This window comes from Oncorhynchus gorbuscha, linkage group LG01 (genome assembly GCF_021184085.1).
Source record: "Oncorhynchus gorbuscha isolate QuinsamMale2020 ecotype Even-year linkage group LG01, OgorEven_v1.0, whole genome shotgun sequence".
NCBI classification, from domain to species: domain Eukaryota; kingdom Metazoa; phylum Chordata; class Actinopteri; order Salmoniformes; family Salmonidae; genus Oncorhynchus; species Oncorhynchus gorbuscha.
This window is the reverse complement of record NC_060173.1, coordinates 91,151,758-91,436,533: the sequence shown is the minus strand read 5'-3', so window position 1 is coordinate 91,436,533 and position 284,776 is coordinate 91,151,758. Positions and strand designations below refer to the sequence as shown.

General features: G+C 44.2%; 13 protein-coding genes and 2 long non-coding RNA genes across 20 annotated transcripts in view; 10 read left to right on the top strand and 5 right to left on the bottom strand.

Annotated features, from left to right (window-relative positions):
- The window catches only part of LOC124045860 (vang-like protein 1), a 66,170-nt gene extending 63,754 nt beyond the window's left edge, over positions 1-2,416 (top strand). The window contains exons 7-9 of the mRNA XM_046365602.1: positions 488-644; positions 1,388-1,622; positions 1,757-2,416. Coding sequence (XP_046221558.1) covers positions 488-644; positions 1,388-1,622; positions 1,757-2,017 — 653 coding nt within the window. The 3' untranslated portion in view covers positions 2,018-2,416. The remainder of the gene's footprint in view (positions 1-487; positions 645-1,387; positions 1,623-1,756) is intronic.
- Positions 2,417-6,432: 4,016 nt separating this feature from the next.
- On the bottom strand, positions 6,433-12,609 carry LOC124024266 (calsequestrin-2-like). Its single transcript, XM_046338286.1, has 11 exons — positions 11,993-12,609; positions 10,047-10,131; positions 9,770-9,870; positions 9,581-9,692; positions 8,868-8,941; positions 8,649-8,779; positions 8,282-8,327; positions 8,099-8,153; positions 7,776-7,876; positions 7,609-7,683; positions 6,433-7,478 (listed from the first exon to the last, which is right to left on the bottom strand). The coding sequence occupies exons 1-11, from the start codon at positions 12,227-12,229 to the stop codon at positions 7,251-7,253; spliced, it is 1,245 nt and encodes a 414-aa protein (XP_046194242.1). The 5' UTR covers positions 12,230-12,609; the 3' UTR covers positions 6,433-7,250.
- A 7,739-nt stretch (positions 12,610-20,348) lies between these two features.
- LOC124045850 (potassium voltage-gated channel subfamily E member 2-like) lies at positions 20,349-32,103 on the bottom strand. Of its 2 annotated transcripts, none has more exons than XM_046365579.1 (3): positions 31,991-32,103; positions 21,581-21,658; positions 20,349-21,071 (listed from the first exon to the last, which is right to left on the bottom strand). In XM_046365579.1, exon 3 carries the CDS (start codon positions 21,063-21,065, stop codon positions 20,736-20,738), a length of 330 nt encoding a protein of 109 aa, XP_046221535.1. In that variant the 5' UTR covers positions 21,066-21,071; positions 21,581-21,658; positions 31,991-32,103; the 3' UTR covers positions 20,349-20,735. The 2 variants fall into 2 exon arrangements, with proteins under 2 accessions (XP_046221535.1, XP_046221544.1); XM_046365588.1 differs by lacking the exon at positions 31,991-32,103 and adding an exon at positions 26,255-26,667.
- Positions 32,104-32,392: 289 nt separating this feature from the next.
- LOC124045847 (sodium/myo-inositol cotransporter-like) lies at positions 32,393-38,742 on the bottom strand. Its single transcript, XM_046365565.1, has 2 exons — positions 38,487-38,742; positions 32,393-36,138 (listed from the first exon to the last, which is right to left on the bottom strand). The coding sequence occupies exon 2, from the start codon at positions 36,081-36,083 to the stop codon at positions 33,933-33,935; it is 2,151 nt and encodes a 716-aa protein (XP_046221521.1). The 5' UTR covers positions 36,084-36,138; positions 38,487-38,742; the 3' UTR covers positions 32,393-33,932.
- A 3,479-nt stretch (positions 38,743-42,221) lies between these two features.
- Positions 42,222-48,942, top strand: LOC124045837 (ATP synthase subunit O, mitochondrial-like). Of its 2 annotated transcripts, XM_046365552.1 has the most exons (8): positions 42,301-42,342; positions 42,793-42,837; position 42,964; positions 43,034-43,143; positions 43,310-43,439; positions 44,096-44,208; positions 45,939-46,025; positions 48,712-48,942. In XM_046365552.1, exons 1-8 carry the CDS (start codon positions 42,316-42,318, stop codon positions 48,820-48,822), a joined length of 624 nt encoding a protein of 207 aa, XP_046221508.1. In that variant the 5' UTR covers positions 42,301-42,315; the 3' UTR covers positions 48,823-48,942. The 2 variants fall into 2 exon arrangements, with proteins under 2 accessions (XP_046221500.1, XP_046221508.1); XM_046365544.1 differs by lacking the exon at position 42,964 and having other exon boundaries at positions 42,222-42,342.
- Positions 48,943-53,358: 4,416 nt separating this feature from the next.
- LOC124045832 (carbonyl reductase [NADPH] 1-like) lies at positions 53,359-55,364 on the top strand. The gene is made up of 2 exons (XM_046365532.1): positions 53,359-54,726; positions 55,112-55,364. The coding sequence occupies exons 1-2, from the start codon at positions 54,441-54,443 to the stop codon at positions 55,144-55,146; spliced, it is 321 nt and encodes a 106-aa protein (XP_046221488.1). The 5' UTR covers positions 53,359-54,440; the 3' UTR covers positions 55,147-55,364.
- Positions 55,365-56,010: 646 nt separating this feature from the next.
- Positions 56,011-102,926, top strand: LOC124045829 (protein dopey-2-like). Its single transcript, XM_046365518.1, is given in 38 exon segments — positions 56,011-56,251; positions 61,483-61,574; positions 61,806-61,980; positions 63,225-63,406; positions 63,591-63,761; positions 63,902-64,091; positions 64,442-64,540; positions 64,747-64,870; positions 66,338-66,447; positions 66,664-66,775; positions 73,947-74,067; positions 78,869-78,988; positions 79,114-79,225; positions 79,351-79,578; positions 80,221-80,564; positions 81,306-81,721; positions 83,492-83,763; positions 84,067-84,219; positions 87,153-87,253; positions 87,465-87,655; positions 87,778-89,453; positions 89,585-89,776; positions 90,006-90,131; positions 91,115-91,249; positions 91,365-91,420; positions 91,547-91,651; positions 93,985-94,051; positions 94,281-94,437; positions 95,288-95,370; positions 95,450-95,709; positions 95,836-95,897; positions 96,030-96,158; positions 100,090-100,181; positions 100,183-100,227; positions 100,363-100,418; positions 100,576-100,716; positions 100,828-100,960; positions 102,376-102,926. Coding segments are annotated over 36 exon segments (6,951 nt in total). The 5' UTR covers positions 56,011-56,251; positions 61,483-61,574; positions 61,806-61,842; the 3' UTR covers positions 102,628-102,926.
- Positions 102,927-105,352: 2,426 nt separating this feature from the next.
- On the top strand, positions 105,353-146,396 carry LOC124045815 (MORC family CW-type zinc finger protein 3-like). 3 transcript variants are annotated; one of them, XM_046365484.1, is made up of 18 exons: positions 105,353-105,434; positions 129,110-129,182; positions 130,781-130,913; positions 131,319-131,557; positions 131,756-131,903; positions 132,180-132,339; positions 136,696-136,824; positions 137,189-137,308; positions 138,353-138,450; positions 138,633-138,740; positions 138,825-138,953; positions 141,807-141,881; positions 142,611-142,653; positions 143,580-143,682; positions 144,062-144,242; positions 144,500-145,322; positions 145,548-145,744; positions 145,908-146,396. In XM_046365484.1, exons 1-18 carry the CDS (start codon positions 105,402-105,404, stop codon positions 146,053-146,055), a joined length of 2,940 nt encoding a protein of 979 aa, XP_046221440.1. In that variant the 5' UTR covers positions 105,353-105,401; the 3' UTR covers positions 146,056-146,396. The 3 variants fall into 3 exon arrangements, with proteins under 3 accessions (XP_046221440.1, XP_046221458.1, XP_046221449.1); XM_046365493.1 differs by having other exon boundaries at positions 105,406-105,429; XM_046365502.1 differs by lacking the exons at positions 136,696-136,824; positions 137,189-137,308.
- A 6,909-nt stretch (positions 146,397-153,305) lies between these two features.
- Positions 153,306-161,898, top strand: LOC124045810 (chromatin assembly factor 1 subunit B-like). The gene is made up of 14 exons (XM_046365472.1): positions 153,306-153,427; positions 153,849-153,981; positions 154,283-154,415; positions 155,657-155,777; positions 155,897-156,000; positions 156,138-156,234; positions 156,382-156,466; positions 156,602-156,695; positions 156,897-156,966; positions 157,098-157,189; positions 157,289-157,448; positions 157,687-158,253; positions 160,151-160,218; positions 160,472-161,898. Exons 2-14 carry the CDS (start codon positions 153,856-153,858, stop codon positions 160,591-160,593), a joined length of 1,839 nt encoding a protein of 612 aa, XP_046221428.1. The 5' UTR covers positions 153,306-153,427; positions 153,849-153,855; the 3' UTR covers positions 160,594-161,898.
- A 7,010-nt stretch (positions 161,899-168,908) lies between these two features.
- On the top strand, positions 168,909-182,571 carry LOC124045805 (serine/arginine repetitive matrix protein 1-like). The gene is made up of 7 exons (XM_046365457.1): positions 168,909-170,590; positions 171,359-171,432; positions 171,674-171,908; positions 172,926-175,048; positions 178,041-178,250; positions 179,683-179,798; positions 180,172-182,571. The coding sequence occupies exons 1-6, from the start codon at positions 170,251-170,253 to the stop codon at positions 179,782-179,784; spliced, it is 3,084 nt and encodes a 1,027-aa protein (XP_046221413.1). The 5' UTR covers positions 168,909-170,250; the 3' UTR covers positions 179,785-179,798; positions 180,172-182,571.
- Positions 182,572-183,984: 1,413 nt separating this feature from the next.
- Positions 183,985-184,950, top strand: LOC124024198. The gene is made up of 2 exons (XR_006836968.1): positions 183,985-184,420; positions 184,535-184,950. It is a non-coding gene; the product is annotated as an uncharacterized LOC124024198 (long non-coding RNA).
- Positions 184,951-218,290: 33,340 nt separating this feature from the next.
- Positions 218,291-234,576, top strand: LOC124045803. The gene is made up of 5 exons (XR_006840908.1): positions 218,291-218,650; positions 220,149-220,329; positions 224,222-224,294; positions 232,308-232,740; positions 232,935-234,576. It is a non-coding gene; the product is annotated as an uncharacterized LOC124045803 (long non-coding RNA).
- A 4,783-nt stretch (positions 234,577-239,359) lies between these two features.
- LOC124048617 (B-cell CLL/lymphoma 9 protein-like) lies at positions 239,360-253,520 on the top strand. The gene is given in 10 exon segments (XM_046369622.1): positions 239,360-239,376; positions 239,460-239,533; positions 239,536-239,805; positions 240,287-240,394; positions 240,504-240,690; positions 246,411-246,510; positions 246,931-249,100; positions 251,275-251,544; positions 251,714-252,438; positions 252,441-253,520. Coding segments are annotated over 10 exon segments (4,239 nt in total). The 3' UTR covers positions 252,759-253,520.
- Positions 253,521-254,835: 1,315 nt separating this feature from the next.
- On the bottom strand, positions 254,836-260,914 carry LOC124023978 (lysophosphatidic acid phosphatase type 6-like). 2 transcript variants are annotated; one of them, XM_046338135.1, is made up of 11 exons: positions 260,720-260,914; positions 260,004-260,243; positions 259,521-259,649; positions 258,725-258,855; positions 258,221-258,300; positions 258,058-258,145; positions 257,825-257,957; positions 257,583-257,683; positions 257,279-257,371; positions 256,938-257,103; positions 254,836-255,943 (listed from the first exon to the last, which is right to left on the bottom strand). In XM_046338135.1, exons 2-11 carry the CDS (start codon positions 260,226-260,228, stop codon positions 255,809-255,811), a joined length of 1,281 nt encoding a protein of 426 aa, XP_046194091.1. In that variant the 5' UTR covers positions 260,229-260,243; positions 260,720-260,914; the 3' UTR covers positions 254,836-255,808. The 2 variants fall into 2 exon arrangements, with proteins under 2 accessions (XP_046194091.1, XP_046194099.1); XM_046338143.1 differs by having other exon boundaries at positions 260,004-260,238; positions 260,720-260,907.
- Positions 260,915-267,341: 6,427 nt separating this feature from the next.
- Positions 267,342-284,776, bottom strand: part of LOC124023878 (gap junction alpha-5 protein-like) — a 23,918-nt gene continuing 6,483 nt past the window's right edge. The window contains exon 3 of the mRNA XM_046338077.1: positions 267,342-268,805. Within this exon, the coding sequence (XP_046194033.1) occupies positions 267,615-268,775 (1,161 nt within the window). The 5' untranslated portion in view covers positions 268,776-268,805 and the 3' untranslated portion in view covers positions 267,342-267,614. The remainder of the gene's footprint in view (positions 268,806-284,776) is intronic.

Sequence of the window (284,776 nt, the reverse complement as noted above, 5' to 3'; positions counted from 1 at the left end):
GTTACTGTACTGAACCCTCATCCACACATATCCCTCATAAATATGGACCAGATTCCACTCCTCCATATTCATATCCCACAGGAACCCTAATTTATGCTTTTACTACTTCTGGGTTAGTTATTGGTATTCATCATAGAGAGAGAGAAATTAATTCTATGATCAACTGGTATTATTGTGTTTGGAGATCGTTCTTGTTTTTTTAATTATATGAATATTTACTACCTGGTAGCCAGATGTGTTAGTTTCTGCTTTAGCCAACTCTGTTGTCATTTGGCAGTTGTCTAAACCATAATTGGGTCTGACTACCAGGCTAAATATTTAATCACTCTCACAGTGAAAGGATCTGAATTGTGAAACTGCCTAATGAGATATTTAGATGTTACACAGAATCCGCACTAAGATCTGTGTTTTCCCCAGGTTACTGGCAATATACTGACTGGGCCACACAGTGATCTTCCCATCATGCCTCTGTGCTTCCTGTTTGTAGGCCCAGTGAACCCAGCGGGGCCAGCAGGGGGATCGCAGGTGGGGGGTCAGCCACGGGCCATGATCTCTGCAGCAGCCAGGCGCAGAGACGCCACTCACAACGAACTATACTACGAAGAGGCCGACCATGACCGACGGGTCCGCAAACGCAGAGCCAGGTGAAAGAGAAAGAGAGGGGAGGAGAGGAGAGCAGAGGGGGAGGGGAGGAGAGGAGAGGAGAGGGGGAGAGAGGAGAGGAGAGCAGAGGGGAGGGGAGCAGAGGGGGGAGGGGAGGAGAGGGGGAGGGGAGGAGAGGGGGAGAGAGGAGAGGGGGAGGAGAGGAGAGGAGAGGGGAGAGGGGGAGAGGGAGGGGGAGGAGAGGAGAGGAGGGGAGAGGGAGGAGGGGAGAGGGGGAGGAGAGGGGGAGAGGAGAGGGGGAGAGGGAGGGAGGAGAGGAGAGGGGGAGAGGAGAGGGGGAGAGGGAGGGAGGGGAGGAGAGGGGGAGAGGAGAGGGGGAGAGGGAGGCGAGGAGAGGGGGAGGGGGGAGGAAGAGGAGAGGGGGAGGGGGAGGAAGAGGAGAGGGGGGGAAGGAAGAGGAGAGGGGGAGGGGGAGGAGGGGGAGGAAGGGGAGGAAGAGGAGAGGGGGAGGAAGAGGAGAGGGGGAGGGGGAAGAGGAGAGGGGAGGGGGGAATGAGTGACTTAAAAACAAAAAGGTGGTGTGAAAGGAAAATAAGAAAGATGGATGAAAGATACATAAGTATGCTGCTTAATGTAAGGATTAAAATATAGATGAGGGTTTCGATAGATGGACATAAGAATTGAGGGCTAAATGTTGGCCTGTGTGTTTTTATAACTTGTAGGATGCAAGAACAGATGAGTGTACAGCATACTGAATGTTTTCTGTACATTGTTGTAACGTTAGGCTGGTGGTGGCTGTGGAGGAGGCCTTCATGCATGTGAGGCGGATGCAGCAGGAGGAGCAGAAAGCATCCCCTGGGGATGTGATGGACGTACGGGAAGCGGCCCTGGCCATCTTCCCCTCCATGGCCCGCACCCTGCAGAAATACCTCCGAACCACCAGAAGGCAGCACTGCCACAGCATGGACAGCATCCAGAGACACTTGGCCTTCTGCCTCACACACAACATGAGCCCCAAGGTAGGCAAGCTTCAACTTCTTGGTTCCAGATCATCCCCTGGCCAGTATCACTACTAGACATCTCTTGGCCTTGGCCCAACATAACAATCTCTATAGCAATATGATTGTGTGTGTCTGCTTCTGTGTCTCTTCAGGCATTCCTGGAGGCCTACCTGTCCCCTGGTCCTACACTACAGTATGGTCGAGAGCGCTGGATGGCCGGTCAGTGGACTCTGGTCAGCGAGGCTGCGGTCACTGGCGGTCTAAAGGAGGACACAGTCTTCTCACTGAGGTGTCTAGACTTCAGCCTAGCGGTAACAGTCAAGTCCATCCCCTACATTCGAATGACCGAGGAGTACGTCGATCCAAAGTCACACAAGTTTACCCTGAGTCTCCAATCTGAAACATCAGTCTAACAGACGCATGTAGAAGAACTGTGGGAATTCTAGACTTGTCTTTTTGTGTTCAGTTTCTTAAACCCTCTTTTACTTTCATGCTATTTTGCTTTTCTCTTCTATTTATATTACCAGTGTTTATAAAGATTATTTTGGCTACTTTGAGATTTGTTATTGCACGTAATTGATATGAACAGATGCATATTGGATATTGTAACAAGATGAAGTGTTAGCTGGTCATATAATAGTTAATAAATGGTAGGGATCCCCAGCCCTATGGCTCTTTTGGAGTGAAGATGACCGATGGAGAGCTTTAGGGAACATGCTCTGATTTCTATTGTCCTGAGGCACACTGGAACATTGAATTCTGTCAGCGGGTTTTCAATACACTGTGTGTGTGTGTGTGTGTGTGTGTGTGTGTGTGTGGGGGGGGGGGGGGGGGTATTTTCATATGGTCTGCCCTGCTAATATGAATGAAATACTACCTAATAATCACAAACAGTTCAGGTTTATCAAACTAAGAATTGCTTTTCTTTACAGTTAATGGATTGTACATGTGTGTTTTTATATACGGTTGAAGTCGGAGGTTTACATACACTTAGGTTGGAGTCATTAAAACTCGTTTTTCAACCACTCCACAAATTTCTTCTTAACAAACTATAGTTTTGGCAAGTCAGTTAGGACATCTACTTTGTGCATGACACAAGTAATTTTTCCAACAATTGTTTACAGACAGATTATTTCACTTAGAATTCCCTGTATCACAATTCCAGTGGGTCAGAAGTTTACATACACTAAGTTGACTGTGCCTTTAAACAGCTTGGACAATTCCAGAAGATGTCATTGCTTTAGAAGTTTCTGATAGGCTAATTGTCATCATTTGAGTCAATTGGAGGTGTACCTGCGGATGTATTTCAAGGCCTACCTTCAAACTCTGTGCCTCTTTGCTTGACATCATGGGAATATCGAAAGAAATCAGCCAAGAACTCCACAAAAATTATAGACCTCCACAAGTCTGGTTCATCCTTGGGAGCAATTTCCAAACGCCTGAAAGTACCACGTTCATCTGTACAAACAATAGTATGCAAGTATAAACACCATGGGACCACTCAGCTGTCATACTGCTCAGGAAGGAGATGCGTTCTGTCTTCTAGAGATGAACGTACTTTGGTGCGAAAAGTGCAAATCAATCCCAGAACAACAGCAAAGGACCTTGTGAAGATGCTGGAGGAAACAGGTACAAAAGTAGCTCTATCCATAGTAAAACGAGTCCTATAATGACATAACCTGAGAGGCCGCTCAGCAAGGAAGAAGCCACTGCTCCAAAACCGCCATAAAAAAGCCAGACTACGGTTTGCAACTGCACATGGGGCCAAATATCGTACTCTTTGGATAAATGTCCTCTGGTCTGATGAAATAAAAATACAACTGTTTGGCCATAATGACCATCGTTCGGTTTGGAGGGAAAGGGATGGAGGCTTGCAAGCCGAAGAACACCATCCCAACCGTGAAGCACAGGGGTGGCAGCATCATGTTGTGGGGGTGCTTTGCTACAGGAGGGACTGGTGCACTTCACAATGGCATCATGGGGCAGGGAAAGTATATGGATCTATTGAAGCAACATCTCAAGACATCAGTCAGGAAGTTAAAGCTTGGTCGCAAATGGGTCTTCCAAATGGACAATGACCCCAAGCATAGTTCCAAAGTTGTGGCAAAATGGCTTAAGGACAACAAAGTCAAGGTATTGGAGTGGCCATCACGAAGCCCTGACCTCAATCCTATAGAGAATTTGTGGGCAGAACTGGAAAAAATGTGTGCAAGCAAGGAGGCCTACACACCTGACTCAGTTACACCAGCTCTGTCAGGAGGAATGGAAGCTTGTGGAACACTTCCTGAAACGTTTGACCCAGGATAAACAATTTAAAGGCAATGCTACCAAATACTAATTGAGTGTATGTAAACTTCTGACCCACTGGGAATGTGATGAAAGAAATCAAAGCTTAAATAAATTATTCTCTCTACTAATATTCTGACATAAACTGGTGATCCTAACTGACCTAAAACATGTAATTTTACTAGGATTAAATGTCAGGAATTGTGAAAAACTGAGTTTAAATGTATTTGGCTAAGGTGTATGTAAACTTCCGACTTCAACTGTATGTAATGTCTTGTGTTTTTATTTAAAAGTTATATTTGATTTGATTGATTCTTTTCTACCTGGCTGTACAGTTTGGCTGTATAGTTATGGAATTATATGGATGAAAAAGGTTCTGTTATTGTACTCCCCAGGATTCCTAGACATATCTGTAAGAGGTTGTCCGACTCTGTTGGGCTCAAACCCAAAGCAGACTATTGCGGAATACTACAGTTGAGCAAACAAAGAAGCTAGTAAGACCGGAAGAAATGTATTCATGCATTATGTGTGTCTTATCTCCAGATGAAAGAAAGCTATTATTACATTTCTACAGAACCTAACCTTGTAAACTAAGAGAATCCGATTGAGGCTCAAGTTTTTTGTCTTCAGATATGAGAGAAGACAACAGATTAAAAAGGATGTCACAATATTCTCTCTTTTCGTCCCTATTTTATGAGTGTTTGAGAGGTGTGGAGAATACACACAAAGAGAAGTGGTTCTCGTAATGCATTTTGTCCCAGACATGACTGACTGATCTGATACCGTAGCTTCTCCTCTACTGTCTCCAGGTCTGCATACACACATCTTAATGTACTGAAAGTGATTCAAATAGGCCAAAATGATACATTTCTCATGTCTTTTTTTACATTGTTTGATATGGTATGTTCCTCAGTATTGATGTTCAGAGTGCAGACAACAGTCTCGTTATAGTGAGGGAAGTCTACAGTCACAAAAGAGGCTGTATAACTGACACAGATATGGGATTTTTATGCTTATCTCTGTGAACTCAATATACAGTATTTGTTTGTTTTAATATTGTATTGTTTTAGCCAAATCTTCCCTATTACATGTGCATATTATTCAAGACTATATTAGAATGAAATTGTTATTGTAATTGTACAATCATTGTTGTCACCAAAAGGTTACATGTTTTTGAGGATTTTATACTGATTCAAATATGGCTGTGAATATTTGCCTGTTCGAATTCACCCTTTTATTAGTTTTTATCTTGAGGTGACCACAGGTTCTAAGTGTTGGATAGGTCAAAGCAAGGTTGCCAACCAATTGCTTTCCCTAATCTAACCAATTCCTATATGTGACTACTTCAAGGAAGGGAGAAAGGATGTATTTTTCAACTATTTGACCAGGGCATTTGTCTCCTTGTATGTCTCCTTCATTACAAAGGTGCCTCTGTTTTAAAACACATATGATGTATGCTCAATGTGTTTGTTATTGTATGCAAGTATGTTCGTCCAATAATGTATGGTGTGTGTGCGAGTGTACAATTGTCATCCTAAATGTTGTTCTGATCAATTCGGTCTCAAGTTTTCACTGGTGTGTTTTTTTTAAAGATTTACATATATGGAATTACAATAACTGTATAAAGATTCGAAATTTGTAAAATAAATATTTGTATGAACATTTTCAACATTCTCATTACTTTATTGTTGGTGTGTGTGGTGCTTTGCATTTGTCTGTGCACTAGAAAGTATGTAAGTGAGACTATTGGGTGAGAGAGTGTCTATCTGCACTGTCCAGTTGAAGACGAGAGAGAGAGAGAGTTCATATCTGAAGCCCCCTTCACACTACTGCACCCTGGGCTTACAGAACACAGGGATCTCTCTCCTGCCACTTCACATATTCTCTCTTCTAATTGCCCACTGAGGGAGAGCGAGAACGAGGGATGAGTCAAGGAGGGAAAGAGACAGACAAGGAGAGAGTGAAACATGGAGTGAGAATACATGAGACAAAATGATCAGAAATACAGTGTAGACATTGTTAATGTTGTAAATGACTATTGTATAGCACAACAGTTTTCAGCTGTTCTAACATAATTGCAAAAGGGTTTTTAAGGATCAATTAGCCTTTTAAAAGGATAAATTAGCGAACTATGGATAAGTTAACACAACGTGTCATTGGAACACAGGAGTGATGGTTGCTGATAATGGGCTTCTGTACACCAATGTAGATATTCCATTAAAAATCTGCCTTTTCCAGCTACAATAGTCATTTACAACATCAACAATGTCCACTGTATTTCTGATCAATCTGATGTTATTTTAATGGACAAAAATATAGCTTTTCTTTAAATAAAAAAACAAGTGAATTTCAAAGTGACACCAAACTTTTGAACTGTAGTGTATATATTTAAATAAAAGAGTTGTGGACATTGCAAGGTGTGAATTTATTTATTTAACATTTAACTGATTTAGCACTCTTATCCAGAGCGTCTTACATTTTCACACAGCCCCCCCCCACAACCCTGTTATTCCAAACACTACAACCCCCCCCCACAGCCCCACAACCCCCCACAAACATGTTATTCCAAACACCATGCTCTGCCAACGGAGCCAGACGGGACACAATAGTAATAACAAAGATATAGCCACTGTGGCATGGAGAGAAGGGACTGTGTGCACTGAAATCCAAACCTAAAATGCAATTATCTTCACACAAAGCATGCATTAGAGGGCATGGTTTGGAGACAGCAAAATACACAAAGATAGCACACTTTGAGGTTTAGGATAGTGTACAGCAGCAGTTCACAGATGTTTTTTGATTTAACTAGGCAAGTTAGTTAAGAACAAATTCTTATTTACAATGATGGCCTCGGAACAGTGGGTTAACTGCCTTGTTCAGGGGCAGAATGACAGATTTATACCTTGCCAGCTCGGGGATTCGATCAAGCAACCTTTCAGTTACTGCCCCAACAAGGCTTTAACCGCTAGGCTACCTGCCGCCCCATTGATCAAACAACATTTGGATTTATGTCTTTGTCTTGGTCGCCAACCATTTTCATAAATTAGTAGAATTAAGGGAAGGATGGAAAGTACTGTTTGGGTTCCGCTCAAGTATCTCTGTTTGTCAGCACATTGTTAATTCTCTTATTCAGATTGATTTCAGTTTATCAACAGATATTTTTCCAGATTCATGAAAAACAAATGCTGTTAATGGGTTTTCTTATAATGCAGAGCGTTGACTTAGGCCAGACACATTGTACAAAATCTTCTATAAAAGCGTTTAGGTCTATTTCTCTCACCCTAAACTTTGATGATAGTACAGTAAAGAGACTATACAACAATGTTATTCATTCTAGATGACAAATTCACAGTTTTTGAATTATTCATCATCGTCGTCGTCTTCTTCATCATCAGAGTCATCTGAATCATCAGAGTCATCATCAGAGTCATCATCAGAGTCGTCATCAGAGTCGTCATCGTCGTCGTCGTCGTCGTCGTCATCATCCTCTGTGTTGACCTTGCCCGACAGGACGTTCTCTATCCAGTCCGCCAGCTTCTGAGCTGTGAGCAGATCTTGTTCTTCCATCTCCAGCCAGATGCTGTCAGCCTGTCCAGAGGAAGAGAGAGAGGTCAGGGGCCAAAGGTCATGGACCATCGTGAGTTAGATCTAAGTTTCACAATTTCTGACTGGTTTCCACCAATTCCTTATGCTGTATTGGAGCTGTTCGGGGACTCACGTCAGTAACGTTGACCACGCCGATCTGAGGTTTGAACAGGTCCACCTCGAAGGTCTTCTCCCAGTAGGGGATAAGCTGAGGAGAGTGAGAGAGAACACACTGTGAGATCTGAAACTGTAGGGACTTGAGTTCACGTTATCCTGTCCGTCCGTCTGTCTGTGTCTCACCAGTGGGAAGTCATCAGGGTCGATCCAGATTATGCTGAGACCAGGGTGGTGGGTATTGTCTCTAGCCACCTCCTTCAGCAGCTCCAGAAACTCATAACCATCTGAACACCACCAAACAACACATTAAGAAGGTTAGTCTGTGTTTTATCATGCCAGGAGAAGTTTGTTTGATTTCCTGAAAGCTATGAACCATTTCAGTGATTCTCAGTTTCAGATAAGACTGATAGGAACCTATGTTGCAAAGCTGATGTTGGCCCTGATCAAAGCTGATGTGGGTCCTGATCAAAGCTGATGTTACTGTAATATGGATGTATTTTTTTTACCAGGGTCCTCCTCCTCTGCGAAGGCCACTATATGGCTCCCCTCCACAACGTCCTCCTGAAAATGAGACATCATGAGACGCTGTCCGAGGTTTGATAGAAATGAACACACTTACTGTTGTACTTGCCTTTCTTGCATTAACCCTTGAACTTGCATAAGGTAAATGAAATGACAAAAAAACTCACCCATGTCTCAAACATGTCCTCAGCACGCAGCTTTCGCAGTGTTGGCCTGAAAACATGACACAACGCTATCAGTCACAGACCACTGATCAGATCATCAGAATGACGTGATCCTGTTCTGACAGCCGCAGTAGGGCTGCAGGTAGCCTAGCGAATAGACTTTTGGACCAGTAACCAAAATGTCACTAGTTAGAATCCTGAGCCGACAAGGTGAAAATATGTTGATGTGCCCTTGAGCAAGGCACGTAACCCTAATTGCTCCAGGGTTGCCGCTGACCTGGCCATGACCTGACTCTCAGGGAGAAATGGGATATGCAGAAAACACAGGACAAATATAAGCACCCACCCCCAAAAAACTATTACACCATACCTTCTGTGTTCAGTGACGAAAGCCACGATCTCCTCCTCAGAGTTGGGTCTGTCAGGGAGGGTGACAGGCTCCTCCATGAAGGGCTCGTAGAAATCTACCTCGTTCATTTTCAGGGTCAGCTCCTTGGCCACCTTAAACGCCACAGACACCAGAATCAGCACCCAACTTCTTCAGCACCCCTTCTCACAGACCAAGGACATAAGATGTCTGTATACTCACAGCTTTCTCAAAGGTGGCAAAGAATTTGATGTAGGGTTGGAACTGCTCTGCAGCCTCCTTGAACGCACTGTAGTCTGGAGGAAAGGAGCGGTTTATGAAGAAGAGAAAGGAGTGGATGGAAGGAGGGAGGGAGGAGAGCAGAGGGCATTTGACTTCTTTTGAAGATGGTGTACTACTGTATAACCACTACTCTATAACTACACCATTTCTTATCCGTTGAACAGAGGTAGACCTTCAGTATTTAGAATAATTCCCCTTCTGCTGCTATCATTTAGCATAGCTGTCTGTGAGCGTCTACTAGCTTGTGTGTGCTAGCTAGACTAGGATTGGTCTTTAGGGAGATGCCATTGACACATACGTATACTGATATAACTGAGCCCCGTTGACCCCTAGTTTTAGGCTACCACAGTCGGTCAGGTGTGAGACAGCCGCCTTGCTCGCGATTCGGTGTCTTACGATAAATGGAAAAATATTTGGCCCTCACAGCTGTGTGTGGAGGGAGGGTAAAATTGGACATGTAAATCCATGGGGATGGGGAGTTTAAAATTCCCCGGTTATTATCAAGGCCAGGGGATCAGCCAATAGCCATCCATCCCTGGCCATCACACTAGCAAGACAGGGAGCACATTTAAACAACCTTAACACATACACACAGAGACACACACAGACAGATTGTCAGAAAGTCAGAAAGACAGACACACACACACACTCACGTTCTGAGTCCTCGTTCTTAAAATATCCAATGAGGCGGATGTCTTCCTCCATCCTGTCGAAGGCCCTCAGCTCCAGAGCATTTCCTATCACCTCCACAGGCTCCTCCAAAAGCTAGAGAAAATAACATAACAGTAAGCTGATCCTAGATCTGTGAGTAGTATCAATGAGGGCACCCCCAGTCCACTCACGTCTAGAAGGAACTCCACCAGGGTGTCGGCAGAGAGCATGCCGTCAAACTCAATCACACGGTCTGCCTTGAACACATACACACTGCCCTCTTCCACCAGGCCTGGGGTCAGAGGTCAGGGGTCAGAGGGTCAAGTACAGACCATTATTTACAACCATTCACTGAATGCTTCACAAAAAACCTTTTGGTGCTTCATGTAGTATGCTTCATAGTCATGTAGTATAATAATAATGACGAGCAACTATAGTTCGCACTGAAGTGTTGATGTGTTTCCTTACCCAGCTTCTTGGCAACCTTGGTGTCTTCGTGAGAGTCTACCATTCCAAACCCAATCTCCTTTTCCTCCATAACCTGAGCAGCCAGCTGGAGATGAAGACAAAAGTCAGTTAGTGACATTCTTTCAATGTCATCAATCATAACACTTAAATTGGAACAGTGTCCAATAGAGCCCTTGTTGTTCTACACTCAGGAACTATGATCCATTTTGAAGCATGTTTGGCAGGGGGACAGACAAACAAACAGGGCTGAGATGAGGCTTAGTTGGAGTGATGTTATCGAGTAGATAATGGTCCAGAGAACAGAACAGCCCCAAGGCAACACACACACACACACACACACACACACACACACACACACACACACACACACACACACACACACACACACACACACACACACACACACACACACACACACACACACACACACACACACACACACACACACACACACACACACACAAGTCATATGATGACTAGAAGTGCCATGCTCCATATCCATGCCAGAATCATGCAGCCATTGTGGTCTCAATAGGTGAGGGTCTGCCAGCCAAGGCCTTGAGCTCTGACAGATACCAAGGCAAATTGAGGCTAAGAATACCCGACTGACCGAAATATCAGGAGGGGAACAGTGATTAGTCTGTCTTCATCCAGATAATACGTTGACAGGTGATCATTCAGGGCTTTGAACATCATGTTTGAAAAGCACTTTATGAATACAGTTATCGGTGTTAACATTTAGAAGCATGGACTCTCCTCTCCATTGGTTGTAGACAAGAAGAAAGTCTTTGTCATACTTTTGACAACTCAGCAAAGCGGTACATTGTTCAACCTTTAGCAAACCCAAACAAAGAACACATAGGCCTAGACAGAATACAACACAACATACATTACCACATGCAACATGGAACAAGTAGCCATTATCAAAGCATGAGATACTGTATGTTGATGAAACACTGACAGAGTGATGAAGAAAGGCCAGAAGTGGACTCTTCAAACAAACCTCACTCTGTTGGCTCCTTATAAAATAGTGGAACATGGATGCAATCCTATACAGATAACCTGTAGCGAAGCAATAGAGCGAGTAATTATGTTCATTATGATGACCCAGGGCCCTAACCCTAGTCCAGTCCACCTGTGGTGAGTTAAATATCTGGGGCTATTAGGAGTGAGAGACTGTGCTCAGGTTATCTGCTGCACATCATACTCTAACTCAACACAAGCCATGAGGAGCACAGGACAGCTAGAGAGGGGAGATTAGGCCATAGTAGTCCACTGTCACAGCTCTGCTGAAGTGTGATAGTAACTGACACTTTACTTGAAGTAGCTTCAAATGAAGTACTCTTTACCTTATAAATGTATTCATAGCACATTATAATATAGATGCCGTCATAGAACATTAGAGAACACGCACGCACGCACGCACGCACGCACGCACGCACGCACGCACGCACGCACGCACGCACGCACGCACGCACGCACACACACACACACACACACACACACACACACACACACACACACACACACCTCAAAGTCATAAGAATCACTGATTGACTTGTGACGGGGTAGCTCAATCAGTTGATCATGTTTAATTGAATGACAGCCATTTTATGACAACGTTTTATTACAGTCTCTCATTCTAGCTCTCACTCTTAACCACTTCTGTAAATTGTGGGTGCCGTGCCCATTGGGACACTCTAATGTCTAGGTACTGTAATGATTTATGGAGTGGGTCTAGCTGACCCAGTGACCCCAGATTGTTAAATCACCTCAGTCCAGCCCAGGTGCTCCCCCTCCCTAGTGACTCTTCTCTTTCTTCTCTACCCACCATCTCTTTCTTCTCCTCCTTATCTCTCTCTCTGCCTTGTCCTCCATCTTTTCTTCACCATCTCGTTCCTAGACTCACCATCTCCCTTTTTCTCGCTTCCCCTCCTCAGGCTTACCTCCAGCACCATCTCAGCCATCAGGTGTTGTTTCTGCAGCTCCTTCCCATCAGGGATGGGTTTGTGGTACAGCAGACACATCATGGTGTACTTCTTCATGGCCTTCTGGTAGTTCTTGTTATTGATGTCGATGACTCTGTCTTTCCCGTCATAGCGAGGGAACTCCAGTCCCTTCTCGGTCTGAACGAGCGGCGACAGAGACAGGCACGGGAGCAGGAGCAGCCACAGGGCAAGCATGGTCTAGGGACGTGTTATGAACGACCACACACCCCGAGAATCACAGAGTAACCTTTAATCACTAGATACGGCCTCCACAAGAGTACTTAGGCTGAGGAAGTTCAATAAACTCCCCAAAATTGAAAAATACTTCTTTTAAAAAAAACAATAGATAGTGAGGTGTAGAATAACACGTTGCCCTTAAATTATAGTATAAATCTCCTTGAGTCTCCTTCCAAGCAGTCCTCTGTAGTCCAATGCCCAAGGCTTGTTTAGGAACCAGCGATCCTCTCTCTCCCTGTTTCACTCCCTTGCTCCCTCTCTCCAACCGAGACAAAGGGAAAGAACAGACCTCACAGACCTGGAGCGCTGGGGGGCTAGATACCGTACATAGCAGCGACCCTCTCCCCCTGGCCACCACACACAGGCCCATTTTTAGGAGACCAGTTGTTTAGGTGCTAAAAATAAATAGGTGAGTGGGAGAGATAGAGAGAGAAAGAGCAGGAGAGGAGAGAGGAGATAGTGGGTTTTAACAGGCCTCTGCTCTCTGCTCACACTCTCACACCATGGCGTTTCTACTTGGCATGTTGGGAGGAATGAGAGAGAGCTGTGCTGAGGAGATTTTGGGATGATCGCAATCTGGGGTCTGCATATCTACAGTTCTAACAGTCACTACAGATTGGGTTTGTAACCATGAGCATAAAAAGAGACTCCTGAACAGTGCTCAGCACCGTCAAACGGGTGTTCCCAACAGGTTAGCATTAAGCCAACAGTGTCCCACTCCACAACGTCTAGTGTATGTTGATAGATGCATGCAGTGACAGGCTAATGGACAGCGCCTGAATGCAACTAGAATATAATTGCGATAGCTTTATAGTGGCTACTTTAACACTAGCTGTCCAATTGCTGTGGTAGCTGGTGCAGTTGTCTGTTAGAGCATACTGTTGGAATCAGACTAGGGTAGGGGGAGTTGTTGGCTGGGGGTTACAGTTACAGTCAAAAGGAATAATCAGACAAGGAGACTCTGACGTTGTGTGTGTGCGTGCGTGCATTCATGTGCCTGTCGACAGCCTATGGAGGGAAGGTAAATGTACTCTCCTTTGAGAGGGTAGGCTTAACTGGGATATTAGGCAGGATTGGGTAGGTTGCTTTCTAAATGTAATCCATTACAGTTTCTAGTTACCTGTCCAAAATTGTAATTAATTACTTACTCCATAAGAAGCATCGTTAGTGGTTTCTGACTTGTGGTTAGACTTCAATGCTGAATTTAATGCCATTGAGAAAACAGAAAGGTGTGATATAATGTATTTTTTTCCCAAACATCCTTTCTGAATTTAAAAGTAATCCATAAGTAATCATCTAGTTTTTCAAAAGTGTCCCCCAAATGCATTGACACAAACTTTTTCCCTGACCCTTGACTCCAGGGATGTGCTGACAATCACTGAAACAGCTGTGTATACATGTGTGCATATATCACAGGGCGTTGGTGGCACCTTAATTAGGGAGGACGGGCTCGTGGTAATGGCTGGAGTGGAATAGGTGAAATGGTATTAAATACATCAAACACATGGTTTCATGCATTTGATACCAGTCCATTTGCTCCATTCCAGCCATTATCATGAGCTGTCCTCCCTTCAGCAGCCTCCTGTGGTATGCATGTGTGAGCATGTAGTTTACCCGTTGCCAATGACTATATGCAAAGCGAAACAAAGGCTTTATCTCAGCAAAATATAAAACGTGTGACCCAGGCACCATTTTCTTTGAGTACACTGCCTGTGTGACTATGTGTATCTCTGGGTAGTCTAACTGATGAGGACAGTAACATGAGTCTTTTTTGTCAAGGTTTGTTTTCAGCCTTGCAGAGACAGTAACCCGATCTCTCTGCTTTCTCATTGTCACTGGGGCTAAAATGGAACAGCCTGGGCTTACAGTACATTGTGTGGCTCAGAGTCTCTGATGAAGAAGTAACCTGCTAGCAGGCCGTGCTTGGTGTTGTCACAACTTCAATGTACTGTAAATGGATAGTGATTACTATTGCTAAGTTTTATACTGGCAAAAAAAGGAAGGTTGTGTGTTTGTTGAGTTCACTTGCAGGAAATATCAGAGTCAACTCCATACTTTTACCATCCCTGCTGTAGGGAGAGGAGAATTGCAGCTTGTCTTCATACTTGTGCAACCTGGACTCGGGGGTAGATATAACATAGTTAAAGTCAATCTATGAGACTCAAATTAGTATGAAATGTTACGTTTGGTATGGTATGTGATTTGTGGATGTCCAGCATCCATTTCGTATGATATGGTAAGTCGCTCTGGATAAGAGCGTCTGCTAAATGACTTAAATGTAAATGTAATTACAATTTGCATGGTAGTACAGTTGAAGTCGGACGTTTACATATACTTAGGATGGAGTCCTTAAAACTTGTTTTTTCAACCACTCCACAAATTTCTTCTAAACAAACTATAGTTTTGGCAAGTCGGTTAGGACATCTACTTTGTGCATGACACAAGTAATTTTTCCAACAATTGTTTACAGACAGATTATTTCACTTAGAATTCGCTGTATCACAATTCCAGTGGGTCAGAAGTTTACATGCACTAAGTTAACTGGGCCTTTAAATAGCTTGGATAATTCCAGAAAATGATGTCATGGCTTTAGAAGCTTCTGATAGGCTAATTTACATAATTTGAGTCAATTGGAGGTATACCTGTGGATGTATTTCAAGGTCTACCTTCAAACTCAATGCCTCTTTGCTTGGGAAAATCCGACTTCCGACTTCAACTGAAAATCAAAAGAAATCAGCCAAGACCGCAGAAAAAAAATTGTAGACCTCCACAAGTCCGTTCATCCTTCTGAGCAAATTCCAAATGCCTGATGGTACCACGTTCATCTGTACAACCAATATAACGCAAGTCTAAACACTATGGGACCATGCAGCCGTCATACCACTCAGGAAGGAGACGCATTCTGTCTCCTAGAGATGAACGTACTTTTGTGAGAAAAGTGCAAATCAATCCCTGAACAACAGCAAAGGACCCTGTGAAGATGCTGGAGGAAACAGGTACAAAAGTATCTATATCCACAGTAAAACAAGTCCTATATCGACATAACCTGAGAGGCCACTCAGCAAGGAAGAAGCCACTGCTACAAAACCGCCATAAAAAAGCCAGACTACAGTTTGCAACTGCGCATTGGGACAAAGATTGCATTTTTTGTAGAAATGTCCTCTGGTCTGATGAAACAAAAATAAAACTTATGTTTGGAGGAAAAAGCGGGAGGCTTGCAAGCCGAAGAACACCATCCCAACCGGGAGGTAAGGGGGTGGCAGCATCATGTTGTGGGGGTGCTTTGCTGCAGGAGGGACTGGTGCACTTCACAAAATAGATGGCTTCATGATGAAGGAAAATTGTGTGGATATATTGAAGCAACATCTCAAGACATCAGTCAGGAAGTTAAAAATTGGTAACAAATGGGTCTTTGAGAAATAAATAATTCTCTCTACTATTATTCTGACTTTTCACAATCTTAAAATAAAGTGGTGATCATAACTGACCTAAGACAGGACATTTTTACTAAGACTACATTTCAGGAATTGTGAAAAACTGAGTTTAGATGTATTTTGCTAAGGTGTATGTAAACTTCCGACTTCAACTGTATTACGAATTGCAATTCAAATCAAATCACATTTATTGGTCACAGACATGTGTTTAGCAGATGTTATTGCGCGTGTAGTGAAATGTTTGTGTTTCTAGCTCCAACAGTGCAGTAATATCTAACAAGTAATATCTAACAATTTCACAACAATACACACAAATCTAAGTCAAGGAATGGAATTAAGAATATTTGGACGAGCAATCTCAGAGCGGCATAGACTAAGATACAGTAGAATAGAATACAGTGTTTACATATGAAATTGGTAAAGCAAAATATTTAAACATTATTAAAGTGACTAGTGTTCAATTATTAAAGCGGCCAGTGATTTCAAGTCTATGTATATAGGGCAGCAGCCTCGAATGTGCTAGTGATGGCTGAACAGGTAGTGGCTCGGGTGGTTGGATGAACAGGTGATGGCTGAACAGGTAGTGGCTCGGGTGGTTGGATGAACAGGTGATGGCTGAACAGGTAGTGGCTCGGGTGGTTGGATGAACAGGTGATGGATGAACAGGTAGTGGCTCGGGTGGTTGGATGAACAGGTGATGGATGAACAGGTAGTGGCTCGGGTGGTTGGATGAACAGGTGATGGATGAACAGGTAGTGGCTCGGGTGGTTGGATGAACAGGTGATGGATGAACAGGTAGTGGCTCGGGTGGTTGGATGAACAGGTGATGGATGAACAGGTAGTGGCTCGGGTGGTTGGATGAACAGGTGATGGATGAACAGGTAGTGGCTCGTGTGGTTGGATGAACAGGTGATGGATGAACAGGTAGTGGCTCGGGTGGTTGGATGAACAGGTGATGGATGAACAGGTAGTGGCTCGGGTGGTTGTTGTCCTTGATGATCTTTTTGGCCTTCATGTGACATATGGTGCTGTAGGTGTACTGGAGGGCAGGTAGTCCCAGTGTTTAGGATCAGCGAAGTGGAGGTGTTTTTTCCTACCTTCACCACCTGGGGGCGGCATGTCAGGAAGTCCAAGACCCAGTTGCACAGGGCGGGGTTCAGACCCAGGGCCTCAAGCTTAATGATAACCTTGAAGAGTACTATGGTGTTGAATGCTGAGCTATAGTCAATGAACAACATTCTTACATAGGTATTCCTCTTGTCCAGATGGAAAGGAAAGGGATATGGCAGTGTGCAGTGCGAGGGTGATGGCATCGTCTGTGTATCTGTTGGGGCGGTAAGCAAATTGAAGTGGGTCTAGGGTGTCAGGTAAGGTGGAGGTGATATGATCCTTGACCAGTCTCTCAAAGCACTTCATGATGACAGAAGTGAGTGCTACGGGGCGATAGTCATTTAGTTCAGTTACCTTTGCTTTCTTGGGTACAGGAACAATGGTGGCCATCTTGAAGCATTCTTGGACAGCAGACTGGGATAGGGAGAGATTGAATACGGCCGTAAACACTCCAGCCAGTTGGTCTGCGCATGCTCTGAGGACGTGTCTAGGGATGCCGTCTGGGCCGGCAGTCTTGTGAGGGTTAACACGCTGAAATGTCTTACTCATGTCGGCCACAGAGATGGAGGCTGAGTGGGGCTGCATTGTGTTATCCTCAAAGCAGGCGAAGAAGGTGTTTTTTGTAAATATTTTTTTATTTCACCTTTATTTAAAAAAAAATATTATTTCACCTTTATTTAACTAGGCAAGTCAGTAAATTATAAACAAATAATGGTCTTCCAGAAGGCAAAAGGCCTCCTGCGGGGACGGGTCTGGGATTAAAAATAAAAATATAGGACAAAACAAACATCACGACAAGAGAGACACCACAACACTGTCAGGGACGTGGCTGGTTTTCCCTTTGTAGTCTGTAATTGTCTGTACACCCTGCCACATACGTATTGTGTCTGAACCGTTGATTGCGACTCCCCTTTGTCTCTATACTAACGTTTTGCCTGCTTGATTGCCTTATGGAGGGAATAACTACACGGTTTGTATTCGGCCATATTCCCAGTCACCTTGCCATGGTTAAATGTGGTGGTTCGTGCTTTCAGTTTTGCGTGAATGCTGCCATCTATCCACGGTTTCCGGTTAGGGTAGGTTTTAATAGTCAGAGTGGGTACAACATCTCCAATACACTTCCTGATAAACTCAGTCACCGTATCAGTGTATTAGTCGATGTTATTCTCAGAGACTTCCCAGAACATGTCCCAGTCTGCGTGATCAAAACAATCTTGAAGCGTGGATTCCAATTGGTCAGTCCAGCATTGAATAGCACTTAGCACGGGTACTTCCTGTTTGAGTTTCTGCTTATAGGAAGGGAGGAGCAAAATGGAGTCGTGATCAGATTTTCCGAAGGGAGGGCCTTGTAGGCATCCCGGAAGTTGGAGTAGCAGTGGTCAAGTGTTTTAACAGCGCAAATACTACAGTCAATGTGTTGATAGAACTTTGGTAGGTTTTTCGTCAAATGTTCTTTGTTAAAATCCCCAGCTACAATAAATGTGGCCTTATTTTGCCTAAAGTCCAGTGAAGTTCTTTGAGGGCAATCACGGTATCGGCTTGAGGGGGAATATACTTGGCTGTGACTAAACCGAAGAGAATTCTCCTGGTAATTTCGATTGTCATTTGATTGTGAGGTATTCTAGTTCGAGTGAACGAAAAGGACTTAAGTTCCTGTATGTTATCACAATCACACTATGAGTAGTTAATCATGAAACATACACCCCTGCCCTTCTTCTTCCCGGACAGATATTTATTCCTGTCTGCGCGATGAACTAATACCCCAACTGGCTGCATGGACTCAGAGGGTATATCTAGAGAGAGCTTTGTTTCCGTGAAACAGAGTATGTTACAATCCCTGATGTCTCTCTAGAAGGAAATCCTCACCCTGAGCTCATCAACTTTATTATCCAGAGACTGAACATTAGCAAGTAACATACTCGGAAGCAGTGGGTTGTGTGCGTGCCTCCTGAGTCGGAGTAGGGGTCCACTCCGAATATCTCTTCTCCACCGGCTGTGTTATGGATCAGCCTCTGGAATCATTTAAATTACCTGGGGGATACGAACAAAGGGTCCAATGCTGGTGAGTTACCGTCGCTCTGATATCCAAAAGTTCTTCCCGGCTGTATGTAATAACACAAAAACAATCTGGGCTAATAATGTTGCCTATCTATCGGCACCATTTTCATGTTTCGTACAATATGTTAGGAATTTGCAATACATATGATATGTTAAGAATTCCAATTTGTTGTGGCTAACGTTAGCTAGGTGACTAACGTTAGCTAGGTGACTAACGTTAGCTAGGTGACTAACGTTAGCTATGCTAGTGGTTAGGGTTATGGTAAGGGTTAAGGTTAAGGTTAGGGTTATGGTACGGGTTAGCTAACATGCTTTGATTTGATTAGGATCTCTTTTGGTCGTCATTTGGACTAATCTTCCAAGAGTTCATGCTTAGTTGCTAAGTAGCTACAGTGCCTTCAGAATGTATTCACACCCTTATGCCTATACGGGTTGCTTTAACTATGCTGTGACATGCTAAATTGCTAATACCTGCATCAGTATTCTGTAAGTAAATCTCTCTCTCAAAACACACACATCTATGAGGGCAGTCAGAGCAGGCAGTGTTGTAGGGTAGCAGCTGCACCTCTATTTTATACTGCTCTTATTATTCCTCTTTCTCTCTACTCCTGTCTGTCACCCCTTTCCCGTCTCTCTCCAGTCTACCTCAGTCCCTCTCTCTTTGCTCTCAGTTTTGTCTTTGTAAATATATTTTTGTTCAGTGTGTGTGTGTGTTGCTCTCTACTGGGCACTCGTGGTTTGACAGCCCTGTTACTTTTCACCTACTTCATTAGCGCAGACATAATCTTAGTCAGAGGCCAGATAACCACATCAGTATTGATAGAGTCACTTTTTTAATACAATCCATGATTAACATATTAGTTATACATTGACTACAACACATTTGTTACTAATGGATACCACAAGATTATTTAACTTTCGGACCATAGAGCTCACCAGTTTTTAGTCCTAAAACCCGGACATTTGTTCAGACATTCCTATGGTGGAAATTAAGGGGAAAGAATTGAGTTTTGGTATAAATGCTGAAATAATAGGTCTGAGGTTAACAGATTTAGGAGATTTTATATGTTTTGTTCTATGAGATCATATTGTTTTACCTAAATGCTTCAAAATTCACAAAAAAATGTTAGCTATTGAAGATTATCTCAGAGAACAAAACATATAAAATCTCCTAAACCTTATTTTTGGCATTTATCTAAAAACCCTACAAAAACGAAATGTATTTTCCCATAGGCTTTGTCCAATACAGTATTCATATTCCTCTCTATGTGCCTGTGTGTTTGTCAGTGGTCAAAGTGCTTAAGTAAATATACTATAAAGTACAACTTAAGTAGATTTTTGGGGTATCTGTACTTTACTATTTATATTTTTGACTACTTTTACTTCACTACATTCCTAAAGAAAATAATGTACTTTTTATACTCCATACATTTTCCTTTTGAATGCTTAGCAGAACAGAAAAATTGTCAAATTCACACACTTAATCTCTGATCTGGCAGACTCACTAAACACACGTGCTTCATTTATCAATTATATCTGAGTGTTGGAGTGTGCCCCTGGCTATCTGTAAAATAAAAAAATTACAAATGGTGCAGTCTTGTTTGTTAGAATAAGAATTTGAAATTATTTATACTTTTACTTTTGATACTTAAGTACATTTTACAAATTACATTTAGTTTTGATACTTAAGTATATTTAAAACCAAATACTTTTAGACTTTTACTCAAGTAGAATTTTACTGGGTAACTTTCACTTTTACTTGAGTCATTCTCTAGTAAGATATCCTTACTTTTACTCAAGTATGACAATTCGGTACTTTTCCACCACTGGTGTTTGTATATGGCGCGTGAATATACATTGGGTTAGTTGGCCGTGGGGTTGTTGATGACGAAGCTCTGCTGTTGGAGCTGGGCGGTCCAGTCTTCCTCAATGTATTTATGGTAGGGGTCGTTAGAATGCTCACGCCGCTTCGACTTCACCGTGCTCACCAGGATCGCCACGACGATGAAGGCAAACATTCCGATCATCACTATCAGATACCATATGACGTTCCTGAAGTTCTCCTCTGCCAGAGTGTTGTCCAGAGCCTTTTCTGCCTTCGAGGTGTTCCGGCTCCAGCTGTCAAGATAATGGCCCAGGGCACGGGTCAGAGAGTCCTCCAGGTGGAGGGTCATGTTTGACCAATTAGGCATGATCACCTGGTGGGCGGGGTAAAGAGAGTGAATTAGATCAGTGACAGGGGTGAAGACATTGACATTGTACTGTCTTCCTGTGATCTGTGCACTGAATCTGCATATAAGGATACACTACCAAGCACATACACAGACAATACCGTATATACAGAATCAGACAGTGAACCTTCATATTGCATTTACAGAATCAGACAGTGAACCTTCATACTGTACATACAGAATCAGACAGTGAACCTTCATACTGTAAATACAGACTCAGACAGTGAACCTTCATACTGTAAATACAGACTCAGACAGTGAACCTTCATACTGTACATACAGAATCAGACAGCGAACCTTCATACTGTACATACAGAATCAGACAGCGAACCTTCATACTGTACATACAGAATCAGACAGTGAAACTTCATACTGTACATACAGAATCAGACAGTGAACCTTCATACTGTACATACAGAATCAGACAGTGAACCTTCATACCACCCAGTTGTGACTTAAACAAGAAAATATCTGACCTGTTCAGGGTTTCCTGTATCGTTCCAGGGAGGTTGAGAAGATGTTACAATCACAGGCGTTGAGAAAGAGGCAGGGTCCTGGAGGGGGAAGTAGGACGAGAAAGAGACAAATACCACACAATCGACCAACTAACCAGCCAACCTCAGCCTAGGACAGACAGACAGGTACAAAAAGAAACACTGCTCATATTTGATCTACAGTGTTTGCTTGTGTGTGTGTGTGTGTGTGTGTGTGTGTGTGTGTGTGTGTGTGTGTGTGTGTGTGTGTGTGTGTGTGTGTGTGTGTGTGTGTGTGTGTGTGTGTGTGTGTGTGTGTGTGTGTGTGTGTGTGTGTGTGTGTGCAAGTGTTTCTGATGACCTTGAGAAAAGCATCAAGCTCAGCTGATATGGAAAGGGGAGTAGAGTGTTGAGGGTCACTCTCACCCTGCCACACAAACACACACTGTAGCCTATATTGGATTCCTAAACAGTGGAACTACTATCAATTGTGAAATAAGTTGTAATACTTGAAGTCATGTACTCAAAAAGGATCTCAAACATGCTAGCATTCAAGACAATAGTGTTAAGTGTAATAGTCTTTGTTTAGGTAAAGTTTAGTAGTGGAGCTGTTCTATAGCCTGCTGCACAGTCTGCCTTTTGCAATTCACCTAGTACTGACAATGTTCCTGCTTGTGAAATTCCATAGCAGTACCCACATTTGCCACTAGACGGCAGACAACTTCTCCTGGTGTACTGTCACCACGTGTACCTCAGGGATTAAATTGGGAATTCGGAGGGTTTAGGGTTGAGCCAGGGTTAAACATACATTAAGGTTGAACATAAGAGTTCATATTATGGCTAGGGTTGATTTGGGGCGTGAACATGAAGCTAGGGTTAGTGTTAATGTTCGGGTTGAATTGGGGTGTGGACATGAAGCTAGGGTTAGGGTTGAATTGGGGCGTGGACATGAAGCTAGGGTTAGGGTTGAATTGGGGCGTGGACATGAAGCTAGGGTTAGGGTTGAATTGGGGTGTGGACATGAAGCTAGGGTTAGTGTTAGGGTTGAATTGGGGTGTGGACATGAAGCTAGGGTTAGTGTTAGGGTTGAATTGGGGTGTGGACATGAAGCTAGGGTTAGTGTTAGGGTTGAATTGGGATGTGGACATGAAGCTAGGGTTAGTGTTAGGGTTGAATTGGGATGGTGGACCTAGGGAAGTTGAATTGGGGGTGGACATGAAGTAGGGTTAGGGTTGAATTGGGGTGTGGACATGAAGCTAGGGTTAGTGTTAGGGTTGAATTGGGGTATGGACATGAAGCTAGGGTTAGTGTTAGGGTTGAATTGGGGTGTGGACATGAAGCTAGGGTTAGTGTTAGGGTTGAATTGGGGTGTGGACATGAAGCTAGGGTTAGGGTTAGGGTTGAATTGGGGTGTGGACATGAATCTAGGGTTAGTGTTAGGGTTGAATTGGGGTATGGACATGAAGCTAGGGTTAGTGTTAGGGTTGAATTGGGGTGTGGACATGAAGCTAGGGTTAGGGTTGAATTGGGGTGTGGACATGAAGCTAGGGTTAGGGTTAGGGTTGAATTGGGGTGTGGACATGAAGCTAGGGTTAGTGTTAGGGTTGAATTGGGGTGTGGACATTAGGGTTAGGGTTAGGACTTTTATCCTACTTTCTATCCTACTCCTCTTTTGAGGTGCTGGAGCTTTGCTTCACCTATCTCTCTCTTTGACCCAAGGTGCAAAAGCCCAGAACCGGCTGTACCTCACCAGTTCCTCACAGATTTGTGTTAGGCCTTAAGCTGTTCACCTGAGGATGGTTATACTGTATTACTGTACATAACCAGACAGGACTCGGTGTTGTCCAGGGAAAAGAGTTGAAGAATGTTGCTGAGCCTGTTCACACCCCTGCCATTCTTCTTGGGTGGAGGACATGGAACATGACAGGTACAGCACTAATACATCTGAGGTACTCTTTGATGTGGCTGAGAGCCAACAAACGCACACACACACTGTGAGTCTCTCTGGTATGAGTTTGAGGCCTTTTATGTGAACAATGACACAGGTTTACCATCAGCTTAGTCTATGCAATCAGGGGAGGGACCAGAGAGCACCACTGTATAGTAGCTCCACTACATGGAAGGGCTAGCCCTCTCACCCTGCACCACCACCACTATCTTTTATGTGCAAATTAAATATATATCTACAGATATGCTAATGTTCAGTACAATACATGCATTCACAGTGTGCTCTATTCTCTCATCTCAAAGTGTCAGGTATCTATCGGTGTGTCCAACAATCTGTTGGTGGGAATTGAGAGGTATAACAACACTGGAAGGTCATTTGATGCGTCTTACCCTAAGATGACTGGAGGGACAATTAAAAAAGTAACACAAACAGGCAGGGTCAGAGGTTGACCGGAATAACAGAGAAGAGCTGGAGGAAGGACTATGTTATGAGAGCAGCAACCCAGGAACCAATGTGTCATGGACCTCCTATTAGAGATGCATGTCACATAATCAGATAAATGGATGCACCAACTCCACATGCCCACAAACATGCAGTTAACCATATGGTTGCCATAGTGATTATGCGTAGTAGACCTTTTTAAATGCGCTTGGTTTGTGTATGGGTCTGTGTGTATGGGTCTGTGCCCGTGTGTATGGGTCTGTGCCAGCATGCATGTGAAAGGGCTCTATTCCATCTACTGGATGTCATAAGGTGAATGCACCAATTTGTAAGTCGCTCTGGATAAGAGCGTCTGCTAAATGACTTAAATGTAAATGTATCGCTGAAGAGTTACAGATTGCGCGACAGAAACGTACATTTCCGATTTTGACAACTGAGCTGACATATGCAGCATTTACCGTGAATGCAGTCTCCTCTAAACGCAGGAACATTGCCTTTAAATTGCAATCACACTTTAACGCTGAACTTCAGAAATACGGATTGTATAGAGCCCTAAGTATGGTGTTTGTGAGTATATGAAGTCATTCCTGGATTATGCTATTATTGTGCTCGCATAAACAGTAAACACCTTTGAGGGTTGAGTGTCTGAGTCAAAGGTACCAATTATACAATCCCACATGGAATTATGCATGTCCTGTATCTGTGTACATATGTCTGTGTGTGTCTGTGTACGTGTTGAGACCTAACCTCCATTTATCAAACCCAATTTTTCCTGTGTCTCTGTCCCTTGTCCCTATTTCACAATGGCATTGCCTCACCACACACACACCACCACCCCAACCAATGTTGTGGACACAGGAGGAACTATGTACATTGTCAAAACATCATTGGCTGTGGAATGTTAAATCAAACTATACATGAAGAGGAAAATGACTAGCTAAGTGAGCTGAGCTTATGATAAACCTCAATGACTGTCCACTGATTCCTATGTCCCTAATAAACTGCTCATTCCAACACTGATTCCTATGTCCCTAATAAACTGCTCATTCCAACACTGATTCCTATGTCCCTAATAAACTGCTCATTCCAACACTGATTCCTATGTCCCTAATAGACTGCTCATTCCAACACTGATTCCTATGTCCCTAATAACCTGCTCATTCCAACACTGATTCCTATGTCCCTAATAAACTGCTCATTCCAACACTGATTCCTATGTCCCTAATAAACTGCTCATTCCAACACTGATTCCTATGTCCCTAATAACCTGCTCATTCCAACACTGATTCCTATGTCCCTAATAAACTGCTCATTCCAACACTGATTCCTATGTCCCTAATAAACTGCTCATTCCAACACTGATTCCTATGTCCCTAATAAACTGCTCATTCCAACACGGATTCCTATGTCCCTAATAACCTGCTCATTCCAACACTGATTCCTATGTCCCTAATAAACTGCTCATTCCAACACTGATTCCTATGTCCCTAATAACCTGCTCATTCCAACACTGATTCCTATGTCCCTAATAAACTGCTCATTCCAACACTGATTCCTATGTCCCTAATAAACTGCTCATTCCAACACTGATTCCTATGTCCCTAATAAACTGCTCATTCCAACACTGATTCCAAAGAGAGAGAATTTTTTCCTTTTGCCATTGAGGTCTTTTTTCTGTGGATTAATTTGAGGATCTGCTGAATCCCAGACACACCGCCCATACTTTGGTCAGGAGTGTGTGGTATGAGTGGAATGCGTTGGTTGTGTGTTTGCGGTACATTCCACAGCGTTAGTTAATGCTCGGACCACATTCCCACCGTGGTTGATTCCGGACTGTCACCCCCATGAGTGGGAATACCTGGGAATTGTTTATGTTCTAATAACCATTGATCAATGACTCACTCACTGGTGTAGGACATTCTCAATCACATAAGGAAGTTTACTGTACAGGGTACTGCATATCAAATTCATATTTTTTTATTTTATCATTCAAGTCACTGACTAACCAGGGAACACTGTTGATGTCATGTTCCCAGTGAATTTCCTTCTCAGTTTGGTGGGGAGTGGGCTCAGATGGCTCTGCAGTTGAACCTCTGCTGAGCGACAGGCAGCAGGTAGAGCACCAACATCCATCCAGCTTTGTCGGTCTCTAACACATCATGGAAAGTGACTACTGCGTGAAAAAGTTAACCTTCACGCAAGAGATTTAGACAAGTTCAGAGGAGCTCTCTCTTATCCATGTCTGGCCCTGCTGTGACGCGATTGGTGTATTGTTGTCAGAACCATACCTTGAGGCGATTCTTCTCAACCCTGTCATGAGCGTCTTCATGGAGGCAGAACAGAATTCCGGAGCTAGACTGATAAGTGGTGTAATTGACTTTAACATACTATAATGATTTCTTAAAACATTGTGTATTTAAATTTAATATACTTGTAATATTGGCTACCTACATTTTTACCAACAAGAATAACATGAAAAAGAACGAACACTAATGTAATAAACAACAATAAACAAAGAGTGGCCTGATTGCCAGTACTTTTCCACAGAGGATGACGATATCATTGGTTTCTGCTGGGGAGGGGCAAATGACTGATCCCAACCAATGAGAGAAACAGTTACATCCTGTGGATTTCACTCACTTTGAGAATGTGAGACTGAGACACCATTGACACAGCAGCAGCAGAGGGTGAAATTACCACCCTGCAGGCAGCATGTACACACTCAGATGAAACAGGGAGCTTAGTCAACCAAGAACAGGCATTCATTAGGCTAGCTGAGAATATTAACAGCAGTGTTGAAGCATGGCCAGCTAAATATAGATACTTGTAGGAATATCAGACAACCATATATTTATGTGAATCGTCCAATAGGTGAGGTTCTGGCTTGGTTTGGTCAACACCATGATGACAATGAGCTTCTGTTACGTTGTCACCTGTCCCCTTTCAGAATCCCTGGAGCATTACTTGTATTAGCGAGGCAGTGTTCATGTGTATCATCCCCGTCGCAATTTCCTGTGTGGCTTCCATAGAAATGAAATAGGCTTGAAACGCATATGAGTGTGGTACAAAGGTGTTGATCATATGCATGGTGGTTTCTATGTGTTTGATGCAATTCAATCAACTCCATTCCAGACATTATTATAAGCTGTCCTCTGGTTCATTCATTGAGCCATGGAACATCACTCATAGCGTAGGACTCACTCATCAGGCCGTCCATTGACTGTGTATTCTATAATCATGGTTACAAAGTATGAAGCAATTTGTTTGACTTAAAAGCAGTGTTTTACTGCAAACGTCAGGAATGTCACTCTACTGTGGAAAAGTACAGAGGGAGAGGGAGAAGAAACAGTGGAGCATGATAAAGATATGGAGGAGGCAGGGCGAAAGCTGGCACTGTCCCTGTATATAAACTCAGTAACCAGGACCCTGTCTTTCAAAGATAATTCGTAAAAATCCAATGAACCATATACAATTAATGAACATGCACCTGTGGAACGGTCGTTAAGACAGTAACAGTTTACAGACGGTTGGAAATTAAGGTCACAGTTATTAAAACGTAGGACACTAACGGGGCCTTTCTACTGACTCTGAAATACACCAAAAGAAAGATAGCCAGGGTCCCTGCTCAACTGCGTGAACGTGCCTTAGGCATGCTGCAAGGAGGCATGAGGACTGCTATTTATTGCCCTGAGCACATCTGCAATGTCCGTACTGTGAGATGCCTACGACAGCACTACAGGGAGACAGGACGGACAGCGTGGTGGCAGACCACGTTTAACAACATCTGCACTGGATCGGTACATCTGAACATCACACATTTACATTACATTTACATTTAAGTCATTTAGCAGACGCTCTTATCCAGAGCGACTTACACCTGCAGGACAGGTACAGGATGGAAACAACAACTGCCCGAGTTACACCAGGAATGCACAATCCCTCCATCAGTGCTCAGACTGTTCGCAATAGGCTGAGATAGGCTTGTAGGCCTGTAGGTGATGTCTGGTCCTCACCAGACATCACTGGCAACAACGTCACCTATGGGATCGATTTGGAGGTGGAGGGTCCGTCATGGTCTGGGGCGGTGTCACAGCATCATCGGACTGAACTTGTTGTCATTGCAGGCAATCTCAACGCTGTGCGTTACAGGCAAGACATCCTCCTCCCTCATGTGGTACCCTTCCTCCAGGCTCATCCTGACATGACCCTCAGGCATGACAATGCTCCAGCCATACTGCTGGTTCTGTGCGTGGTTTCCTGCAAGACAGGAATGTCAGTGTTCAGCCAGCGAAGAGCCCGGATCTCAATCCCATTGAGCACATCTGGGACCTGTTGGATCGGAGGGTGAGGGCTAGGACCATTCCCTCCAGAAGTGTCCGGGAACTTGCAGGTGCCTTGGTGGAAGAGTGGGGTAACATCTTACAGAAATAACTGGCAAATCTGGTGCAGTCCATGAGGAGGAGATGCACTGCAGTACTTAATGCACCTGGTGGCCTCCCAGATACTGACTTTACTTCTGATTTTAACCTCCCTTTGTTCAGGGAAACATTATTTAATTTCTGTTAGTCACATGTCTGTGTAACTTGTTCAGTTCATGTCTCAGTTGTTGAATCTTATGTTCATACAAATATTTACACACGTTAAGTTTGCTGAAAATAAACCCAGTTGTAGGTGAGAGGACGTTTCTTTTCCCCCCCGAGTTTAGCTTCTGGTCTTATTTCTTGTGTTTTTTGGTTTGTTCTACTATTTTGATATTGAATACTGCACTGTTGGTTAGGGCTTGCAAGTTAACCATTTCACTGTACTTGTGAAAAATACAACTTGAAATTGGAGAGCTGATCTGAGACATTCCTGAGAAAATTATCATCTGTAAAGAAGCCTTGAATCATCCAATCCCCTCCAGTCTTGGAACAAATCATTTAACATTTACATTTAAGTCATTTAGCAGACGCTCTTATCCAGAGCGACTTACAAATTGGTGCATTCACCTTATGACATCCAGTGGAACAACCACTTTACAATAGTGCATCTAAATATTTTAAGGGGGGGAGGGGGGGTGAGAAGGATTACTTTATCCTATCCTAGGTATTCCTTAAAGAGGTGGGGTTTCAGGTGTCTCCGGAAGGTGGTGATTGACTCCGCTGTCCTGGCGTCGTGAGGGAGTTTGTTCCACCATTGGGGAGCCAGAGCAGCGAAATGAATAATAGGGTTACATAACCCGTCAGTCAGGTGCCACAGAGGTACTAAGCCCAAGGGATTCATGGGAAACACTTAAAAGACACACCCTATCCACTCAGCCCTCAAATTAAGTGGACACATTTGATGACGTATCATGACCTTTGACGAGTATACACTTGCAGGGCAAGGGAGGAATGACTGATTGTTTTTAAATGGACCACCCTTGGCCAGAAATTCATCAATCGTTCATCCTGCGATGATTGTGTTTTCAGCCACCAGTAGCTTGTGGGTGCTTTATACGCTACAGGTCAATTATGAGCGCATGTCCACTTATATATTTAATATATGCCTAATGTATGATAGCTAGCAAATTAATTAGATAACTAACGTTTGCCTGTCGAGCTGGAACTTCTGAAGGGGAATGTTTATTTTGTACAATTTCCAAAAGACAACCAAAAACAACACATTTACGATAAGTGTTTGTGCCATCATGTGCATTAGTAGCACAAATGAACTTATTTGCTTTCGTTTTTATTTACATGTATGTTGGCTTATCCATTGATGTTAAGTTTTCGCTGACTTTTCTTTGCGGATGTACAATCGTCGCGAATTGAATTTTGGGGAGTTTCATGCCCCAGAGTGAACATAATTGTACACGCAAAGCCGACTAAAAATGAGGGCTGAGGGGCTTACGAGGCAAACATCCCTTGCTCGGCTTATCATTTGGACCACCCGCCAAGATAGCGACGGGGATTCCCCCAAGGGCAAGTGGACGAGGGTGTGTCTAAGTATTTGGACCGAAGACAGTGATTTATGAACTTGTCATATGACAACCATGCTATTTTTTATACCCTTTACATTTAAAAGAAATACATTTACTTATTTTCCACAGGAACTTTATTTGTAGACGTCTAAAAATAAAACGCATAAAAATAAAATTTCCCGGAAAAAGAAAACGTTTTAAGCTCTTTTGTCTCAATCCAGTTTTTTGAAAGTTAATCGAAAGATTAGATGCATAGAAATAGAACGGACAAATAATTGCCAGATTCGTAACTCCCGTTCTATCAATTATATTTCTATCCATTATATATATATATATATATACACACACACACACACACTGCTCAAAAAAATTAAGGGAACACTTAAACAACACAATGTAACTCCAAGTCAATCACACTTCTGTGAAATCAAACTGTCCACTTAGGAAGCAACACTGATTGACAATACATTTCACATGCTGTTGTGCAAATGGAATAGACAACAGGTGGAAATTATAGGCAATTAGCAAGACACCCCCAATAAAGGAGTGGTTCTGCAGGTGATAACCACAGACCACGTCTCAGTTCCTATGCTTCCTGGCTGATGTTTTGGTCACTTTTGAATGCAGGCGGTGCTTTCACTCTAGTGGTAGCATGAGACGGAGTCTTACAACCCACACAAGTAGCTCAGGTAGTGCAGCTCATCCAGGATGGCACATCAATGCGAGCTGTGGCAAGAAGGTTTGCTGTGTCTGTCAGCGTAGTGTCCAGAGCTTGGCGGCGCTACCAGGAGACAGGTCAGTACATCAGGAGATGTGGAGGAGGCCGTAGGAGGGCAACAACCCAGCAGCAGGACCGCTACCTCCGCCTTTGTGCAAGGAGGAGCAGGAGGAGCACTGCCAGAGCCCTGCAAAATGACCTCCAGCAGGCCACAAATGTGCATGTGTCTGCTCAAACGGTCAGAAACAGACTCCATGAGGGTGGTATGAGGGCCCGAGGTCCACAGGTGGGGGTTGTGCTTACAGCCAGCCCAACACCGTGCAGGACATTTGGCATTTGCCAGAGAACACCAAGATTGCCAAATTCGCCACTGGCGCCCTGTGCTCTTCACAGATGAAAGCAGGTTCACACTGAGCATGTGACAGACATGACAGTCTGGAGACGCTGTGGAGAACGTTCTGCTGCCTGCAAAATCCTCCAGCATGACCGGTTTGGCGGTGGGTCAGTCATGGTGTGGGGTGGCATTTCTTTGGGGGGCCGCACAGCCCTCCATGTGCTCGCCAGAGGTAGCCTGACTGCCATTAGGTACCGAGATGAGATCCTCAGACCCCTTGTGAGGCCATATGCTGGTGCGGTTTGCCCTAGGTTCCTCCTAATGCAAGACAATGTGGCTGGAGTGTGTCTGCAGTTCCTGCAAGAGGAAGGCATTGATACTATGGACTGGCCCGCCCGTTCCCCAGACCTGAATCCAATTGAGCACATCTGGGACATCATGTCTCACTCCATCAACCAACGCCACGTTGCACCACAGACTGTCCAGGAGTTGGACAGTCATCAGGAGCATGCCCAGGCGTTGTAGGGAGGTCATACAGGTACGTGGAGGCCACACACACTACTGAGCCTCATTTTGACTTGTTTTAAGGACATTACATCAAAGTTGGATCAGCCTGTAGTGTGGTTTTCCACTCTAATTTTGAGTGTAACTCCATGGGTTGAACAATTTGATTTCCATTGACAATATTTGTGTGATTTTGTTGTCAGCACATTCAACTGTGTAAAGAAAAAATATTTCATAAGAATATTTCATTCATTCAGATCTAGGATGTGTTATTCTAGTGTTTCCTTTATTCTTTTGAGCAGTGTATATATATATATATATATATATATATGATAACTGGCTGTGCATGTGCGCAATCGTGCATAAATGTATTTTGTCCCCCCCCACCAAACGCGATCACGACATACAGGTTAAAATATCAAACTCCGAACAAATTATATTAATTTGAGGACAGGTCGAAAAGCATTAAACATTTATGGCAATTTAGATAGCTACCTTGCACCTGCTAGCTAATTTGTCCCATTTACCTGAAATGCACATGGTCCTCTACTCCACCAATTAATCCATACATAAAACGTCAACCGAATCTAGTCATCTCTCATCCTTCCAGGCCTTTTCTTCTCTTGACTTTATATTGCGATTGGAAACTTTCATAAATTAGGTGCATTACCGCCACCGACCTTGTTCGTCTTCAGTCACCCACGTGGGTATAACCAATAAGGAGATGGCATGTGGGTACCTGCTTCTATGAACCAATGAAGAGATGGCAGGACTTGCAGCGTGATCTGCTTCAGAAAAAGAACATACTCTCGTAGACGCACGCGAGCAGTGTGGGTGCAATAATTGAATAATAGATTTCAAAATATATTTTGCGACGTGAGTGGTGTAGTCAGCCTGTAATCCCCCTTTTATCAGACTCGGAACAGGGATAGTTAGCGAAGCTTTAATTTTCAGCAAAACAACTACAGGTCTGAAATAGCAAGTCTAGTTTGCAAATGAGTCTCCATTAGGTTGCCACTATTTCACTACAAAACATTATCCAATTAATAGCAAGGCTTAATAATAACCATAGCATTCACTGCTCAAATTGGCATTGTTTTGCCTTCTTGAAAAAAAAAACATTTTCTTCAGCATTGAACACTAAGACACATCTGGTAAGAGGTTTCACTCAAATGCATGTTGCGTTTAGTTTTATTTTACCTTTATTTAACTAGGCAAGTCCGTTAAGAACACATTCTTATTTATTTTCAATGACGGCCTAGGAACAGTGGGTTAACTGCCTTGTTCAGGGTTAGAACGACAGATTTTTTACCTTGTCAGTTTATATTTTTGTTCAATATAAATAAAGGTCAAACAAAAGACCCACAAAAAACAGGGCTTGGTTTTAGTGTTGTCACCAAGTTACCAAAATAGCTTACTGAACAAATGACATTAACTGTGGAAGATACAACATTCAGACAAACAGTAAGAAATAGCAAATATTAACCTAATCATAAACACATGACAAACTACCAGCATTGATACTGTATGTTCAATTATTGGAATGCTACGATAAGTGTATAATAAAAAGTAGAGTTTCAGTTTGACAAACTGTCATACATACTTTCATCTTTATACTTAAGAACATCATTTTTTACACATTCTACAGCAACTCACCTGGGTATTCTTAACAATTGGAAACGTCAGAAAATAAAAAGTAATAGGACAAACATTAACTAAATCATTTGGTAAAAATTCTAAGCATTTGCAATCACCATATCAACAATGTATAATAATAGGAAAGGAAAACACTTATGATAGTTTATTCTCCATCTGTGGTAGAGGGTGATGGCTTTAGTGTAACTTTGAGGTAATCTCTGCATAACAAAAAGGCCTTAAAATGGTTTCTTAAACTTTCTCTATAGAAAAGCAGGTGGAATAACACAGCAGCACACTATTAAGCTGTAATAAACATGGAATTCACCCAGCTTAACCACGTGTGCTGATATGGATATAGTAACATAGCAGTACATGGAAAGTCTGAACACACTATTCGTAAACCACATACAGTACATGTTCAGAGTACATAGACATTCAGATATATGGGTGTGCTATAGCTAACATCAAAGTCAATGGTCCCAACAACACTTTTAGCACAGAAACAACTGTTCAAGGAAATATAAAAAGTGAATATAAATAATGCTAATGTCACCAAACACATACCACAGTTCTATAAATCACAATAGATATGTCAGTCACATTAACAATAAGCACTTTACAAAAATGAGAAGTACAGGATTGAGTTTGTGGTTCGGGGTTTTGTGAGACTAGACAGAAGATTCAATCGTTTCAAAAGAATGATTTCAAAAAGCTCAGTGAATCCTTGTTAGGAAGCTGCACTGTAAATATTACAAACTTCAGATTCATAAAATATTAGAAAATTGTAACTTCCCTTGAAACAATCCCCAACAACCCCTCCTTTGGCCCAGTCTATAGAGAGAAGTAGACAAATAGGAATATTCCCAATGAGCAGACGAGAAACAGGCCACAGTTGAGCAGCAGTTTGGTTCTGGGTGGCTCGTACAGCATCTCCATAACGGCTCTCTCGTCCTCCGCTGTCCTTTTGGGATGGGCATCATAAGCCGCTTCCTTAAACCCACAGAACCACTCCAACAGCTGCATGCACCTCCCATCCTCCTCATCCCCACAACCTTCCTCTGCATGCACTAGCCCTGGGTGCCCGTTATCAAACTGGGTGGTGGGCGTTGCTAGTGTCATTTCCGGGGTTGTCTCGCCACTGGGAGTCGCGGGGTCAAAGTCAGAAGGCGGAGCTAGCAGCTTGACGTCCTCCCCATCTAGACACCTGGCATTGCAGATGTCTGGGGGCAGATCCTTATAGAGGCCTCCATTCAACTGCAAAGGGCTCTTATCCGTCAGCTTGTACATCTCCTCACGGTCTTTGAGGAGAAGCTTTCCCATGTTACGCAGGCCCCATAATGTGGTTGTGCGGATCTGCTCCTTATCTGGAGGAGGGTTGCAGAGACTGACGACCACAGCCACCAATCCAGACACCCAGAACAGCCCAGCAGCCACATACATGTAGTGGACATGTGTGATGAAGAAAGGCCTGTCGTCTGGCTGGTCACATGGAGGCTCTCGGTAAATAAACGCCAAGGTCAGCCGGGTGGTACCCAGCGCAAACCCGGTCATACCGCCCCAGAATGCACCCCTTTCGTTGCAGCGCTTCCAGAACACACCCAGCAGGAAGAGAGCGGCAATGGGCGGGGTTAGGTATCCGGCTACTTCCTGTATGTACAGGTACATCTGGCCACCCTGCATCTCGATGATGACAGGGACCCAGGCGATGCTGATAACCACCATGAACACCACGAACAGCCGGCCCACCAACAACAGCTCTTTATGGGACGCACCACGCCTAGCACTCTGGTAGATGTCCAGGGTGAAGATTGTGCTAGCACTGTTAAAGATAGAGTCCAGATCACTCATGAGAGCCGCAATCATCACAGCCATCATCAGCCCTCGCAAGCCCACAGGCATCACTGCCATGACCAGCCGCGGGTATGCAATATTGGAGCACCCCGCCTTAGAGCCACACACAGCCAGGCAGTGCTCTGGCCCAATGCAGGCAATCTCATCTGCAAACAAGATCCGGGATATCATCCCGGGGATAACGATAATAAACATAGGCAGAACCTTCAGGAAGCCAGCCATCAGCGTGGAGCCCTTGGCGTGGGCAAGGTTCTTGGCAGCCAGCACCCTCTGGACAATAACCTGGTCAGCACACCAGTACCAGATGGAAGCTGGAGTTTGACCTAAGAGGAAGCCAGGCCAGGGGATGTCCTCGTCCAACGGGCCCCGGAGGATCCTCAGGGAGTCTGGCTTGGGCTCGATGCGGCAGGATGGTGAGTGGGTGAAGTTCCCACTGGCCAGGATAGCTGTTACATTTGGGACAGCTAGCATGTACTTAGTCCGAACCCCTTCAAGACCACCGACCTTGATCAGGCTGATGATGGTCAGGCTGAGAGCTCCACCAATCATCAGCACGGCCTGGAGGGTGTCTGTGTACATGACCGCAACCAGGCCACCGGTGACCGTAAGCAGTGCGGTCATACTAATGAGCAGAATGATTGACAGGTAGAGATTCCAGCCCAGTGACTCCTGGATGAAAAGCGCCCCAGCGTACAAGTCCACAGAGATCTTGGTGAAGATGTAGAGCAGCACAGAAAGCGAAGCAAAGTACACCTTTAGCCTATTGCCCCCATAGCGTTTGGACAGGTACTCCGGCATGGTGTACACACCAGAGTGGATATACACAGGTATGAAGACCCAGCCCAGCAGCTGCAGCAGGAGAAGAGCGTTAAACTCCCATGCTCCCACAGCAAAGCCGCTGGCTGCTCCCGACCCAGCCAGGCCTATGAAGTGTTCACTGCCGATGTTGCTGACAAATAGGGACGCTCCGATCACCACCCATGTCATGGAGCGTCCCGCAAGGAAGTATCCGCTCACCGTGCTGCGGTTGGCCTTCCACATGGCGAAGAACCCAATGCTCAGGACCAGGATGAAGTACAGCACCACCACAGCAATGTCTGCTGCCTCCATGACAGCCGTACCCATCTTCATTGTGAGTGCTAAACGGAACCACTGGTTCAAAACGGCTGAAAAACTCCCTTGAACCCTGCAAAAGTCAAAGCCAAGTTTTAGCGTAACAGAAGAGCAATAAAAATTCTCTATCCTTTGGTTTGCTGTCTGGATGGATGCTGTAGTATCCACCGTCAGGTCAAATTCACTAGGGGTGTCTGCATTTGGGGGTGTAATCCACCTGCACTGAGAACACTAGTTTTAAGGGAGGATGCAGCAGGCCTCTGGTCTAGTATAGCCTAGAGTTTACATTCCTGCAAGACAGCAAAGACAAAGACAAACACCTGATTAGAGCCTGTGTCAGATGGGAACCAAGAAAGGTGACACGCATTCTAAAATTGATTAAATTGTCCCCCACTCTCAGTTCACACACAATATCCCATAATGACAAAGCAAAAACAGGTCGACATTTTGACGTTGCAAATGTATTAAAAATAAACTTGAGTCACATTTACATAAGTATTAAGATACTTTGCTCAGTACTTTGTTGTATCATCTTTGACAGTGATTACAGCCTCAAGTCTTGGGTATGACACTATAAGCTTGGCACACCTGTATTTGGGGAGTTTCTCTCATTCTTCTCTGGAGATCCTCTCAAGCTCCATTAGGTTGGATGGAGAGCGTCGATGCACAGCTATTTACACATTGATTTGGACCTTCTATAGAAGGTGTGTGTGCACCTTTGCAAATAATGTCCAATCAATTGAATTTACCACAGGTGTACTCTAATCTAGTTGTAGAAACATCTCAAGGATGATCAATGGAAACAGGATGCACCTGAGCTCAATTTTGAGTCTCATAGCAAAGGGTCTGAATACTTAAGTAAATGTTATATTTCAGTTGTTAATTTGTAATACATTTGCAAAAATAAAAAATTAAAAATCAGTTTTACTGTCATCATGGGGTATTGTGTGTCGATTGACGAGGAAAAATAATTTAATTACATTTTAGAATAAGGCTGTAACGTAACAAAATGTGGGAAAAGTCAAGGGGTCTGAATACTTTCCAAAGGGGACACACGCAACATTTCTGAGAAACAGGTCATCAAAACAGAGCTTGATCAGATGACTTTATTCACACTCAAAATGGGGCATGGTAACAGATTTAAATACCGTATTTACAGTAACTTTCTCTAGCCCTCACCCCAATCTCTTAAATAGTTGCTAAACCTAAAAGAGAAAGAGCCATGTCCATCTCAGTGCTTCAAACCAAAAAGTCTAGCAGCTCAGTCCATGTGAAGAGATCAAAAATGCCTACATAGCCAAGTGGTAAAATAAGGAGTGTAATTATATATATAAAATCATGTTTTATTAATTCATTCATGTATTATACAATAATTTTTAATCATGACAGACGCATTATGATTACATCGTCAGCCCCCAACCAAGTAATTATCCCAGAGGCAAGCGTTGCTAATTATTTCATAGACAATACGATATTGTATATTCATATTTCTGGTCACCTTCAGCATCATCGTCTACAGCTAATGCAGACCGATTAACCAATTGTTGGTTTTGTTGCTGCAATATTGTTTGTTGCAATTAAACAGCTAATTGACCAACGTCGATTAAATTACTTGAAATACATTTGGTTTTTTTGAGAGCCGAACGTGCCGTTCCTCTAGAAATAAATCACATAATAAACGAGAAATGTAGTTTTCATTGAGCAAATATTCTACCAAGTTCAGCGCGGAAACGTGGTAATTAACTACAATGACCATAATCAATTGCGCTAGTTTGTCCCAGCTCAGAGAGGTTTCCCTCTTGTCAATATCTTTCCAAAATAAACAATGCATTTCTATGACCTTATTTTCTAAACTTGTCTTCCCGCCTTTGGTACGGCTCCCATTGTTATGGCATAGACATGAGCATCTTATTATATTATATATACAGATCTAGGCTAAATAGACCGCATGAGAGAGGAATATGCACAACGACGAGGGACAAAGACAGCTCGTGAAAGTTGGCCTTATCTACTTTGAAATAATGGTATCGACATGATACTGGTAAGAAAGATGAGGATCAGTACAATGTAGTCAAAGTATTATCACGAAAAGTGGCACGCTACACAACAGCTGCGGAATATTCTAGAAAAGAGTACGCGCATCTTCCGCAATGCCAAAGAGATTATATCTAATTGAGGTAGCCTATATGTAGCTTGAGTAAAACAAGTGGTTGAATTCGTCAAATAGAATAGTATAGGACTCTGACCTAGTAGCCTACATTCAATTAATTTACATCCGATGCACAATAGTAAATTAAGCGCTCGACCTGCTTTTTACATTTTCTCCATCACCATCTTTTGTCCCTTCTGCTTTTCTAGCGTCAGTTACATTATCTCGGATACAATTTAAAACGGGCGGCCATCACAAAAATACACACTCACCATTGCAATTACAATACTCCGCTATATTGTAGCTAATGTAGGCTACATCAAACCACAAGTTCAGGGTGCGACTGTCTGGGCCTGCTTTTCTGGCGACAATATGCATGCGTCTCTTCATGCGTCAGTTCTTCCGATGTAGAGATAGTTCGTGTCCTCCGCTTCAGAGCAATTAAGTTTAACACATAAGGTAGCTGCACTTTATAAGCATCGACTCTGCTTCTTCCCCATTGCCACGCCCTTCATGTGTGATACCAGAGAGGAAGCGGAAGAGAGAGGCCCAATTCAGCGGATTATTTTTTTTCGTTGCTTCGGCCACCAAGCAAGGTTTTGTATGTAGCTCAATGAGTGTCGAATTTGGTCAACAACAAAAAATAAATGGCTTATTTGCTACGTGATGTTTATTTGATTGAATAGAAGTTTCGTAATGCTTAAGTTGTTGCTGATGTACTGCTATGGACACGTGACATCCCGGCTACTTTGAGAAAAACACATTTGAGTTGCCTCGAGATGTATATGCATATTCATAACATGCGGCTAGTAGTATAGCATCTCTTCCCATTGAATACAGACGGTTGACGTCAACAACCCTCGTCGAATATTTTTTTAAATGACAATGAGATTTATCCACCAATCCAAAGAACGTATTGGCGAGCGCTAGACAGCCCGCCATGCCGCTTTGTGGACACCGACTCCCATTGTTAGGGCGAGGAGACATATAGTATCTTGTTAGTTTATCCATAATCTTTGGTAATACACATGTGACGTTTCAAATGCAACACGCCCATTGGTTATTGTTCTAATTCTAGTAGCCTGGAATTGAAATACCGTATTGTTTTGAGGCACAAATTCATTTTTCGGGTAACAAAAGACTCAGAATGCATGCTACTGTAAGTGAAAAAAAAATGTAAAACAAGGGATTGGCTTTCCTCATGACATTCAACCTGTTCGGCTACTTGGGTCGAAATAGCCTTAAACCCCACTTTGCCTAATTAACCGACTAGTTTACATATCCTGGTTGATAATGAGCTTTAACAGTGGAATGGTAATAACTGAACAATCTAGAAATGGGCACTTTTGGATATATTAACTTGTAAAACCCTTATAATCTTCCTTCAAAGTGTTCAACTTTCCAGAAATGTATATCGGCATATAGCCTAATCTGACCTCCAAACAGGCTACATACAGCTCATGCATCTATCTAGAATGTAATGTCATAGCATATGGAGGAGATAAACGGGATGCATTTGATAAGTTATTAAAGTTATTTGCAGTCTCAATAACACAGTACAGTGACAGCTGGTGTGACAGCCCATTCAGTGCGTCCATAGTTTACGTCAATTTACAGTGTGAGGGTATTCGATCTTTGGGCACAGGTGTAGGAACCACACAGGTAACCTTACGCATTTTGATTAGTGACTAGCGCCTGCCATTCTCTCTGATAAATAAATAGGCTCTGTCTGATGTAGGATGTGACAAATGTAAGACTGTTAAAATTATACCTTAGTCAAGATATGTTGGCCTGTATGCAATGATAACCCCTTCAGTTCAGCGCACATATAAGTGGCATGTTTTATCATGGTGAAAGGTGCATAAGATGTCTGGAGAAGCCACTTTGGCTGTGTCACTGCGCATATGTGAGAATGAAATGCATAAACAATGTGGATCAATCTACACTCGGACCCTAAACTACATACTGACACAGCCTGACAGTATCTTCATACAGGTGATGTTGGGACAACTAGGCCTGTGTCAATACATACTTGAGGTGATATCAGCAAGAATGTACTTATAAGCTTTATATAAAATGGAGCTCCTATTTTAATTACATAGGCCTAATTTTTAACACTTTCTGAGAACCTGATAAGTAGCCAACTATATGGCCTTGATGAGGAAATAGTATAGTCCCACACATTTACATTTGAGTCATTTAGCAAACGCTTTTTGTCCAGACCGACTTCATACATTTTTGTACTGGTCCCAGGTAGAGATCAAACCCACAACCCTGGCATTCCAAACGCCATGGCTACCAACTGAGCCACATAGCTTAAACCAATGAAATTGGTTGCTTGTCTGCCAACGTGTATCTGACAAGGACAGTGAATTTCCACTTACTATTTTTTTAGGTCTAGGAAGTAAATTCTTCTTATTCTCTGTATTTTTTTTATGGCAGTTGGCAACCAACTTTAAGGTGCCTTTACCGCCACCAACTGGACTGGAGTGTGGACCAGAGACAGGGAAGGTCTAAATCCTACCCAATATTCTCATCCCCCTAAGGAAACGAAATACATAATTAAATAGTACACCCCCTGAAGATTTCCCCAGCAGTTCACTTAATCTTGGCTCTTCAACTCCATCACTCCTTAAATCGAATAACAATCACTTCATTTCCCTCCCATATTGCTGGTACTGAAATAGGACGTATTCCACTGTCTCCATCTCCTCCTGACAATGATCACACCTCCCAGTCTGCAGTTGTCCTACCAATTTCAAAGGTGGGACACACTATTGAGCCTTGTGTGTCCCAGTCTCTGATTACACACTCCTCCCTTCTCTCTCGACCTGAGGACCTCCCTGCCCCCACCTTTTCCTGTATCTTATACAGGTGTCTTCCCTTTCTCTCCCTTTTCCACAACTCTTGCCATTTCTTTTTAACTACTGTTTTTATCAACCCCTTGGCTTCTTCTTTACTGATTGACAATTCCATCTTAACATTAGGATGTTTAAGAGCCTGCTTGGCTCCTCATTCCCCTCTATTCCCACATGAGCTGGTGCCCAGAGGAACATCACAAATACCACCATCTGTCTCACACGCACTGCAAAACCTCATACAACACATCCTGTCTGCTCTGAGACACAAATTACTTTTATTTTATCAGTGCTGCACAGGAGTCAGAGTAGATCACTACAATGTTTGGTCTCACCTCCTCCACCCACTCTATAACCAAGAGTATGTCCAGCAACTCCATTGTGTAAACAGATAAATGATCCTTTGTTCTTTTTGTCACTGCCACCTTAGACTCTGGAACACTAAAAGCTGCATCTGTCCTCCCAGTTTTAGGGTCTATAGATCCATCTGTGAATATATTCAAGAAAGCATAGTATTGTGTTTTTAAATGTTCACTTACAACAGAATCTACTCCTTCCTTAACAACTCTTACCCTCTCAAGCAACCTAGATCTATCCCTAGCTGAGGGAGCAACCAAGCAGTGGAGGCTGCTGAGGGCATGACGGTTCACAATAATTGCTGGAATGTAACAAATAGAATGGCATCAAACACTTGGAAACCATGTGTTTGATGTATTTGATACCATTGCACTTATTCCGCTCCAGCCATTACCACAAGCCAATTAAGGTGCCACCAACCTCCTGTGCAACCAAGGTGGGATAGCAGGAAGACACACAGAGGGGCTAAACTCCTTCCCAATCAACCCCATCTCTCTCGCCATGCCATTGCTTATCCACCCAAAACTTGTACTCAAATTTCGTTCATGTTCCCATTACTGTAGGAGTACCTTTTTTTGTAGGATATGCAACCTTATGTCCTTGTCGATTTACCCATAAGTCATGGTTAGTTGCTGTCTATCTTAACTTTCACGGCATCTCTCCCAACTGTACCTGCATTGCTGCCATCGAGGAGGTCCTGAGTGCTCCACAGCACATTCGTAGCGCTTGTCTGAGCTGCTTATCCATATGCTACACTTTCAGGAAGTACATTTCCACTACATCGACATACAAACTACATTTCCCATAATGCTTCTCGCTTCAGAATATACGTGTTTCTTTTGCGACCAGCTTTCATGCGCAGAAGTTGACCTACAGTCTGAAGAAAATGGCAGCATTAGGACTGGGGCTGCAGGTATGACTTTCGGATGAACGTGAATGTTATGCGATTCATGGCTGGGTTTTGAATTTGAGAATGTATGTATATTATTAATTGGCACAAAATGGATCAGTGTGCATTGTTTTGATGTCGCGCAGAAATAGTTTTCAACGCACAACACGCGAGGCCTTCTGTGAACTTGACAAGCCCGCTCCGCTACTGTTAACTAGCTAATGTTAATTACAGCCCGCTAGCTTGTTGAATATAGCTAGCTACCTAGTTATGTTTATTTGTCATTTTGCTACGGAGCAATAACATGACTATTTACTGTTGTCTATAAGACAGGCGCATGACATTGTAGAACATGTGGTCAAGATATTTGCTAGTTCAAAACGATTTTGATAGCTTGCTAACTAGCAGCTACTGCACTGCAGACGTCACTGTTATATATTAATCATTTCCTTTATCATCTCTATCCTTTTTCAGGTGCGTCAATTCAGCACGTCGGTTCTCCGACAAGCTTTGATCAGGGTAAGAATTATGAAGTTCAACTTCAAATTACCCTTGTCATCTGATCAGTGCAATATTCTGTTCTATGGCTGATCATGTCCTTTGCTAATATGATTCTCACGCACGCTACAGCTTGTGCAATGTCAGTGTTCATTTGCTCTGTGGTTCAAGTACGTGGTTGGTTATTCCTTATGTTTGTGTCCGTTTTCTATTTTAGCCCCCATCGACGTGTATGGGGTCGGAGGTCGCTATGCCACAGCCCTGTTCTCTGCTGCCAGCAAGCAGAAGAAACTGGAACAAGTAGAGAAGGAGATGAGGACGTTGTCGGTGAGTTATCCACTGCACCTCTCTCTCCTGTCTTAGTACTCTCTGTCCACTTTTGTGTAATGTGTATATACACTCTCTATTAACTAGGGAAACATTCAGTAGTTTGTTAGGCACTGATGCGGCCACTATAATTTTTGACCAGCTCTCTTTTCATTCTCTCTACCAGGCTCTGATCAAGGACCCCAAGCTGTCCAGTATTGTGATGAACCCTCATGTCAAGCGCAGCCTCAAGCTGAAGTTCTTTGGTGATGCCATGACGAAGGCAAATCTCTCCCCAATAACAGTTAACCTCATCAGTGAGTTGCCCAGCCTAACTAAGTCATACTCCACAGTGCACTCTTGTTCTGGAAACTGCTGTTGTCTGTTTGGGGAGGATGACATTGTTTTTCTGCTGTCAAGAGCCTCATCTACCAAACTGCTTAATTTCCTTGTCTTCTGACTCTCTTGACCATCTGAAATGGAAAAAGCGATATGGATGTCACTCCATACCTTTTAAAACAATTTCCACTAGTTACCACAGACGCAGTCAAAATTGTATAAATTAGTGAAAACAAAAATGTGCTTTTGGTCTACATTTAAGGTTAGAGTTAGTCATGAGGTTAGCAATGTGGTTAAATTTAGGTTTAAAATCAAATTTTAAGAGATTACAATCTCATGACTAATGATTTTTGCTGTGGTAACTAGTGACAACCTACCCTTTTGGTTGGCTAGTTGTAACCGGAATATAACGTAAATGTCAGCTAAGAGTACTGTTTACTGCTCACTAATAATCTTAATTAACTAGTGATACAAAGGAGAGATTTAGGAGAAATAGTTGAGTATTTTTGCTTTTGTTATGAGAACATTCTCACCCTTACTAATGTTACTGAATGCAAATGCAGTTTGTGCAAATATTATTTGTGGCTGCTGGCTAAGCCACTGAGGTTTCATTGTTCCCCTCTCTCCTCCTCAGCTGTGTTGGCAGATAATGGCCGTTTGACCCTGACCGCAGATGTAGTTGGCGCCTTTGCAAAAATGATGAGTGCTCACCGTGGCGAGGTCATCTGCACTGTCACCACCGCACATGTACGGTGACCCACCACCATACACACTGGTTGTACGGTTGAAGTCAGAAGTTTACATACACCTTAGCCAACTACATTTAAACTCAGTTTTTCACAATTCCTGACATTTAATCCAAGTAAAAAGTCCCTGTTTTAGGTCAGTTAGGATCACCACTTTTTTTTAAGAATGTGAATTGTCAGAATAATAGTAGGGATTTTTTAAAGCTTTTATTTATTTCATCACATTCCCAGTTGGTCAGAAGTTTACATGCACTCAATTAGTATTTGGTAGCATTGCCTTTAAATTGTTTAACTTGAGTCAAATGTTTCTGGTAGCCTTCCACAAGCTTCCCACAATAAGTTGGGTGAATTTTGGCCCATTCTTCGTGACATAGCTGGTGGAACTGAGTCAGGTTGTAGGCCTCCTTGCTCGCTCACACTTTTTCAGTTCTGACCATAAATATTCTATAGGATTGAGGTCAGGGCTTTGTGATGGCCACTCTAATACCTTGACTTTGTTGTCCTTAAGCCATTTTTTCACATCTTTGGAAGTATGCTTGGGGTCATTGTCCATTTCAAAGACCCATTTGCGACCAAGCTTAAACTTTCTGACTGATGTCTTGAGATGTTGCTTCAATATCCACATAATTGTACTTTCTCATGATGCCATCTATTTTGCTTAGTGCACCAGTCCCTCCTGCAGCAAAGCACCCCCACAGCATGATGCTGCCACCCCTGTGCTTCACAGTTGGGATGGTGTTCTTTGACTTGCAAGCCTCCCCCTTTTTCCTCCAAACATAAGTATGGTCATTATGGCCAAACAGTTCTATTTTTGTTTCATCAGACCAGAGGACATTTCTCAAAAAGTACAATATTTTTCCACATGTGCAGTTGCAAACCGTAGTCTGGCTTTCTTATGGCGGTTTTGGAGCAGTGCCTTCTTCCTTGCTGAGCGGCCTCTCAGGTTATGTCGATATAGGACTCATTTTACTGTGGCTATAGATACTTTTGTGCCTGTTTCCTCCAGCATCTTCACAAGGTCCTTTGCTGTTGTTCTGGGATTGATTTGCACTTTTTGCAACAAAGTATGTTCATCATTAGGAGACCGAACATGTCTCCTTCCTGAGCGATATGATGGCTGCGTGGTCCCATAGTGTTTATACTTGCGTACTATTGTTTGTACAGATGAACGTGGTGCCTTTAGGCATTTGGAAACTGCTACCAAGGATGAACCAGTCTTGTGGAGGTCTACCATTTTTTTCTGAGGTCTTGGCTGATTTCTTTTGATTTTTCAATGATGTCAAGGAAAGAGGTACTGAGTTTGAAGGTAGGCCCTGAAATACATCCACAGCTACACCTCCAATTGACTCAAATGATGTCAATTAGCCTATCAGAAGCTTCTAAAGCCATGACATAATTTTCTGGAATTTTCCAAGCTGTTTAAAGGCACAGTCAACTTAGTGTTTTTAAACTTTTGACCCACTGGAATTGTGATACAGTGAATTATAAGTGAAATAATCTTTGTAAACGATTGTTGGAAAAATGACTTGTCATGCACAATATAGATGTCCTAACTGACTTGCCAAAACTATAGTTTGTTGACAATAAATTTGTAGACTGGTTGAAAAACAAGTTTTAATGACTCCAACCTAAGTGTATGTAAACTTCCGACTTCAACTCTATATAGTTGTCAACCCGAGTTCTATATTAGTTTTTATAGTGTTTGATTTGATCTTTGTGTGTATGACACAGCCCCTGGATGAGGCTAACCTGGCAGAGCTGAAGGTGGCTCTGAATGGCTTCCTGGCAAAGGGAGAGACACTCATATTAGAGACCAAGGTGAGACCATACTCAATTTGTGTCCTCGGTGGCACAATAAGGATGTATCTGCTGTCAACACCTGGTATGGCAGTAAACTGTTAAAAAAAAATATATATATATATACTGGTATTCATTCACAGACAGTTTTTTTTTCTCCCAACAGAGATGTGTTGTGGCTAAAAGGCTGTGCGTGATGACGTAGTGCACATGAATAACTTTTGCGGTTACATTCTCATGTAGTGAATAGAAAATTCAAGTTAAATGGGTTTCCATCGCATTTTAAACTACTGATGGTTTTGTCATACACACATTTTTAGTTATATAGCGAAGGTGCCCACTTTGGTCTTGGCATATGCTCTCCAGCCACAACCAAGCAAGGCTAAGGCTGTACGATGGCTCGGTTATTTCAGCAGTAGGGGAGTGTGAACTACAAGCCAATCATGATGCGGAAACCTATGTGCTAAAGTTCCAAATGGTGAAAACCTTGCAAAAGCCTCTTCTTTCAGCAGAAACATGTGAAAAGCTTAAGTTAATACAGCTCAACCAGTGTCAGCACTAAAGGAAAAACTAAATGTCCCATCACACTTGAACACCTGAGGCAATACTGAAACAGTTTGAGGACATCTTTGAAGGGTTGGGGGCTCTGAGGTGAGCTCCACCTAGTGGTGGATGTGTCTGTCAGACCAGTTCAACAGCTTCCCCGCCAAATCCCCATTCCACTGAAGGAAACAATACTAAAGGCTGTTGATTCAATGGAGGAACAGGGTGTCAATACGAAGGTCACCAAACCTACTAAGTGGATAAGCAACATGATTGTGGTGGAAAAGCCAGGCAAAATAACTCTGCCTTGATCCAAGTGCCCTGAACAAAGCCTTATGTAGGGTACATTAGCAAATACATACTATTGAAGAGGTACTGCCCAGCCTGGGAAAAACACATCTTTGGGAATGGATGCAAAAAAATGAGTACTGGCAGGTATGTTGTTTGGATGAAGAGAAAAGTTACCTCACCACATTTTGGACCCCCAATGGTAGATACCGATGGACACGGTTACCTTTTTGGAGTGAAACCAGTTGCAGACGAATATCAGCAAAGGCAACAGGATGCACTTCAGGAATAAGTGTTATGGCTGATGACATCCTGGTATACTGCTGTGGTGCTACATTGGAAGAAGCCTTGCAGGACTATGACCACAACCTGACTCGCCTCTTACAAAGAGCAAGGGAGATGGATCTAACAGAGGTTATGCCCAAATTGAGGAGTGCCTAGCCATTGTGTTCGACTGTGACCGTTTTGATCAAAACCTTTTTATGGTAGGTGCGGTTATAGCCTACATGAGAATTTTGATGAATCAACAATTAATCTTTTTTTCCCCTCTATTTTTTTAGGTGAAGCCTTTCACTGTTGGTGAACACCTGTTTACGAATCATTTAACAAATAACATTTGATTTCATATTATGGGCGAGCAAGATTATTTTATTTTTAAACTGCAGCCAAGCGTTGATCATGTCACCAGAATAAGACCCTCAATATTTATTGGGAAGGAGCATCAAGCTCATCACTTTGCACTTTCACCACCCTGTGAAGTCAATTTATTTTAGCTGTAGCCTAATAAACTGCATCCTTTCCTGAGTCAGTCGGAGGACCACACAACACCATAGTGTGACTCCAAGTTTATTTTGATATGATTATATCAACATTTGTGCATGAAAGCATTTCTACCATTTCTTGCATTTTACAGACACAAAAAGATCCCACCTTGTCTAGTGTGTTTTGTTGACATTTGGAAAGTTAACCAACATTTGCTATTTCCTTCAGGCCTGTCATGACATTTTCTTATTGTGCCTTCAGAAAGTATTCACAGCCCTTGACATTTTGTTTTTGCAAAGTGGGATTCAAATGGATGTCATTTTTGGTCAACGATACACAAAAATACTTGTCAGTATTACTTGTCAGAAATTCTTCAGTTGTACAAACCCACAGTTTCATCAGCTGTCTGGGTGGCTGGTCGGATGATCCCGCAGGTGAAGAAGCTGGATGTGGAGGTCCTGGGCTGGCATGGCTGTGATAGGGTTCTAAACAGATTTGTGCACAACATCTGAGAGGGAAGCTTTTTGTGCATCTGAAAAAATGTGATCTTTAAATTTATCTCATGATACATGGGACCAACTCTTTGCATGTTGCGTTTTATTTTTGTTCAGTGTAATAAGAAATTAGTGCAGAAAATTTAAGAAATTCATAAATGCTGGAAGTGAATGCAGAAATGTAATAAATAACTATACAAATGGGAACCTTTGGTCGAGTAGCAGAGTTGGAGGCTACCAAAGAGGATTTTTGATTCCTGTACTATGTTCTACAAATGGGACTACTTTGCTGTCAGATTTGTCCTGTTATTTTTGGTTGAACAGTATGAAGCAATCAGGATGGAGAAAGCTCATTTATAAAAACAACTTTGAATTCATGTTTTGCCATTCTAGGGTCATGCACTACCCATAAAGCATAGCCTAGAACTCTTATTGTTAAGAAACATCAAATACCTTCAAATGAGAAATACTGTGATATATTATGTCTATTGCCCTGCCCTACCTAACACCTGGTATATGCAAAGGCTTAGGACTGTCGGGCTAGCACTAATCTGGACCATGCTGATATGCCTATGGTTTGAATGGTGCTTTAACTTGTATTACTTTTCTCTTTCCTCCAGTCTGATGCCTCCATCCTGGGTGGTATGATTGTCAGCATAGGAGATAAGTATGTGGACATGTCCACCAAGACAAAGATCCACAAACTGACCAAGATCATCAGAGATAGTTAAGTCCATTGCCCCGTCCAGAGTCATGGGAATGTTTCTCTGCTTCCTGCCACCTATACAGCGCTATGTCCGCTAAAATCCTGTCTAGTTGTGTTCGTAATAAAATATTCTGTAACATACAAAGTGTATTTGTAATGCCTTTTTTATTTTAATTTTTAATTTCACCTTTTATTTAACCAGGTAGGCCAGTTGAGAAGAAGTTCTCATTTACAACTGAGACCTGGCCAAGATCGAGCAAAGCAGTGTGACACATACAACACAGTTACACATGGGATAAACAAACGACCAGTCAATAACACAATAGAAAAATCTGTATACAGTGTGTGCAAATGAGGTAAGGCAATAAATAGGCCATAGTGGCAAAGTAATTACAATTTAGCATTTAACACGAGTGATAATTTGCAGATGGAGATGTGCAAGTAGAAATACTGGTGTGCAAAAGAGCAGAAAAAAAACATGGGGATGAGGTACAGTGGGGCAAAAAAGTATTTAGTCAGCCATCAATTGTGCAAGTTCTCCCACTTAAAAAGATGAGGCCTGTAAATTTCATCATAGGTACACTTCAACTATGACAGACAAAATGAGAAGAAAAAAAATCCAGAAAATCACGAATTTCTAATGTATTTATTTGCAAATTATGGTGGAAAATAAGTATTTGGTCAATAACAAAAGTTTATCTCAATATTTTGTTATATACCCTTTGTTGGCAATGACAGAGGGCAAATGTTTTCTGTAAGTCTTCACAAGGTTTTCACACACTTGCTGGTCTTTTGGTCCATTCCTCCATGCAGATCTCTAGAGCAGTGATGTTTTGGGGCTGTTGCTGGGCAACACAGACTTTCAACTCCCTCCAAAGATTTTCTATGGGGTTGAGATCTGGAGAATGGCTAGTCCACTCCAGAACCTTGAAATGCTTCTTACGAAGCCACTCCTTCGTTGCCCGGGCGGTGTGTTTGGGATCATTGTCATGATGAAAAACCCAGCCACGTTTCATCTTCAATGCCCTTGCTGATGGAAGGAGGTTTTCACTCAAAATCTCACGATACATGGCCCCATTCATTCTTTCCTTTACACCGATCAGTCGTCCTGGTCCCTTTGCAGAAAAACAGCCCCAAAGCATGTTTCCACCCCCATGCTTCACAGTAGGTATTGTGTTCTTTGGATGCAACTCAGCATTCTTTGTCCTCTAAACACGACGATTTGAGTTTTTACCAAAAAGTTATATTTTGGTTTCATCTGACCATATGACATTCTCCCAATCTTCTTCTGGATCATCAAAATGCTCTCTAGCAAACTTCAGATGGGCCTGGACATGTACTGGCTTAAGCAGGGGGACACGTCTGGCACTGCAGGATTTGAGTCCCTGGCGGCGTAGTGTGTTACTGATGGTAAGCTTTGTTACTTTGGTCCCAGCTCTCTGCGGGTCATTCACTAGGTCCCCCCGTGTGGTTCTGGGATTTTCGCTCACTGTTCTTGTGATCATTTTGACCCCATGGGGTGAGATCTTGCGTGGAGCCCCAGATCGAGGGAGATTATCAGTGGTCTTGTATGTCTTCCATTTCCTAATAATTGCTCCCACAGTTGATTTCTTCAAACCAAGCTGCTTACCTATTGCAGATTCAGTCTTCCCAGCCTGGTGCAGGTCTACAATTTTGTTTCTGGTGTCCTTTGACAGCTCTTTGGTCTTGGCCATAGTGGAGTTTGGAGTGTGACTGTTTGAGGTTGTGGACAGGTGTCTTAGATACTGATAACAAGTTCAAACAGGTGCCATTACTACAGGTCACGAGTGTTAGACAGAGGTGCCTCTTAAAGAAGAAGTTACAGGTCTGTGAGAGCCAGAAATCTTTCTTGTTTGTAGGTGACCAAATACTTATTTTCCACCATAATTTGCAAATAAATTCATTAAAAATCCTACAATGTGATTTTCTGGATATTTTTTCTCATTTTGTCTGTCATAGTTTTACATTACATTTTACATTTAAGTCATTTAGCAGACGCTCTTATCCAGAGCGACATAGTTGAAGTGTACCTATGATGAAAATTATAGGCCTCTCATCTTTTTAAGTGGGAGAACTTGCACAATTGGTGGCTGACTAAATACTTTTTTGCCCCACTGTAGGTAGTTGGATGGGCTATTTACAGATGGGCTGTGGACAGCTGCAGCGATCGGTAAGCTGCTCTGGCAGCCGATGCTTGAAGTTAGTGAGGGAGATATGTCTTCAACTTCAGTGATTTTTGCAATTTGTTCCAGTCATTGGCAGCAGAGAACTGGAAGGAAAGGCGGCCAAAGGAGGTGTTGGCTTTGGGGATGACCAGTGAAATATACCTGCTTGGAGCACATGCTAAAGGTGGATGTAGCTATGGTGACCAGTGAGCTGAGAAAAGACGGCACTTTACCTAGCAAAGACTTATATTTTTGTGTCCATGCAGACTGGTTGTTGCTGGTGGAAGGAATATAAAAATGCCTGTTTATCAGCTTGGATCATTTATGATGCAGTTTATGTACCACATTAGTGCCATAATCTCAATTATAAACTGGGTGGTTCGAGCCCTGAATTCTGATTTGGCTGAAAGCCATGGTATATCCGACTGTATAACATGGGTATGACCAAATATTTATTTTTACTGCTTACGCTGGTAATCCGTTTATAATAGCAATAAGGCTCCTCAGGGTGGGTCCGTGTACCAAAGCCACACCGCGTTGCGTCTTACATAAGAACAGCCCTTAGTCGTCGTATATTGCCCATATACCGCAACACCCACAGGTCCTATTGCTTAATTATAAACTGGGTAGTTTGATGCTGGTATGATGCAAATGTATTTGTTTACGTTTTTTAATTATGATAGTAACCAGTTTATAATAGCAAGGCACCCTGGGGGGCTTTGTGGTAAATTGCCAATATACAGTACCACAGCTAAGGGTGGTATCCAGGCACTCCGTGTTGCGAGAACAGCCCTTAGCTTTGGTATAACCCCACGGCCTTATTGCTTAAATATATTTTCTCTTTTGACTTAAAAATATATTAATATCAGAATGTAGCAATTAGTGTTTCCTCTCATTCATGGGAATATGCTCTGCCACTTCTTGGTATATCTGTCCATACTATGCTCTTAATAGAGGAATTAAATTCCTATTATGTTTAATACCCAATTAAATTAATACACTCAGCCCATTTCTAAGGATTTGTAAGAAACTTATTTGCTTAAAATGGGTGGAGACCAGTCTCAAAATCAAGCACTAGCGTTTATTCTCCAGAGTACTGAACATGATACAATTTACAACAGGTTGTAAACTGAAAATGACGTCATTAGGTTTTGAACTGTCCCGTCTCTCCTCCACTCCGGTACATTGGCAGTATAGTTCTCAAGCCTTCCTACATCGTCTCCCACCAATTTAGATCATTTATTACCAAGCCAAGGTCTTCGTGTGTAGATAAGCATTCTAGCCAGTCTGACGATAAGTTAATTCGTTTCTACCAAGGAACAGACAGTCATTGTTCTAATTCTTGATTATAATTACACACGTTATATTCAGTACTAGGATTAAAATAAAATTCATACATCTATACAGTAACATAATAGTATTCTGATTAGTCAGTCCTGATTGAAATGTATACATAATTAGTCATTATTGATTAAAAAATATCCTTTAACAGATCTGCATAGCCGGGGGTGTGCTCCATACTACTTTAACAATTTTACATTCACACTCGTGATGCAGTGATTTCGGGAAAGTATTCAGACGCCTTTATCCACATTTTGTTACGTTACAGCCTTATTCTAAAAAAATAATTAAATAGTTTTTTCCCTCTCAATCTACACACCCCATAATAACAAAGCAAAAATGTTTGTTTTTTTAGAAATTCTTACAAATGTATTCAAAATAAACATATCACATTTACATAAGTGTTCTGACCCTTTACGCAGTACTTTGAAGCACCTTTGGCAGTGATTACAGCCTCGAGTCTTGAGTATGATGCTACAAGCTTGGCACACCTGTTTGGGGAGTTTCTTCCATTTGTCTCTGCATTTGTCTCCTCAAGTTCTGTCAAGTTGTTCGATCAGGTTCAAGTCCGGGTCACTCAAGGACATTCAGAGACTTGTCCCGAAGCCACTTCTGCGTTGTTTTGGCTGTGGCTTAGGGTCATTGTCCTGTTGGAAGGTGAACCTTCGTCCCAGTCTGAGATCTGGAGCAGGTTTTCATCAAGGGTCTCTTTGTACTTTGCTCTGTTCATCTTTCCCTCAATCCTGACTAGTCTCCCAGTCCTTGCCGCTGAAAAACATCCCAACTGCATGATGGTGCCACCATGCTTCACCGTAGGGATGGTTCCAGGTTTCCTCCAGACGAGACGCTTGGCATTCAGGCCTAAGAGTTCAATCTTGGTTTCTCCAAGCAGGCTGTCATGTGCTTCCGTCTGGCCACTCTACCATAAAGGCCCGATTGGTGGAGTGCAGTAGAGATGGTTGTCCTTCTGTTTTCGCTTTGTCATTATAGGGTATTGTGTGTGGGTTGGGTTGGGGCAATTTAATACATTTTTAGAATAAGGCTATAATGTAACAGAATGCCAAAAAAGTCAAGGCATCTGAATACTTTCTGGATGCACTGTACATCTGAATGATACATATTCTTTATTCACTGGTGACCACAAGGTCATGTGACTGTAGACTTTAGGGGTCACCATACTCCTACAATATAGCCTACTGCTTAAATTCCTCTGGTAATTCCGTTTTAATGTATGTTTAGATTTTGTGGATGTGTTAGATGATTCATTTTGTACTGCATAGCAGCATACCCCAACAAGTCCTCTCGAGTTTCAGGGCGTGCCGGCTAATGTTATAGGCCATCACTAAAACAACTGATTAAAGTACCATGAACCTTGATTATAGTTTCAACGTTTATTCACAATGTGCACAGGATGGAGTCCGTGTGGATACTCTGAGAGGGAGATTTTTTTTCAGAGTTAGTAGTTGTTAGCCATTAACAGTTTTATGGCGAGGGGATAAGCACTGTTTAGGAGTCTGTCTGAGCCTTGATGCACCAGTACGGCCTGCCGGATGGTAGCATGTAGAACAGTCCATGTATTGGGTGGCTGGAGTTGAATAAGGTATGCTAATGCTGGGTCAGAGCAACAGCTGACAAACTAGCTCTCTGGATTTGTGATCACTGGAGCGGCAGGTAGTCTAGTGGTTAGAGTGTTGAGCAAGTAACCAACAGCTTCTGCCCCTAAAACAAGGCAGTTAACCCACTGTTCATAGGCTGTCATTGTAAATAATAATCTGTTCTCAACTGACTCGCCTAGTTAAATGAAATAAAAAATCACTGCTATAAAGTGTTTCATACCTTTTAATTGATATTGAGGACATAAACGTTTAACTCGGGAAATGTGTTTCCCGGTAGCTCAGAATCTATGGCCTTCAAATTAAAATCTGGACCTAGAAGCCAGTTCCACAGTTTTTTTCCCCTTTCTAATCAGGGAAGGGTTTAGAACTGGGACACCAAGGTGTGTGCAATTAATTATTGGGTATAACAGTAGTCTGAACCTCATAGGGAAAGATCTGAATACCCCTGCTCTGTAGCTTTCAGAATCTATTGCTTTTGATTTCTTTCTCTTTTTGAGGTGATGTCTGGCCCACAGGTGTCTCTGGTCACTGGTTCCACGTGGGGCCTGGGGTTAGCCATAGTGCAGGCACTGTGCCAGGGCTTTAAATGGGATGTGTATCTGAGCGCCTGGGACGTCCAGAGGGGGGCCGTGGTTGTGGAGGATCTGCAGAGGGAGGGACTCAAGCCCAGACTCCTCCAACTGGACATTACAGACCTGGCTGACATCCTGGCGGCATGGCAGCATTTCATGAAGGAGTACGGGGGTCTGGATGTGCTAATCAACAACACACGCATCGCCCCAAGACGTAACTGCACATTATGAATGCCTTAACATTCACTCACACAGTCTGACACACTGGCTGCTTTCATACAGGCAGCCCAATTCAGATTTTTTTTTCCCCACTTCAGATTTTTGTCAGAGCTAATTTGATTGGTCAACATACAATTAGTAAAAAAATAACAGAGTTGGGTTGCCTGTCTAAATGCAGCCATTGTGCAATAGTTATTGTGTGTCAGCTGGCCTGAGAATCAGTAACATTTAAAGTAAACTAATAGCTCCCTCTATGTCCAGAAGGTGACCCTGCATCCTTCGGCAGCCAAGTAGAACACATTCTCTAAACCAAATTCTTCGCCACCAGTAACATGTGCAATGCGCTTCTTCCTCTCCATGTGTGTTCTCTGGATCTCCAGGCCCTGCAGAAATGACATCGCAGAGGAGGAGCTAGTGGCTCTGATTAAGTGCTTTGTTGCCGAGGCCAAAGCTGGAGACCACGTCAGCAAGAGCTGGCCAAATTCTGGCTATGGGTTGTCCAAAATAGGCCTGATGGCTCTTAGAGACACCCCAGAGAGGATCCAGCTAAACCCCTGCTGCCCGGGCTGACATTACCTATACCAACGGGACTAGGACGCCCACGGAGGGGTTGGACACACCTGTACACCTTATTACAGGTGCAGTGAAATATGTTGTTTTACTGGGACAGCCATAGTAGTACTGTGCAAATTATATATTTTTCACCTTGTTGACTCAAGTATTCAAACCAGTGACCTTACTTACAGGGCCAACGCTCTAACCACTAGGCTCCTTGCCACCCTACATTAAACAACCATGTTAATGTGTCTCATTTGTTTACAGGGCCAGAGGATAGGTTGTGCACTGAATAGCTAGTATTATCTTTGATTAAACAAGTCACTTCATTGTCTCAAAAAGGACTATTCAATGTAATACACGATTATTAAATAACAAAGAAACAGATACAGTATGTTTGCAGTTATTTTTGTTAATGCTCTTTACCCCAGCTTTGACCAAATATCTGACAGTGAAGTGAGAGGTTTGTAAACGTCGCATATCCTGGAATGTACCAACACCGGGGGTGCCAGTGAAAAAAGATACATCATTTTTTATTTGAACGCTGAACTCAAGAAACAGGTTTACCTAACTCGGCTGAATCGTTTATTCATTAATTGTGAATACTATTAACTGACATTGTGAGGGGCTTTTAGCTTGTGAAGATAAATACTGCACCTAAACTGTCAAGGAGTTCCACACTCCACCCCTCCGAAGATCAGGAAGTGCGCTCTCCGTGCTCCAATCGCTCTCTGTGAATCAGCTGAGTTTGGGCTTTCCACCCTGTTGCGTTTAGCATGATCTGCACGAGAGAAATTGGAAACGCACCCCCCCACCTAACGGTTGGTTGACGGTTTCTCAAAGCTTCAGTTACAGAACGGACGCTACACCCAGAACCGTTAACATTCGCCGGTTTCCCGGGATTTAGTGACATTTGTTGGACGCACGCGAATGGTCTTCTCAAACCCGAGCTTGTTTTGCAGTTGGTGAGTCATTGATGCACCCATATGATGCACCTTGTGTTTTTTTGTTTACCGCAACATTAGGTGCCGGTTTGGTGAGAATACAAATTGACGGGATGTAGCTAATAATATAGGCCTATAAATCACTGGATGTAGCACATTGAAATCACAATATTTCAATTTTAATTGGCTTGTGTTTTCTCCCCAGTTCACGTTTTCCTGTTGTGAATCAATATTATCTAAATATAGTGCTACCCTAATTCCTTTGACTCGATGGACAACGGGGACATGATGCAGTGCCGCGTTCACGCTATTTTAATTATTTCTCTGCAACATCAACGACCATTCAATCTCAGTTATTGTAACATTGTTGCACTGAGTCTGGAGCTTTATTAACAACATTGGAAAGATGAAGAAGCAGCAGAATTTTGGGTGGGCCTGGGAGCCAGACTCAGACAATCAGAATGAGTTTTTCCCCACAAAAGGGCTTTACTACAGGTAGAAATACTCGTCAGTATCATCAGCTGTCCGGGTAGCTGGTCTCAGACCATCCTGCAGGTGAAGAAGCCGGATGTGGAGGTCCTGGGCTGACATTACACGTGGTCTGTGGATGTGGAGGTCCTGGGCTGGCATTGTTACACGTGGTCTGCTATTGTGAGGCCTGTTGGATGCACTGCACATTTCTCTAAAACGACGTTGGAGGCAGTTTATGGTAGAGAAATGAACATTCACTTATCTGGCAACAGCTCTCATGGACATTCCTGCAGTCAGCATGCCAATTGCACACTCCCTTTAAACTTAAGACCTGTGGAATTGTGTTGTATGACATTTTAGAGTAGCCTTTATTGTAACCAGTATAAGGTGCACCAGTGTAATGATCATGCTGTTTAATCAGCTTCTTGATATGCCCCAACGGTCAGGTGGATTATCTTGGCAAAGGAGAAATGCTCACTAACAGGAATGTAAAGAAATTTGTGTAAAAAATATGCTTTTTGTGTGTATGGAAAGATATTTTATTCAGCTCATGAAACATGGGATCAACACTTTACACGTTGCATTTATATTTTTGTTCAGTGCACATTGCCAACAACATCTAATTGGATGAAATCGTTTCTCATTCTCTTTCTCACACACAGACAGATGGAAATCCCTGATTTGCTCTTTGACGAGGCCATCTTACATAATGCAGTCAGGTCTATAGAGTCACATTCAGAGCCATAGCGCTGCCATGACTCAGTCTTTAACAGCAGTGTCTGTCCCATCCTAGAACTTCTAGCCTGTCCTATTCATTTTATAGGCCTAGTCTCACAAGGCATAGTCATATGCTATATGGTAGTCAGTTTCATGGTGTCACAATCAGGTGACTGATATCTCTTTGCATTGCCTATTGGGTTTGTGTCCCTAAATCAGCTGGTAGTGAGTCCACCCTCTAAACACACAGTCTCCTTTCCCCTTCAGGAGCAAACGTTGCAGGCCTACCACAAGCACTCCCAGCTCGCTATCAGCATGTTCATGAGATGGAGAATGAGTGTCTGATAGGCCGCTCCAGGTATTATTGTGTGTTGAAATGCAACTTTGGGCCACACAGCAATGCATTTCAGTATTAACGCGATGTAGGCCTAAATATCTACACTTCCTTGTTTGAATTCAAACATTAGTTTATGACTAGATAAATATTCCAGGAAGCTAATAAAATCAGTTTTGTGAAAGATATTTCTATCCCTCTGTTTGCAGAGGGTTTTAGTAGGTCACTTGACAGGCTTGAGGTTGTGCTATGCAGGCAGCCTGTATTTCTGCACCTGACGTTCACACTGCATACAAATCAGGTAGCCTGGCAGGTAGGAGTGTTGGGCCAGTGGATCAAATCCCAGAGCTGACAAGGTAAAAATCTGTAGTTATGCCCCTGAACAAGGCAGTTAATCCACTGTTCCCCAGGTGCCAATGTTGATTAAGGCAGCTCCAGCACCTCTCATTCAGAGGGGTTAGGTTAAATGCGGAAGATACATTTCAATTGAATGCATTAAATTGTACAACTGACTAGCTATTCCCTTTTCTTCTTCACTTCTCTTTTCAGGAGAGAACATACCACATTAGCAGAAGGTGGGAGAGTGAGACAGAAAGGGGGGAAAAAATAACCTGACTGAAGATGTTTGGATGTGTCAGCAGCTGTAATGAGGCTGGCCTTTTCACTCAGTTTGGGGATAGTACTGACCCAGCCTCTTAAAGGAGATGTTCTGATCCAGAATCTGTATTAAAGTGGAGCTCAACCAATCAACCAGTTGACTAATTGGGGTCTGCCCTAGTCCAATGGCCACAGCTGTGATAGAGAATATTCAATTCACATCTTATCTGTTCTGATATCTGACCAGAGCTAGACAGACTATAGTCAGTCAGTTCACGTACATGCTAAAGTCATACTGTGTGTGTGTGTGTGTGTCTGTGTGTGTACAAAAGTAGTAAGTCAGTTAATCTGTGTAATGCGTTGAGTTTGGGAGTGATTTAGTGAGTGTGTGTTATTCAAGGTCGGTCAGGAGATGAGGACATGATGTGTTAAGTTTCTGTCAACGCCACTTCTGCTTACTCATAAGCCAGGATTCCCCTCTCAGTGATATAATACTCCTCCTTATAGCTCTCTCTCTCTCTCTCTCTTACTCCAATTCAAATTCAATCTCATTTTATTTGTCACATGCTTTGTAAACAACAGGTGTAGACTAACAGTGAAATGCTTACTTACGGGCCCTTCCCAACAATGCAGAGAGAAAGAAATAGAGGAATAAAAATAGAAAAGTAAAAACCCGTAATAATCGATAGACAATGAGTAATGATGATCTTGGCTATATACTAGGGGTACCAGTACCGAGTCGATGTGCAGGGGTATGAAGTAATAGATATGTACATATAACTAGGAATGACGTGACAGATAGTGAAAAGTAGCAGCAGTGTATGTGATGAGTCAAAGGAAGTTAGTGCAAAAAGGGTCAATGCGGATAGTCCTGGTAGCTAGTTGGTCAAAGTGGCAATATCTAACTTTTTGGGTGACCCGACCAAATTGATAAAGAAATGTGAGTTATAATTCCATTTGAAAGCAAGTCTAAGACGCGGTAGATCTGTTCTATTTACACTGTTACTGTGCTTCCCCTTCTTAAGTTTTGTTTTTGTGTCTTTTAATTTCGATTTTATACACCAGATGAAACAACAATATTTTTGGATATGGAAAATATATTTCGCAGTGGTTCAAATGGTACAATAATTCTCTACACTATACTAGCTTATTTTGTCACATAAACTGAAATTAGGCGAACTATTAGTTTTAGTAACCACGAAATGGCAGTGCGATTTCTGCATAGTGCAACTTTAACTATTTAACTAACTATTTAGCAGTTTTATAGCTTGTGGGTAGAAGCTGTTCAGGGTCCTGTTTGTTCCAAACTTGGTGCATCGTTACCGCTTGCCTTGCGGTAGCAGAGAGAACAGTATGACTTGGGTGGCTGGAGTCTTTGACCATTTTCAAAGGCCTTCCTCTGACACCGCCTGGTATAGTGGTCCTGGATGGCAGGGAGTTCAGCCCCAGTGATGGACTAGACCAGTCAAGATTCTCTCAATGGTGAAGTTGTAGAACATTTTGAGGTTCTTAAGGTGTTGTTGGGGGGGAAGAGGCATTGTCATGCCCTTTTCATGACTGTGTTGGTGTGTTTGGACCACGATACATCCTTAGTGATGTGGACACAGAGGAACTTGATGCTCCACTACAGCCCCATCCATGTGAATGGGGGCGTGCTCAGCCCTTCGGTTCACGTAGTCCACCATCAGCTCCTTTGTCGTGCTGACGTTGAGGGACAGGTTGTTGTCCTGGCACCACACTGCCAGGTCTCTGACCTCCTCCCTATATGCTGTTTCATCATCGTCAGGCCTACCACCGTCGTGCCATCGGCAAACTTTCCCGTCTGTCTCTTTGTCAACCTTTCTGTCTACAAATCCCTAAGCTTGTCTGAGATAAGGTTTAGAGAGAAACAGAGACAGAAATAGGCCTAGATTTAAAGGAGATAGTCCTAGTCTATTATCAAGTCAATCCATGTGTGTGTCAGTGTGTCTGCTCATTTTGTTTCCAGGAAACACATTGCAGATCAATGTTGTGGAGGAGTCAGACAGATAAAGAATGCTAAGGCTGGAAAACAAACAAAAGCAGCCCCTAGCTAGCTCCTGTCCATTAGAACCCAGACTAGACATGTTGACCTGAGATGGCCCTAATTTAATCAACCGACTGAGTGTGCCTGTGATCTCACTATACACACAGACACAGAGAGCTAGGTTATTACACATATAGAGGGGAGGGATATGGGTTCTGAGCTTGGGGTGTGTGCAGGTATACCCCAGACCGAGTGATTAGGGTAGAGCATGTATTGGTAGACCACTTTGTCGTTGACATTTACTCTGACTTGGTTACTGGCTGCCATGTTATTGTTGCTCAGCAGCACCATGTTCTCTCCTGTTTCCATGGCTCAAGGCATTGAGTTTTTATAGTGCTTCCTCACTGTTATTCTGTTAATGGAGGAATTATTTCCAGAGGTAAGCTGACCTGCTACTGTACTGACATAGCGTGACCAGAATGAGACTCCCCCCATGTGGCAGTGAAACAACCAGGGAACTCATGATAATGTGTTTTTATAAGCATAATATTGTCAGGCACGTGTTGGGCAGGCTTGCCCATGTTAAAGCCTCTCTCTCTCGCCCAAAGTAAGTCCAGATGTCTCTGTTGCTCTAATCCTGTCCTGTCTCTGTTAGTCCCTCTCTCTCTGCTCTATTACATGGGCATAGTACACACACACACACAAACAACTATGCCACTACAGAAGAGCCATCTGATCATAATACAGTTAAACCAAATATTTTTGCTAGCTGAATAAATGGTTTTATTGACTTTAAGCCTAAGCATATCGAGGATGAGGTTTCCATTTGAGATCTTTCAAAGGACTCGTTATCCCACTGGTTGTCATAGCAAGCATGTGTGGGCATTATTTGCTCCAGTATTCACAAATCATCTCAAGAGTAAGAGTGCTCCCATCTTATTCATCATGATTTAAAAGGCTAAACTACTCCTAGATCAGCACTTCTATCTTGAGACACTTTGTGAATATGGGCCCTGATGTTTATTCCTCTGGGAGCACGTGTAAATGGGGTAAACAGGAATTATTCGCCGTGTGTCCTAAATACCAGTTGTCTATTGTACACACTCCTCCCTCTCCCATCTTTCTCAGAATTCAAGACAAGCCAGGCAGACCAGCACAGAGCAGACCCATTCATGATTGAGCACATTGTGATTCCTGCATGTGTGTGTGCACGTGTGACTGTGAGCATATCAAACCACGTTTGCAAGAGAAACCCCTCTGCAACATGCTACAAACAGAGATCTGGGTTCAGGGTTGTGTTTATTAGGTTACACCGTATCAAAACATTTCAAGTACATGTAGCCTATTGGACATGATTTTGGTGTAGGGATTCATGTCTGACAACAATTCTCTGTTCTGTCTCCCCCTCTCTCCCTATCCTCCTCTGCTCCCCTTCCTCCCCCTTTCCCCAGACACAGGCTGAGTATGCTGGGGTGTGAGTGAGGCATCATGGATCCCGAGGAGCAGGAGCTGCAGAATGACTACCGTTACCGTAGCTACGCGGCGGTCATCGAGAAAGCCCTGCGGAACTTTGAGTCGTCCAGCGAGTGGGCTGACCTCATCTCCTCTCTGGGCAAACTCAACAAGGTATGGATGGCAAGGCTGGTACAATATATTGAGTCTGGAGGTCAGACATCCAGACACTCTATAATATTGAGTTGCACCCATGGTGTGACAGATGAAATTATTCAGTTGTATTTCCATCCTGGTTTGCATTTCCTCAGTGTGTTTGTGTCCTGGCAGAGTAGAAGAGCACTGCTTATTTTTTTGCATTGACGAGTTAGACAGGCCATTGGTCTCTTGATCAGTGTATCGCCATTAGTGTTTTATTAGTTATTTTGTGTATGTTGGTTTGCATTGAGAGCATTTGCATGTGGAAGTGTCAGTTTTTAAACGTTCTGTAAACAAAGCAGGAAATTGTTTTTGCTACTTTCAGCAATTTTAAATTCAACAGCATGCATATTATATGTGTGTAAGACTTCATGGGTGTGTGTCTGTGTGTGAGTGACTCTCTGGCTCTGAGTCCAGTCACTACCTGCAGTCACTTATTTGGCCTTGCTGGCATTGCCATGGTTGCATCTGGTTCTATCTGGATCTGGCTCCAGGATCAGTGGACTGGGAGATGGAAAACATTCCAAATCTATCAATTGAGTTTCTAAAAATGATCCTACATCAGTGTTGATTCACTTATCCCCCAATCATTCAATGGAGAGGATGATAGACTATCCCTTTCACTGAATAATGTCAAACTCTTATTGACCTAAAATATAGTGTGTATAGATTGCTTTTGCAGGCACTCCGTTTCAAGTTTCTCATAAATTGTCATCCTCTCATTCAATGGAGAGGATGATAGACTATCCCTTTCACTGAATAATGCCTTTCACTGAATAATGTCAAACTCTTATTGACTTAAAATATAGTGTGTATAGATTGCTTTTGCAGGCACTCCGTTTCAAGTTTCTCATAAATTGTTCTACTTCAGTATCCCAGAATACATGGCCTGACTCTCTGTCCCCTGCTCCACCCAAGTGGGACTTTGGACACTAGTAGGTCCCTGCTTGTGACACATTTAGGAAGAAGGATGTTTGCTAAGGAGTGTTAAAGTAGAATGGCAGTGTCTTGATCTATGTGTGTCTAGGTGCTGTGTGTGAATGAATGAGGATTCCTTCAGGCCACTTTAGCATTAATTTGTCAAGTAAACAAAGCCAATTACAAAGTAGCATGGTAACTATACAATAATTACCAATGAATTACATATTTCTTTGATATTCATTAAAACACATACCACTAACACGCACCACTGGCATATCTCTCACTGTCCGTCCCCCTAGGCCCTGCAAAGTAACCTGCGCTACTCTCTGCTGCCCCAGAGGCTGATCATTGGGAAGCGTCTGGCCCAGTGTCTGCACCCGGCCCTGCCCAGTGGAGTGCACCTCAAGGCCTTAGAGACCTATGAGATCATCTTCAAGATCATCGGCACCAAATGGCTGGCCAAGGACCTCTTCATCTACAGGTGTGGGTCTTGTGCGAACCAGTCTAACCCATTTTGTGTGTGTGCATATGCATGCCTGTCTATTGTCCTGATTTGTTTGAAGGCCTATTGAACAATGTTAGTGTGTTTTTGGGGGATTTGTGTGTTGTTCACCTGTACTGTATGAGTTAGTGTGTTGTATTGATCTCTGTCATGTGTGTTTTAGCTCAGGACTGTTCCCGTTGCTAGGCCATGCTGCGATGGCGGTGAAGCCAGCCCTGTTGACCTTGTATGAGCGCTACTACCTCCCTCTACAGAGGGCCTTACTGCCCAGCCTACAGGCCTTCATCACTGGACTACTGCCTGGCCTGGAGGAGGGGGCTGATGTCTATGACAGGTACACACACACACACACATGTACTTGTGTATCTAAACGGAGCAAAAAAATAGCTCTCCCATAAATATTTGCATAATATAACATATCCTCTTCCTTTTCCCACTATCTTAAACTTTGATCTCTCTCCCTTCTCTGTCCAGGACGGATGCGTTGCTATTGAGGCTGTCTCTGTTAGTGGGCCAGCAAGTGTTCTATGGGGCTCTGTGGGGCAGTGTGTTGGTCAGCCCTCTGGTCCGGCTACCCGCCTCTCTCTTCATTGTCACACACTTCGACCGCTTCACCCCACCGCGCCAGCAGAGATGCATGCTGGGCTATGACAACCGCTTGGTGGTGAGTTGATGTGTGTTTCCACATGTTAATATGAATATGAGTGTCGGGATGTGTCTGCCATGTTGGATATGTTGTAGAACCGGTCTCTCCCTCTAGTGGTTAGTGCGTTGGGCCAGTAACCGAAAGGTTGCTGGATCGAATCCCCAGGCTGACAAGGTAAAAATCTGTCGTTCTGCCCCTGAGCAAGGCAGTTAACCCACTGTTCCCCGGGCGCCGAAGACGTGGATGGTAGCGCCCCGCACCTCTCAGATTCAGAGGGGTTGGGTTAAATGCGGAAGACACATTTCAGTTGAAGGCATTCAGTTGTACAACTGACTAGGTATCTCCCTTTCCTTTCCTCTCTCTTCCAGATGAAGGCGTTGTGTCTGTCTCTGCAGGACTCTAATGTTCTGGTGCAGAGGAACATGTTGGAGATCCTGCTATACTTCTTCTCCTTGGCCACCTGCCTGGTGAGTAACTTTTCCTCCTCACCTCCTTCACCACCTCACCTTTTTCAGCTTATCCACTCTGTCCTGCTCCTCCACTTCCCCACGCTCCTCCTCCAACTCTTCCTTCTCTGCCTCTCTTATCTTCATCCACTACTGTTTCCTTCTCCCTCTTCATTAACTCCTTCTTCCTCCTCCCTGTGCCCCCTCTGTACCTGTTGTTCTCTCAGGATCCAACAGAAGGCAGTATTCCCATGACCAGGGAGGACACGATCACAGTGGTGTCTGCTGCTTCCCTCACGCTGCTCCGCAGAGACATGTCCCTCAACAGACGCCTCTACGCCTGGCTGCTAGGTAGCTACTGTGGATAGACATTCACCACACACACACCCACATGCAATGAAGTTATGGCTTTGAGTCCTATTCTAGCAATAGGCCTGAATATAGTTCACTGTGTAGCTAATAATAGCTTGAGTTGCTTTAGTAGCTAATGTCGTTAAAGTCTCGGTAATACATTTATCCATATAGCTTCAATTCTTTACCCCTTGCCTTTCAGAGACAAATGTATGACTTATTATACAGTGTCTTCAAAAAGTATTCATACCCCTTGACTTATTCAATATTTTGTTGTTACAGTCTGTATTAAATATATTTATTTTTTTCTACACACAAAACATGTTTTTAGAAATGTATTGAAAATGAAATACAGAGATATCTCATTTACTTAAGTATTTACTTACTTACATGACTGTAAGTCGCTTTGGATAAAAGCGTCTGCTAAATGGCATATATTATTATTATATTATTATTATTATTATTCACACCCCTGAGTTAATACTTTGTTAATACTTTGTAGAAGCACCTTTAGCAGCGATTACAGCTGTCTTTCTGAGCAAGTCACTTAAGAGCTTTCCACACCTGGATTGGGCGACGTTTGCCCATTATTCTATTCAAAATTCTTCAAGCTCTGTCAAATTGGTTGTTGATCATTGCTATATAAAACATTTCAGATCTTGCCATAGATTTTCAAGTAGATTTAAGTCAAAACTGTAACTTGGCCACTCCAGAACATTCACTGTCTTCTTGGTAAGCAACTAGTGGAGATTTGGCCTTGTGTTTTAGGTTATTATCCTTCTGGAAGGTGGATTCATCTCCCAGTCTCTGGTGGAAAGCAGACTGAACCAGGTTTTCTGCTAGGATTTTGCCTGTGCTTAGCTCCATTGAATGTATTTTTTTATCCTGAAAAACTCCCCAGTCCATGAAGGTTGCAAGCATACCCATAACATGATACAGCCACCACTTTGCATGAAAATATAGAGAATTGTACTCGGTAATGTGTTGTATTGGATTTGCCCCAAACATAATACTTTGTATTGAGGACAATTTGTTTTTATTGCTTTGCCACATTTTTTGCAGTTTTGCTTTAGTGCCTTGTTACAAACAGGATACATGTTTTGGAATTAGTTTAGTATTGTGGAGTAACTACAATGTTGTTGATCCATCCTCACCCTTGGCATCATGGTGAAATCCCTGAGCGGTTTCCTTCCTCTCTGGTAACTGAATTAGGAAGGTCACCTGTATCTTTGTAGTGACTGGGTGTATTGATACACCATCCAGTGTTATTAGTAGTTAATTAGTAAACATTTTGAAAAGCATAATTCCACTTTATGGGGTGTTGGTCAGTGTAATTCTTTTTTTTTTTTTTTTAAGGAATTTTCTATTTAGGCTGTAACAACAATTTTGAAAAAGTCAAGGGGTGTGAATACTTTCTGAAGCCTCTGTAAATTACTATCTGTCTGTGTGTGTGTTGCTGTTTGCCAGGCACAGACATTAAGGGGGGTATGATTGCTGCAGACCCTGACCTCTCCATCTCCATGGAGGAACACACAGCCTTCTACTTCAACACCCACTCCAGAGAACTCCTAGTGCAGGTCAGACACACTAACACTACTGTTGAGCAGTTATATAAATCATACTGTTACAGAGGATTAAACCTCACAAAGGATTTCTCGAAAAACACCTGCCCTTTAAATGCAAGTCACTCATTCAAATACGAAAACATTGAATCTAAGGTCACATTGTTTTTGTCAATAACCAGTGGTGTAACCTTGTGTATGTATGTGTGTACTCTGTCTCTCTGTACTTAGGCTTTGATCAACATCCTGAATCAGAAAGATGTGGAGGCAGACCCGGAGAGCGTGATTGGTTATCTCCGACCCTTCCGCATCATCATCAGCCTAATGGATAAGCCAGAGATAGGTAGTCACACACACACACCTCCCCTCCTTCAGGCCTAAACACACACACACACACCTCTTCTTTACATTTGACTTTTTAGTAATTTAGCAGACCCTCTTATCAAGAGCGACTTAAGTTTAGTGCATTCATCTTCAGATAGCTAGGTGAGACAACCACATATCACAGTCATAATTTGGAGGGCCAAGAGACCAGAGGTGGCAGAACTGAGTGCTCGGGTTGAGGTGTAGGGTTTGAGCATAGCCTAAAGGTATTTTGTGGCAGTGCCTCTTGCTGCTTCATAGGCAAGTACGATGGTCTTGTAGTGGATGTGATCTTCGACTGGAAGCCAGTGGATTGTGCGGAAGAGCGGGGTGACACGGGAGAACTTTGGAAGGTTGAACACCAGGTGGGCAGCAGCGTTCTGGATAATTTGCAGGGGTTTGATGGCAGTAGTGAAGAGCCCAGCCAACAGCGAGTTACAGTAGTCCAAACGGGAGATGACAAGTGCCTGGATAAGGACTTGCGGCGCTTCCTATGTGTGATAGGCTCATACACTATGGATGTTGTACAGCATGAACCTGCAGGATGCGAGTCACTGCTTTGATGTTGTCCAGGGTCACGCCAAGGTTCTTTGCACTCTGGTAGGGGGACATCATGGAGTTATCAAAGGGGGAGTGTATCTGCCAGGCACGCAGAGATGTGTCACCACTTGGTGCAGACACAGATCCTCTTCACGTCACCTGGTAGAAGCAGCCTGCCAGGTAGGATGCAATCCAAGAGTGTACAGAGCCTGAGAGGCCTAACCCTGAGAGGGTGGAGAGGAGGTCTAATGGTTCATGGTGTCAAAGGCAGTGGATAGTTCTAGGAGGATGAGAGAGGAGAGAGAGTCAGCTTTGGCAGTGCAGAGAGCCTATGTTACACAGAGGAGCAGTCTCGGTTGAGTTACCCATCTTGAAGCCTGACTGTTTAAGAGGGGATGGGATTGAGTGGGCAAGTTGTCTGGTGGCCGGACCTCACTAGTCTCAGGATTTCACCCTGAAAAGAGAGGGGATAAAGAGGTCAAGGCGTAGGGTAATTCTGTGTGAGTGGGACCAGTGGACTCAATATGCTGAGTGAATGTGGAGCGGATGTCGTCAACCTTCTTTTTAAAGTGGTTGACAAAGTCCTCCACGTAGGGGAAGGGGGTGGAGGATTAGGGAGGGAGGAGAAGGTTGAAAATAGTTTCCTAGGATTAGAGGCAGAAGCTTGACATTTAGAGTGATTGAAATTGGAGTTAGCAGTGGATACAGAGGAAGCAAAGGTAGAGAGGAGGGAGTGAAAGGCTGATAGGAAGTTTAGTCTCTTTCCTCCCAAGCCGACCGGGAGGAAAGGGTACAGTGCAAGTTAGAGGTTGACAGATACCGATTATTGGAGGGCCAATTAATCGGCCGATTTTAAAATATGTATGTGTGTAATAATGACAATTACAACACTACTGAATGAACAATTAACACTTTTATTTTAACTTAATAAAATACATAAATAAAATCTATTTAGTCTCAAATAAATAATGAAACATGTTCAATTTGGTTGGAGGAGAAAGTAAAAGTGCAATATGTGCCATGTAAAAAAGCGAAAGTTTAAGTTCCTTGCTCAGAACATGAGAACATATGAACGCTTCCTTTTAACATGGTTCGTTTTAACATGAGTCTTCAATATTCCCAGTTAAGAGGTTTTAGGTTGTCGTTATTATAGGAATTATGACGTGTCGACTACTTCTCTCTATACCATTTGTATTTCATATACCTTTGACCATTGGATGTTCTAATAGGCACTTTAGTATTGCCAGCCTAATCTTGGGAGTTGATAGGCTTGAAGTCATAAACAGCGCTGTGCTTCAAGCATTGCTAAGAGCTGCTGGCAAACGCAGTAAAGTGCTGTTTGAATGAATTCTTAGGAGCCTGCTGCTGCTTACCACCGCTCAGTCAGACTGCTCTATCAAATCATATACTTAATTATAATATAATAAACACACAGAAATACGAGCCTTTGGTCATTAATATGGTATTTTTTCAGTGAAATACGGAACCGTTCCGTATTTTGTCAAACGTGTGGCAACCCTAAGTCTAAATATTGCTGTTACATTGCACAACCTTCAACGTTATGTCATAATTATATCAAATTCTGGCAAATTAATTGGTCTTTGTTAGGAAGAAACGGTCTTCACACAGTTCGCAACGAGCCAGGCGGCCCAAACTGCTGCATATACCCTGACTCGGCTTGCACTGAACGCAAGAGAAGTGACAATTTCTCTAGTTAATACTGTCTGCTAACATGCATTTCGTTTAACTAAATATGCAGGTTTAAAAAATATATACTTCAGTGTATTGATGTTTATGGTTAGGTACATTTGTGCAACAATTGTGCTTTTTTCGCGAATGTGCTTTTGTTAAATCACCACCCGTTTGGCGAAATTGAAGTAGGCTGTGATTCGATGATAAAATAACAGGCACCGCATTGATTATATGCACGCAGAACAAGCTAGTTAACCTAGTAATATCATCAACTATGTGTAGTTAACTAGTGATTATGTTCAGATTGATTGTTCTTTATAAGATAAGTTAATGCTAGCAAGCAACTTACCATGGCTCCTTGCAGCCACAGGTCCTTTTGATGCTGCACTCGCGTAACAGGTGGTCAGCCTTCCATGCAGTCTCCTCGTGGATTGCAATGTTATTGGCCATAATCGGTGTCCAAAAAGGCTGATTACCGATTGTTTTGAAAACTTGAAATCTGCCCTAATTTATCGGCCATGCACTAGAGGTCGACTGATTTATCAGCAAGTAAGAGGATGCGGAAAGGGAGGAAAGTTGGGTTGAAGAGGTAGAATCAGGAGACAGGAGGGAGAAGGATTTAGCAGAAGGGAAAGATGAGAGAATGCAAAGATTTCAATGGTGCATGATCATCTGGGTGGCTATGGTTGGAGGAAAGGGAGACAGAAAAGGAAACTAAGTAGGGATCAGAGACCTGGAGGGGGATTGCAGTGAGATTAGTAGGCAAACAGCCTCCAGTAAAGATAAGGTCAAGCATATTGTCTGCCTTGTGAGTGGGAGGGGACTGGGAAAGTGTGAGGTCAAAAGAGGCGAGGAGGGGAAAGAGAGAGTTGGAAATAAATTAGGTTGAAGTAGCCAAGTACGAAGAGCGGTGAGCCATCGTCAGGAAATTAGCTTAATCAAGGTGTCAAGCTCATTGGGGAACTATTTAAGGACACCTGGTGGGCAATAGGTAACATCATTGTAAAGCTTGAGTGAACAAGTGACAGTGACCGCAAGGAATTGAAATGATAGAAAGTCTCCACTTAGGAGAAATTAGTAGTCCTGTGTGATGACCAGATGCTCTCGAACTATGAAGAGAGAGGAGCTGGAGTAGCAGTGTTCTCTGGGGGGATCCATGTCTCAGTCAGGGCCAAAAAGTAAAAGGACTGAAGGGCAGCATAGGCTCTGGTAGTTCCAAACGCTGCCACAGACCAGGGTTGTGCGTGCAGGGCACACCAAATTAGATGGGTTGTAGCCAAGGGGTGGGGAGCATCTGTAAAGCCTCCAGGAAGAGGAGCGAACAGGTATAGAAAACACACACATATTGTAGTTGTAAAGCTACAAAAGAGCTAAATGAGATCTGAAAATAACTAGGTAAGATACTTAAGTGAGATAGTGGTGTGGATGGATCCTTCCTCTCTTTCCTTCCTCGAACAACTCAGCAGAACCGTTTTTGTTTCGGTGACCATATTTGTTTTGCGACTGCCGCTTAGAAATCAGGGGAGTCTGAAGTACTAATACTAATTGCTTGCAAAGGTGAAGAGCACACATCCCGGTACCAATCTCTGACTGCCTAGGAGAGGAGAAACCACTCCCTCCAATACAGCCACTGATTATGAAAACAACAAGAGTCACAAATTGCCTTGCCTCTTGATCCTGGTTTATGTGTCAATAATCATCTTCAAGTTATGAGCAGTCAGCAGTTCACACACCAAGTAAGCTACTGGGAAGACAGGCAGCACTTAAAGTAAATGGCCCTAGCTAGCAAAAAGACGGTACTAGACAACAACAGATAAAGAAAAATATTATACTCATCACTCCTCATCACATATTATACTCATCACATATCAGGAGTCCTCTAGCTATAGAATGAAGCAAAGCCTTAGGCCCAAACACACTCACCTCCCCTCCCACAGGCCCAAACACACACACCTCACCTCCCTTTAGCCTTCCGAATGCTTCGGTTCGGCTGGTGCCTAGTCGAATGAGTGTGCTTGCATACTCCCTTAAAAGACTGCTTGAAAAACGAGAAAAAAGTTGCAATAGTATTTACTAAAAATAAATAACTCAAGAAATGTCATTAAAGTTTTTGCTGAGGAGATCTTACATGAAAAATATTTGTCTTTCGTTGAATGACAACATTGAAGAATTCCTACTGACGAAGGCAAGTAGACTTCGGCTTGCCTAAAAAAAAATTGCGTGCACGAACAGCCGAAAAAACACTTTCCGAAGACCAAAATGAATACAAAACGCCACAAATTGTCATCATAATATACAGTGCATTCCGAATGTATTCAGATCCCTTGACGTTAAAGCCTTGTTCAAAAAGGCATTATATAGTTTTTCCCCCCCTCATCAATCCTCACACAATACCCCATAATGACAAAGCAAAAACAGGTTTTTATACATTTTTGCAAATGTATAAAAAAATATAAATATCACATTTACATAAGTATTCAGACCCTTTACTCAGTACTTTGAAGAACCTTTGGCATTACACCAGCGAGTCTTCTTGGTTATGACGCTATAAGCTTGGCACACCTGTATTTGGGGAGTTTCTCTCATTCTTCTCTGCAGATCCTCAAGCTCTGTCAGATTGGATGGGGAGCATCGCTGCACAGCTACTCTTAGGTCTCTCCAGAGATGTTCAATCGGGTTCAAGTCCGGACTCTGTCTTGGCTGTGTGTTTAGGGGCGTTGTTCTGTTGGAAGGTGAACCTTCGCCACCAGTCTGAGGTCTTGAGCTGGTTTTCATCAAGGATCTCTGTACTTTGCTCCGTTCATCTTCCCCTCAATCCGGACTAGTCTCCCAGTCCCTGCTGCTGAAAAACTTCCCCACAGCATGATGCTGCCACAACACATCACCGTAGAGATTGTGCCAGGCTTCCTCCAGACGTGACGCTTGGCATTCAGGCCCAGAAGTTCAATCTTGTTTCTCATGGTATGAGAGTCTTTAGGTGCCTTTTGGCAAACTCCAAGAGGGCTGTTATGTGCCTTTTACTGAGGAGTGGCTTTCATCTGGCCACTCTACCATAAAGGCCTGATTGGTGCAGTGCTGCAGAAATGGTTGTCCTTCTGGAAAGTTCTCCCATCTCCACAGAGGAACTGTGGAAGTCTGTCAAAGTGACCATCGGTTTCTTGGTCACCTCCCTGACCAAGGCCGAGTAGGGCCCCGATTGCTCAGTTTGGCCCGGCGGCCATCTCTTTAAAGAGTCTTTGTGGGTCTAAACCTCTTTCATTTAAGAATGATGGAGGCCACAGTGTTCTTGGGGACCTTCAATCCTGCATAATTGTTTTGTTACCCTTCCCCAGATCAGTGCCTCGACACAATCCTTTCTCAGAGCTCTACCGACAATTCCTTCGACCTCATGCCTTGGTTTTTGCTCTGACATGCACTGTCAACTGTGGAACTTTATGTAGACAGGTGTGTGCCTTTCCAAATCATGTCCAATCAATTGAATTTACCACAGATGGACTCTAATCAAGTTGTAGAAACATCTCAAGGATGATCAATGGAAACAGAATCCACCTGAGCTCAATTTCGAGTCTCATAGCAAAAGGTCTGAATACTTATGTAAATAAGGTATCTGTTTTTAATACATTTGCAAAATTGTCTAAACTTGTTTTTGCTTTGTCAATATGGGGTTTTGTGTGTAGATTAAGGGAAAAACAAATATTTAATCTGTTTTAGAATAAGGTTGTAACGTAAGAATATGTGGAAAAAGGGAAGGGGTCTGAATACTTTCTGAATGCACTGTATGCACAAACCGTTTCGGATGGGAAGCATGCAGACACCTTCAGGCCTAAACACGCACACCTCCCCTTCTTCAGGCCTTGTCTCTCTCCCCCCACCCCTTCCCTTCTATCTCTCTTCATCTGTCTCAATCCCTCTGCTCGTAGATAGTGTAGTGGTGATGAAGAGGATGATGATGATGGTGGTCCCTCTCAGGCCCTCTGGTAGTGTGTAGTGATGATGATAGTAGTCTCTCTAAGGACCTCTGGTAGTGTGTAGTGAAGATGATGATGATAGTCTCTCTAAGGACCTCTGGTAGTGTGAAGTGATGATGATGATTATGGTAGTCTCTCTAAGGACCTCTGGTAGTGTGTAGTGATGATAATGATGGTAGTCTCTCTAAGGACCTCTTGGTGGTGGACAGTGTGTAGTGATGATGGTGGTCTCTAACAGGTCCTCTGGTGGTGTACAGTGTGTAGTGATAATGGTGGTCTCTAACAGGTCCTCTGGTGGTGGGCAGTGTGTAGTGATGATGGTGGTCTCTAACAGGTCCTCTGGTGGTGGGCAGTGTGTAGTGATGATGGTGGTCTCTAACAGGTCCTCTGGTGGTGGGCAGTGTGTAGTGATGATGGTGGTCTCTAACAGGTCCTCTGGTGGTGGACAGTGTGTAGTGATGATTGTGGTCTCTAACAGGTCCTCTGGTGGTGGGCAGTGTGTAGTGATGATGGTGGTCTCTAACAGGTCCTCTGGTGGTGGGCAGTGTGTAGTGATGATTGTGGTCTCTAACAGGTCCTCTGGTGGTGGGCAGTGTGTAGTGATGATGGTGGTCTCTAACAGGTCCTCTGGTGGTGTGTAGTGATGATTGTGGTCTCTAACAGGTCCTCTGGTGGTGGGCAGTGTGTAGTGATGATGGTGGTCTCTAACAGGTCCTCTGGTGGTGGACAGTGTGTAGTGATGATGGTGGTCTCTAACAGGTCCTCTGGTGGTGGGCAGTGTGTAGTGATGATGGTGGTCTCTAACAGGTCCTCTGGTGGTGGACAGTGTGTATTGATGATGGTGGTCTCTAACAGGTCCTCTGGTGGTGGACAGTGTGTAGTGATGATGGTGGTCTCTAACAGGTCCTCTGGTGGTGGGCAGTGTGTAGTGATGATTGTGGTCTCTAACAGGTCTTCTGGTGGTGGGCAGTGTGTTATTGGAGGCAGTGAGAGCGTTCTACAGCTACTGCAGAGAGATGCTGGGAGAGGAGTCTATCACCAGCACTGGCCTGACGGGCAAACAACTAACCAGGTGAGAAGACCGGTGCGGAAGAGATACTGTGCCTTCAGAAAGTATTCACACACCTTGACTTTTACCACATTTTGTTGTTACAAAGTGAGATTCAAATGGATTTGTCACTTTTTTGTAAACGATCTACACAATACTCTGTCAAAGTGGAAGAAAAATTATAACATTGGTAAAACATTTATGAAAATTAAAACTATGTCTTGATTAGAGAAGTATTCAACCCCCACCTTTGGCAGCAATTACATCTGAGTTTTTATGGGTAACTATCTAAGAGCTTTCCACACCTGAAATGTGCAACATTTGCCATTATTATTTTCAGAATTCTTTAAGCTCTGTCAAATTTGTTCTTGATCATGGCTAGACAACCATTTTCCGGCCTTACCATAGATTTTCAAGCTAATTTAAGTGTATATTTGTGTTTTAGGTTATTGTCTTGCTGAAAGGTGAATTCATATCCAAATGTCTGGTGGATTGCAGACTGAACTAGGTTTTCCTCTAGGATTTTGCTTGTCCATTCCATTTATTTTTTACCCTGAAAAACTCCCCTTGCTTCTACATCTGTATTGCTTCCTGTTTGGGGTTTTAGGCTGGGCTTCTGTATAAGCACTCTGACATCTGCTGATGTAAAAAGGGCTTTACAAATACATTTGATTAATTAACGATTACAAGCATACCTATAACATGATGCTGCCACCACTATGCTTGGAAATATGGAAAGTGGTACTCAGTAATATGTTTGGGGCAAATCCTATACAACACAACACTTTGTATTCAGGTCAAAAAAAGAATTGCTTTGCCACATTCTTTGCTGTATTTAGTGCCTTGTTGCAAACAGGATGCATGTTTTGGTATATGTTTTATTCTTTACAGGCTTCCTTTTCACACTGTCAATTAGGTTAGTATTGTGGAGTAGCTACAATGTAGTTGATCCATCTTCAGTTTTCTCCTATCACAGACATTAAACTATGTAACTGTTGAAAGTCACCATTGGCCTCATGGTGAAATCTGAGTGTTTTCCTTCCTCTCCGGCAACTGAATTAGTAAGGACGTCTGCATCTTTGTAGTGACTGGGTGTATTGATACACCATCCAAAGTAAACTTATTTAGGCTTGTCATAAGGGGTTTGAAAACTTGTCTCAAGACATTTCAGCTTTTCATATAACCAGTGCCCCTGTACGTTGACTCTGTACCGGTACCACCTGTATATAGCCTCGCTACTGTTATTTTCACTGTCATTTTACTTATCTATTGTTTACCTAATACCTATTTTTTTACTTACAAATTGCACTGTTGGCTAGGGCTTAAGCATTTCACCTGCTGTATTCGGCGTACGTGACAAACTTTTATTTGAATTACACTGAACAAAAATATAAACGCAATATGTAAAGTGTTGGTCCCATGTTTCATGAGCTGAAATTAAAAATAGCAGAACTTTTCCTGATGAACTGATGGACTAGGAGTATGTAATAAAGCCCTTTTGTGAGGAAAAACTCATTCTGATTGGCCGGGCCTGGCTCCCCAGTGGGTGGGCCTATGACCTCCAAGGCCCACCCATTAATGCACTCCTGCCCAGACAACTGAAATCCATAGTTTAGGGCCTAATGAATTTATTTCAATTGACTGACTTTATTTTTTAAATATTTTTTTTATTTCACCTTTATTTAACCAGGTAGGCTAGTTAACAAGTTCTCATTTGCAACTGCGACCTGGCAAAGATAAAGCATAGCAGTGTGAACAGACAACAACACAGAGTTACACGTGGAGTAAACAATTTAACAAGTAAATAACACAGTAGAAAAAAGGGGAGTCTATAAACAATGTGTGCAAAAGGCATGAGGAGGTAGGCGAATAATTACAATATTGCAGATTAACACTGGAGTGATAAATGATCAGATGGTCAGGTACAGGTAGAGATATTGGTGTGCAAAAGAGCAGAAAAGTAAATAAATAAAAACTGTGGGGATGAGGTAGGTGAAAATGGGTGGGCTATTTACCAATAGATTTATGTACAGCTGCAGCGATCGGTTAGCTGCTCAGGTAGCTGATGTTTGAAGTTGGTGAGGGAGATAAGTCTCCAACTTCAGCGATTTTTGCAATTCGTTCCAGTCACAGGCAGCAGAATACTGGAACGAAAGGCGGCCGAATGAGGTGTTGGCTTTAGGGATGATCAGTGAGACACACCTGCTGGAGCGCGTGCTACGGATGGGTGTTGCCATCGTGACCAGTGAACTGAGATAAGGCGGAGCTTTACCTAGCATGGCCTTGTAGATGACCTGGAGCCAGTGGGTCTGGCGACGAATATGTAGCGAGGGCCAGCCGACTAGAGCATACAAGTCGCAGTGGTGGGTAGTATAAGGTGCCTTAATGACAAAACGGATGGCACTGTGATAAACTGCATCCAGTTTGATGAGTAGAGTGTTGGAAGCAATTTTGTAGATGACATCGCCGAAGTCGAGGATCGGTAGGATAGTCAGTTTTACTAGGGTAAGCTTGGCAGCGTGAGTGAAGGAGGCTTTGTTACGGAATAGAAAGCCGACTCTTGATTTGATTTTCGATTGGAGATGTTTGATATGGGTCTGGAAGGAGAGTTTGCAGTCTAGCCAGACGCCTAGGTACTTAAAGGTGTCCACATCTTCAAGGTCGGAACCATCCAGTGTGGTGATGCTAGTCGGGCATGCGGGTGCAGGCAGCGATCGGTTGAAAAGCATGCATTTGGTTTTACTAGCGTTTAAGAGCAGTTGGAGGCCACGGAAGGAGTGTTGTATGGCATTGAAGCTCGTTTGGAGGTTAGATAGCACAGTGTCCAATGACGGGCCGAAAGTATATAGAATGGTGTCGTCTGCGTAGAGGTGGATCAGGGAATCGCCCGCAGCAAGAGCAACATCATTGATATATACAGAGAAAAGAGTCGGCCCGAGAATTGAACCCTGTGGCACCCCCATAGACTGCCAGAGGACCGGACAGCATGCCCTCCGATTTGACACACTGAACTCTGTCTACAAAGTAATTGGTGAACCAGGCAAGGCAGTCATCCGAAAAACAGAGGCTACTGAGTCTGCAGATAAGAATATGGTGATTGACAGAGTCGAAAGCCTTGGCAAGGTCGATGAAGACGGCTGCACAGTACTGTCTTTTATCGATGGCGGTTATGATGTCGTTTAGTACCTTGAGTGTGGCTGAGGTGCACCCGTGACCGGCTCGGAAACCAGATTGCATAGCGGAGAAGGTACGGTGGGATTCGAGATGGTCAGTGACCTGTTTGTTGACTTGGCTTTCGAAGACCTTAGATAGGCAGGGCAGAATGGATATAGGTCTGTAACAGTATGGGTCCAGGGTGTCTCCCCCTTTGAAGAGGGGGATGACTGCGGCAGCTTTGCAATCCTTGGGGATCTCAGACGATATGAGAGGTTGAACAGGCTGGTAATAGGGGTTGCGACAATGGCGGCGGATAGTTTCAGAAAATGAGGGTCCAGATTGTCAAGCCCAGCTGATTTATACGGGTCCAGGTTTTGCAGCTCTTTCAGAACATCTGCTATCTGGATTTGGGTAAAGGAGAACCTGGAGAGGCTTGGGCGAGGAGCTGCGGGGGGGCAGAAGCTGTTGGCCGAGGTCGGAGTAACCAGGCGGAAGGCATGGCCAGCCGTTGAGAAATGCTTGTTGAAGTTTTCGATAATCATGGATTTGTCGGTGGTGACCGTGTTCCCTAGCCTCAGTGCAGTGGGCAGCTGGGAGGAGGTGCTCTTGTTCTCCATGGACTTCACAGTGTCCCAGAACTTTTTGGAGTTGGAGCTACAGGATGCAAACTTCTACCTGAAGAAGCTGGCCTTAGCTTTCCTGACTGACTGCGTGTATTGGTTCCTGACTTCCCTGAACAGTTTCATATCGCGGGGACTGTTCGATGCTATTGCAGTCCGCCACAGGATGTTTTTGTGCTGGTCGAGGGCAGTCAGGTCTGGAGTGAACCAAGGGCTGTATCTGTTCTTAGTTCTGCATTTTTTGAACGGAGCATGCTTATCTAAAATGGTGAGGAAGTTACTCTTAAAGAATGACCAGGCATCCTTAACTGACGGGATGAGGTCAATGTCCTTCCAGGATACCCGGGCCAGGTCGATTAGAATGGCCTGCTCACAGAAGTGTTTTAGGGAGCGTTTGACAGTGATGAGGGGTGGTCGTTTGACTGCGGCACCATAGCGGATACAGGCAATGAGACAGTGGTCGCTGAGATCCTGGTTGAAGACAGCGGAGTTGTATTTGGAGGGCCAGTTGGTCAGGATGACGTCTATGAGGGTGCCCTTGCTTACAGAGTTAGTTAGGGTTGTACCTGGTGGTTTCCTTGATGATTTGTGTGAGATTGAGGGCATCTAGCTTAGATTGTAGGACTGCCGGGGTGTTAAGCATATCCCAGTTTAGGTCACCTAACAGAACAAACTCTGAAGCTAGATGGGGGGCAATCAATATGAACTGTAACTGAGTAAACTATTAGACATTGTTCCGTTTACATTTTTGAACAGTATAATTTGTAAAAAAAAATCCAAAAAACCACTTTGACATTATGGGGTATTGTGTAGGCCAGTGACACAATCTCAATGTAATCCATTTTAAATTCAGGCTGTAACGCAACAACAGTTGGAAAAAGTAAAGGGTTGTGAATACTTTCTGAAGGCTCTGTAAGTGGAGAATAAACTGATATATAAATGAATGTTATTTATTGGGAATGGTTGTCCTTATATCCTAAGATTTTTCTAAAAAGAGAGTGACATGATAGTGACTTCAAGGATGTATTTGTATTGTGTTGTCTGTGCAGTAAAATAAAAGAAAACAAGAATGCGTCAGAGATCATAAAGACAGTGAACATGCTGGTGAGCTCCATGAACAGTGATTTCCTGTGGGATTACATGACCTGCCACTTCTGCACTTGCCTCAGGTAACACCTCTACTAACCCTTATTGTACCTCCTCTGGAATAGTCATAGTAGCTTTAATGTTATAAAGCATATTTCTCAAACATTGTTTAACTGCTCTCTCTCTCTTCCTGCCTCTGTCTCCATAGTGACCTAGCTGACCTGCCGCTACCCACTCTGCAGTATCAGAGTGCCTCTCCTGCTCCCTCTGTCACAGAGATCTCCACCCTCATCATATTTCTAATGGATGTTATCCCTCTGGTACTCTCTCTCTCTCTCTCTCTCTCTCTCTCTCTCTCTCTCTCTCTCTCTCTCTCTCTCTCATTGGTCAGTTTCTCTGTGTCTCTCTCTTTGATTGGTCCGTTTCTCTGTGTCTGGTCCAATAGGAGCTCCATGCTGACATCCAGTCTCAGTTCCTGCCCCAGATGTTGTGTCGCATGCTGCACACGCTCTGCACCCACATGAATACCCTGGACTTATTGGAGCTCACGCAAGGCCTGGACGCCTGCTTCAAGGTGCTCAGTAAGATCCAGATGCCTGTGGCTTATATGGACATGGAGGAGTCACAGACACAGGAAGTGGAGGCACAGGAGGAGAGCTTTGAATATGTTCAGGTCAGACGTGTGCGTGTGTGTGCGTGTGCGTGTGCGTGTGTGTGTGTGTGTGTGTGTGTGTGTGTGTGTGTGTGTGTGTGTGTGTGTGTGTGTGTGTGTGTGTGTGTGTGTGTGTGTGTGTGTGTGTGTGTGTGTTCAGATAAGCTATGACGTATTGAGAGTAGAAGAAAAATGGGAGTTAAGGATGCAGCATTACAGAGATACTTCAGAAAAGACATGCCTTTAGGCCAGGATGCTGTGCCCTTAGGTCAGGATACTGTCTGGGAGGCGATCTGTCTGACCGAGGGATAACATTTCTGGTAGGGTACTGTACTACTCTTGTCTTGATCTTCGATCCTGACTGTACACAGGCCGCCCAATCATATGCTTCACTGTCCATTCAGATGTAATAGTTTTTTTTGCCAAGGTCTGGAGTCCAGCTGTAACATTGACCTGTCTATCTGTCACATAGACACAGCTTCCACTGATCTCTATCTTTGTTCAGTCACTGACTGGACCGTGATGGGATTTCTCCATGAAAATGTATGAATATTTGAGAAGTTTAAGGACAAGGAGATGGTTCTTTAACAGTCTTTTTAGGTCATACTACACTCTCCCTCAATGGTGATAATCTGGTTGGATCATACATTTTCTACCCTACAGTACAATGACAAGGAAAGTGATGAGGAGGATAACGATGAAGATGCTGGTAAGGTCAACGGTAACCATGACAACACAGAACCAGAGGAAGAACCTAAACTGAATGGGGTTATGGTGCACGAGATTGGTCCAGGAGAGAGAGAAAGCCCCTTCCTGCCCCTTCGGTCTGAAGACAGCGGATTGGGCATCAGCGCCTCGCCGTCAGAGCTGCACCTCCTACCAGGGGCGGGCCTGGGCCCTGGGGAGGCAGGGATTGTGAAAGAGGGCGAGGGTGTGTGGAGGAAGGGGGGCAGTGTGGAGACCATAACCCAGTATCTGCAGGATATCCTGGCCTTCATCATCAGCAGGTAGAGAACAGTACCACATCAGGGATACATAATAATCAACTCTAACATACTTTATCTGTCTCTTTCTCTCGCTATACTGGATTCGCTAAATGTACAGTAGCCCTTATCCAGTTAGCTAAACACTAACTGCATCAAACACAAAAGTGCATGTTTTCAGTTACAGTAGTATAGAGCACAGAATGTCTTCCACAATAACTGCACTAAATGTATGAAATAAGGAATAAGAGTAAGTCGCTCTGGATAAGAGCGTCTGCTAAATGACTTAAATGTAAATGTAAGAGTACTCAATCTAGAGCCAAATATAAAATAAAGTTACGAGAAGAATGCAATTGTTTGCTTAATATTACTCAGCTAGGTAACCCTAGGGAGAAATAGCATTGAAGCTAATGCAAAGTAACTAACTCAATTATTAATATTTTACAGAAACATGAAAACTGTGATAAACATTTACCTTGTGTTAATAAACAAATGTACTTACAGACATTGTCATACAAAGCTTATAAAGGATGTTGAATGATTGTAGCTACTCACACTTGCACATCTTACACATTGCTTCACTTCTGAAACTGCTTCCTGTCACATGAAAAAAACAGTTAAATTCTAGACTGCTGAACTTAAACTGCCACTAGGGGGTGCTAAACAAGTAACAGGTCCAGAACACTCCCTCTATCTCTCTGTCTACCTTGCTCTCTCTCCAACTCTCTTTCTCTCTCTGCCCTCCCACCTTCTCTCCCCTCCCAGGTACTTGCTGGTTCAGGTGGAGGATGTCAGGGGGCAGGAGGAGGCTGCACAACCCGACCCCGCTGCCCTCTCCCGTGGTCGGAAGTCCTCGTTCCGGGAGGGCCCTCAGATCACCACCACCCAGATCAAAGACAAGCTAGCCGAGCTCTTCACCCCCAACAAACACAAACCACGTGCCACCTCAGACCCCCCTGTCCCAGACCCCCCTACAGAGAGGAAGAAGGGGCGAAGGTGTGCGGGAGGAGGGGTGGACTGGGGGGCAGGGTACATGCCCCGGAGCAGAGCGGAGATTTCGGAGGAGTGTCGACAGACATTCACGGCAGCGTGCCACCTTCTGTTGGAGTCTACCACCTTCCCCCTGTACCTGAGTGAGGGGGAGAGCCATGGGCTCTATAATGACATGTTCAACCATACAGGTGAGGTCACTGTATGAACTTTTAGCCAATAATAGTTGTTTAGCCATACCCGAATACGGCTTTACTAATAGGGTTGATTTGACTACTGTATGATGCACCCTGATATACTTTCCTAATCGTTGAACATATTGAATGTGAAGTCACCAACTTGTTTTTATCTTACAGTTGAAATGGGAAGTTTACATACACCTGAGTCAAATACATTTAAAAACAGTTTTTCACAATTCCTGACATTTAATCCTAGTAAAAATTCCCTGTCCTAGGTCAGTTAGGATCACCACTTTATTTTAAGAATTTTAAATGTCAGAATAATAAAAGAGAATGATTTATTTCAGCTTTTATTTCTCTCATCCCATTCCCAGTGGGTCAGAAGTTTACATACACAATTAGTATTTGGTAACATTGCCTTTAAATTGTTTAACTTGGGTCAAATGTTTCAGGTAGCCCTCCATAACCTTCCCACAATAAGTTGGGTGAATTTTGGCCCATTCCTGACAGAGCTGGTGGAACTGAGTCAGGTTGTAGGCCTCCTTGCTCGCTCACACTTTTTCAGTTCTGCCCACACATTTCCTATAGGATTGAGGTCAGGGCTTTGTGATGACCACTCTAATACCTTGACTTTGTTGTCCTTAAGCCATTTTGCCACGACTTTGGAAGTATGCTTGGGGTCATTGTCCATTTGGAAGACCCATTTTCGACCAAGCTTTAACTTCCTGACTGATGTCTTGAGATGTTGCTTCAATATATCCACGTAATTTTACTTTCTCACGATGCCATCTATTTTGTGAAGTGCACCAGTCCCTCTTGCAGCAAAGCACCCCTACAACATGATGCTGCCACCCCCGTGCTTCACGGTTGGAATGGTGATCTTTGGCTTGCAAGCCTCCCCCTTTTTCCTCCGAACATAACAATGGTCATTATGCCCAAACAGTTCTATTTTTGTTTCATCAGACCAGAGGACATTTCTCCAAAGAGTACGATCTTTGTCCCCATGTGCAGTTGCAAACCGTAGTCTGGCTTTTTTATGGTGGTTTTAGAGCAGTGGCTTCTTCCTTGCTGAGTGGCCTTTCAGGTTATGTTGATATACAACGTGTTTTACTGTGGATATAGATACTTTTGTACCGGTTTCCTCCAACATCTTCACAAGGTCCTTTGCTGTTCTGGGATTGATTTGCACTTTTCGCACCAAAGTATGTTAATCTCTAGGAGACAGAATGCGTCTCCTTCCTGAGCGGTATGACGGCTACGTGGTCCCATGGTGTTTATACTTGCACACTATTGTTTGTACAGATGAACTTAGTACCATCAGGCATTTGGAAATTGCTCCCAAGGATGAACCGGACTTATGGAGGTCTACAACTTTTCTTCTGGGGTCTTTGCTGATTTCTTTTGATTTTCCCTTGATGTCAAGCAAAGAGGCACTTGAAATACATCCACAAGTTCACCTCCAATTGACTCAAATGATGTCAATTGGCCTATCAGAAGCTTTTAAAGCCATGACATCATTTTCTGGAATTTTCCAAGCTGTTTAAAGGCACAGTCAACTTTGTGTATGTAAACTTCTGACCCACTGGAATTGTGATACAGTGAATTATATGAAATAATCTGTCTGTTTTCAATTGTTGGAAAAATTACTTGTCATGCACAAAGTAGATGTCCTAACCGACTTGCCAAAACTATAGTTTGTTAAGTGGTTGAAAAACTAGTTTTAATGACTCCAACCTAAGTGTATGTAAACCTCCGACTTAAACGGAATGTGTTTCTCTTCAGGCAGTGACGTAGACAGCCTGCCTGTGTGGCTGAGGTCCTTGATGACTCTGTGTTGCCTGTCGAGGGACTACCACGTGCAGCACACGGCCATGTCGTCTCTGCTGGAGCTCATCAACCACTCACGGTCCCTGGCCCTGGTCATTCAGGACAAGACCAGGCGCTACCAGGCCAGCGATGCTAACCCTCTCAGTGGGCGGCTGCAGATGGTCACTATGCCCGCCATCTACCCAGGTCTGCTAAGCACCATCGAGCAGGGCACAGACTTCTACCAGGTCAGGAAACAATTGTCTGTCATGGCAGGTGGCTTGTATTACTGCCACGTGAAGAGGGATCATATAAGGGGACCTTGCTGGTCCGACGTGTTACTGTATAATATGATGAAATATGTCAATTTCCTTACTGAAGATGTCATCTGCAAAACTCACTTGTACAACAGCATCATCACCTTTTATGTCCGCTGCCTATTACCTCACCAGATCAAGAATGTTCGTCATATGATGCTGCTTCCTTCAGTTGATCCAAAAGAAAACAAATCATCCTCACCTCTAACCTTAGAACTCTGTGACCCCATGCAGCGGGTGGCCCAGGTGTTGTGGGGTCAGCTGGACGTGGAGCGTCGAGAGCAGCACACCTCCTGTGTAGAGCTCTTCTATCGGCTCCACTGCCTGGCCCCCTCCGCATCCATCTGTGAGGACATCATCTGCCAGGCTTTATTGCACAGAGACAAGGTACAGAACACACACATATATACACACACTAACAAATCAAATCAAATTTATTTATATAGCCCTTCGTACATCAGCTGATATCTCAAAGTGCTGTACAGAAACCCAGCCTAAAACCCCAAACAGCAAACAATGCAGGTGTAAAAACACGGTGGCTAGGAAAAACTCCCTAGAAAGGCCAAAACCTAGGAAGAAACCTAGAGGAACCGGGCTATGTGGGGTGGCCAGTCCTCTTCTGGCTGTGCCGGGTAGAGATTATAACAGAACATGACCAAGATGTTCAAATGTTCATAAATGACCAGCATGGTCGAATAATAATAAGGCAGAACAGTTGAAACTGGAGCATCAGCATGGCCAGGTGGACTGGGGACAGGAAGGAGTCATCATGTCAGGTAGTCCTGGGGCATGGTCCTAGGGCTCAGGTCCTCCGAGAGAGAGAAAGAAAGAGAGAATTAGAGAGAGCATATGTGGGGTGGCCAGTCCTCTTCTGGCTGTGCCAGGTGGAGATTATAACAGAACGTGGCCAAGATGTTCAAATGTTCATAAATGACCAACATGGTTGAATAATAGTAAGGCAGAACAGTTGAAACTGGAGCAGCAGCATGGCCAGGTGGACTGGGGACAGGAAGGAGTCATCATGTCAGGTAGTCCTGGGGCATGGTCCTAGGGCTCAGGTCCTCCGAGTTAGAGAAAGAAACAAGACTAACAAGATTCTACTGTACTATCAAGACAAACTGTGCACTACACACCTACAGCAAAGATCCATCCTATACCACTATAGCAGGGGTCGGCAAAAGGCAGCCCACGGGCCAAAACCCGCCCACAAGTTAATTGTTTAGGCCCCCCAAAGTTTTTTGTTAAACAAATAATATATATGTTTTGGTAAGATACTGTAAAATCTCCTGGAATTAATCTAAAAATGTGTTTAATTTAGGAAATCTTTTCCCAATAGAGTTTTCCCGGTGTTTTACAAATGTTCCATCCCGGGGATAAATCAGTTTTCTCCCAGGTAATCTGGTATTTCCTACCAAAACCGGAAGTGCCATTCTAAAGCATATAAATATGTCTGGATTTCATTCAAGCTTTGATCAGCATGAAAATTCAAACCTGATCCTACCTGAGCCTGATGAGTCATACACTAAAGACATTTTATGTACCCTACATTAGACATTTTATGTACCCTACATTAGACATTTTATGTACCCTACATTAGACATTTTATGAGCCCAAAGAAGCCCAAATTATTGTGCCGTCATCCAATACATAGCCCATGGTGACCCTGCTTATAGTCTAGCTTTTTCCGGGACTCCGAGCTAAGGAGTGTTTTTTAAGGAGAGGCCAGCAGAGCGCAGATGCGTATTGAGCAAGAGGCTATAAGTTATAACTGTATGCATAACCTTTCATTCATGAGCTAAAAATAAGGCTTAATAAGAGGTAGGCTAGGACATCTATATATTTATCTTTCTATCGTGAACAGGAATATCTATTTTATATTTTGATTGGAATTGAAGGAGAGAGAAAACGACAGAGTGCTCAAGTGCGCACTGATTTAAAGCAATTATATTAGAGTGTTAGGCTGTTTTAAAACTCTGCAGAGCAAATATCCCAAAATGATCTTTAGGCTACAATTAAAAAGTAAGGTGACCCCTTGGTGATGTGTAAATGAGTCCTTATATTATATACTGTAGCATAGGCTTTGCTGTAGCAAATTTAGGCTTGTCACAAGAAAATAAGTTACTATGAGAAGATGATACATGTTTTGTGAACTGCGCTCCATAGCTTAATGAGATGCACTCTGTCCCCACCCTGAGCGTTGATGATAGATAAATTAATGAAAATAATAATCTGCATTAACTTTATTTAAGTCGGTTAAGAACAAATTCTTATTTACATTGACAGCCTACCAAAAGGCCTCCTGTGGGGAAGGGTATTACAACATGGCAACACAACATGGCAACAACATGGTAGCAACACAACACGGTAGCAACATGGTAGCAACACGGTAGCAACACAACATGACAACAACATGGTAGCAACACAACATGGCCACAACATGGTAGCAACACAACATGGCCACAACATGGTAGCAACACAACATGGCCACAACATGGTAGCAACACAATATGGCCACAACATGGTAGCAACACAACATGGCAACAACATGGTAGCAACACAACACGGTAGCAACATGGTAGCAACACGGTAGCAACACAACATGGTAGCAACACAACATGGCCACAACATGGTAGCAACACAACATGGCCACAACATGGTAGCAACACAACATGGCCACAACATGGTAGCAACACAACATGGCAACAACATGGTAGCAACACAACATCGCAACAACATGGTAGCAACACAACATGGCAGCAACAAGCATCCCCCTCCCCCCAAAAAGAGAGACGTGATCAATGTAATCAAGGTGTGAAATACAATCTCATTTTGGGAACTAGGGTTGAATAGATTTTCAAATACAATCTCATTTTGGGAACTAGGGTTGAATAGATTTTCAAATAAAATCTCATTTTGGGAACTAGGGTTGAATAGATTTTCAAATAAAATCTCATTTTGGGAACTAGGGTTGAATAGATTTTCAAATAAAATCTCATTTTGGGAACTAGGGTTGAATAGATTTTCAAATACAATCTCATTTTGGGCTCTGTTGTGGTCAATTTGTAGTGTATCATTTATAATTTTGTTCCGGCCCCCCAACCATCCACTCCGACAGAAATCTAGTTGCCTACCCCTGCCCTACAGCATCCCTAACACATTTAAACAAGGGCATGTAACTAAGAAACCCAGTTTTACACATATCCACTTTACATTGACTAGGAACAAATACATGAAGCCATGCTCATATGATATGACTAAGAGCAAGTTATCCTGTTAACTAACATGTAAATGACGTGTGTGTGTGTGTGTGTGTCCCTCAGGCTGTACGGTTGGAGGCCCTACACAGGTTCTCAGTGCTGTGGCACCTGACCAGGGACATCCAGTCAAACCGGACCATGTCTCTGAACCGCTCATTTGACCGGTGAGTACAGAGCTGAAGTGAGGTCAGTGGTTTACTACTACATCACTCTTTACTACCATGGTGAACCTGTTCTCCGTTTCCTCAGATTGCGGAGATGGGATGTGTATCTATCTCCTTATCTCTCTCCTCTCTCTCTCTCTCTCTCTGGTCACCATTTAAGATTGCGTGTGTCTCTCAGCTCTCTATGACTGACTGTGTATCTCTGTCCCAGGTCTCTGTGTGTGGTGGTGGACTGTCTGAACAGCCCAGATGGTTCTGTGAGTGCTGCAGCCCAGTGCTGGCTGGTCAGGGCTCTCTCCCTGCAGGACGTGGTCCGCATCCTGGAGCCTGTTCTGCTGCTGCTGCTCCACCCCTCCACCCAGCGCTGCACCATCCAGAGTGTCAAACAGAACCTCACCACAGGTATGTGTGTGTTTTGATGGGTGGAGTGGAGATTGTTGGAGTGTTTAGGGATGTTGCTCTCCTAGTGTGTTTGTTTGTGTGTGCGTGTTTTGATATGCTCAGAAATATCTTTCTCTCTGTAGATATACTGAAAGATTTAAAGAGCAGAATTCGAAGCACTACCAACGGTTACACGAACGCCATAACAACCAGCACCCAAACAGATGAAGGTACACTGGGTCACATGATCCTGGTGGACCGGGAGGCCCTGTGGGGGGAGCTAGAGCATGACCCGGAGACAACCAAACCACCGGCCGACTCCACGGGGGTGTCTCGCAGCGATAGCGAAGCTACAGAGGAAGAAGACGAACCGGAGGAAGTGGAGGAGGAGGAGAGTGTACACACCGAGTCGAGCGGCGCCCAGGTCTCCACTGAGAACTCTAGCTCTGGCTCTGCCCCTTACTGTAGTAGTGTAGAAGAAGGAAGCATGGTCAATGGCTTGAGGAGGATGGAATCGGAACACACGCAGGCGTCTGATTCGCTGTCGAGCGAGGAGGAGGAGGACTTGGAGCTTGAAGCCATGGCTCGGTCACGTCTCCTCAAACAGGAACGCGAGAAGCGGGAAGCCATCGACTCTATGTTCCGCCATGTTCTGCTGTACTCTGTGGCCGGCGGCTGGCCCCGTCTGCTCCACGGCCTGGCATTGCTGGACAGCCTGTTGAGGAGCAGTGCCCAGCAGCCTCTAGTGAATGCCCTCTCCTCCACCTCCCTGGACACCAGCACAGCTGCACACCTCAATCTGGTCTCCAACCTGCTCCAGCGCCACCAGCAGGCCCAGGACGGAAGAGGCTTCTACGGACGCCTACTCTCGCCCTCCAGTCCCCTCTCCCTGCTCATCGAGCTGATGGTGTCCCTGTGCCTGAAGTTCCTGCGCTCCCACTACCCATCCTACCTCACTCTGGACCCCAGGGAGCTGCAGGGGAACAGGGAGGTCCAGGTGAAGAGCGTGGGGGTGCTGACCCGCCTGGTGACCCAGCTGGGGATCGTTGCGCGGGGCCAGGGAGACACCTCCACGCAAGGGGAGGCTGGCGTCAGCCCAGAGCCCATCTGTAAGCTGCTGGCCAGGTGTAAGGTGCAGCAGTACGCCCTCCTCACCCTCTCAGCCTCCATGTACATTAGCCAGAGAGGAACGGAGAAGGGCTCTGCCATAGGGGGTGTAGATCTGTTAGATGAACAGGTAGGTCTGTCTGAGGAGAGCCTGGTGAATCTGGGAGGGGCAGGGGGACAAGAGCAGTACCCCTTACAGATGGAGCTGCTCAAGCTCCTACAGGCCCTCATCGTCCTGGAGTACCACGTGTGGCCAGGGGAGTCTGGTTCGACCCTGCACTCCGATGAGCCCCGTGACTCCCCTGCCCCCTCAGCACTAGCACGGGAATGGCAGACAGCGGTTCTGTTCCAACAGTCCATCAAGGCAGCTCAGTACGTCCAAACCCAGCCCATCACAGCCCAGGGGATGTTTGTGTCTGCTGCAGCCCGGGCTTTGCAGCCGCAGTACGGCTATGCCATGCACCCCCACTGGGTGGCGCTGCTTTGCTCGTCTCTGCCCTACCTGGGGCGCTCGCTGGGCATCATCGTGGCTCCTCTCATCACTCAGATGTGCAGGAACCTGGACGAGCTGGTCAAACAGTACAATCACGACGGGGGGAAGGCTACACAGAGTCTGATTGGCAGGAAGGAGAACATCGCTCCTGATTATCCTCTCACCCTACTGGAGGGACTGACCACACTCACTCACCACTGTCTACTGGACAACAAGAAGGTGAGGCACACTCACACATATCCATGCAGTCTGCTGATTTGGCTACATGTAGGTGGATCACTGTGCCACACACTTAGACACACACAGTTGAATGCAGAAAACTTTAAAATGTTTCTCTCCCGCCCTCTCAGTCCCTGGTGGCTTGTGACCCTGCAGACGTCCGGAACGCCCGCAACGCTGTGATTGAGGAGCTGCCGCACATGCTCAGTAGCATGGCTCTGCTGTGGGGTGTGGTCAAGAGGGAGGAATCCCAGAGTAGGAGCTCAGAATATTCCCAGACCGCCAGACACACCTCTACTTCTGTCTACTTCAGGAGCTCCAAGGTATGTGTGTGTGTGCATTCTTATGGATGCTATGATGTGTTTTGCATGTGCATTTGTGTGTCACACTCTGATGGTACTACTCTGTGTGTGTGTGTGTGTGTGTGTGTGTGTGTGTGTGTGTGTGTGTGTGTGTGTGTGTGTGTGTGTGTGTGTGTGTGTGTGTGTGTGTGTGTGTGTGTGTGTGTGTGTGTGTGTGTGTGTGTGTGTGTGTGTGTGTGTGTGTGTATAGACCTTGAGACAGCGTGTGTTGGAGTTCCTGACTCCTCTGACGGGGCAGTACGGGGTACAGCTAATGGCCTCAGTGGGAGCTGTGTGGAGCAGCCGGAGGAACAGGAGGGGACACACCAAAAACAAAGTGAGTGCTTTAAAACATCATTATTTATTTAGCAATAAGCGGGTGGGACATGTAGGCTACACACATACACTACATGGCTAAAAGTATGTAGACACCTGCTCATCAAACATCGCATTCCAAAATCATGGGTATTAATATAGAGTTGGTCACCGCTTTGCCGCTATAACAGCCTTCACTCTTCTGAGAAGGCTTTCTACTAGATGTTGGAACATTGCTGCGGAGACTTGCTTCAATTCAGCCACAAGAGCATTGGTGAGGTCGGTCACTGATGTTGGGCGATTAGGCCTGGCTCGCAGTCTGCGTTCCAATTCATCCCAAAGATGTTCGATGGGGTTGAGGTCAGGGCTCTGTGCAGGCCAGTCAAGTTCTTCCACACCGATCTCGACAAACCATTTCTGTATCGACTTTGCTTTGTGCACAGAGGCATTGTCATGCTGAAACAGGAAAGGGCCTTCCCCAAAATGTTGCCACAAAGTTGGAACAGTTCTTGTGCTGACGTTACTTCCAGTGGCAGTTTGGAACTTGGTAGTGAGTATTGCAACTGATGACAGACAATTTTTACCCGCTTCAGTACTCGGCGGTCCCGTTCTGTGAGCTTGAGTGGACTTCTCAGCAGAGCCGTTGTTGCTCAAAGGCATTTCCACTTCACAATAACAATACTTACAGTTGACCAGGTAGAGCAGAAATTGAACGAACTGACTTGTTGGAAAGGTTGCATCCTTTGACGGCGTTACATTGAAATTCACTGAGCTTTTCAGTAAGGCCATTCTACTGTCAATGTTTCTATTTGGAGATTGCATGGCTGTGTGCTTGATTTTAAATTTCAGAATCCACTAATTTGAAGGGGTGTCCACATATTTCTGTATATATAGTGTACCTTCCATCACACACCCCTGTTTACATGACAACAAGAAGGTGACACACAGTCATTCCTCTCTTTCTCCCTCTCACTCTCTCTTTCTTCCCCCCCTATCTCAATCTAGATCTTACCTGTGGCCAGTGAGTCTCGTCTGACCATCGTGGATCTGGTGAAGTCCCTGGGCACTCTCAGTACAGAACATATCCTGCAAATGGTCAAAGAGGTGGTGAAAAAACCCCACCAGATCAAACGAGACCAGGTACACACACATACACCTAAACATTTGACTGTTTAACCCAGAGATCAATGACACGGTGGTAATGTGAAGGTCATAGTTGATGCAAGTCCCTTTGTTTCCTTCCTCTGTGTGGCAGAAGTCCACCCTCGTAGACATCCCCATGCTACAGTTCAGCTATGCCTACATTCAGAGGTAACAAACTACAACAACAACACAGAGATTCACAGTGTCATGTAGTTAGTAATACACTTTAGTTCTTGCCTATATGTGATGGCATTTAAAAGTGTTTCACCTTCCTCCTCTCCCTGTGTGTGGTAGTATTCCGGCACAGGCGCTCCAGGAGAACATGGCGCCCCTCCTCACTCTTCTCAGAGAGTCTGTGCAGCTCAACCTGGCCCCGCCCGGACACTTCCTGCTGCTGGGGTGAGTCAGCAACTTCCTGTCTGTCTGACACATGTACTGTTATTTGTTGTCCAATGTCCATAAACCATTATCAGCAGTGGTGGGAAAAGTACCCAACTGTCATACTTGATTAAAAGTAAAGATACCTTAAAGTGAAAGTCACTCAGTAAAATATTACTTGAGTAAAAGTATTTGGTTAAATAAATTCAGCAAAAAAAGAAATGTCCCTTTTTCAGGACCCTGTCTTTCAAAGATAATTCATACAAATCCAAGTAACTTCACAGATCTTCATTATAAAGGATTTAAACACTGTTTCCCATGCTTTTCAATGAACCATAAACAAATAATGAACATGCACCTATGGAAGGTCGTTAAGACACTAACAGCTTACAGACGGTAGGCAATTAAGGTTACAGTTATGAAAACTTAGGACACTAAAGAGGCCTTTCTACTGACTCTGTAAAAACACCAAAAGAAAGATGCCCTGGGTCCCTGCTCATCTGCGTGAACATGCCTTAGGCATGCTGCAAGGAGGCATGAGGACTGCAGATGTGGCCAGGGCAATAAATTCCAATGTCCATATTTGTGAGATGCCTAAGACAGGGCGGACAGGTCCTTGTCCTCACAGTGGCAGACCACGTGTAACAACAACTGCACAGGATCGGTACATCCAAACATCACACCTGCTGGACAGGTACAGGATTGCAACAACAACTGCCCGAGTTTTAACGAGAACGCACCATCTCTCCATCAGTGCTCAGACTGTCCTCAATAGGCTGAGAGGGCTGGACTGAGGGCTTGTAGGCCTGTTGTAAGTAGGGTTCATCACCGGCAACAACGTCGCCTATGGGCACAAACCCACCACCGCTGGACCGGACAGGACTGGCAAAAAGTGCTCTTCACTGACGAGTTGCGGTTTTGTCTCACATGGGGTGATAGTCGGATTCTCGTTTATCGTCGAAGGAATGAGTGTTACACCGAGGCCTGTACTCTGGAGCGGGATCGATTTGGAGGTGGAGGGTCCATCATGGTCTGGGGCGGTGTATCACAGCATCATCGGACTGAGCTTGTTGTCATTGCAGGCAATCTCAACGCTGTGCATTACAGGGAAGACATCGTCCTCCCTCATGTGGTACCCTTCCTGCAGGCTCATCCTGACATGACCCTCCAGCATGACAATGCCAGCAGCCATACTGCTTGTTCTGTGTGTGATTTCCTCCAGTGTTCTGCCATGGCCAGCGAAGAGCCCAGATCTCAATCCCACTGAGCACATCTGGGACCTGTTGGATCGGAGGGTGAGGGCTAGGGCCATTCCCCCCCAGAAATGTCCGGGAACTTGCAGGTGCCTTGGTGGACGAGTGGGGTATAATCTCACAGCATGAACTGGCAAATCTGGTGCAGTCCATGAGAAGGAGGTGCACTGCAGCTGGTGGCCACACCAGATACTGACTGTTACTTTTGATTTTGACCCCCCCCCCCCCCCCCCCCTTCAGGGACACATTATTCCATTTCTGTTAGTCACATGTCTGTGGAACTTGTTCAGTTTATGTCGCAGATGTTGAATCTTGTTATGTTTATACAAATATTTACACATGTTAATTTTGCTAAAAATAAACGCAGTTGACAGTGAGAGGACGTTTCTTTTTTTGCTGAGTTTATACTTAAGTATCAAATGGAATAGTAATTGCTAAAATATACTTCATATACTAATATACCTAAGTTAAAGTATAAATCATTTCAAATTTCTTATATTAAGCAAACCAGATGGCACAATTTTTTAAAATATATTTTTGACAGATAGCCAGGGGCACATTCAAACACTCAGACATCATTTACAAACTAAGTATGTGTGTTTAGTGAGTCTGCCAGATCAGAGGCAGTAGGGATGACCAGCGATATTATTTTCATACATGCGTGAATTTTACAATTTTCCTGTCCTGCCAAGCATACAAAATGTAACAAATACTTTTGAGTGTCAGGGAAAATGTATGGAGTAAAAAGTACATTATTTTCTTTAGGAATGTAGTAAAGTAAATAGTATAGTACAGATACCCATACAAACTACTTAAGTAGTAGTGCTTCTGTAATTATTTTAACAGAAGCACTTTACACCACTGGTTATCAGTCATTCATCTCTGGTCATACTGATTTATTACTATAGATATTGTTCCTAGCATAACACTCCCTGTTGGAAACAATGTTTCTCCTATATGTTTTTACCAAACATAAGTAGAACGTCACACATCTCTCAGATGTGCTTTGGTTTGATACTGTATCATAATCAATAAGATATTATAGCACTCTGGTCTACCAATCTATAATTGTACTGTTATTTTAATTCTCTCCTACCACAGGATCCTCAATGACTTTGTAAACCGGCTCCCCAACCTAGACAATAAGAAGTACACTAGGGATATGCAGGTAAGACATGGGTCACAGTATCACCATCCTGGCTTCAGCCTAATTTTCACATTTCTCTTCCACATCATCCGCTAGGTCTGTCCTCACGGATTCAGAAACCCCACTTTGCACACCTGTGCGAAAGGGAGCGGACATTTGATTGAAGTGAAAGGTGTAAATTAGGCTTCAGTGTGAGATTGTACAGTGTGAGATGCATGATGATGGTGGTAATGATGGTGATGCCATGTAGGAGGTGACCCAGAAGATCCTAGAGGCTGTGGGCGGGGTGGCGGGGTCGTCTCTGGAGCAGACCAGCTGGCTCAGCCGTAACCTGGAGGTCAAGAACCAGCCTCAGGTGTGTCCTGAGACAGAGGAGCCATCTGACGAGCTGGACCTGGACCTCTATGGTAACCATGAATACCACACACCCACTCACCTGTAGACATCCCTGGTTTCTGTCAAGTACAGACTCAAGTCTAGTTTACACCTTGGGGTCTGATAGGTCCGCTCTAAAGAAATTATGCAATATCAAATGTCCACTCCTGTCTCTATATGTCCACACTTTTCCAAGAAGGTGCGGACTGGAGCGGACATTCAATTGACCTTCGATTGAAGCAGAAGGTTAGGCTTCAAACTGGCTCAGAGATGCTCACATCCTAAACCCTCAGGGCATAACACTCCTCTGTAACCGTGGCAACCAACCCCTGACCCGCTTATGCACATTCCACATTAGCTGAGAAAGGGCCCACCTCAACCAACCGTTCCTTTCCTCTTTTCTCTCCTCATTTTTTTTATTTTTTAATTGAACCTTTTAACCTTTATTCTGTCCTCATCTCTCTTCAGGTCTACATTAGAGTGGACTGAGAGAGTCCACAGACCCATACTGTAACCATGGAAATATAGCACTTCCCCTCTTAGTCCCCCAGTGTAGTGATCGAGGGAGGAAGAAGGACACTTCTTCCAAAAGTGCATTGGGAGAAGTACTTCTCTCCTCTGCTGTTACCATGGCAACCAGACTAGTTCCTCCAGTGATGTAAGAGCACTGCAGCTTCACTGGCATCGGTACTTCATGTGTAGAGTCAGGATGTGGTCTAAAGTATGAGATAGAGTTCTTTCCTGATACCCTGAGGAGGTTAAGCCTTGGGTCTGTCCTCAGGGCACGCACTAAAGAAGAAAGTCATAAATATTTATGAGTGACAACACTTCTGTCCCCATCTCCTTCTTTCCCTTTCTCCTCAATTGTCTTCTCTTCTCCAGACTCTGAGGCTCAGGCCAGCACCATGGTCTCTTCCTCAGCCCCTTCTGTGTACAGTGTGCAAGCCCTAGTGCTATTGGCAGAGGTAAGTATGTTTGTGTGCAACTATGGTTTTCACGCCTATGTATGTGTTTCTGTATATGACAGACCCTCCTCCTCTGCAGGTTCTAGCCCCTCTCCTGGACATGGTGTATCGCAGTGATGAGAAGGAGAAAGCCGTCCCTCTCATCTCTCGCCTCATGTACTACGTCTTCCCCTACCTGAAGAACCACAGTGCCTACAACATGCCCAGTTTTGGTGCAGGTGCCCAGCTTCTGAGCAATCTGAGTGGGTATGCCTACACCAAGAGGGCCTGGAGGAAAGAGGCCTTTGAACTCTACATGGACCCCCTCTTCTTCACCATGGACATCTCCTGCACCCCCCAGTAAGATTGGATTTGTGTGTGCGTGTGTACATTACATGTACATTACATGTAAATATTGACATTATTATCATCAGATAAAATGTCAAAAGAAATGGACTGTTTGACCTCCTGACCTGTTCTCTATAGCTGGAGGTCTATCATCGACCACCTGCTGACCCATGAGAAGACCATGTTCAAAGACCTCATGAGTAAGTAGAGCCACCTAACCCTGTGTGTGTGTGTGTGTGTGTGTGTGTGTGTGTGTGTGTGTGTGTGTGTGTGTGTGTGTGTGTGTGTGTGTGTGTACGCACGTGCGTGTTAACTCTGTGTGTGTATTGCAGGCATGCAGAGCAGTTCTCTGAAGCTGTTTCCCAGTGTAGAGCAGAAGCCCATGTTACTGAAGCGTCAGGCCTTTGCTATGTTCAGTGGAGAGTTAGACCAGTACCACCTCTACCTGCCCCTCATCCAAGGTGGGTGTGCTTTTTGTGTATTTAGGCATTTCTGTGTGTGTGTGTGTGTGTGTGTGTGTGTGTGTGTGTGTGTGTGTGTGTGTGTGTGTGTGTGTGTGTGTGTGTGTGTGTGTGTGTGTGTGTGTGTGTGTGTGTGTGTGTGTGTGTGTGTGTGTGTGTGTGAGAGAAATGTTATAAGGTCAATATGATTAGGGATGGGCATTTGAAATTATTTCAGTATTTTAATATCTTTATTTTTTCTTTTTTTTTCCAAATACATGTACAATTTTGTTAACTTGGCAAAAATAAATCAATTAAGACTTGCTCGTGCAACTCGATAGAGCCGGTTTGCTGTGCTCTGCTTGTTTCAGCAGAAGGGTAGGGCGAGAAAGGAGCAGGGGCCAGTGTGTGTGGCAGCAGAGATCTGTATATAATGACGAGATGCTCATGCTCGTTGTCCCAAAGGTGGGCGACCAAGCTTAGGTCCAAAATAAGCCCATAGAAACGCATTGGGCTTATTTTGGACAGATTTCAGCGGGTGTTCCAAACTGACTTGCACTAGTTTGACAAACTTGTTGCTGCCATAGATTACCGATCATACCAGCTGGTAGTGCCTGTCTTGACTACATCAAATAGTTGTAAAGAAGCTAGCTACATTAGCCAGCTACACTATATATACACTCAAAAGTATGTGGACACCGCTTCAAATTAATGGATTCGGCTATTTCAGCCACACCCGTTGCTGACAAGTGTATAAAATCAACACACAGCCATGCAATCTCCATAGACAAACGTTGGCAGTAGAATGTTCTTACTGAAGAGCTCAGTGACTTTCAACGTGGCACCGTCATAGAATGCAATCTTTCCAAGAAATCAGTTTATCAAATTTCTGCCCTGCTAGAGCTGCCCCGGTCAACAATAAGTGCTGTTATTGTGAAGTGGAAACATCTTGGAGCAACATCGGCTCAGCCGCGAAGTGGTAGGCCACACAAGCTCACAAAACGGGACCGCTGAAGCGCGTCACACGTAAAAATGGTCTGTCCTCGGTTTTAACATTCACTACAGAGTTCCAAACTGCCTCTGAAAGCAACATTAGCACAAGAACTGTTCATCGGGAGCTTCATTAAATGGGTTTCCATGTCCGAGCAGCCGCACACAAGCCTAAGATCACCATGCGCAATGCCGAGCATCGGCTGGGGTGGTGTAAAGCTTGCCGCCATTGGATTCTGGAGCAGTGGAAACGTGTTCTCTGGAGTGATGAATCACGCTACACCATCTGGCAGTCCGATGGACAAATCTGTGTTTGGAGGATGCCAGGAGAACGCGACCTGCCCCAATGCATAGTGCCAACTGTAAAGTTTGGTGGAGGAGGAATAATGGTCTGGGGCTGTTTTTCATGGTTCGGGCTAGGCTCCTTAGTTCCAGTGAAGGGAAAGCTTAACGCTACAGCATACAATGACATTCTAGACGATTTTGTGCTTCCAACTTTGTGGCAACAGTTTGGGGAAGGGCCTTTCCTGTTTCAGCTTGACAATGCCCTCATGCACAAAGCGCGGTCCATACAGAATTGGTTTGTCAAGATCGGTGAGGAAGAACTTGACTGGCCTGCACAGAGCCCTGACCTCCACCCCATCGAACACCTTTGGGATGAATTGGAACTCCGACTGCAAGCCTGGCCTAATCGTCCAACATCAGTGCCAGTCCTCACTAATACTCTTGTTAATTTAGTGTATATAAGCTTCTGACCCACGGGAATTGTGATGCAGTGAATTATAAGTGAAATAATCTGTCTGTAAATAATTGTTGGAAGAATTACTTGTGTCATGCACATAGATGTCCTAACTGATTTGCCACTTGTTAACAAGTGGTTAACAAGTGGTTGAAAAATGAATTTTAATGACTCCAACATAAGTGTATGTAAACTTCCGACTTCAACTGTATGTGAGAATGCTATTCATTGACTACATTTCAAAATTCAACACCATAGTGCCCTCAAAGCTCATCACTATGGTAAGGACCATGGGACTAAGCACCTCCCTCTGAAACTGGATCCTGGGCTTCCTGACTGGCCGCCCCCAGGTGGTAAGGGTAGGTAACAACACATAACCACTCTGATACTCAACACGGGGGCCCCTCAGGGTGCGTGCTCAGCCCCCTCCTGTACTCAGCCCCCTCCTCACTCTTGACTGCACGGTCAGGCACGGTCAGGCCTGATCACCAACAACGATGAGACTATGGGAAGGAGGTCAGAGACCTGACCGTGTGGTGCAAGGACAACAACCTCTCCCTCAACGTGATCAAGACAAAGGAGATGATTGTGGACTACAGGAAAAGGAGGACTGGGCACATTCTCATCGACGGGCTGTAGTGGAGCAGGTTGAGAACTTCAAGTTCCTTGGCGTCCACATCACCAACAAACTAACATGGACCAAGCACACCAAGACAGTCACCCTCAGGAGACTGAAAAGATGTGCATGGGTCCTCAGATCCTCAAAAGGTTTTACAGCTGCACCATCGTGAGCATCCTGACGGGTTGTATCACTTCCTGGTATGGCAATTGCTCGGCATCCAAACGCAAGGCACTACAGAGGGTAGTGCATATGGCCCAGTACATCACCGGGGCCAAGCTTTCTGCCATCCAGAACCTCTACACCAGGTGGTGTCGGAGGAAGGCCCTAAAATTTCAGAGACTCCAGCCACGCTAGTCATAGACTGTTCTCTCTGCTAAGCAAATGCCTACCCAGACTATTTGCATTGCCCCCCCCCGGAACGCTGCTGCTACTCTCTGTTATTACCCACATGTACATAATTACCTCGACACAGGTGCACCCGTACATTGACATTATCTCTGTACCGGTACCCCCTTTATATAGCCCCACTCTTGGTATTTACTGCTGCTCTTAAATGAAGGTTTTTTTCTTAACTGCATTGTTGGTTAAGGGCTTGTAAGTAAGCATTTCACTGTAAGGTCTACACCTGTTGTATTTGGCTCATGTGACAAATAAAATTGGATTTGATTTAGTAAACCCGATACCATCATGCAGTATCGTTAGTGTACAGTCAGTAAGCAGTTTAGCACTGACACCGGCGGGCCACTGGGAAATTCATTTGTCAAACCAAAAGCTTACCTTGACCTCAAAGATTTGCAGTGTTGTGTTGCACAGCTAGCTAGCTAACATAGCATCGCTCTTTTTGAGCAGGGTGTTTTGAGTAGGCTAAACTAGCTAGCTGCATTTGCTAGCTAAATAAGTGAAACAACTGATTTAAAAAAAAAAAAAAAAATGAAATCTCTCGGTCTCTCTGGCTTCTCCTTCATTTTGGAACACTGTTAAACTATTTTCTTTCTCTCTCTGAGTCAACTGCTCTGCAGTTCTAGCTCTGTACCTAATGCTTTCAGTACTAGATTCATTCTCTGATCCTTTGATTGGGTGGACAACATGTCAGTTCATGCTACAAGAGCTTTGATAGATTGGAGAACGTTCTCTGGAAGTTGTCATAATTACTGTGCAAGTCTATGGAAGGGGGGTGAGAACCATGAGCCTCTTGGGTTTTGTATTGAAGTCAATGTACCCAGAGGAGGACGGAAGCTAGCTGTCTTCCGGTTACACCATGGTGCTACCCTACAGAGTGATGTTTAGACTACTTTAGACCTTCATTGCAAAAATTTGTATTTTAATCAATTATTTGGTGGTGTGAATAGTTATCAAAAAGGATAACTTTTTAAACGTTCAATTTATTTTTATGTTTTATGGATCTCCCCTTCCTCCTCTGGGTAGCTTCCACTGATTTTTATTTAAATTTCAGACAAGGCCTTTAAAAAAAAAGCCTATTTAAAAAATGAATACTCTCTTACTCAAGTAATCGAATACCTATGTTTATTCAGATATGAATATTCAAATAACCGTACCCATCCCTAAATGTAATGATGATCTCTCCTCCCATCCTCACTCAGAGCGGCTGACAGAGGCTCTGCGTATGGGTCAGACGCCCTCCGTCTCTGCTCAGATGTTTCTGACATTCCGTGTTCTTGTGCTGCGGATCTCCCCCCCAGCACCTCACCTCCCTCTGGCCAATCATGGTCACAGAACTGGTGAGGAACAACCCCACACTGATGACATCACGTCCGGTCACTGTTGATTTCCTGACATGTACACCTACATGCATTGTGGCAAGTGTTTGTCCAGTCCTGTCTTCTAATGGTGTGTCTCTTCTCTCTGTTTGTCAGATCCGAATATTTGTTCGGCTGGAAAAAGCCTTGTTGGAAGAAAAAGAGGTGTCAAAGTGAGTCAGTCTACCCATCCATTATTTTATCTACATATATAACGTCAATGTATCAGGCAGTGTATCATGTGAATATCTTGACTATGTTTCATTCAGACTCATTGTGTTGTCTCTTGCTTTTTCTCTGTTCTCCTTCTACTCTGTCTTTCTCTGTCAGGTTGACTAAAGTTGTACGTGGGGCCATGGGGAATGGGCCATTGGCTTTCCCCCAGCCAGAGTTGGACATGTACCTGTCTGCCTGCAAGTTCCTGGACACCGCCCTGGCCTTCCCCACAGAGAAGATGCCCCTCTTTCAGATGTAAGAGCCTCACCGGCTTAGTATCTGCTTAGCATGTATGTAGGGTGTGCTTAGAATGATTACAATTGCATTCCATTCTCTCTGCTCTTGTGTGTGTGCGTGTGTGTCTAGGTATCGCTGGGCCTTTGTTCCAGAAGTGGATATGAGCTGTTACAGTGGCCCGGAGAATAGTCTTCTGGAGGGAGAGCAGGAGTGCAAACCCCATATTGTCAAAGTACTAGAGGCACTACACCAACGCTACGGAGTAAGGGAACACCCTATCTTGCACTATGCACACTCACATTCTTGTACGACTAACCTTGTGGGGACACACAATTCAGTACAATTCAAAATCATATTTTCCCTAACCAGTGCTCTTACCTTAACCTGAAAACATAACCCTAACCCTAGTTCCTAACCCTAAAACGAACCCTAGCTCCTAACCCTAAACCTAATTCTATCCTTAACCCCCTAGAAATAGCATTTGACCTTGTGTGGACCAACAAAATGTCCCCAGTTGGTGAAATGTTTGTTAATTTACTATTCTTGTGGGGACTTCTGATCCCCACAAATATAGTTAAACATGTCCACACACACACAGACACTCTCACACAAAACTCACACACACATGCATATCGACAACGCAAACACACATACACACACACACATACACGCATACCAACACAAACGCACATACGCACACACACACTTTTACACTCATCATATGCTGCTGCTACTCTATTCTTTATTTGACTCTTATCTATCCTGATGCCTAGTAACTTTACCCTGCCTTCATGTACATACAGTATCTACCACAAAAACACTCTATATACAAAAGTATGTGGACACGCCTTCAAATTTGTGGATTTGGCTATTTCAGCCACACCGGTTGCTGACAGGTGTATAAAGTCAAGCACACAGCCATACAATCTCCATAGACAAACATTAGCAGTAGAATGGCCTTACTGAAGAGCTCAGTGACTTTCAACGTGGCACTGTCATAGGATGCCACCTTTCCAACAAGTCAGTTTGTCAAATTTCTGCCCTGCTAGAGCTGCCCGAGTCAACTCCTAATTGCTGTTAATGTGAAGTGGAAATATCTAGGAGCAACAACAGCTCAGCCGCAAAGTGTTAGGCCACACAAGCTCACAGAATGGGACTGCCGGGTGCTATGTTTTTTCCCCTCAGTTGCAGCACTCACTACCGACTTCCAAACTGTGTCTGGAAGCAACGAGCCGGTGTCAACATACTTTTGGTCACCTCTCACCTCTGCACTTTGATCTGGTTCTGGTACTCACTGGATATACCTCCATTCTTCTGTATATTATTCATGTGTTACTATTTTATTATTTATTATTATTTCTTAACTATCAAATCAAATGTATTTATATAGCCCTTCGTACATCAGCTGATATCTCAAAGTGCTGTACAGAAACCCAGCCTAAAACCCCAAACAGCAAGCAATGCTGGTGTAGAAGCATTGTTGAAGGGTTTGTAAGCAAGCATTTCATGGATAAGTCTACACCCATTGTATTCGGCGCATGTGACAATTTAAAATTGGATTTGAGCACACACAGTTATCGAGCAAAATATCACGTCCTTATATACACTGTGATAACGAGCTGACTCAATCATGCGGTCCCATCGTCCCTTTCTGATGAGCACATCTTTTCATTCCAGATGCTGAATGGGCTGAGCGAGGAGTCCTCTACGGAGCGTCTGGAGTTCCCCCTCCTCACCCGTCGCTTTCTCACCTCCATCACCCAGCTTGCTCCCTTCCTCCATACACTCTGCTGTTCTTTCCAGGGCACTTCACCCAGCAGCCCTCCAGATTACCCTGTGACAGAATACCCTGCAGCCAGCGCTGACCAAGTCCTGAAGAGACTGGAGCACATCACTGAGGAAGAGTTCCTAGACTCCATGGAGAGTTAGAACTCCACCAAGGATCTAGATCTTAGAACGTAGAGGAAATTAGAACTAGAACAATAGAAATGGAATGTGTAGAATGGGCACAACCACTGAAAGCGATGTTGTATTGTAGGCATATGCCAGCTAAATGGTAATCTTTTGGGATGTTATTTTGAATTGTTTACCTTACCTGGTTGAGATTTAACGTCTATATAGGATATTCTACATTTGAGATACTCTAAAATAATCTAGAATTAACTGACACAAACTGGAATGGCAGTTGGGGCGGCAGGTAGCCTAGTGGTCAGAGCGTTGGACTTGTAACCGAAAGGTTGCAAGATCGAATCACCGAGCTGACGAGGTAAAAATCTGTCACTCTGTAAGTCGCTCTGGATAAGAGCGTCTGCTAAATGACTTAAATGTAAATGTAAATGCCACTAAACAAGGCAGTTAACCCACTGTGCCTAGGCCGTCATTGAAAATAAGAATGTGTTCTTAACTGACTTGCCTAGTTAAATAAAGGTGAAATACATTTTGAAAATTAAGCTCTCTCTGAGTAAAAGTCTGAATGTGCTGACTTAAAATAAGAGTAGTACTGATACTAGCTAGCTTTTCGAGGTGACACTGGTCATAAAAGAAGCACCACTGTAACCAAAGAGTGGGACAGCAGTACTGACTACTAACTGCTCTACAAAGCTCTCCATAAACCTGCTCCCTACTATTAGCATATGTTGTAATATATTCCAATGAGACAGGAGTAGATGAGTATACCTGCTGGTCAGTGACTATGGGACCTCTAAGGCTTTTAATAGAGGATGGTTGATTTTTTTATGTTTAAAAAGCTCTGCTTGTCATCAATCATGTCACAGTTTTATTTGTGGGTAAATTATTTTAATGTGATTTGTGTGCACAGTAATACCTCTAGATATCTAATAAGTTAAATAACGTGTGGTATCTGTTCATGGGGAGTCTCTATTTTTAGGTGTTTTGTGGAATGTTTGGACATATGGTGCTTTCAAAGCAACTCAGAATCTCTGAAATTTGACTTGGAAACTAGTTGTAGAATGATGAGGCCCAAGTTTCTAGAATCAACCAATAGGAAGCTCTATGCAAACAAATGTAAATTGACTCAGAGGTTCAATTTACCACTTGTCATTAATACACCATTACCACTCAACACAATTTTATTCTTCAAATGTGAATGCTTAACTAAACTATGTAAATGTTTGACCTCCTGAAAATGATTACTTGTTAATATCCAAATTAATATATCATGGTCTGCAAATAAAAACATTAAAAAATGTCCACCAGACTATTTACATTGACACCCTACCCCCCTTTGATTTTACACTGCTGCTACTCACTGTTTATTATCGATGTATAGTCACTTTACCCCTACGTACAAACTACCTCAACTAACCTGTATCCCCTAACCCGGATGACTCTGGGCTAATTGTGCGCCGACCTATGGGATTCCCGATCACGGCCGGTTGTGATACAGCCCAGGATCGAACCCAGGTCTGTAGTGATGCCTCTAGCACTATGATGCAATGCCTTAGACTGATGCGCCACTCAGGATCCCAATAGCATAATGTATGCAGGTTTTATAACTTTATCAAAGCCAATGATTCCTTTGGCCGGCTTTCCTTCCAGTTCTCTGCTGCCAATGACTGGAACGAACTGCAAAAATCACTGAAGCTGGAGACTCATATCTCCCTAAATAGCTTTAAGCACCAGCAACAGAGCAGCTCACAGATCACTGGACCTGTACATAGCCCATCCAACTACTCCATCCACATACTGTATTTATTTATCTTGCTCCTTTGCACCCCAGTATATCTACTTGCACATTCATCTTCTACACATCTAACGTTCCAGTGTTTAATTGCTATATTGTAATTACTTCGCCACCATGGCCTATTTATTACTTTACTTCCCTCATCCTACCTCATTTGCACACTGTATATAGACATTTTCTACTGTATTATTGACTGTTTATTCCATGTGTAACTGTGTTGTTGTATGTGTCGAACTGCTTTACTTTATCTTGGCCAGGTCGCAGCTGCAATTGAGAACTTGTTCTCAACTAGCCTACCTGGTTAAATAAAGGTGGGAAAAAATAAAATAATCTAGGAAGGCAGGTGTTTGTGTTCCGGGTCAATACCAGCATCTCTCTTTTAAATTAATATCAATTGGTTCATGAATAAACAGATAAATTAAGTTATTCTTCAACACTCCAAGGAGTGTTCAGTTACACCCACCAAATGGAACAAACGTACCTCAAAGTCTGTTCCAGAACGTAGAATGTATGCACACATGACTGTAAGTCGCTTTGGATAAAAGCGTCTGCTAAATGGCATATATTATATATTATTATTATTATTCCAGAACATTTTGGGGAAACGTGTAGTTCAGTACAAACTGTTCCGCAATGTAGCAATTGTTCCATCGAACTAACACTATATGTTGTTTACAATCATATCTGTACTTTTAGTTTATGGTTGAGCTTGTGTGAATCGGCATTTTTCAACGCGTTCAAAGAAAGTGAATACATTTAACTGGTAATTATCACCTTCCCACTTGGCTATGAATGCAGCATTATTATTCAAAACACCCGCTCGGCCCAACTGGATGGTGCCCTCGCTCAAGACTTGTTCATGTATACATTTAACTTGTAATTACCACCTCCCCACTTCGTTATGAACGCAGCATTATTATTCAACACACCCACTTGGCCCAGCTGGGTGGTTCCCTCGCGCTAGACTTGTGCATGTTTTCCCTTCTGCATTTCGGAGAAGATGGCGTCGCAGAGAGGAGTCCCTATAAGTAAGGTAGGCGTTAACATGATATTTTACTTTTACAGTATCTAGCCACAACCTGTTGACATTGTGCTATGTAGAAGTAAATTATGTGCAGTTGCTTCTAATTATAGTGATTAAACTAATCATCGAAATCATAGCACGTTTTTGGTCTCGATCAGTAGTTTGTACCTGATAAAGTAGAATCCTGTTGAAAAAGTATGTAAAGTACCGTTTATATTCCTAAAACATATATACAATTATACTGTTGCTTTTTTATACTGTTGCTTTTTTATTTATGGCCCACTGTCCAAGCGCCGTTTTTAAATATCCAAATTAATAATCAATATGTTGAAATAAATTGTGATATTTTGAAGACGAATACGTAAAAGTTACTGCCTACACACACACGTATCACACTTGTGTTTAGATTATTTGTATTTGGCAAATTCGTAGCCTACCTTCTAACCTGCACACGCAGCAATATTTACGGAGCGGTCACTCAAGACTGGAATTGGTCGCTTGTTCTACTGTAATAAATCATGCGCGCAAATATACCAGTCATGTCGATATTGTTTAAGTCAATAGAACTGGGACAATAACCGCTGGGACATGTACGGTTTGCACACATCTAACAGACAAACTCAAATAACTTTGGTATAGGCTTCTAGTTCTGTCTGTCAAGATATGACAACCTGTCGTAGCCATGTATCAACTTATATTTCTGTGAGAGCGTTATTTCGATAGATGGCAAGGAAACAACACGTTTTTTACTGGATAATTTAAACAAATCACCACCTCATAATGGTTTCTAGATAGTGATAGGTTTTGGCATTCATTTCAATGATAAACCCTTAAGTCCATGACTTAAAAGTCCTCGGATCACATTAAGGGAGGATCGCCCGATTTTGTTTTTCTAGCCACGGTGGTCTGAAAATGACAGCTCCATTTCCAATGCCGCATTCAAAACAACTGGGAACTCTGAACTGGAACATTTACGACTTCCGAATTCAGTGCATTCAAGATCACTGGGAAGTCGGGAAAAAACGAGCTCCGACTGGGAAAAATCGTAAAAACCGAAAACTCGGAATTCCAAGTCGGGAACACGGGCCTCTTTCTGGAACTCCTTCTTTCCGACCTGAAGATCACTGACATCATGATTGACCTCGTTTTTTTCCCGAGTTCCCAGTTGTCTTGAAAGCATATTCTGTCCCAGTTTGAACTGGTTCGAATGACAAAAATAGTGGTACTAAACCAAAGATATTGATATATTTTAAGCAATCGATTTTGTGAGATCTTGATGACTATAAACAGTAATACTAACAACATCGCCTCCTGTATATAACCTCATTATTGTTATTTTGTGTTAAAACAATTTTTTTATTAAACTTTATTTGATAAATATTTTCTTAACTCTTCTTGAACTGCACTGTTGGTTACGGGCTTGTAAGTAAGCATTTCACAGTAAATGTAACACATCCGTTACATAAAGTCTACACCTGTTGTATTAAAGTTGGATTAGATCACCAATCTGAGGTAAAGGTGATGTGTATTTCCTTTCATTTGTGTGTGGTGAAAACGTTCATCTGTGTAATGTAGTAACACGTTCTGACTACTATAGGGAAATGAGCGTAATATAGAATAATCTAATATATAATAATAATATACTTAATAATGTTATTGGTCACATACACATGTTTAGCAAATGTTATTGCATGTGTAGCGAAATGCGTGTGTTTCTAGCTCCAACACTCACTTCTCCAAATCAAAGCGCCAGATTTGTTCCCACTAATAGACAGTCCAGAGGCAAAGTCAAAATTGATGAATACAAAATGTTCCTTTTTGGTCTTAATTCAAGGTAAAGGTTAGTATTGCAGTTGATGTTAGGGTTAGGTTTATAATCGTATTTGAAGAGATAAATTGTAGAAATAGGCGGTATTTACAGATTTTCTGCTTGCCCAGATAGTGACAAACCTCCAGATTGGCGAAGCATCCAGCTACAGATTATGCATGCTGACGCTGCTTGGTCTGCGAACTTCAAAGTGCATGCAGGTGCTTCTCAGACGGTATTTTTGCATCTCAAATGGTATGTGCACACCTGTAGATATTTGTTGGTTGAGTGTTTTGCTTTAGTCGGTAGCTTTGTTCCAGGGCGTCAGTGTGCTACCAGTCGGCGTACAAGCTCTGGTCCAGGGCGTTATGCTAACCACTGTTGATTGTGCAGCTAGCTAGTGCACACTTCTTTGTTAGCTAGTGTAGCCGGTGCTATACTGCACCGCTGTAACTCTGCGTTGTGTGTGGTTGATTGAGACTATAAACGTGGACATTGGAGATCAGGTAGTTTTAATCAAGCAGAACTGACTCTCTGCATCCTGAATCTGCATCAAAAGGAAATAAAACATTTGTAGAGCACATATGTTCTGAGAATCGTTGCCTCTTTCTCTCTCAGTGCATCAAAAATTATTTTCGAATACAAAAATGAATACACTCTCTCCTTATTATACATAACATATTTTACATAGATAAAACCACATACCTGTATCCAAAAGGAAATAAAACATTTGTAGAGCACATGTGTTCTGAGAATCGTCGCCTCTTTCTACAACAGATGCACAATAGGAGGGACTGGGATCATTCGAGGAGCTAGCCATCGTTCACACATACAATAGTCTGCTAATACCTTAGCTAGCTATTAACCACATGTTGAATTCAGAATATTGATATCATCCTAAAAAAGTACAATTACAAGTGCATCTTAACAATACCATCCACTTATGAGTAACCTCTAAATATACATCATTATTCATGAACAAAACACTGTGTGTGTATGACTTTGTACTTAAAATAATCCAACTTTTCTGAAGACAGAAAAAGCGTGTTATGCAGGTGAATGAGGACCCAAAAGCGACTTGGCGAAAACAGAGTCTTTAATCCAGTAAAGTAAATATACAATCATAAAGCACAATTCCACTCGTAATGACGAGAACAGACTGGAGACTCGATCATGAACTGCAGGTTGCCTCGGGAAGGCACTTGAACGTAGCAGACTCAGACACCTGCTCACCACGCAGCATCTGAGGGAAACACGACACGACAGGGCGATACACAGACACAGCACGGTGAACAATAGACAAGGATCCGACAGGGCAGAAACGGAAAACAAGGGGAGAAATAGGGACTCTAATCAGGGAAAAAGATAGGGAACAGGTGTGGGAAGACTAAATGATTGATTAGGGGAATAGGAACAGCTGGGAGCAGGAACGGAACGATAGAGAGAAGAGAGAGAGGAAGGGAGAGAGAAAAAGGGGAACGAACCTAAAAAGACCAGCAGGGGGAAAACGAACAGAGGGAAAAGCAAAATGACAAGACAATATAAGACAAAACATGACAGTACCCCCCACTCACCGAGCGCCTCCTGGCGCACTCGAGGAGGAATCCTGGCGGCAACGGAGGAAATCATCAATAAGTGAACGGTCCAGCACGTCCCGAGACGGAACCCAACTCCTCTCCTCAGGACCGTAACCCTCCCAATCCACTAAGTATTGGTGACCCCGTCCCCGAGAACGCATGTCCATGATCCTACGTACCTTGTAAATAGGTGCGCTCTCGACAAGGATGGGAGGGGGGGAGGGAAGACGAACGGGGGTGCGAAGAAAGGGCTTGACACAGGAGACATGGAAGACAGGATGGACGCAACGAAGATGTCGCGGAAGAAGCAGTCGCACAGCGACAGGATTGACGACCTGGGAGACACGGAACGGACCAATGAACCGCGGAGTCAACTTACGAGAAGCTGTCGTAAGGGGAAGGTTGCGAGTGGAAAGCCACACTCTCTGGCCGCAACAATACCTTGGACTCTTAATCCTACGTTTATTGGCGGCTCTCACAGTCTGTGCCCTGTAACGGCAAAGTGCAGACCTCACCCTCCTCCAGGTGCGCTCACAACGTTGGACAAACGCTTGAGCGGAGGGAACGCTGGACTCGGCAAGCTGGGATGAGAACAGAGGAGGCTGGTAACCCAGACTACTCTGAAACGGAGATAACCCGGTAGCAGACGAAGGAAGCGAGTTGTGAGCGTATTCTGCCCAGGGGAGCTGTTCTGCCCAAGACGCAGGGTTTCTGAAAGAAAGGCTGCGTAGTATGCGACCAATCGTCTGATTGGCCCTCTCTGCTTGACCGTTAGACTGGGGATGAAACCCGGAAGAGAGACTGACGGACGCACCAATCAAACGACAGAACTCCCTCCAAAACTGTGACGTGAATTGCGGGCCTCTGTCTGAAACGGCGTCTAACGGGAGGCCATGAATTCTGAACACATTCTCGATGATGATTTGTGCCGTCTCCTTAGCGGAAGGAAGTTTAGCGAGGGGAATGAAATGTGCCGCCTTAGAGAACCTATCGACAACCGTAAGAATCACAGTCTTCCCCGCAGACAAAGGCAGACCGGTAATGAAGTCTATGGCGATGTGAGACCATGGACCGTGCTTTTACACCTGCATTGTTTGCTGTTTGGGGTTTTAGGCTGGGTTTCTGTACAGCACTTTGAGATATCAGCTGATGTACGAAGGGCTATATAAATAAATTTGATTTGATTTGATTTGATGGTCGAGAAGGAATTGGGAGCGGTCTGAGACGACCGGCAGGAGGAGAGTTACCTGACTTAGTCTGCGCGCAGTCCGAACAAGCAGCCACGAAACGGCGCGTGTCACGCTCCTGAGTCGGCCACCAAAAGCGCTGGCGAATAGACGCAAGAGTGCCTCGAACACCGGGATGACCAGCTAACTTGGCAGAGTGAGCCCACTGAAGAACAGCCAAACGAGTGGAAACAGGAACGAAAAGAAGGTTACTAGGACAAGCGCGCGGCGACGCAGTGTGCGTGAGTGCTTGCTTAACCTGTCTTTCAATTCCCCAGACTGTCAACCCGACAACACGCCCATACGGAAGAATCCCCTCGGGATCAGTAGAAGCCACAGAAGAACTAAAAAGACGGGATAAGGCATCAGGCTTGGTGTTCTTGCTACCCGGACGGTAAGAAATCACAAACTCGAAACGAGCGAAAAACAACGCCCAATGAGCTTGACGAGCATTAAGTCGTTTGGCAGAACGGATGTACTCAAGGTTCTTATGGTCTGTCCAAACGACAAAAGGAACGGTCGCCCCCTCCAACCACTGTCGCCATTCGCCTAGGGCTAAGCGGATGGCGAGCAGTTCGCGGTTACCCACATCATAGTTGCGTTCAGATGGCGACAGGCGATGAGAAAAATAAGCGCAAGGATGAACCTTATCGTCAGACTGGAAGCGCTGGGATAGAATGGCTCCCACGCCTACCTCTGAAGCGTCAACCTCGACAATGAATTGTCTAGTGACGTCAGGAGTAACGAGGATAGGAGCGGAGGTAAAACGTTCTTTTAGAAGATCAAAAGCTCCCTGGGCGGAACCGGACCACTTGAAACACGTCTTGACAGAAGTAAGAGCTGTGAGAGGGGCAGCAACTTGACCGAAATTACAAATGAAACGCCGATAGAAATTAGCGAAACCTAGAAAGCGCTGCAACTCGACACGTGACCTTGGAACGGGCCAATCACTGACAGCTTGGACTTTAGCGGAATCCATCTGAATGCCTTCAGCGGAAATAACGGAACCGAGAAAAGTAACGGAGGAGACATGAAAAGAGCACTTCTCAGCCTTTACGTAGAGACAATTCTCTAAAAGGCGCTGTAGAACACGTCGAACGTGCTGAACATGAATCTCGAGTGACGGTGAAAAAATCAGGATATCGTCAAGATAGACAAAAACAAAGATGTTCAGCATGTCTCTCAGAACATCATTAACTAATGCCTGAAAAACAGCTGGCGCATTGGCGAGACCAAACGGCAGAACCCGGTACTCAAAATGCCCTAACGGAGTGTTAAACGCCGTTTTCCACTCGTCCCCCTCTCTGATGCGCACGAGATGGTAAGCGTTACGAAGGTCCAACTTAGTAAAGCACCTGGCTCCCTGCAGAATCTCGAAGGCTGATGACATAAGGGGAAGCGGATAACGATTCTTAACCGTTATGTCATTCAGCCCTCGATAATCCACGCAGGGGCGCAGAGTACCGTCCTTCTTCTTAACAAAAAAACCCCGCCCCGGCCGGAGAGGAAGAAGGCACTATGGTACCGGCGTCAAGAGACACAGACAAATAATCCTCGAGAGCCTTACGTTCGGGAGCCGACAGAGAGTATAGTCTACCCCGAGGAGGAGTGGTCCCCGGAAGGAGATCAATACTACAATCATACGACCGGTGAGGAGGAAGGGAGTTGGCTCGGGACCGACTGAAGACCGTGCGCAGATCATGATATTCCTCCGGCACTCCTGTCAAATCGCCAGGTTCCTCCTGAGAAGTGGGGACAGAAGAAACGGGAGGGATGGCAGACATTAAACACTTCACATGACAAGAAACGTTCCAGGATAGGATAGAATTACTAGACCAATTAATAGAAGGATTATGACATACTAGCCAGGGATGACCCAAAACAATAGGTGTAAAAGGTGAACGAAAAATCAAAAAAGAAATAGTCTCACTGTGGTTACCAGATACTGTGAGGGTTAAAGGTAGTGTCTCAAATCTGATACTGGGAAGATGACTACCATCTAAGGCGAACATGGGCGTAGGCTTGTCTAACTCTCTGAAAGGAATGTCATGTTTCCGAGCCCATGCTTCGTCCATGAAACAACCCTCAGCCCCAGAGTCTATCAAGACACTGCATGTAGCACCCGAACCGGTCCAGCGTAGATGGACCGACAAAGTAGTACAGGATCTAGATGGAGAGACCTGAGTAGTAGCGCTCACCAGTAGCCCTCCGCTTACTGATGAGCTCTGGCTTTTACTGGACATGAATTAACAAAATGTCCAGCAAGTCCGCAATAGAGGCACAGGCGGTTGATGATCCTCCGTTCCCTCTCCTTAGTCGAGATGCGAATACCTCCCAGCTGCATGGGCTCAGTCTCTGAGCCAGAGGAGGGAGATGGTTGCGATGCGGAGCAGGGAAACACCGTTGACGCGAGCTCTCTACCACGAGCCTGGTGACGAAGATCTACCCGTCGTTCTATGCGGATGGCGAGAGCAATCAAAGAGTCCACACTTGAAGGAACCTCCCGGGAGAGAATCTCATCTTTAACCACTGCGTGGAGTCCCTCCAGAAAACGAGCGAGCAGCGCCGGCTCGTTCCACTCACTAGAGGCAGCAAGAGTGCGAAACTCAATAGAGTAATCCGTTATGGATCGATCACCTTGGCATAGGGAAGCCAGGGCCCTAGAAGCCTCCCTACCAAAAACTGAACGGTCAAAAACCCGAATCATCTCCTCTTTAAAGTTCTGGTAATTGTTAGAGCAATCAGCCCTTGCCTCCCAGATAGCTGTGCCCCACTCTCGAGCCCGGCCAGTAAGGAGTGAAATGGCGTAAGCAACCCGAGCTCTCTCTCTAGAGTATGTGTTGGGTTGGATAGAGAACACAATATCACACTGGGTGAGAAAGGAGCGGCACTCCGTGGGCTGCCCGGAGTAGCAAGGTGGGTTATTAACCCTAGGTTCCGGAGGCTCGGCAGGCCAGGAAGTAACAGGTGGCACGAGACGAAGACTGTGGAACTGTCCAGAGAGGTCGGAAACCTGAGCGGCCAGGTTCTCCACGGCATGGCGAGCAGCAGACAATTCCTGCTCGTGTCTGCCGAGCATGGCTCCTTGGATCTCTACGGCAGTGTTACGAGCGTCTGTAGTCGCTGGGTCCATTCTTTGGTCGGATCCTTCTGTTATGCAGGTGAATGAGGACCCAAAAGCGACTTGGCGAAAACAGAGTCTTTAATCCAGTAAAGTAAATATACAATCATAAAGCACAATTCCACTCGTAATGACGAGAACAGACTGGAGACTCGATCATGAACTGCAGGTTGCCTCGGGAAGGCACTTGAACGTAGCAGACTCAGACACCTGCTCACCACGCAGCATCTGAGGGAAACACGACACGACAGGGCGATACACAGACACAGCACGGTGAACAATAGACAAGGATCCGACAGGGCAGAAACGGAAAACAAGGGGAGAAATAGGGACTCTAATCAGGGAAAAAGATAGGGAACAGGTGTGGGAAGACTAAATGATTGATTAGGGGAATAGGAACAGCTGGGAGCAGGAACGGAACGATAGAGAGAAGAGAGAGAGGAAGGGAGAGAGAAAAAGGGAACGAACCTAAAAAGACCAGCAGGGGGAAAACGAACAGAGGGAAAAGCAAAATGACAAGACAATATAAGACAAAACATGACAAAGCGTGCCTACCTCTCTGTGCATCAAAAATGATTTGAGCAAGAGCATGCCGGGCAAAACGTAAGTACACACTCCCCTTCTCCCAGGATGCAGGCCAACATATTGGTGAAATTCACATAGTACTTTAACAACTGTTACATTCACCCCTCCTGAATTTCACCAACCTTGTAAAACAACCAAATAACCTACCAAGCTCAAGGCTTAATTCTGAATTCAGCTCAAAGCTACCCATAGGGTTCAGGGCAAGTGAAAGTTGGTCAGGCCTTCAACTGCCCCTAGATGCAAAGTGCCTCTTACACTATATCTACATTATTAGCCATAAAAAAATAATCCTGTACTAAATCATCTCTCTATACTATGTTAAACTTACACCTTCTGGTGGATTGACTCTATTAGTCTCTTTACTGGTTTAACTACCCTCTCCGCCCTTGTGCGACCTGCCACTGGGCTAGGGGCCATGGTAACTAACGGTGGCTCTGGCCTTAGATCATTGATCAGAGGTGGGTTTGAAGGAATCAGCTTCAGAATCTCCGATGTGCTTCCCTGGTCATTTTCCTCAAGCAAACAAGGTTCTTCTGGCTCTGACTTTCCATCCGATGTCCAGAGCTCGGAGTAATCGCTTGAATCCTCCGCCAGCCAGGATGCACTTTCCTCCCCAGAGTCCTCCATGTATTCCTTGTCCAGTCCATCGCCGGAGTGGGTGACCTCTCCTGCATCTACATTGATTGAAGGCCCTGCAGCATCACTGTCATTGAAGTGCACTGAATCATCCATTTCAAATGGCAGGAAATTCACCTGCAGCAGTAGATTCCGGTTAACCACTTTCTCTCTGCCGTAACGGTCTTGGATTATGTACGTGTGAGTTTGTGGATTGACTGAAGTCACTGAAAATCTCGGGGTTCCACTTGTCAGCCAACTTGCCGCGGCCCCTTTCATCCTTGTTGGCGATGATGGACAAACCGATGCCATTTAACCCGCTTGTCATACTCCCGACCTTGTCGTCTCTGTTGCTTGTCAGTGTGCCTTTGGGCAACACTCATAGCTTCCTTCAGCCCAGCGATCAGAGTCTCGACATACATGTTGCAATCCACAACACTGGAGTCGTCCAAAACATTGCGGAACATAACATCCACTGGTAGCCGAGGGACTCTACCAAACATGAGAAAGAATGGAGCATAGCCCGTAATCTCGTGAACAGTGGCATTGTAGGCAAATGTTAATGACTGGATATGTTCAGGCCAATGTTCTTTGGTTTTCAAGGGCAAACTCCTGAGCATGCTACCTAAAGTCCTGTTGAAGCGTTCAGTTTCTCCATTCCCCATTGGGTGATATGCTGTGGTTCTTGACTTTTGGACACCGGAGAGCTTAAGCAGTTCTGCTATTAGCTCACTCTCAAAATTTGCGCCTTGATCCGTATGGATCCTTGATGCAAAGCCATAGACACAGAAGACATGGGGTTCTGTAGCTCAGTTGGTAGAGCATGGCGCTTGTAACGCCAGGGTAGTGGGTTCGCTCCCCGGGACCACCCATACGTAGAATGTATGCACACATGACTGTAAGTCGCTTTGGATAAAAGCGTCTGCTAAATGGCATATATTTTATTATATTATTATTATTATTATCATATATTACATGATCCCACAGTTTATAAGCTATTTGCTTGGCTGTCTGGTTTCTGCATGGCCATGCATGGGCAAGTTTAGTGAAGTGGTCAGTCACCACCAGAACATCAACTGAGTTCTTCCTACTGTCTTCCGCTGTCCAAAAATCCAAACACACCAACTCCATGGGAGAGCAAGTTTTGATGCTCTCTAACGGGGCTCTAGCCGCTGGCTCTGGAGTCTTTGCTAGAACGCATCTCTGGCAGCAGCGCACATACTCCTTGATGTCTCTCTCCATTGCAGGCCAGAAAATCTCTGTCTGGCCAGAGTTAGAGTTCTAGCTTGGCCTTGATGTCCTGCAAGGTCGTGAATGCCAGTTATCGCTTTGAGTCTCAACACTTCTGGCAAGACATACTGGAACTTTCTCCGGTTTGTGTGACTCTCCTTAATGACACGATACAGAACTCCCTCTCAGGATCAAGCGATCCCACTGTTTCTGGTGGGCCGTTTCTTATTGAAGACAAATGGGATGACCTTGGAAGTCACAGAGTCTTTCAGCTGGAGATCTCGAAGTTCCTCGTGCGAGAGTTCAGGCAAAGTGTCAATACCAGGAGAAAGCAGCCGTTGGGTGTTGGAACCAAGCTGGATTGCTTGCATCTCCGTTGAACATTCCCAGTCGATATGGAGCAGACATATGGCCTTCACTTCAGCAGTGGTCAAAGAGGTTATCTCCTGGGGATAAGAAGCCCAACGGAAAGCATCTTGGACATCATCATTCAGCGTCCCAACAGCCTCAGACAGAAGTGCTAGGTAGGACTCCCTCATCAGTCTCTGCGCGACAGTCAATGCAAAGGGGTCGCGGCTCAGTGCATCTGCTACTGTATTCTTGCTGCCTGGGATACGCTTCAAATCAAAGTTGTACGGTGCCAGCTTGGCAAGCCATCTTTGCTCGCAAGCGTCCAGCTTGGGTTTTGTCATGATGTACGTTAACGGGTTACTATCTGTCCAGACAGTGAACTCGTGCCCCTTAAGCCAGTGACTAAATTTCTTACACACACTCCATTTCAGTGCAAGAAATTAAAGTCTGTGTGCCGGATACCTTCTCTGCGACTTACTCAGGGGTTTGCTCGCAAATGCTATGGGCCTTGCCTTATCTTCACCTTCAGGTACTTGGCAAAGCACAGCCCCGAGACCATCCAAGGAAGTGTCAGTGAAGAGAATGAACGGCCTCTCGAAATCAGGGTGAGCTAGCACGACACAATTCAAAAGAGCATCCTTCAGCTTCTGGAATGCAATGACACACTCCTCAGTCCAATCCGATAGCGTCAGTTTCCGGAAAATCCCACTGTTGCCCTTCTTCCCATCTCTTCCTCTTCTCTTTTGACCCCCAGTGAGTGCAAACAAAGGTCTGGCTATAGCAGAACAGTCAGGAATGAAGTGCTGGTAATATAATACCATACCCAAGAAGGATTTCAGCCTCCGAGCAGAGGGAGTGCATCCATCTGCCTCCATCAGCTGAGCTTGGCTCATCTTGGCAATGGCCTCCACCTTCTCAGGATCCACTGACACACCGTCCTCTTTAATGATATGTCTGAGGAATTTCACTGTTCTTCGTAGAAAGTGGCATTTTTGGGTGCTAGCTTGAGATGGTTGGCTCTTAGACGGCTAAACACAACTTCAAGTCGTTGTAGAGCCTGTTCCTCGGTGGGTGCAAAGACCAACAAGTCATCTAGGTAACAAAGGAGATTTGGAAAGTTTAGGTCCCCAAATATACTCAACATCATTCTCATGAAAGAGGCCGGGCTGTTACACAGACCTTGTGGCATGCGATTGTACTCATAAAGTCCCATCGGTGTGGTAAAGGCTGTGTACTTCTTGTCCTCTTCGTGAACTGGAATGTTATAAAATCCTGAGGTCAAGTCCATGGTGCTGAAAAATGCACTGCCACCAAGGGCTGCGAGGCAATCTGCTTGATGAAGAAGGGGATGCGCGTCCTTCACCGTTCGTGCATTCATCCACCTGAAGTCAGTTCATAACCTCAGACTCCCATCTTTCTTCCATACCACGACTAAAGGGGAGGCATACTCACTAACTGACGTGCGTATAAGACCTACTTCTTCCATATCTGTCAATACCTTCCTCAGCTTCAGGTAATGAGCAGGCGGAACTCTTCTGTATGGTAGCCGGAAGGGTCTGTCATCAACCAGGTGGATACTGTGAACATAACCCCTGGCTTCTCCGCAGTCCAGATTATGTTTTGAGAAGATGTCTTTATATTTTGTGATGGTATTCACAAACTTTTCCTTTCACTGGTCAGCTACCTGGCATCCATCAATGTCAATGTCTACTAATCCTAGATCAGACAGTCTTTGTTTCAGATTGTGGCAGCCATTGTCATCCTGCTTCTGTTCCATTGGGGTTTTTCTCACTTCATGAAGGCCCTGAAAGATTGTTGCATCCTCAACAGCCAAGCATGTAGACACATCTGCCAACTTCATGTTACGTCTTAGGGTGAGATGTTTGTCAGAACAGTTTACTACCTTTAAAGGGACCCAGCCATCTCCCCACATGGGTGTAATAACTCTACCCACGAGTGTGTTTCTGAGCATGACCTTTGACCTGGTAGGTTCGACTATTACAGTGCTGCCTGGAGACAATGCCACATTTTTAGGAAGTTTACCCCAAACTAAGTGTTCAGTCTTGGGCGAAAGAGTCACAGCTTGAGTGAGCTTCACTGTCCCAATCTTGCCATCGACATGCTGTCCCTTCCATCTTGTGACACTTGTCATCATCTGCAGAAACTGCTCACCCTCTGGTGAGTGGGTCTGACCATACATGTTGTTCACAAGCTTGTTGTTCACGTCAGTGCCTTTCATCTCATGCAATAGATGCTTAATGACATTCGATCCCAGAATGAGATCATCACGCTGTCCAGGAACAAAATGAGTTGGCACTAACATCAATCCCATAGATTTGCATCTCCAAATCATAGAAACACTTTGTTGAGGTCTTCTTCCCCCCACACCCCACTAATACTAACTCTGTGGGAGGCTGATAATGCTGAGGAAGGGCACCTGCTTCCAAAAGACTACTCCGCATGTTCACTCAATGTACAGGCCATAGACCCAGTGTCAAGCATGCCCTTAAGCTGCACTTTCCCATGTACAGACACAGAGGTGTAAAACAAATCTGAAAAAGCCTCAACTTCTTGTGAACCTAACATAACAATTTTCTCTCCTTCTTTCACATCAGAGCACAAAATCTCATATGTTTTCTCGAGATCATGAAATTCTTTCTTGGGGGTAGACAGTTGAACACCCACATTTCCCCCCTTCACCTGTGGGCGTGTCAGTTTAACGGTTGCTGCTGTGGTGGTGAGTTTCTCTGCTGTTGTGGTGGGCGTCTCTCAACACCGGGATTGGCATAGCGTTCCCCCGGTTTAGGACAATTTGACTTCCAATGATCTGGGGAAAAGCACCGGAGGCACAGGTTCTCATGTCTACAGTGCATCACAGTGGAGTGATCTGTTGACCCACAAACCCTGCATTCCCTACACATGAAGGGCTGGGTGGGGAAGGATGGTGCCTTGGCCTGTGTCTGTAAAACCATAACGGGTGGTATGCTCTTCTCTAAGGTACGTTCAAGCAGGTGAATGAGTCTCTCGATACTTGCACTCTGCCCATCTTGTTTGGCGCTTGATGTGAGAGAAGTGTCACTGCATGCACCAGCATTTTCCCGCCTTCACATGGAGTTATCTGGGGATGTACTGTTACTTGCTTTGAGGATACAGTGGTAGATTGACACATGGTGGCCTTCCTGCGGCGTTCATGTTCATAGATTCTCTCCTGTATTTCACTCGCAGTCCATTTCTCAGCAGACTTGTATTGGAATACTGCTGCCAGTTTGGGGTCAGGGCAGTATGTTACAAACATCCTAACGACATCAGAGTTGGAGCCATCAATCTTCTTACCTTGTCTCTTAAGGCCCTCGTCAGCTACATCTACGCCCTTGTTCAATCGAACCCAGTACTCCATAACAGCCTCTCCGGGTACAGGTTTAGTATTGTAAAAATCAGCCAAGGGCATGCATGAATAGGCCAATTCGCTGAAATTCTGTTTCAGAATGTCAAATACAATCTCTGGCTTCTCTGTAGGATCAACTGTTGTCTCATTGCGTAAATTTATCTTTACCATGTCTCTTGCTTTGCCAGATAATCGACTAATCATCTCATCTGATTGTTCCCCAACAGGACATCCCTTCCTCCTCAAGTATATTCTCATCAACTCCTCCCATTCATGAATGGAGCATTTGTCAGTACCATCTCCTCTATATGTAGGAGGTTCCTTTATGTCTTATTGCATGGTGAACTTAATTTGACTGAGATCTACATATCCTACTGACTCTGAATGATGATCACTTATCTTTTCTGTACTTACTAGTGGCTCATAAGTACTGGACCTGCCACTCTGTAGTTCTTCCCTAATGGAGCTCCCTATTTCCCGGGCTAGCTGAGTGACCAGCTCAGCTAGACCATCTACAGGGGCATTTGGATTAACACCAAATGAAGGGCTTTCATCCAATTTTTTTGTGGAGCAAAACATGGGGGAACCTCCTGCACCTACACACTTTACAGGGGTTTGATCAGAGTATGAGAAAAACCTCCCCCTCCCAGCAGTGAATTTGTGTTCATCAACATTATAAGATGCCATGCCACTAAAGTTAAGTTAAAATGTCTGTTGATTAACACACTTCTATGGTGGTTAATGATAAACAGCGCTCTCAATACATCAGAAAAAAATAAAACAGGAAAAAAGACTGTAGTTCCGATTTTTGCCACAAGGCAGCAAAGTGTACCTCAATGATATAATTAGTCTCTAGAGCAGCAGCGCTGAGTTGATTGAGCTGACGTCTATCAACGATGAATCCGGGTCACGTTACCAATGTAGCCGGTGCTATACTGCACCGCTGTAACTCTGCGTTGTGTGTGGTTGATTGAGACTATAAACGTGGACTTTGGAGATCAGGTAGTTTTAATCAAGCAGAACTGACTCTGCATCTTGCATCTGCATCCAAAAGGAAATAAAACATTTGTAGAGCCACATATGTTCTGAGAATCGTCGCCTCTTTCTCTCTGTCCATCAAAAATTATTTTTGAATACAAAAATGAATACACTCTCTCCTTATTATACATAACATATTTTACATAGATAAAACCACATACCTGTATCCAAAAGGAAATAAAACATTTGTAGAGCACATGTGTTCTGAGAATCGTCGCCTCTTTCTACAACAGATGCACAATAGGAGGGACTGGGATCATTCGAGGAGCTAGCCATCGTTCACACATACAATAGCCTGCTAATACCTTAGCTAGCTATTAACCACATGTTGAATTCAGAATATTGATATCATCCTAAAAAAGTACAATTACAAGTGCATCTTAACAATACCATCCACTTATGAGTAACCTCTAAATATACATCATTATTCATGAACAAAACACTGTGTGTGTATGACTTTGTACTTAAAAGAATCCAACTTTTCTGAAGACAGAAAAAGCGTGCCTACCTCTCTGTGCATCAAAAATGATTTGAGCACGAGCACGCCGGGCAAAACGTAAGTACACACTCCCCTTCTCCCAGGATGCAGGCATGCATAACCAATCAACACAACATAATATATGAACCTGGTGAAATTCACATAGTACTTTAACAACTGTTACACTAGTACTCACTTTTTAGCTAGCTAGTACACACTTTTTAGCTAGCTAATACACACTTTTTAGCTAGCTAATGCACACTTTTTAGCTAGCTAATACACACTTTTTAGCTCGCTAATACACACTTTTTAGCTCGCTAATACACACTTTTTAGCTCGCTAATACACACTTTTTAGCTCGCTAATACACACTTTTTAGCTCGCTAATACACACTTTTTAGCTCGCTAATACACACTTTTTTAGCTAGCTAATACACACTTTTTTAGCTAGCTAATACACACTTTTTTAGCTAGCTAATACACACTTTTTTAGCTAGCTAATACACACTTCTTAGCTAGCTAATACACACTAGATAGGTAGTAGGCCTACACCACTAGCTAGCTAGTACACACTAGCTAGTACCTAGCTTCTAATTCTACAAGTAATTTCACCACTACTGCGGGTTGGTGGTGGTAAAACACCATCCTTTCTGGCATCATTAGACCAATCTGAGCTGGTATGTCTCACAGTCTTGTGTCCTGAGAAAGTATCTGCTGGAGCCAGACCCTATTGCCAGATTGCTTGAAACCAATGACTGAATGGACAAAGCCACCGATCACTTGACACCATTAATTTCTATGTGAGGACTCATCACCACCTTGAAATGTATCACAATTGTTTTTCATTACGCACCCATTAAAACTTTACACACAATGACTGTTCTGTTGTACTAGCAAATGAGTGACAATACACTTTGTTCTGTTTACTCTATAACTAGACCAGATGCAGTTGACAAATGCATGTTGGCCAATGAACAGGTTAAATGTAGTGAAATACAGGGGAGTCTATTAATCTGGCCGGGTAGGCGTAGTTTGCACCGGGTGAAAAGTGATTCTATTCCTTTTGGAACCAGGCTGCCATGCAGGGCTGAGCACCCCTGACTTGTCCCACAAGCTGACCTCTGGCCGACTACAAAATCAGCTCAAAACAAAAATGATGTAGGTTAAGCACATGGAGTAATGAGTAGGATTCAGGATTTTTCACATACAAAAGTGATTGCTTTTAATAACTATCTAGTTTGTAAATTGAAATATATTTTATGGAAAAGATATGTTTCTGAACAATGGATCAACCACCCAACTTTGGAGTAGTTAGGTATATTTCCCTGCTTGAAGGGAGCTAGCTAGTAGTTCCTGGAGACTTCCAGCAATTGTGCTTAGCTAAAACTACACACAGACATAAAAATGGTATCATTGGGTGACTTTGGGTAAGTTGGAAAAATGGCTTAAGTATCCCGGAACTGTGACCATTTTCTTACAATGGTAAACGGACAGTGTAAGACATCTTCAATTATCCACCATCTTTGAATGCATTTGAAGCCAAGGGAGTCGGCAATGATGGCGTCTCATAGAGACATAGGTCACGTTCCTCTGCCCAGGAGTTGCTGACACATGCCAGATTCAAACAATGTCTGGATAGGTATTTTATATGTCAGCTAACCACATCATATGCTTTAGCAATCTGGTGCCCAACGGCACAGTCTATGATGTGACACACAACCATTGGTTGATGCAGGCAATGTCTGAGTGTACTGGTGTGAAATTCCTAGCTAGTTAGCGGTGCACGCTAGTAGTATTTCAATCAGTGACTTCACACCCTGAGACCTTGAAGTGGTTGTTTCCCTTACTCTGCAAGGGCCACAGCTTTTGTGGAGCGATAGGTAATGATGTTTTGTCGGAGGCACTCGTGTTCAGAGAGTCCGTGGTACAAACCCAGGTTGGGGCAAAGGACAGAAGCAAGACTGTTACATTGGTGTTGTTGACCCTGATTACTGGTTGTTGCAGAGAACTAGGAGGTTAAAAGGGGGGTGGGTGTAACCGGTGTGAAATGGCTAGCTAGTTAGCAGTGCATGATAGTAGCATTTCAATCAGTGACTTCACTGGCTCAGACCTTGAAGTAGTTGTTTCCGTTCCTCTGTAAAGCTTTTGTGGAGTAATATTGATTTAAGGACATTAGTGTAATAGAAGCAACTATTGGTACGATGATTGTATTTGATTTATAGATTTTTACAGATTGGCCACGAATATTGCCAGTGTATCTTTCGCACTTCCAAAACCGTATCGCAAGCGTAAAGCGTTTGGGAAGCGTCTGGTTATTTGCGTCTGATGGCATGTAGGAACGTGGAATGATGTAATGCAATGCAGTTGGAGTCATGATAGGCACGTCCCCATCAGAGAGCGTGACAGAGCTGCATATGAGCTCTCACATTTTTAAACAAGTTTTTTTTTACAAAAGGATAGATTTGAAGTTAGATAAACTTGGATTTTTCAGCAGGTACATGTGCAGGATGCTACCCTCCACAGCATGGCCTTCGCTCCAGATCAAAACTGAATGCCGAGTTAAGGCACCCAGGCTTGCAAGGACAGACCAGATACAAATCCAATTAGCACTAAGGTGTGAAGTAAATGGTGTCAAGGCCTTTAAAATCGTCCTCTGAAGCCCTCTCCTACTGTTCAAAGACCATTCACTGGCATATTCTACAAGAAACCTGCCTCCAGAAATTAAAGCTTGGGTTAGGGTTAGCTTGTATTGTGCATGGGACTCAGACTATTGTTAACACTGACATTTGGCCTCCCATCCTTTTCTAGCCACCTCTCGCTGGCTTTGGATTCATGTTACCTGATGAAATTGCTATACAATATGATCTTGTTGCCATCTGATATACGTTCTTACATACACCTCTAGGAAGAGGGAATGCAACACTCTGCTACAACGCAACTCCCCGTGGAGTGAAAGAGGTATGGACTGTAGGTGCGAGGAAGGATGACAAAGGCAGAGATTAGTACCGTTTACAGGGAATTTATTCCATCACACGGTAAATTTGGGGAAAAAGGGGCTGAACGGAACCAAAGCAAAGAAAGTAAAATGTCAAAGGCCCCTCTCCTACCTTAACTGCCTACCCACTACTTACCTAACTTTGCACCACCTGGCACGCTAACCAAAATACAGGGGATGGTCTGCCCAGGTCTTACCTAGTGTGTATAGACAGTAAATACTACAGGTTATGCATCCCCGCAGGCCTCTTGCCTATGCACTCCCTAGGTGCCTTCCACCCTTGGAACAAATGAAACAGAAAACAAACAATTACTATAATCAAAAAATCCTTGTCATAGATATACCTAAGCAGGGCCGACTAAAATACTGCCAACAAATTATACCTCTGCAACAACCAACACATGATATAACAATAAGCTCTGAGAAACAATCAACACAGGATATACTAATCAGTGCTCTCTCAGCAACAACCCACACAGGATTTACTAATCAGCTCTAGTCTCTCAGCAACAACCAACATAGGACATACCAATCAGCTCTAGTCTCTCAGCAGCAACCAACACAGGACATATTAATAATCTCTCTCTAACAAAGGAACACTGGCTTTTTCCAGCTGGAGAAGGAGTCTGTAATTGGATACAGCTGTATCCTCTGACGAGAGGGCGGGGTTAGCTCCAATTAGCAATGGGGCCAACCAATCAGCTGCTTGGGGGAATTTCAGGAAGCCATCCTGAAACACACACATACAAACAAAACCACAACACAAGAACTGGGGAACGTAACATACATCAGCAATGCAGAGCTCTCCCTGTCCTATGCCGTGCCTTGATTGTATTACTGTTGGAAATGTGCATGTACACCCTGGCCCACCTAACCATGGCCCACCTCATGTTGCTAGCCCTAATTCTGACTTGTGCTCTGATAGGTCGCTCTGGATAAGAGTGTCTGCTAAATGACTTAAATGTAAATGTAAATATCTGATTCACTGATTTCTGCTCTCATAAAGCCTGGGTTTTCTGCACGTTAACACTAGAAGCTTATTACCTAAAATGGATCAAATGAAAGTGTGGGTTTACAGCTCCAATCCAGATGTTGGTCATTACTGAGACGTGGTTAAGGAAGACTGTTTTGAACACTGATGTTAACCTTTCTGGTTATTACCTTTTTCGGCAAGACGGATCTTCCAAAGGTGGGGGAGTGGCAATCTTTACCAAGGATCACCTTCAGTGCTCGGTTGTCTCCACCAAGTCTGTCCCAAGACAATTTGATTTGCTGATTTTTAAGCATTAAACGTTCAAATAGCACTTTGTTGGCTATTGCTGGGTGGTATTGTCCTCCATCAGCACCGGCCTGTACCCTACCTGCCCTAAGCTCTCTCCTGACCCCTCACACAAAGTCTGAATTTGTTCTGCTTGGTTACCTTAACTGGGACATGCTTAAACCACAATGGGACTCCCTTTCTCATATTATTACCAATCCCACAAGGTATGACTCCAAACACTCAGAAAAGGCTACTCTCCTCAATGTAATCCTTTCAAATAATCCTGATAGGTATCAGTCTGGTGTTTTCTGTAATGACCTTAACAATCACTAACAATCGCTGCTCAGTGAAATGACCTGTCCTGATTTGTCATAGACGCTTACTAAAAAACTTTTATGAGCAAGCCTTCCTTCATGAACTGGCATCTGTAAAATGGTATAGAATCAGCTTGATCCCCTCTGTCGAAGACAATGGACCTTCCTTTTTGATATTTTCAGTGGTAATTGTTAACAAACATGCCCGCTAAAGAAAATGAGAATTAAAAACAGGTTCAGACCCTGGTTCGGCCGTGATCTTGCAGAGTTACTTAAGAATTGCATTTGGTGAGAGGCTCAGCACACGCATACTCAGGCTGACTGGCTATCGTTCAGGCAAATATGAAATAAGTGCACTCAGGCTATCCGGAAGGCCAAAGTTAGTTACTTTGAGGAGCAGTCTCTCTGTTGGTCTAACCCCTAGTTCTGGAAAACGGTTAAAGACCTGGAGAATAAACCCTCCTCACAGCTGCCCATGTCCCTTAATGTTGATGATGTGGTTGTTACTGACAAGAAGCACATGGCTGAGCTCCTTAATCACCACTTCATTAAGTCAGGATTCCTATTTGTCTCAGCCATGCCTCCTTGCCCGTCCAACGTTTCCCGTCCCACCCCTTCTAATGCGACTATCCCCGATGCTTCTCCCTCTTTTTCTCCTGCCCCCCTACAAAGTTTCTCCCTGCAGGCAGTCACTGAGTCCGAGGTGCTAAAGAAGCTCCTTAAACTTGACCCCCAAAAAACATCTGGGTCAGATGGTTTAGACCCTTTCTTCTTTAAGGTTGCTGCCCCTATCGTCGCCAAGCCTATCTCCAACCTTTTTAACCTGTCTCTCCTTTCTGGGGAGGTTCCCATTGCTTGGAAGCCAACCACGGTTCATCCTTTATTTAAAGGGGGAGATCAAGCTGATCCTAAATGTTATAGGCCTATTTCTATTTTGCCCTGTTTATCAAAAGTGTTGGAAAAACTTGTCAATAATCAACTAACTGGCTTTTTTGATGTTTATCGTATTCTCTCTGGTATGCAACTTGCTTTCCGCTCCGGTTATGGATCTGTCACTGCAACCTTAAAGGTCCTCTTGATGTCACCATTGCCCTTGATTCTAAGCAATATTGTGTTGCTATTTTTATTGACTTGGCCAAAGCTTTTGATACGGTAGACCATTCCATTCTTGTGGGCCGGCTAAGGAGTATTGTTGTCTCTGAGGGGTCTTTGGACTGGTTTGCTCACTACCTCTCTCAAAGAGTGCAGTGTATAAAGTCAGAAAATCTGCTGTCTCAGCCACTGCCTGTCGCCAAGGGAGTACCACAAGGCTCGATCGTAGGCCCCACACTCTTCTCAGTTTACATCAACAACATAGCTCAGGCAGTAGGAAGCTCTCTCATCCATTTATATGCAGATAATACAGTCTTATACTCAGCTGGCCTCTCCCCGGATTTTGTATTAAATACTTTCTTAGAGTGCAACACGTTTTCTCTACCCTTAACCTCTCTGGGATATGTGGGACGCTAGCCTCCCACCTGGCCAAAAGCCAGGGAAAATGCAGAGTGCCAAATTCAAATAAATTACTATAAAAATCTAACTTTCATTAAATCACACATGCAAGATAGCAAATTAAAGCTACACTTGTTGTGAATCCAGCCAACATGGCAGATTTCAAAAAGTATTTTAGGCGAAAGCAAACAATGCTATTATCTGAGGATAGCACCTCTGTAAACAAAGAGAGAAAAGCATATTTGAACCCTTCAGGAGTGACACAAAACGCAAAAATAAAAATATAATTCATGCCTTACCTTTGACGAGCTTCTTTTGTTGTCACTCCAATATGTCCCATAAACATCACAAATGGTCCTTTTGTTCGATTAATTACGTCGATATATATCCAGAATGTCCATTTATTTGGCACGTTTGATCCAGAAAAACACCAGTTCCAACTTGCGCAACGTGACTACAAAATATCTCAAAAGTTACTGTACATGTAAACTTTGCCAAAACATTTCAAACTACTTTTGTTATACAACTTTAGGTATTTTTTTACGTAAATAATCGATAAAATTGAAGATGGGATGATCTGTGTTCAATACAGGAGGAAAACACACTGTAGCATGCTTTCTGGTCACGCGCCTCTATCTAACAGTACACTTCAAGTGACCCTCGTTCAAGATGGCCGTACTTTTCATTACACAAGGAAAAACTTCAACCAATTTCTAAAGACTGTTGACATCCAGTGGAAGCGATAGGGACTGCAAGAAGGTCCCTTAGAAATATGGATTCCCAATGAAAAACCATTGAAAAGAGAGTGACCTCAAAAAAAAAAGTCTGAATGGTTTGTCCTCGGGGTTTCACCTGCTAAATAAGTTATGTTATACTCACAGACATGATTCAAACAGGTTTAGAAACTTCAGAGTGTTTTCTATCAAAATCTAACAATATGCATATCTTATCTTCTGGGGATGAGTAGCAGGTAGTTGAATTGGACATGCATTTCATCCGGACATGAAAATACTGCCCCCTGTCACCAAGAAGTTAACCTTGTTCTGAACACCTCGAAAACAAAGGTCATGTGGTTTGGTAAGAAGAATGCCTGTCTCCCCACAGGTGTGATTACTAGCTCTGAGGGTTTAGAGCTTGAGGTAGTCACCTCATACAAGTACTTGGGAGTATAGCTAGACGGTGCCCTGTCCTTCTCTCAGCACATATTAAAGCTGCAGGCTAAAGTTAAATATAGTCTTGGTCTCCTCTATCGTAATCGCTCCTCTTTCACCCAGCTGCCAAACTAACCCTGATTCAGATGACCATGCTAGATTTCGGAGACATCATTTATAGATCGGCAGGTAAGGGTGCTCTCAGCGGCTAGATGTTCTTCACCATTCGGCCATCAGATTTTCCACCATTGCTCCTTATAGGACACACCACTGCACTATATACTCCTCTGTAAACTGATCATCTCTGTAGACCCGTTGCAAGACCCACTGGTTGATGCTAAGTTATAAAACCCACTTAGGCCTCATTCCCCTTATCTGAGATATCTACTGCAGCCCTCATCCTCCACATAGAACACCTGTTCTGCTAGTCACATTCTGTTAAAGGTTCCCAAAGCACACACATCCCTGGGTCGCTCCTCTTTTCAGTTCGCTGCAGCTAGCGACTGGAACGAGCTGCAATAAACACTCAAACTGGACAGTTTTATCTCCGTCTCTCATGGACACTTACTGACAGTTGTGGCTGTTTTGTGTGATGTATTGTTGTCTCTACCTTCTTGCCCTTTGTGCTGTTGTCTGTGCCCAATAATGTTTGTACCATGTTTTGTGCTGCTACCATGTTGTGTTCTACCATGTTGTTCTGTTGTGTTGCTACCATGCTGTGTTATCATGTGTTGCCTTGCTATGTTGTTGCCTTAGGTCTCTCTTTATGTAGTGTTTTCTCTATTGTTGTGATGTGTGTTTTTTCCTATATTTATTTATATTGTATACATTTTTTTTATCCCAGGCTCCCGTCCCCGTCATAAGAATAAATTGTAAATAAGAATTTGTTGTTAACTGACTTGCCTAGTTTTATAAAGGTTAAATAAAAATACAATAAAACTAAGGGCAAGAGTAGGCCTAACTTAACTCAGGAGGTGGTAATACGCAAAAATAAAATCCCATTTCATGTTGTCAGCATTTGTATAGTGTAACTCTAATCCTCTGCCCCTTCCTTTACAGCTATGTCCAATGTTCCTCCACACAAACTCCACCAGCCACACCTGGCCCTTCAGCGCCATCGCTGAACTAATAGGTGAGTCATCGTCATATTGTCCAATCACAAAACCAGTGTTTTCCTACCTTTTTTAACCCTGATATGCATTGATGGGATAAAACATCCTGAGGCACACCTAAAATGTCCCTATTCATTTATTTAGTGGTAATGCCCTCCCTGCAAACAATAATGAGTCGTTAGGAAATGGTCACCTAAAATCGTCAGGATGTTGTGTCAGGGTCCCTTGGAGGTTTTGTTTATTTCTAGCTTGGTCCCGAGGATGTCCCCAAGGACTTTTTAGGATGTTCTTGGGACGTTGTGTCATGGTCCCCTGGTGGATTTGTCTAGTTCCCGGTTGGTCCTGAGTATGTCACCGAGGACGTTCTTGGGATGTTGTGTCATTGTCCCCTGAAGGTCCACCGAATGTTATTTAGACGTTGTCATGGACCCCTGGAGGTTTTTGACTAGTTTCCGGTTTGTCCCAGGGATGTCACCTGATCGTCGCAAAAATGAAATCAATGAGCGAATACTCAGATTAATTGATAACTAAAATAGCAGTGCAGATGGCACTCTTTTGCTAAATGCAGAGATTAATAAATGTGTCCATCAATCTCTCTTTCTCTTATCTCCATCTTTCTCTGTATCTCACACTCTTGGATTTCCTTCCATATCCTCACTATTCTTAACCCATCACACTATTTCTCTGTCTTTTTACCTCTACCTGGAGCAATAAATGCTTTGGATATATTCATATATTTCATGACAGGCCTTTGGATTCAAGCCTACTACTCCAGACAGAATAATGGAGAGAGAGTGGGCTCGGCAATAAAATATAGTAGTACAAAAATTGCAGTAGGGAGGAAATGTGAAAAGGAGATGGCTGGATTAATAGAGGGATTGATTTGAAAATAGTTGGGGAGAGTGGGAGACCAGACCACATGTTTGTGTTAGCCTGATGTTACAGTGGTGTCTTGAGGATATAGCATCAGTATAAGAGGCTGGGGTTGCATCCTCCGTGACAGCTGTCCCAGACAGGCTGTTCTAAAGGAGAAAACACATTGCACCGAATGAGTTTCTTTCAGCTTTTTGTGATTTTGGGACCAACCCCCAGTAGGCTTTAACATTTCTAGATAACGAATTGATTTACAGTTAATATGCAAATGAAGGCTGTCACATTGTTCAGCGGTATGTACTCTTGGTCTGCAAACGCTACCGGTGTGTCCAAGCCTTAATGGTTCACATTGCACAATCAACAAAGGGGGACATGCTCTATCTATCACACTTTACATGACACCATTTTGAATGTTGAATTTCTGGGGGGGTCTAAACCCCTCGTGGTGTGGTAGTTTTCCACAGCAGTAGCAACACAGCTGGTAGGTGGATGGTTTGGCTTGGACTGCTAGGCGGGTTTGGTGTGGATGTGCCGGCTTGGCCATAGTCTTGTTCTCATTGAAAAGCAATAACAAGGTGTCATGGGTAGTCTAGTATAGGGTTTTATCATCTACACTATGAAAGGGACTGGTTATTTGCATAGCAACATACTGTAATAACAATACTCTTTATGTGCCAAAGTAATTTTCAGTGTATTCTGTGTATGCACCTATGCTTACATCCTCTATCTCTATATCTTTCACCAGACAATGCCTATGATCCTGATGTTAACGCCAAGCAGTTCTGGATTGATAAGACCCAGATCAAAAAGCAAGACTGCCTCATCTTCATGGACAATGGAAGTGGATTGGACTATGAAAAGATGCACAAGATGCTCAGGTATGGACAGTTTTTCAACGACTACCACTACTATAGCAGGGTAAATCAGGTTAGATCTAGACAAAAGTCCTGCAGAGACCTTCCTTGGGACCATCACAAGACATCCTGACAACTGGTATATTGATGAATGTTCTGAGAAGGTCCTAAAAACGCTCTGACACAGTCCTCCATAATGTCAGGGGAACTTACAGGGAACTAGGCAAAAGTCCCCTAGAGAATGTTCCTTTAGGACCATTATTTTATGTTTTAAAGACTGGAAAAACAGACGTTCATAGCACGTCCTTAAAACATCCTAAGGGATGTCCCTGGAACAAACCAGGGAAAAGTCTTATGCTGTACTATAAGAATGCACGTTTAGGATTTATGGACACAAAAATAGCATGTTTCTCTCTTTTTCTCTTTCAGCTTCGGTTACAGTGATAAGAGAGTCATTAATGGCAAGCACCCGATTGGTCTCTATGGTAACGGCTTCAAGTCCGGGTCCATGCGTCTGGGGAAAGATGCCATTGTGTTCTCGAAGTCGCAAGACGGAGACACCATGCAAGTAGGCATGCTCTCCCAGAGCTACCTGGCACAGATCAAAGCAGACGAGATCATTGTGCCCATCATCTCCTTCCAATGTGTCCCACACAGCCAGTATAAGTATATCCTTTTATAGAGAGACTATACACATACACATAGTGCCCAAACTGTCATCACCTCCAAACAGGTTGGATTTAGATCCCTCTATAGATGTGTATATACAGTGTTATTTTATAGTGCCAACCTTAAATACTGTTAGCTATTTGTCTATCTACCTTTTGTGTTGTCCCTGTGTGTGTTGTCCTTGACTTCCGGTGCACTCAATGTGAATGAGAAGCACAAGGCTAGTCTGCAGGACATCCTGCACTACTCTATCTTTAATACGGAGAACGAGCTGCTCGAAGAGCTCAAAGCCATCAGCTCCACAGGCTCCTCTGGAACACGCATTATCGTCTGGAACCTGCGCAGGTCAGACACACACACGCATTCTCTTCCTTTTCCTTCTCCCACATCTATTGGGTTTTGCTATGTGGGATTTTACTTTCAAATATCACTTCTCCCTCTGCCTCTATGAATGCCCTTGGTCGAATTTTCAGTTTCACTTCTGTTTTCTCCATAATCAAAACCTAAAATTCCACCATTAGGGGTCGGCAGAGGGGCGTTTTTTTAAGTGTGGAGCAAGTGTGGAGCAAGGTCAGCTGTTGAGTAAGAGTCTATACAGTAAGTGTTTGTTATTGTCCACAGGACGATAACACGACCGACAGAATTTGATTTCACGACATTCAGCGACGACATCAAAATCCCATTAGATGCCCCATTGGATGGGTTGGAGAGCACCAGTGAGCAATACAGAGCAATACAGTCAGAGCTGCTCACAAAACCAGAGAGTTACTACTCGCTACGTGTAAGTGATGACTGAGTATACTGATTATAATGTTATTGATTTACCATACAGCATTTTGCATTTTGTCAACCTTAGAACTTCTAAGATTGACTCAAATACAGTGCCTAGTGAGTCTACACACCCCTTATACAGTCTTCACATTTTGCTGCCTTAAAATTCAATCTGACTGATCTTCACAACCCACTCCAAATTTTCTCAGTGTAAAGAAAATTATATAAAATTTCCCAGATTAACCCTATATGCATAACCATGCTAGCACTTGAAAGGGAAAAGTTAAGAGATTATGGGAAAACTATTAGACCAAAGTTGAGGACACAACATTTCACCTGACACAATACTGAATCCAAACATTGCGCTTTAAACCTAAACTTAGAAGGTACACTCTCATCAAAGAGAACGACACCCCTGAACCATATGTTTGCCTGAACCTGACAAAAATCCTAAGGTCAGTTTGTGCCGATCCGTCACCCTCCCTCTGGCTATAGAGATGGGTAGATTTAACAGAGTGCCTGAACCTGACAAACATCCTAAGGTCAGTTTGTGCCGATCCGTCACCCTCCCTCTGGCTATAGAGATGGGTAGATTTAACAGAGTGCCTGAACCTGACAAACATCCTAAGGTCAGTTTGTGTCATCCTCCCTCCGATCCGTCACCCTCCCTCTGGCTATAGAGATGGGTAGATTTAACAGAGTGCCTGAACCTGACAAACATCCTAAGGTCAGTTTGTGCCGATCCGTCACCCTCCCTCTGGCTATAGAGATGGGTAGATTTAACAGAGTGCCTGAACCTGACAAACATCCTAAGGTCAGTTTGTGCCGATCCGTCACCCTCCCTCTGGCTATAGAGATGGGTAGATTTAACAGAGTGCCTGAACCTGACAAACATCCTAAGGTCAGTTTGTGCCGATCCGTCACCCTCCCTCTGGCTATAGAGATGGGTAGATTTAACAGAGTGCCTGAACCTGACAAACATCCTAAGGTCAGTTTGTGCCGATCCGTCACCCTCCCTCTGGCTATAGAGATGGGTAGATTTAACAGAGTGCCTGAACCTGACAAACATCCTAAGGTCAGTTTGTGCCGATCCGTCACCCTCCCTCTGGCTATAGAGATGGGTAGATTTAACAGAGTGCCTGAACCTGACAAACATCCTAAGGTCAGTTTGTGCCGATCCGTCACCCTCCCTCTGGCTATAGAGATGGGTAGATTTAACAGAGTGCCTGAAGAGGAAAGACTTTGCCTGCTGTGAAATCTTGGGAAAATTCGAAAACAAAGTCAATTTAGTGTTTTATTGCCCTCTGTATAACGATCTGAGACATGTTTTTAGTTGTTGATAACCCTGAAGGATTCTGGTTACGATACGAGCAGAGGCTTGCATTTTGTTTCAGACAGGGCGTGCTTGAGATTGCTCACTTTGTTAACAATGCCTGGAGGAGAATGAGAAATGTACTGTTTGTGAAGTGTGGCTAGATGATAGCTGTACTTGCTATGATCATTGTATGCATATCATTTGTAAAATGACATTTTGTTCTGTAGTGTCTTGGAAGTCCATTTGGGCTGGGCACCGGGAGGTGTATGACACTTAAATATATCAATCCACTTACATTTACTACATGTACATTTACTGTACTTTTCGCCGCATTTGTTGAAAACCAAATCAGAAAATACTCTTGATATATTTAGTAACATGATAAGAAAATTCCTGGAAAATCTGGGGTAAGTGCAAAAGACAAAAAAAATGATGAGGGTTTGAGTGAAAGGACAAAAACAATGAATAAACTGATATATATATATATATATATATATATATATATATATATCTACATATATATATACATATACATACAGTTGAAGTCGGAAGTTTACATACACCTTAGCCAACTACATTTAAACTCAGTTTTTCACAATTCCTGACATTTAATCCTAGTAAAAATCCCCTGTTTTAGGTGTTAGGATCACCACTTTATTTTAAGAATGTAAAATGTCAGAATAATAGTAGAGATAATAATTTATTTCAGATTTGATTTCTTTCATCCCATTCCCAGTGGATCAGAAGTTTATATACACTCAGTAAGTATTTTGTAACATTGCCTGTAAATTGTTTAACTTGGGTCAAACGTTTCAGTAGCCTTCCACAAGCATTCCACAATAAGTTGGGGGAATTTTGGCCCCTTCCTCCTGACAGCTGGTGTAACTGAGTCAGGTTTGTTGGCCTCCTTGCTCGCACGCGCTTTTTCAGTTCTGCCCACAAATTTTCTATGGGATTTAGGTCAGGGCTTTGTGATGGCCACTCCAATACCTTGACTTTGTTGTCTTTAAGCCATATTGCCACTATTGTTTGAACAGATGAACATGGTACTTTTAGGTGTTTTGGAAATTGCTCCCAAGGATGAACCAGACTTGTGGAGGTCTACAATTATTTTCTGAGGTCTTATCTGATTTCTTTTGATTTTCCCATGATTTTCCCATGACAAGCAAAGAGGCACTGAGTTTGAAGGTAGGCCTTGAAATACATCCACAGGTACACCTCCAATTGACTCAAATGATGTCAATTAGCCTATCAGAAGCTTCTAAAGCCATGACATAATTTTAAAGGCACAGTCAACTTAGTGTATGTAAACTTCTGACCCTCTGGAATTGTGATACAGTGAATTATAAGTCAAATAACCTGTCTGTAAACAATTGTTGGAAAAATTGCTTGTGTCATGCACAAAGTAAATGTCTTAACCAAACTTGCCAAAACTATAGTTTGTTAATGGTTGAAAAACGAGTTTTAATGACTCCAACCTAAATGTTTGTAAACGTCTGACTTCAACTGTATGTACTTATACAGTGCATTCGGAAGGTATTCAGACCTTGACTTTTTCCACATTTTGTTACGTTACAGCCTTATTCTAAAATGGATTAAATAAATGTTTATCAATCCCTTATCAATCTACAAACAATATCCCATAATTACAAAGCGAAAACAAGTTAAAAACAGGAATACCTTATTTACATATGTATTCAGACCCTTTGCTATGAGACTTGAAATTGAGCTCAGGTGCATCCTGTTTCCATTGAGATGTTTCTACAACTTGATTGGAGTCCACCTGTGGTACTTAAATTGATTGGACATGATTTGGAAAGGCACACTCCTGTTTATATAAGGTCCCACAATTGACAGTGCATGTCAGAGCAAAAACCAAGCCATGAGGTCAAAGGAATTGTGTCGAGGCACAGATCTGGGGAAGGGTACCAAAAAATGTTGCCAACATTGAAGGTCCCAAAGAACACAGTGGTCTCCATCATTCTCAAATGTATGAAGTTTGGAACCACCAAGACTTTTTAGAGCTGGCCACCCGGCCAAACTGAGCAATCAGGGAGGAGAGGCCTTGGTCAGAGAGGTGACCTATGTAAATGTGATATTTCAGCTTTTTATTTTTTTTATACATTTTCTAAAATGTCAACCTGTTTTTGCTTTGTCATTATGGTGTATTGTGTGTAGATTGATCAGGAAAAAAATATATTTAATCAATTTTATAATAAGGCTGTAACGTAACAAAATGTGGAAAAAGTCAAGGGGTCTGAATACTTTCGAATGCGCTGTATATGTTGCCCAAAGAGTTGTGCAAGATTGGTAGAATCTTATCTAAAATTGTTCACAGCTTGTAATGGCTGCTAAAGGTGCTTCCACCAAGTATTAACTCTGGGGTGTGAAGACATATGCAATCAATTATTAATTTGGAAAATTGTAATGTCCGAGGTGTAGTGGGTGAGAAGTCAGGCGCAGGAAGCAGAGTTCAGGGTAGTGCTAATACCTTTTAATGCACAACAACGGTGAACATACGCCAAGCCCACAAAACACGGGGCGCCCACCAAAACAAATGCCTCAAACATGGGGGACTTGAACAGTCCAGCAAAAACCCAAGCAAATGGGAAAGCCATGACTGTACACACGTACATCAAACAATCCCGCACAACCAGGCAAGCCTGCTGGTAAAATAAAGCCCGACCAATCAACCTAAAACAAACACAGGTGAAACCAATAAACACAAAAGGGGAAAAGGGATCAGTGGCAGCTAGTAGGCCGGTGACGACGACCGCCGAGCGCCACCCAAACAGGAAGGGGAGCTACCCTCGGTAGGAGTCGTGACAAAAATGTTCTATCATTTTTCTTTCACTTTGAAAATGTAGTGTAGGTTGTGTTGATCGGTAGCAAGAAATATCTAATTTAATCCCATTTTATTTCATTCTAAGGCAGCAAAATGTGAAGACTATGTAAGATGTGTGAACCTCGTCCTTTGACTAGTTTTATAATTTTGTATGTGTGAAATATTTCAGATTTTGATTGTTGATCAAAGTGTTGTTGTGTGCTCAGGCATACTGCAGTATTCTGTACCTGAAGCCCCGGATGCAGATCATAATTCGAGGTCAGAAAGTGAAGACTGAGCTCATCTCCAAGAGCCTGGCTTGCATTGCTAAGGACCATTACAAGCCCAACTTTGTGGTATCCTTCCTCACCCCGGAGCCTCTCTGGATGGATTTAGTCTGTGTGCGTGTGCATGTTGTCATATCCTCGAGACGACACAACTTTGTTTGCATTTGGAGGGAAATTAGAAATAGGAAAATATGGATAGTATGCTCTATATACAAGACAAACCATCAGTCACTGCTAAAGACACAATACATTATAAGCTTGCAATAATCAGTTACCTATCATTAGCTAAATATAAGTTAAATGTATTCCATACTTGGATGTTCATGTTCAACATAGTGATACAATATGGTATTTTTCATAAGGGGGAAAAGGGTATATATATATATGCCACTGCTTTCCTTTCTGTTTGAGTTGTCCTTAACTCCTATACCAGAACAGACGCATCCCCGTGACCTTTGGGTACAACACCAAGTGCAAGGACCAATACGGCATCATGATGTACCACAAAAACCGCCTTATCAAAGCCTATGAGCGAGTGGGCGTTCAACTCAAGGTATAATAGTGTATGTGCATGTGCATAAGAAAAATGACTGCCATCCATTGTGGTACTCAGATGCTTCTATTGTGGGATTTGTATTCAGATTTCAGATCCCCTTGACTTTTTCCCCCAGAAATATGTTACAGCCTTTTCTAAAATGGATTAAATTGTTTAAAAAAAATATCTACACACTCTACCCCATAATGACAAAGAAAACACAGGTTTTTATGTTTTCCAAAGAAATAATGAAATATCACATTTACATAAGTATTCAGACCCTTTACTTAGTACTTTGTTGAAGCAGCGATCACATTCTTGAGTCTTCTTGGGTATGACGCTACAAGCTTGGCACAACTGTATTTGGGGAGTGTCTCCCATTCTTCTCTGCAGATCCTCTCAAGCTTTGTTAGGATGGATGGGGAGCATCACTGCACAGCTATTTTCAGGTCTCTCCAGAGATTATATCGGGTTCAAGTCCGGGCTCTGGCTGTGCCACTCAAGGACATTTAGAGATTGTCCCGAAGCCACTCCTGCGTTGTCTTGGCTTTGTGCTTAGAGTCGTTGTCCTGTTGGAAGGTGCCCCAGTCTGACGTCCTGAGTGCTCCGCAGCAAGTTTTCATCAAGGATCTCTCTGTACTTTCCTCCGTTCATCTTTTCCTCGATCCTCAACGGACAATTCCTTCAGCCTCATGGCTTGGTTTTGTGCCTTACCAAATCATGTCCAATCAATTGAATTTACCACAGGTGGACTCCAATCAAGTTATAGCAACATCTCAAGGACGATCAATGGAAACATGATGCACCTGAGCTCAATTTCGAGTCTCATAGCGAAGGATCTGAATACTTATGTAAATAAGATATATTTTATTTGTAATAAATGTGCAAAAAAATTATACAACCCTGTTTCGATGTAGATTGTTAAGGGAAACAATTTAATCAATTTTAGAATAAGGCTGTAACGTAACAAAATGCGGAAAAAGCGAAGCGGTCTGAATACTTTCCGAATGCACTGTATATCCTGTCACTGACCCCATAACCACCTCTACCCCCCTCCCTCAGGCCAACAACCAAGGTCTCGGGGTTATTGGGGTCATCGAGTGTAACTTTCTGGAGCCCACCCACAACAAGCAGGATTTTGACAATACTGACAAATACAGGTAATGAGGAAAGTGCTCCATTCAAGAACATGTCCTGAGGAACTGTTTTCCACTCAATAAAACAAAACTATTTATCGTCAATCTGCCCACACTCACGTTAATGATGGTGTACTTTCAATAATCTAGTTGAATAAATCAGCACTAGGTGAACTGTCTGTTTATTTCTTATTTTCTATGTGCAGGAAAACCATCAACAACTTGGGGGTAAAGCTGGAGGACTACTGGAAAGAGGTACGTTTTAAGAGAAACAAAGAAGATCCTAGCAGCACCACACCAGTGGAAGACACCATGTAAGTAAAACACTCCTCTGTTTTCTTTTCTCCTCTCTCCATCCCTCCTCTAACTGGTTCTTCTGTGTATCTCTACATCCATAGGAAACGTCCAGACCAGAACTGGGTGCAGTGTGACACCTGCCTGAGCTGGAGGAAGCTGCCAGATGGAATTGATTGCAAACGGCTCCCAAAGGAGTGGTTCTGCCACATGAACCCTGACCCCCAGTTCAGGTGAGTCCCACCGAGATCAAACAATAATACTTATAGCAGGTGTTCTAAAATACACTGAGTATGCCAAACATTAGGAACACCACAGGCTTGTAATTTACCATTTCACGGTAAGGTCTACACCTATTTTATTTGGCACGTGACAAATACAATTTGATTTGATTTAAGAGTTGCACCCGCCCATTTTGCCCTCAGAACATCTTCAATTCGTCATGGTAAGGACTACGTGTCGAAAGCATTCCACAGGGATGCTAACCCATGTTGACTCCAATGCTTCCCACATTTTTTTAACATGAAAATCCTTGGTTTCTCTCAGTGGACAGGGCCTTTTCGTGGCACATTTGTAAGTCTCTGATTGTCCAAAAGGGGTTTCTCTGTTGTTCTCCTCTGTAGTCGTCTGGTATCCGGTGACTTGTCGTGTAGTCCTGAACAGAACTACATATTTATTCTCCTTCCATTCGCTCTGGAAGATGCTTCTTTGAAGATAGGCTAGCCAGCCGTGTCGATGGTTCCCAGTGGGGTGATGAGAGTAGTGTACTACAGTGGTTTGAGCAGAGTAGTAGAATGGTTCCACTTCAATTTCGTTTCTAGATACTTTACTTAGGACAACTAATCAGCCGTACCAGTGATTGTCCGGGAGGGGACTTTATTGTCTCTACCTCGTGTTGAGATTCAGAGTTCAAACCACTTTAAACGTAAAGCTGCAGTCTCTTTGGTCTGGTATGTTCATTCTTAACCCATCATTTTATACAGTTTGTTCAAGATGAGCAGTTCCATCAACTTGACACGCTCTCTGACCTCACTCAAGGAGGTGGTGACTACTTACTGTGGACAGTTATAGAAACAATTTCCTCCTATAGTTTCTCAAATCACATCCCTTTCCTAACAAAAACACTTTCATCATTTTCATATAGCATGCACAACACAGAGGATGGAAACTTCATAGCCACAGTGTTGATTTAAAAAATGCTTTACAGCGAAAGCTCCACAAATGATTATGTTAGGTCACGACTAAGTCACAGAATAAACCTAGCCATTTTTCCAGCCAAAGAGAGGAGTCACAAAAGGCACAAAGAGATAAAATTAATCACTAACCTTTGATGATCTTCATCAGATGACACTCATAGGACTTCATGTTACACAATACATGTATGTTTTGTTCAATAAAGTGCATATTTATATCTAAAATCTAAAAATCTCATTTTACATTGGCATGTGATGTTCAGTTCCAAAACATGCAGTGATTTTGCAGAGAGCCACATCAATTTACAGAAATACTCATGATATATGTGGATTAAAATACAAGTGTTATGTATGGAACTTTAGATAAACTTCTCCTTAATGCAACTGCTGTGTCAGATTTCAAAAACACTTTATGGAAAAAGCATACCATGCAATAATCTGAATACGGAGCTCAGAGCCCAAACCAGCCAAAATAAATATCTGCCATGTTGTGCAGTCAACATTAGTAAGAAATAGCATTATAAATATTCACTTACCTTTGATGATCTTCATCAGAATGCACGCCCAGGAATCCCAGTTCCACAGTAAATGTTTGATTTGTTCGATAAAGTTCATAATTTATGTCCATATACCTCCTTTTGTTAGGGCGTTTGGTAAACAAATCGAAAAGCGCATGCAACTTCCAGCGGAAAGGTCGGACGAAAATTCCAAAAACTTATATTACAGGTCGTAGAAACATATCAAACGATGTATAGAATCAATCTTTAGGATGTTTTTATCATAAATGTTCAATAATGTTCCAACCGGAGAATTCCATTATCTGTAGAAAAGCAATGGAACGAGAGCTAACTCTCTCATGACCGCGCATGGTCAGCTCGTGGGACTCAGGCAGACCTCTGACTCATTCCCCTGTCATTCAGCCCCCCTTCATAGTAGAAGCATCAAACAACGTTCTAAAGATGGTTGACATCTAGTGGAAACCTGCAACATAACCAATATCCCACTGTATCTTCAATAGGGGCTGAGTTGAAAAACGACAAACCTCAGATTTCCCACTTCCTGTTATACTCACAGACATCATTCAAACAGTTTTAGAAACTTCAGAGTGTTTTCTATCCAATATGCATATATGAGCATATATTAGCATCTGGGACAGAGTAGGAGGAAGTTTACTCTGGGCACGCTTTTCATCCAAAAGTGAAAATGCTGCCCCCTATCCCAATGAAGTTAAGTTGCCTCAGATCATTCCCAACGTTCTATGTTAGAAATATTGTTCCAGTAGTTACTTTTGAACGAGTTAAGAGTTTTGAAACAAAGCACATTCCTTGGGTGATTTGGATAGGGAAGGTCTGAGTGTTCTGTCCTTGATTTACAACAGGGTGTGAGGTGTTAACCCCCACCAGTCTCCCCCTCTGCGGGTGAGAGGTAGTCTGGTTGAAGTTATTAATTGCAAAGCTGATCTGACCTATTTGGATTCTCACAGGACAGTCATGACAAAACTGTTGAGTGTAAAAAACCTAGCAGCGTTACAGTTCTTAGTTGCCTGGCAACTACTACCATGCCCTGTTCAAAGGCACCTAAATCGTATGTCTTGACCATTCACCCGCTGACTGGCACACATACATAATCCATGTCTCAAGGCTTAAAAATCCTTCTTTAACCTGTCTTCTCCCCTTCATCTACACTGATGAAGTGGATTTAACAAGTAACAACAGTAAGGGGTCATAGCTTTCACCCGGTCAGCCTATGTCAAGGAAAGAGCAAGTGTTCTTAATGTTTTGTATGCTCAGTATATATTGTCTGTGCATGCCTACTTGCCAACCGGTGTGCATGCATTTGTGTGTGTTGACGTTGCCACTACAGTATATAGACATTCAGTATCCGCTATTCCAGGAGCTGCACGATAGAGGAAGAACCTGAAGACTTCGATGATGACCAACCTTCATACCAGAAAACCTACAAGCAACAGTGAGAACCCAACCATATACTGTGTCAATGATGCTGCATCTAAATATATTTGTAATGCATAACTGAACATGTAGGCTATTTGCAGATAATGAACCTTGAGGCTGAAACATGCATCGTTATTTTGTCTATGCATGGAGTGAAAAAACAACGTGAGGCCCTGCACAAAATGTGTTAAGATTGACAATAAAGTGCTTTGTATGATTTATTGATGGAGGCAAAATAATCGTGACATGTTTACCATGCTGGCTCGCGGCACAACTTGCTTGAGTTTTCATGATGCTGAGAGTTTTCCCACCACAATACTTGCATTTGGTAGAAGCTGGGCCGTTTACGTTTTACTCGACACAGGTAAAACATTTTTTTGTGTAACATGTTAGACAAAAAAAATGGCTTACTATCAAACGCAAAATAGCTAGCTGGCATAGTCAACTGCATGCTTGCAGTCACATGTCAAATGGCATTTGCATATTTATAAGGACAAATGAGCTGGTGTTCAGACTAGAGAAGTGTAAAACCCAAAGAAAACTGTTGGCTTGACAGATTCGTAAGCAAGTGAGATTGTGCCTTCATTTAGCAGCACAGTAGGCAAGGCATTAACATTGTATATAGGCTATTTCATAAAATGTATAGGAGGTGAGATGAATGCAATTACTGATTTTCATGTTCAATCAAATCTGGATGGTGCCAGTGTTTTTTAATATGTCAGTCAATCTGTGTTCTGTTTCACAGTGAAAGGAACACCAAAATGAAGCAGGATAAGAAGCGACAACAGGTTAGCTGTCTGTGTGTGTCTGTCCTCGGTTGCAACACTCACTACCGAGTTCCAAGCTGACTCTGGAAGCAACGTCAGCACAATAACTGTTCTACGGGAGCTTCATGAAATTGGTTTCCATGGCCGATCAGCGGCATACCAGCCTAAGGTCACCATGCACAATGCCAAGTGTCGGCTGGAGTGGTGTAAAGCTCACCGCCATTGGACTCTGGAGCAGAGGAAACACTTTCTCTGGAGTGACAAATCACGCTTCACCATCTGGTAGTCCGACGGACGAATCTGGGTTCGGGCAGATGCCAGGAGAATGCAACCTTCCTAAATGCATAGTGCCAACTGTAAAATTTGTTGGAGGAGGAATAATGGTCTGGGGCTGTTTTTTATGGTTCGGGCTAGGCCCCTTACTTCGAGTGAAGGAAAATCTTAACGCTACTGCATACAATGACATTCTAGTAGATTCTGTGCTTCTAACTTTGTGGCAACAGTTTGGGGAAGGTCCTTTCCTGTTTCAACATGACAATGCCCTGTTCACAAAGAGAGGTCCAGAGCTCTGACCTCAACCCCATCAAACACCTTTGGGATAAATTGGAAAGCTGACTGCGAACCAGGCCTAATCGCCCAACATCACTAATGCTCTTGTGGCTAGAATGGAAGCAAGTCCCAGCAGGAATGTTCCAACATCTAGTGGAAAGCCTTCCTAGAAGAGCGGAGGCTGTTATAGCAGCAAAGGGGGGGACCAACTCCATATGAATGCCCATGAATATGGAATGAGATGTTCGACAAGCAGGTGTCCACATGCTTTTAGTCATGTAGTGTATGTCACACCCTGGTTCATGATAATGTTATGCCCACAAATGTTTTGTTCTCCCTAATATGTTGTGTACCCTACCCAAACTACCCTGGTGTGTGTGTGTTTGTGTGTGTGTCAGAATGAAGATGAGCAGAAGAAGGCAGAGCAGATGCAGATTAAGGCTCTGGCTCAGAAGAACAAGACTCTGAAGCACCAGAGGATCTCTTGCCTCGCCAAAACATGTAAGTCTACTGTACGAGCTGTGTGTGCATGTGTTATGTTGATGGGGATGTTTTTAATAATGTCGGTATTGATATGTGCGTCTCTTCATTTCAAATTTATCTATAAAGCCCTTCTTACATCAGCTGATGTCTCAAAGTGCTGTACAGAAACCCAGCCTAAAACCCCAAACAGCAAGCAATGCAGGTGTAGAAGCACCGTGGCTAGGAAAAACTCCCTAGGAAGAAACCTAGAGAGGAACCAGGCTATGAGGGGTGGCCAGTCCTCTTCTGGCTGTGCCGGGTGGCGATTATAACAGAACATGGCCAAGATGTAGGGACCAGCCTTCCTCCAAAAACATTTCCCTAATCTCTACCGTGTGCTTTCTGTCAACCCCTCCAGCCCCTTCAACCCCTCCTCCGGCCCCGTCAACCCCTCCAGCCCCTTCAACCTCTCCAACCCCTCCAGCCCCTTCAACCCCTCCGGCCCCGTCAACTCCTCCGGCCCCGTCAACCCCTCCGGCCCCGTCAACCCCTCCAGCTCCTTCAACCTCTACGGCCGCGTCAACCCCTTCAAACCCAAGGTAGGCCCACTGTCTGAGTGGTAGGGTCTCTCCTCCCTTGAATTCTCTCTCTCTCTCTCTCTCTCTCTCTCTCTCTCTCTCTCTCTCTCTCTCTCTCTCTCTCTCTCGCTCTCGCTCTCGCTCTCGCTCTCGCTCTCTCTCTCTCATAGTGTTTGTAGTTCATATCATTGCCACAGGGGACAGAGATTTTCTGTCAATAATCATCATTATTCATTCAATAGTGCATCAAGTGATAAGCCCCCATACCCTCTCTACAGAATGAAGAGAACCCTGGCCATGACCCCTGAAAGTGAGACAAAAAAACCCAGGTTGAATGGTTTCCACAACAACACCCCCATGGAGACTGTATCACCGGCTGCTGAAACAACCATGTCATCCACGTCAGTCATCATCCCTGTTGACGATGACGACGATAACATCACGGATGACGATGACATTATGATCTTGGAGATCAACAGCACCCCTATTCAGAAGAAGGCAACCTTTGACCTTGCCATGGTAAAATCAGAGAGCAGGGCCATGGAGACACCTTCTGGCACTGGCAATGTTAAAACTAGCTGCACAGGAACAAGCTCTGTGGAGACGGGAACTGCGGCGACCAGCTACTTCCCTCCACCACCTTCTTCAGAGCAGGTGAGCATCACCACCCAGACAGAGATCAGGAGCAAAGTGAAGGATGAAGATGAGGAGCACAAGGAGAAAAGGGAGAAGGAGGAAAAAGTTAGGGACAGAACCGAACCAGGCCCTTCCACACCAAACCCACCCTCTACTGGCCCATTCACACCAGGCCCATCCTCTTCTGGTCCATCCGCCCCAGACCCATCAGACCATCCTATGATCGACTTCCGTAACCTGTCAGAGGCCCAGGAGCAGCAGGACCAGCTGCTGGAGCTCATGCAGGCTGCAGCCCACGAGAGGGACCAGTTCAAGGAGCAAGTCAACAAGTTGACCTCCCAGCTCCATAACCTGGAGGGCAGCATGCAGGAGCTCTCCCAGGCCACTGTGAAGAGAGAGCACTGCCACCAGGCCTGTCAGACTGGAGAAGGAGGGGAAGAAGGAGAGCAGTCGGAGAGGATTAAGGTCAGTCACCAGCTGGCCATCTTGTAGCCTCACATATATTTGTATGCTGTTAATATTTAATGAGTAAGATTTGCCCAGCAGCTGTCGGTACAGTTAGTATTTGTTAAATGGACAATGCAGTGTGCGAAAGAACATGCCAGGGTGTCTATCTGATATCTCCTTCCTCTCCCCATAATCCTTTGTCATCCATCTCCTCTGTGACCCTGCCTGCTCCCCAATTTACAGGTTGAGATTATAGAGGAGGAGAGGGGCAACCTCTGGTCTCTTTGTGAGACACTGCAGCAGGACGTGGTGGAGCTGAGGAGGGAGAAACAAGAGTGGGGGAGAGAGAAACAGGAGAGAGAGAAACAGGAGAGAGAGAAACAGCTGAGAGAGAAACAGGAGAGCGAGGGAGCTCAGACATCAGCTGACCAGGCAGAGAGGTGAGACGGGGGGGCCAATAGTGCTGCTAATGGCTCGACCTCGGATACGCCCCAGACGTGAGGACAAGATTGTTTCCTTCAGTATTAATTTCTGACAGTGTACATGTTGACAATCTGTTTTTCTGTCTGTCTGTCTCTGTCTCTCTCTTTCTCTCTCTCGCAGACTGAGGGAGCTTCGGAGGAGCGTTGGTCGTCTCCTGGTCACGTTTGTCCCAGCACTGGACCTCGAACAAGTAAACTATGACTGTTCAGTCATTGACGAAATCCTCGACCAGGTTCTTACTGACGTGGAGTCTATGGGGCCTGTGTAGGTGCCTGTGGGCGGGATATGGATGGACGGGTTGTCAACCATCTTACTCTGTAAGGTGAGGCAAACTTGGGGATAGTCACAGATAATTCCTGCCTACCTTTTTACACTTTTTAAAATGGTTTTATAGGTATTTTTTTACAAACAAAAAAAGGAAATGAACACATAATACCCCATAATGACAAAGTAACAACAGTTTTGTAGAGATTTTTGCAAATCTATTAAAAATAAAAAACAGATACCTTATTTATATAAGTATTCAGACCCTTTGCTATGAGACTCGAAATTAAGCTCAGGTGCATCCTGTTAATGTTGATCATCCTTGAGATTGATCATCCTTGATTAGACTCCACCTGTAGTATTTTAAATTGATTGGACATGATTTGGAAAGGCACACAACTTTGAAGGTCCCCAAGAACACAGTGGCCACCATCATTCTTAAATGGATGAAGTTTAGAACCACCAAAACTCTTCCTAGAGCTGCCTCCCCGTTCAAATTGAGCAATCGGGGGAGAAGGGCCTTGGTTAGTGACAACCAAGAACCTGATGGTCACTCTGGCAGAGCTCCAGAGTTCCTCGGTGGAGATGGGAAATCCTTCCAGAAGGACAACCCCAAAGCATGATAACTTCTTCTTTAAGAGGTTCCTCTATCCTCCACTCGTTGCCTGTATTAATGGCACCTGTTTGAACTTGTTATCAGTATAAAAGACATCTGTCCACAACCTCAAACAGTCACACTCCAAACTCCACTATGGCCAAGACCAAAGAGCTGTCAAAGGACACCAGAAACAAAATTGTAGACCTGCACCAGGCTGGGAAGACTGAATCTGCAATAGGTAAGCAGCTTGGTTTGAAGAAATCAACTGTGGGAGCAATTATTAGGAAATGGAAGACATACAAGACCACTGATAATCTCCCTCGATCTGGGGATCCACGCAAGATCTCACCCCGTGGGGTCAAAATGATCACCAGAACAGTGAGCAAAAATCCCAGATCCACACGGGGGGACCTAGTGAATGACCTGCAGAGAGCTGGGACCAAAGTAACAAAGCCTACCATCAGTAACACACTACGCCGCCAGGGACTCAAATCCTGCAGTGCCAGATGTGTTCCCCTGCTTAAGCCAGTATATGTCCAGGCCGTCTGAAGTTTGCTAGAGAGCATTTGGATGATCCAGAAGAAGATTGGGAGAATGTCATATGGTCAGATGAAACCAAAATATAACTTTTTGGTAAAAACTCAACTGGTCGTGTTTGGAGGACAAAGAATGCTGAGTTGCATCCAAAGAACACCATACCTACTGTGAAGCATGGGGGTGGAAACATCATGCTTTGGGGCTGTTTTTCTGCAAAGGGACCAGGACGACTGATCCGTGTAAAGGAAAGAATGAATGGGGCCATGTATCGTGAGATTTTGAGTGAAAACCTTCCATCAGCAAGGGCATTGAAGATGAAACGTGGCTGGGTCTTTCAGCATGACAATGATCCCAAACACACTGCCTGGGTAACGAAGGAGTGGCTTCCGTAAGAATCATTTCATGGTCCTGGAGTGACCTAGCCAGTCTCCAGATCTCAACCCCATATAAAATCTTTGGAGGGAGTTGAAAGTCTGTGTTGCCCAGCAACAGCCCCAAAACATCACTGCTCTAGAGGAGATCTGCATGGAGGAATGGGCCAAAATACCAGCAACAGTGTGTGATAACCTTGTGAAGACTTACAGAAAATGTTTGACCTCTGTCATTGCCAACAAAGGGTATATAACAAGTATTGAGAAACTTTTGTTATTGACCAAATACTTATTTTCTACCATAATTTGCAAATAAATTCATTAGAAATCCTACAATGTGATTTTCTGGATTTTCTTTTCTCATTTTGTCTGTCATAGTTGAAGTGTACCTATGATGAAAATTAGAGGCCTCTCTCATCTTTTTAAGTGGGAGAATAAGAATCTCTTCAGTGGCATATAGTCCAGACTCCAAAATTACAATTTTAGGTAATGCCGAATTCAATAGTTCAAATGCCACCAAATCAGTTAGTTCGTATGTTTTTTCAAAAGCCTACACAGAGGTCAACTATTTTGTGCCCTTTTCCAAAATCGTGAACTTTTGCATCGATTGGCGCTTCTGTCCTCAAGACATAACCTGGGCCTAAAGGCAAGAAGGCTGATCTATCCAGGAAATGAAAACATGCGAAACCTGGAAGGCGCTGGAGATCATGGGGGGAAGAAACAGTGTCTGAATCGGCCACATCTTGATGATGGGGATTTAGAGACAGATCGAGGTGTTGGTTTACCACAGATAATTCCCAATGCCTTTTTTTCTTGAAGAAAGGAATTACTTATAAAACATGTACATGAAGGATTGTTCAATAATAACGTGTAAAATGTATGCATTTAGGTACTAAAGATTTTAAAATGTAATTTACATATCCTGATATTTCATTTAATCTCTGTCTCTCGCTCTCTCTCTCTCTGTGTGTGTGTGTGTGTGTGTGTGTGTGTGTGTGTGTGTGTGTGTGTGTGTGTGTGTGTGTGTGTGTGTGTGTGTGTGTGTGTGTGTGTGTGTGTGTGTGTGTGTGTGTGTGTGTGTGTGTGTGTGTGTGTGTGTGTGTGTGTGTGTTGACAAGGATCTGTCGCGTCAGGGGTGGGGCTAATGACATATGCCACCACCCAACAGGTGGTTGTGTGTGGGATGTCTGTTGGTTACAAGCAAAGAACAATGCTGATAACAATTTTTCATAAAGGAATAATAATTATACATGTAAACATTTAAAGGATATAAATAGCATTTATGTATTAACATTTTATAATAATATGAAGTTTAAAAAAAATAACTAAAGTGTATTTATCTTCAATGAATGAAATCTCTGGCTCTCTCTCTGTCCCCCGATATGTTCCTCTCTACACAAGAGAAGTGGTTCAGGGAAGATGTGTGTGTGCAAGCACATGCTTTACCATAAACGGATGCACGATCAGGTTACGTAAGCACTCACTCATAGGAGAACGGAAGGACATGAGGTACATATATGGGCATAAGCATGTGACACATAAAATAGGTAATCAATCACTTTTTGACCCGTGCCGTCTACTGTATTCTCACTACTGAGTTTAACACCTCGTTCTCACACAAACTTACTACTCCAATGTGCATGGAGGTTCTGGAATCGTGTTAGTTTTTTCCCGGGATGATGATTTTCTCTTTGATTACAGGGGACCACAGTAAACTTTCCTGGAATGACGTCAGGAACAGGAATTCTCAGATTAGTGTAGGGATGTAAGCTCTGCAATTAACAGCTATGTTTACAATGCAACTGTTTTAAATGTATTATTTATTTGGGAATTTTTTATATTTATTCAAATTAAAATCATATCACTGTTCTGTGTTGTGTTTTTATTTCTCTCAATTAATAGAAATAACTCCTTGCTTCATATATCACTGGCAACAAAATATACACATATTAATGCTGTAATGCATTACCAACAGCTTCTTAAAGTATATGAGAAGAAAATATGCATGTTGTCATTTATTGAGATGACTCGTGTACTGGAGGCAGCTCTGCATCGTGCTCACTAGAAGGAACAACCACAAAGTCATAAAATCTGATTTTCAACCTATCCTTAATGCCTAACCTTAAATTAAGACCAAAAAGCGAAATGTTGTTTACATTAATTTTTGCGATATACTGTGGACAATTTTGACTGTACAGCCAATCTTTTGGAAACTGCTCAGTTCTGACTCATGACAATAAATGTCAACCTGGAGAAAATAAAATAGACAGAAAACCCAATAACATTTACTGACTAAGGAATCCTCAATATGTCACTTTCACAATTCCATACACAATTAGTAATCATTTCTTTGTTTGGGAAGGCATCAAAAACAAAACGGAAGCAGAAATGTCATTCAGTGTATTAGAAGTGCACATAGTATCAAAGCAAGTGCATATTTGATGATTGGCAGGGCAATAGAAAATACCTACTCTTTGCCTGATGCACTTTGGGGGGTGGAATCAAACCACAACCACATGCTCATCCCTGACTCATGCAATACATAGTGCCATCAGAAAGTATTCACACCTTTTGACTTTTCCACATTTGTTTTGTGTTAGACTGAATTTAAAATGGATTACATTTAGATTTTTTGACTGGCCTACACACAATACCCAATAATGTCAAAGTGCAATTGTGTTTTTTGTCATTTTTAAAAAATTAATAAAAAATGAAAAGCTGAAATGTCTTGAGTCAATAAGTATTCAACCACTTTTTTATGGCAAGCATACTTTCAGGAGTTAAAATGTACTTAAGTCACATAAGTTGCATGGACTCTGCAATAATAGTGTATAATATTATTTTAAAATGACTGCACCCCACAAAAATCTATGCACCCCACATATACAAGTATCTGTAAGGTCGCTCAGTTGAGCAGTGAATTTAAAAAAGATTCAACCACAAACACCAGAGGTGTTCCAATGTTTCGCAATGTACCTATTGGTAAAACAAAACAACAGACATTGAATATCCCTTTGAGCATGGTGAAGTTATTAATTATCCTTTGGATGTTGTATAAATACACCCAGTCACTACAAAGATACAGGTTTTCACAAAAAATATATGGAAATGTCTGCTCTATCCAAAATTACAACCAACTAATTGCAGCATTACTGCAAAAAATGGAAGAGGAAAGTGGATATAAGGGCACAGGGTGAGACCCAGATGCAGATATGGGAGGCAGATGGTTTGAGTCTCTGATATTTGTTAGTATCCAAGGGGCAGGCACGAGAATGGTCGTGGACAGGCAAAAGTTCATAACAAGGTCAGAGTCCAGGAGGTACAGTGGCAGGCAGGCAGGCGGGTTCAGAGTCAAGGCAGGCAAGGTTCAAAACTGGAATGACTAACAAAAAATAGAGAAAATGAAAAAGCAGGAACACAGAGTAACACTCTGGTTGACTTGAACAAACAAGACGAACTGGCACAGAGACAGAAAACACAGGTATAAATACCCAGGGGATAATGGGGAAGATGGGTGACACCTGGAGGGGTGGAGACAAGCACAAGGACAGATGAAACAGATCAGGGTGTGACAGTGGAAGGGGGAAAAATAGGGAACTTGTCTGTCAGCTATTCATTAAAGGCCACAATTGGTTAAGAAAAATGGACAAATAAAAAAGTATACAAGTTTAATTTAATTTATTTTGCCATATAGATTGCAAAATAGTTGGGAAGAGATTTTCGAAGTACCGATTCCATGGCACATGGTTTATGAACTGATATGCAAAACGAATTCAAAACTTTACATTTTTCATTATTATTATTATATTTATAGAATTATTATACAAAATTCTTGCAACCAATAGATTGTTATATATATGGGGGGATACAACCTTCCCAGAGACAGAATCATTAGATCATTTGTTTTGGTACTGTCCATATGGAGCTTGTTTTTGGTCACAGGTCCAGGAATGGCTGAAGAATTGCAACATTTACTTGAATCCCTATTTGGTAAAATAACAAGTCAATATTATGGAAAGAACAGCTCAAATAAGCAAAGCGAAACGGCAGTCCATCATTACTTTAAGACATGAAGGTCAGTCAATACAGAAAATGGAAGACCTAAAGTTACCTCTGCTGCAGAGGATAACTTCATTAGAGTTACCAGCCTCAGAAATTGCAGCCAAATAAATGAGTTTAAGTAACAGACACATCTCAACATCAACTATTCAGAGGAGACTGTTGCTACAAAGAAACAGCTACTAAAGGACACCAATAAGAATAAGAGAATAAGAATAATCTTATTTAATAATCTTATTTAATGAAAAAGAAAAAAAAACTGAACAACAAGCAAACAAAACAGTCTGTCTGATGCAGACACACAAAGACTGAAAATAACCACCCACAAAACACAATCGAAAACAGGCTACCTAAATATGGTTCTCAATCAGGGACAGCGATTGACAGCTGCCTCTGATTGAGAACCATACCAGGCCAAACACAGAAATAGAAAATCCTAGAAAAACTAACATAGGCAACCCACCCAACTCACGCCCTGACCATACTAAAACAAAAGACAAAACAAAGGAACTAAGGTCAGAACGTGACACTAACTCAGTTGCCAGAGGAAGAAAATCACTCATGGATTTCACCATGAAGCCAATGATATCAATATCAAATTACAGCCTGATGTGCTGGCATCGCTGAATATTGTGACCAATGTGCACAGACACATGCCACAGTCCTAGCTGTCAGTGGTGTAAAGTACATAAGTAAAAATACATTAAAGTACTACTTAAGTCGATTTTTTTATCTGTACTTTTTAAATGTACTTTTACTTTATTACATTCCTGACGAAAATAATGTACTTTTTACTCAATACATTTTCCCTGAGACCCAAAAGTACTCATTACATTTTGAACGCTTAGCAGGACAGGAAAATGATCTAATTCACGCACTTATAGAGAAAATCCCTGGTCACCTGATCTGGCAGACACACTAAACAGTGTGCTCCTGCGCTATCCACAAATCAAATAAAAACAAGAAAGTCGTACCATCTGGTTTGCTTAATATAAGGAATTTAAAAGTATTTATACTTTCACTTTTGATACTTTGGTATATTTTAGCAATTACATTTACTTTTGATACTTAATTATATTTAAAACCAAATACTTTAAGTAGGATTTTACTGGGTGACTTTCACTTTTACTTGAGTCATTTTCTATTAAATAGTGCTTCCCCACCTCCTAATTCCCAATTTACCCCAAGTCTCAAACTAAATTACATCATGTAATGTGTAATTATTCGCCTACCTCCTCATGCCTTTTGCACACACTGTATATAGACTCTTTTTTATTTTTCTACTATGTTATTGACTTGTTTATTGTTTACTCCATGTGTAACTCTGTGTTGTTGTCTGTTCACACTGCTATGCTTTATCTTGGCCAGGTCGCAGTTGTAAATGAGAACTTGTTTTAAACTAGCCTACCTGGTTAAATAAAGGTGAAATAAATACAAATAAAATAAATAAAAATGCGCTTCATGCACTTACAACGCCTTTGAATGTCAGCATAAATGTTGTTATTCTACTATAATGTCAGCTGAGATCTATTTTGGAATGTCAATTTGTTTACCCCTTGAAATTACCCCGACTCAAAAGAGAGTTTGTGTACTCTCTGCCGCCATTTGGATTACTCTGGTATTACAGCACCCGGGAACGATCTCTGATGTTGCAGGTTCTCATACCCACCCCCGTTCCCTCTCATCCTATCACTGTTGACTTCTCTACCGGAAGTTATGGACGAACTCTACGCGGGAAACCCATGTTGTTTTGTCTGTGCAGTCTGCTTGTCAACTGGATTCAGCAGATAAGTGAAACAGCGGAAAAACAGGTAGATAAAGATAAATGTTTATTTATGCATATGTTATGGATGCATATCTAAGTAATTCAATATTTAATATAACATTAACACTGTTCATTAGGTCGTCGCAAGTGGTTTACTTCATCACACAGTTAGCTATCTGAACTAGCTAACGTAAGCTAGCTAGCGGTTGAGCTAATTTAGCTCTGGCTAAGCTAACGAACATGTTGGCTTTACTAAGCAAAATTACTAGTAGGTACTGAACTACAATTCATATATGAGAGTAGAGCACTTGAAAGTTGCTAATGTCCCAACTTTCTTCACTGCCTTCTCATTTACAAGTCACTGTTGGTGTCAACAACACAACAATTGTTGTTTGTTCAGTTGCTAGTTATAGCTAGTATCTCTAGCTGACATTCTCCTTAATCTTTCTTCCTTTCCCTGTATTTAGTAGCAGGATGAAGGTGATAACATGTGAGATTGCGTGGCACAACAAAGAGCCTGTCTACAGTCTGGACTTCCAGCACAACTCAGAGGGCCGCATACACAGGCTGGCCACAGCAGGAGTGGACACCACTGTCAGGGTGAGTACTAGCTAGCTGTTTAAAACAACCACATTGTTCATGTCAAAGTTTAGTGGTCGTGTACACAGATTTTCAAATGTTATGACAGGTGCAGCGAAATGTCTCTCTTACTTTCTCACACACACACACGTACATAGTTACACACAAACTGAACACTTGTATGCATTAGCAGAGTGCCTTTTTCTCTCACTCACACTGCTTGGTAAGGGAACAATGTAGTTATGCTTTCAGAGACAATGACCTAACGTGTGTAGTGGCTCTGTGTGATGCTGTAACGTGTGGTGTCACTTGCTGTGGTCAGCTGTGGCGTGTGGAGATGGGGCCGGATGGGAAGGCAGTGGTGGACTTCCTGTCAAACCTGGCGCGGCACACCAAGGCCGTCAACGTGGTGCGCTTCTGCCCCAACAGCGAGCTGCTCGCCTCTGGAGGAGATGGTGGGTCACTATGTCGCAAACTTATATAGCAAATAAAATGGAAAAAGGGTGATCAGCTTCTCCAATGCCGAAGGTGCATAAAGATGTCGGAATTAAAAAATGACATCATGGTTTTACCACTATCGATGGCGTTTTAAAACTATGGTGTGACATGGTTCAATTTTCAAAACTTGAAGCTAAAAATGGGATCATGTTTACTGTGATTATGATATAAAAACATAACAGAGAGCAATGTACAATACGGAAAACTTGGCCTCCAAGTCATTTTTGGTAAGTGCATGGAGGCCGCCATCTTTTTGCACCTCTGGTATTGTAATCAGTGGATGCCAACACAACAATAATATACTATTTATTTATTTTTGTGTTTTACCAATCTCGTTGAGATGAACTATCTCTTTTGCAAGAGAGACCTGGCCTAAATACCAGCACACAAAGTTGCAGACACATTTACAACACGAAACACTACAGTTTAAAAAACATGAATGTACACATTGAACAGTAAGATGATTTGAGAGTGTGGTGAACTAGGGGTTAACATTGACACCCCCCACTACTTAATTTTCCATCATAGTGTTTAACCTAGCTTTAAACTCATTTAAAGGGACGAGCTCCTGTAATTTCAGGACTGTTTGAAACTTGTTCCAAATAAAAGGGGCAGAGAACTCTGGATAAGAGCGTCTGCTAAATGACTTAAATGTAAATGTAAATGTAAACTGGAAAGCTTTTTTCCTCTAGCTCTGTACTGGCTTTAGGCACAATCAACAAAACACAGTCGTGAGTCAGGCAATAGTTTTTCCTGTGACTGCTCGATAATGTAGTTAGACTAGTAAAAATGGGAACTGTCTCAGTATGGCTTTATAAATAAAAATGTACAAAGGATGTAATCCCCTGAAGAGTTAAGGCCAGCCCACTCGCACATAGAGGGCACAGTGATGTGACAGGTTTGGAGTTGGCAACAAACTTCAGCACCCCATTGTACAGTGTTCATCATACATAATGACCTCACAGGGGTGTACATGTACAAGATATCACCATAACAAGTATAAGTATAAAAGTAGTGCAAACAAGCCTCTTATCGCTTCAAATAAAAACATGACTTATTACAGACAAAAGAATCCAACTTGTGCCTGAGCTTTTTCACAAGACCTTCGATGTGGAATCTTTCAAAAAACCCAAGTACTTGTAAATTGCTATGATAAGAGATACTCACATTACATGTGAGTGTAATGACTGTGTAACAGATGCAGCCATCCTGCTGTGGAAGCTAAACGACAGTAAGGAGCCGGAACAGGCCCAATCGTTCCAGGAGGAGGAGGACAGTCAGCTCAACAAGGAGAGCTGGAGCGTGGTCAAGACCCTGAGGTGAGACCCTCTAATAATAGATGCCCTTATCTACAATGCATGGTCCCCTCCCTGTAATATTTTGATATATCTTACTTCATATCCACATCTGTGATTGTTTAAAAAAAAAAAATTGGTAGGGGACACATAGAGGATGTGTATGATATCAGCTGGACCCGGGATGGGAACTTCATGGTCTCTGGTTCTGTGGACAACACTGCCATTATGTGGGATGTCACAAAGGGTAAGATGTGTGTACACAAAGTGTGTCTACATGTGTCTGTTGAGTTGTACCTCTGTGTTGTCTATTAAGTTTACTCTCTGTGAATGCATGCTGTTAATTAGTTATAACACAGGGAGTAACTGTGTTGTATTTCTCAGGTCAGAAGCTGTGCATCTTTAACGACCATAAGAGCTATGTGCAGGGAGTGACCTGGGACCCGCTGGGCCAGTATGTGGCCACACTCAGCTGTGACCGGTAAGAACACAACACACACAGCCACTGGTTCTGCGTGAGAAGCCATTTTGTCTCTCCCTTAATCAGTGATTAGTGGAACTAACATATAAACAATGAACCAGCATCTCCCTCTCTCTCTCTCTCTCTCTCTCTCTCTCTCTCTCTCAGGGTGATGCGTGTGTACAGTACTCAGAGCAGGAGGAAGGCTTACAGTGTCAGTAAGATGAGCTCTGGATCAGCTGTTGAGGGAGAGGTCAGTATGAGCTGAGTGGACAATCTCCCATACACACACATTTGCAATCATACACACACATTTACACTCACACGAAACAATCATACACACACTGAACACTCAATGATGTAATGGTGTTTATTTGTTTCTGTACAGGTGAAACCGTACCGAATGTTCCATGACGACAGCATGAAGTCTTTCTTCAGGCGACTCACTTTCACACCGGACGGATCCTTTCTGCTTGCCCCAGGTACACACACGAAAACAATTACTCTGCATTCGTCTGGTGACTTGAAACAGGAAGAAATTGTGTCCTGTGCTGCTGTCATATCCTATGATGTGGAGGTCATAGGTGACATCCTGTTTAGCCCATCTCTTTTCTCTCCGTCTCCCTCTCTCTCTGTCCTTCCTCTCTCTCTGTCCTTCCTCTGCGTTCTCTCTCTATATGTAGCGGGGTGTGTGGAGGCAGGGGAGAACGTCACCAACACTACATACGTCTTCTCCAGGAAGAGCCTCAAGAGGTCATTGCTGCCAACCAATAACCCTTTGGTGACAATGAAGATTTAGTGAAATGAACTGAGACTGTCACAGCCTGCAGTTTGTTCTGTATCAGAGTATGGGTATAACCTGTATCTGCCTTTCTGTATCTTAGGCCCATTGCTCACCTGCCCTGTCCTGCTAAAGCCACCCTGGCTGTACGCTGTTGCCCTGTCTACTTCGAGCTGAGGACCAAGAAGGGAGATGGTAAGGACACACACAATAGCAAAAAATTATAACTAACTCCCTCTCCTCTCTATGCCTTCCACTCTCCTCACCACTCCACTCTCCCTTCCTTCCCTACAGATGGCAGTGCCCAGCCCCTGACCAACATGTTTGGCTTGCCATACAGACTGGTGTTTGCCGTGGCATCAGAGGACTCCATCTTCATCTATGACACTCAGCAAACCCTACCCTTCGGCTACGTGTCCAACATCCACTACCACACACTCAGCGACCTCACCTGGTACACACACGCTCTTCAGATGTCTTGTATTGCTCTGTTTTTGATTAGCTTGAGGTAGAAGATGCCCTTGATCTACGATCTGATGACCCTATCCCCCAATCCCAAACTGCACTGAAAATATCTGACCCTGTATCAGTGTTTGGGGGTAACTTCTAACTACTCCTTGTGATAATAAGTTGTTGTAGTATTATTTCAGTCTGTTCCATCCAGTCTATTTAGTGATGGTGTACTGTTGTAGGTCTCGGGACGGTTCTTTCCTGGCGGTGTCTTCTACAGACGGCTACTGCTCCTTCCTTTCCTTCTCTCCTGGTGAGCTGGGCACCCCCCTGAAGGAGCCCCCAGTCCTGGAGGTCGTCACCCCTGGCAATGGCCCAGAAAAGAAGGGCAAGAAAGCTGCCATGGCTCGCACGGTGTCCCCCGTCCCTAAAACCACAGAGCGCACCGCCACTGTCCACGCCATTCCTAAAGAGACCCCCAGCACCTCCCATGCCACCCCCCTGGTCCCTGGGGGTGAGGAGAATAACAACCCTGGCAAGGCCAAGCCACAGCCCCGTAGGATCACCCTCAACACCCTGGAGGGATGGGGCAAGCCCAGCACCCCCAGAGCTAATTCCCCCAAGATCCCTACCACAGCCAGCATCAGCGCCCCCTCCACCCCCCAGCAGCCTCACCTCATCGCCTCTACCCCCAACACCCGCCTCACCCCCTCTACAGCCCAGCCCTGCCTCACCCCAAAGGCCCAAAGAAACACTCTTGGCCAAAGCACCCCTAAAGCTAGCACCACCCCTAAAGAACCTGTCCCCAGGTAAGAGCACAGACACAAGATGTCATGAATTTTTTATCTACAGACCATTGTGTCTGGATTTTTGTATGCCTGTGCTTGTCTAATCAATTTAATGCTTGCCTGTGAGTCAGAGTTTGTGCATGGGTGCGTATATTAGTGAGAATGTGTTTCTGCATGTGTGAGTAGCGTTTGCATGCTAATGCACCTTGATCCCGTCGAATCACTCATCATGTTGGTCACCACTACAATCAAAGGTTAGATGAAACCATTCTCCCTGTAATGGCTACCCCTGGTCCATAAGCTCATTACTATCCTGTTCTCAACCATGATGCTATTGCCTAGATGCTACAACAAGTTAGCCTGAATGTAAAGGCAGCACCTGGGCATTGAGGCTACACTCTCCAATACAAAACTATAGTATGTAAATGTAGTTAAAATCCCTGAACTCCCATTCAAATGGCTGATGGTGAGTGGAGCCAGACTGACTGCCTGGTACCTACACACAGCTACTAATCAAATCAAATCAAATGTATTTATATAGCCCTTCGTACATCAGCTGATATCTCAAAGTGCTGTACAGAAACCCAGCCTAAAACCCCAAACAGCAAACAATGCAGGTGTAAAAACACGGTGGCTAGGAAAAACTCCCTAGAAAGGCCAAAACCTAGGAAGAAACCTAGAGAGGAACTGGGCTATGTGGGGTGGCCAGTCCTCTTCTGGCTGTGCTGGGTAGAGATTATAACAGAACATGACCAAGATGTTCAAATGTTCATAAATGACCAGCATGGTCGAATAATAATAAGGCAGAACAGTTGAAACTGGAGCATCAGCATGGCCAGGTGGACTGGGGACAGCAAGGAGTCATCATGTCAGGTAGTCCTGGGACATGGTCCTAGGGCCCAGGCCAGTTGAAACTGGAGCAGCAGCATGGCCAGGTGGACTGGGGACAGCAAGGAGTCATCATGTCAGGTAGTCCTGGGGCATGGTCCTAGGGCTCAGGTCCTCCGAGAGAGAGAAAGAAAGAGAGAAGGAGAGAATTAGAGAACGCACACTTAGATTCACACAGGACACCGAATAGGACAGGAGAAGTACTCCAGATATAACAAACTGACCCTAGCCCCCCTGACACATAAACTACTGCAGCATACATACTGGAGGCTGAGACAGGAGGGGTCAGGAGACACTATGTCACTGCCACATGGTCACTGGATGGAAGGGAACAGTTAGACAGGGATAGGCTGATGGCAGCATGCCTTGTCTAGGGAAGGACATTGAACCATTTCCCCCCCTACTGTTTCCATTTATTGGAAATGTGCAGTATGTAAGAATATCTATGCAGGTTCTCAATCAACATTGTGGATGATAAGTAATTTGTTGACATTGAGTGTGAGACAAAATAATGACAGTGCTTGCGGCGTGTATTGGTCGTTAGCTACTGTCTGTCAGAACAAAACCCTGTCTGGTGTTCAGGGTTCTTTGGACCCCACCCACTGTTAATTAAGTACAGATTATCCTGAGAAGCTGCCAGCAGACAAGATGGGGTGTGTGTGTGTGTGTGTGTGTGTGTGTGTGTGTGTGTGTGTGTGTGTGTGTGTGTGTGTGTGTGTGTGTGTGTGTGTGTGTGTGTGTGTGTGTGTGTGTGTGTGTGTGTGTGTGTGTGTGTGTGTGTGTGTGTGTGCGGTCATTATCAGTCTGTGAGGAGATTGAATGAGGAGAGAAAGAGCATAGGTGGGAAGAAGTGCAGTTAGATTGTTATTATTTGCAGGTTTAGTTTTTCTCTATGAATCCTAAATTAGGTGCAAGTTTTTCTTATGTAGGCCTACATAAAAGCCATATTTTGGAACTTATTCCTAAGCCACCAAGAGCTGGGTAGATTCCCTCTCTAAGTCACTGTTCTCTCGCTACCTTCTGTTTTTAGACGGATATCTCTGACTCCCGTCGTCTCTAGATCTCCAGCTGCCTCCTCCACGGAGAAAGCCAAACGTGGTCAGCATATCATGCAACAACCAACACAAGGATTTGCCAAGCACTTTACAACAAGGCCAGGGATTGGCTATGGACAGTGTTATAGTTACCTGTCTCTGTAATGGGGTCTGCCTCTGAGCGCCCAACCAATGAAACAAAATTAACATCTGAGTATACTAAATTATGTAAAATCCTATTCCTAAGAAAGTTTTATTCAGTCCAGTGTTCTGCCTATGATTGATGCATGTATTTTGGTTCATCTTTGCCCCCCCAGAACAACCCTCTCCCCCCACCGAACCTGTGTGCCAGCCCCCAGAATCCAAGCGGACCAAGACCAGCATCCTGGCAGGCAAGACAGGGGTGGCTCCAGCCTCAAGGGCCACACCCAACCCCTAAGGACCCCTCATTGCTAAGAACCCTCTGCAGGACAGAGTGGTGTCAACATGCAACTCGCATATTTATCATCCTACACACACACACACACTCTCACAAGTGTCTAGCCGATAGAACTCCTTAGAGACTGGTGTTGTGACCTAATTTACACACACACAGAGCAAAGACTGGAGTTTCCTCCTAATGCAATTTTCTGTATATTTTTGTAATTTCACATCCTGAATTGTTCTGTAGCTCATTTTATTGGATAACCAGGTAGTTATTTAAGTGATAATGCCCGAGAAGCAGAGTTAGCCGTGCCAATATATCCTCTAAACACAGTCTTCGAGGGCATTATCAATTTTTTACAGCAGGTTACTGACATATTCAAATAAGGTTATTTTCATGAATTTATTCATGCTATGTCATCCTTCCTCAAGATATAGTCCCGACACAAATCTAGGGTTGCTACCCAAGCCGGCTGGTCGTTCGTTCAGTCTTTTTGTTCTGTATCTATGCCATACTGGCTGGCAACGTCCTTATCCCTTGCTTGCTAACTACCAACTACGGCTACCTTACAGTCACGTCACACAGTGCAGACAGAATAACAACAGTAGCTGCATTTGTTTAAGCTGCTTTCTAGTGACATTTATTTGGAAACATCCATAACAATGAGCTTATGAGACAATGTGCTCTCATCAGGTCACTGTTGTTCAGAGGAGCTAGCTAAAAACACAGCTACAATAACTTCAAAAGGAAGCTGGAAAGACTGCAAACTAGCTTTTGTTTCATTTGACCTTTTTTCAATTGACATTTCTTTGTTTGTATTCATAAAAATTATGCCAGTTGATTCATGATTTCGACTGGCTGAGAAACGCTTGCCTGTCTTTCTCGTCCCGATCCCCAAAAGTTCATTACTATGGGACAGCTGGAGGTTGAATTTGAATATTGAAGCAAATGTCAGAGAGACAGACAGCAAGGTTCATACAAATCTCCATTGTTGAAAATTAAATGTTAGTCGAAAAGAAATGTGAGAATGTCTAGATGCTTTTTAAAGTTTAGAACTTCCCTGCCTGGGCTGATGAGACAGTGGATTGCACATTCAGATGGAACAGAGTAAATGGGAATTTTAACATCATAGATTTAGCCAGTGGTAACTTGTGGAATAGACACGGGCTGGAATGCGCTTTTAACCGATCAGCTTTCAGGATTAGACCCACCCGTTGTATAATTTAAATTAAAAACTGGTTCCAGCCCTGAATGCTGATTGGATGACAGCCATGGTATATCAGACCGTATACCACGGGTATGCCAAAACATTTATTTTTACTGCTCTAATTAGGCTGGTAACCAGTTTATAATAGCAATAAGGCATTTCTGGGGTTTGTGGTATATGGCCAATGTACCACGGCGATGCGTAGTGCCTAAGAACAGCCCTCAGCTGTAGTATATTGGCCATATGCCACACCCCCTCATGCCTTAATTCTTAAATAAAAAGGTACCTGGCTAAAAATAAAGGATAAGAAACAGAAAGTTACATATGAGATAAAACCACCCCAGTCCAAATTATGCTTAGCTCATGTATGAAATTGTACAATGGTCATGGACTTGTCTGAATGGTTGTCTGTAGTGGTGTTACATTGGGGTTGTTTCTCCTTTTTATATGAATGTTTGTGTATTGTACTTTTGGGATTTTGGTAACACTTCAATGCAGTAATGCTTGTCTAAAGAAATACATGTATTTGTTACGTCTCTCTAAACATTCCCATGAATGTTCCCAGGACCCAAGTGGTAAATCTAAAAACACTATGAAAAATCTGGGAAACCAGGTCTGGTATTCATAGCTGACTTTGAAAAGGCCTTTGATAAAGTATGACCGGAATTTATAAATGCCGGGACTATTTTATTTTGGATAATCTCTTATGCAATGGGTTAAAGTTATGTATAGTAACTCCAGGTGTAAAATAGTAAATAATGGCCATCGAAATGTTAGCTATTAAAATCAGATCCAACCATTAATGTCAAGGGGTGAGAAATCTGGGGATTAAAAACAAAGGTGTTATTATATGCTGATGATTCATGTTGTCTTTTAAATCTGTAATGTGGATCCCTGCACAGTCTCAAAGGATCTAGATAATTTTCCTAATCTCTCTGGATTACAACCAAATTATGATAAATGCACCATATTATGTATTGGATTGCTAAAATAATACAACCTTTACATTACTGTGTAGTTTACCAATAACATGGTCTGATGGAGAAGTGGACATACGCTATATTCATATCCTGAAAAAATGAAATTATCTTACTACAATACATTTTAAAAAGTGAGTCAAAATAGATAATCTTACCATGAAAAAGACAATACAAAATTAGACAGGCCTATTTATATAGTGAATATGAATTTGGAGGGCAGAAATGATTAAATATTAAAGGATTGGACCTCTAGTGAGAGGCTTCAGTCAACAAAAAAAATGAAAATTTAAATTCAAACTGGCTCTCTAGCTGATTAGTAAGAATGGCTCACCCCGTGTTCAATAATGGCATTTTTTCTTTTATTCAGATTACAACCTCTCGCTTTTGGTTATTTGAAAGTAAAATCATCTCCAAAATATCGCATTTAAAAAAAACATGCCACAGAAAGCTGGTTGCAATTTCTGTCTAATCCACCAGAAAAGAGAACAAATATTGTAACAAATAGTATGGTTAAACTCAAATATACTAATTGATAAAAATAAATGGAAAAACAACATTTAAAAACAGTATAATCTTTGTAAATTATATAAATAGGACTGGTGGAGTTATCACACATGCGGTTAACAAAAATATATGGAAATGTGTGCTCTGTCCAAGATTACAACCAAATGATGGCAGCTTTACTACAAAAATGGAGGCAAGTGGAAGGAGGAGAAGGAACTTGTCTGTTGGCCCTGCATTAAAGACCAAAATTGGTTAAAGGAAATTGTGATGAATACAAAAAGTATACCACTTCAATTAAATGACCCAAAAAATGACAGTTGAGTCATACAGGTTGAAAAATAGTTGGGAAGAGGTTTTCGATGTAATGATTCCATGGCACGTGGTTTATGAACTGATAAAGACTCTGGATTCAAAACTTTGTTTTTCAGTTTAAATTGTAACCAACAGAATGTTTATATATACAGTACCAGTCAAAAGTTGACACACCTACTCATTAAAAGGTTTTTATTTATTTTTACTATTTTCTACATTGTAAAGAAGTAGTGAATACATCAAAACTATGAAATAACACATATTCTTGCCTAAATATGGACTTGGTCTTTTACCAAATAGGGCTATATTCTGTGTACCACTCCAACTTGTCACTACACAACTGATTGGCTCAAATGCATTAAGAAGGAATGAAATTCCACAAATGAACTTTTAACAAGGCACACCTGCGAATTGAAATGTATTCCAGGTTGGAAGCTGGTTGAGAGAATGCCAAGCATGTGCAAAGCTGTCAAGGCAAAAGGTGGCTACTTTGAACACATTTTGGTTACTAAATTATTCCATGTGTGTTATTTAATAGTTTTGATGTCTTTTATGATTCTACAATGTAGAAAATAGTAAAAATGAAGAAAAACCCTTAAATGAGCAGGTGTGTCCAAACTTTTGACTGGTACTGTATATGGAGGATACCACCATCGCAGTTCTGCAGATTTTGCTGCGAAGAGACAGAAACATTAGATTGCATGTTTTGGTACTGACCATATGCAGCTTGTTTATGGTCGCAGGTTCAGGAATGGCTGATAAATTGCTACATTTATCCAGAGTGAACTCGGCAAATAGCACTACTGGGTGATTTGAAAAGTTATAGTCAATCGATTAATAATATTCTTAGCAGAAATATTTATTATTAATTTAGCATCTGAGCTAAATAGGTTATATTATATATTTGTATGTTTCCAATTCCTGATGAATTACTGTTGTGTGTGTGTTTGCTACTAATCTCCTGTTAAGTGTGTTACCCCCTCTACATGCCAATGGAGAAAACAGTTAAAGGCATACATGCTCCGAGGCCTACTGGAAGTGACCGGAATGGCAGCACACGTTCTTTTGACCATACCAAACCATGGTTACCATACTGTTTGTTTCTTTAGTTTTAATGATCAGAATCCGTTTTGTTAGAATTTTCTTTACATTTTTATATCCAGAAGAATGACAAATAAATGAATCAAACATTGGATTTGTATGCGTCAAGACTAACATTTTGCCACTCTCCATTGTTGTTGAAGGATTAGAATGGAAATTGTATTAGGACAATTAGAACAATTTAGCCACTACAGAAACAAGGAGAATAGAAAGGTTCAGAACTGTTGTGAAACATCACAGCACAGTGGGAAACAATATGGCAATTATAAATTTAAACTGAATGGTCTTTGGAGATCGATGGAAGGGGTTGAGGGTAGCTGTTGGGTGGAAACAAAAACAAACAAAAAAGATATCTAATGTAAAATAAAAGTAAAGTATACAAAAGTATGTGGACACCTACTCGTCAAACATCTCATTCCAAACTCATGGGCAATAATACGTAGTTGGTCCCCCCCCTTTGCTGCAATAACCGCCTTCATTCGCCTGGGTAGGCTTTGCACTAGATGTTGTAACATTGCTGCAGGGACTTGCTTCCATTCAGCCACAAGACATTAGTGAGGTTGGGTATTGATTTTGGGCATTTAGGCCTGGCTTGCAGGCGGCGTTCCAATTCATCCCAAATGTGTTTGATGGAGTTGAGGTCAGGCCTCTGTGCAGGCCAGTCAAGTTCTTCCACACCGATCTCGACAAACCATTTCTATATGGACCTCGCTTTGTGCACGGGGTCATTGTCATGCTGAAACAGGAAAGGGCCTTCCCCGTGCACAGAATTGTATAGAATGTCATTGTATGCTGTAGTGTTAAGATTTCATTTCACTGGAACTAAGGGGCCTAGCCCGAACCATTATTCCTCCTCCACCAAACTTTGCAGTTGGCACTATGTGTTGGGGCAGGTAGCGTTCTCCTGGCATCCGCCAAGCCCAGATTCGTCCGTTGTGAATCGTGATTCATCACTCCAGAGAACGTATTTCCACTGCTCCAGAGTCCAATGGCGGCGAGCTTTACACCACTCCAGCCGATGCTTGGCATTGCGGATGCTGATCTTAGGCTTGTTGTGTGGCTGCTCGGCCATGGAAACTCATTTCATGAAACTCTCAGCAAACGGCTATTGTGCTGACGTTGCTTCCAGAGGTAGTGTGAATTGCAACCGAGGACAGGCAAAAGAATGTACGTACTACGTGCTTCAGCACTTGGCGGTCCCGTCCTGTGAGCTTGTGTGGCCTACCACTTCACGACTGAGCCGTTGCTCCTAGACATTTCCATTTCACAATAACAGCACTTACAGTTGACCGGGACAGCTTTAGCAGGGCAGACATTTGATGAGCTGACTTGTTGGAAAGGTGGCTTCCTAAGACGGTGCCACGTTGAAAGTCAATGAGCCCTTCAGTAAGGCCATGCTACTGACAATGTTTGTCTATGAAGATTGTATGGCAGTATGCTCGATTTTATACTCCTGTCAGCAACAGGTGTGGCTGAAATAGCCAAATCCACAAATTTGAAGGGGTGTCCACATTCTTTTGTATATATAGTGTATGTTGAACTACAAATAAGAAGAGTTGGATTGGCCACACCCTACGAAAACTGGCCACCAGCCACTTGACTTCCATGAAATGGAACCCCCCAGTGGGAAAGAAAGAGGGGTTAACCCAAAAACACTTGGAGGAGAGACTTCCAGGCAGAGATTACGGCAAGAATGGTGGATAAATTAAGACAGTTCACTCAGGCCATTTACCATTGAAAGAAATGATCAGTTCCTGTCTACTTAAAGGGGTGTCTCTCCTATAGACACCAATGTGATAGCAGCTGGGTCTGGTCTAATTAGTTCATTGACTTCCATTGAAACAGAAGAAAATGAGGGAGTGGGATGTCTCGCTTCCTCTTCCATCTCTCATGACCGAGAGTGGCCTCAACTAGTGCAACCTGAAAAAACGTTCCCCCCGGCCCAAACCAAGGGGGATGATGGACATTCGTCAATGGCCTATGCTCCTTATAGAAGCCAAGTAAATATGTCAAGTAAGACAATTTATGAACATCTTTAAAAATGGTAGTTGCATCAGGTTTTCAACTAAATGTATCCATCTAACAAAGTACTGGGGATACCTGACACCTGGCAGACATTTATGTTAAACAATTGGACTTGTGAAAACAAGTATCCCATTGGCCTATCCAGAACAGTGTATGAAGGAAGGAAAATGAGAGGAAGCCCGATATACCTTTGAAACCCACCCATTGTCTGACACTGAGGTGAGATTATAATGCCTGAGAGAGGAGGAGGGGTCGATGTGTCCTTGTGAAAGTCACACTGCTTGTTTACGTGTTAATAGTAATAGTTTAACTATTCACAAACCCTCACGGACAATTGTATGAGAAGCAGAAATCTTCTGTAGACATTGGTTTCATTTCACACATAGGAAGTTCACAGAATCAATTAAACAACCTCGTCTTTCAATTTGCTTGTTTTTCTGTAACTGGGTGGTTACTTGGTCTTGGACGTTTCTTGGGAGAGGTTGCCCTTTGCCACATACCCAGGATCATCTAAAACCCACTTTTGTTTTCAGGCAGAAAGCTCTGACCCCTGTTGTAGCCTGATCTTCTACTGCCACTCAAATCTTCACCACACCCTCCTCCACTGAGAAAGCCAACATGGTCAGTATATCCTGCAACAACCATATGTGTGAGGGAACAATTTACGAATCTGATAAGCAATAATACGGCAGCAAGGTAGTAAGGCGCCTCCTCTTGCCCAATTGCAGATCCATAACGCCTTAAAGGTGAGCATTTAGAGCCTTAAATCAAAACAAATTGTACTTGTTGTGTGCGCCGAATACAACAGGTGTAGTAGACCTTACAGTGAAATGCTTACTTACAAGCCCTTAACCAATAATGCAGTTAAGAAAATACAAAAAAGTAAGAGATAAGAATAACAAATAATTAAAGAGCAGCAGTAAATAACAATAGCGGGGCAAAATACAGGGGGTACCGATGTCGAGGTAATTGAGGTAATTATTTACATGTAGGTAGAGTTATTTAAGTGGTAATGCATAGATAATAAGTATCAGCAGCTTGGGGGGGGGGGGGGTGCAATGCAAATAGCCTGGGTAGCCATTTGATTAGCTGTACAGGAGTCTAATGGCTTTGGGGTAGAAGCTGTTAAGAAGCCTCTTGGAGCTAGACCTGGCGCTCTGGTACCGCTTGCCGTGCGGTAGCAGGTAGAACAGTCTATGACTAGGGTGGCTGGAGTCTTTGACACCACCTGGTATAGAGGTCCTGGATGACAGGAAGCTTGGCCCCGGGGATGAACTGGGCCGTACCCACTACCCTCTGTCGTGTACTCCTCAATACCATCGGAAGAACCCCGGGAACATATTTCAATCTGTGCGAGCAAAACAGTCCTGTAGTTTAGCATCTGCTTCATCTGACCACTGGAACTAGTCTTTCCAACCACAGGTGAACGTACACAAGAGTAATTTAGGGCAGAATCTGTCATTAAAGTAGTGGTGTATATTTTGCCTCAATCACTTTTTTTGCTTGCTGCATGTCATGCATTGGAAGAAGAAGAGGATGATGATAATAATGATGATGATTAGGTTAAGGACAACAGAGTATGTTATATAGTCAGGTGCATAGCACTTGGTGTGTGTATTTGCTTATGTATGGTCCACTCTGGTCTTACGTCACACAGTCAGTATGGAAAATGCCTTATCATGGCTATGTACAACTGGAAGCTTATTAATGTGACGGTAAAGCCCATAATCCGTATAATAAAGGTTCTAAATTCGGTGATACAAAATTAAATGAAATACTGCTACTCCTGCCTTCAAGTTTTGGGGTACATACATTATCTAAACTACTGCATATAATGCATTCACATTAATAAACTTTGTGGGTGAAGTGCATTTATAAAACATGTTATTTATAGCCCATAGCAGATGAATACCTGAACATTTTGGTATCTGATCACATTTATTGGTCTGAATGCATGAGGAGAATTATCTAAGCATATGTGAATCCCCTAGAGAGGTATTGGGTGATATATGAGAAGTAGCGGAATTGATACTTGTAAAAATCACACCAAGCGAGGCAAAACTGCCGTCAACAACCTATCTTGATGCATGAAAAAACACCATCTGACTGGCAGTTCCAATGGCCAATCGCATTGTCTATGGTTGGGGCTCTTTAAAGGGTCTACTAATAGGCATTGAGGGAGAGATGCTGCGAGTGTTAGAACGAGTTAGGTTGTCATGTAGTAACCAACAGAAGGTTACGAGTTAAAAAATATATATGATTATTTGATCGTCTGACTGGTTTTGCGTAAAGAGAAGAGATATGGAATGAGTCGGATACCACAGATGCGAGTCTTGTGTTGTTTTTGGAGACATTATTTAGACATTTTTTATATTCGTGGTGATCGACGAGATACCTCGCTTCACGCGGTCGTTGAACTCGCGATGCTGGACAGATCGCTGCATCATCATGTTGCTTCCGAGTTAGCGAAAGAAATCACAAGTTACACCAGGGGGGCAGTGAGTCGTCGTCATTTAGCTACAGAGGCCACCCGACAATTGCAAGCAGAAAAAGAGGGATGCATTGGCTACATTTGTTGATTTGTCTTGTTGGCACTTCAGTGATACATTGTCGCGCCCGGTGATGTGAATTAGGAAGATCAGTAAGTGTTTACATTGTAGCCTATCAGTTGTGTTTATGCCTGGGATTGGCGCGATGTTCCTCCTAATTTGTTGGGTGGGTGCGATCGTAATTAGCCAATATTTTGATTATGGGCACAGTGGCTGAATTTGGGATAAATAAAAACTAAAAATCATTATTTTTCAAACACAATTTTCCAGTGAAACAAGCTAATCTATCCAGACCTAGCCTACATCGTAATCATCTGGAATATAGGAGGTTCATGTGTACTGTTATTGACTCCATCATCATCAAATGACCTCTTGGACTTGTCAAGGGAGTGCACATGTTTAGTGTCTGTTTGATTACACAATTTGTGTAGGATAGGCTATCGACTCAGACACCGGACTCTGCTCGGATTATGATCATGACCCTGGAATGTATGTATAATCGCCAAAGAGATGTTGACTCCATTGAACTATGCTGGTGACATTTCTCCTAAACTAACAAATAGCTTACATAGTCTTGTGCTGCTGACTCGTATTGGATAGGCTACGTATTGATTTTAGTGGGTAATTGTGCCACTGTCTCAGTACTTGGTCTGTTTTAACCACACAATGGAATACAACATAAATAGCCTATCTAAATAGGTTGCAAATGGGTTCATTTCAAAGTTCCGTTGCATCCTATGTGTTCCTGACGCGTGAGTAATCATTGGTCACAATCCACGCCTGTAACTGCATCCACGTGGAGTTCATGTAGGTCTACTTGAAAACTTTGGGTCGAGGAAACTTCCAGCCGTGACGCACAGACGGCTCCCTCTGCTGTAGTCCTGCTGCAAAAAAGTGACAGCTTTTGATTTTTGCTGTCATACAGCAGAGAGGAAGAGGTATTGACTCAATAAGGGAAAAGTAGGCTACAGCAGATTAAAAACATCTGTCTAAAATGGCCGGCGACTGCAACTATAAGATGCATTATGTGAATGATGACACATTTTCTCCATCCAAACCTCTACTGGACCAAGCGCGGGTGCCCACGGGGGAGCCCGACGCCCCCAGTGTTCTGCAGGGGCGTGGGTCCATTTATTGCTCGCCAAACTTTGACATGATTGATGGTCTGCTGTACCGTAAGAAGTTGGAGAGAGGTTTCATCCACTACCGGGAGGTGCTAGACGAGGACCGACGACTCGGGGCGATCGCCACTTTCCACCGGCGGCGGCCAGGCATGTGCCACCACTCCCTGGAGGATACGTACAGATCAGTGGCCGAGAACTACTGGTGGGAGGGTGAGTCTGGTCCGATGGGATGGTTGGTTATTATCGATCCCCCATCCAGTTAAGTCTACTCGATTGAGCTCTCTGTGGGTTAGGACTGATGGTGGTGCTGAGATTTACTGTCACTTTCTTTCATCTTTCTCCTTTCCACTCACTCTCTCATCCAGACAACCTTTCTATCCCACTCACTCAACGACTTTCTCTTTCTAGCTGTTCCTCTCTGTCTGCCTGTCTAACCACCTTTTCTCTCCCTGTCCTGTAGGTTTCAGTGAGTCTATCCTGCTGTCTCTGCTGTACTTCTCCTACTCCTCTACCCTTTTTACACAGGACAATGATTAACACCACTTAGGATGTTCCTGAAAGTGGCTTTTCAGCCAAAATAATTACATCTCATCACATTGTAGACTGTTATTGTAATGTTCTCGCGAGGCTTAGTATAGGCCAGTGTTTCCAAACTTCTCTATCCTCTTATCCTCTGGTGAGATGATGTATTCATCTATTCTGTAAAGAGGGAAGTCCCTCTTTACAACCAGAGAGACCTAAAAGAGAAGGTGAACTGCAGGCGTTCGACAGAGGTGTTATTATATTGCAACATAAGTCAGATTGATGCTGTATAATGTCGAACTACATTGAATAAATACTGATCTTGTTTTGCGGTTAAAAAAAACAATGACCCTTTTGGTGGTCAAAAACATTGCCTGTGTCAAATGGTTTGTTTCGTTAATATAAAATCCGTTATGATGATCATTGCAATAATGTACATGATTGACCCTTCCTCAGGGATGTACTTCCAGATCCGAGACTTTGTCCGGGGATGTCCAGCGTGCCTGGAGCAGAGGAACAAGAGACCCAAGGTAGGAGATGGCACCATAGAGCATCCTGATGTGAAGGCACTGATACTGAATGATGTTTTCACCATGTCGTTCTCTCCCCCATCTCTCCGCCACTCACGTTTGCTCTCATTCACACTTCCTTCTCTCACATTCTCTTTCCTTCAATCCCTTTCTCACCCTCGTTCTCACGTTATTGGTGACTCAGTTCTACTGTCGGTCGTGTTCTACTGTCGGTCGTGTTAATTCGCTTTCTCTCCTACAGAAGCGTGTGGGTGAGAGGCGTCTCTCTCAGACGATGATGTCACACAGCCGTGACATGCTGAGTAAACTGAGGAGCCAGCGGGAGGCGGGGCTGTTCTGTGACATCACTCTGAGGACTGACGGGTGCTCTTACTCCGCCCACAAGGCGGTGCTGGCAGCGGTGAGCGAGTACTTTCAGGAAGTATTCACTGAGATGGACTCCGCCCCTAGCTCCAGGTCTGACATCGACCTCACAGGTACAAGATTGACACACACTTCTGAATGGGGTTATTTCTTTATCCATCTGTCTCTGTTTTCCTCCATCTACTCTGCTCTCTCCTTTTGTGGATGCCCATGTTTTGGCGTGGACATGACCGCTGCTGCTCTGAAAAGGAACTTAACAGCACTTTCTACCTCCCTATCTTTTCCACTTTTTCACTTCCTCATGTTTGGTCTCTCCTCCTACTGTTTCCCCCCTCTGGTCTTCTCAACATATGTCATTTACAGAAGTTAAATCAGTAAGGCTGGTCGGAATGTTCGTTTAACTTCACCCAGTCAGCATAAGTCACTTTGTTTCCTATTCTACAGGCATAGTGGGAATGACGACAAAACGTATCATCATCAGCAAAGCATCTTGTTTCTTCTCCTCTTCTCCCATGTGCAGAATGCTATTTACCTTGTGGCCTATTAGCACAACACAATAATGCTCATTCCTCATGCTTGCTGTTAAACCTATGGGCTCACTCTGACAATTAATACCTTCCTCTCTCTCAACCAATGGGTGTAAATCTTGGGATGTATTTATGTCAACTTACCGATGTTCTCTCACTTGCTGTTTTTCAGCAACAGTTTGACAACCATCCACCTCCCCATCAGCTATAATAACCTTATGGCCTTGGCATTGGAACTCCTTTCCCTCTGCAGGGGGGAGGGGGTTTCGATGCCAGCAGTCCCACATAGGGCGACCTGCTATCATATGATCTTGCTCCAAGGATTTTCCCTCGCAGACAAGGCCATTCCCCAAACTATTTAATAAAATGTCATATTGCACTCCTATGTTGTCCATTCAGTTAAGCCTGTTACTCGATTGAACTGTCTGTGGGTTAGGACTGATGGTGGTGCCAAGATTTACTGTCACTTTCTTTCATCTTTCTCCTTTCCACTCACTCTCTCATCCAGACAACCTTTCTATCCCACTCACTCAATGACTTTCTCTTTCTAGCTGTTCCTCTCTGTCTGCCTGTCTAACCACCTTTTCTCTCCCTGTCCTGTAGGTTTCAGTGAGTCTATCCTGATGTCTCTGCTGGACTTCTCCTACTCCTCTATTCTGTGTGTGTCTGAGGAGGACCTTCCAGAGGTCAGCACTATGGCCCGTCACCTGGGCATGTGGCCTGCCGTGGAGGCCTGTTCTGCCCTCCAGACTGAGCAGGGATACCACGCCGCCCAATACCCCACCATGGAGCATCCTGCCCTGGGCTTCTCATCGCAGATCCCTGGATCTCCCCTGGAGCTCCACCACCACCAGAGGAACAGGAGGAAGAATAGGGGGTTGGCTGGAGAGGGCAGGGAGAGGGTGGCTGGGGGTAGAAGGGTAAGTGGTGTGGATGATGGCTTCAGACAAATTCTGGATCAGACCAATGAGTCGAGGGAGGAGAGCCCGACCAGGCGGTCACCCCGTCGCCCCCCCGGACCCAGCCCCCTCCCCCTAGGGCAGAACGGTCTCCCCCTCAGCCCCACCCGCAGGATGAAGCTCATGGACTTCAAATCTCCGTCTTGTAAAATATCTTCTCCTCCAAAAAACGTATCCTCCAACCCCCGCTCCCGAAACACCCAATCTTCCTCCTCCTCGTCCCACACGCGTCTTCTCCGCTCTACTCCCGGGGCCGCCCAGGAAGTTCAGAGACTGCTTCCCAGGACAGAGAGCCCTCCTCGGGGCCGAAAACCTCACCCTGTCCCCCATCCTGCCTCCAACTCCAGCTCCACACAGAGGGCTGGCTCTGAGGCCCCCATAGTGAGGGTGAAGCAGGAGGAAGAGGGGGACGAGGATGAGGAAGATCATTTCCGAGCGCTGGAGAAGTACCGCCTGATGAGCGTGCTCGGGTTACAGAGGACGTCCCTCCTTCCCAGACCAGAGGATCTGATTGGCTGGAGGCAGAAAAAACGCCTCCGGAAGTTGAAGGTCAATAACTATTCGTTGACCAAGAGGAGGAAACCTCGCCTCCAGGCATCAGGGGGGCTTACGTTCGGGGGGCCGCCCCTGTCACTCCCCCTATGTACCCCTGCCAAAGCCCACTTCCTGAGCAGGATCATAAAGACGGAGCCTGAGTATCCAATCAGCATGGAGAGACTGAAGAAACCCAGGCAGCCCCGGCGGTTTCCGCCCAGTGACAGGAGCATGCGCAGTAAAGTAGTGTTACCAGACCTGCTGCAGCCCGTGTCCAGGCTGGTCTACGGAGGGAGGGATCTCAGGAGCTCTGTAAGGGGTGTTGAGGCCAGCCACCCCCCTCCACCCCTCCCACCCTGTTCTGGGAACACAAGAGTTCCAAATCCCAAGAGGAACATCTCTACTGTCAGGATCAAACCCGAACCTGCAGACTATGCCATCTCAGCACCATCCATCCCCTCAGATGGCCAACGCCCAAACCCACACCTCTCCCCTCCCAGGGCCCACCTCAGGCACAAGGTCACCACAGAAACTGTCAGAGCGCTCCGCTACAACAGTGGGCGTCCGATGGCCAAAGATAAGCTGAAGCGGAGTGGCATGAAAGAGGCTGGGAGAGCCCAGCGTAAGCCCAGAGAGGAGAGCATGAGGACCGGGAGCAGCCAAGGAGTGAGAAGGATCATGGAGAGAGGGCCTGGAGGTCTGAGCAGTAGGGAGACGAGCAGCATCCTCAGCCCTGATCCTGTTCCTCCTCCCATCCACAGCCATCCTCTGTACAGGGTCATCAAGGAGGAACCAGCAGACCCTCTACCTGTGGCGGGGTCCTTCCCCGAGGCACCCTCCCTGTCCTCCTCCCCAGAGCTGGGCAAAAGGCAGATCAAGCCCCCTGTCAAGCTCCTAGACCCAGGCTTCCTCTTCAGCTTCTGCCGGCCGGCAGGAGGGCCCATGTTGGGGGTGAAGAGGGAGGAGGAGAGTGTGGATATCTGCCTAACACGGTCGGTCTCAAGGGTAGAGAGACTTGGTTCCGGGGGGGCCCCAGCCAGGGTCCTGAGGGCCAGAGGAGGCCCCCCCACTCTCCACAGGGTGAAGAAGGAGAGGGAAGAAAGGAGTGTAAGCCAAAGTCCAATCCAGAGGCAGGGGCCACCAAGGGCTGTCAACTCTCACCAACACAAACCCCCCCACCTGGATAGAGCCACAGGGTCAAAGGGTGCTTGCGTTGCACGGGACATACCAAAGGTAAACACTGTGGGGGGGGGTAGTGTAGTTTTTCTTGCGCGTTCTCCTATGATTTGGGCGAGTCTTATTATTTTAAAAAGTGGGCTGCTGCTCATGTACTACTGACATGAAAACACAAGATGGATGAAAGAAATGGCATAGGTGTACCGAAGGACTTTCACGTACAGATTAAGGAAAGGAAGCCAGGATGAAACTATTGAGATGCCTTGCTTTCCTCCACAGTGGAGAGTAGAGTAGAGGGGAGGTCTGGGGTGGGTGAAGTTAACTGTTATCTCTCCATAACACCATTCATCAGACTGAGGATTCCAGTTGGGGTTAAACAGGCTGACCCAATGTCAACCCTGTCTGAGGGGTAGGGTGTTCTACTCATCAGCCATACTTTTTCTTTGGGAACTAACTCTAGCAAAATGTTGACACTTTAATACTCTCTTAGATTACATTAGAAAAGTCTGATCTGAGATAAGATTACATTCTTCTTTTGGAGATTGTAAATTGAGTTTGATTGCTCTCTGCTGACATGCGTAGATCATTAAGCTAAAATATGTAATGACCATGTAACTGGTGCCATGACCATGTAACTGGTGCCATGACCATGTAACTGGGGTCATGACCTGGTGCCATGACCATGTAACTGGTGTCATGACCTGGTGCCATGACCATGTAACTGGGGTCATGACCTGGTGCCATGACCATGTAACTGGTGTCTTGACCATGTAACTGGTGTCTTGACCTGGTGCCATGACCATGTAACTGGTGTCTTGACCATGTAACTGGTGCCATGACCATGTAACTGGTGTCTTGACCATGTAACTGGTGTCTTGACCATGTAACTGGTGTCTTGACCATGTAACTGGTGTCATGGCCTGGTGCCATGACCATGTAACTGGTGTCATGGCCTGGTGCCATGACCATGTGTCATGGCCTGGTTGACCATGTAACTTGTTTAACCTTTATTCTTATTTTCAATGACGGCCTGGGAACAGTGGGTTAACTGCCTGTTCAGGGGCAGAACGACAGATTTGTACCTTGTCAGCTCGGGGGTTTGAACTCACAACCTTCCAGTTACTAGTCCAACACTCTAACCACTAGGCTACGCTGTAACTGGTGTCACGACCTGGTGTCTTGACCATGTAACTGGTGTCACGACCTGGTGTCTTGACCATGTAACTGGTGTCTTGACCTGGTGTCTTGACCATGTAACTGGTGTCATGACCTGGTGTCTTGACCATGTAACTGGTGTCATGACCTGGTGTCTTGACCATGTAACTGGTGTCTTGACCTGGTGTCTTGACCATGGAACTGGTGTCATGACCTGGTGTCTTGACCATGTAACTGGTGTCTTGACCATGTAACTGGTGTCTTGACCATGTACCTGGTGTCTTGACCATGACCTGGTGTCTTGACCATGTAACTGGTGTCATGACCTGGTGCCATGACCATGTAACTGGTGTCTTGACCATGTAACTGGTGTCATGACCTGGTGTCTTGACCATGTAACTGGTGTCTTGACCATGTAACTGGTGTCATGACCTGGTGTCTTGACCATGGAACTGGTGTCTTGACCTGGTGTCTTGACCATGGAACTGGTGTCTTGACCTGGTGTCTTGACCATGGAACTGGTGTCTTGACCTGGTGTCTTGACCATGGAACTGGTGTCTTGACCATGGAACTGGTGTCTTGACCTGGTGTCTTGACCATGGAACTGGTGTCTTGACCTGGTGTCTTGACCATGGAACTGGTGTCTTGACCTGGTGTCTTGACCATGGAACTGGTGTCTTGACCTGGTGTCTTGACCATGGAACTGGTGTCTTGACCTGGTGTCTTGACCATGGAACTGGTGTCTTGACCTGGTGTCTTGACCATGGAACTGGTGTCTTGACCTGGTGTCTTGACCATGGAACTGGTGTCTTGACCTGGTGTCTTGGCCATGGAACTGGGGTCATGACCATGGAACTGGGGTCATGACCATGGAACTGGAATGAACTGGGGCCATGACCATGGAACTGGGGCCATGACCATGGAACTGGGGCCATGACCTGGTGTCTTGACCATGGAACTGGTGTCTTGACCTGGTGTCTTGACCATGGAACTGGTGTCTTGACCTGGTGTCTTGGCCATGGAACTGGGGTCATGACCATGGAACTGGGGTCATGACCATGGAACTGGGGCCATGACCATGGAACTGGGGCCATGACCATGGAACTGGGGCCATGACCTGGTGTCTTGACCATGGAACTGGTGTCTTGACCTGGTGTCTTGACCTGGTGTCTTGGCCATGGAACTGGGGTCATGACCATGGAACTGGGGTCATGACCATGGAACTGGTGTCATGACCTGGTGTCTTGACCATGTAACTGGTGTCATGACCATGGAACTGGGGTCATGACCATGGAACTGGGGTCATGACCATGGAACTGGGGTCATGACCATGGAACTGGGGTCATGACCATGGAACTGGGGCCATGACCATGGAACTGGGGCCATGACCTGGTGTCTTGACCATGGAACTGGGGTCATTATCCATGGAACTGGGGTCATTATCCATGGAACTGGGGTCATGACCATGGAACTGGGGTCATGACCTGGTGTCTTGACCATGGAACTGGGGTCATGACCATGGAACTGGGGTCATGACCTGGTGTCTTGACCATGGAACTGGGGTCATTATCCATGGAACTGGGGTCATGACCTGGGGTCTTGACCATGGAACTGGGGTCATTATCCATGGAACTGGGGTCATTGACCATGGAACTGGGGTCATTACCATGGAACTGGGGTCATTGACCATGGAACTGGGGTCATTGACCATGGAACTGGGGTCATTGACCATGGAACTGGGGTCATTATCCATGGAACTGGGGTCATGACCATGGAACTGGGTACTTGTCCAGAAAAAAAGACAGCATTGGAACATCTTAAGAAATACGTGTTCCTGAATGTCATCTAACAAAATGGAATCGATTTGATTCTGTTTCTCCCTCTTTGTCTGCAGAAGCCAGCTAAGCCCCTGCCTAGCCGAGGCCCTGCCCTGTTGGACTCGATCCGCCGGGCGAGGCTAAAGCAGCTGCGGGGTCCTCGCAGTCAGGCCCCCAAGGACAAGTCATCCCACGTCTGCCTGCAGTGCCGGGCATCCTGTAAGGACTGTAACGCCCTCATCATGCATCGCATCAGGCACATCGTGGGCAAGCACTGGCCCTGCCCTGTACGTACTGAAACTTTTACAGCCTTTGAACACTGTTACAGTCTCCCTCTCTGTGTGTTGTAGCTGTGTGTATGCATGTTTGTTCAGTGTTTTACTGATGTGTGTGTGTGTGTGTGTGTATATATATACAGTTGAAGTCGTAAGTTTACATACACCTTAGCCAAATACATTTAAACTCAGTTTTTCACAATTCCTGACATTTAATCCTCGTAAAAAAATCACTGTCTTAGGTCAGTTAGGATCACCACTTTATTATAAGAATATGAAATGTCAGAATAATAGTAGAGGTGATTTATTTCATCACATTCCCAGTTGGTCAGAAGTTTACAAACTCGATTAGTATTTGGTAGCATTGCCTTTAAATTGTTGAACTTGGGTCAAATGTTTCAGTTAGCCTTCCACAAGCTTCCCACAATAAGTTTGGTGAATTTTGGCCCATTCCTCCTGACAGAGCTGGTGTACCTGAGTCAGGTTTGTAGGCCTCCTAGGATTAAGGTCAGGGCTTTTTGATGGTCACACCAATACCTTGACTTTGTTGTCCATTTTGCCCCAACTTTGGAAGTATGCTTGGGGTCATTGTCCAGTTGGAAGACCCATTTGCGACCAAGCTTTAACTTCCTGACTGATGTTTTGAGATGTCGGTTTCGATATATCCACATAATTTTGCATCCTCATGGTGCCATCTGTTTTGTGAAGTGCACCAGTCCCTTCTGCAGCAAAGCACTCCCACAACATGATGCTGCCACCCCCGTGCTTCACGGTTGGATGGTGTTCTTCGGCTTGCAAGCTTCCCCCTTTTCCTCCACACATAATAATGGTCATTATGGCCAAATAATTATATTTTTGTTTTATCAGGACCACGCAGCCGTCATACGGCTGCGTGGTCCCATGGTGTTTATACCTGCATACTATTGTTTGTACAGATGAACGTGGTAGCTTCAGGCATTTGGAAATTGCTCCCAAGGATGAACCAGACTTGTGGAGGTCTACAATTTTTTTCTGAGGTCTTGGCTGATTTCTTTTGATTTTCCCATGATGTCAAGCAAAGAGGCACTGAGTTTGAAGGTAGGCCTTGAAATACATCCACAGGTACACCTCCAATTGACTCAAATGATGTCAATTAGCCTATCAGAATCTTCTAAAGCCATGACATATTTTTCTGGAATTTTCCAAGCTGTTTAAAGGCACAGTCAACTTGGTGTATGTAAACTTCTGACCCACTGGAATTGTGATACAGTGAAATAATCTGTCTGTAAACAATTGTTGGAAAAATGACTTGTCATGCACAAAGTAGATGTCCTAATTGACTTGCCAAAACTATAGTTTGCTAAAAAAGATATTTGGAGTGGTTGAAAAACGAGTTTTAATGACTGTATGTAAAATTCTGACTTCAACTGTGTGTGTGTATATATATTGTGGCTCTGTGTTGTAGCTGTGCAATAAGACATTCTTCAGGATGAGGAATGTGAAGAACCACATTCGGACCCACGACCAGAGGCTGTATAAGTGTCGCAGCTGTTTGGCTGCATCCTGAGACTGGGGAAGGAGGTGAGTGTCCCCTGTCCCTCTGTCCCACTTAAGGGCAAGATGCAATAACCAATGTCGGATGTGTGCAGTAGATCACCTGCTGGTGTCGACTAGCTGTGGCGCTTCAACATGTAAAATAGTGAAATTAACAGAAATATACTGCTGATGTTCTGTAGTTGGAGGTGACAGGACAGCCACCTGCTGCTTTAAAACTGTTTGACAGCACGGTCTGTTTTGTCCTTTAAGCAAGTGTATATGTCAGCACTGTTCCTGCCAGTGAAGATGGCTGTATTTGGTAAATCATTCTACAGTTTGCCTTTATCACAGATTTCCTGTCCGTCGTGCGTTGTCAGACTAGCTTTTCAGTCCCCTAAATGTCCTCTTTGTGTTTTAGGGTTGAAGCTGTCTACATTGACTGACGGGATGAGGAGAGGCACATTGTTAAACTGCAAGCTTGTAAATACAAAGCATCAGTCCACATCCAAACACAAGTCTACCAGGAGAAATGTAGTTACTATTATGATGATGATTATGATTATTGTGGCAATTCTTGATTGGTAATGTTATTTAAAAAATAACTTAATTTCTTGTTTGCATTTTAGGTAGCTACAGGGGTTTAAACTTGAAAATTCACTCAGGGGGTGGGGAACTGTGAGGTCACTGTATTTAAATGGTCGACGACGTCACAGTATGTAAATTAGAATGGAAATTATGGAGAATTATTATGATAATGATTACTACTATTGCTATCAATATTTTTGTATGTATAGACTGAATCTGAGTGCACCTATACCATAGCTTTGTTGTAAACCTAAAATAAGTTGATGTAAAACGGAGGGGTAGCCGGAGAGCAGTCCCAGGTGGAAATACTTGAAGGTTCACAGGGTCGATTTGGAGATGGAATTGGAGAGTGTTTCTTAAAGTCGGAAGACGAGGAGGGTTGTTGGGTTTCTACTCTCTTTGGTGTTCAGAGATGGTATGAGTTGGCTAGTATCGCCTCATGTATCGGTTCTCTAGTCTAACCTTTGTCCAGGGTTAGGGTTTGGGAAAGGGGGTTAGGAGGGGGGAATAGGCCCAATCACAAAATGACCCCTAAACACCATGCCCTATGCACTTGTGGAGATCGTAGCACATTTGATTGATTGAAGCAATATGGAGAAACTTCCCCATAGTAGATCAAATGGAAAGGTAGATGTATTATCATATTGCTTACACATGTCATATCCTCTCAGATCTCCATAAGTGCATTGAGTCTAGGGGTCCATTTGAGATTGGGCCCATGAGTTCGCTAGTTTGGGGTAAGGGGGTTCTATGACATCCCTGCATGTTTGACTGCAGGTCTGTTTCCTCCCCTTGTCTTTTCCAATCTTACTATATGTCTATGAAAGGGAAAACTGTCATGTCTAAATGTGAATTTGTAAAATTACTTTCTCAATACTGAAGTTTGTTTCTGGATTATATACAGTTATTTTGGCTCGGTAGTCCAGAACGTTTTATTTGAAAGGATGCAATGACTATAGGGTTAAAGTGCATACGGCCGGCTTTCATTTGAGGGTATTTTCATCCATATCAGGTGAACAGTTTATAAATTACAGCACTTTTTGTACATAGTCTCCCCCATTTTAGGGCACCAAAAATATTGGGACAAATTCACTTGTGTATTGAAAAGTTTAGTATTTGGTCCCGTATTCCTAGCATGCAATGATTACACCAAGTTTGTGACTCTACAAACTTAACATTTGTGCGTCAAACGTTCACTAATTATTATTCACGATTCATTCAGGACTATTCGTAATCATGGTAGAAACACATTTTAATTTACAAAAGAAGTGACTCCAAAATGATACAATACATTATTTACCATTCATTTCTATTGGGAACAACATAATCTGAAACAAAGAAAACAGCAAATGCATCCAACAAGTCTGTAGAGCAGGGCTGCCCAACCCACGATGTTCAGCCCAACCCACGATGTTCAGCCCAACCCACGATGTTCAGCCCAACCCACGATGTTCAGCCCAACCCAAGATGTTCAGCCCAACCCAAGATGTTCAGCCCAACCCAAGATGTTCAGCCCAACCCACGATGTTCAGCCCAACCCACGATGTTCAGCCCAACCCACGATGTTCAGCCCAACCCACGATGTTCAGCCCAACCCAAGATGTTCAGCCCAACCCAAGATGTTCAGACCAACCCTAATTTAGCATATCTGATTCAGCTGGTTAAGGTGTTGTTGAACAGCTAATTAGTAGAATTGAGTGTGTTAAATTAGGGTTGGACTGAAAACCCACAGGATATCCAGGAAGAGGGTTGTGCAGCCTTGCTGTGGAGTCATAAACTTGGTGTAATCATTACGTGCTAGGAATATGGGACCAATTACTAAACTTTTGGTGCCCTAAAATGGGAGGACTATTTACAAAAGTTCTGTAATTTCTAAACAGGTCACCTGATATGGATGGATATACCCTCAAATTAAAGCGTCCAGTCTGCACTTTAACCTGTCATTGTTTCAAATCCAAACTTCTGGAGTATAGATCCAAAATAAGAAAAATACTGCAATATCCCAATAATGGAGGGCACTGTATATGTTTCTCCTTTTTGAATTAAACTAGGATGTTTGGCCTTTAAATAGTTTTTTTTCTTCTCATATTTAAGAACCTCTCTCGTACTGAATGCAACGCGTGCACATACTATGGAGACATTGAAGATGTTCCGAATTTGATTGGAAGTTGGATGATTCACTCTCCTTTTGGTTCTGTAAAAAGAATGATATGGAATAAATGTTTGCCTTTTACATTTTTGCCTTTCCTGTTTGAAATTAGAATTGTTGTTCACATTTGTTGTCTACTGTACAGTTTCAGCAGAATACAGACAGAGCAGCTATATACACTGTGTGTACAAAACATTAAGGACACCGTCTCTTTCCATGACATAAATTGACCAGGTGAAAACTGATCCCTTATTGATGTCACTAGATGGAGAGGAGACGGGTTAAAGAAGGATTTTAAGGCCTTGAGACATGGATTGTGTATCTGTGCCCTTGGGTGTGAATGGGGAAAAACAAAATGTTTAAGTGCCTTTGAACTGCACAGCTGCTGGGTTTTTCAACACTCAACAATTTCTCGTGTGTCAACATTGGCCAGCAGCCTTGTGAGGGGGAGGTGGTGGGGGTTTGTAACTAAATATTAGGAAGGTGTTCTTAATGTTTTGTACACAGTGTATAACACTTCTCATTCTTGAGAAATGCTTGTTTGATTAATGCATCAGCTTGGACATGTATTGAAAACCTTAGGGATTCACCCAGTTACATAAAATGATAAGTATTCTACATATTTCAGGCACATCTTCATGGTCCTACTAACCACAGTCTGTGCTCATCCAGAGGTTTAGGAGGAACGATAGAAGGCAGGAATCGACCAGCGATGGTCACTAATCCATTTACTGTGCCCAAACAGCACATAAAAAGCATCTGCTTCTCATTCAAACAAAATGATATGATGTCACCGGTGTATTCAGAATCAGATATGTACCCATGACTGGCGTAATCCCAAGGACATTACCATGCAGTACCTGATACTACCACAAGATGGCAACCAATACTAGGTATTGAGAATTGGCTGTGGGTGCTTCTGCAAAATAATGAAAGCTTCTTCCATCTTTACTCTTTGAAATGGCCCCCTGTAGATCTGAACTTTGGTGTATGTGTCAATAATATGGTCATACCTAATAAACAACAGACTTGCACCAACCCAGTTCTTTCAGATCTGAAAAGGCCCCTTGGCAATGGTCCATCAGGAAGTGTTTAAGGCAAGGGGATTATTTCAGACTGGGTATCAGACAGTATCAGTAATATAGTCAGCCTTCACTCAGTGGATGTGTAGTGTATAGGTTTTATGTAAATATTGCATGTTTATGAAAAAAATTCACCATGTTGCAACCGTACCAGAGAAGGGACAGCATAGCGTGCAAAACTGTTTATAAAACTAGTCGTTCATTTACTCCTGATAACAGCACGACATTATACCATATCATACTTTACCATTGTCTATCACTTCTGGGTAAAAATTAAGTACCTTACTGTGATTGTTTTCAATTAAAGTGGTAGAATTTTGATAGGACTGTCTGGGAGTGGTCTGAGTGGATAGGAGAAAACGTGCTGTTATTGGCAGAGATTTGGAACTCTCTTTCACCAGGCAGGCCAAAACTCCATCCCACCAAAACCGGCTAACATTTCAGGCAGTCTTTTCAAGGAGCTCTTACACTAAAAGGGCTTTATCATCATCACAATTTTCAGAGTATTATTCCAACCTCATAGTATAGAAATGTATATAACACACAGGGAAATCCTGTTTTTGACTGCACTGGGCCTTTAAATCTAGTATAAAAATGGTGTTTGAGACAAGAACTCAACTCTTCATTGCATAGACAGCATATAGTTACTGATGGTAAGAGACTGATTGTGGTTTCTTTCTAGTTTGGTGATTAATATCTGATGTGTGTGAGGAATACTGGGTCTGGAGGGCTGTTCAAACTACATAACTATTACCTCTCTCTCCATCTGAACAGAACCTACAGAATCTACTGGGATTTATTCTTTAACAGTTAGGTCCTCTACTCATCTACACTCTGAATTACTCACGGAGGTGATTATGGCACTATTTCTGTTACTTGTTCTTTGTCTGATTTCTACTATCTGATTTCTACTGTACATATCTTTACGGTATCGTAAAAAAAAGTGTTTTTACTCTTTCTCTTAGGGGACTATCACCATGGTGATGTTGACCATCCTTCTGTCCTCAGTGCTGCATTTGCTCTGGGCGAGGCATGTAGTAGAGACTCCACCTCACACGTACTCCTCATACATTCATTCATTTTAGTTGTTGTACACTGTGAGACTTCAGTAAAACACCTTAGAATGCACAGTAAAATACCTTGAATGTGTTTTACTTAATGAATGCTGTAGATTGCACTGCATTATGGGTAAAATGCAGAAATTACTGTTATTAACTTTACTTGGAAGCCTCCAATAAAAATTACTCTAACATGCTATGTTTCTTTACAGTAATAGTTTATGATTACTGTAGATTAAAATGTTCTGTTTCAAACGCCAATCTCATGCTGTCGGGTGAGATGCAGACTATTTCAGTTTTTTAATAAATATATTTTTTAATCACCCAAATAGTCATTGTTGTCATTAGTAATTGTTGTAATGATTAGGCTTCGCTGTACCCCAGCCTCAGGGTGCCATAGTAAATTAACTGAATGCAGATTTGTGACGGTTTACATTTGCAATTGCTTGTTTGCACAGAGAAAACTGCTTGTTTCTAGGCCAAACAGTTCAAAAGTCTAAGCGGTCTAAGGCACTGCATCTCAGTGCAAGAGGCGTCACTACAGTCCCTGGTTCGAATCCAGGCTGTATCACATCCGGCTGTGACTGGGAGTCCAATCACAAAGGCACACAATTGGCCCAGCGTCGTCCTGGTTTGGCCAGGGTAGGCCGTCGTTGTAAATAAGAATTAGTTCTTAACTGACTTGCCTAGTTTTAAAAAATGAATTATAATATTACCTGTGTTAGTTTTATTGTATTATACTGTAAAAACAACAGCAACGTACCATATTATTTACAATAAATTGCCATAAATCACAATGCACTCCGGGTGATTTTTAAGCGTAACTGGTAAATGATACCATACATTCCAATGGTTGGTTTAACAGTACCTTACTTTAAAGAAGTACTGTATTTCAAATGGTAATGTAATTTCACCCCACACAATATAGTGCCCTACTGTATTTTGAGTGCAAAAAAGTTTTGACCACTAGTGGGTGCATGGTATTGTTGTTTCTGTCTCGTAAACATATTTTGAGGTGTGCCTTGTGTAAGAGGTTACATTTGTTGCACCCGTGAGTGAGATTGCTGTACCAGTTTAACTGATATGTGTTACTGTAGTAGTTCCCCAACAATTAAATGTGTATATGGGACAGATTGGCGTGGCAGCAAGCCTCAAACCTTTAATGGTTTAGTATTTGCCATGTCCTTGACTGTTTTGCCCTGTAGTCACTGCAAGTTTTGAAGCTTTTAAGGCCTCTAGAAGTGCAAGTGGTGAACTACCTGTCATATCAAACCCAGTGTGTTAAGGCATATGATTGTGCAGTCAGTCAGACACCCTGCTGTTTATTATCTATACCAGGGTTTCCCAAACTTGGTTTTGGTATTTTCTCTAGCACTACACAGCTGATTCAAATACTCCAAGCTTGGTGATGAGTTGGTTATTTGAATAAGCTGTGTAGTGCTAGAGCAAAAACTAAAACGTGCACCCAGGAGGGCCCCAGGACCTAGTTTGGGAAACCCTGATCTAGATCAACAACATTGGGAGACATATTGCGACAGCTGATGTGCAGTTTTATGTGGATGACACTGTTCTCCATTCAATTGGCAGCAGTTTGACTCAAACAGATTTTAACATCTTTCAACAGAATCTGTATGATTTGAAGCTTGTTCTGAATTCATCTAAAACAAAATGCATGGTATTGCACTATAGAGCCAGTTAAAGTGTAGAAATATCTGTGAGTTTGGGTGGATGAGAAGTTGAGCATCACCACCCATGTAGAGAAACGTATCAGGATATTCAAGCTGCTTATTGGGGTTTATTACCGGCACAAAGCTTGCTTTTCCTTTGCCGCCAGAAAGGAGTTGATTCATTGTGCTTTTCTGTCTGTATTGGACTGTGGTGATACTGTTTTATCAGGGATGCAAACTAGTCACCTTTCGGCGAAAGAGTGGAAAGGCAGTTTGCCAGTTACAGCAGCACGTCCCCTGGACGATAGGTAGGTGAGAAGCCTGACCACGAAGACGGGGGTGAGAAGGTGATGAAGCGTACTTCATGAGCTGTAACTGAAAAATGACTGTCATTTGGAAAGTTTGAGGTGAGGGAGAAAGTGTGGTGGAACAAGTATTGTTTGCATGGTTAAGTGTCTTGTTAGCTGGATGGAATTCTCCGTTAGCTTGCCAGAGAAATGTTGAGCAGCATTAACCAACTTAACTGATCAAATAATTGAGTTTATGGCGTGACAATTAGATGGCTAATAAAGTCAGAAACTAACGTTACAACATCAGATGAGCAAACCTTAACGTTAGTAACCTAACCAATTCGCTATTGTATTAACTGGTATACTACTCGTTGCCGTTCAAGTTATAACGCGTTAGTTGCTTACAGGACCCTGGAAATATGTGTGAAATGTTAACTAGCTTACAAACTAACCACTGTGAACTAATGTTTCCCTCTACAGTATGTGGTTCATTTTCAGAATGAGGGAATAACGTGTACAATGTAGTAATGTGCAGTGTAGCCCAAAGATATTGCTTTTGTTGACAGTAACACTTGTGAGTGTGGATTATTACATTTTCTTTACTCGGTGAATGTTATTTTTGCACATCTGTAGCCTTGCGCGCTTGATCGATGTCGACTATAGTGGCCACTATAATAGAGCAAAAATAGAATGCCTGTTTTCGTTCTATTTCTACTTAAGATGTTTTTCTCTCAAGTGCAATATTTAGATGTGTGTGGTCACAAGCATTATATTATAAAGACTGTCATGGCTAACAGCAATACTAGTGGATTGTTTTTTTCTCAAGACTTGAGTGTCATTTGCAGTAAAGTCAAGGCAACAAATAACATTGGATTGCTTTCTTTACATTTTTTAGCTGTGATTTAGGTTCACATTAACCACTTTTTATTTTACACACAGACTGATCATGTAGATCATATTCCTTATTGTTTTATTAGTTAACCTGCATTTCCCCTAAGAAGGGATTTTTTTTGTGTGTTTCAGTGCTAAAAAAAGTGTCACCTTTTTTGGGCCCTCACCAGTTTGCATCCCTGGTTTATGTGCAAGCCTCAAGCTTTACACTGAAGGATCCTGATTCTGTATCTTGCAGCCTTTGGTTTTGTCACCAATCAGATACATCTATTACTCACCATCTCAAACAGTGCTGTCTATTACTCACCATCTCTATGGTGCTGTCTATTACTTACCATCTCTACGGTGCTGTGTATTACTCACCATCTCTACGGTGCTGTCTATTACTCACCATCTCTACGGTGCTGTCTATTACTCACCATCTCTACGGTGCTGTCTATTACTCACCATCTCTACGGTGCTGTCTACTCACCATCTCTACGGTGCTGTCTATTACTCACCATCTCTACGGTGCTGTCTACTACTCACCATCTCTACGGTGCTGTCTACTACTCACCATCTCTACAGTGCTGTCTACTACTCACCATCTCTACAGTGCTGTCTACTACTCACCATCTCTACGGTGCTGTCTACTACTCACCATCTCTACAGTGCTGTCTACTACTCACCATCTCTACAGTGCTGTCTACTACTCACCATCTCTACAGTGCTGTCTACTACTCACCATCTCTACAGTGCTGTCTACTACTCACCATCTCTACAGTGCTGTCTACTACTCACCATCTCTACAGTGCTGTCTACTACTCACCATCTCTACAGTGCTGTCTACTACTCACCATCTCTACGGTGCTATCTACTACTCACCATCTCTACAGTGCTGTCTACTACTCACCATCTCTACGGTGCTGTCTACTACTCACCATCTCTACAGTGCTGTCTACTACTCACCATCTCTACAGTGCTGTCTACTACTCACCATCTCTACAGTGCTGTCTACTACTCACCATCTCTACGGTGCTGTCTACTACTCACCATCTCTACAGTGCTGTCTACTACTCACCATCTCTACAGTGCTTTCTACTACTCACCATCTCTACAGTGCTATCTATTCATGTTGTCTTACATTGTTTATTTTTTTTATTTTTTTATCTCAGCCCCGTCCCCACAGAATACCCTTTGCCTCTTGCCAGGCCTTCATTGTAAAAAATGATTTCTTACCTGACTTGCCTGGTTAAATAATAAAATTAAAAATATAATACATATTTGATATATATACAGTGGGGTCTGAAATTATTGACAATAATTGAGCAATAATGACTGCATAAAATAAACAATTTTGTTTATTTGCCCTCTCCGAGCTGGGCATCTCCGGCGCGGCCCACTATTGCGTCCTACCTGACATCTCTACCAGGTGGCGTGGCGAGAATCTGTCTCCTCACCACGCGCTCTCACCACTGGTGTCCCCCAGGGCTCTGTTCTTGGCCCTCTCCTATTCTCGCTATACACCAAGTCACTTGGCTCTGTCATAACCTCACATGGTCTCTTATCATTGTGACTGACACACAATTAATCTTCTCCTTTCCCCCTTCTGATGACCAGGTGGCGTCGCATCTCTGCATGTCTGGCAGACATATCAGTGTGGATGACGGATCACCACCTCTGAACCTCGGCAAGACGGAGCTGCTCTTCCTCCCGGGGAAGACTGCCCGTTCTGATCTCGCCATCACGGTCGACAACTCCATTGTGTCCTCCTCCCAGAGCGCCAAGAACCTTGGCGTGATCCTGGACAACACCCTGTCGTTCTCAACTAACATCAATCCGTTCCTGTAGGTTCATGCTCTACAACATCCGCAGAGTACGACCCTGCCTCACACAGGAAGCGGCGCAGGTCCTAATCCAGGCACTTGTCATCTCCCGTCTGGATTACTGCAACTCGCTGTTGGCTGGGCTCCCTGCCTGTGCCATTAAACCCCTTCAACTCATCCAGAACGCCGCAGGCCGTCTTGTTCAAAAAATGTTCTCTCCATTTCCAGTTTATCCGCTACAAGACCATGGTGCTTGCCTGCTGTTAACCTCCATAATACACCCAAACAAGGGCATTAAAAATATAAGCTCCCGCTCAGCCCAGTCAAAACTGTTTGCCCTGGCCCCCCAATGGTGGAACAAACTCCCTAGTCAATCACCACCTTCCGGAGACACCTGAAACCCCACCTCTTTAAGGAATACCTAGGATAGGTTAAGTAATCCCTCTCACCCCATAAGTTTTAGATGCACTATTGTTAAGTGACTGTCCCACTGGATGTCATAAGGTGAATGCACCAATTTGTAAGTCGCTCTGGATAAGAGCGTCTGCTAAATGACTTAAATGTAAATGTAATTCAAGTACTTAGTTATATTGTATGCTAAAAAAAATGGGGGGAAATATATGCTTTTAGACTAATACAATTGCTTAGAGAAAAATACTTTGTTTTCAAGTAATATTTTATTTCACAAAAATGTAGGGTCAAAATTGACACCCCTTAAGATTCTTAAAAATAAAGTAGTGAAAAGTTTAGTATTTGTTCCCATATTCCTAACACACATCTACAACTACTACAAAATATATTTCTCTGGGTAATTGAATTTGTATAAAGAATATAATCTTCCATTTCTTTAGAGCATACAATATAGCTCAGTATTGGAATAATTTATTTTATACAGTCATAGCTCATCTTTATCAAGGGTGTCAATCATTTTGGACCCCAATGTGTGTGTGTGTGTGTGTGTGTGTGTGTGTGTGTGTGTGTGTGTGTGTGTGTGTGTGTGTGTGTGTGTGTGTGTGTGTGTGTGTGTGTGTGTGTGTGTGTGTGTGTGTGTGTGTGTGTGTGTGTGTGTGTGTGTGTGTGTGTGTGTGTGTGTGTGTGTAATAAATGTCCTCTCACTGTCAACTGTGTTTATTTTCAGCAAACTTAACATGTAAATATTTGTATGAACATAACTAGATTCAACAACTGAGACATAAACTGAATAAGTTCCACAGACATGTGACTAACAGAAATGGAATAGTGTGTCCCTGAACAAAGGGTGGTCAAAATCAAAAGTAACAGTCAGTATCTGGTGTGGCCACCAGCTGCATTTATGTACTGCAGTGCATCTCCTCCTCATGGACTGCACCAGATTTGTCAGTTCTTGCTGTGAGTTCCTGGACATTTCTGTGGGGAATGGTCCTAGCCCTCACCCTCCGAGCCAACAGGTCCCAGACGTGCTCAATGGAATTGAGATCCGGGCTCTTCGCTGGCCATGGCAGAACACTAACATTCCTGTCTTGCAGGAAATCACGCACAGAACGAGCATTATGGCTGGTGGCATTGTCATGCTGGAGGGTCATGTCAGGATGAGCCTGCAGGAAGGGTACCTCATGAGGGAGGAGGATGTCTTCCCTGTAATGCACAGAGTTGAGATTGCCTGCAATGACAACAAGCTCAGTCCGATGATGCTGTGACACACCGCACCAGACCATGACAGACCATCCACCCCTCAAAATCGATACCGCTCCAGAGTACAGGCCTCTGTGTAACGCTCATTCCTTCAACGATAAACGAACATTCGACACGGTTGTGTCGTCTGCAAACTTAATGATGGTGTTGGAGTCGTGCCTGGCCATGCAGTCGTGGGTGAACAGGGAGTAAAGGAGGGGACTGAGCATGCACCCCTGGGGAGCTCCTGTGTTGAGGATCAGCGTGGAAGATGTGTTGCTACCTACCCTCACCACCTGGGGGTCAGCCCATCAGGAAGTCCGGGATCCAGTTGCAGAGGGAGGTGTTTAGTCCCAGGATCCTTAGCTTAGTGATGAGCTTTGAGGGTACTATGGTGTTGAACGCTGCGCTGAGCTGTAGTCAATGAATAGCATTCTCACACTAGTGTTCCTTTTGTCCAGGTGGGAAAGGGCAGTGTGGAGTGCAATAGAGATTGCATCATCTGTGGATCTGTTTGGGCAGTATGCAAATTGGAGTGGGTCTAGGGTTTCTGGGATAATGGTGTTGATGTGAGCCATTACCAACCTTTCAAAGCACTTCATGGCTACGGACGTGAGTGCTACAGGTCTGTAATCATTTAGGCAGGTTGCCTTTGTGTTCTTGGGCACAGGGCCTATTATGATCTGCTTGAAACATGTTGGTATTACAGACTCAATCAGGGACATGTTGAAAATGTCAGTGAAGACACCTGCCAGTTGGTCAGCGCATGCCCGGAGCACACGTCCTGGTAATCCGTCAGGCCCTGCAGCCTTGTGTATGTTGACCTGTTTAAAGGTCTTACTCACGTCGACTATGGAGAGCGTGATCAGGCCGGGACATGCTATCATGCATGCCTCAGTGTTGCTTGCCTCGAAGCAAGCATAGAAGTGATTTAGCTCGCCTGGTAGGCTCGTGTCACTGGGCAGCTCGCGGCTGTGCTTCCCTTTGTAGTCTGTAATAGTTTGCAAGCCCTGCCACATTAGACGAGCATCGGAGCCAGTGTAGTATGATTAAATCTTAGCCCTGTATTGACGTTTTGCCTGTTTGATGGTTCGTCGTAGGGCATAGCAGGATTTTTTGTAAGCTTCCTGGGTTAGAGTCCTGCATCTTAAAAGCGGCAGATCTACCCTTTAGCTCAGTGCGAATGTTGCCTGTAATCCATGGCTTCTGTTTGGGGTATGTACATACAGTCACTGTGGGGACAATGTCCTCGATGCACTTATTGATAAAGCCAGTGACTGATGTGGTGTACTCCACAATGCCATCGGAAGAATCCTGGAACATGTTGCAGTCTGTGCTAGCAAAACAGTCCTGTAGTTTAGCATCTGCTTTCTGACCACTTTTTTTATAGACCGAGTCACTGGTGCTTCCTGCTTAAATTTTTGCTTGTAATTAGGAATCAGGAGGATAGTTTTGGTCGAATTTACCACATGGAGGGCGAGGGTGTGCTTTGTACGCTTCTCTGTGTGTGGAGTACTGGTGATCTAGAATTTTTTTCCCTCTGGTTGCACATTTAACATGTTGATGGAAATTTGGTAGAACTAGTTTTCCTGCATTAAAGTCTCTGGCCACTAGGAGCGCAGCCTCTGGGTGAGTGGTTTCCTGTTTGCTTATTTCCTTATACAGCTGACTGAGTGTGGTTAGTGCCAGCATCTGTCTGTGGTGGTAAATAAACAGCCACGAAAAGTATAGCTGAAAACTCTCTAGGCAAGTAGCGTGGCCTGCAATTTATCACAATATACTCTACTTCCTTAGATTTCGTGCACCAGCTGCTGTCTACAAATATGCACAGACCGCGCCCCCCCCCCCCCTGCCGTCTTACCGGAGTGTGCTGTTCTATCCTGCCAGTGCAGCCTAGCCAGTCTCCAGATCTCAACCCCATAGAAAATCTTTGGAGGGAGTTGAAAGTCCGTGTTGCCCAGCAACAGCCCCAAAACATCACTGCTCTAGAGGAGATCTGCATGGAGGAATGGGCCAAAATACCAGAAACAGTGTGTGAAAACCTTGTGAAGACTTACAGAAAACATTTGACCTCTGTCATTGCCAACAAAGGGCATAAGTATTGAGATAAACTTTTGTTATTGACCAAATACTTATTTTCCACCATAATTTGCAAATTAATTAATTAAAAATCCTATAATGTGATTTTCTGGATTTTTCTTCTTCTCATTTTGTCTGTCATAGTTGAAGCGTACCTATGATGAAAATTACAGGCCTCTCTCATCTTTTTTAAGTGGGAGAACTTACACAATTGGTGGCTGACTAAATACTTTTTTGCCCCACTGTGTGTGTGTGTATATATATATATATATATATATATATATATATATATATATATATATATATATATATATATATATATATATAATATCGTCTTTATATCTCAATCATTGTAATGTGGTTAACCTTAAAAATATAAATGAAAATTATTAAAAGATAAAATTCAACCAGAGAGCGCTCTTCGATCATGGGATAAGGCCGCACTTGACCGTTTCACTGGAATTATTGCCACGGTGAATGGCTGAGCTCGTTACACTATGAAACCACACATTATTGCAGAGACTTTGATATTCCCGGCGGCAATTGATATGGTGAAAACAATGTGTGGGGAGGCCACCAGCAGAAGAACAGAAACTCACATCAATACCTTTGTCAGATCACACTGTGAAACTAAGAATTGATGCTATAGCTAGCAATAAAGAGGAAACTGACTGAACAACTCAAACTCCCCAGCTTATGCTCTCCAACAGTACGTTATCTGTGAGAGCTGAGATGCCACGCATTGACATTTGTTGGCTACATGTCGGGGGATGCAATTCATGAGGACATATTGTCTCACGATTTCCGAGCATGACACGGCACAGGGGATGTTCAGTGTGCTGCGTGGCTACTGTTTAGTGACGAAAAACACATTCCATGGGATCGGATGGTGGGCTTTTGCACAGATGGGGCTCTATCTATAACGGGACGGGGGGCAAGCTTCTGCACTCCAGTTATGAATGTGTCTCCCTCTGCCATATGGATGCATTGTATGATACACCAAGAGCAACTGGCAGCAAAAGAGCTGAGCACAGAACTCTGAGATATACTGTAGCAGGTAACTTTGATTGTAAACTACATCAAACCACATCCATTGGGTGCAAGTGTAGCGTTCTCCATAATGCTGAACAACACTGGGTTCAGCCTATAGGGTTTTCTAGGATCATGGTACCAGGCAGGCCATCTGTAGTGGAGTAGTACTTTATTGATCCCAACTTAGGAAATTGTTTTATCACCATCTCCTAATAGGTTACTTCCTGAATGCTGTGCCACACCCTGTCAAAATACAACTGCGCAGTCCCAGTCATCACGGGATGTGTACAGTCTCCTCAACTGTTAACATTATCACTATCAACAGCTGGATTGGCATACGCAGTATGTCAATCATCATGATCGATGGGGATCTGCTGCTGATGATGATGATTGCCATAGGAGTATGACAATCCAGCTGTTGATAATGATCATGTTAACAGTTATAGAGATAATAATGTTCATGATAATGATTGTTGTGTAGATACCATATATACAAACACACCATGTGAATTGGACTGAAACCTGAGGATGTATAGTTGGGGTTCACTACTACAGTAAGTTCTCAAAAAATCCATTCATTTTTTAACAATGAATATTCTGTTAATACATACCATCGCTCTTTAGGTAACCTTACAGTTTCCAGCGGCTGCATGTGCCAGTTTATGACAGTTAGGAGAGTAGAGAACGCCCAGGAACAGCTGACTATTTAATACATGTCTAGTGGGGCCCCCACATTCTCAGAGAGAGTGGGAGATAGAGAGAGAGAAAGTGGGAGAGAGAGAGGTCAGAAGGGGTAAGGAGTATGTGGGTGGGAGGTTAAAGAAGGTGGAGGGGGAGAGGCAAGAGAGGGAGGGAAAGGGACAGAGGGTCTGTCTTGTTTGTTGCTTGTCAGCAATTGCTTGAGACAAGCTTCCCCTCCATGTGTGAATGCTACTTGGCAGGAATGCGTAGACTGTACCAAGTGAAAGCTAGGAGGGGGTTCAACAGGGAAAACAGACTCCAACTGAGTGGCCAGTGTGTGGGGCTGAACTGATTCCTCTACTCTTTGATGCTGCCCTGGTGTGTGTGTGTGTGTGTGTGTGTGTGTGTGTGTGTGTGTGTGTGTGTGTGTGTGTGTGTGTGTGTGTGTGTGTGTGTGTGTGTGTGTGTGTGTGTGTGTGTGTGTGTGTGTGTGTGTGTGTGAGAGAGAGGTTGCCGGAGCGGAGTGTTCTGTATGGATATGTGCTCTCTTTCACAAACAGCAACAGAGGGAATGAGACACCCCTTTCTCCCCCTCTCTCCACACAGGAGAAATGGAAAAACAAAGGGAAAAAATATGATGAAACCCAAAGTGTACATGTAGACTGTGTGTGCATGTTTGCGTGTGTACGATACAGAGACATCTCTTCAAAAGAGTCCAGACACACACTGCCAGGTGTGCATCTTGCTTTGTGTGTTTGCAATATGTGTGTTTGTGTAAACACCAGCATGTCTCTCCCCTGCTCCCCAGTAGGGGTTGTAATAGTCTTGAGAATGTGTGTGGTTGTGCTGTGGCTGTGGCAGTATAGCCTGTTGCCTTCCCCCCTATCCACTCCTCTCCCATCTGCATCAATAAGAAACCCAGACAGAGACATATTCCCACTTTCTCTCTCTATCCTTTTCACGGCGAGTAGGATCTTTCCTTTTCAGAGGGAGCACCCATGGCAGGATTTATCTGACATCAGAAAGTGAAAGACAAATTCCTAACAATCTAAATGGGTTCTTTATTAATGAAGGAAAAAATTAGTTTGATTCAATTAAATTAACCACTTTAAAAGCCCACATTGAATGGAGTCTTCCATAATCCACTCCCCTCCGCTCTTCTTTCCTCCCCTCTCGCTGTCTTTCTATAAGGAACATTTTGTGTTCAGTCACGCACACACACACACACAAAATAGAGGCTCCTGTTGGCAGTCACAGAGGTTTCATTTCCAGACTGAATCTTGTTTTGTGTGGAAAAGCAGTAAAGTTCCAGAATGTCCAGTCAGCAGTCTGTTTCTACTTGACAAGAATCAGAAACCCCTGGTCCCTTTTCATTTATTGCACTTGTGGTTTCAAAAGACTCTTAAAAAAAGGATGTGTAATTATAAGTTAATAACTGAATAATGTGTGGATGTGGAAACATGTTTGGGTTAAGGTGTGTATACGACTGGGGTGCTGGATGGTAGAGAGGAGAGAGGAAACAGTAATCACACACACATCGACATCTACAGCTGTAAGTTGGTTTGGAAGCTGTATTCAGGAGACTCAGTTCTGAGAGAGGTGTAAGAGAACATAGGTGAATGGATGAAAGGAGAGGACTGATAGAGGAAGGGTGATGGAGTAAGAGGAAAGGGGGAGGGAGGGAGGAATGCACAGAAGGGGAAAGGAGCAATAGAGGGAGTGGGGAAGGAGGGAAAGATGGAAAGGAAGGAATGGAGAGAGGGAGGGAAGAGCAGGAGGTAGGGATGAATGGAGGGAGGAGGGGTGATCTCAGGGGTTTGAAGCACATTAGTATTCATGAAGAAGAGGAGGCCTCAGACAGCACAGAAACAGAGGAGCCAGACGGAGAGCAGGACAATACCACACACACACACACTTTATTCTGCATGTACAGACATGTATGTGTGTTCAGCATGCATGGATGCATAAAATATGTACAGTGCCTTCAGAAAGTTCACAGCCCTGGACTTTTTCCACATTTATTGTGTTAGACGGAATTTAAAATGGATAAAATGTAGATTTTGTGCCATAGATCTACATGCAATAACCCATAATATAAAGGTGGAATTTTGTTAGAAATTTTTACAAATTATTTTTAAAAAATGTAAAGTTCTGTGTGCAATAATAGTGGTCAACATGCTTTTTGAATGACTACCCCATTTCTGTAACCCACACATACAATTAAACACACATACAAGGTCCCTCATTCATGTAGTGAATTTCAAGCACAGATTTAACCACAAAGACCAGGGAGGTTTTCCAACGGCTTGCAAAGAAGGGCACCTATTGGTAGATAGGAAAAAAGCAGACATTGAATGATGGTGGCTGCATCATGTTATGGATATACTCGTCATTGGCAAAGACTAAGGAGTTTTTGGGGGTATTTTCTACACCATAGAGTAATAGTGAAGACATCAATACTATGAAATAACACATGGATTCATGTAGTAACCAAAAAAAGTGTTAAACAATCAAAATATATTTTATATTTGAGATTCTTGAAAGTAGCCAACTTTCAGCTTTGCAGACTCTTGGCATTCTCTCAACCAGCTTCACCTGGAATGCTTTCCCAACAGTCTTGAAGAAGTACCTACAAATGCTGACCAATTGTTGGCTGCTTTTCCTTTTCTCTGCGGTCCAACTCAACCCAAACCATCTCAACTGGGTTGAGGTCGGGTGATTGTGGCGGTCCGGTCATCTGATGCAGCACTCCATCACTCTCATTTTTGGTCAAATAGCCCTTACACAGCCTGGAGGTGTGTTGGGTCATTGTCCTGTTGAAAAACGAATGATAGTCCCACTAAGCCCAAACCAAATGGAATGGCATATCGCTGCAGAAGGCTGTGGTAGCCATGCTGGTCAAGTGTGCCTGGAATTCTAAGAAAATCACACACAGTGTCACCAGCAAAGCACCCCACACCATCACACCTCCTCAATGCTTCACTGTGGGAACTACACATACGGAGATCATCCGTTCACCTACTCTGCATCTCACAAAGACGTGGCTGTTGGAACCAAAAAGCTCAAATTTGGACTCATCTGACCAAAGGACAGATTTCCACCGGTCTAATGTCCATTGCTCGTTTTTCTTGGCCCAAATAAGTCTCTTCTTATTAGTGTCCTTTAGTAGTGGTTTCTTTGCCGAAATTTGACCAAGAAGGCCTGCTTCGCGCAGTCTCCTCTGAACACTTGATGTTGAGATGTGTCTGTTACTTGAACTCTGAAGAATTTATTTGGGCTGCAATTTCTTTTCTTTTTTTGTTGTTGTTTTTTTGTTGTTTAATTTTTACCCCGTTTTCTCCCCAATTTCGTGGTATCCAATTGTTTCGTAGCTACTATATTTTCTCATCGCTACAACTCCCTTACGGCCTCGGGAGAGACGAAGGTTGAAAGTCACGCGTCCTCCGATACACAACCCAACCAAGCCGCACTGCTTCTTAACACAGCGCGCATCCAACCCGGAAGCCAGCCGCATCAATGTGTCAGAGGAAACACCATGCACCTGGCAACCTTGGTTAGTGCGCACTGCGCCTGGCCCGCCACAGGAGTCACTGGTGCGTGATGAGACAAGGATATCCCTACCGGCCAAGCCCTCCCAAACCCGGACGACGCTAGGCCAATTGTGCGTCGCCCCACGGACCTCCCGGTCGCGGCCGGTTACGACAGAGCCTGGGTGTGAACCCAGAGTCTCTGGTGGCATGGCTGACGCTGCACTACAGCAGCCTTAACCACTGCAATTTCTGAGGCTGGTAACTCTAATGAACTTCTTCTAACTCTGGGTCTTCCATTCCTGTGGCCGTTCTCATGAGAGCCAGTTTCATCATAACACTTGATGGTTATTGCGACTGTACTTAAAGAAACTTTCCAGATTGACTGACCTTCTTGTCTTAAAGTAATGATGGACTGTCATTTCGCTTTGCTTTTTTGAGCTGTTCTTGCCATAATATGGACTTGGTCTTTTACCAAATAGGGCTATCTTCTTTATAACACCCATACTTTGTCACAACACAACTGATTGGCTCAAACACATTAAGGAAATAAATTCCCCAAATTAACTTTTAACAAGGCACACCTGTTAATTGAAATGCATTCCAGGTGACTAGCTCATGAAGCTGGTTGAGATAATGCAAGAGTGTGAAGATCTGTCAAGGCAAAGGGTGGCTACTTGAAGAATCTAAAATATATTTGAATTTGTATAACACTTTTTTGTTTACTACATGATTCCATGTGTTATTTCATAGTGTTGATGTCTTCACTTATTCTACAATGTAGAAAATAGTACAAATAAATAAAAACCCTGGAATGAGTAGGTGTCCAAACCTTTGACTGGTACTGTAAATTGGCTTGAAAATCTATGGCAAGACTTGAAAATGGCTGTCTAGCAACGATCAACAACCAATTTGACAAGAGCTTGAAGAGTAAAAAAAAATTATGGACAAATATTGTACAATCCAGGTGTGCAACGCTCTTAGAGACTTACCTAAAAAGACTGTCAAAGGTGATTCTGACATGTATGTATTGACCCAGGGGATTAAATACTGAAATACACAAGATATGTGTTTTAGTTTTCATAAATGTTTTACAAATGTTCTAATTTTTCTTCTACTTTGTGTCATGATGTGTCTAAAGGTGAAGTCAGGTGCAGGAGAGCAGAGTATGATAAATAAAGCACACTTTATTATAGTTCCAAACCGGGAGCACAACAAAACAAACGCGCTCAAAAAACGGAACAATAAAGTAAAGCGCTAAACGAACATCACTTGACATGAAAACAATGACACAAAACATGATGGGAAACAGAGGGTTAAATACAAGTAGATTGATTGGGGAAATGAAAACCAGGTGTGTATGAAAAGAAGACAAGACAAATGGATTTCTGAAAAATGGAGCGGCGATGGCTAGAAAGCCTGTGACGTCGATCACCGAACACCGCCCGAACAAGGAGAGGAGCCGACTTCGGCGGAAGTCATGATAGTACCTCCCCCTTGACGCGCGGCTCCAGCGGCGACGGTGAAACTCCCGCAGTAGTTCAGGATCCAAAATATCTGCAACCGGAACCCAGCACCTCTCCTCTGGTCCGTACCCCTCCCAGTCCATGAAGTACTGAAGGCCCCCCCTCCCGACGCCTCGAATCCAGGGAGGAACGAACGACGTACGCCTGGGCCCCCTCGATGTACAAATGGGGCGATCCGACACTATATCCTCAAGTACCCCGTATTGCCGGAAGACATGTGTAAACAGGGCCTCCGCAGTCTGTAGGGCCGTAGGGAAACCAGGCAGAGGGAGGAGATGACAGGATTTAGAAAAACAACCCACAACGACCAGGATTGTGGTATTTCCCTGTGAGAAAGGAAGATCTGTTGAGAAATCCACTGACAGATGTGACCAACGTCATTGTGGAAGGGGTAAGTGATGTAACTTACCTCTGGACAGAGAGAGGGATCCAGATGGACCAGCACTGGAAGTAATGGGTGCAGCAACCTGGCAAAATCCCAGATAACTCTCCGGTAGTAATTGGCAAACCCTAAATATCGCTGCACCTCCTTTACCGTGGTGGGAGTCGGCCAATTACGCACTTCTGAAATGCGGTCTCTCTAAATCTCCACCCTTGATGTGGAAATGCGATACACTAGGAAGGAGACGGCCTGCTGAAAGAACAGGCATTTCTCAGCCTTGACATACAGGTCATGCTCCAACAGTCGTCCAAGTACCCTGCTCACCAAGGACACATGCTCGGCGCGTGTAGCAGAGTAAATCAGAATGTCATCGATATACACCACTACACCCTGCCCGTGCAGGTCCCTGAAAATCTTGTCTACAAAGGATTGGAAAACTGATGGAGCATTCTTCAACCCGTACGGCATGACAAGGTACTCATAATGCCCTGTGGTGGTACTGAACGCTGTCTTCCACTCGTCTCCCTCCCGGATACGCACCAGGTTATACGCACTCCTGAGATCCAGTGAAGCGCGCCCCATGTATGGACTCAATCGCCGTAGCGATAAGAGGTAGCGGGTAACTGTACCCCACTGTGATTTGATTGAGACCTCGATAGTCAATGCACGGGCGTAAACCTCTATCCTGCTTCTTCACAAAAAAGAAACTCAAGGAGGCAGGTGAAGTAGAGGGCCAAATGTTCTCATGACGCAGGGATTCAGAGACATATGTATCCATAGCCACCATCTCTGCTTGCGACAGGGGATACACGTGACTCCTGGGAAGCACAGCGTCTGCCAGGAGATTTATCGCACAATCCCCCCGTCGATGAGGTGGTAACTGAGAGGCGAGAGCGAAATCGGCATACTGGACTTTCCACCATAGTAGCACCAACAGAAACCCCCACACACACCCCTGAGCACTCTCGCGACCACCCCGTGAGAGCCCTCTGTTGCCAGGAAATAGTGGGGTTATGCAGAGCCAACCAGGGAAGGCCTAGTACCACAGGAATTGCAGGTGAGTAAAATGAGAAAGAGACTGATTCTCTCCTCATGATTCCCCTGCATAACCATGGCCAAGGAGATGGTGGCCTCCCTGATTAGTCCGGACCCTAATGGTCGACTATCTAGAGTGTGTACCAGGGAGGGTTTAACTATAGGAAAAATGGAGATCCCTAACCTAATGGCTAATGCTCTGTCGATAAAATTCCCAGCTGCGCCTGAATCGACGAGCGCCTTATGCTGGGAATGTGGGGAAAACTCAGGTAAACAAACAGGCACAAACAGTTGCTCAACAGAGGAGTGTGGTGCAAACTCACCTGGGGTGATGACAGAGTGCCCTGCGTGTTGCCTCGACTCCCAGAGGAACCAACACAGCACCGACCGGCAGTGTGTCCTCTACGGCCACAGATGGTGCACGTGATGGCTCCTCCTCCAGTCTCCCTTTGAGCAGCTCCCCCCTAACTCCATGGGTACCGGAGTAGGGGTGCTGGAAGATGGCTCCTCCTCCAGTCTCCCTTTGAGCAGCTCCCCCCTAACTCCATGGGTACCGGAGTAGGGGTGCTGGAAGATGGCTCCTCCTCCAGTCTCCCTTTGAGCAGCTCCCCCCTAACTCCATGGGTACCGGAGTAGGGGTGCTGGAAGATGGCACCGACAGAGCCCCCTCTGGACGTCCTCGGGTGACCAGCAGGTTATCCAACTGGATGGACAAATCCACCAGTTGGTCAAAGGTAATGGTGACATCCCTGCAGGCCAGCTCACGTCGGACATCCTCTCGTAGGCTGCATCTATAGTGGTCGATGAGGGCTCTTTCGTTCCAGCCTGCTCCGGCGGCCAAGGTTCAAGGGCGAAGTCCTGAGTGCTCCTCCTCCCCTGCCTCAAATGGAATAGCCTCTCCCCCACCTTTCTGCCCTCAGGTGGATGGTCGAAGACGGTCCTGAAGCGACTGGGGAAATCCTCGAAGTGGTCTGGAGCCGTGTCTCCTTCTCTCCAAATGGCGTTTGCCCACTCCAGCACTCTTCCTGTGAGGCAATATAAATACGGTATCAAAGCAAGTACTGTGTAATGACACACAGTACAATACTGTAAAATTGACTATTATACTGTGAAAAAGTAAATGTTACCATAATCGGAATGAATGAATGGAAGGAAGGGGTTTGTATTTCACAGTATTTTAATGTAATTTCAAGGGATTGGTGCAAGCAAGATTAGTTTTCCTTTACAGTCTACCTCTATGCACAGAGTTGTGCAAGCTGTCCGTCTGCACCAAACCTATTTAAAGCAGCAGACACACACTAATGATGCACATGTGGGCAGTAGCTCACAACAGTCCTGCTTTTCCCCAACCAATTGGGACATCCAGGACCAGGGCTGCATGAGGGACATCATGCCCAGGAAGGAGCGCTATTGCTGGGCTAAGCTCGGGGAAGGAGATATAATCTAAAATGAATTGGGTGACTTACAACACACCACAAATTATGACAGCAGGAATGGAAGAAGGAAGGGGGGAGGAAAAGGAGAGGCAGAAGCCAAAAAGACAACACTTCCATGGTAGTCTATTCTTAGTCTCACTCCTCAGATTTGGGGGAGTGTGTGTGACTGTGTGACTGTGTGACTGTGTGTGTGGGCGGTGTGCAGCTGATTTGCTTTGACCCCCTCTCTCACACACACACACACACACACACACACACACACACACACACACACACACACACACACACACACACACACACACACACACACACACACACACACACACACACACACACACACACACACACACACACACATAGAGAGGGAGATCACTTATGGTGTCCTCTAAACACTCTGAGGTGCTGCATAGAGATGGAGGAGGCATGGTTGCCATGGCGGCAGCGCTGCATCCTTTTGTTAAAGATGTCACTCAGGGGGAATCAGGGCTAATGAGGAGGGAGTGTGTGTGTTTGTGTGTTGTACGCTCAGTAGTCTATTCAGTTGGGTGTGCATTGAGAATGTGTGTGTGTTTGTGTCCTAGGGTCAAGGATAGCAGTACTAGAAATGAGAGAAGGAGAGGGAGAGCTTAGGCAGGGATAAACATGTAAAGGAATGTCTGTAGAAGCTGAAAACAAATCAGTTGTGAGTTTGTGTATTTGCACATTTATGTGTGTTTGTGCATGTTTGTGTGTGTTGGTGCGTATTTACTTTAGACAGAGGAGTGTATGAGAGTGTGTAGGTGGTGTGTGTGTGTTTTCTTCATTGAGACTGAGAAAGGTAGAGTGTACAGGGCTGTGTAGGCAGTCTGTTCTCTATGCTCTTCATCTCACTGTAAATTAGAGAAGAATCAGAAAAAATAGCAGGACTCGTTTAATCACTCTCCCTTCCTCTTATTCTACCCCTCTTTCTTCTCAACAGAAACAGCTTTGAGGTTGACACCTGTGCACCAGGGCTGTGTGAGCTCACACCCCCAAAAACACACACACACACACACATACCCCCAAACACACACAAACAAGCAAACATACATACAATCTCGCACACACATATGCATACAAACACACAAGCACAAATATATTGGACTGGCATCAAAGAGTGCGAGAGGCCCTCATTTCCTTCTCTCCTCTTTTTCCCTTTACTTGTTTGTATTCTCTCTCTCTGTCCCCCTCTCTCTACTGACAGGGATAAATCATTTCATCTAGAAGGTTTTCAAATTCCACAACTCTGAGAAGCATGGCGTTCATCTTTCATTATCTACTCTCTCAGTCTTCCCTTCTCTCTCGCAGACCCTCCCTCCCCCTCTCCAACCTTGTCCTGGCTCTAGTCTAATGATTCATATTTCACATCCAATACCTTTTCATTTAGTCTGTCTCTACTGCTTCAGCCACCACAGCTGATGATCTCAATTGGCTGATAGAATAGTGGCTTAGGCAGACAGGTACACGCACATCTGTCTGTGTGTATACAAACACACACACACACTCACACATACACTCAGTTAAGAGGGGATAGAGGGAAGGGGAGGAGAGCAAGGTAGAGAGAGAGGAGGAGAGGAGATTTAGTTGAGGTGAGAGATGACACGCATACACACACACACGCCTCTCTCTCTCTCTCTGTCGCTCCCTTTGATCTCCAGCTCTGCCCCACACTGCATATTAAGATGCCTGGGCCCTGTTTGGTATTCCAGAGTGGGCAGCAGCAATGCCAGTCTCCATATCCTCTCCCTGCATCCCTCTGAAAGAGAGCAGAAACCCTCTGTCTGTCTCAAGATGCTTATCCAACTAAATGGGTCTGAACAGATGGAAGGAGAGAAGGAGGAGGAGGGTGAAGGAGGAGCAGGGAGAGACAGAGGGAGGGATAGGAGGGAAAGGGGGAGGCAGAGGCATTAGGCCCAGGCAGCACAGACAGAGTGAGTGTGTGAGTGAGTGAGCAGGGAAAAAGAAGCAGAGAGATAGAGCTGATGTTAGCAGAGAGAGTATAATTAAACGTTATTATCACAATGGGCCAGTAATACAGGCTGTCTGCCTCACTGAAGGAGGGAGGGATGAGAGAGAGAGAGAGGAATGGAGAGATTAAAGTGGAGGGAGAGTGAGAAAGAGGCAAACAGAATTAGAGAGAGAGAGTGAGGGAGTTTGGTGGTGGGTGATTGCTCAATGTTTGGGATTAGTATATGACTCGAAAGCTCTCTCTCGTTCACTCTCTTTCTCTAAGCCCTAGGGATGGCACATCTTTAGTTAAACTGCTCTATTAAATGGCGCCTGCTGAGAAAATCAAATTATAACTTCCTTTAATCAGCGAGTATCAGTGGCCCACACAGGAGTAGCCAGCTCTGACAGGAGAAAGAGAGGGGGAGAGAGAGAAAAATAGAGAGAATATAGGATAGAGGGGAGGGACGGGAAGGAGAGAGAAATGGGGGAAAGGGAGGGAGGGAGGGAGGGAAGAATAGAGAATAGGGGAAAGAGTGAGGGGAAATAAGAGAGAGAGGGAGGAAAGGAAGGAGAGCGACTGGAGACCTGAGGGAGGACGATATGAACCTGTCTCCCTTCTGCTTTGGTTCCCATGGCAACAAGATAGTGGGTGGGGGGGTTGTGGAATGTGTGCATCCATCGCTTCCTCTCTAAACATTCATAGAGAGAATAGAGAGAGAGAGAAGTTCAGGGGAGATCAATACATACTCTGGGTGTTTTAAATTACATTCAATTAGATGATATTCAGTTGCGGCTCAGCTAACTATGTCTACCAGCACAGTCACTCACTGTAACACTGTAACTACCAAGTTCTCTCTATCTTTATCGGTTGTCTACCAGCAGTTTCCCAGTGTTCGAGCTCTCTTATGGTATAAATATTATAGCCTTGTTCAATCATAAATCCAGCTCGTTAATACCTGTTCTAAACCAGCGTTTCCCAACTCTGGTCCTCAAGTGCTCCCAACAGTACATATTTTTGATGTGGCCCCGGACAGGCACACCTGATTCTACTTGTCAACTAATCATCAAGCCCTTGACGAGTTGCATCAGGTGTTTTTGTCCGGGGCTACAACTGTGTGCTGTTGGGGGTACTGGAGGACCGGAGTTGGGAAACACTCCCTCCCTGATTAGTCATTAACAGGCCAGTTAGTGTACTGCTGAAACACAGGTGGGCGGAGGCTCAAATCTCTGGTGGCTGCCTCTGCTACAGATGTGTCGGATCTTAATTTGACCAGTATTGCCGCAGCAAAAATAATCCTGCAGCAACAGCTAGCAGCATACCAACCTGCATCCTAAATGCAGGCTTGCTTCTGAAGTTAAGCAGGGTCGGTCCCTGGATGGAAGACCAGGTGCTGCTGGAAGTAGTATTGGAGGGCCAGTAGGAGACACTCTTTCTTCTGGTCTAAAAAAATATCCCAGTGGCCCAGGGCAGTGGGGACATTGCCCTGTGTAGGGCACAACAGGCTGCTGAGGGGAGGTCAGCTCATAATAATGTCCGGAGCAAATGGAATGGCATCAAACACATGGAAACCATGTAGGGGTGGTAACCCCGGTGTCCTGGTTAAATTCCCAATCTTGTCTTCACACCATCATGGCCACCTAATAATCCCCAGCTTCCAATTGGCTCATTCATCTCCCCTCCTCTCACATGTAATTATTCCTCAGGTTGTTGCTGTAAATGAGAATGTGTTCTCAGTCACCTTACCTCACCTTACTAAGGTTTAAATAAAAATGCAATTGAACTTTTAGTCCAAAATGTTGCTTGATCTGTGATTTGGCTATTAGGTGGCCAGAATTAGGCTACATGAAAAGTGCAATACTGTTAACATAACTGTGTGTGAGTTTTCCACATTTTGTTGTTACAGCCTGAATTTAAAATGGATTACCTTTAGATTTTTTGATCACTGTCCTACCTAGAATACCCCATAATGTCAAAGTGTAATTATGTTTTTCACATTTTCTTTAACAAATGAATTAAAAATGAATAGCTGTCTCGAGTCAATTAGTATTCAACCCCTTTGTTATGGCAACCCTAAATAAGTTCAGGAGTAAACATTTGCTAGACATGTCACATAATAAGTTGCATGGACTCACCCTGTGTGCAATAATAGTGTTTTACATGATTTTTGAATGACTACATCATCTCTGTAGCCCACACATGTAGATAAAAGGTCCTCAGTTGAGCAGTAAATTTCAAACACCGACTCAACCACAAAGACCCAGGAGGTTTTCCAATGCCTCGCAAAGAAGGGCACTTATTGGTAGGATGGGTCAAAATAAAAAAGCAGACATTGAATATCCATTTGAGCATGGTGACGTTATTAATTACACTTTTGATGGTGTATCAATACACCCAGTCACTACAAAGATACAGCTGTCATGCAGGTGAATGAGGACCCAAAAGCGACTTGGCGAAAACAGAGTCTTTAATCCAGTAAAGCAAATCTACAATCATAAGACATAATTCCACTCGTAATGACGAGAACAGACTGGAGACTCGATCAAGAACTGCAGGTTGCCTCGGGAAGGCACTTGAACGTAGCAGACTCAGACACCTGCTCACCACGCAGCATCTGAGGGAAACACGACACGACAGGGCGATACACAGACACAGCACGGTGAACAATAGACAAGGATCCGACAGGGCAGAAACGGAAAACAAGGGGAGAAATAGGGACTCTAATCAGGGAAAAGGATAGGGAACAGGTGTGGGAAGACTAAATGATTGATTAGGGGAATAGGAACAGCTGGGAGCAGGAACGGAACGATAGAGAGAAGAGAGAGAGGAAGAGAGAGAGAAAAAGGGGAACGAACCTAAAAAGACCAGCAGGGGAAAACGAACAGAGGGAAAAGCAAAATGACAAGACAATCTAAGACAAAACATGACAGTACCCCCACTCACCGAGCGCCTCCTGGCGCACTCGAGGAGGAATCCTGGCGGCAACGGAGGAAATCATCAATAAGTGAACGGTCCAGCACGTCCCGAGACGGAACCCAACTCCTCTCCTCAGGACCGTAACCCTCCCAATCCACTAAGTATTGGTGACCCCGTCCCCGAGAACGCATGTCCATGATCCTACGTACCTTGTAAATAGGTGCGCTCTCGACAAGGACGGGAGGGGGGAGGGAAGACGAACGGGGTGCGAAGAAAGGGCTTGACACAGGAGACATGGAAGACAGGATGGACGCGACGAAGATGTCGCGGAAGAAGCAGTCGCACAGCGACAGGATTGACGACCTGGGAGACACGGAACGGACCAATGAACCGCGGAGTCAACTTACGAGAAGCTGTCGTAAGAGGAAGGTTGCGAGTGGAAAGCCACACTCTCTGGCCGCAACAATACCTAGGACTCTTAATCCTACGTTTATTGGCGGCTCTCACAGTCTGTGCCCTGTAACGGCAAAGTGCAGACCTCACCCTCCTCCAGGTGCGCTCACAACGTTGGACAAACGCTTGAGCGGAGGGAACGCTGGACTCGGCAAGCTGGGATGAGAACAGAGGAGGCTGGTAACCCAGACTACTCTGAAACGGAGATAACCCGGTAGCAGACGAAGGAAGCGAGTTGTGAGCGTATTCTGCCCAGGGGAGCTGTTCTGCCCAAGACGCAGGGTTTCTGAAAGAAAGGCTGCGTAGTATGCGACCAATCGTCTGATTGGCCCCTCTGCTTGACCGTTAGACTGGGGATGAAACCCGGAAGAGAGACTGACGGACGCACCAATCAAACGACAGAACTCCCTCCAAAACTGTGACGTGAATTGCGGGCCTCTGTCTGAAACGGCGTCTAACGGGAGGCCATGAATTCTGAACACATTCTCGATGATGATTTGTGCCGTCTCCTTAGCGGAAGGAAGTTTAGCGAGGGGAATGAAATGTGCCGCCTTAGAGAACCTATCGACAACCGTAAGAATCACAGTCCTCCCCGCAGACAAAGGCAGACCGGTAATGAAGTCTAGGGCGATGTGAGACCATGGTCGAGAAGGAATGGGGAGCGGTCTGAGACGACCGGCAGGAGGAGAGTTACCCGACTTAGTCTGCGCGCAGTCCGAACAAGCAGCCACGAAACGGCGCGTGTCACGCTCCTGAGTCGGCCACCAAAAGCGCTGGCGAATAGACGCAAGAGTGCCTCGAACACCGGGATGACCAGCTAACTTGGCAGAGTGAGCCCACTGAAGAACAGCCAGACGAGTGGAAACAGGAACGAAAAGGAGGTTACTAGGACAAGCGCGCGGCGACGCAGTGTGCGTGAGTGCTTGCTTAACCTGTCTTTCAATTCCCCAGACTGTCAACCCGACAACACGCCCATAAGGAAGAATCCCCTCGGGATCAGTAGAAGCCACAGAAGAACTAAACAGACGGGATAAGGCATCAGGCTTGGTGTTTTTGCTACCCGGACGGTAAGAAATCACAAACAAAATCACAAACGAGCTTGACGGGCATTAAGTCGTTTGGCAGAACGGATGTACTCAAGGTTCTTATGGTCTGTCCAAACGACAAAAGGAACGGTCGCCCCCTCCAACCACTGTCGCCATTCGCCTAGGGCTAAGCGGATGGCGAGCAGTTCGCGGTTACCCACATCATAGTTGCGTTCAGATGGCGACAGGCGATGAGAAAAATAAGCGCAAGGATGAACCTTATCGTCAGACTGGAAGCGCTGGGATAGAATGGCTCCCACGCCTACCTCTGAAGCGCCAACCTCGACAATGAATTGTCTAGTGACGTCAGGAGTAACGAGGATAGGAGCGGACGTAAAACGTTCTTTTAGAAGATCAAAAGCTCCCTGGGCGGAACCGGACCACTTAAAACACGTCTTGACAGAAGTAAGAGCTGTGAGAGGGGCAGCAACTTGACCGAAATTACGAATGAAACGCCGATAGAAATTAGCGAAACCTAGAAAGCGCTGCAACTCGACACGTGACCTTGAACGGGCCAATCACTGACAGCTTGACCTTAGCGGAATCCATCTGAATGCCTTCAGCGGAAATAACGGAACCGAGAAAAGTAACGGAGGAGACATGAAAAGAGCACTTCTCAGCCTTCACGTAGAGACAATTCTCTAAAAGGCGCTGTAGAACACGTCGAACGTGCTGAACATGAATCTCGAGTGACGGTGAAAAAATCAGGATATCGTCAAGATAGACAAAACAAAGATGTTCAGCATGTCTCTCAGAACATCATTAACTAATGCCTGAAAAACAGCTGGCGCATTGGCGAGACCAAACGGCAGAACCCGGTACTCAAAATGCCCTAACGGAGTGTTAAACGCCGTTTTCCACTCGTCCCCCTCTCTGATGCGCACGAGATGGTAAGCGTTACGAAGGTCCAACTTAGTAAAGCACCTGGCTCCCTGCAGAATCTCGAAGGCTGATGACATAAGGGGAAGCGGATAACGATTCTTAACCGTTATGTCATTCAGCCCTCGATAATCCACGCAGGGGCGCAGAGTACCGTCCTTTTTCTTAACAAAAAAACCCCGCCCCGGCCGGAGAGGAAGAAGGCACTATGGTACCGGCGTCAAGAGACACAGATAAATAATCCTCGAGAGCCTTACGTTCGGGAGCCGACAGAGAGTATAGTCTACCCCGAGGAGGAGTGGTCCCCGGAAGGAGATCAATACTACAATCATACGACCGGTGAGGAGGAAGGGAGTTGGCTCGGGACCGACTGAAGACCGTGCGCAGATCATGATATTCCTCCGGCACTCCTGTCAAATCGCCAGGTTCCTCCTGAGAAGTGGGGACAGAAGAAATGGGAGGGATGGCAGACATTAAACACTTCACATGACAAGAAACGTTCCAGGATAGGATAGAATTACTAGACCAATTAATAGAAGGATTATGACATACTAGCCAGGGATGACCCAAAACAACAGGTGTAAAAGGTGAACGAAAAATCAAAAAGAAATAGTCTCACTGTGGTTACCAGATACTGTGAGAGTTAAAGGTAGTGTCTCAAATCTGATACTGGGAAGATGACTACCATCTAAGGCAAACATGGGCGTAGGCTTGTCTAACTGTCTGAAAGGAATGTCATGTTTCCGAGCCCATGCTTCGTCCATGAAACAACCCTCAGCCCCAGAGTCAATCAAGGCACTGCATGTAGGATCACATTTACATACATTTAAGAACCGGTCCAGCGTAGATGGACCGACATAGTAGTACAGGATCTAGATGAAGAGACCTGAGTAGTAGCGAGGTGGGGTTTCACCAGTAGCCCTCCGCTTACTGATGAGCTCTGGCCTTTACTGGACATGAATTGACAAAATGTCCATCAAATCCGCAATAGAGGCACAGGCGGTTGGTGATCCTCCGTTCCCTCTCCTTAGTCGAGATGCGAATACCTCCCAGCTGCATGGGCTCAGTCTCTGAGCCAGAGGAGGGAGATGGTTGCGATGCGGAGCAGGGAAACACCGTTGACGCGAGCTCTCTTCCACGAGCTTGGTGACGAAGATCTACCCGTCGTTCTATGCGGATGGCGAGAGCAATCAAAGAGTCCACACTGGAAGGAACCTCCCGAGAGAGAATCTCATCTTTGACCACTGCGTGGAGTCCCTCCAGAAAACGAGCGAGCAGCGCCGGCTCGTTCCAGTCACTAGAGGCAGCAAGAGTGCGAAACTCTATAGAGTAATCCGTTATGGATCGATCACCTTGGCATAGGGAAGCCAGGGCCCTAGAAGCCTCCCTACCAAAAACTGAACGGTCAAAAACCCGAATCATCTCCTCTTTAAAGTTCTGGTAATTGTTTGAACAATCAGCCCTTGCCTCCCAGATAGCTGTGCCCCACTCTCGAGCCCGGCCAGTAAGGAGTGAAATGACGTAAGCAACCCGAGCTCTCTCTAGAGTATGTGTTGGGTTGGAGAGAGAACACAATATCACACTGGGTGAGAAAGGAGCGGCACTCCGTGGGCTGCCCGGAGTAGCAAGGTGAGTTATTAACCCTAGGTTCCGGAGGCTCGGCAGGCCAGGAAGTAACAGGTGGCACGAGACGAAGACTCTGGAACTGTCCAGAGAGGTCGGAAACCTGAGCGGCCAGGTTCTCCACGGCATGGCGAGCAGCAGACAATTCCTGCTCGTGTCTGCCGAGCATGGCTCCTTGGATCTCGACGGCAGTGTTACGAGCGTCTGTAGTCGCTGGGTCCATTCTTTGGTCGGATCCTTCTGTCATGCAGGTGAATGAGGACCCAAAAGCGACTTGGCGAAAACAGAGTCTTTAATCCAGTAAAGCAAATCTACAATCATAAGACATAATTCCACTCGTAATGACGAGAACAGACTGGAGACTCGATCAAGAACTGCAGGTTGCCTCGGGAAGGCACTTGAACGTAGCAGACTCAGACACCTGCTCACCACGCAGCATCTGAGGGAAACACGACACGACAGGGCGATACACAGACACAGCACGGTGAACAATAGACAAGGATCCGACAGGGCAGAAACGGAAAACAAGGGGAGAAATAGGGACTCTAATCAGGGAAAAGGATAGGGAACAGGTGTGGGAAGACTAAATGATTGATTAGGGGAATAGGAACAGCTGGGAGCAGGAACGGAACGATAGAGAGAAGAGAGAGAGGAAGAGAGAGAGAAAAAGGGGAACGAACCTAAAAAGACCAGCAGGGGGAAAACGAACAGAGGGAAAAGCAAAATGACAAGACAATCTAAGACAAAACATGACAACAGCCGTCTTTCCTAACTCAGTTGCCGGAGAAGAAGGAGATGTCACCATGAGGCCACTTTAAAACTGTTACAGAGTTGAATGGCTGTGATAGGAGAAAACTGATGATGGATCAACAACATTGTAGTTACTCCACAATACTAACCTAATTGACAGAGTGAAAAGGAGGAAGCCTGTACAGATTAAACATATTCCAAAACATGCATTCTGTTTGTAACAAGAGACTAAAATAGTTCTGCAAAAAAATGTGGCAAAGCAGTTAACTTTTTGTCCTGAATACAAAGTGTTATGTTTGGGGCAAAACCAATACAACACATTACTGAACACCACACTCCATATTTCCAAGCATAGTGGTGACTGTTAAATCTTTTTTATCTATTTGTATTTTTTTTAAATTTACCTTCATTTAACTAGGCAAGTCAGTTAAAAACAAATTCTTATTTTCAATGACAGCCTAGGAACAGTGGCCACTGCCTTGTTCAGGGGCAGAACAGCAGAAATTTACCTTGTCAGCTCAGGGATTTGATCTTGCAACCTTTCGGTTAGTAGTCCAACGCTCTAACCGCTAGGCTACCCTAACCCAATTGTTAAGGACTGGGGAGTTTTTCAGGATACAAAAAGAAATGGAATGGAGCTAAACACAGGTAAAATCCTACAGGAAAACCTGGTTCAGTCTGCTTCCACCAGACACTGGGAGATTAATTCACCTTTCAACAGGACAATAAGCTAAAAAGGTCAAATCTACACTGGTGTTGCTTACCAAGAAGACAGTGAATGTTCTGGAGGGGCCTAGTTACAGTTTTGACTTAAATCTTCTTGACAATCTATGTCAAGACCTGAAAATTTGACAGAGCTTGAAGGATTTTGAATATAATAATGGGCAAACGTCGCCCAATCCAGGTGTGGAAAGCTCTTAGAGACTTGCTCAGAAAGACAGCTGTAATCGCTGCTAAAGGTGCTTCTACAAAGTATTGACTCAGGGGTGTGAATACTTTGGTAAATTCAATATTTCTGTACTTCATTTTTAATAAATGTGCAACAATTTCATAAAATAAATGTTCACTTTTCATTATGGGGTATTTATTGTATGTAGATCGGTGAGAAAACTATACATTTTCAATTTGGGCTGTAATACAACAAAATGTGGATTAAGTCAAGGGGTATGAATACTTTCTGAAGGCACTGTACCTGCCGAGGGGAACAGAACAGACACAAAAGACTGCTGGGAGAGACTCAACAAAGAGAGGGATGGGGAAGGAAAGCAGGATGGAGAGAAACTGTAAATGAGAGCAAAGGAATAAAAATCCATTTCAATTCATGTGACTGTTGGTGAAAAAGTGCTATGAGTATTTTCAATTTGAAGAGACACATAACAGTGAAATGGATTCAAATTCAACAGTTTGAGAAAGAAAGAAGGGAGAAAGGTCAATAAAGCAGAATCTCCCCAGAGTGGATCTTATAGGCCTAGTGCTTGTAGAATCCAGGACAACTGTAAAATAGAATAGAAGATTCTGTATTAACCATCAGTGAGGATCTCTGTAGTGTTGCTTGACTGTTACTCATAGCAACACTGCAAACCATGATAATGGCTGCCTGATGATTGGTCTGACAGCGGAGCTCCAGTGTGTGACCTCATCGGTGTGTGAGTGAGCTCACTGTCTCAGTATTTTGATAACCCTGTTGAGTGAGGCTGCTCTCACCACTGCAGAATACGCTAATGAACTCACTAAACAAATCCAATACCTCCAGAACCAAAACATCAACAGCAGGGACTAGTCTGAGGATACAGGCATGGCTATAGATGGGTTTCTGTTAGCAAAGATGAGGTGTTTTGGGCCCTTTATGTCTATTGTGTCTTTCTGTATTGAAGGGGCATTGAAATGAGAGCCATTGTGTTGGTTGGTGAGGAAAAATCCCTCTACTTTGACAATAAAGCCCCTTTTCATGTTGTGTGGAGTAGCCAACCGAGCTTCTTTTAGGAACAGCAGTGCAAGGACCGGGTACCGCCTCATCCCATCATGTATGGCGGATCCTTGAAGACCCCTCACTGGGCAGACTGGGGCGTGAATAGGTCATCGATTAGTATGTCCTCATCTCGTCTTGGAGAGCAGCAGCGTGAGTACTGTTCTCTATAGGTCCTTAATAAGAAGATCTCTCTCTCCTTTTCTCTTCCGCCGCCCCCTTTTCCTGTCAGTGTGTCTACAGCATGTCTCCCTGCATAGCAGAATTTACTAAAGCCTTAAATAATGTAGATGGTAATGTGATAAGAGTCAATGTTGGTGTCCTGCTTAAACACGCGCGCGCGCACACACACACACACACACACACACACACACACACACACACACACACACACACACACACACACACACACACACACACACACACACACACACACACACACACACACACACACACACACACACACACAGTACAAATATAGATAGTCAGACCGAGACAAAGACCGATCAGACACATATATAACAGACCACAACACTCATGAACGTACACCTACACCAACAAATACACACACACTGAACCAGTCAAGGAATCACCGAAGTATTCCACCAATTTTTATGTACGTAGGCCCATATCTACATTTACATTTACATTTAAGTCATTTAGCAGACGCTCTTATCCAGAGCGACTTACAATCTAAATATATGATACGTATTTTGTTTGAGTTTAGGACAGGAGGTGGAGCCTGTTGTCCTGTTTCCGAAGTGTGTTCCAACTTCTCAGCCTATGAAGTAGCCAGAGTGGGAACGCTGGAGAGTCAGAACAGCGGCCTGGAAAGCTCTGCTAGTGTGCATGTCTAATGCATCCCAGTCTGGGAATACTGCCAGTCTGCTGTTACTAAACAGTGGACTTATCACACAGACACACACACACACAGTCTAGGCTTATACTGAGTGCACAAAACATTAAGAACACCTTCTTAATATTGAGTTGCATCCCACTCTTTTGCCCTCAGACTAGCCTCAATTCTTTGGAGCATGGACTCTAAATGGTGTTGAAAGCATTCCACAGGGCCCATGTTGACTCAAATGCTTCCTAAAGTTGTGTCAAGTTGGCTGGATGTCCTTTGGGTGGTGGACAATTCTTGATACACATGGGAAAATATTGAGCATGAAAAACCCAGCAGCGTTGCAGTTCTTGACACAAACCTATGTGCCTGGCATCTACTACCATACCCTGCTCAAAGGAACTTACATATTATGTATTGGCCGTTCACTCTCTGAATGGCACTCACACACAATCCATGCCTCAATTGTCTCAAGGCTTAAATATCATTATTTATCCTGTCTTGTCCCCTTCATCTATACTGATTGAAGTGGATTTAACAAGTGACATCAATAAGGGATCATAGCTTTCCGTTGGATTCATCTGGTCAGTCTATGTCATGGAAAGATCAGGTGTTCCTAATGTTTTGTACACTTAGTGTAAATCCAGAGGGGGAGAAAGAGAGAGATCTGTATACAGTTTTATGCTCTGTCACAGATCGGCACTAACATGCAGCAACATGTCTAATATAACCATGGCCTCGGTCAAAAGTCACAAATATGCAGCGCTAGTCTAAGAACCCAGGGGAGCTTCTGTTATTTAGCTTCTGTTGTTCACTTGTCTGTATCTGTGTATAAAAGGACAGCGAGTGAATCTGAGAATGTCAGTCAAACACAGAACATCTCTGGATTTGTTTCTGAATTCCGTGTTTCACTTGGCTCTTCCCTCTCTTATATGACATCATTTCTGTGTTCATGACAAAGAAACCCAACCCTGACACAAGACACGACCCCTGTCCTGCAGTCTGTGTTCCCCTGTACAGATACCCTCTTCACTCATCCACTCACCATCCACTCCCATCTCTGTGTTATTTGTTGTGGATTATTTTATAGCACTATCAACAGGCTGCTTCAATAATTGAATTGGCTGTGTCCTATGTGCTGTTGTGGAGTTCTGAAGTGCCCTGGCATTTCTCTCAGCTCTGTTGTTTACTATTTCTCCTCTAAAACCATGCATTGTAAAAAAAACACTTCAACTGTTTACAAGTAAATTAGTTAGCTAGGTTTTCTCAATTGAAAATAGAATATGTGTTGAAACAAAATATATGATTCAATGCCAAATGTTTTGTTTGATGATTACCAAACCTACCAACTCGTGGATAACATTTTTATGTCCCTGCGTGCAGTTTGCTAACCAGCCCTAGTGCAATGACTGGAAGTCTATGGGTACTAGCAGATAACCATACACTTCTAGTCATTGTGCTAACAATAGTTAGCATTGGCTCATGAAACTTCCTTCATACTGGACAAATTATTCAAATTATTCATACTGGGCAAAAGTATTCCTTTAACATAGAAACCTTATGGGCTCTTTAATATCACATGCACTTGTATCCTTAGATGCAGACAGTGTACAAAATTAGTTTGAATAATGACTATAATAGACCACATTAATTGGAATGACATTCACTCTCATGATTGGGCAAAAAGAACAAACTGAAAGCCACGCCTCCAACTCTTCTAATAGGCTGTTGCTGCTACACTGCCCCCACTGCTATTCAATGTGCATGCCTTGAGGTGGTGAAAGCGATTTAGAAGCGGTCATTGCATTTTAAAAATCACATTGATCTGTCAAATTTGTTATTTGATTTCATACAAATTTAATAGGTTGAACGAACCAAAGCATCATTTTGAATCGTTCCAATCAGTAAAAGCACTCCAGATGAACAAAAGCATTGTCCCACTTTTTATATTGTGGGATTGTCTTCTCGCTCTCTGTCTGTCAGATTGCTGGTAGAGAATAATGGGTATTAGGACAACTCTCCCCTGTCACTCTCACAGTACAACAGCTGTTGAATGGTTTGGTGGATGTGGTTAGGTTGATATAATGTTATTGCAATGGTATTATGTGATAAGGGTTTGTCTTGCACATGACAAGTAATATGTTATGCACACACAGGATGCTAATTAAGTGTAGATAGTCATTCAGGAATAATCTCTGCCATAGCCTCACGGGTAAAAAAATGCAAGGATTATTACCTCACTTTTCTGCACAACAATCATCATCTGGTCCATCAGAACCCACACACACACACACACACACACTAAGAAAGAGAGGGGGAAGGGGGCTGTCAGGGGCCTCATAGGAGAAGAGAAACATTAAGCACAAGCAATCTGAGAGTGGTGCTCTTCAATATGTAATCAAGATACAGTACATTTCAAATGTAATCCAAATGTTTAATTATAACAACTGGGGTTTTAATAAATTGGTGTGTTTGTGCACAGTTGAGTGTATATGTGTGTCATTCATCCATAAAATGTAACATTTAGAAGGGAAATTACATCTTGTTGGTGTGTGCGTCTTTGTGCAGGCTATGTATTATGGAGAAATGTACACTTATCTTCTTCACTCTTTTGGTAAAAATATATCTTAGAAGTCACTCTTTTCATATATGCATATCCTAGAAGTCACTCTTTTGGTATAGGCATATTTTATAAGTCACTCTTTTCTTAATATCACCTTCCCTCTCTGTCAGACTTTTTGACACTTTAATAATTGAATCAATGTGTCTACCAGATGTAGACACATTTAACTGTGTGTAGGATTCTGTGAGTAGGATTCAACCGAGTGTAGGATTCAAATGAAAAGACATTGCAAGAAAGGAGGGGAGACGAGGGATTTTGGTTGAAGTAGATTCTTAATGAGGATAGACTCAAAATGCTACATACAGTCAGCGATGAATGCTGTGTGTTTTATTGTGCAGGTAATGGTATAATATGTGTAGCCTACGTACACACAGTTTAATGGGTTTCACGTCAAACCAGTTGAATATTCTAATTTTCAAAAGTCTACTTGCCCGTTTTCTGTCTTGAGACGGCATTTCTTGTCCCCTTCTCCGACAGTTACATTCTCACTGGCACATAGACCTGACCTAGAATTGCTACATAGAATTCGGACTAAACCAACACGCTGGGACGTGCGGGGGAGACAGCAGGAAATCTTAGTTATGGATATAATGTAGTAGGACCGCTGGAAGCTACGGCGAAAGGGGGGGTAGACATTTATGTTTATAACATTGGTCGAATAATGTAGCTATTTCATCGCTACAATTAGACTATAGAACGTAGCCTACTAAGCGAAGCAAGCCCGATGAGTTATTCCAGGTGAGTTTTCGGGGAAAGTGTCGCTGTGGCCGCTCACCTCCTGGCAAGGCTACACGGGGGTCCTCCTCCCGGGGACATCTCAGTCCAGTATCCGCTCTACCTACCTCTGTCCCCGAAGGATGGCCACAAAACCCAGCGTACCCGGTCTGACAAGGAAAGATCGTTTCTTCTCATCAACGGTGATTCTTTTTTCTTTTTCTTGTGATTACGGAGGATAATTCCACACAACGTTGACAGGATATGATATTACGCGCGGAGGAATATGGCTTTTTACGCTTTACTGGAGTACCAATCTTGCTTCTCGAAAATGAAAATAGCCTACGGTGCAGCATGCATGTGGCACATTCTTCAATACAATTCGGCGCAAGCAATATACAACACAATTTATATTTGCTTGAAAAAGGCGTAGGCTATTGTAGGTCCACTATAGGCCTAACAAACGTATAGCCTAGCCTATCCTTAGTAGCCTACCCTATTAGGCTATCCACACAGAGAACCTATCCTACGTGCTATTGAGATCAAGCGAATTCGGTGACGATAACATTTTACATTGTTACTGTACTGAAGTTGAAAATGTAACACTGCTTGTCGTGGGAGTGGCTATATTTTTCTATTAGACAAAGCTTATAATGTTTCCCCTTTTTAAGTATTGTCTGTCTGTGGACGCTGATTTGGACAAGCAGGGTTGTGGCGAGTGGCAACCGCCGTGAGAGCCCCCCTCTCGGGCCCGACTTTGTTTGCGCTGGCCGGGGCTGTGTGAGAGAGCTGTAGTATTCCCTTCCCCCAGTTCTTGGGCGAAACAGGAACAACTTATTTTAGGAGGAAAAAGTTGGAGTTTGGAGCGCCCTGAAATACTGATGACGCAAAACGTTAGCCAGTGAGACGCTGAGATTTCATGGGGTCACTTATTTCGTTTGTTTCAGGAGTTTTTCACTCGTTTGCAAACTAGGCCTACAATTATATATATATTTTTTACGGTGTATTTATGGCTATAACTGTATAGCTAGTTTACCGCATTACTACAGTGCCAGCTCTACATTACTCTATCTGGTTGTAGCCTCTGCGATTGGGACATTTGAAATCAAGTGATGTCAGTCAGGATGCCAGATATTTAAACTAACCAAGGCCAGATATATTATTAAGTGGCATTGCATGACTGTGTGTGTGTCAAGTGTTGTGGTTTGTTTCTCCCAGGCACGTAATTGATGAATTCATATTATTGATTGGCTAGAGTCCACACACCTGCTTACCCTGAACCCTAATATGTCCCTTCTGGACTGAAGTCTTTTCTCTTCTAATCCAGTATTCACCACAAACCCTGGCCCTGGATGGTGCTTATTTTGTTTCAGCCCAACACATCTGAATCAACTAATACAACTATTACTGATAAGTTGATTTGTGAAGTTGTAATAATTCTGGTCTGGAAGAAAATACAATTCTGAACACCCTGTATCTCTCCAGGACTAAGGCTGGAGACCATTTAATCATTGAACTACCGTAGGCTAGTTCTAGAGAGGGATAACTAGTTCCTAGATATAATCTATTCTACTGAAGAGGGGCTGAACTAGTTTACATTTGAGTAATTGCTGCTGTTGTATTGCTCCTGGCAGTGTTACAAGTATTTTTGCAACAGAAGTCAAAATGATTGGATGTTGAGTAAAACTTTGTCTCTCTTAGGTGTGTGTTTGGCTGCAGTGACCTGTGAGGGTGTTGCCAGTGACAGAGCAAGGATCAACTCCTGCCTTCAGCCTGTCTTTGTCTGAGTGGGAGGAGTCAGGGTTCAAAGGTTGTGACTCTGAGGACCCCCGGGCTGTATTTCCATATGAGGCCCTGCTGAGGGGGCTGGGGACCAACCGAGGTAACCTATCAATCACTATACTCTGTCTGTATCTGTCTGTCTCTTTCACACACACACACTACCTTTGCCTGCTTCAATGCCTGTTGAACATTCAAGGCCGTGAGTAGGGCTGACTCAGGGCTGGATTGTTCTGGGCTGGGCTGGCAGCACTATCTGTGATCTGTACATACTGAGGACACTGGAGGGTCAAAGCTTTCTGCCTGAGAAAACTATCCACACTGTCATCTAATCCACAGTGTTTACCAAAAACCACAGCAAGGAAGATGACAGGATGAAATGGATACGGATGTATTAAGGACAATTTTCTATTTTTTTTTCTTCTCCTGAGTGAATTGGCCAAATGTTTTCTATTTTGTTTACTTTGTGGCTTTTCAAGTAAAAATCTTGGGGTCAAACAGTAGGAGAGAAATGTGTGTTTAGAGAGAGGTAAAGATGCATCATGTGCTTCAGCTTGAAAGATGAGGTCTTCCTGGGGTCTTCAAGTTCTCATGTCACATGCATAAGTACAGTGAAATGGTTTTCTTGCAAGCGCTAAACCCAACAATGCAGTATTCAATGACAATTGCAATTCTTCCTTGGGCTTACATCTACATGATATATTTTTTTAAATCTGTCAAAACACCCCATAACAAGACATGGCATCAATAACAAGATACAACTAGCTGAAACAATCCACCTACGATTTCCCACAGGACTTCTTGTCACCACAAGGCCTCGTGCTGTTATTGCTAGCTATCTGACCGTTCAGAATCATAGCAACGCTTCTAGCCACATCCATGCGCATCCTTTTTGTGACGTTGCAGACCAACCCGTCTCTCTCTCCTCTCTCCTCTCTCTCTCTCTCTCTCTCTCTCTCTCTCTCTCTCTCTCTCTCTCTCTCTCTCTCTCTCTCTCTCTCTCTCTCTCTCTCTCTCTCTCTCTCTCTCTCTCTCCCTCTCCCTCTCCGCTCTCTCTCTCTCAGTGCATTCGGAAAGTATTCAGACCCCTTGACGTTTTCCACATTTTGTTACGTTACAGCCTTATTCTAAAATGGATTAAAACATTTTTTCCCTCATCACTATACACGCACAATATCCCATAAAGACAAAGTGAAAACCGGTGAAGACATTTTTGCAAATGTATTCAAAATAATGAACAGAAACACCTTATTTACATAAGTATTCAGACCCTTTGCTATGAGACTCGAAATTGAGCCCAGGTCCATCCTGTTTCCATTGATCATCCTTTATGTTTCTACAACTTGATTGGTGTTCACCTGTGGTAAATTCAATTGATTGGACATGATTTGGAAAGGCACACACCTGTCTATATACGGTCCCACAGTTGACAGTGCATGTCAGAGCAAAAACCAAGCCATGAGGTTGAAGGAATTGTCCGTAGAGCTCAGAGACAGGATTGTTTCAAGGCACAGATCTGGGAAGGGTACCAAAATATTTCTGCAGCATTGAAGGGCCCCAAGAAAATGGTGGCCTCCATCATTCTTAAATGGAAGAAGTTTGGAACCACCAAGAATTCCTATAGCTGACCGCCCGGCCAAACTGAGCAATTGGGGGATGAAGGGCCTTCGTCAGGGATGTGACCAAGAACCCGATGGTCACTCTGACAGAGCTCCAGTGTTCCTTTGTGGAGATGGTTGTCCTTCTTGAAGGCTCTCCCATCTCTGCAGCACTACACCAATCAGGCCTTTATGGTAGAGTGGCCAGAAGAAAGCCACTCCTCAGTAAAAGGCACATGACAGCCCGCTTGAAGTTTGCCAAAAGGGACCTAAAGGACTTTCAGACCATGAGAAACAAGATTCTCTGGTCTGATGAAACCAAGATTGAACTCTTTGTCCTTAATGCCAAGCTTCACATCTGGAGGAACCTGACACCATCCCTATGGTGTGAAGCATGGTGGTGGCAGCATCATACTTTGGGGATGTTATTCAGTGGCAGGAACTGAGAGACTTGTCAGGATCGAGGGGAAAGATGAAGGGAGCAAAGTGCAGAGAGATCTTTGATCAAAACCTGCTCCAGAGTGCTCAGGACCTCAGACTGGTGTGAAGGTTCACCTTCCAACAGGACAATGACCCTACGGCTTCGAGACAAGTCTCTGAGTGTCCTTAAGTGGCCCAGCCAGAGCCAGGATTTGAACCCCATCGAACATCTCTGGAGAGACCTGAAAGTAGCTGTGCAGCAACGCTCCCCTTCCAACCTGACAGCTCTTGAGAGGATATGCAGAGAAGAATGGGATAAACTCCTCAAATACAGGTGTGCCGAGCTTGTAGTGTAATACCCAAGAAGACTCGAGGCTGTAATCGCTGCCAAAGGTGCTTCAACAAAGTGCTGAGTAAAGGGTCTGAATACTTATGTAAATGTGATGTTTCAGTATTTTATTTATAATACATTTGCAAACATTTCTAAAAACCTGTTTTTGCTTTGTCATTATGGGTATTGTGTAGATTGATGAGAGGGGAAAAAAACAATTTAATACATTTTAGAATGAGGCTGAAACGAGGTCTGAATACTTTCCGAATGCTGTGTGTGTAGTTCTGGGGCTGCCTGTGCATTTAATTGGACAGGTCTTTGCCAGTATTTTAAAAATCCCATGGGAATGAAACACCAGGTTAAAGTGGGTTAATTCAGGGACAGACCCTGACTCATGTTCTCTCCACAGTGCTAATGTTGGGCTGGAGAAGAAAAGGTTGTGTGTGTGAATTTGTGATCATCAAAGATAATAATTACTTGCACAAATATGACCTCTACACCATTTATTGTACACGTTTGGTCAGTAGGACCTTATTGGAGACGTGTATGTGCAGTATGTAATGTGTGTGAGACACCAGACAGGCCACATTGCATGTTTTGTTTCTGAGCTCAGCTAAATCTGCTCTCTGTCCCCATGCGCCTCCCATTCCCCAGGATCACTAATCAATTACATGGTCTCTCTTTCAGGCATTACTACATGCTCCTCCTGCTCACCAGTAAAGTATTGGGTGGAGGGGAGGTGTACAGTATAGAAGTGGACCACATAAATGTAACATCACCATATCCAGCTGTACGACAAACCATCATAAATGTTTTGTTTGATAGACTGGAATGTTTATATGTGTGTAACGCACCAACACATTTTATTTAGTCGTTTTTGCACATCAAATGGAAATATTTTAAAATATTTGCATTGCGCTATTTCAATGTCACCAACATTTAGCCGGGCCTACCCAATTCCTTGGGAGTAGAGAGGAGTGTGTGTTCCCTCTGTCTGTCTCTGTGGGGCACAGGGCCTCCGAAGGCTCCCTTCGACTGTTGGGATTTCCCACAATGCTTTGAGCCGCAGGGAGTCCTCACGGCATGAGCTATGGAGGAATGTGGCCGGAGTGTGGGAGCGACCTGCGGGAGGGAAGGAGAACATGGCTGAGGGAGGGGAAAGGGGGGAGGAGACAGGAGCTAGTGTGTTGAAAGCACTGGAGTTGCAGTCAGAAACCATCAGATCAATATCTCTCCACGTATAGTACCTACTCCATGAATAAACAAAGAATGATTATACTTCAGTCTATTATCAACTTCTGTGCTGTTTGTGTGTGTGTACACGTATTTGAGATGGATATAACTGTGTGTGTTAAGGAAAGTGATAGTGTGTGCTTTGTATTATCATATGTTACTAATTATATTACTAATTATATTACACCCTCAAACAGAAACAGAGAGGGGTGTGAGTGAGGTAGAGAGGGATAATGTGTGATGAAGTGTGTGAGCCAGAGATCAGAGCAGCAGAAGAGCTGCTGAGTGCCAGTCCTGCTGCCCGCTTGGCTGACACACACACATGGCACCGTGCCCAGGCTCAGACAGCAGATGTGTCAGTCGTGAGTCAGCTGTGTGTCTCGTGTAACCTTTTCCGTCTCTTCTGCCTGCAGGTTTTGGAGTAACACACGTTTCTCTTCCCGTTGCAGGGATGGCCACATCTATATCATGACAATGATGGACATGGTGAGTGATGTGATCATAGTCATGTCCTAAACATGACATTACAGCGTAACAGTGGGGAGGAGAGTGAGGGCCCTGGATGCCGGTGTGCATCACTACAGCAAGTCTTTCTTTATAAGACGCCATTACTAGCTAGATATGTTGAGTTTAACATGGTTAGAGTCAGGCACATTGATGGGTAAAGCGATAGAGAGAGAGAAAGACGTGTGTGTGCGCTAAAGCCGATGATAATATTTTTTTAACCTTTATTTAACTAGGCAAGTCAGTTAAGAACAAATTATTATTTTCAATGACGGCCTAGAAACAGTGGGTTAACTGCCTGTTCCGGGGCAGAATGACAGATTTGTACCTTGTCAGCTCGGGGATTTGAACTTGCAACCTTTTGGTTACTAGTCCAACTCTCTAACCACAAGGCGCCCCTACGCATACATAATGTGTGAGTTAAGTATGCGGAACAGTCGAAGAGTTCACTGTAAACATTTGACATGGCTCACATTCACAAGGAACAAGAGCTCACTCATAACTGTGTGTCTGCGTATGAATGTGTTTGTCTATGTACAGGTAACAGCCAAAATAAAGGAAACACCAACATAAAGGGTCTTAATAGGGTGTTGAGCCAGAACAACTTCAATGCACCTCAGCATAGATTCTACAAGTGTCTGAAACTCTATTGGAGGGATGCTACACCCTTCTTCCACAAGAAATTCCATAATTTGGTGCTTTGTTGATGGTGGTGGAAAGGGCTGTCTCAGAATCTCCCAAAAGTGTTCAATTGGGCTGTTTGAGCATAACATTCAGTGACCACCCTTTCCCCTGTGGATGGGGGGGCATTGTATTTAAATGTGGGCAAATCCATGGTAGCTAAAATAATGGCCTACCCAGCATTTTTATTCGGTACATGCTATCCGGGATCCTTGGGACATCCCCTACCCCATTGAAATGGTTATGGTTAGGGACTTCCCAATGATCTTGATAGCACTAACTATTTTTATACTTGACCCTAAGCATGATGGGATGTTAATTGCTTAATTAAACCAGGAACCACACCTGTGTGGAAGAACCTGCTTTCAATATACGTTGTATCCCTCATTTACTCAAGTGTTTCCGTTATTTTGGCAGTTACCTGTATGTCACAAACCTCTCCCTTGGCGTCACAGTGCTATATTTAGCCGTTATCCTGAGTTCCAAGAATTCTGTGCGTTCCGTGTGTGTGTTATCTCCAGGGCGTGTTGTCTGTCTGGCACCGGGTACAGGAAGTAACCTGAACAGGTGAGATCCCAGGTGTCAGCTGTCAGCCAATCAGAGCAGGAAGAGGAAGGCATCCCCCTGTCTCAGACATGTTGGTTGGAAGGACTAGAATACTCAGTGAAATGAACTGGGAGCTGCATAGTGTACTGATGAATGTTCCTTCTGCTATCGCCTGTGTTCTGTCTGTCAAAGGTATTTTCTGTCTTTATTGTCTTGTGTGTGTACCTACAGTTGAAATTGGAGTGTGTGGGGTGCTATTGCATTGTATAAAATCCAGGCTAGGTTGACACATGCTACATGTAAATATGTTTTCATTGTGCAAGACTAGTGTGTCTAATATGCCGTTCCAGTGGTTATCCAGGTTTAGCTGTGTGTGTGTGTGTGTGTGTGTGTGTGTGTGTGTGTGTGTGTGTGTGTGTGTGTGTGTGTGTGTGTGTGTGTGTGTGTGTGTGTGTGTGTGTGTGTGTGTGTGTGTGTGTGTGTGTGGTGTGTGTGCGTGAATCATAGTCTTGCAGAGGAGAGAAAAGCAAGGGAGAGTGTTAACAAATAGTGTTTAAAATGATTTAGAGGGAGAGAGCACAACTGCTCTTGTGGCTGAGCTGCGATATTGGATTTGCATAAATGAGGCTGAAACATCTGCAGGCCATTTACAGCCAGCGGGGCTAAGAGAGGGTAGTGTGTGTTTGTGTGCAAGCTGTGTAAAAAAAAAACCTGCACTTCAAAACTTAATTAAGTTGCCTCTTTTTAAATGTGGAAATCACTCTTTATATCAGCGGCTCTTTACTGAAGAAGCACATTTGTTGTTTAACTGATCAGCTAGTTTAATAGTGTGAGAGGAACCTCTCTGATTATCCGTTACCATATACGTGTTTGTTTTGCTGGGGCTGCTCTTTGTGTGTGTGTGTGTGTGTGTGTGTATATAGTTGTACTGTATCTAACTCTATATACTAAAATATAAACACAACATGTAAGGTGTTGGTTGGTCCCATGTTTCATGAGCTGAAATAAAATATCCTAGAAATGTTCTGTGCGCACAAAAAACGTATTTATCTCAAATTGGGCACAAATTTGTTCACATCTCTGTTTGTGAGCATATCTCCTTTGCCAAGATAATCCATCCACCTGACAGGTGTGGCACATCATAATAATAATAATAATATATGCCATTTAGCAGACGCTTTTATCCAAAGCGACTTACAGTCATGTGTGCATACATTCTACGTATGGGTGGTCCCGGGGATCGAACCCACTGCCCTGGCGTTACAAGCGCCATGCTCTACCAACTGAGCTACAGAAGGACCACCAGAAGCTGATTAAACAGCATGCTTATTACAAAGGTGCTTCCTTGTGCTGGGGACAATAAAAGGCCACTCTATGATGTGAAAGTTTGTCACACAACACAATGCCACAGATGTCTCAAGTTTTGAGGGAGCATGCAATTGGAACGCTGACTACATGAATGTCAACCAGAGCTGTTGCCAGAGAATTTAATGTTCATTTCTCTACCATAAGCTGCCTCCAATGTCGTTTTAGAGAATTTTGCAGTACGTCTACCGGCACCACAACTGCAGACCACACGTAACCACGCCAGCCCAGGACCTCCGCATCAGGCTTCTTCACCTGCAGCCCAGGACCTCCGCATCAGGCTTCTTCACCTGCAGCCCAGGACCTCCGCATCAGGCTTCTTCACCTGGAGCCCAGGACCTCCGCATCAGGCTTCTTCACCTGTAGCCCAGGACCTCCGCATCCGGCTTCTTCACATGCAGCCCAGGACCTCCGCATCAGGCTTCTTCACCTGCAGCCCAGGACCTCCGCATCAGGCTTCTTCACCTGCAGCCCAGGACCTCCGCATCAGGCTTCTTCACCTGCAGCCCAGGACCTCCGCATCAGGCTTCTTCACCTGCAGCCCAGGACCTCCGCATCAGGCTTCTTCACCTGGAGCCCAGGACCTCCGCATCAGGCTTCTTCACCTGGAGCCCAGGACCTCCGCATCCGGCTTCTTCACATGCAGCCCAGGACCTCCGCATCAGGCTTCTTCACCTGCAGCCCAGGACCTCCGCATCAGGCTTCTTCACCTGCAGCCCAGGACCTCCGCATCAGGCTTCTTCACCTGCAGCCCAGGACCTCCGCATCAGGCTTCTTCACCTGCAGCCCAGGACCTCCGCATCAGGCTTCTTCACCTTCAGCCCAGGACCTCCGCATCCGGCTTCTTCACCAGCAGCCCAGGACCTCCGCATCCGGCTTCTTCACCAGCAGCCCAGGACCTCCGCATCCGGCTTCTTCACCAGCAGCCCAGGACCTCCGCATCCGGCTTCTTCACCAGCAGCCCAGGACCTCCGCATCCGGCTTCTTCACCAGCAGCCCAGGACCTCCGCATCCGGCTTCTTCACCTGCAGCCCAGGACCTCCGCATCCGGCTTCTTCACCTGCAGCCCAGGACCTCCGCATCAGGCTTCTTCACCTGCAGCCCAGGACCTCCGCATCAGGCTTCTTCACCTGCAGCCCAGGACCTCCGCATCAGGCTTCTTCACCTGCAGCCCAGGACCTCCGCATCCGGCTTCTTCACCTGCAGCCCAGGACCTCCGCATCCGGCTTCTTCACCTGCAGCCCAGGACCTCCGCATCCGGCTTCTTCACCTGCAGCCCAGGACCTCCGGCTTCTTCACCAGCAGCCCAGGACCTCCGCATCCGGCTTCTTCACCTGCAGCCCAGGACCTCCGCATCCGGCTTCTTCACCTGCAGCCCAGGACCTCCGCATCCGGCTTCTTCACCTGCAAGCCCAGGACCTCCGCATCCGGCTTCTTCACCTGCAGCCCAGGACCTCCGCATCCGGCTTCTTCACCTGCAGCCCAGGACCTCTGCATCCGGCTTCTTCACCTGCAGCCCAGGACCTCCGCATCCGGCTTCTTCACCTGCAGCCCAGGACCTCCGCATCAGGCTTCTTCACCTGCAGCCCAGGACCTCCGCATCAGGCTTCTTCACCAGCAGCCCAGGACCTCCGCATCCGGCTTCTTCACCTGCAGCCCAGGACCTCCGCATCCGGCTTCTTCACCTGCGGGATCATCTGAGACCAGACAGTTGATGAATCAGTGGGTTTGCACAAATGAAGAATTTTTGCAAAACTGCCAGAAACCTTCTCAGGGAAGCTCTTCTGCGTGCTCATCGTCCTCACCAGGATCTTGATCCGACTGCAGTTCGACGTCGTAACCGACTTCAGTGGACAAATGCTCATCTTCAATGGCCTCTGGCATGCTGGATAAGTGTCGTCTTCACAGATGAATTCCGGTTTCAACTCTACCGGGCAGATGGCGTCGTGTGGGCGAGCGGTTTTCTGATGTCAACGTTGTGAACAAAGTGCCCCATGTTGCTGTGTGGTTATGGTATGGGCAGTCATAAGCTACAAACTATGGACACAATTGCATTTGATCTATGGCAATTTGAATGCACAGAGATACCGTGATGAGATCCTGAGGCCCATTGTCGTGCCATTCATCTGCCACCATCACCTCATGTTTCAGAATATATTGCACAGCCCCTTTTCGCAAGGATCTGTGCACAATTTCTGGAAGCTGAAAATGTCCCACTTCTTCCATGGCCTGCAAACTCACTAAACATGTAACATATTGTGCATGTTTTGGTCACTACATTTGAGAGAAATAAGCTATTTGTGTGTTTGAAATATTTCTGGGAGCTTTTATTTCAGATCATGAAACATAGGACTAACACTTTACATGTATTGTTTATATTCTTGTTCTGTATGAATATAAGCAGGCATACGTACAACAAAAATAAAAACACAACAAAATATGCCATATCATTCTAAAGAACAAATAAATCCGATTTGACCGTTTAGACACAAGCCGCATGGCCAATAATCAGATTTGTGGCTTGAAATATCCGATTACATGTGCTTTTTGGCAGGAAGAATAACAGATTCTAATCAGATATTCATTTTTATTTGAGTCACTTCAAACTGCCAGTGTGAGCAGGGCTTTAGTGGTTGCTTGTGTGTGTGGTGGGTGCTGCGTGTTTGTTCTGTTTAATAGGAATGTCAGCAAGCGGCCCACTTAGCGTCTCGTTAGTGTGTGATTGGAGGGAGAGGGTGATTGACAGTTCCTGCTGTGTGTGTGTGTGTGTAAGACTGATGTGAGTATATCTAGCTACAACAGGAAAGACAGTGGTTTTGCTATTCTAAGGCTCAGGCAGAACTAATTTCTTTGTAAATACACTAGGTTTTCCTCAGCATACAGTGCCTTGCAAAAGTATTTATCCCCCTTGACGTTTTTCTTATTTTGTTGCATTATAACCTGTAATTGAAATGGATTTTTATTTGGAATTCATGTAATGGACATACAGAAAATAGTCCAAATTGGTGAAGTGAAATTTAAAAAATAACTTGTTTAAAAAAATTCTAAGAAAGGGAAAGTGGCGCGTGCATATGTATTCACTCCCTTTGTAATGAAGCCCCTAAATAAGATCTGGTGCTACCAATTACCTTCAGAAGTCACATCATTAGTTAGATTGCATACAGGTGGACTTTATTCAAGTGTCACATGGTGTGTGTGTGTGTGGAGGAGAAATGCTCACTAACAGGTTTGTTACAAAAATTTGTGCACAAAATTTGAGAGAAATGAACTCTGTGCATATGGAACAGTTCTGTGATCTTTTATTTCAGCTCATGAAACATGGGACCAACACTTTATATGTTGCATTTTATATATTTTTTCAGTAGACTATATTTGCCCATTATTCTTTAAAAAAAATCTTCAAGCTCTGTCAAGTTGATCATTGCTAGACAGCCATTTTTAAGTCTTGTCATAGATTTTCAAGACGATTTCAAAACTAACTAGGCCACTCGGGAACATTCAATGTCGTCTTGGTATGCGACTCCAGTGTAGATTTAGCCTTGTGTTTTAAGTTATTGTTTTTGTCCTGCTGAAACAGTGTCTGTTGGAAAGCAGAGTGAACCAGGGTTTCCTCTAGGATTTTGCCTGTGCTTATAGCTGTATTCCGTTTATTTTTATCCCCAAAAACTAATATAGTTATTGCCGATGACAAGCATACCCATAACATGATGCAGACGGCACAATGTTTGAAAATATGAAGTGGTCCTCCGTGATGGTTTGGATTTGCTCCAAACAATACTTTGTATTCAGGGCAAAAAGTACATTTCTTTGCCGCATTTTTGCAGTATTAAGTGCCTCGTTGTAAGCAGGATGCATGTTTTGAAATATTTGTATTCTGTACAGGCTTTCTTCTTTCCACTTTGTCATTTTAGTTTAGTACTGTGAAGTAACTGCAATGTTGATCCATCCTCAGTTTTTTATTTATATATATATATATCACAACCATTAAACTCTATTTTATAATCACCACTGGCCTCATGGTAAAATCCCTGATCAGTTTCCTTCCGCTCTGGCAACTGAGTTAGGAAGGATGCCTGTAGTGACTGGGTGTATTGATACACCTTTCGTAGTGTAATTAATAATTTCACCATGCTCAAAAGTGTATATATATTTCTATTTTTACACATTCACAAATTGGTGCCCATCTTTGCTAGGCATTGAAAAACTTCCCTGGTCTTAGTGGTTGAATGTATGAGGTAGTCATTCAAAAATCATGTTAACCACTATTACCACAATTTGTTTTGCAATATGTTAAGCACATTTTTACTCTTGAACTTATTTAGGCTTGTCATAACAAATGGATTGAATACTTATAGACTCAAGACATTTCAAAGAAAGAAAAAAAAAAGTTTTCCAAAACATTTCTGCAAACAAAATGCCCATTTTGACTTTATGGGCTTTTGTGTGTAGATCAGTGACACAAAATCTCAATTGAATTCAAGCTGTAACAACTAAATGTGGAAAAGTGAAATGGTGTGAATACTTTCTGAAAGCACTGTCGGTCTCTCTGTCCCTATGGAGTTCTCTCTTGCTGTACACACACTCAACCCTGTACAGTAGTGTTAGCCCATGTAGGAGCAGCTAACAGTGTGAGATTGTCTGTTAATTCCAGTCCCAGCAGCCCCCCCCCCCCCCGTGGATCTCTGGAGCCGGTTACAGTATGAGTGTTTTGGAGGAGTTCCTAAATATTTGCGGGATGACAGTGTGATCTGACTGTGCTGCTCACTGTGGATTCTCATGTCATTACCAGAGGGGGATAAAACACACACTGCTGCAACAGAATACATATGCACTCACAGGCAAACACACACACTGCTGCAACAGTATGCATATGCACTCAGGCAAACACACACACTGCTGCAACAGTATGCATATGCACTCACAGGCAAACACACACACACACACTGCTGCAACAGAATGCATATGCACTCACAGGCAAACACACACACACACACTGCTGCAACAGAATGCATATGCACTCACAGGCAAACACACACACACACACACTGCTGCAACAGAATGCATATGCACTCACAGGCAAACACACACACACACTGCTGCATCATAGAATGCATACGCAAACACGCGTGCGCCCACACACACACACACACAGTGTAAGAACCGGTGTGGGCTCTGTGGTCAATAAGAATCCAGGCAGTCATAATTGAGAGCTCAGTCAGTGGAGCTTCCATTAGTATTCTGTGTTTCCCCCAGTCAACCACATTCAGGGACTCCCATCACTTCTACCAGAAAGGATGATACACAACATAATTATTTTCAAATGTTATAACCAATGACCATGTAACAGCAATGACAATTGTTGTAAAGGTGTCCTTACATTTGTCTTCTGTCTTCTCTCCACAGAGTGCCCAAGGGCTGTGAGAGCCCCTTGGGGAAACTTCATGCACAAACCCACTCTCTTCCTCACACAGAAACACACACTCTCTCTGACACACACACAGTCTTATTGAGACACACTCACTCACACACACACAGAGCATGTTGGAGGTCCAGGAGGAAAGGCCTGCCACAGCAGGAGGGACGGCAGCAACACACTTCAGCAAGAAAGAGCGAGGGAAGAAGGAACGAGAGGAGGCCAAGGACAGCCGGGGGAATCTTGGGAATATCGGGATCAGTATTCCAGGTTCGGGTGGCCGAGGGAACGGCGGGGGAAAGCCCCTCACACACACACAGGCAGCCCCCACCAGCTCATCACCCCACCCTGCTCTGTGGTGCTGGGAGCCCCCTCCATTCATCACAACAGACTGAAGAACTCCCCATCCACCAACACACAGAGGTGAGGGAGAGCGAGTGTACGTGTGTCTGTCTGTGTAAAGTAGTAGTAGTAAAAGTGGCGTGTGTCCTGGGGTCAGGGAGTACAGTGTTTGGATCTTCTCTCTGCTGACTCATGTTTCTGGAGCCACTGAAAATCAGCATCTGCCCTGCCAAACGCCTGCCATCCCTCTCTCTCTCTCTCTCTCTCTCTCTCAGCTGTGTGTGTCAGTAGGGTGTGGTATGGGGCTGTCTATGCCAGTTGGAAGTGTCCTGTTCTCCTGAGCTGTACTTTTCTCATGGCCACTGAGAAGCAGCCGCCCTGATCCTCCTCTCCGCCAGATTATTATGGTCTGTGTCTCTGGCCTACGGTTGTGAAGAACTGCCCCTGTCAGTTGTACATGGTTGTGATCCGAGCCAAATATAATACTCTGGCAGACATTATTCCTACCTCACTATTGACCAGTGAGAAAATGGTGTGTGTGTTTCCTTTCCTCGGTCTGTCTGTACTGTGCCTATACTTGCCTATACCAACTATGATCTACAGGACATTCCTAGTCGATCACCAAATATTTCTCTCAAACAATAAAGCCTTGCATTCCTATTTTTCATCTCGTGCTGTTGGCAGTAGGTGTACCCGATTCAGCTGCCCTGGCGACGTGTTCAAATTTTGAACCATTTCATGTGTCTGAAGCTGCAAACTCTGCCTTCCCAGGGGGGCCCGGAGAACAAATCAAGTGCATTATAGGCCTACCGCTGGCCAATCGGATGGCTCAGATTGCTGGGTCTGCAGTAACGTAGCAGACATAAAAGAAAGTTACAGCAAGGTTGATACTGTGAGCTTTTAAAACCCTGACTAGAGAGACGGTCAACAAATACAGCAAAATGGTGGTTTTATGGGGGAGTTCATGTGTAAGTTCTTACTCAGCATTGTCAACACTTTGTATTCCACACTTTTATAAGCCATACAATGCTGGTTCTTCCTGCTTGCGCTACAACAAGCACTGCAGCTGTACAGCCTACCTCAAATGTTGAAAATAAATTATATATATATATATTTTTTTTTAATAAGGTCAACAACAATGTATTGACAATTCGAGCAAAGCCAATATGCAGTGATAATGTATTGGGCCTATAGCCTACTGCACATACCTCATTGCTACAGTACTGTTTTTAATTGATTAATGTTGCATAGGATTATTCTGACTCAAAGTTTGGTGACCACTGGTCTAACTGTAGGTATTGGCTGATGATGTATGTACAGCACAGTGGTTAGTAGCTATAATGATGATTTATGTACAGCACAGTGGTTAGTAGCTATAATGATGATGTATGTACAGCACAGTGGTTAGTAGCTATAATGATGGATCATGGTAGGTTGGGGGATTTCCCACAAGGTAAGTCTTGAACACAGTAGGCCTACTGTTTTTAGTCTGTTTTTCAATTAGGGTGCCTCCATACAAATAGAGCTGCTGAAGGAGTGTGTGTGTGTTTATGTATTAGTCTGCACACATGTTAGGTTGTGTGTGTGTGATTCACTACTCTGGCAGTCTCTCCTCCCGGCAATGGAAAGAGTGGAGTGAGGAAAGAGGTAGGGGGAGATGGGGAGGGGTTGATGGGACAAGAGGTCAGTTTGGTCCACTCCCAGCCAGCCGTCTGACTCTCTGGCCTCTTTTCCAACTGAGACTCCTCAGTCAGGAGTCTGTTCACTGGGCATTAACTCTAGCTCCCCTCTGTGTCCCTGGTTGTCTCAAGTGTTTTCCCTGTACTAACTAAATTGATGCCACCACACAACAACAACAAAAAATAAAAATATTTCTGCCAAGATTCACTTTGAAGATGCTAGAATTGTCAAATCAAATGTATTTATATAGCCCTTCGTACATCAGCTGATATCTCAAAGTGCTGTACAGAAACCCAGCCTAAAACCCCAAACAGCAAGCAATGCAGGTGTAGAAGCACGGTGGCTAGGAAAAACTCCCTAGAAAGGCCAAAAAAGGAAGAAACCTAGAGAGGGACCAGGCTATGTGGGCTGGCCAGTCCTCTTCTGGCTGTGCTGGGTGGAGATTATAACAGAACATGGCCAAGATGTTCAAATGTTCATAAATGACCAGCATGGTCGAATAATAATAAGGCAGAACAGTTGAAACTGGAGCAGCAGCATGGCCAGGTGGACTGGGGACAGGACAGCAAGGAGTCATCATGTCAGGTAGTCCTGGGGCATGGTTCTATAGGGCTCAGGTCCTCCGAGAGAGAAAGAAGGAGAGAATTAGAGAACGCACACTTAGATTCACACAGGACACCGAATAGGACAGGAGAAGTACTCCAGATATAACAAACTGACCCCCCGACACAAACTACTGCAGCATAAATACTGGAGGCTGAGACAGGAGGGGTCAGGAGACACTGTGGCCCCATCCGAGGACACCCCCGGACAGGGCCAAACAGGAGGGATATAACCCCACCCACTTTGCCAAAGCACAGCCCCCACACCACTAGAGGGATATCTTCAACCACCAACTTACCATCCTGAGACAAGGGGCGGCAGGGTAGCCTAGTGGTTAGAGCGTTGGACTAGTAACCGGAAGGTTGCAAGTTCAAACCCCCGAGCTGACAAGGTACAAATCAGTCGTTCTGCCCCTGAACAGGCAGTTAACCTACTGTTCCTAGGCCGTCATTGAAAATAAGAATTTGTTCTTAACTGACTTGCCTCGTTAAAGAAAGGTAAAAATAAAATAAACATTTTAAAAAGGCTGAGTATAGCCCACAAAGATCTCCGCCATGGCACAACCCAAGGGGGGAGCCAACCCAGACAGAATGACCACATCAGTGAATCAACCCACTCAGGTGACGCACCCCTTCCAGGGACGGCATGAGAGAGCCCCAGTAAGCCAGTGACTCAGCCCCTGTAGTAGGGTTAGAGGCAGAGAATCCCAGTGGAAAGAGGGGAACCGGCCAGGCAGAGACAGCAAGGGTGGTTCGTTGCTCCAGAGCCTTTCCATTCACCTTCCCACTCCTGGGCCAGACTACACTCAATCATATGACCCACTGAAGAGATGAGTCTTCAGTAAAGACTTAAAGGTTGAGACCGAGTTTGCGTCTCTGACATGGGTAGGCAGACCGTTCCATAAAAATGGAGCTCTATAGGAGAAAGCCCTGCCTCCAGCTGTTTGCTTAGAAATTCTAGGGACAATTAGGAGGCCTGCGTCTTGTGACTGTAGCGTATGTGTAGGTATGTACGGCAGGACCAAATCAGAGAGATGGGTAGGAGCAAGCCCATGTAATGCTTTGTAGGTTAGCAGTAAAACCTTGAAATCAGCCCAGCCCAGGAAGCCAGTGTAGAGAGGCTAGCACTGGAGTAATATGATCAAATTATTTGGTTCTAGTCAAGATTCTAGCAGCCGTATTTAGCACCAACTGAAGTTTATTTAGTGCTTTATCCGGGTAACCGGAAAGTAAAGCATTGCAGTAGTCTAACCTAGAAGTGACAAAAGCATGGATTAATTTTTCTGCATCATTTTTTGACAGAAAGTTTCTGATTTTTGCAATGTTACGTAGATGGAAAAAAGCCGTGCTTGAAATGGTCTTGATATGTACTTCAAAAGAGAGATCAGGGTCCAGAGTAACGGCCTAGGTCCTTCACAGTTTTATTTGAGACTACTGTACAACCATTAAGATTAATTGTCATATTCAACAGAAGATCTCTTTGTTTCTTGGGACCTAGAACAAGTTTTGTCCGAGTTTAAAAGTAGAACGTTTGCAGCCATCCACTTCCTTATGTCTGAAACACATGCTTCCAGCAAGGGCAATTTTGGGGCTTCACCATGTTTCATTGAAATGTACAGCTGTGTGTCATCCGCATAGCAGTGAAAGTTAACATTATGTTTTCAAATAACATCCCCAAGAGGTAAAATATATAGTGAAAACAATAGTGGTCCTAAAACGGAACCTTGAGGAACACCGAAATTTACATTTGATTTGTCAGAGGACAAACCATTCACAGAGACAAACTGATATCTTTCCGACAGATAAGATCAAACCAGGCCAGAACTTGTCCGTGTAGACCAATTTGGGTTTCCAATCTCTCCAAAAGAATGTGGTGATCGATGGTATCAAAATCCGCACTAAGGTCCACATTTACTTTTCCTCTGTCAACAAGACCAGTAAAGAACAGCAAAATCAGACAACCCCATAGTAAAATGGCTTTAACGGGAGGTGCATTCAAGTTGCGGGTGCCACAGGGAGAGAAACATGCATTCTGATAATCAGTCAATGTCCAACATTTCTTAATGTAATTGCAAGCATGGCACCATTAAAAAAGGCAGTTACAACTAGAGTTTGTAGCATGTGGTTTAGGAACAACTGCACAACAAAACTCTTCACAGGGCAATGGTGTCTTGAAAGGGAAATTACATACTTTGTAATTGAAACAGTTGTTCTCGGTTGAATAATTCATGCTTATTCAAAATGATTTTAAATATTAATAACAATTAGGATGTTGTGTCAAATGTAAAGTTGTTCTCTAAAAGTCTGACTTTAAAAACTCCAAATAAAATAATTTGGAATCGTTTTGGAGTAGAATGTCCTTTTTAAAGAAGTCACCAGAACTGTACTTCTATCTCCCCACCTTTTTCCTGCGACCTTTGCCACCACTGCTTTTCTAGGGGAAATAAGTCGTGGTGGGGAAGTAAGAGAACTAACAGAGACTGTGGGAGAATCTTAATGGCATACTCCTCTCGTTGCCTCCTTCTCAAAACCCTTCGGAGGAGAAGATCAGAGGGGAGGGACCTTTTGATCTGTGTTTTGAGAAGGAGGAGAGAGGCTTGTCTGGCAACACACACACTCCTTGCTCCGGCCGAAACCCTATGCCACGCCCACAGATGTTAGTTTCTTCTCTGCAATGAGTCTGGACCGGAGTACCTGTCCGACCCTTCAGCGACTGAGAACACATTCGGGGCCTTCTAATTGGTTCAGAAACCAATAGGTTGAGCCAGAACACACATGGGTTAAGCGGCTGTTTGAAAATTTGTCATTGGCTTTGATGCTCAGATTGGTTAGACTAGTGGTCACCAACCTTTTTGAGCCAAGATGACTTTCTGAGTCAAAATGCAAGCTGAGATCTACAGCCAAGATTTTTTAGAATTAACATGACTTAAAAAACATAAGCATATGCAACATTAGCCAATTAAAAACAGTACTGTAGCAATGAGGTTTGTGCAGTAGGTTTACTAGGCTATAGGCCCAATACATTATCACCGCATATTAGCTTTGCTTGAATTGCCCTGCCAAATCATTGTTGTTCAGACAATTATTTTCAATGCTATTTCAACATTTGAGGTAGGCTGTATTATCGCACCGGTAATAGATCAGTTGTTGTATTACTTGTGAGGCACAGCTGATTGACCATACATTTAAATAATGTGCTTTTTATTCTAAATGTACTGGGCTGATGGTGCCTGCATCTGATAGTCAGTCTCAGTGGAGGGAGAGAGCAGCAGACTGAGGGTCCGCCTCTCAATGTCCCTCTGCTCTCCCTTTCCTCCGCTGACATTGACCAAAAAGGGACACCGTTTTCCAGCTGATGGCGAAACTGAAGTCGCACTGCATTATTTCTGCCTCGTGCACAAATTCATGTTGTTACTCCTATGAACAGAGAAAGCGAAATATAGACCCAAGCTGCAAATAACAACGCAAGCCTATCGATACGTTCCTACTCATTCATTACAGCTACAATGCTGGTTGGAAGAATTGCGCATTTTATGGCTTATAAAAAGTGTTGACAATGCTGAGTAAGAACTTTAAAACATGAACTCACTCATAAAAACAGCAGCTCTTTGCTGTATTTGTTGACAGTCGCTCTAGTCATTGTTTTAAAAGCTTTGAAATCTCACAGTATCAACTTCGCTGTAGCTTTCTTTTATGTCCGCTACGTTACACTGAGCCATCCGATTGGCCAGCGGTAGACCGTGGCCAATGTAGTGCACTTGATTTGCTCTCCAGGCCCGCCGGGATGGCAGAGTTTGTACCTTCGCCTACTCGACGCGCAGGTGAGTTGAATCGAGTGCATGCATCTACCGTAAACAGTACAAGACGAATTAAAAACATGATTGCAAATCTTAATCGTGTTTTTTTGTGAAATGTTTGGTGATCGACTAGGAATGCCTTTCGGTGACCACTGGGTTAGACGATCCAATCGCGGATGACTTTGTTTTGTAAAACTCTTCTCCGCCCCTTGTCACCACAAACAACTTCAATGATGGAAGTTTCAGACTAGAGGTGAGGAGTGATTGCAGTCTGACTAGAGACAGGAGAAGAGATGTGAGGAGGGATTGCAGTCTGACTAGAGACAGGAGAAGGGATGTGAAGAGTATGCAATTGAGATTCTCCCTGAGTGTACTACTTGGGGAGCCATATCTGTTGCGGCATTCACACACACGTACACACAGAGTGTGAGATATGCACTTGATTCTCCTGGAATGTCATAACCCAAGTCTCCAGTAATTTTTCCTCATCAGTCTAAGTAAAGTTGTCTTCCCTCTTGCCTAACCATGACCAGGTCAATAGATTTTTATATCAATGAGACTACCTGGATAAATAAAGGTTAAATAAAAATTATGCTGACATTTTTTTCACTGTCTGTCACTATGAAAGAGTGCATGAAGTACAATTTGCTTCAGTTTATTTCTGTACAGTTGATATGCACTTCTCTCTCTCCCTCCTCCTCCTCATCTCTCCCTCTCTCAGTCCTAAACCCAAGCCAGAAGTCATGGTGCGCTCCCCTCCTGTCATGTCTCCCTCCGGTGGTGCTGCCCAAATGGACTCAAACTGCCCAATCAGAACAAACCAGGAAGTTGCGGCAGCCAACTTCAGGCTTCGCCCTGCGACCTCAAGACAGTGGGTGTTAAGGGCTCCCAGCAGGGGGGTGTATTGGGGACGGGCCCAGGGGGCATGGGGGGGCTGAAGAACGGCCAGGGCCTGATCTCTGGGGGACAGGGGTCAAAGGTGAAGGTAAAAAGAGAGAGGAGCACTTCGGTGGAGTCCTACAACGAGCAGCAGCCAGACACAGTCACGCCCACCAGCGATGACAAGGGTGAATATTACACTGCACTCCAAGTAGTATTCAGCTCAAATATGTCAAGTTGAGTACCGGTATACGTAGTGGTATGAAGTAGTGTACTATTTACTGATGACTTCCTACTTTCTAAGCTTGCATTTCCATGAAGCTAAAGTGCTTATATATTTCTGTTTCTCTAACACAATAGCTGTTGATGTTAGTGGGCATGTTACGAATCCATTCTGTGTGAACATGTGTTGTGGCTGTGGAAACAGCAGCAGGCCCCTGAAAGCGTGTCATTATGGTCACGCACTCTGCCCTTGATCCACTGCTGTGTCGGTCTCTGCTCCTGGGAGTCTGGTGCACAGGACTGCACTTAGAGAAGGGAGGGGAGAGGGGAAAGTGTGTTTGTGTGTGCTATTGACATGGGAGCTCAGCTTGAACTCTGGTCTGTAGAAACGCACACACACACATGAAAACACAGCTACACACACACTGACTGTGTGTGTGTATACAGACAGTAACAGGGTGAAGAGGATGTGTGTGGCTGAGAGGAGGCAGCCCTACAGTGGAGCTGACTGGTGCTCTGGAGGAGAGAGTGATGAGGACGACAAAGGATTCTTCAGTGAGTGTGTGTGTGTGTGACTTTGTGTATGTGTTTGTGTCTGTCGGTCATCCCCATTTCCACCTGCTACTGAACTACAGTACCAATGATCCTCTCTGTCCTTCCCCAGACTGTAACTCCAGTGACGTGAAGCCCCAGGACTCCAACTCCCATCCTCCCTCCAACGCCGGACTCAGCCGCTCTTCCACACCCTCCCACAATCCACTAGGAAACCAGGGCGCAGTGTCGGAGTCGGCGGGGGGTCAGAAGGCTGGGTCTAAAGTGGTTTATGTCTTCACTACAGAGATGGCCAACAAGTAAGGCCGATCACAGCGAATGGATGTATATTACACTGCAAAAATATATTTTTCAAGATATTTGATCTTAATCGGCGTATTAATTGTCATATGAAATAAGACAATTATCTGCCAGCTTTTATCTGCTAGCTTGGTACGAAAAAACAAGTTAATTATCACTCAATATAAGATATTTAGGTGTGCATAGATTTAACTTTTTGCTAAATGTTCTCCACTCAATGGGCTTTATTTGGTGTGTTTTGTGAGTGTGACTGTGCTTTGCTGGTGACACTATCACACCTCCTCCATGCTTCACGGTGGGAACCACACATGCAGAGGTCATCCGTTCACCTACTCTGCGTCTCACAAAGAAACTGCGGTTGGAACCAAAAATCTCAAATTTGTATTAATCAGACCAAGGAACAGATTTCCACCGGTCTAATGTCCATTGTTTGTGTTTCTTGGCCTAAGCAAGTCTCTTCTTATTATTGTTGTCCTTTAGTAGTGGTTTCTTTGCAGCAATTTGACCATGAAGGCCTGATTCACGTGGTCTCCTCTGAACAGTTGATGTTGAGATGTGTCTGTTACTTGAACTCTGAAGTATTTATTTGGGCTGCAATTTCTGAGGCTGGTAACTAATGAATTTATCCTCTGCGGCAGAGTTAACTCTGGGTCTTCCTTTCCTGTGGCGGACCTCATGAGAGACATTTTCATCGTAGCTTGATGGTTTTTGAGACTGCACTTGAAGAAAGTTCTTGATATGTTCCGTATTGACTGACCCTTATGTCTTAAAGTAATGATGGACTGCTGTTTCTCTTTGCTTATTTGAGCTGTTCTTGCCAAATAGGGCTGTCTTCTGTATATACCACCTTCTCACAACACAACTGATTGGCTCCATCGCATTAAGGAAAGAAATTCCACAAATGAACTTTTAACAAGGCACACCTGTTAATTGAAATGCATTCCAGGTGACTACCTCATGATGCTGGCTGAGAGAATGCCAAGAGTGTGCAAAACTGTCATTTAAAAAATATATATATTTCACCTTTATTTAACCAGGTAGGCCAGTTGAGAACAACTTCTCATTTACAACTGCGACCTGGCCAAGATAAAGCAAAGCAGTGCAACACAAACAACAACACAGAGTTACACATGGAATAAACAAACATACAGTCAATAACACAATACAAAAAAGCTATATACAGTGTGTGCAAATGAGGTAAGATTAGGGAGGTAAGGCAATAAATTCCAATTTATCAATTAAACACTGGAGTGATAGCTGTGCAGAAGATGAATGTGCAAGTAGAGATATCGGGGTGCAAAGGAGAGAAAAAAACAATATGGGGATGAGGTAGTTGGATGGGCTATTTACAGATGGGCTATCTACAGGTGCAATGATCTGTGACCTGCTCTGACAGCAAATGCTTAAAGTTAGTGAGGGAGATATGAGTCGTCAGCTTCAGTGATTTTTGCAATTGGTTCCAGTCATTGGCAGCAGAGAACTGGAAGGAAAGGCGGCCAATGGAGGAATTGGCTTTGGGGGTGACCAGTGAAATATACCTTCTGGAGCGCGCAGTACGGGTGGGTGCTGCTATGGTGACCAGTGAGCTGAGATAAGGCGGGGCTATACCTAGCAAAGACTTCTATATGACCTGGAGCCAGTGGGTTTGGTAGTGAATATGAAGCGAGGAACAGCCAACGAGATCATACAGGTTGCAGTGGTGGGTAGTATATGAGGCTTTGGTGACAAAACGGATGGCACTGTGATAGACTGCATTCAATTTGCTGAGTAGAGTGTTGGAGGCTATTTTGTAAATGACATTGCCGAAGTCAAGGATTGGAAGGATAGTCAGTTTTACAAGGGTATGTTTGGTAGCATGAGTGAAGGATACTTTGTTGCGAAATAGGAAACCGATTCTAGATTTCATTTTGGATTGGAGATGCTTAGTGTGAGTCTGTAAGGAGGGTTTACAGTCTAACCAGACACCTAGGTTTTTGTAGTAGTCCACATATTCTAAGTCAGAATCGTCCAGAGTAGTGATGCTGGACGTGCGGGCAGGTACGGGCAGCAATCGGTTGAAGAGCATGTATTTAGTTGTATTTAAGAGCAGTTGGAGGCAACGGAAGGAGAGTTGTATGGCATTGAAGCTCGTCTGGAGGTTAGTTAACACCGTGTCCAAAGAAGGGCCAGAAGAATACAGAATGGTATCGTCTGCGTAGAGGTGGATCAGAGAATCACCAGCAGCAAGAGCGACATCATTGATGTATACAGAGAAAAGAGTCAGCCCGAGAATTGAACCCTCCGATTTGACACACTGAACTCTGTCTGAGAAGTAGTTGGTGAACCAGGCGAGGCAGTCATTTGAGAAACCAAGGCTGTTTAGTCTGCCGATAAGAATGTGGTGATTGACAGAGTCGAAAGTCTTGGCCACGTTGATGAATACGGCTGCACAGTATTGTCTTTTGTCGATGGCGGTTATGATATCGTTTAGGACCTTGAGCGTGGCTGAAGTGCACCCATGACCAGCTCTGAAACCAGATTGCATAGCGGAGAAGGTACGTTGGGATTCAAAATGGTCGGTAATTTGTTTTTAACTTGGCTTTCAAAGACCTTAGAAAGGCAGGGTAGGATAGATATAGGTCTGTAACAGTTTGGGTCTAGAGTGTCTCCCCCTTTGACGAGGGAGATGACCCTGGCAGCTTTCCAATCTTTAGGGATCTCAGACGATACGAAGGAGAGGTTGAACAGGCTAGTAAATAGGGGTTGCAACAATTGCGGCGGATAATTTTTAGAAAGAGAGGGTTCTGATTGTCTAGCCCAGCTGATTTGTAGGGGTCCAGATTTTGCAACTCTTTCAGAACATCAGCTATCTAGATTTGGGTAAAGGAGAAATGGGGGAGGCATGGGCAAGTTGCTGTGGGGGGTGCAGGGCTGTTGACCAGGGTAGGGGTAGCCAGGTGGAAAGCAAGGCCAGCCGTTGAGAAATGCTTATTGAAATTCTCAATTATTGTGGATGTGACAGTGTTTCCTAGCCTCAGTGCAGTGGGCAGCTGGGAGGAGGTGCTCTTATTCTCTGGACTTTAGTGTCCCAGAACTTTTGGTAGTTTGTGCTACAGGATGCAAATTTCTGTTTGAAAAAGCTAGCCTTTGCTTTCCTAACTGCCTGTAAAGTTACATATCGCGGGGGGCTCTTCGATGCTTATGCAGTACGCCACATTATGTTTTTGTGCTGGTCAAGGGCAGTCAGGTCTGGAGTGAACAAAGGGCTATATCTGTTCCTGGTTCTACATTTTTTGGAACGGGGCATGCTTATTTAAGATTGTGAGGAAAGCACTTTTTAAGAACAACCAGACATCCTCTACTGACGGAATTAGGTCAATATCCTTCCAGGATACCCGGGCCAGGTCGATTCGAAAGGTCTTCTCGCTGAAGTGTTTTAGGGAGCGTTTGACAGTGATGAAGGGTGGTCGTTTGACCACAGACCCATTACGGATGTAGGCAATGAGGCAGTGATCGCTGAGATCCTAGTTTAAGACAGTAGAGGTGTATTTAGAGGGCAGGTTGGTCAGGATGATATCTATGAGGGTGCCCATGTTTATGGATTTGGGGTTGTACCTGGTAGGTTCATTGATCATTTGTGTGAGATTGAGGGCATCTAGCTTAGATTGTAGGACGGCCGGTGTGTTAAGCATGTCCCAGTTTAGGTCATCGAACAGTACGAACTCTGAAGATAGATGGTGGGCAATCAATTCACAGTGTCCAGGGCACAGCTGGGGGCACAAGGTGGTCTATAACAAGCGGCAACGGTGAGAGACTTGTTTCTGGAAAGGTGGATTTTTAGAAGAAGCAGCTTGAATTGTTTGGGCTGTCATACCTGGATAGTATGACAGATCTCTGCAGGCTATCTCTGCAGTAGATTGCAACTCTGCCCCCTTTGGAAGTTATATCTTGTCGAAAAATGTTATAATTAGGGATGGATTTTTGGTGGCCTTCCTAAGCCAGGGTTCAGACACGGCTAGGACATCAGGGTTGGCTGAGTGTGCTAAAGCAGTGAATAAAACAAACTTAGGAAGGAGGCTTCTAATGTTAACACGCATGAAACCAAGGCTTTTACGGTTACAGAAGTCAACAAAGGAGAGTGCCTGGGGAATGGGAGTGGAGCTAGGTGCTGCAGGGCCTGGTTTAACCTCTACATCACCAGAGGAACTGACGAAGAGTAGGATAAGGGTACGGCTAAAGGCTATAAGAACTAGCCGTCTAGTGCGTTCGGAACAGAGAGTAAAAGGAGGTTTCTGGGCGTGGAAGAATAGATTCAAGGCATAATGTACAGACAAGGGTATGGTAGGATGGGAATACAGTGGAGGTAAACCTAGGCATTGAGTCACGATGAGAGAGGTTTTGTCTCTAGAAACATCATAATCGAATATGTGAGGTTACCGCATGTGTGGGAGGTGGAACAAAGGGGCTAGTTAAGGCATATTGAGCAGGGCTGGAGGTTCTATAGTGAAATAAGACAATAATCACTAACCAGAACAGCAATGGAAAGGCATATTGACATTTGGGTATGCGTAGCCGAGTGATCATAGGGACCAGTGGGTAGCTAGGCGAGCTGGAGACCGGGGGCCGGGCCGGGGCTAGCAGGCTAGCAGAGGGGCCTTAGGGTGACGTCGCAACGGAAGAGTCTGTTGTAGCCCCCTTGGACGGTTACGTCGGCAGACCAGTCGTGTTGGATTGGCAGGGCTCTGTGTAGGCAATAATAGGCTCCAGGCCAATTGGCAAATAGGTATTGTAGCCCAAGAAATTAGTTGATGGACAGTTGATGGACAGTCCGATATGCTCTAGACAAGGCAAAGCGTGGCTACTTTGAAGAATCTCAAATAGAAAATATATTTTGATTTGTTTAACACTTTTGTTTACTACGCGATTCCATTTGTGTTATTTCATAGTTTTGATATCTTCACTATTATTTTACAATGTAGAAAATAGTAAAAATAAAGAAACTCTTGACTAAGGGTGTCCAAACCTTTGACTGGTGCTTTATATAAACTGAACAAAAATATAAACGCAACAATTAATAAGGGATTGTGACATCAATAACAGATCATGGCTTTCACCTGGTCAGTGTGTCATGGAAAATATTCCTAATGTTTTGTACACACACACACACACACACACACACACACACACACACACACACACACACACACACACACACACACACACACACACACACACACACACACACACACACACACACACACACACACACACACACACACACACACACACACACACACACACACTGTACACACGGAGGGGGCAGAGAATAATAACCAATGTGCATAAGCACATCATGCTGCACATTTCTCTGAGAAAGTAGAGGAGACATCAAATCCAGAAATATTGCTCTCCACCGGAACATGTGAAAGCCTGCAGCTATGCTTTGTTTTCAGTGTGCTTGCCTGAAAGTGTGTGTGTGTGTTTCAGTTAGCTCAGATTAACACTGTCCTCTGTAGGGAATAGGAGATGAAAGATGTGGATGTTAATTGGAAAATGTGTGTAAAGTTGTTTGTTTCGTCTGTCAACCTTGGCATTTCCTTCATGCCCTTGTCTAACACTGCCGTCATTCTGCTGGCACACGTGGACACACACCACGCATGCGCACACACACACACACACACACACACAAACACACATAGACCGCTGACTGATGTGTGACTGTCTGGTTTCTGATCCTCAGGGCAGCCGATGCTGTTTTAACAGGACACTCAGAAAACATAATCAACTTCCACATGAAAAACATATCCAACAGCAAGGACAAGACCCCCCTCCCACCCCTGGTAAGAACACAGTCTTGTATAACTAACCTAGTGGGGGGACACAATTCAGTCCCCTTAAATTACATTTTCCCTAAACCTAACCTTAACCCTAGAACCAAACCTCAACCCTAACCCAGCTCCTATCCCAAATTCTAAGCCTAACACTAACCTTAACCCTAAACCGCCTTGAAATTTGACCTTGTGGGGACTAACAAAATGTTCCCAGTTGGTAAAATTTTGGTTTGTTTACTATTCTTGTGGGGACTTAGTTAAACACTTCCAGTATAGTTAAACACACACACATACACACAATACACAGTGACAAAGGTGATGACCGCAGGGCACTTGGCATACAGTCAGCTTTGATAAAGACTTACAAACCCTCACTTACTCAAGCCTCCATGTTTTTAATTCCCTATTTTTTTCCTTTCTTCACTTTAGAACAATCAGACAGGACCCCTCCGAGGTGACTCCAAGCCCTCTCAGCAGTCATCTCACCCCTCAGACCAGAACCACCAGACAGTGTCTAAACCTGGCATGACTGATCAAGCTCCACCCCAGCCCCCTCCCCAGGGGATTAAGCCTGGTTCACTTACCCAGGATGGGGCCTCCTCAGCAGGCATGGACCCCAAGAAAATCCCTGGTAATACTATGGGTCCAGGTGACCAGGCCCCTGGGTGCCAGCCTCAGTCCGAACAGGGCATGCCCCCTGTGAACCCCCCTCAGCCTGGGGAAGGAGTAGGGCCGGGGTCAATGGGGATGGGTCACCCTGGTCTGACACCCCAGCAGCAGCAGCAGCAGCAACTGGCCCAGGAGCTTCTCAACATGGAGGCCAATACCGAGGGACTGTCCCAGGAACAGCTGGAGCACCGCCAACGCTCCCTCCAGACCCTCCGAGACATCCAGCGCATGCTCTTCCCTGACGACCGCGACGCCCCACCGCCACCCGGCCCCCATGGGGGACCCCCACAGCCCCACGACGGCATGCCTGATGTGGGACCCAGGAGGCCGGAGCAGGGCCCTCTCCAGGCCATGATGGCCCAGTCCCAGAGCCTAGGTCCACCAGTGGGACCAGGAGGGCCCCGACCCCAGGGACCCCCATTCGGCCCCCTGCATGGACACCCCAGAGACATGCCCCCCTTCCCAGACGAGCTGGGTCACATGATAGGTCCTGGGGGGTGTGGAGACGGAGATCACATGACCCCGGAGCAGGTGGCCTGGCTGAAGCTGCAGCAGGAGTTCTACGAGGAGAAGAAGAGGAAACAGGAAATGCATCACCGCCCACTTCCTCCCGACATGATGATGCATCCCCACGGGCCGCGCGGCATGATGAGAGGACCCCCACCTCCCTACCAGATGGGCCCCGGAGAGGTGTGGGGTCCAGGGGGGCCGGGAGGGCCATCAGAGCACTACCAGGAGCGCATTGCCATGGGCCCCAGAGGGATGCCGCCTCACATGCAGAGGATGCCAGGGTTCCCCCAAGGCATGATGAATCCTGATATGGAGGGACCCCCCAGGCCCGGGATGGGCTGGCCTGAAGACATGCCCCCCAGAATGGGGATGGGAGATGGCCGAGGGTTCCCAGGAGGGCCAGGGGGGATGTTCGGGGGTCCAGGGTTGCGGGGAGAGCGCTTCCCCAACCCCCAGTCAGTCCAGGAGGCTATGTTTCACCAGGGGATGGGGGGCGACAAGGGACCGGGCCTTCCTCCACAGATGATGATGGAGATGCAGAGGATGATGGGACACCAAAGAGGCAGCATGGAGCCGGGCAACGGGGGTGGGATGATGTTTCCCAGGATGCCTGGCGAGGGCCCCATGAGCCCCTCCTCCAGACTGGCTGTGATGGGGGGCCGGGATATGGGCCCTGAGTTTGGCATGGGCCCCCATGGGAACCCCCAACTACGAGATGGGCCAATGAATATGAGCCCAGACGAGATAATGAGAATGAGAGGGCCTCCAATGGACAACATGGTGCCCCAGGGAAGGCAGATGCAGGGGTCCCACTTCCCTGACCATCCCCAGCAAGGGGACTTCCCCATGGGGCCCGGACGGCCCTTCCCTGGGGGTCCTGGAAGTATGAGGGGGCCTCATGGAGAGCAGCCCTACCGTGGCCCGGAGCACAGGACCACGCCTACGGCGGGCAACGGCCGACTTAACCACCTTCCCTCCGCCGCCGGAACACCCCAGGGCCAGAGGGGACGTAAGCCTGCAGAACTGAACATCCAGTCAGGAGGGGCCAGCTCGCCCAGTCTCAATCCCCTCAAGTCCCCTCCTTTGAGGCAGGTGCAATCCCCCATGATGGGCTCTCCCTCTGGAAACCTCAAGTCCCCCCAGACCCCCTCCCAGCTGGCTGGTATGCTCTCCGGCCCTCCAGGACCCAACGGCCCCCCTAACACTGCCAACTCGGCCCCAATGAAGTCCCCTCACTCTATGATGGGGTCTGCTGGTGCCTCCCCAGTACATATGAGGTCCCCGTCCCTCCCCAACCCTTCTCCAGGGTGGGCATCCTCCCCCAAACCCCCCATGCCCAGCCCAGTACTCCCCCAGCAGCAGGGGGGGAAAACCCCCCTCAGTATGACCTCACCTAACATGATGGGTAACATGGAGCAAGGTACAGTACTTCTATGGCTTTATTCTTGTTGATGTTCTTTCTCCCTCTACCGCTCTCTTTTTCTGTCGCTCTCGCTAATCAAATTTGATTTGTCACGTACTTTGTAAACAACAGGTGTGGACTAACAGTGAAATGCTTACTTACGAGCCCTTCCCAACAATGCAGAGAAATAATAGAAAAGTAAAACGCATAATAATAATAATAATAATAACAATAATAAATGCACATTCAGTAATGAAAACTTGGTTATATACATGGGGTACCTGTACTGAGTTGATGTGCAGGGGTAAGAGGTGGATATGTACATATAGGTAGGAATAAAGTGACTAGGCAACAGGATAGATGATAAATGGTAACAGCAACGTATGTAACAGCAACGTTTTAGGGCCTTCCTCTGACACCGACTGGTATAGAGGTCCTGTATAACAGACCACCCAGCCCCTGTGATGTACTGGGCCGTACGCACTACCCTGTGTAGTGCCTTGCAGTCGGATGCAAAGCAGTTGCCATATGAAGCTGTGATACAGCCAGTCAAGATGCTCTCAGTGGTGCGGCTATAGAACATTTTGAGGATCTGAGGGCCCATGCCAAATCGTTTCAGCCTCCTGAGGGGGACGAGGCGTTGTCGTGCCCTCTTCACGACTGTGTTGGTGTGTGTGGACCATTGTAGATCCAACTTGAAGCTCTCGACCCTCTTTAATACAGCCCCGTTGATGTGAATGGGCGAATGCTCGACCCTCTTTAATACAGCCCCGTTGATGTGAATGGGCGAATGCTCGACCCTCTTTAATACAGCCCCGTTGATGTGAATGGGCGAATGCTCGACCCTCTTTAATACAGCCCCGTTGATGTGAATGGGCGAATGCTCAACCCTCTTTAATACAGGCCCGTTGATGTGAATGGGCGAATGCTCGACCCTCTTTAATACAGGCCCGTTGATGTGAATGGGCGAATGCTCGACCCTCTTTAATACAGCCCCGTTGATGTGAATGGGCGAATGCTCGACCCTCTTTAATACAGCCCCGTTGATGTGAATGGGCGAGTGCTCGACCCTCTTTAATCCAGGCCCGTTGATGTGAATGGGCGAATGCTCGACCCTCTTTAATACAGGCCCGTTGATGTGAATGGGCGAGTGCTCGACCCTCTTTAATCCAGGCCCGTTGATGTGAATGGGCGAATGCTCGACCCTCTTTAATACAGCCCCGTTGATGTGAATGGGCGAATGCTCGACCCTCTTTAATACAGCCCCGTTGATGTGAATGGGTGAATGCTCGACCCTCTTTAATACAGCCCCGTTGATGTGAATGGGCGAATGCTCGACCCTCTTTAATACAGCCCCGTTGATGTGAATGGGCGAATGCTCGACCCTCTTTAATACAGCCCCGTTGATGTGAATGGGCGAATGCTCGACCCTCTTTAATACAGCCCCGTTGATGTGAATGGGCGAGTGCTCGACCCTCTTTTTCCAGTAGTCCACGGTCATCTCCTTTGTCTTGCTGAGGTCTCTGACCTCCTCCCTATAGGCTGTCTCATCTCTCTCTCCCCCTCTTTCTCTCAACTGCTGTGATAAACAACATAAAACATGTGTATTTCAATTTCAAGACAGATAATATTCATTTTCAAAGAGATTTTAATACTTACTACCTTTCTCTTGAATGATGATGACCTCACATCTTTAATAGAGGGCTGTTTTGTAATGTCTGTCGACCAAAGCAGTCTAAACAGACCTCTGTGTTGTGTATCAGGCAGGCTAGCATTTGTCTGTCATCTTTAAATCATGTCATTTATAAGTCAATTGAAAGCATCATTCTCATCCATCTAAACACATTTTCCCAAAGCAGAAAATTTCAGGGAAATCACACCCCCATCATTTTTTACAATTAAAACGTTTTTAAGTTTAATTTAACCTTTTATTTAACTAGGCAAGTCAGTTAAGAACAAATTCTTATTTACAATGACTGCCTACACCGGACAAACACTGGAAGACACTGGGACAATTGTGCGCCACCCGACGGGACTCCCAATCACGGCCGGTTGATGTCTGTATCTAAAATGTATTTGCCTCAATGCCCCTTATATATCTATTTCAAACCAGGATATGTTTTGCTGCCTAAGGTAAATAGTTCTTATATTTCATCTCTCTTCTCTCTCGCTCTCTCTCTCTCTCTTACCAGGTGGTAACGTCCCCCCCTCGTCAGGAGCCCAGTCTGGCCCCATGCCCCTCCAGGGGGGTCCAGGTGGCGCCCCGACCGGCAGCCCCTATTCCCTCCCCCCCGAACCCACGCTATCCCAGAACCCCCTCTCCATCATGATGTCACGAATGTCTAAGTTCGCCATGCCAAGCTCCACCCCCCTCTACCACGACGCCATCAAGACGGTGGCGAGCTCGGACGACGACTCGCCCCCCGCACGCTCCCCAAATCTACCCCCCATGAACAACAATGGTGAGTGGATGGAGACATGGCGAGAAGTCACATTAAACCATTTTTTAGATGTATTTTGAACCCTTTTCCATAGAGGTGTGACTCTGTTTACGCCACTTGATGTAGGTTTGCCGTCTGTGTTGTATGGTGCACTAACATCCCTCTTGTCTCTCTCTGTGGCCCTCTGTAGGTATGGGAATGAACCAGCACCAAGGTCCTCCTCGTATGATGGGCCCCGGCTCCTCTAGCTCAATGCCTGCCCTCAGTCCTCTGGGTATGACCCCCATGGGCTCCCAGCCTCTCTCCCACGGCATGCCCCAGCAGATGCCTTCTCCCAACATTGGCCCGGGCATGATGCCCCATGGCATGATGATGCCCCCCAACCCCCAGGACCAAGGCATGGGCAACCCCCAGATGATGTCCCAGGGGCGAATGGGCTACTCCCACCGAGTGCAGGGCTACCCCCTGCCCCAATCCCCCTCCCAGCAGGGTCCCTTCTCCCCCCACAATGGCCCCGGGCCCCAGGGCTTCCCAGGACATCCCATGGGCTTCCAGGGAGAGGGGGGTCCTATGGGGGGTCGGATGGGGAACATGCCCCATGGAGGGGGAGGCGACGGGGGTAGGCCCAACAACCCTGGAGGACCGCAGTTCAACATGCAGGGAGAGTTTAGTGATGCAGATCTGCATGAAGTGATGCGAACAGGAGCATCCGGTATGCCAGAGTTTGACCTGTCCAGGATCATCCCATCAGAGAAGCCCAGCCAGACTCTGTCCTACTACCCCAGGGGAGGAGGAGATGGGCCTGGCCCAGGGGGGAAACCTCCACACATGCAGGGGATGATGCAGGGTATGATGGGGGAGGGCCCGCCCAGGATGGGCATGTCCATGCAAGGGATGGGGGGGATGGCTGGGGGCCGGGAGGTGGTATGGCCCCCCAGGACATGCCCATGGGAAACCCTTCCCACAATCATATGCGGCCGCATGGACCCCCAGGGTTCATGGGTCAGGGAATGATGGGACCCCAGCACCGGATGATGTCACCGGGGGGCATGATGCAGGGGAAGGAGAGGGGGGTGCTCTACAACCACCCTGGGCCTGGGGGGTCGCCCAATATGATGATGTCACTACAAGGCATGGGTGGCCCCCCCCAGCAGACGATGATGATGGGGGGGCATATGAGGCAGCGTGGCAGGGACATGGACATGGGGTTCAGCCCAGGGCCCGGAATGTTCTAACACACAACTCATAGAATCTTGGACCTTGAATGTTCTGAGCCGATATACAGTATGAGGATGGAATAAGTCTCACAGCAGATAAGAGATGGATTAAAACGCAGGAAGTAAGGAATGAAAGACAGAGGTGGGTTCTCTGGATTAAAACATGTAGTGCCGAGGAATGGGTAGTTAATGGCTTGTGGGAGCTACATAGCCCAGTACTTGTCTTTTACCACAAGCATTTCATTTAGTCTCTTCAGAAATGTCTGAATGTATGGGATTGCTGTGCTTCAATGTCAATTTAAACTGTTCAAGTGTTTTTTTTTCTTCTAAATCTCTGATTATAAGGGTGAGTTGAGCATCGGAGAGGAATGGAGTGAACCACCTTGGAGGACTGTACATCGACTTTTTCAAATCAGTTAAAAATCAACAATGGATTTGTCCGGTAAAGGATAACAAACATAGAAAGACTTTGTGGAATAAAATCGTACTTTGAGAAGATTTCAATGGAACTCCCATGTTCTCTCTGGCTCCATCGTTTTGACTATTTCTGTCCAGTATGACTGTGTGTGTATGTGCCTGTGTGTGTGTTTTTGTTGTAAGTATGTATAGGGATTCTATCAATGACCTCTAAGCTCTCTTATCCACCTTTCATTGGGGGAGGGACGCCCCACTCTAAAGAACAGTACTGTTTTCCATTCATTTCCTTTGTAACTCCAGTGTATAACAAACCAAACTATGACCTCAAAGATACTAGTATTATTAAAAAAGCACAAACATGAATCAACTTAAGTGTCTTACTCACATACGAACATTTCTACCAGCCAGTCAGTGTGAATAGCGGTAGTACTGTTCTGTGTGCTCTTACTCCTGTTTGTTCTTCTATTTACTCTGGAATATCATTCCCACAGCATTAATCTCATAGAAAATGAACTGAGTGGAATCAGACTGTAGAACTGGTGAGCTCGTCATGTACTTTATAGTCATCTCAGACAGCGGGACAGGCCTCGATGAGCTAGTCAGGTGCTGTATGTATGGTGGTCTCAGACATTAGTGGGACAGGCCTCGATGAGCTAGTCAGGTGCTGTATGTATGGTGGTCTCAGACATTAGTGGGACAGGCCTCGATGAGCTAGTCAGGTGCTGTATGTATGGTGGTCTCAGACATTAGTGGGACAGGCCTCGATGACCTAGTCAGGTGCTGTATGTATGGTGGTCTCAGACATTAGTGGGACAGGCCTCGATGAGCTAGTCAGGTGCTGTATGTATGGTGGTCTCAGACATTAGTGGGACAGGCCTCGATGAGCTAGTCAGGTGCTGTATGTATGGTGGTCTCAGACATTAGTGGGACAGGCCTCGATGACCTAGTCAGGTGCTGTATGTATGGTGGTCTCAGACATTAGTGGGACAGGCCTCGATGAGCTAGTCAGGTGCTGTATGTATGGTGGTCTCAGACATTAGTGGGACAGGCCTCGATGACCTAGTCAGGTGCTGTATGTATGGTGGTCTCAGACAGTGGGACAGGCCTCAATGAGCTAGTCAGGTGCTGTATGTATGGTGGTCTCAGACAGTGGGACAGGCCTCGATGAGCTAGTCAGGTGCTGTATGTATGGTGGTCTCAGACATTAGTGGAACAGGGTATCAAGAAAGACAGAAATCTGACCAACATCTTTCCAGACCATATAACATTACTTTTCTGCTCAAGTCACATGGTCAGGAAAAACTAAGATCCCTACTTCCTCATCCGTCTGTGTAAGCTTGTCATGTGTACCTCCATTGTCTTTGGTACAGAGACAACATATTGGCCGTGTTTGAGTGAATCAAAACTACAATGTATCAGACAGTGCCATTGTTCCACTCTAATCAGGGACTTATTTAGACCTGGGACAGAAGGTAGGTGCAATTAATTAGGTAGAACAGAAAACAAGCAGGCTCCAGACCTCGTAGGGTAAGAGCGGAATACCCCTGAATTCTAATACATGACTGAAAGGTGAGGTTCAGGTATCCTTACGAGGCCCACTGACTGACCATATATGACCACTGGTGTTGATTGGACCACAATTTGCATTGCTATGCTGCACAGTAGTGAGAGACAAAGCCTTGACCAACTCTTTTATTACTCTCCACCACTCCAAAGCCACTCCAATTTCAGGGCAACTCTCCATGATAAACATACAACTAACAAGCAAATTAAATCACTCCAGTGTGGGGGTGTATATTTGCTCATAGGTCCATGCATTTCATTTATACACAATACAATCCTAAAAGGCAGCACCTAGTGTTTCACTCACGACAGACTTTTACCAGAGTAATTCCCTTTTAACCGGTTCTAAAATGAATGATTTGGAGTGGGTAAACGTGCACACACACACACACATTTGGTTCCCTTGGTTTATGAACACGACGTACATGATGTGCTTGGTTTTCCCCTGAGGAAAAGATTGCAGTTTGATATGAAGAAATTTAGTTCACTCTAAAAGCAACAAAGCCAGAACCTATTTCAGCTAGTTAGAATCTGGTACACTATAATTTACAGTGCTGTGCATAAAGTAATCAGATATACTGAATTTATACAGTAAATACACATTGCTGTGTGCATAGTAGTCACAGAATGTAAACGTATGAATATAAATTGGTAACACACTTATTTTTTAGGCAGAATATATTACCAGATCATTTCAAAAATTAAGACCTCTAAGTAAAACTCTTCATCTTAACCAGTATGAGAGCAGTAACACACAGGATGCCCATTGCCCTGATATCAGCTGGATGTGGTTTCAAAGCCAGCTATACACCGACAGTGAAACTATATTTGTGCGTTTAGACAGTGAGGTATCCTAACAAACAGTTTGTACTGTAATACAGCCCTTTTTCAAAGTCTGAGACAGTGGGCCTCCCGTCAATGAGCATTAAGACAATCGCGTACTCACACTTTGAAAACCTCTGTTGTAATACACTGGCTAGTGATAGGCAAATGCTAGGCTAGGGCTGGAGAGTGGAAGTCTGGTGGGATGTAAACACGGTGGCTGGTAACAGTGAGTGCATGGGGTAGAGCTGGGGGTCACAGAAGCCTCAGGGTTCAGCCACGCCCTTTGTGCGGTTGCAGAGTGACTCGTAGAGCTCAAAGGTCAGTGAGTAGTTGGAGAGGGCCTGCTTGAACTCCTGCAGTGGGCAGTAGACTCCACTACAGCCTGGAACCAACTGGTCCTACAGAGACGGATCAAAAATAAAGAATGTGTAAGAAAGACACTAATCACGTTTCCATCCACAGTTATACCGTATAAATAATGCAGATAATTTGTTCGTTCGACATAGAGGGACCTTTTTGTATTGGTAAAATGTATTATGCGAGAAATGGTGGTGAAAACTGACTCAGTAAACCATGCAGTTTATTAGGCTACAGATTAAATAAATTGATGACCTTCACAGGGTGGTGAAAGTGCAAGGTGATGAGCTTGATGCTCCTTTCCAAATAAATATTGAGGATCTTATTTTGGTGACATGATGATCGATGCACCACTACCATTTGACAAATAAATAGTATCCACAATAATCTCATCATGTAGACTACTAGCCTGCCGCATGTGCCAAGAGGAGAGTAGGCACATTTGCTATTTAACGCAACAGTTGTGACAAAACTATCAGTAGAGTTGAAAATGCATTGCAAACACAAAACTTTAGATTTCAACTTTAGCGAAAAAGTACATGTACTGATTTTTTATATTTTATCCGCAACAAGTCAGTTTGGTGGAAACATTTTCTTTATGCGGATTTTAGAATATTCACATGAAAATCTGTCTCCAATAGCGAAGGTGCATAAAGATGGCGGCCCCCCAAGTACTTAACACAAATGTCTCGTTTGCTCAGTTCGCCGTATTGTACAATGTTATCCATTACTCTTTTTTTATATTGGCATCAGCACAGTATACATGATCCCAATTCTAGCTCCAATACTGCGACATTTTGAAAAAAAATTATTGTGCTGATTTACTGGCACATTGGACCATGTTGCGCACCGTAGTTTAAGAACTCTGTGGGTAGTGCTAAAAAAACAATGTCATATCTGAATTCCTCCACCTTTATGTACCTTCACCATTGCATGAAAACCTAGCTAGACAAACAGATCACTGACTCTCGGAGAGAAACAGTCTGGAAATTGTTTCAATATTGTGCGCACACTTCTGTGAGCCCTGCATCCTACCTGGCCAATGTAGGACACTTTGACGAAGGCCTCTTTGGTCTGCCGGTGCTGGTGCAGCTCCAGGGTGATGTCTGAAGCGTATGGTGGCCATCGCATGTCAAAAATCCCCAGAGCCATGAGACAGGGTATCAGAGTGGTGTCGTGGGCAGAGTACAGGAAGAGCTTCCTGAAAGAAACATGCATAAATACTCTCAAATTTCTGATGTGTTGTTGCTAAACGTTCTAAGAATGTGCCATTCGGAAAAGGACATTTGCTACCATCAAGTGGTTGGGTTGAGAACTGCAAATCTCTGCTACTGGCTCTGTGTTCTAATGGACAGGTAAATGTTACAGTAGTTCACCTGTTGGGCTCTGAGGTTGTGTCCTGTAGTTTATCTTCTATGTTTCCCATTAGGACATGCAGGAGGGGACCCACACACAGCTGCAGGTTCTCCCTAGTCGCAACAAACCAACCCCAGAGAAGATTAAGAAAACAACTGCATTGGGTGATTTTTTAAAACACCTCTAATACACAGTGGACTATGATTTCATAATGTGGAATAAGGAAGCATATGCTCATGGAACAGGGAACTGTATTTTCTGTGTGTTCTACTCCCCAACCCTCTACACATGCTGATCTGTATTTAAATCCCTCTGCCCTTTGACCTCTTGCTGGGTTCGTAGATGTGGTAGATCATCTCCACAGCTCTCCGCTCCACTGTGTTTCTCCAGGAGTCAAGGACTGGTGGGCAGGGTAGGCCGTGGGTCTGTTAGAACACACATATTGTTACGTTAATGTCAATGTAACGCAGTGATAGTATCACTCATATCCTTTGACCACATAATCAACTTTGGTAACAAAAGGATATTTTTTGTCATGGTATTGTATTTTTGTTGTTTTGTGTCACCTCTCTTGCCACCATGTCGTCCCTGATGAGGATGAAGTCAACCCGTTGTTGGGCAGCGATGCCCAGAGCACTCTTGATGCTCCTCAGGTCCGCAGCAATGTCTGGCAGAGTGGATGACTCCGCCCAGCGATGACTACAGCACACACAGACACAGCCAATCACAAAAACCAACGAGTGAGGGATCCAGCCAATCCCAAAAATCAACAAGAAAAGGGACCCAGACAGTCACTCACCCGCTGAGGAGTTTGAGCAGTCTGCATCCATGGTAGTTAGGGTACAGGATCTCTGACTCTGCCTCAGTCGTCAGAATGGGAACCATGTCTTCAGGAGAGGGGGAGCAACATTAGGAGATAGACCCGTATTTCCTATGACACACAAACACAAACTGACACCTACCTCTCTGGCTTTGATAGAACAGCCCTGCCACCAGGCACTTGGCAGACTCTATGGTTCTCACAATGTTAGTGGAACGCACACTGGGAGAGAGAGAAGAATATATCAATGTCTTGTAGGCTACATGTACTCTGTCACAGATCTTACAATCTTGTTGTAGTAGGAGTGTACTTTACCATAATCAGTTATCAACCTGAACGGTATGTTCTTGTTCCGTTAACTATTCATGTCCCCTTTATGCCATTGCTAATTACTTTAGTAAATGTAAAGCTCAAGTTTACATCCTTGTATTCAGTGTCTTTCTTTCTAGATCCATAAAGTAATAACAGTACATTATAGGTTACCTAACCTGGGGCCCAGATATTTCTGCTATACCCTTTAACGTTGTCAAGCCAAAACAAAGAGGGAGTTGGCTACAGAACCAGATGTGACTACCACGCTACTGGTCTGTACTTACTTGACCTCTGTAGGGTTGAAAGTGGGGCTGAGGATGGCTGTAGTACTTACTAAACCTCTGTAGGGCTGAAGGTGGGGTTGAGGAAGGCTGTGTCCTGGATGTATCTCTTCCTCAGCCTCTCTCCCAGCTCATACAGCTGTTGCATGCCTACCGTGGTCAGCTGACCTGGGTACGTACCCCCCTGCAGGGGAGAGGAACAGGATCAGGAGTCAAAGGTTGCCAAGTCAATCCAAAATGGCATCACCAGTGTCTATCTATTGTGTGCCCGCGGAGTAGTACTGTGGTATGCCAGGTGCACCGTGAAACAGACACAATCCTCGAGAAGAGTCTCGCAGCAATCTCCTGCTGAGTGAAGGACAAACCTCTCAGTATATGCTCATTGGTTATCTGTTTGTTCCCTCAGTGCCAGGCTCAGACCATAACATTCAGAGCTGGGTCAGAGTGAACCACAGATTTTTCTTTCACTTGAACAGGCCTTTAGCTGAGATACAGCCCCCGGTCTAAGCCTCAGGAGAAGGTCTCTCAGGGTGCAAAGTCCTTTATGATGACCCCCTACCCTCAAAGACCACTAATAGATTAAATGGGCAACTAGAATTTCAATCCTGACACGTCGTGCCAGTGTGGTGTGTGATGTTACTGGTCTGGAGCGGGAAATCCTAATGGTTGACAGCTGGCTGTGAGTAACCCAGTAAGTGACAGTGACATATGTCTGTATGGAGTCCATGCCAGCACACCTACGTGACAACTTAAATCCATTAACCGTACTTATCCAAGCACTGCTTACTCCTTTCTTTATCTCTCTAGGCACTACTTCCTCTGCTCGTTAACAGACACAGGCATACTCACCGTCAGTATGTTGGCCCGGTAACTGTCCTCCACCGGTGAGGAGGGCTGTGGACCTCCTTCCAGGTCTGTCACCACATAGTTGATCTGTGTGTGTGCTGGGGGTTCCAGGAGGTTAGGCACCCACTGGGCCTGATACAGACAGGACAAGGAAAAAGGTTAGACTTCCAGATGCTGGTGAACATACCTTCATAAGCCTCGTCTTGGAGATGAGGCTAAGATATATATAATATAATAATAATAATATATGCCATTTAGCAGACGCTTTTATCCAAAGCGACTTACAGTCATGTGTGCATACATTCTACGTATGGGTGGTCCCGGGGATCGAACCCACTACCCTGGCGTTACAAGCGTTACAAGCGCCATGCTCTACCAACTGAGCTACAGAAGGACCAGATAAATGGCTTTCCCTCAACTTCAAGTCCTGGGAAACAGAGCATCAGTTCTGTCAGATGTTCTTGTGTGACACAGGTGGTCTCTCACCTCCATGATGCCTGGTATAGACTTCAGCGGGGTTCGGGCTCCGTGGCGGAACAGGACTTGTACGAGTTTGAGCTCGTAAGGAAAAGGTGGTTCCTTGCATGAGGGGTCCGAACCCGAATCCGTCTGGGTTGGTTCTGTCTTCTTATGAGACCAGAGCATGGATCCAAACGCCATGGACACCGAGCCCAAAACGCCTGCTTTGGTCAAGAGGTTCCTCGTCCTCATGCTTACGTTACTATACTGCCGAGACAGACCACACAATACCAACATTGAACATAGCTTGCTAGCTAGCACACTGCCTATCATTTGCAGCTAACGTTAACCATGTTTAGTGATCTGCATAAGATTTTAGCTAACGGTAGCAAACGTTATTCCAATCTTTATTTTCGGTAGCTAACGTTATGTAGTTAACGTACTGTATACAACTACATTCTGGGTAAACCTGGCACTTGATATTTTGGTGTCGATGATTGATAGCAAGTTATGAAGCAGGCGTTTGAAACAAGCTGGCTGTGTCGGTAATGTCAATATTGAGAATGTGTTGCAGACTGATGAGGTTAGCTAGCTAACTAGCGATACAGTCGATATCTCAGCTAATGTCAAAGCCATTCAAGTAACGTTAACTAGCTAACCAGAAATTGATTCATTTTCGGGTTAGCTAGCTCTTTAGCTACTTCAACGGCACTATATGTTGCACTCAAATGTACAGTACTTACGTTTAATTATCACTGGAAGTTATTAACTAGTTTTAAAACAAAATAAAAGTAATCGACTAACTCCGTGTATTTTGAAAACACGTCACCCGGCAAGGGACAAAATGTTTTTTGGAATATGTAGTCATTTCTGGTGTGATCCATGCTTTCAAAGTGAAACTGCTCTTCACGGAAAAGCTACCCTCATGCGTCATTTCCCTCCCATGCCCCTCATTACCGTAAGAACAGCGTGGTGCGCATATAAATATAGCGCAATAATGTATGAAGTGGGAAATAAAATTTAAACTAAACAGACAGTATACAGGTAATTACCAAAATAAGGGAAACACTTGGGTAAATGAGTCATACAAGTATATTGAAAGCCGGTGCTTCCACACAAGTGTGGTTCCTGAGTTAATTAAGGGGCTCCGAGAAGGCGCAGCGCTCTAAGGCACTGCATCTCAGTGCCAGAGGCGTCACTACAGAACCTGGTATGATTACCGGCTGTGATTGGGAGTCCCATAGGGTGATGCACAATTGTCCCATTATTGTCCGAGTTAGTGTTTGGCTGGGGTAGGCCGCCATTGTAAATAATAATTGAGTGTGTATGTCCCAGAGGGTAGTGCGTAATAGCCCAGTACATCACTGGGGCCAAGCTTCCTGAAATCCAGGACCTAAATACTAGGCGGTGTCAGAGGAAGGCCCTAAAGACCCTAGTCAACTAGTCATAGACTGTTTTCTCTGCTACCGCACGACAAGCAGTACCGGAGCTCCAAGTCTAGTACCAAAAGGCTCCTTAACAGCATCTACCCCCAAGCCATAAGAGGCCTGAACAATTAATCAAATGGCCACCAGACTATTTACATTGACATCCCCATCTCCATTCGATTTTTACACTGCTGCCACTCGCTGTTTATTATCTATGTATAGTCACTTCACCCCTACCTACATGTACAAATTAGCTCTAACCTGTACCGGTACCCCCTGTATATAGCCTTGTTATTGTTATTTTATTGTGTTACTTTTTTATTATTTTTTTACTTTCGTTTATTTGGTAAATATTTTCTTAACTCTTTCTTGATCTGCACTGTTGGTTAAGGTCTTGTAAGTAAGCATTTCACGGTAAGGTCTACACCTATTGTATTCAGCATTTCACGGTAAGGTCTACCTACACCTGTTGTATTCGGCGCAACTGATAAATACAATTTGATTTGATTTGAAATAAAGGTTACAAAAATAAATGGCAAAAAAGCAATGAACATCCCATCATGCTTAGGGTCATCTAACATGGCTATGCCCTAGGATGACAATGCCCCATCCACGGGGCATGAGTGGTCACTGAATGGTTTGATCAGCATGAAAACGATGTAAACAATATGCCATGGACATCTCAGTCACCAGATCTCAACCCAATTGAACTCTTTTGGAGATTCTGGAGTGACGCCTGAGGCATCTACCACCATCAGCAAAACACCAAATGATGGAATTTCTTGCGGAAGAATGGTGTCGCACTCCCCAATAGAGTACCCGACACTTGCCAAGGTGCATTGAAGCTGTTCTGGCCATGGTGGCCCAACGCCCTATTGAGACACTTTATGTTGGTGTTTCCTTTATTTGGTGTTTTATGCATATTATAACTGTAGGCCTATGATCTATGGCTTTATGTGTGGAGATTTACTTGTGAACTAAATCTTTTAATCATTGTACCTACTGGAATTAAAATTGCATCAACGCCCCAGTGCCTTGTCTGCGACTTGAACTTTAGACCCATCTTGTGTACTTTAGTGTGTAAGTCATAAAGTAGATATACACATTGGATGTTATGATGTATTCATATTATCTAATGATGAAGCCGATAGTCATCACTACGTGTTCAGACAGGCAATATGATAAAAAATGAATATCCAATGATGATAATGATAGTCTATTCATTTTATTGTAGACAATGAGTAGTGTGAATGAAGGCTATCTGCAACTAGTAAGATTGCGTGTATGCAGGCCTACAGTAGACAGGGCAGAGGGTAGGAAACTGAGTTTTGATCAGCGTTTCCCAGAGTACCCTAATTGAGGAAGGACCTGACATACAGTATAAAATCATTCCTTGGATGACCAGATGAGCGCTTCTATAGAGGGAAGGTCTTGTGTAGAGTTAGCCATAGTGTGGCGTTTCAATGTCAAGAAAACATTTTGAGGGCAACCATATCGAGGACAAATGTTTGGGCTGTGGTCGACCTTACTGAGAAAGTTTGTGTTACATTCATTTCTGTCGGACAAACTCATTTGACAGATTTGTTTTATTTTATTGCAGGCTTTACAGGAACAGAATGACAACATGACATTGAAATGTGCACAGAGAAACGTCAACCAGTCTGTTGGCATTCCAAAAGAGGTTCCTCTACTCTATAGAAAAATAAAATATGATTCATGATATTATAAAGGGGGCTGTATATTCCAAAACCCCCAAAAGCCTAGTGCAAAATCAGTTTAGAACTTCACAGGTTGTGGCTATGCCTTCTTTAGTAGCCTCCAGGCCGAGACATGTTCTTTTCTGACTAGCCTCACATTTAAACAAAAATAAATCACATTTAAACAAATATGAAAATACATGTACTGCCAAGAGATAGATAGCTACCAATGTGACAATCAATCAACTGTTTCACACAGTCACATTAAAGTATAGATAATTGAAAAAATAATGGAAACACAAGTAAATGATTGATACAAAGTATATTGAAAGCAGGTGTTTCCACACAGGTGTTGTTCCTGAGTTTAAGCAATTAACATCCCATCATCCTTATGGTCAAGTATAAAAATGCTGGGCAGGGAATTATTTTGGCTACCATGGCTATGCCGTCACCGGATCTCAACCCAATTGAACACTTATGGGAGATTCTGGAGCAGTACCAGAAACAGTGTTTTCTACCACCATCAACAAAACACCAAATCATGGAATTTCTTGTGAAAGAAGGGTGTAGCATCCCTCCAACAGAGTTCCAGACACTTGTAGAATCTATGTTGAGGTGCATTGAAGTTGTCCTGGCTCGTGGTGGCCCCACACATTTTGGAAGATACCTGTAATTTTGTTGTAAGAGGAATTGCACTGCATTTTAAAGGCTCAAGGGGAAATGTCTCCACCTCGTGGGTAAAAAAACCCTGAAACATGCAGATATACTGAAGGACAATCAACTTTTCAAGCTCGTGCCTTGCCTTGATTCAAGCTAAATGATTTGTTTTCATATATGGCTTTTGAACACACTGTTCTTTCACATCAGGTCATTTTCTCAAATCTAACATGGAGCTGAACGTTTGTGACTTTGATCCTTTTGTGAATTCACTTTTCATAGGCACTTAATTACTTTTGCATAGCTCCTCACTATCTGTACCTGAGCGCATAAAACCCTCTGTAATGATTGGAGTCTGTTGAATGGAGAAAACACTTTTCTTTTTTTGCACAGCTGTCCCCTGTTCTGATTTCTGACTGGAAGACAATGCTTGTGCTATGTTACTGTATACGGTGCATTCGGAAAGTATTCAGACCTCTTGACTTTTTCCACATTTTGATACGTTTCAGCCTTATTCTAAAATTGATGACAGATTTTCTTCTCCCTCATCAATCTACATACAATACCCCATAATCACATTGGAGTTTGCCAAAAGCCACCTAAAAGACTCTAAGAACATGAGATTCTCTTTGGCCTGAAGTGTCACTGGAGGTAACCTGGCACCATCACTACAGTGAAGCATGGTGGTGGCCACATCATGCTGTGGGGATGTTTTTCAGCGACAGGGACGACTGGGAGACTAGTCAGGGTCGAGGGATAGATGAACGGAACAAAGTACAGACAGATCCTTGAAGAAAAGCTGCTCCAGAGCGCTCAGAACCTCAGACTGCGGTGAAGGTTCTCCTTCCAACAGGACAAAGCCCCATAAAGACAAAGCCAAGATAACGCAGGATTGGTTTCGGGACAAGTCTCTAAATGTCCTTGAGTGGCCCATCCAGAGCCCAGACTTGAACTCGATCGAACAGCTCTGAAGAGTCCTGAAAATAGCTGTGCAGCGATGTTCCCCATCCAACCTGACAGAGATTGAGAGGATCTGCAGAGAAGAATAGGAGAAACTCCCCAAATACAGGTGGGCCAAACTTTTAGCATCATATCCAAGAATACTTGAAGCTGTAATCGCATCCAAAGGTGCTTCAACAAAGTACTGAGTAAAGGGTCTGAATAATAAAAAGGTCTGAAATGTAATATTTCATTAAATAAAATGGTTGCAAAAACATTGAAAAACCTGATTTTGCTTTGTCATTATGGGGTATTGTGCATAGATTGATGAGGGGAAAAAACAATTTCATCAATTTTAGACGTAACACAATGTGGACAAAATGTAAGGGGTCTGAATACTTTCCGAATGCAGTGTCTGCAATCAGGATTAAACACAGAGAAAACAGTTGCTCCTGCTATATTTGAAGCTGATATAGTACACAATGGATTGCATTGCAGAGATCTGTGTCCCAATTTCACTTTCCAAACTGCTGCAGATAGCCTCCGTCACTGGATCGCAGGGATCAGGGGACAACACTCTTTGGTCAGACCCCTGAATGTAGGGTTTTTCTTCCTCTGACAGCAGTGTGTGTGTGGGCGTGTGCGCGTCTCTGTGTGTTCCATTTGCAAGCATGTACATGTTTGTATTATTATAATCAGCAGCTGGGTATACAGTGGGACAGTTTTTGGCACACTGAATATGCAAGCTTAATGTACACTATTCTTAGACTTTAAAGAAAGATCTACTGTAATTCTCTGATCTATAAAACATCAAAACATACAATGTGCAATTATCTGTTATTTCAAGGCTTTTCCCAAATTGTGATTTAAAAGGTGTATTTCTCTTTTGCATCAAGATCAATATTTGATCACAGTTATCATGTCCATGTTTCAAGCTTGGCCAGGCTCTTATTGCTCTAACAAAAAACATCAGTTCTCCCAACGGTCACAATCATAAAGCTCAGTCCAATATGCGGAAGCTCTCAAGGTCCACTCAACCCACTCCCAGTGAGCTTACACACCCCAAGGTCTCTCTTCCTGTGATGCTCTTGGAGCTGTACACCAGACAATCCTCCACAGTTTTCCCCATTTTGGGCTGCTGCTCCTGGGTTTGTACGGCCAGCCTGGTGCCTTCTGAATGGATCAACTTGGAGTTTGCCAACACATCCATCTTTAGCCCCAGTCTGTATTACACTACTGGTCAAAAGTTTTAGAACACCTACTAATGGTTTTTCTTTATTTTTACTATTTTCTACATTGTAGAATAATAGTGAAGACATCAATATTATGAAATAGCACATATGGAATCATGTAGTAACCAAAAAAGTGTTAAACAAATCCAAATATATAACATTTGAGATTCTGCAAATAGCTACCATTTGCCTTGATAACAGCTTTGCACAGTCTTGGCATTCTCTCAACCAGCTTCATGAGCTACTCACCTGGAATGCATTTCAATTAACAAATGTGCCCTCTTAAAAGTACATTTGTGGAATTTTTTCCTTCTTAGTGTGTTTGAGCCAATCAGTTGTGTTGTGACAAGGTAGGGGAGGTATACAGAAGATATCCATATTTGGTAAAGACCAAGTCCATATTATGGCAAGAACAGCTCAAATAAGCAAAGAGAAACGACAGTCCATCATTACTTTAGGACATGAAGGTCAGTCAATATGGAACATTTCAAGAATTTTGAAAGTCGGAAAAACCATCAAGTGCTATGATGAAACTGTCGTTTCTCTCATGAGGACTGCCACGGGAATGGAAGACCCAGAGTTACCTGTGCTGGAGAGGATACGTTCATTAGAGTTACCAGTCTCAGAAATTGCAGCCCAAATAAATGCTTCACAGAGTTCAAGTAACAGACACATCTCAACATCAACTGTTGAGAGGAGACTGTGTGAATCAGGCCTTCATGGTCAAATTGCTGCAAAGAAACCACTACTAAAGGACACCGATAAGAAGAAGAGACTTGCTTGGGCCAAGATACACGAGCAATTGACATTAGACGGGTGGAAATCTGTACTTTGGTCATGAGTCCAAATTGGAGATTTTTGGTTCTAACCACTGTGTCTTTGTGAGACGCAGAATAGGTGAACGGATGCTCTCCGTATGTGTATTTCCCACCGTGAAGCATGGAGGAGGTGTTATAGTGTGGCGGTACTTTGCTGGTCACACTGTCTGTGATTTATTTAGAATTCAAGGCACACTTGAATTCTAAAGGCACACTTGAATTCTCAAGGCATATGCCATCCCATCTGGTTTGGGATTCGTGGGACTATCATTTGTTTTTCAACAGGACAATGACCCAATTGCCAAGAAGGAAAGTGATGGAGTGCTGCATCAGATCACCTGGCCTCCACAATCCCCCAACCTCAACCAAATTGAAATGGTTTGGGATGAGTAGGACGGCAGAGTTAAGGAAACGCAGCCAACAAGTGCTCAGCATATGTGGGAACTCCTTCAAGATTGTTGGAAAAGCATTCCAGGTGAAGCTGGTTGAGAGAATGCCAAGAGTGTGCAAAGCTGTCATCAAGGTAAATGGTGGCTATTTGAATAATCTCAAATATAAAATATATTTGGATTTGTTTAACACTTTTTTTGGTTACTACATGATTCCATATGTGTTATTTCATAGTTTTGAAGGCTTCACTATTATACTATAATGTAGAAAATAGTAAAAATAAAGAGAAACCCTTGAATTAGTAGGTGTTCTAAAACTTTTGACCGGTAGAGTACCTGCTCCAGTTCAGTCTCTGGGTCTATAGACCCAGCCTGCTCCAATCTCCTCTAGGCAGGGCCTCTCTCCTGCTGTGTCTTAAAGTCCTGTCTGCTCCCTCCTCTCTTTCTCAGCCCCTCTCTCGTTCTCTGTCTGTCTAGTTCTACACGGCCAAGTCATCTGGTCGGACCCGGCTGCTGGTACCGCTGGTCTTGCTGAAGCGGCGTTTGTCTTTCAGGTAGCTGGCGTGCAGCAGGGTTGGCGCGGAGCACCCGTTGGGCATCTCCCCTGGCATCTGGGTATAGCTCATTCTCAGGAATCCTCCCTCCCCTTCCAGATCGTCATGGGAATGATGGCGCTCAGTGGCCATGTTGACGGAGTTCTGCTGGTGTGCCATCCTGTTGTTGAAGGGGTGAGAAGGCATGGAGGTCATGGGGTTCATAGGGTTCATCGTATCCGACGATGCCAGGCACTGGCTGAAGTCAGGGGGAGGGGTGCAGCCCGGGGAGTTGTGATGGGGCGGGGTGTCGGGGTCCCTGGTAATGGCAATGGCCACAGCGTTATGAGTGCGGTTCTTGAGGGCGGAGTGGTTACGCTTGCACTTCCTGATACGCCTGTAGGCCAGGTGGTAGAGCTCAACCACAGAAAGGAGCAGGGAGACACCAGACACCACCAGCATGAAGACGATGAACACGTTCTTCTCTGTGGGCCTGGACATGTAGCAGTTGACTGGGTTGGGACATGGCCAGGCCTTGCAATGGTACAGAGCCCTGAGGAAGACTCCATAGATCATGTATTGGACCACGATGAAGGTCACCTCCATCACTGTGCGGATCAGAATGCTCAGAATGTATGTAGATAACAGCGCTCCCCGCAGGCGAATCTGCCCTGACGCCTCCAGCACCTTCCCACAATCCCTCTGCTGGAGGTATTCCTTCTCCCCTGATACGCACCCCCCCTCTCCTCTCTCCTCCATCTCCTCCCTCTTCTCCTGCTCCCTCCTCCTTCGTTTCTCATCCCTCCTTACGATGTGCATGGCGTGGCCCATGTAGATCAGTGATGGCGTGGATACGAAGATGATCTGTAGGACCCAGTAGCGGATGTGTGCAATAGGAAACGCCTGGTCATAACAGACGTTGGTACAACCGGGCTGCTGGGTGTCGCACAGGAAGTCACTCTGCTCGTCTCCCCAGGAGGACTCTGCGGCCGTGCCCAGGACCAGGATCCTGAAGATGAAGAGGACGGTGAGCCACACCTTCCCCACTGACGTGGAATGTTCCTGAACCTCCTCCAGGAAGTTCCCTAGGAGACTCCAGTCCCCCATCACTACTGCTCACTGGTCACTGGCACACACCTGAGAGAGGAAAAGAGGGAGAGAGAAAGAAAGAGGTGCAGGGTGAGGGTAAAGGGAGAGAAAGAGGAGGGAGGGAGAGAACGAAGAAGAGATAGTGAGTGAAGAAGAAAGAAAATAGGGAGAGAAAAGAAAGGAGATAAAATAACTAGTGTGTGTGAGTGGCATGGTATGCATGTATAAATAGCCTGTGATTGGCCTGGAGACTGGACACGACACAAATGCCTGAGAAGGAATCTTTTCCCATGACACACACAAACATACTGTATATTTAAGGGCATTTCAAAGTAAATAGTGAGGTTGTTTCTGAGAAATTATATATAGTAGTTGGATGTTTGTGTTACTATTCCTGACACTGACACATAACTAGACAGAAATGGTGAGGGGCCATAGGGCAGGACAAGGCTAGGAGCTAGTGGCCCCGAATGTTAGAAATGGAATGGAATTCTGTGCCCCTGACCTAACCCTACAATCTCCAACATCTCCTCCATATTGTCCAGAGCACAGCATCGGTCATTGGTCACCATGTTTGTACCGGTTAATTGAAGCCTTTGATGTTCACTCGCTCCTCTCTCCGTTCCACTCCTCCTGTGATTTGTATCAGTGTGTGTGTGTGTGTGTGTGTGCCGTTGCCCCCTGACCGCAGTATGAGTGAGACTTTGTGTGTATCTACTGTCCCTATAAGGCATCTCAGCAGATCGCTTTATGAGTGTCATCAAACCCCCAATCATCGAATTATGCACTAAGTGAACTGATCTGAATTTTATTACAATTATTCAACAGGCGAAAATAAAGTAGGCACACACACACACGCACGCACGCACACACGCACACTCGCACGCGCACGCACACACACACATAAATAAAGGTTAAATAAAATAAATACATATGACCATGAGAGGTTTGACAGTACATCTCTAGCTCTAGAGTTAGCCAAATTACAACCCTTAAGAGAGGTCCCTTTTGAGTGGCTTTCTTTAAGAAATCATATTGTTTGGGTTTGGTTCCTCTGAGAATAAGAACAGGAAGTTGAGGAAAGGAGACATAGACTGAGACCGCTCAGCCCTCTGCAACCTCTGCTCTGTTCCGATTCTCAGCGTAGCTAAGATTCCGTTCCCACCATGACAGCCTGTGTGTGAGTATCCAGACAGACTGACAGACTAATTACTGCTCATGTGATGGGTCTGTACCCCCGTGCTCCTACTTCTACCTCTCACCCCTCTTATCCTCCTCTGAGCGACCATGCCAACTCTGTCTGGGAACAACAACAAAAAAACTGTCAAATAAGATCAAGTCTCCAATTCGCATAGCGCCCCAACAGATCCACAGATGATGCAATCTCTATTGCGGTCCACACTGCCCTTTCCCACCTGGACAAAAGGAACACCTAAATGAGAATGCCGTTAATTGACTACTGCTCAACTAAGGACCCTGTGACTGAATACCTCCCTCTGCAACTGGATCCTGGACTTCCTGACGAGGGTAGGAAACAACACCTCAGCAACGCTGACCCTCAACATGGGGGCCCCTCAGGGGTGCATGCTTAGTCACCTCCTGTACTCCCTGTTCACCCACGACTGCGTGGCCACGATGAGACAGCCTATAGGGAGGAGGTCAGAGACTTGGCAGTGTGGTGCCAGGGCAACAACCTCTCCCTCAACATGAGCAAGACAAAAGAGCTGATCCTGAACTCCAGGAAAGGGAGGGCAGAGCACACCCCCATTCACATCGACAGGGCTGTAGTGAAGAAGGTTGAGAGCTTCAAGTCCCTTGGTGTCGACATCGCTAAGGACTTATCATGGTCCAAACTCACCAACACAGTCGTAAGGATGGCACGCCAACGCCTATTCACCCTCAGGAGGCTGAAAAGATTTGGCATGGGTCCTCAAATCCTCAAAAAGTTCTAGAGCTGCACCATCAAGAGCATTCTGACTGGTTGAATCACCACTTTGTATAGCAACTGCTTGGCATCCGACCGCAAGATGCTACAGAGGGTGGTGAGTATGGCCCAGTACATCACTGGGGCCCAGCTCCTTGCCACCCAGGACCTCTATACCAGGCGGTGTCAGAGGAAGGCCCAAAGAATAGACTGTTCTCTCTGCTTCCGCATGGCAAAAGGCTCTGGAACCAAAAGGCTCTTTAATAGCTTCTACCCCCAAGTCATAAGTCTGCTGATCAGTTAATCAAATGGCTACCCAGACTATTTGCATTGACTCCCTTATTTTATTCTTATCTATTCTTATTTTTTGCACTGACTCTCTTGCACAGGCTCAGTGTACACTCACTGACTAACCCCACATAGACACTCCAACACACACACAAGCATATTGACGCTACACACACAAACACACATACATTCACATTCCACACATTCTTGTCATGATATGTGAGTTTGTCCTATATTTATACATAGTCTCCAATTCTCCAATATATATAATTGATTTTTTAAATCCCAGCACTCTTTTCTGCAGGAGGCCTTTTGCCTTTTGGTAGGCCATCATTGTAAATAAGAATTTGTTCTTAACTGACTTGCCTAGTTAAATAAAGGTTAAATAAAATAAAATAAAATTCCTTCACAGTCTTCACACATGCTGCTGCTACTCTCTGTTTATTATCTATGCATAGTCACTTTACCCCTACCTACATGTACATACGACCTCAATATCCTTGACTAACCAGCAGTGGTGTAAAGTGCTTAAGTAAAAATACTTTAAAGTAGTACTTAAGTAGTTTTTTGGGGGTATCTGTAATTTTCTTTACGATTTACAGTTTTGACAACTTTTTATTTTACTTCGCTACATTCCTAAATAAAATAATATACTTTTTACTCCTTACATTTGCCCTGCCACTCAAAAGTACTCGCTACATTTTGAATGCTTAGCAGGACAGGGAAATGGTCCAATTCACACACTTATCAAGAGAACATCCCTGGTCATCCTTACTGCCTCTGATCTGGCAGACTCACTATACACAAATGCTTTGTTTGTAAATTATGTCTCAGTGTTGGAGTGTGCCCCTGGCTATTCATAAGTAAATAAAAAACAAGAAAATGGTGCTGCCTGTTTTGCTTAATATAAGGAATTTATAAAATGTATATATACTTTTACTTTTGATACTTACGTATATTTTAGCGATTACATTTACTTTGATAATTAAGTACATTTAAAACCAAATACTTTTAGACTTTCACTCAAGTAGTATTTTACTGGGTGACTTTCACTTTTACTTGAGTAATTTTATGGTATCTTTACTTGTACTCAAGTATGACAATTGGATAGTTTTTCCACCACTGCTAACCCCTACACCGCACATTGACTCTGTACTGGTACCCCTTGCAAATATCCTCATTATTGTTATTTTTTTTCGTGTTATTACTTTTCCTTTAGTTAACTTTTTTAAAACACTGCATTGTTGGTTAAGGACTCGTAAGTAAGCATTTCACGGTAAGGTCTACTACACCTGTTGCATTCGGCGCATGTGACAAATACAATTAGATTTGATTTGAAGTCTGAGAAAGAAACAGTCAGAAATATCAAGAGTGACTTAAGGGTGCAGGACTAAAGCGATCAGAAAGTGAACAGTAAACCAGAACAGCATGTGTGATTCACTGTGGGACACGACAATGAAATATAGCCTACAGAGCAACAATATATGAGGTGAAAACAACAGACTTACTAGAAGGCTCAAGACACAAAATGACGAACTTTAACAAAAGATGACCTCATCACTTTGAGTAAAGATCATCTGATCGCACCATTACTTGTGTTGACTAACTAAACACAACACTACTGTATGTAAACGTCTGGCCTCATATTGATACTAATATTGCAATGTTGGCCAGCCAGGTTACACAGCCAATAGGTTGTGTTGTAAACAGGTGAGGAAACCCTTTTGTTAGACCAGTCTGGTAGGAAAATGACTGTTTTAACTCCTACCTCCTGCCATTGTGAAGGCCAGGCTCTCACTCCCTTCCTCTAGTCGAGGCTCTTCCTCATTTCTTTGTGGCTCGCTGTAAACACTTTATCTGATCGCTACCCAAAGCTTTGATGACAGTTGGATGTAGAAAGGCATGTTCTGGCTGTGATTTTTTTTAAAGGACCCCATGGCACTATAAAAATCCATGTAATATGGTCTAACAATGACTTATCTCTGAACTCAATTAATGAAATCACTTTGCAAGCAATTATAGAGCATGGAATTTAAGAGTTCCTTGTTGGGAAGAGGCCTAATTTGATATTGATGAAGAATAAAGGAAAATGAGGAAGGGTGGAGGTGAAGAGGAGTTGTTAACAAAAAAAGTGGTTGGCTAAAAGCGAAAATATTTGGTTCAAATACAAAGGGGAGGGTTGCCCTTTTTGCCCCTGGAAAAGTATGTTATAAATAACAAACAGTCTTGCGTATGTGTCATTACTTCAACAGAAAACGTTTAGAGAAAATGTCCAGTAATTTGTACACGTAACCACTTGGTACAGGAGCTGCCCATCTTTGCCGTCTCATTTGAGATTGTTCTATTCCATTCCTGGGTGCCCAGTAATAAATAGGGATTTACTGTAATGCACTGTACCCACTGACCACCGTCATAGCTGTCATATTGGTTTATAATATCTGTCTCTGAGTAATGGGGAATTTGGCAATGAGGTATCTAACACGGCACTCACTGGGCATAGCATACCACTCAGATATGTCTCTGACATTGATCAGCACATAGGGACGTTGCAGAAGGAAGCACCCCGTGGTAAGAACTACACGTGGTAAGAACTCAACGTTGTCCTGATTGGAATCCATGCTACATAACCACAGTAAGGTGACTGGGAACATGGACTAGTACAAACAGACCAGCTCTGACCTCCATAAATCAATCAAAGAGGAAAAAAGACGGTACGGGGACAAAATGGAGTCGCAGTTCAATGGCTCAGACACGAGACAGATGTGGCAGGGACTACAGATAATCATGGATTATAAAGGGAAAGTCAGCCCCAATCTCTGTAGCCAATGTGAGTAGAACACTTTTACCCTCGCAAGGCTGCCGGCCCAGACTGCATCCTCAGTGCATGCGCAGACCTGCTGGCTGGAGTGTTTACGGACATATTCAATCTCTCCCTACCCCAGTCTGCTGACACCACTATCACCAGGCTTGTTTTCGAGTTGCTGTGCGTTTTGTTGCCAACCTATTTTGCTACCTGACAACTTTACGGTTTTCACTTTTTAATTACCGTTCATATATTTATTTATTTTTTCCTCAACTTTTTCACTCCAGACGCTTTATCTGGACACGATTCGTCAGGACCTCCAACAGCCGAAGCTAAGTAGTAACATTAACATGATGCCTACTATTTGTAGTCGCTGTACTCGCCTTACGGCGAGGATAGCTGTGCTACAAGCCCAGCTTCAGATGCAATCGTTAGGCAAGGGTCATTTCAGTGTAGGAAAGGATGAAACCCCGTCTGTGCCACCAGTAAGTACAGATAGTAGTATAAATCCCCTGGCACAGTCCCCGCAGCCAGACAACTTTCTCACGGTTTCTGGAGGGAAATGCTGTAGGAAAGCTCAACCGGTGTCGCTCATTCAGCCAACCGGTTTTCCCCATTAAGTAGCGGGTCGGAGTCAGAGGCGAGTCTTCTCTGGTCTCTACTCCTCCCGTTACGGGGTCTGAGACGCCGAAGCTTCCCACCATTAGCTCTGACAAATTGAAAACTCTAGTCATTGGCGACTCCATTACCCACAGTATTAGACTTAAAACGAATCATCCAGCGATCATACACTGTTTACCAGGGGGCAGGGCTACCGACATTAAGGCTAATCTGAAGATGGTGCTAGCTAAAGTCAAAACTGGCGAGTGTAGAGACTATAGAGATATTGTTATCCACGTCGGCACCAACGATGTTAGGATGAAACAGTCAGAGATCACCAAGCGCAACATAGCTTCTGCGTGCATATCAGCTAAAAAGATGTGTCGGCATCGAGTAATTGTCTCTGGCCCCCTCCCAGTTAGGGGGAGTGATGAGCTCTATAGCAGAGTCTCACAACTCAATCGCTGGTTGAAAACTGTTTTCTGCCCCTCCCAAAAGATAGAATTTGTAGATAATTGGCCCTCTTTCTGGGACTCACCCACAAACAGGACCAAGCCTGGCCTGCTGAGGAGTGACGGACTCCATCCTAGCTGGAGGGGTGCTCTCATCTTATCTACCAACATAGACAGGGCTCTAACTCCTCTAGCTCCACAATGAAATAGGGTGCAGGCCAGGCACCAGGCTGTTAGCCAGCCTGCCAGCATAGTGGAGTCTGCCACTAGCACAGTCAGTGTAGTCAGCTCAGCTATCACTATTGAGACCGTGTCTGTGCCTCGACCTAGGTTGGGCAAAACTAAACATGGCGGTGTTCGCCTTAGCAATCTCACTAGGATAAAGATCACCTCCATTCCAGTCATTACTGAAAGAGATCATGATACCTCACATCTCAAAATAGGGCTACTTAATGTTAGATCCCTTACTTCAAAGGCAATTATAGTCAATGAACTAATCACTGATCATAATCTTGATCTGATTGGCCTGACTGAAACATGGCTTAAGCCTGATGAATTTACTGTTTTAAATGAGGCCTCACCTCCTGGCTACACTAGTGACCATATCCCCCCCATGCATTCCGCAAAGGCGGAGGTGTTGCTAACATTTACGATAGCAAATTTCAATTTACAAAAAAAAAATGACGTTTTCGTCTTTTGAGCTTCTAGTCATGAAATCTATGCAGCCTACTCAATCACTTTTTATAGCTACTGTTTACAGGCCTCCTGGGCCATATACAGCGTTTCTCACTGAGTTCCCTGAATTCCTATCGGACCTTGTAGTCATAGCAGATAATATTCTAATCTTTGGTGACTTTAATATTCACATGGAAAAGTCCACAGACCCACTCCAAAAGGCTTTCGGAGCCATCATCGACTCAGTGGGTTTTGTCCAACATGTCTCTGGACCCACTCACTGTCACAGTCATACGCTGGACCTAGTTTTGTCCCATGGAATAAATGTTGTGGATCTTAATGTTTTTCCTCATAATCCTGGACTATCGGACCACCATTTTATTACGTTTGCAATTGCAACAAATAATCTGCTCAGACCCCAAACAAGGACCATCAAAAGTCGTGCTATAAATTCACAGACAACACAAAGATTCCTTGATGCCCTTCCAGTTAACCACCTAACTGAGGATCTCAATTTAATCTTGCGCAATACCCTAGATGCAGTTGCACCCCTAAAAACTAAAAACATTTCTCATAAGAAACTAGCTCCCTGGTACACAGAAAATACTCGAGCTCTGAAGCAAGCTTCCAGAAAATTGGAACGGAAATGGCGCCACACCAAACTGGAAGTCTTCCGACTAGCTTGGAAAGACGGTACCATGCAGTACCGAAGAGCCCTTACTGCTGCTCGATCATCCTATTTTTCTAACTTAATTGAGGAAAATAAGAACAATCCGAAATTCCTTTTTGATACTGTCGCAAAGCTAACTAAAAAGCAGCATTCCCCAAGAGAGGATGACTTTCACTTTAGCAGTGATAAATTCATGAACTTCTTTGAGGAAAAGATTATGATTATTAGAAAGCAAATTACGGACTCCTCTCTAAACCTGCGTATTCCTCCAAACCTCAGTTGTCCTGAGTCTGCACAACTCTGCCAGGACCTAGGATCAAGAGAGACGCTCAAGTGTTTTAGTGCTATATCTCTTGACACAATGATGAAAATAATCATGGCCTCTAAACCTTCAAGCTGCATACTGGAACCTATTCCAACTAAACTACTGAAACAGCTGCTTCCTGTGCTTGGCCCTCCTATGTTGAACATAATAAATGGCTCTCTATCCACTGGATGTGTACCAAACTCACTAAAAGTGGCAGTAATAAAGCCTCTCTTGAAAAAGCCAAACCTTGACCCAGAAAATATAAAAAAACTATCGGCCTATATCGAATCTTCCATTCCTCTCAAAAATTTTAGAGAAGGCTGTTGCGCAGCAACTCACTGCTTTCCTGAAGACAAACAATGTATACGAAATGCTTCAGTCTGGTTTTAGACCCCATCATAGCACTGAGACGGCACTTGTGAAGGTGGTAAATGACATTTTAATGGCATCGGACCGAGGCTCTGCATCTGTCCTCGTGCTCCTAGACCTTAGTGCTGCTTTTGATACCATCGATCACCACATTTTAATGGAGAGATTGGAAACCCAAATTGGTCTACAAGGACATGTTCTGGCCTGGTTTAGATCTTATCTGTCGGAAAGATATCAGTTTGTCTCTGTGAATGGTTTGTCCTCTGACAAATCAACTGTAAATTTCGGTGTTCCTCAAGGTTCCGTTTTAGGACCACTATTGTTTTCACTATACATTTGACCTCTTGGGGATGTTATTCGAAAACATAATGTTAACTTTCACTGCTATGCGGATGACACACAGCTGTACATTTCAATGAAACATGGTGAAGCGCCAAAATTGCCCTCGCTAGAAGCATGTGTTTCAGACATAAGGAAGTGGATGGCTGCAAACTTTCTACTATTAAACTCGGACAAAACAGAGATGCTTGTTCTAGGTCCCAAGAAACAAAGAGATCTTCTGTTGAATCTGACAATTAATCTTAATGGTTGTACAGTCGTCTCAAATAAAACTGTGAAGGACCTCGGTGATACTCTGGACCCTGATCTCTCTTTTGAAGAACATATCAAGACCATTTCGAGGACAGCTTTTTTCCATCTACGTAATATTGCAAAAATCAGAAACTTTCTGTCCAAAAATGATGCAGAAAAATTAATCCATGCTTTTGTCACTTCTAGGTTAGACTACTGCAATGCTCTACTTTCCGGCTACCCGGATAAAGCACTAAATAAACTTCAGTTAGTGCTAAATACGGCTGCTAGAATCCTGACTAGAACAAAAAAATTTGATCATAATACTCCAGTGCTAGCCTCTCTACACTGGCTTCCTGTCAAAGCAAGGGCTGATTTTAAGGTTTTACCTCTAACCTACAAAGCATTACATGGGCTTGCTCCTACCTATCTCTCTGATTTGGTCCTGCCGTACATACCTACACGTACGCTACGGTCACAAGACGCAGGCCTCCTAATTGTCCCTAGAATTTCTAAGCAAACAGCTGGAGGCAGGGGCTGAGTCACTGGCTTACTGGGGCTCTCTCATGCCGTCCCTGCAGGGGGTGCGTCACCTGAGTGGGTTGATTCACTGTTGTGGTCATCCTGTCTGGGTTGGCGCCCCCCCCCCCCCACTTGGGCTATGCCGTGGCGGAGATCTTTGTGGGCTATACTCAGCCTTGTCTCAGGATGGTAAGTTGGTGGTTGAAGATATCCCTCTAGTGGTGTGGGGGCTGTGCTTTGGCAAAGTGGGTGGGGTTATATCCCTCCTGTTTGGCCCTGTCCGGGGGTGTTCTCGGATGGGGCCACAGTGTCTCCTGTCCCCTCCTGTCTCAGCCTCCAGTATTTATGCTGCAGTAGTTTGTGTCGGGGGGCTAGGGTCAGTTTGTTATATCTGGAGTACTTCTCCTGTCCTATTCGGTGTCCTGTGTGAATCTAAGTATGCGTTCTCTAATTCTCTCCTTCTTTCTTTCTCTCTCTCTCTCTGAGGACCTGAGCCCTAGGACCATGCCCCAGGACTACCTAACATGATGACTCCTTGCTGTCCCCAGTCCACCTGGCCATGCTGCTGCTCCAGTTTCAACTGACCTGAGACCTAGGACCATGCCCCAGGACTACCTGACATGATGACTCCTTGCTGTCCCCAGTCCACCTGGCCATGCTGCTGCTCCAGTTTCAACTGTTCTGCCTTACTATTATTCGACCATGCTGGTCATTTATGAACATTTGAACATCTTGGCCATGTTCTGTTATAATCTCCACCCGGCACAGCCAGAAGAGGACTGGCCACCCCACATAGCCTGGTTCCTCTCTAGGTTTCTTCCTAGGTTTTGGCCTTTCTAGGGAGTTTTTCCTAGCCACCGTGCTTCTACACCTGCATTGCTTGCTGTTTGGGGTTTTAGGCTGGGTTTCTGTACAGCACTTTGAGATATCAGCTGATGTACGAAGGGCTATATAAATAAATTTGATTTGATTTGATTTGATCACCTCGTAGCACTTACTTCTGTCATGAGAGGCTAGTTAAGGATCATATCACTTCCACCTTACCCAATATCCTAGACCCAACTGTAATTTGCATACAGCCCCAATAGATCCACGGATGACACAGTCACCATCCCACTGCACACTGCCCTATCTCACCTGGAAAAGAGGAATACCTACACTACATGGCCAAAAGTATGTGGACATCTGCTCGTCAAACATCTCATTCCAAAATCATGGGCATTAATATGGTGTTGGTCCCCCCTTTGCTGCTAGAACAGCCACTCTTCTGTGAAGGTTTTCCACTAGATGTTGGAATATTGCTGCGGGGACTTCCATTCAGCAACAAGAGCATTAGTGAGGTTGGGCACTGATGTTGGGCGATTAGGCCTGGCTCACAGTCGGTGTTCCAATTCATCCCAAAGGTGTTCAATGGGGTTGAGGTCAGGCCTCTGTGCAGGCCAGTCAAGTTCTTCCACACTTGATCTCAGCAAGCCATTTCTGTATGGACCTCGATTTGTGCACAGGGGAATTGTCATGCTGAAACAAGGGCCTTCCCCAAACTGTTGCCACAAAGTTGGAAGCCCAGAATCATCTAAAATGTAATTCTATGCTGTAGCACTAAGCTTTCCCTTCACTGGAACTAAGGGGCCAAGCCCAAACCATGAAAAACAGCCCCAGACCATTATTCTTCCTCCACCAAACTGTACATTTTGCACTATGCATTCGGGCAGGTAGCATTCTCCTGGCATCCACCAAACCCATCTTTGTCTGCCAGATGGTGAAGCGTGATTCATCACTCCAGAGAACGCACTTCCACTGCTCCAGAGTCCAATGGCTGCAAGCTTTACACTACCCCAACCGACACTGGTGATCTTAAGCTTGTGTGTGGCTGTTCAGACATGGAAACCGATTTCATTAAGCTCCTGACAAACAGTTATTGTGCTGCTGTTGCTTCCAGCGGCAATTTGGAATTTGGTAGTGAGTGTTGCAACCGAAGACACAACCTTTACGAGCTACACGCTTTAGCACTCACAGGTCCCGTTCTGTGATCTTGTGTGGCCTACCACTTCGCGGCTGAGCCGTGAACATTTCCTAGACATTTCCGCTTCACAATAACAGCACTTACAGGGGCAGCACTAGCAGGGCAGAAATTTGACGAATTGGTTTGTTGGAAAGGTGGCATCCTATGACGGTGCTACGTTAAAAGTCACTGAGCTCTTCGGTACGGACCATTTGACTGACAATGTTTGTCTATGGAGATTGCATGGCTGTGTGCTCGATGTTATATGTCTGTCAGCAACGGATGTAGCTGAAATAGCCACATCCACAAATTTGAAGAGGTTTCCATATACTTTTGGCCTTGTAGTGCATGTAAGAATGCTGTTCATAGACTCCAGCTCAACCTTAAACACCATAGTACCCTCCAAGCTCATCATTAAGCTCGGGGCCCTAGGTCTGAACCCGGCCCTGTAAAACTGTGTCCTGAACTTCCTGACAGGCCGCCCCCCCAGGTGGTGAAGGTCAACACCTCCGCCACACTGATCCACAAAATGGGTCCCCACAGGGCTGTGTGCCCAGTCCCCTCATGTACTCCCTGTTCACCCATGACTGTGTGGCCATGTACATCTCCAACTCAATCATCAAGTTTGCAGACGACATGACAGTGGTAGGCCTGATTACCAACAACGACGAGGTTTAGTGCCCTGGCAGAGTAGTGCCAGGAAAATAACCTCTCCCTCAACATAAAAAAACAAAGGAGCTTATCGTGGACTACATACAGGAGACTGAAGAGGGAGCATGCCCCGATCCACATCAACAAGGCTGCAGTGTAGAGGGTCAAAAGCTTCAAGTTCCTTGGCGTGCATATCACTGGGGACCTGAAATGGTCCCACAACACACACACACCAGGATGAGGAAGGCACAACAGCGCCTCTTCAACTTCAAGCGGCCAAAGAAATTCAGCATTCCCCTAAGACCCTCACGAACTTCACCAGATGCCACATTGAGAGCATTCTGTCAGGCTGCATCACCGCCTGTTAGAGCAACTGCACCGACTTGAACAGCATGGCTCTCCAGGGGACGCACTGCCTGCCTTCCAGAACATTTACAGCACTCAATGTCAAAGGAAGGCCAAGAAGATCATTAAGAACCTCAGCCACCCAAGCCACAGTCTGTTCCCTCTGCTACCATCTAGCAGATAGAGACAGTTCAGAGCTGGGACTGAGAGACTGAGAAACCGCTTCTATCACAAGGCCATCAGACTGTTGAACAGCCATCAGTAGCCGGCTACCTGCCCGGTACTCAGCCCTGCACCTTGAGACTAATGCCCCATGTACAGTATATAGAATCATTGAACTCTGGTCACCTCATATTCTGTTTTATATACTGTTGTTTAGTAACTGTAACTGGGATTTTGTCTTGATTCTATTTTTGGTTATTGGTGTATTTGTATTGTATTTCCTGACATTCTACTGTACTGTTGGAGCTAGTAAGATCAGTGTTCACTGCATCTGCCATAACACCTGCAAATCTGTGTAAGTGACCAATAAACGTAGATTTGATTTGAGAGAGGATAGGCAAATGAAACCATAGGCTGCATTGGCATAGCGAGAGTCTGGGGTCTGTTTTGTAGTCTATAGAGATAGTTATTGTTAACAAAAAGAGAGTGAGAGTATACTGTACAGTAGGCCTACACACTTTGCATTAAGTGAGGTTGGACTACATTTAGTGAACATACTGTAAACACAGGGCTAGAGCGGTTTGGAAAAGTGGGTGTGATGCCTGAACTCATACCATAGGGGCCTTTAGTGGAGTCGCCTATAGAAAGAGAATGGATCAGGAACCCAGAACATCAGCAAATAACAAGAAGGACACACCGAGTGACATGGACAACCTGTGGTTCAGTGTAGTAGTATTTACAGTAGTCTTTACATACATGGACATTGACTGGACCTGGGCTGGAGAGCAACCAGGCTATAGTCCATAGAGATGACATGGCTAGCAAACTGCATCAATAATGTGTGGTGGTAACTGATGTCCTAATTAAGGGCAGGTACAGACCCAGCAGCAGAATGAATACAGTGTTTTCTCTCAAAGCAAGCCAGGGAAGGAAGCAACACAACAGCAATAAATCCTGTCCGATGCCTCTCCCCTCCTCTCCTTTTCTCTGCCTGGGCTTAAAGCATTGCATTAGAGGGAAGTTAGTGATTTTCCAGCTGGAGATCAACCACTCCATTCATGGGACTGATCTCTACAACCTATAGCTGTCTTGTAAAACACTGACTGTTGGAATTTTGTCTGCCTTAACCAGTGCCATTTAACAAGTGATGACTCATTTGAAAAACCAAACCCACAACCTCAGAGCATTGAAGACTGGATAAAGGATGAACTATCTACAAGGAGCTCCCGCAAGAGTAGTATCATAACTGGACAATCTACCATACTGACCTATATGAGACTACATATCTATGTAGAACTATCCTGAGTTTCCATATAAAAATATTGCCTCACACTGAAAAGACTGAGAGAAATCAGTCTTGCTCCAAAACATCATCAAATCAAATCAAATGTTTATATAGCCCTTCTTCAGGCTTTCTACACAACACATTATATAGCCCTTCTTCAGGCTTTCTACACAACACATTATATAGCCCTTCTTCAGGCTTTCTACACAACACATTATATAGCCCTTCTTCAGGCTTTCTACACAACACATTATATAGCCATTCTACACTTTCTACACAACACATTATATAGCCCTTCTTCAGGCTTTCTACACAACACATTATATAGCCCTTCTACACTTTCTACACAACACATTATATAGCCCTTCTACACTTTCTACACAACACATTATATAGCCCTTCTTCAGGCTTTCTACACAACACATTATATAGCCCTTCTACACTTTCTACACAACACATTATATAGCCCTTCTACACTTTCTACACAACACATTATTTAGCCCTTCTACACTTTCTACACAACACATTATATAGCCCTTCTACACTTTCTACACAACACATTGTATAGCCCTTCTTCAGGATTTCTACACAACACATTATTTAGCCCTTCTACACGTTCTACACAACACATTATATAGCCCTTCTACACTTTCTACACAACACATTATATAGCCCTTCTTCAGGCTTTCTACACAACACATTATATAGCCCTTCTACACTTTCTACACAACACATTATATAGCCCTTCTACACTTTCTACACAACACATTATATAGCTCTTCTTCAGGCTTTCTACACAACACATTATATAGCCCTTCTTCAGGCTTTCTACACAACACATTATATAGCCCTTCTACACTTTCTACACAACACATTATATAGCCCTTCTACACTTTCTACACAACACATTATATAGCCCTTCTTCAGGCTTTCTACACAACACATTATATAGCCCTTCTTCAGGCTTTCTACACAACACATTATATAGCCCTTCTACACTTTCTACACAACACATTATATAGCCCTTCTTCAGGCTTTCTACACAACACATTATATAGCCCTTCTTCAGGCTTTCTACACAACACATTATATAGCCCTTCTTCAGGCTTTCTACACAACACATTATATAGCCCTTCTTCAGGCTTTCTACACAACACATTATATAGCCCTTCTACATTTTCTACACAACACATTATATAGCCCTTCTTCAGGCTTTCTACACAACACATTATATAGCCCTTCTACACTTTCTACACAACACATTATATAGCCACTTTTCATTATATACACTTTCTACACAACACATTATATAGCCCTTCTTCAGGCTTTATACACAACACATTATATAGCCCTTCTTCAGGCTTTCTACACAACACATTATATAGCCCTTCTTCAGGCTTTCTACACAACACATTATATAGCCCTTCTACACTTTCTACACACCGCAGAACACTGAAATATAACAAAACTGTTTGAAATAGAAACACCGGATTTCCACCATAAAAAAATATAATGTTGATTAATTATGAAATTCTAAAAATAAAAAAAGAATAGCATTCCACCCATGATGCCACTAGAGGACGATTTGTTCATTTGACTGCAGGAAAGGTCACATAATAAGTCGCATGGACTCACTCTGTGTGCAAAAATAATGTTTAAGATTCTCTTTGAATGATAACCTCATCTCTGTACCCCACAATTATTTGAAAGGTCCCTCAGTCGAGCAGTGAATTTCAAACACAGATTCAACCACAAAGATCAGGAGGTTTCCAAACTTTTGCAAAGAAGGGCATCTATTGATAGATGGGTAAAAAATATGAACAGACATTGAATATCCTTTTGAGCATGGTGAAGTTATTAATTACACATTGGATGGTGTATCAATACACCCAGTCATTAAACGATACAGGCGTCCTTCATAACTCAGTTGCCAGAGAGGAAGGAATCTTCTCAGGGATTTCATCATGAGGCCAATTGTGACTTTGAAACAGTTGCAGAATGTAATGCCTGTGATAGGAGAAAACTGAAGTTGGATTAACATCATTGTAGTTACTCCACAATACTAACCTAATTGACAGAGTGAAAATAAGGATGCCTGCACATAAAAAATTAATGGAAAATGTTATGTTTGGGGAAAATCCAATAAAACACATTACTGAGAACCACTCTCCATATTTTCAAGCATAGTGGTGGCTGACTCATGTTATGAGTATGCTTGTAATCATTAAAGACTGGGGAGTTTTTCAGGATAAAAAAAATAAATGGAATGGAGCTAAGCACAGGCAAAATCCTAGAGGAAAACATGATTCCGTCTGCTTTCCACCAGACACTGGGAGATGAATTCATCTTTCAGCAGGACAATAACCTAAAACACAAGAACAAATATGTACTAGA

What these genes read in the sequence shown, in the direction of transcription:
- LOC124045850 (XM_046365579.1), bottom strand. Translation starts at nt 21,065, where the DNA reads ATGCCTAATTGGTCAAACATGACCCTCCACCTGGAGGACTCTCTGACC.
- LOC124024266 (XM_046338286.1), bottom strand. Translation starts at nt 12,229, where the DNA reads ATGCTTGCCCTGTGGCTGCTCCTGCTCCCGTGCCTGTCTCTGTCGCCG. An exon ending in TTGCCACCTTTGAGAAAGCT is followed by an intron (nt 8,780 to 8,867) that starts GTGAGTATACAG and finishes GTGGCGTTTAAG; the next exon opens with GTGGCCAAGGAGCTGACCCT. An exon ending in TTCGTCACTGAACACAGAAG is followed by an intron (nt 8,328 to 8,648) that starts GTATGGTGTAAT and finishes TCATGTTTTCAG; the next exon opens with GCCAACACTGCGAAAGCTGC.
- LOC124045815 (XM_046365484.1), top strand. Translation starts at nt 105,402, where the DNA reads ATGGCGTCGCAGAGAGGAGTCCCTATAAGTAAG. An exon ending in TCAACCCCTTCAAACCCAAG is followed by an intron (nt 144,243 to 144,499) that starts GTAGGCCCACTG and finishes CCCTCTCTACAG; the next exon opens with AATGAAGAGAACCCTGGCCA. An exon ending in AGCAGTCGGAGAGGATTAAG is followed by an intron (nt 145,323 to 145,547) that starts GTCAGTCACCAG and finishes CCCAATTTACAG; the next exon opens with GTTGAGATTATAGAGGAGGA.
- LOC124045847 (XM_046365565.1), bottom strand. Translation starts at nt 36,083, where the DNA reads ATGAAGATGGGTACGGCTGTCATGGAGGCAGCAGACATTGCTGTGGTG.
- LOC124045837 (XM_046365544.1), top strand. Translation starts at nt 42,237, where the DNA reads ATGCTTCTCGCTTCAGAATATACGTGTTTCTTTTGCGACCAGCTTTCA. An exon ending in CATTAGGACTGGGGCTGCAG is followed by an intron (nt 42,343 to 42,792) that starts GTATGACTTTCG and finishes ATCCTTTTTCAG; the next exon opens with GTGCGTCAATTCAGCACGTC. An exon ending in AGGAGATGAGGACGTTGTCG is followed by an intron (nt 43,144 to 43,309) that starts GTGAGTTATCCA and finishes TCTCTCTACCAG; the next exon opens with GCTCTGATCAAGGACCCCAA.
- LOC124045810 (XM_046365472.1), top strand. Translation starts at nt 153,856, where the DNA reads ATGAAGGTGATAACATGTGAGATTGCGTGGCACAACAAAGAGCCTGTC. An exon ending in GAGTGGACACCACTGTCAGG is followed by an intron (nt 153,982 to 154,282) that starts GTGAGTACTAGC and finishes TGCTGTGGTCAG; the next exon opens with CTGTGGCGTGTGGAGATGGG. An exon ending in ACACTCAGCGACCTCACCTG is followed by an intron (nt 157,449 to 157,686) that starts GTACACACACGC and finishes GTACTGTTGTAG; the next exon opens with GTCTCGGGACGGTTCTTTCC.
- LOC124045832 (XM_046365532.1), top strand. Translation starts at nt 54,441, where the DNA reads ATGTCTGGCCCACAGGTGTCTCTGGTCACTGGTTCCACGTGGGGCCTG. An exon ending in CACACGCATCGCCCCAAGAC is followed by an intron (nt 54,727 to 55,111) that starts GTAACTGCACAT and finishes CTGGATCTCCAG; the next exon opens with GCCCTGCAGAAATGACATCG.
- LOC124045805 (XM_046365457.1), top strand. Translation starts at nt 170,251, where the DNA reads ATGGCCGGCGACTGCAACTATAAGATGCATTATGTGAATGATGACACA. An exon ending in GTCTGACATCGACCTCACAG is followed by an intron (nt 171,909 to 172,925) that starts GTACAAGATTGA and finishes CCTGTCCTGTAG; the next exon opens with GTTTCAGTGAGTCTATCCTG. An exon ending in TTGCACGGGACATACCAAAG is followed by an intron (nt 175,049 to 178,040) that starts GTAAACACTGTG and finishes CTTTGTCTGCAG; the next exon opens with AAGCCAGCTAAGCCCCTGCC.
- LOC124023978 (XM_046338135.1), bottom strand. Translation starts at nt 260,228, where the DNA reads ATGAGGACGAGGAACCTCTTGACCAAAGCAGGCGTTTTGGGCTCGGTG. An exon ending in CTATACCAGGCATCATGGAG is followed by an intron (nt 259,650 to 260,003) that starts GTGAGAGACCAC and finishes TGTCTGTATCAG; the next exon opens with GCCCAGTGGGTGCCTAACCT. An exon ending in ACGACATGGTGGCAAGAGAG is followed by an intron (nt 257,684 to 257,824) that starts GTGACACAAAAC and finishes GTGTTCTAACAG; the next exon opens with ACCCACGGCCTACCCTGCCC.